This window comes from Hyaena hyaena, unplaced genomic scaffold (assembly GCF_003009895.1).
Source record: "Hyaena hyaena isolate Hyena2069 unplaced genomic scaffold, ASM300989v1 scaffold_674, whole genome shotgun sequence".
NCBI lineage: Eukaryota > Metazoa > Chordata > Mammalia > Carnivora > Hyaenidae > Hyaena > Hyaena hyaena.
Window position 1 is genome coordinate 9,693 of NW_024081309.1, and position 228,701 is coordinate 238,393.

General features: G+C 40.2%; 4 protein-coding genes across 11 annotated transcripts in view; 2 read left to right on the top strand and 2 right to left on the bottom strand.

The window, feature by feature from the left end:
- The window catches only part of AP1AR (adaptor related protein complex 1 associated regulatory protein), a gene marked incomplete at its 5' end in the record, with an annotated part of 16,147 nt that extends 8,642 nt beyond the window's left edge, over positions 1-7,505 (top strand). The window contains 4 exons of the mRNA XM_039217260.1: positions 2,216-2,274; positions 2,930-3,003; positions 4,528-4,656; positions 6,070-7,505. Of these exons, the coding sequence (XP_039073191.1) occupies positions 2,216-2,274; positions 2,930-3,003; positions 4,528-4,656; positions 6,070-6,332 (525 nt within the window). The remainder of the gene's footprint in view (positions 1-2,215; positions 2,275-2,929; positions 3,004-4,527; positions 4,657-6,069) is intronic.
- A 3,018-nt stretch (positions 7,506-10,523) lies between these two features.
- On the bottom strand, positions 10,524-19,981 carry TIFA (TRAF interacting protein with forkhead associated domain). Of its 3 annotated transcripts, none has more exons than XM_039217269.1 (2): positions 19,887-19,981; positions 10,524-11,901 (listed from the first exon to the last, which is right to left on the bottom strand). In XM_039217269.1, exon 2 carries the CDS (start codon positions 11,875-11,877, stop codon positions 11,320-11,322), a length of 558 nt encoding a protein of 185 aa, XP_039073200.1. In that variant the 5' UTR covers positions 11,878-11,901; positions 19,887-19,981; the 3' UTR covers positions 10,524-11,319. The 3 variants fall into 3 exon arrangements, with proteins under 3 accessions (XP_039073200.1, XP_039073199.1, XP_039073201.1); XM_039217268.1 differs by lacking the exon at positions 19,887-19,981 and adding an exon at positions 19,086-19,249; XM_039217270.1 differs by lacking the exon at positions 19,887-19,981 and adding an exon at positions 16,678-16,755.
- ALPK1 (alpha kinase 1) lies at positions 19,402-154,281 on the top strand. Of its 6 annotated transcripts, none has more exons than XM_039217262.1 (16): positions 19,402-19,679; positions 20,829-20,945; positions 28,580-28,710; positions 90,254-90,485; positions 95,095-95,249; positions 122,996-123,194; positions 132,355-132,414; positions 134,379-134,465; positions 136,179-136,255; positions 137,193-137,288; positions 139,548-139,652; positions 140,552-142,661; positions 145,628-145,781; positions 150,095-150,257; positions 151,477-151,663; positions 153,744-154,281. In XM_039217262.1, the coding sequence occupies exons 4-16, from the start codon at positions 90,365-90,367 to the stop codon at positions 153,938-153,940; spliced, it is 3,711 nt and encodes a 1,236-aa protein (XP_039073193.1). In that variant the 5' UTR covers positions 19,402-19,679; positions 20,829-20,945; positions 28,580-28,710; positions 90,254-90,364; the 3' UTR covers positions 153,941-154,281. The 6 variants fall into 6 exon arrangements, with proteins under 6 accessions (XP_039073193.1, XP_039073195.1, XP_039073196.1 ...); XM_039217264.1 differs by lacking the exon at positions 19,402-19,679 and adding an exon at positions 20,241-20,331; XM_039217265.1 differs by lacking the exons at positions 19,402-19,679; positions 20,829-20,945 and adding an exon at positions 23,387-23,437.
- A 46,007-nt stretch (positions 154,282-200,288) lies between these two features.
- NEUROG2 (neurogenin 2) lies at positions 200,289-201,107 on the bottom strand. Its single transcript, XM_039217259.1, has one exon. The coding sequence runs from the start codon at positions 201,105-201,107 to the stop codon at positions 200,289-200,291; it is 819 nt and encodes a 272-aa protein (XP_039073190.1).
- Positions 201,108-228,701: the final 27,594 nt, after the last annotated feature.

Here is a 228,701-nt window from a genome sequence, read left to right on the forward strand (position 1 = left end):
TGCACAAGCAGGGGAGGGGCAGAGAGAGAGAGGCAGAATCCCCAGCAGGCTCTGCACTGTCAGCACAGAAGGCCAATGTGGGGCTTCATCCCACAAACTATGAGATCATGACCTGAACTGAAATCAAGAGTCAGATGCTTAACCGACTGAGCCACCCAGGCACCCCTATTCTTAGGAATTTTAAAGGCAAATTAGTTTGTCTCTAACTAGAAATAGCATCCAATTTTATACTTGATATTGAATGCTATTTAGCTTTAATTTAGCAAAAGCTAATTCTTGTTTATCCCAAAGATGAAATATAGTTTTCCAAAATCCGGTACTCTTTTAAAAAATAAATACACTCTTAGGTGGAAACATTGCAAAGCTACTCTTTAAATATAATTTCTGCATTTTTTAAGTTTATTTTTTTGAGTATTTTTTAAACAATTTCTTGAACTGCTAGAATTTCATCTCCTTCTTTGAATCCGGTAAGCTAGACAGTTTGCCTCATTTTCAGATACTGTATATTTCTCATCTTTATTCTTGTGTCTTTGGGTGATTGGGAGTTTGAGTCTTGAGAAATCTTTGGCATATTATCAGAGAAGGCAACATAATTAATTGTATCTCACCATGCTATATGCTAATATGGCATTACCATAAATGCCAGACCACTATTAATAACAGGTATTTATGGAGCCCTGGCTAAGTGTCAGAAACATGTCAATTAATTTACATGTTTTATCTTGTTTAATCCTGACAAAAATCCTGGAGATAGGTAGCATCTTCAATCCTCATTTAATAGATGAGGAAACCAGGGGACTGAGATGTTAAGTAACCTGCTTGTCATCCTGTGGTTAATAAATGGTAGAGCCACAGTTCAAGCACAGCAGTGCTTGGTCAGTTATCCCACTTAGTATGTTCCTCTGTATTTTGCCTATGTGAACTCTGTACTGTAATATTAACTGAAGTAGTACAAAGATCATGTCACATAAGAATTATTGTAGCAGAGAAACTGAAAAATCATGTGTCATATTGCCATGAATTTATATGTGACTTGTACCCTTTCTTTCTCTGTCTCTCTCTTTCTCTTCCTACTCCCCTCTCATTTTTTATTAAACTGTTTCAGCAGATTAATTAGATTATATGGGAGAGTGGGGTTTTGTTTTTGTTTTTCAGTATGTTCTAACTCATGAAAAAGTTTAAAAATTAATTCACCTACTAGGAAATAAAGATGTTTTTCTGGCTATAATTTAGAAAACTCTTTTTATTATAATAAAATTTCCACTGCTCACCTTTTAAAAACAAAAGCATTACATTCCATATGCAGCATCTCTTTGGGTTCTCTGAGTTTTCCAGAAACACACAACAGTCTGTACAACATACACTAGCACACAAAGATACACAAATACATGCAAATCCATTTGATTTTCACAATAGCATTATGAGTGTGCTAGGGCAGTATTATAGTTGTCTATACTTTACAGAAAACGGAAAGTAAAAGACATGCCAGGGACACACAGCTAATAACTGTCAGAGCCCTAACTCTTTTTTTCCACCAAAGTTTATCTATTTTTGAGAGAGAGAGAGAGAGAGAGAGAATCCCAAGCAGGCTCCATGCTGTCAGTGCAGAGCCGAATGCAGAGCTCGATCTCATAAATCCTGACATCATGACCTGAGCCAAAATCAAGAGTTCAGACAGTTAACCTAGACTGAGCTGTCCAAGCACCACTTGTTTTGTTAAGTTTATCAAGAGCCCTAACTCTTCACAGGTTTTCTAAATCCTTTGTTTTTATTATTTCTGAGTCAGCTCAACCAGGTCTTCTAGATCTTTTGTTTTATTGCTATTTATTTCAGCCAGAATAGAACCTCATCTACTGTTTTAACTATTTTTTTCTTACTCCTCATCCTTCCAGTTATTGTAAGTTCTTAGGTATACCAACATATTGGTATATGTTGGGTACACCAATATATATCTGTTTTAAAAGTTATTTTTAATAACACTGTAAATATTCTGACCCCTCAAGGATTATACAAGGATAGAAATTCTATCCATAAATAAGAGGATATAGAAATGAACAGTGATACATTAAAAAAAAAAAAAACTTCAATGGAATAACTTTTTAAGTTTGTTTTTTTTTAGGAACTAGGAAAAAAGTACGTTTTGGTGTTACATGAATGATTTTTTAAAATATAATTTTACAACAGAGTGATTTTGTATTGCATTATGTTTCCAAAGCAAGAAAGGCAGAGAGTTGTACAGCGATACCATCCTTCAAACAACGGAGAATATCAAAGGTAAATGGGGGAATATAATACTTCCCTTTGTAGTAGGAAATGTGATTCCCAAAGAGAACACAGTTAATCTCTCGATGTGTGTATATATACCATATTTATGTGTTCCTTAAAAAATAGAGACACTACTTCGTACGAATACTGAGAACATTTGCTTTCTTTACATTGGAAAGTGCTCATTATTTATTTAAATTGATTTCATTGCATTTTTAAGAACAGTCATATCTTTCATATAGAAAACAGTGCAGTAATCAAATGCCTTTGGATAAATTGCTTATGCCATGCTTGTTTGGGTTTTCCTTAGCACCCTCTTTTTCTTATAACACAGTTTGTGTATGATCAATATTTAGAAGACACATTCCAAAGTCGTATTTTCCACTCATTCAAAGAACCTTGTTCATGCTTCATTATTGTAAATTATAAAACTGGGCTTATGACTAAGCTTTGACTTCAAGATTAACCAAAATCTCATTATTTTCAGTTTATTGCTAGCATTCAGAAAATTCAGACCAACTTTCATTAGGTTAATTTTAATTGTGTAGTAATTATAAATTTGTGTGGGATAGATCTTCAAACTAAAATGCCATCATTAACTTAAGTATACATTGTGTTATATCTACTATGAATATATTAAAAAATTCTTTTACTTTTATTACAGTTCAGGACCAGAAGATGACTTTGAATCTTGTTTAAGAAATGTAAAGTCACAGTATGAAGCCTTTCGAAGCAGTAGTAAGTCTTTTAAAATATATGCATACATTTTAATTTTACTTTATGCCACAATAAACAGATAAATGGAGATCCTTGCTATGTTTCTATAGAAGAACTACCTGCCCTTTAAAATTGTATTTCCCACAAATCAAAACTATACTGAGATACCACCTCATGCTGGTCAGAGTGGCTAAAATGAACAAATCAGTAGACTATAGATGCTGGCAAGTATGTAGAGAAACAGGCACCCTCCTACACTGTTAGTGGGAATGTAAACTGGTGCAGCCCCTCTGGAAAAAAGTGTGGAGGTTCTTCAAAAATTCAACAGTAGAACTCCCCTATGACCCAGCAATAGCACTGCTAGGAATTTACCCAAGGGATACAGGAGTGCTGATGCATAGGGGCACATGTACCCCAATGATCATAGCAGCACTTTCAACAATAGCCAAATCATGGAAAGAGCCTAAATGTCCATTAACGGACAAATGGATCAAGAAGATGTGGTTAATCTATACAATGGAATACTTACATGGCAATGAGAAAGAATGAAATCTGGCCATTTGTAGCAAAATGGATGGAACTTGAGGGTGTTAGGCTGAGTGAAATAAGTCAGGCAGAGAAAGACAGATACCATATGCTTTCACTTATAGGAGGATTAGGAGAAACTTAACAGGGGACCATGGGGGAGGAGAAGGGGAAAAATAGTTGGGGAGAGGGAGGGAGGCAAACCGTGAGAGACTCTTAAATACTGAGAACAAACTGAAGGTTGATGGGGGTGGGGGAGAGGGGAAGATGGGTGATAGGCATGGAGGAGGGCACTTGTCAGAATGAGCACTAGGTGTTACATGGAAACCAACTTGACAATAAACTATAAAAAAAAAGCCTTGAAAAATAAATAAATAAAATAAAATAAAATTGTATTTCCCAGATACATCAATTAACTAGTCCTGAACTATACAATTTTATCTTTCCTTTTCAAAAGGGAATTGGAGCAAAGAAAAATCTCAGGGTATAGCTGCAGTCTGGATGGAGAGTCAAACACTTGTTTTTCCATATCTACTCTGGTCCTACCTCTCCCTCTCCCAGAAAAAAGGGAAGGTAGTTACAAAAGTATACTTATCTTACTTATTACAAATTGACTTATAAGAATTAAAATGTTTTTCTCCAAGTTTCAAAAGTTGGAACTCCAAAAGCAGTTCCTGCTGAAAACATGGACTGCTTTTCATTTTTATTTGTTCATTTATTTTTTTTTGTTCCTCTTTGTAACTAACTAGCACGATATTACCCAGAGTCCATTGTATTGGAAAAGTTTATAATTCATTTAAATTTGCATGTTTATCATGCTACATGGTAAAAAAAATAGAAAAATAAAAAGAAAGGGAAAAAAGCATTATATTGTTCCTAATAGAAACTTACCAATGTGATGATTTCAATAATTGTTGATGATGCTAAAAGGAGTAATAATACTTGGAGAAACATAATATTACAACATAAATGGTGATAAAAGAGTACAAATGACTACCTTATATTTGGTGTATATTCTAGGACTCTCATCAGATGCCACAGTTTTGACACCAAATACAGAAAGCAGTTGTGATTTAATGACCAAAACTAAATCAACTAGTGGAAATGATGACAGCACTTCTCTAGATCTAGAGTGGGAAGATGAAGAAGGTATTTTATATTCACAATTTTACCTGAAAATTCTAATCTGTGTTAATTTATAGAAATCTGCTTGGTATTTTGCTTTAAACTGAAAGGAGTGCAAGGCCTTGAAAAATCAATATGAAAATTTCTTAGTCTCTTACTATATTAGTGATTATCATTTGTTGATAAATGGTTTAGAAAGTTGCTTAATTCTTAGTGTTTCTTGAGCTTTAGAAAATAAATGTTAATGAACTGTATTAGATTACTCAGTAAGAAGAATTACTGCCCCCTTGTGGTCTACCTAAACCCAAAATTTTATTATCTTTTGGCTCATTATAAATGTTAGGAGTTTTTTTGTGTGTGTGTAGTACAAAAGCTATAACCTGGACATGGGTTTGGATTTTAGCTGGTATGTTTTCCTAGCTCTAGTACTTTCGAGAGATTTCTTAATCTCTATAGAGCTTCAGTTTGTTCATTATAAAAAGTGAATAATAAACCTACTTTAAAGGATGACTATTCACCATTGTATACTCAAGGCCTAAACTGCCTGGCACAAAAATAAAGAATGAAATGAAATGAAATGAAATGAAATGAAATGAAATGAAATGAAATGAAATGGGGCACATAATAAACAGTCAGTAAATATTTGAACATGGGAACCTATGAATGTTGTGAGGATGAAATAAAATGTATATAAAATAGTACAGGGTATAGCACATAGTAAGTACTCAAAATTGTAGCTAAAATGTGGGAGTTTTTAAAAGGCTATTTCACTGAATAAAGCTCAAGTTTCCATTTTCATTTTCATTTTAGGAACTAGGTAATCCACAAAAAGGAAGAACCAATTTTAGAATGTAGGACTTTAAGAAAAATAGTAAGCATTAAGTATTGTATAGAATTTTGAGATGGAATGGACCTTAGTCCTCTAGTCAAGCCATTTATTTCTTTTAACAAGAAACAAAGATACAAGGGACTTGAATAACTTTACTGAAGATTGCTTTAACTTACCTAAGTCTTCTCAGCTAAACACTTTCCACAATCCTGTACTTCTGTTATTTTGTTTCTGGGTCCCAAGCAGCAGACTTTAAATTTATTTTTGTTGCAGCATCTTTTTAAGTTTGATCTAAAGCTTAAAGTCTTTCAATTCCAGATTCTGTCTTCCATGCTGTATGCTAATCAGATTTGTAGATAACATGACTTTTGAGGTTATTATTGTAGTCATTAACACACTTATTAACTAGACCAGGTAGGAAAGAGAGCCCATTAAAAACCTTTCCTTTTAACAAGGCCTCCATAGGACTGACTCTTGAGGTTAATTAACAAATCAAATCTGATTTGTTATAAAGTAAATAACAAATAAAAACTATATTACTAACTGGCCTTTTGACACAGCTTTTTAAATTTTCATTGAGATTTGTAATAACTCTATCCAAATAATAGGAATGAATCGCATGCTTCCGATGAGAGAACGTTCCAAAACAGAGGAAGACATTCTCCGAGCAGCACTTAAGTACAGCAGCAAGAAGACAGGAAGTAATCCTACATCAGCCTCTGATGATTCCAATGGGCTGGAGTGGGAGAATGATTTTGTTAGCGCCGAAGTGGATGATAATGGCAATTCTGAGTATTCCGGATTTGTAAATCCTGTGTTAGAACTGTCTGATACTGGCATAAAATCTGATGCAGATCAACAGAAACGATAAGGCAAAATTGTGTGACCCTGTTTATCAGTTGTGACCAAATTTTAAAAACCAAGTAGAATGTATAAATCGTTGTGCAGAGCCTTTTTGTAAGAGGGAGATAGGAAACCATATTGTAAATGCTTATTAAAAGGAATAGAAATGGTAGGCTATCTCTGAGTTGCTTCAGAATTAAGTGCAATTTCATCATCTGCCTTCTGCTTTTCAAAAACAATTTAATGGTTCTGTCATGTTATTAAATTTATTTTAAATCATCTTTATATCATTCCTATTTACCATTTGTAGGTTTTCACTTAAAAGAATAGTTTTATCTTTACTTTCAATGCTTTCGCAAGCCTATTTCAGTAGCTCTCTGTGAAAATATTAAGGCATTTTATGTTAATTCTCAGCAGATGTGAAGGGAGCAGGAGGAGGGACTGCCAGATCAGATTTATAATAGAGTTCCCGTTTCCAGCATTATTTACTCCTACGGCTTATTTAAATTTTATTATCTAATAGTAAGCACAATTGAGTAGATGACCCTAAAGAAAGGCTGAAGTATCCATTTCTCTCTACACTTACTGCGTATCCTACTATAATAATGTCCATTCAGTCTGAACAAAGGATAATATGTTACAATAAGCTTTCAGAGTTAGGACACTTGAAGCTGGTAATCAAAAGTAATATTGAAGAAAAAACATATAATTAGGTTTTTCTCTTCCTTTTACATGCTGCCAGTATAAATGAATATTGACTTTAAGTTAATTGATATATTAAATTTCTAAGTGTCATTTTTTTAAAAATTCTATATTTCCAATGAATGATCTTAGAAAGATTTTACACAGGACATATTCTCTGTGCATGATTTATTAAGAAAGGAAAACCTAAAAAGGCAATACGGGTATTTCAAAGTAAAATCCTTTCCAGTGTGAAAGGATCCATTGATTTTATTAAGCTTTCCTTTGCCTTGTAATACAAGGTGCTTTAAGGGGATGGAACTAATAAGCATATCAGTATATATAAATGCATTTTGTTTTATGCATTGAGCTCTTTTTTCCCTAAAGTTTATGTATCAATTTGAAAGGCCAACGATAATAAGCACTCCCTAATTGCTTGTCTTAATTTTGCTGAGGATTGAGTATGATTTTAGGAAGCATACTGTTTTCTGATTTTTCCTTGGTGTGTTTTTTTTTTTTTCCTTGCAGCAATGACAGTGCATGTTCTCAAAAATATAGGAAGGTCCAGTTATAAATAGTAACTTAAAGTTCTGGCTGTACCTAAAACAAAATCATGTGGCCCTTTCAATATTTGAACTGCTAGGCAATGACATCTATAGTTTCATCTTTTTTTAATCTCATAGAAATAAATATGACACTTTAAATATGTAAATATATTAGGTAATGCTGTTATTTATGACTGTCTTAACATAATTTAAGTTGTAGCTTTGTCACTGGAAATATTTTAAAGGTAATCTATATTCACATTGCCTGTGTTATGCTTTTTACAGTTTGTATACATCAGATGTATATTTTTGGTTTGGCATAAGCTACTATTGTAATTTTTCTTGGCATTTTGTTCATAAAAATTTTTTGAAGGAATGGTAACTTCTCAAGGATTGTGAATAAACACATTTTTACATTTAAAAATAATAAATTATTTGATTATTACTAGTTTTGCTCTATAAAAATACATAATTATGACTCCTGGGGTATAATTATTTTATTAAATCTCCTATGAAGATAAAAAGGAGTGAATTAGGAAAGCAGGATAGAACTAAACTTGAAAATGTTTGTTTTAGCTGCTAAGAAAAGGATATAAATTTTCTTGTTTTATACATTTACTAAAAAACACTAGAAACAGCATTTATTCAAAAATTTTTAATGTTTTATTTATTTCTGAGAGAGAGAGAAAGACAGCATGAACAGGGGAGGGTCAGAGAGAGAGGGAGACACAGAATCTGAAGCAGGCTCCAGGCTCTGAGCTAGCTGTCAGCACAGAGCCAAGTGCGGAGCTTGAACCCACGAACCGTGAGATCATGACCTGAGCCGAAGTTGGACACTTAACCGACTGAGCCACCCAGGTGCCCCAACATTTATTTATTCAGCAGATATTAGAGAGTCTACTGTGTCTGATAGGGCATTAGGGATATAGTGGTAAAAAGACATGCAATCTCCAAGCTCTTTTGCCTACATTCTGATGAGAGAGACAAGACAATAACAAGTAAACATATAAACAAGAAAACCACAGATCACAATTAGGAAATATACAAGATGATAGGATCCAGGATAGCTGGGGACCAGCTGACTGCTTTTGGTAGGTCAAGAGAGTCTTCTCTGAGGAGATGACATTTGAGCTGAGACCTAATTGTTGAGCAGGAACCAGCCATGTAAAAAGCCTGGTGACATAGGTTATAAGCATAAGGAACAGCAAATATAAAGTTCATGAGGTGAAGGAGAAAGTTTGGTATGTTCTGAGAATGAAAAGACTACTGGGACTGAAACATTGTGAAGTAGAGTCATAGGAGATGATATTTGAGGGGTATTTAGGGCCAGATCATGTAAGGCCTTATAGGCTATGGTTAAGAGGTAATCTTATTTGATGTATAAAGTCACTGACTTTTTGTAAGCCAGAGTAGAGTGATCAGATTTGCATTTTTGAAAAATTCCTCTAGCTGCTGTATAGAGAATGCATTATAAGAGGGTAGGAGTATATGTGTGATACTTGCATTGGGACATGGTGTGACTTGGGCTGATAATGATGATACCAATACAGAGCTGATAAACTTTACAAGTAGAATTAAGAAGGTTTTCTAATGGGTGAGATATGGGGGCAAAAAAGGAGTGGAATCCAAGATAACTGTAGGATGATGCCTCAGCATGGTGACCGGTGAGCTTGCTCACTGCATATCTACATAGCAACACTCAACCCTAGTCCAGCCTAAGTCTTGACAAAGCCCTGTGATCCTCCCTGGAAGATGGCAGGTGTAGGCAGCCTTAGAGAAGTTGTGACAAAGCCATTTATCATCTCCTTCCCTATCTTGCAGAAAGCTGCCGTGAGGCAATTTCTTATCCAACTCCCTGGTTCTAGTGAAGCATGGGATTTCCACCTCACCCCCATGCACAGATGTAGGTGAATAAAACTGCTTGGCTGGAGTTCATTAGAGTTGGCTCTTTAAACAACAGAGCGACCTCTATTTATGTGTCACAGAGCCTCTGTGGTCCAGTGTCCTACGGACATACATAGGTACCAGGGATGTGGGATACTGACTCCATGCTGATCTTCATTTTGCTGTCTGCGTAAGTAGTAAACTAAGTCTATTTGATATTTGAGCTTCTTGTCTCCTTGCAGGCTAAATCTATGGAAGTGTGACAGCCAACCCAAGAGCTGCAACTTTGCTTGTCAGTAACTTTTTGGTTTCTAACGTAATGAATGTAGTGGCAGGAACAGATTTAGGAACATGGAGGAAATTAAGAGTTCTGTTCTAGAAAGTTAAATTGGAGGTGTTTATCAAAAGTTTGAATGAAGATCTCAAGGTGATAGCTTTTATGTCTGCAGCTCGGAGAAGAGGACAAGGTACAAGTTTAGGAGTCATTAGTAGGTAAATGTGTTGTTAAGTCATTACACTAGGTAAGATCACCCTGGGGAAGCATATAGGCGGGGAAGCATATAAGCAGAGAAGCCCAACTTGATATTTAGAGGTCAGGGTTAGAGAAACAGTCATAAGAAGCAAATGCAAGAAGAACAGAGGAAACCAAAGAATGTAGTGTCACAGGAACTACTGGTGGCCATGTGCCACCATGTGAAGTGAGGAACATGGAGAATTGGAGCCAACTGGCACTGAGAGGTGGAGGGTGGTGTCTTAATCCCTGGCCACAGCCTCTGCCTGAGGCCTACGGCATTCCTTCCTTACAGCAGCAGACTAAAGAACAGTTGTTTCTTTTCCTCAGAAAGAGCTTCAAAAAAATTTCAAGCATTTTAAAAAATGTTTACAGACTGTGTGTTATATGGAAACCAACTTGACAATAAACTGTTTTTTTAAAAAGTATAAAAAAATAAAAAATTCTGTTTACAGAATTAAACTCAGACCTTTTTTTTTGAGAGAGAATGTGGGGGAGGGGCAGAGGGAAAGGGAGAGGGAGAGAGAATTTTAAACAGGCTCCACAATCAGCACGGAGCCCGATGTCATAACTTGCATTGAAATCAAGATTCAGACACTTAACCGACTGAGCCACCCAGGTGCCCCTAAACTTCAACTTTATTATGTGCATGGATGCTGTTAAAATTTTGAATTCATAGAATTTAAAAGTATGTAGTACATAAAAGTCAATTTAATATTTGGTAAAAAGAACTGAAAAAACATTCTAAACATAGCAATGGTTCATTAAAATGTCTAAAATGTTGGCTTTAGATGCTGAATATAGACAAGAACTATTTTTGGAAACAAACACTATAGCTCTACAAAAAGGAAATCATAGAAAAGGTATTATGGCTCAAATAAGGCTTCAGATATTAAAATGACAATGATGCATAGACACTGCTCCAAAACACTGCTCAAAAATCATGCTGTGCTGCAGTACTCTAGCACTGCAAGTCCCAACAGGCTACACCACCAGTAACAACCCCGCCCGTAGCCTTAACCTTGAAAACAAAAGGCTGCTTGTGAAATAATATGACCAAACCAAGAGATGGTTCCTTACAAAACACAGCACTAAAATCAAACATAAAAAAATAATACAACCTATTTTGAGGACATTATTCCTTCATCACCAAGGACACTTTTTGTACATGAACGCTCACAGAGGTACACTTAAATATACTTAATTCTTCATACATCTAGGAATGCAACAGATGACTAAATCGATGACTAATAGAATTTACAGACTTCAAAACGGTAATAAGAGATACCAAATTTGACAAGAGATGACAATAATATACTTATAAACTGTGAGATATCTATAAAACGTCTACAGATTTCTTCATCCGTCATGATTCTCCTCTTAGTCCTCTGTGTTCACAATTCATTTTCATCGATTTCTGTAGGAAAAGTGTCTTGGGTAGAACAGGATGGATAATGGCCATACTCAGGTATGGGCTTCTGTAGTGGCCAGTTGTTTTCTTCCAAGAGTGATCTTGGAGACAAAATGAATTGAGTTTCAAAAAATTCTAATGACTCTCCATCTTCCTTCTCAATCAGGAACTGATAGTCACCAAATCTGACCATGCACCTGTAAGGCAGGTCTATTTTATTTAAGTAGCACAGTTCCTTGTTGTCCACAAGCAGACTGGTCTTCTTACTCATATTTTTTATTTCAAAAGAGAGAACTGAACTATCAAACTTTTTAAACAGCTGCAGAGAAAACTGAACTCGGGAAACCTGTTTGTCCTGAAAGGTATAATGACAGATGTTGGAATTTCGGCCAAATTTCACCACTTCGCTGGAGGGAAGTTTTTCTCGGTTATAAAACCTTATAGATTGGAATACTCCACTTTGCATCTGGCCAGGATGGTAAACAGTTATCTGGAGAGAGGTTACTGTCTCTTCCGTGTCAGCATCTTCGAAATTGGACATGATGTGTCTCAGAATCTGACCTGCCTGCAACAATCAAAACAGCCACGTTAGTTCACTCCTATACTTCAGGCATTGCGATCTTTAATTCTAACATTTTGATGAAAATCTCCTGATAGGTGATTTATTTAGATTTTTTTTATGTTTTATTCATTTCTGAGAGAGAGAGACAGCGTGAGCAGGGGAGGGTCAGAGAGAGAGGGAGACACAGAATCTGAAGCAGGTTCCAGCCTCTGAGCTAGCTGTCAGCACAGAGCCTGATGCAGGGCTCAAACCCGCGAACCGTGAGATTATGACCTGAGCCAAAGTCAGACACTTAGCCGAATGAGCCACCCAGGCTCATTTTAAATTAAGGTACATTTTAAAATAAGAAGACAATACCAAGGCACCTGGGTGGCTCAGTCAGTTAAACGTCTAACTTCAGTTCAGGTCTCCATCTCAAGGAACATGAGTTCAAGCTCCCATCAGGCTCCACACTGACAGTGCAGAACCTGCTTGGGATTCTCTCCCTCTCTCTGCCCCTTCTGTGCACTATCTCTCTCTCTCAAAATAAGTAAATAAACTTTAAAAAAAGGTAGATGAAGATAATACATAGAATAATTTCAATTTTCTAACACAAATGTGAAAAATTTCACCAAGCCCCATGAGATCTGGTGTACTACTTTTTCTATCTCTATATTTCATTTCTAGTTTGACAATAAGACCATACATACAGGCTGGACAATAACAAGGAATGCTTGTTGATAATAAAGTGATTTGGCAGAAGCAAAAAGAAACTTCAGTTCCTTTCTCATTTAGACAGAATGACTTGGGCCCAGAGAAAATATGACAGCTGTACGTTAAAATCAGGAATAAATAATCCCTTTGTTTTGAATACCCTCAGAGGATATGCACGCACACACACACACACACACACACACACACACACACACACACAGAGAGAGGAATATTATGCAGCCATAAAAAGGGATGAGAGCATGCCATCTCCAACAACTAGGATGAACCCAGAAGGTATTATACTAAATTAAATAAGTCAGGCTGAGAAAGACAAATGCCATATGATTACACTGATCCATGGAATCTAAAAACAAATGAACGAACAAACATAAAGTAGAATAAGACCTCCAAATATGGAGAACAAACTGATGGTTGCCTGAGGAAAGAGAGTATGGGGAAGGGCAAAATGAATGAAGGGGAAAGGGAGATATAGGCTTCCAGTTATGAAATGAGTAAGTCACAGGCACAGCACAGAGAATACAGTCAATGATACTGTAATAGTGTATTCTAACAGATGGTAGCTACACTTGTGGTGAGCAGAAGTACAGAGAAGCTGAATCATTGTGTTGCACACCTAAAACTAATATAACTTTGTATGTCAACTATACTTAAAAAAATAGTGAATGCTTTCAAAGTTTATTTTATTTTGGGGCACCTGGGTGGCTCAGTCAGTTGGGCGTCTGACTTCGGCTTAGGTCATGATCTCACAGTTCATGGGTTCGGGCCCCATGTTGGGTTTTGTGCTGACACAGAGCCCAGAGCCTGCTTCAGATTCTGTGTCTCCTTTTCTCTCTGCCCCTCCCCTATTCAAACTCTGTCTCTCAAAACTAAGTAAACATTAAAAATTAAAATAATAAAAGTTTATTTTATTTTATAATTTTAAAATCAGACAATTACATACTTTTAAAAAATCTCCACAAGTTACTTCTAAATATCATAGTCTGTACTCATACCGGAATTATTTATGTCTGTCAGTGGCTCCTAATGACTGGACAAACTGTCAGTAACCACAATATAACTGCCATTAAGAGTTAAGGTGGCTCTCTAGAGCTCTCGGCCTCACGGTGCTCTCCACCTACATTTGCCAATACGTACCTTTAATACTCAGTGCAGTAAAGTCGTGTAACAAAATAGGAGAATTAATTACCAAAATCTTTGAGAGATTATTCTCACACAGAACTGCCATCTTAAACCTAATTTATTTTAAAAGGATTACATACACATGATTTAAAAATGGACACAGTAAAAAAGGATTTCTTAAAAAGAGTATCTTTCCTCCACCCTAATCTTTTGCTTCCCCTTCTAGAGCCAACCACTGTAAAAGGTGCTTTTATCCTTACAGAAATTTTCTTTACACAAGCTTAACTATGTGTGTGCTCAGACATAAACACCTGTTTCTACACATAAGAGAAAACATTTTCTTACACGAACATGCTGTATTTAGTTCTAGATCTTGCTTTTTTTTTAAATTTTTTAAATTTATTTCTGAGAGATAGAGACAGTGTGATCAGGGGAGGGTCAGAGAGAGAGGGAGATACAGAATCTGAAACAGGCTTCAGGCTCTGAGCTGGCTGTCAGCACAGAGCCTGATAAGGGGCTCGAACCCACGAACCCTGAGATCATGACCTGAGCCGAAGTCGGATGCTCAATCAACCGACTGAGCCACCCAGGCGCCCCTAGACCTTGCATTCTTAAATTAATAATACAAATGGGTGGTTTGTTTCTTTATCCACACATATAAATATACATTATATTTGAATGGCTACACAGAATTCCTTTAACTTAGTGTGGCGATCTCATACCAATAGAGCGGCACCTGGGTGGCTCAGTCAGTTAAGCATCCAAATTCAGCTGAGGTCATGATCTCATGGTTTGTGAGTTTGAGCCCCACATTGGGATCTGGGGCTGCTGGGGTCTGCTGATGTGACAGTTTTGCCTGTTTTGGATTATATCTCCCTCTCTCTCTGCCCCTCCACCACTCACACTGTCTCTCTCAAAATTTAAAAAAAAAAAATTATACCAGTAGAGTGATGCTGAGCACTCCCTGCATTCCTTAGAAACTGTTTAGGGCTTGGGAATCAATAATCTTAAGTGAAGTTGATCTGTAGAATGATTTCCTTTTCTTTATATGCTTGCTGCCATTTACTTTTAAAATACAATCTTTCCTCATGTTTTGCAAAGCTATGATGCTAAAAATCAAACTCTCAATTTAGTCAATGTTTCAACAAATGATATAACTAAGCAAACTTTCTTTTTTATTGATTTGGAAATATGTCTTTAATTTTAAATTTACTTTTGTAATAGATTCTTTTTGGACATTATTACATCATATTGCATTAACCAAGCAGACAACAGATGCCCAGCTATTAGCAGAAAAAGTGAGAGGAACGCTCAAAATCATGGGTCAAAGATGGTAAAAATTTCTATGAAACCAAGGTAGCAGGAAATAACCAACAATGGGCAGAATTGGTTAACCGATCCTACACTGTGATTTGAAGATACTTTAATTACAATAATTAAGTCTCATTATTCAAGAAGCAGACTGCATTAAAAAGAATAATTATAACAAATCATTAGATGATGCAATTAGTTGTTGACAAGAAAAGAATGAGCTGTTAACAACAAAAGAGCTAAAAGGAAAAGGAGGAATCTGTCCATGATCTCAGCCTTGTCTAGGATACATTGCCTTCATTCTAGTTCATTCTCAGACTTTAGACAATAACAGTTCCAAAAGGAGAAATGGATTCAAAGCCATGGATATAATCTTTTGGTGACACCCAAACTTTGGTGTGGGGGGGGGTGGTTATTTTAGAGAGCGTGCGCACACAAGTTGGGGAGAGGGACAGAGAGAGTGAAGATCTTAGGCAGGCTCCATTCTCAGTGTGGAGCCTGATGTGGGGCTTGATCCCATGACCTGGGATCATGACCTGAGCTGAAATCAAGAGGCAGATGCTCTACTGACTGAGCCACCCAGGTGCCCTTCTTTTGTGTTCTTTATATAATCTATGAACTTAGAATTTGTTCTTTTGAGCAAATCTGAAAGTTTTGCCTCATACATGCTCTTATTCTTAGTACTCAGGATAGATCTATTATCCACTGCAAGGGGGGAAATACCAGCATTCCGGTTTACCAAATCAGTGGCTACAAGTGTCTTGGTGTACATCAATTCTCAGGCATCACAACTGTGACCCTCCAACAAATGCTGAGGTAGACTATCCTAATGTCAAATATTTGCTGCTCCTCCCTATCAGGCCAATCCCTACTGGTTCTACTCCTTTAGAAAGATGATACTTCCCACTCCATTGACAGCCATGTCAATGAACCATGAATGGAAATGACATAGAAGCTTATTTCCAAGGAGAAGCTTTAAAAGGCACTATGTAGTTCCACCAGGCTTCTTTGCCTCTGTCACATCAGCAGACCCCAGAAGCAGCTCAGCCTCCATCCCAGAGGCAAAGGCCAAAGATAGAGCCAAAAAGGACATGGAATGTGAGCACAAAATCAAACCTCCTTTAAGTCATCTGGGCTGAAGTGTGTTCACCTACCTAATGAAGGTATGAAGCGACTACAAACCCTGACAGTTAATAGGGTTACTACTTAGTGTATATGCCCTTCATGTGCCAGGTACACTGCTAGCCATTTACACATATTGTCTTCTCTTCCAAATAACCCTATGAATCACTGCTTCACATAGAGGGAGCTAAGTCTCAGAGGCTTTAGTTAAGTAGGCCAGGTCTCAAAGCCACTATCAAAGGGAGGATTCAAACAGAACAGAAATACACCCTCTCTTACCCACTACAAATACTGCTCCCTGTTACCATTTACTCCACAGTAACCTATAGAGAGGGGGGACCATGGAAATGTTCAAAAACCAGCAAGACACCAATCTAGAATATAGTGTTGGGGAGGCAAATACACTCTACCGGAGCCTCATAAAAGGAAGAGGCTCTGAAGCAGCAGGTTACCATGAATACTAGTTATCCTTAAGTCTGCACGAATAGACATTAGCATGGACCCCGTACTCACCAGTGATTGTGGCAGGTTTTTTGGGGAGCTCCAATATCATGGTCTCTGATGTCAAGGAAATTAGAAAGTAATCTATTTGTTAATTTCTAGAGCTGCAAGTTCCCTCCACAAAGCTGCCTGAATCTGTCACATTTCCGACTTGTCAGTAAGACCAGAAAGACTGAAACTAACAAAAAAACTAAAATAAACTAAAATTGGTGGATCTTTAAAAAAAAACAAAACACTACTATGCAAATGGTCAAAAGCAGCTTTTGAAATGTTTGAGGTAAATTATCAAAGACAGAAGAACAATGAGCTTATATAGTAGTAACAGAAGTTACCTTTGGAGAGGAAAACAGAGGTCAGGAGTGGAAAGGAGACTTCACTGCACACTGTATATCTTTGAAATTGTACGTGGTGAGCACCTATATCTAATCAAACATTTAACAAATATTTTCTTTACAAAATTACAAACCACTTGAGTTTTTGGAGGTGGAGATTACCTAAGTATTAAAGTGGTAAATTGTGATATCTGACATCAAAAAGTTGTAAAAAAAAAAAAAAGAGTTTGCCTGGCTAGCTCAGTTGGTATTGATTCCTGATCTCAGGCTCATGAGTTCAAGCTCCAAGTTGGGTGTAGGGCTTACTTTAAAAAAAAAAAAAAAGAAAGAAAGAAAGAAAAGTTGTAAAACCCTAGGATGATGTCTGAAACAACACAGTATCCGTATTCACAAGTGAACTACAGTAGATAAATAGAAATGAAAATGAGCCCTGGCATCAAGAACTCTATCACAGAAAGCATAATGCAGAAGGCATGGGTGCTCCATTCTTGAGTATCAGAAGAGTGAACCTCTCCTTTACTAGACACCAGGAAGTACACACTTCCAGGGAGTCTGACAGCTGGCATGAGAAAGGTTAGACTCTGCGGCTGGCTTCTGACTCCTCTCAGAGGAAATGAGGGTAGATATGTTAGAGGTGCTATGTGCAAAATACATGCTCTCCACCCCTGCTTACACTCCCAACCCCTCCACCTCTCTCTCTCTCCCTCTCTCTTTTTCTCTTTCTCTCCTACACACACCCACCACCACCACCACCACCACCAACTACCACTCCAAGAACTGGGCAAAGCCAGTAAAGAGACATACCCTCAACCTTGTAAAAGGCTATTTGGACCTCAACTGTTATGAACAAAAAGACAGATATTTTTGCTTAAAGGAGGAGCCAGGTGTCCAAGCAGTTTAACAGAAAATTTGGTGTCCCTGGGTGGTCATGCATGCCAAGAGGATTCTCATGCTTTAAGAGTTTGTTTCTTAGGGTAAGATCTACCGAAATAATGGAGTTTGCTCTAGGCAATGTGTTAAGGAAGGTGTCCTTCTTAAATTTTTACTTTCATCCCTCTTCAGCTCAATGGGACTATTGATAATCTCAAGAAAAAGTGTCTTCGCCTTGTTGCAAGTAGCCTTTTATCAAAGGCTGTCTCCCTGACCAACAACCGACACTAAGCTTATTAATAAAAAGGAAGAGAAACTTAGAGCACAGCAAAAGACACAGTAATCCTCCCGCCAAACCTCCTTCCGGTCATCGCCCCAGAGGGTGGCTCTGAGGGCATCTGTGAACAATACTCTTCAGCAGAATCAATTCCTACTAAAGTGGAGTCGTGAAAAGCAAAAAGCAAGAGAAAAAAACCTTAAAAAAGTGATAAAAGGAGTCGTGAAAAGCAAAAGAGCACGAGAAAAACCTTAAAAAAAAAAAAGACTTTTCAGAAACAGGGTCTTGTTTTTGCCACTCTGCCTACTTAAATCTGTACCCAATCAAATGTGCAGACTCCACCTCCAAATCTGGAGGCTGTGGACATCCGCTACGAGGTACAGCGTCGGTTCTGGCTTCCGGACGGTTTGGGAAATTCCTCCTTTCAACCTGAAAGCTAGAGAAAGTCCCAGAAAACAGCCGATTACTCTATTTCCCTAATGAATCACTGAGGCAAGGAAGGCAGGTTCAGAAGAACGCTCGGCAGAGAACTCAGAGCTCCGGGGAGCCCGGGACCCCGCAGAAAGGGCTCCGCCAGCGAGAGGGTTGCTGGGGATCCCGAGGGAGTTCACGCATAAATTCATTTTTGTTTTCTGATCAGAGGAAAAAAAAAAACTTGCAAAGCACAGAAAAGTATTAAAAAACCAAACAAACCCATCTCCAGTATTTCCTTTCACTATTCCTCCCTCGCATTTATAAACGTCCCTGAGTGTTATAAACCCGGGACTACGCCGTATATAATTAATTGTTTCGGCGTGCCCGGACGCTGAGCCAGCAGGAGCAGCAGGTGTGGCTTTCCACAGGGCACCCCGAAACACTCCTTGACAAAGCCTCCCTCTTGGGGCGACAAGCAGACAAGGCAGAGTCCCCACATCACCCCCAGCCTACAGCCCGCCAGGTACCTTGGGGCCCGAGAGTCAGAGACCGTCCCGGAGCGGCTTCGCTTTCCCGGCTCCGCAGGAGACTAACGGAGGCCGCCCCGCGGCGGCTCGCATGGGGGGGCGGTCACCGCCCACTGCCCGCAACCACACTGGGAGAGGGCGCCAGCCCGCCGGCCGCAGCTACTCCTGGGGGAGGGGGGCGGGGCCGAGCAGGGGGGGGTGGAGGAGGGACGCAGACGCCGCCAGTCCGGGTCGTCCCGCGCGCGCCTCCTCTCCCCCCCTCGGCGCGGAGGGCCCCCCACCCGCCTCCCCTAAGCATTTCTAGAGACCCGAGGAATGAAGCGGCTTCCCAGCCTTGGCCCCGCCCGCCTCCTTTCTCTGCCGGGTGACCGCGGCTGCTGGCGCTGGATCCAGACCAGAAGCCCAGCCTCCTCACCCCTTTTCGGAGTTCCCAGGACGAGTCTGAAGCCCAGTCAGCTGGTGGGGGCCGCACCTCCCGAAACACGCGGCCCCTCGGAAGAGGATGTGGCTAGTGAGCTGGATTTTGAAAAGGGAACAACATTAAGGGCCACTCTCTCACTCAAGAGTTGGCCTCGGACGGGGTAGGAATAGGAGGTGAGTTGAACTAATTTACCAAACAAGCCAGGTGCACGGCTTGTATTATCTCATTTAATCCTCACAGTTGGGAGACTAGGGCCCCCTACAGATGAATAAACTGCGCCCCTGCCGGCAGGTAAGTGTCACGTTGAGCAAGAGCACAGACAGGATTCGAAACTGCCCCCAGACCTCTCATCAGCCTGCGGCTATCTGTGATGCCCTCACCTTACACCGGACCGGTCCAGGGGCTTCCTCTCCCTCCCCATCCACCTAAAGGGACCCCTCACTCAACGTCCAAGGTCTGCGTTTCCACGAGTAAAGGCTGGCACAGGATGCAATGAAAAACACTTACTCTCCCATGAGTCCTTTATAGCCTCGGGTGAGTAAGGTAATAGTTTCTTTTTGCCTGAGGGAGAGGGCTTGGGATGAACTAAATAAAGGTGGAGAGAACCTGAAGACAATAGGTGTCTAGACGGTGTAGGAGTGAGACTCTATATAAGGAGTAAAAGACTGAGAAGAAGGGAGGACAGGGCTTGCAGTGACAGGTCAAAGTGGCCCACTTACTTCAGAGCCTGGGAATCTATCCATCAATTCGGGTAGGCGTCCGACGGAAGACGCTCCTCTTGTTTGGATTCTGTCCTTGGCTTGCAGGAGAGTTGCTCCTTCTCAGGTCAGTTTCACTGGAATAAAATGACATTGATGGGGAGCTTCCCCATCTGATAAAGAGGTTCTGTGAGAGGGGTTAAGTGCTGACCTCTCAGAGTCAGTTAGGTATAATCAGGAACCACAAGCCCTGGGAAGGAAATGTACAACTACAGATGTGGCCAATTCCCGTAAGTCCACGGTTTTGTTCGTTAATCATCAACATTTATGATTTCTTCTCTGAAGTGGAGATAGCCAGAGTATCTTCTTTCAGGGGAAGAACATTAGAGCATGTGAAAGGTAAGATACACAATTTTACTGTACCAATAAACCTGTACAGTAAGATATTTTATCAGAATTGGAGTTTCTGATCTTCACTCTTTAAAGTTAAGAAGACTTGAAAATGCTGTGAAGGCTGAAAAAGACTAGTGTGGTAGGTGTTATTAATAACACTAGTAAAGAAAATGCAACAATTGCTAAAATTTACAGTGCTGAATATTATTTCGTTTTTCTGTTCCCTTTAAGTATTCCTAGGCTACCCACTGAGGAGGAGATTAAGAGGAACCCTTGAGAGAAACGGAAACCCCAAAAGTCAGGCTGGAATTGTTTATCAAGGCAAAACAGAAGAAAACAGTAAGGCAGGTATGTTGTCAATACAAAATAAAGAGGGATTTACTGTTTGAATTATCAGTGATGAATCATTTAACGTGAAAATAACATATAATGCCCATGGCCTATTTTTCCATGAAAACAATATTAAAAAATAGTCTTTAGATACTTTCACTACCCCTTAGTTAAGCGGATGTACCTGAAAGCCTATTGTATTTCGCTTAAAATAAAAACTAGAGGAAGCTAATTTATGGTAATACAATCACACCTTATAAGGAAAGAAAAGCGTTGCTTGTTTGTGTTGCTTGCTGGGAACTGGGTTATATGATACCCACCTTCTGTTCAGTGCACTCTAAACCCCTTGCATACACACTCATCTAATTCTCTACTCCCAAGCTCAGATGCTCAGATTTGGGGTAACTCCGTTCAGGAGTGCCCCACTTCACGGCTTCTATCAGCCTTTGAAAATACTCCGAATTACCTGAGATATCTCACTGAACTCTTTTTTCGTTAGTCTCTGAATGGAAGACAAGCAGAAGAAGCCCAAAGTGCTGGGATTGGAACAAAGGAAAGCTAGCGTGGACTTCTCTTCCTCCTCCCTTTTCCTGGAATCAAGTGACTACAACTAAAATAAGCCACTTAGATTTATGTGTGGAGATCTGTCAGATACACTGTAACAGAAAAGCCTAAGTGCTGAACAAAAATGTTGCCATTTGTAGAAAAACCTGTCTGTAAATGCATGCACTATCCACAAAGAAATGCAAGAAATAGAATTGGTAGTACTGATTAATCTGAGAAAAAGAATTTGGGAGAGAGAAGGCAGAAGGTCCATATGAGGAGACATTTTTCATTGTGCACTTTTTCATAGTGTTTGGATTTTGTCTCATTTGCATGATTGTGGTTACACACCAAAAAAAAAAAAAAGCAAAAACAAAAAAACAAAAACAACAACCCCCCCCCCCCCAGCTTTTTAAAGAAGAGCCAAGTAAGAGAAGGCTCCCAAGAGACCGATCCAATGTTCTAATGCCTCAATATTTCTCATAACGTGGAGGACTGCAGTAGAATTCAGACTCCCAAGAGAGTGGTCATATGGTGGGGTGAAAATTAGAGCCCACAAAGTCAGGGCACCTGAGGGTGGAGGAGGAGGAGGAATTGGCCTGTTTAGGACTACCTGTTCTGCCCCTCCCTGGAGCAATTTGTGGGAAAGTTCTGTGGTAAAGCAGAATTCTCAGCCCCCAAGATTCGCACTCACTGGCATACACAACTTATATAACCTCCTCCCCTGGAGCGTGGGCAGAACCTGTGAATATGATGGGCTACTCCAATGACTAGGTTTCTAATCAGTTATATTTGAGTTAATCCAAAGGAAAATTATCTAGCTGGGCTGGACATAATCACATGAATCCTTAAAAGGGATGGAGCACTTCAGAGGTCAGAGATACATGCCTAGAAGCAAATATCCATGCCAGGAACTGCCTATGGAGACCATGTGGCAAGGAACTACAGGTTGTATCTAGGAGGTAAGAGTGGTCCCCAGCCAACAGCTAGCAAGGAAATGGGACCTGAGTCCTACAAGTAGAATTCTACCAACAATCTGAACCTTGAAGGAGACCCCAAGCATCAGATTAGATCTGCAGCATTCTCAATGATAATGTGCCCAGACTTCTGACTGACGGAAACAGAAATAATAAATGGGTGCTGGGTTTTTTTTTTTTTTTTTGCTTGTTTTTGTGTATCATATGTTCTAATTATGATATCATTTATGGACATTTTTTAATGTTTATTGTTTTTTTAATGTTTATTTTTGAGAGAGAGAGACAGACTATGAGCAGGGAAGGGGCAGAGAGAGAAGGAAACACAGAATCTGAAGCATGCTCCAGGCTCTGAGCTGTCAGCACAGAGCCCGACATGGGGCTCAAACCCGCAGACTCCAAGATCATCACCTGAGCTGAAATCAGATGCTTAACCAATTGAGCCACCCTGGCACCCGTAGACATTTGTTTATTTTGTTTTGTTTTGTTTTGCTTTATTATTTTAAGAAAGAGAGAGAATACATGTGTGAGCCTGGGAGAGAGGCACAGGGAGAGAGACAGAGACAGAGAGAAAAAATCTTAAGCAGACTCCACACTCAGGAGAGAGCCCAACACAGAGCTCCATCTCATGACCCTGGGATTGTGATCTGAGCCAAATCAAGAGTCAGACATTCAACCGACTAATCTACCCAGATACCCTACCGTTTATATACATTTAAAATGCATCTTCATTTACAAATATTTTACATTTGGTCTATAGAACAGATAACTTAATGGGTGCTGTATTAAACTGCTAAATTTGTGGGTAATTTTTTATGTAACAATAGAACACTAATAAGTTTTTCTGTTAGAGGACCCCTGTGGATTATGAGAGTACACAGTAAATCCTGATCCTAAGAACCCAATATAAGAGCTACAGGCTATGTCAGCAGGAAAAGAAAGGCCAATTTGGGGAGTGTGTTATTTCTGCTGGTCACATATCTTCCAAATCAGGTAACTTCATCTTTCCCTTGTTGAATCTAAACTTTTGGCATATAGTATTCCTCACTGGTGTAATTTTTAGTAAAAAAGAAAACAAAACCCAAAAACCTTACCCTTTCTTTAATATTACATTTAAGTATTTAAATTTTATTTGTTAGTGCTTCTTCATTGATTTTTAAAATCAATTTCAAAAAATTAAAATTTTTGACCTATTTGCCAAGCCAATGGACACCTTTCTGACCTCATCCTTCATCATTTCTCTGCATCGTTTAGTACTGTTGAAATATGGAGCCCTAACATGAGTTTGTCTGTTTATAATAGATCAAAAGCAATGTCATATTCATTGTTTCTCACTGACATTCTCTTTCCTTGGTTCTTAGAGGACTGACTCTCTGTTCTGACTTAGTCCAAATAGGAAGTTTCCTTGCACTTTGTTTAAAAGAAGGAACTTCCCTGTAGTAATACAACTCCCAGAATACCTTTCACCAAAGTAATTCCTAAAGGGGTGTGTCTTATCATGCAAAACTGCTGAAAATCCCAGAGATGAATTACACAATCATATTTAGACGCAGTGACAGAGTTTGTTTTCCTTTAAATTTCTACTTCCTGAAACCGACGCTGTTTATGAGAAACAGTGTATTTCAAGGAAATTGTGCTAAAATTAACCTTTTTCAGAGAGTTGCTGGTCTTAAAAGTGTTTTATCTTCTTCAAGACAAAGGTAAGTATAAGCCTTTAAATGACAAAGCACAGTAGATGTGGGTACAAAAGATGGCATAATGTATAAGGAGGTATTGTTTTAGACTCTTTCTACTTCCTGGCCCTGTCTACATTTAAATACCTTGAGAGCTCTAAGAATATTTGCAATCCTAAAAGCACCACACAGAGGGGGTAAGGGTTGAGAAGGGGAGGGAACAGTAAATTCAGACTACAAGGGAAAGGAGAAAAGGAACCTGTTTTGTTTGTTTGTTTGTTTGTTGTTTTTAGAAGGTTTTAGTAACAAAGTCCAGACATCAGAGAGCTTGCTACTGAAGTTCTGGCTTTGTCACTGAATAGAGATGTTTGATTACGGCATTAAAGAAATGGAATTACTTACGTGAAAAACCAACCCTGGGACTTTTGCCTGGAGAACATAGGCAGTCATAACAGAAACCATCACTCGTAGGATGACCTCAGTGATTTTGCCGGGAAAATAGATAAGAGTGGAGAATTACTCTTTTCATATGGGAACAATTGACAGGAATTCCGGGAGTGGTGAAGCATCATGCAGACAGAAAACATCCAGAAAAATTAAATTCTGGGATGCCTGGGTGGCTCAGTTGGTTAAGTGGTCAACTCTTTTTTTTTTTTTTTTTTTTTTTTTTTTTTTTTTTTTTATTTTTGAGAGAGGGAGAGGGAGAGACAGCGTGAGCAGGGAAGGGTCAGAGAGAGAGGGAGATACAGAATCTGAAACAGGCTCTAGGCTCTGAGCTGTCAGTACAGAGCCCGACACGGGGCTCAAACCCACGAACTGTGAGATTGTGACCTGAGCCAAAGCTGGACGCTTAAGCAACTGAGCCACCCAGGCACCCCAAGTGGTCAACTCTTGATCTCTGCTCAGGTCATTATCTCATGGTTCATGGGTTTGAGCCCTGCTTCAGATCCTCTGTCTCCCTCTCTGACCCTCCCCCATTCTCTCTCTTTCTAAAAATAAATAAATAAATAAATAAATAAATAAATAAATAAATAAATGTTAAAATTAAATTCCTTTATGTTTTATTCAAGAATTCTTTCATTGACAAATTTTATCCTTTGAAATTAGGGCTCTAGACTACTTTGGAAAGCCACAAATTTTGACCTTTAGAATAGTTTGAATCTGGGACATCTGGGTGGCTCAGTTAGTTAAGCATCTGACTTGGGCTCAGGTTATGATCTCACATGGGTTCAGACTGCAAATTGGGCTCTGCGCTGATGGTGTGGAGCCTGTTTGGGATCCTCTCTCTCTCTTCCCTTCCCCCATTTTCACATTCATGTGCAGGTGTTCTCTCTCTCTCTTTCAAATAAATAAATAAACTTAAAGAATAGTTTGGGACTTCTAGGTGGATGAGAGTGCAGAGTCAGGGTCAGAAAGTAGGGTATTTATGTCACAACATAATGGCACCTTTAATATTTGCTATCTCCCTCTGCCTTTTCTTTTCTTTTTACTTAGTGCAGCTAGTACTCTTATGAGAAACAATATCTGCTTTTGGTTTGTTGATACCTCATTGTTAAGAACATTTTAAATTCTTTATACATAATCACTGTTGCTGTTCAAGCCTATATATGATGCTTTCAGCATAGTCTTCACATTCTTTTGTTTCTCCTCTTTCCTCCTTGACCTCAAATACAATTGAACTATATAGACCATTAGTATGATTGCACCACAGAGCCATGTGCCCCTGTCTCGATGGTGTGTCAGCAGATTACATATCTGTACAGAGAGCACGATTTTGGATAGGAGTATGTGTATGGTAACTTGCCACCTGAGAGGCACACCAGACCTAAACAAATGCCAAGTCGGTCTTTATATCCACTGACTAAAATAATTTACTTCTCTCTTTCCACCTCCTCCTTCTGAACTCTGTCAACCTGCAGTCTCAAGAGAAACAAAATACTTAAAATTGTTCTGTCAATAATTCACTCTCCACTTTAAGTATCTTTTGAATCTGAGTTGAATCAGTCCTTCAAGTTCTTTCCCAACAAGACACCAGAATTTTATAATATCCTCCACTGGCATGAGTAATGTTAGGGTGCCGGTGACAGGGATGGTAAAGACTTGCACAAAGGGTAGAGCATCAAGCAGGACAGAGTGTATTCATTCTCCAAAGGAAGAGAAGGGCCTAACATCAAGAGAGATGTTGGCCAAGTTTCTGTTAGGCTAGGCCTTTTATAGGGTTTTGAAGGTTGTGAGTGGGTTGCAGCTAAGCCCAAGACAACTGCAGGTGCGGGGGGGGGGGTTATGGGGAGGGGGACAAGTCTTGGCCAGTTAGAGCAGGAGGTGATAGGTTTCTCTGTCCAGGGCTCATCTGGGGTGTGAGTTGTGGTCAGGCTAGAGAAGAATATGTTTTGTAGTTGAGGTCTATTTTCTGAGAATTCAAGGTACCGTAATCTGGAAAAACAAAGAGTTAGCACCAAGTATAAACACCTGTGAGTTTTGTCTGTAAACTTGGCAAGGGAAAGGGCTTTGAACAGATTTCTTTCAAGTAAGGAGCCAGTAATTACTTTAAACTTTTGTATGTATATAATATATATTGTATATATATATAAATATATTATATATAAACATATATATGTTTAATTATATATCTAAGTTTAAGTAAGGACTTAATATATAAATAAACTTAAGTTTAAGTAAGGCTACTTTCAAGTAAAGAGCCAATAATTACTTTAAACATATATATATAAGTTTTAAATTTATATATATATATATACATACATATATATTAAAGCCTTATGTAAATCATGATGAATGTTATAAAATCTCACATAACATAATACTGTGTAATGAGCACACTTGACATATTAAGCTGTAACAATTCCCCTTATGTCCTATGTGATCCAAGTTTGAGTTTAGAACCTGGAATTTTCCGTAAGAATGTACATATCCATTTCAAACTATTTCTGAAACTCCATGGTTCCTCCCATTCCAAGAGAAGTTCAGTGACCCCTTTCCCTGAACACAATACACATACTACTTTTACTGTCCCTTAATCTATTTCAAATGATGATGGCTTTTTAGCATAAAATGCTCATTGACAATGCTTTCCTGAACATGTTTTAAATATTTATTTTTGAGAGAGAAAGAGAGTGCACGTGTGTGCACACATTGGAGACGTACAGACAGAGAGGGGGACAGAGGATCCAAGTAGGCTCTGTGCTCTCAGTGCAGATGCTGGACTTGATGTTGGACCCAAACTCACCAACTGCGAGATCATGACCTGAGCCGAAGTAGGCCGTTTAACAGACTGAACCACCCAGGCACCCGTGTTTTCTTGAAATGTTAAGCATCTATGGTTTGAAGAACTTTAATAGGAATGTGCATTCAACCTTTGATGTAAACTCATTCCGTATTTTTGTTATTGTTATTTGTTGGCTCTCTATATGGTAGAGTCTTTGTTTCTTGTTATTGACAGTGACATCTATTTTTGACACTGATGTTGTAATTTGCTCTGTCTATAGAGTTCTCTGAGATAGACTAATTTAAAAGAAAGAATATTATCTGGTGCTATTGTTCTCCTATGTCTAAAGAAGAGGAAAACATGATTTTAGCTTTAACATTAGTTATATAGTAATACAGTTTTTTTTCAAAGTATGGTGTACAAACTACTGATTTTAGATAGCATCTGTCTTTGAAAATTTGAGTTACATGCTTAGTTTAATGTGAATCAAAAACATAATTAGCTCATAAAATTTATGACTTCATAGATATTATTGCTCAAGAGGATGCTAAGTAAAAAGAAAGTGAACTGTTTACTACTGATTTTAAGAAAACAAGTAAATAAAAAAAAAAAAAAAAAAAAAAACAAGTAAATAAATACTCTTATAGGTAGTAGCAGATATGGTAAAAATTGTGAAGGTGGCTAAAGTTTTGGAAATATTGAACTAATGTGTTTGCTAAGTGGATATTTTCTGAACCGCTGCAGAAATGTGAACCTCACTTGTCCTTGGTTACACTGCTCAATTAGTAATACAATCTGTTAAACATTTTTAATTATAGATGTACAAAATATTCGATAAAAAATGCCTTAGCAAACTTTCACCAGACCTACAGTCCTCATGAATTGTCATAACATTGAAGGAATGTAGAAGATAGACACCGATATCATTCAAGGGTGGGGAGGAGTGCTGTGCATTGAAGTGTGAGAGAGGGGGAGGAGACATAAATATCACCTAGGTCAAAGGCCATTGATGTATCATGTAGTGTGCCAATGGCCATGAAAAATGGTCATATTGTTCATTTCTTGGGGGGAATCCATTCTAGGGAGGATGTAATTCTAAATATGGAGAAAATTTACAAAGATGTTTATCATAAAGGTATTTATGATAACAAAGAATTACAAGCATTCTAACAAAAGGGACAGGTTAAGCAAAATAGAGTACAATAGTCCCTCCATTATCCACGATTTTGCTTTCCACAGTCTGAGTTACCTGCAGTCAACCACTGCCGGAAGCAGATGATCTTCCTTCTTCGTCACATGCCTGGGTCATTCACCTCACTTCATCTCATCACGTAGACATTTTATTGTCTCACATAATCACAAGAAGAACAGTGAGTACAGGCATATCTCATTTTATTGTGCTTTGCTTTATTGTGCTTTGCAAATACTGAGTTTTTTTATAAACTGGAAATTTGTGGCAACCCTGGGTTGAGCAAGTCTGTCAGTGCTATTTTTTCAAAAGCATTTCCTCACAATTTTCTCTGTATCACATTTTGGTAATTCTCTTAAAAGTTTCAAACTTTGTCATTATTGTTATGTTTGTTATGGTGATCTGTGATCAGTGACGGTTAGCTCAGATGGCAGTTAGCATTTTCTAGCAATAAAGTATTGTTTCATTAAGGTATGTACATTTTTTAGGCATAATGCTATTGCACACTTAATAGACTAGCATATAAACATAATTTTTATATGCACTAGGAAACCAAAAAGTTCATTTGACTCCATTTATTGCAATAGTTGCTGTATTGCGGTGATCTGGAACTGAACCCGAAATATCTTCACAGTATGCCTATATAATAAGATATTTTCAGAGAGAGACCAAAACAGCCACATAAAGTAACTGTTTTACTTTATTATTGTTGTTAATCTCTTCCTGTGCCTAATTTATAAATGAAACTTTATGTATGTATGTATAGGAAAATAATATGGTAGATATAGGGTTCAATATGGTATCAGGCATTCATGGTCTTGGAATGTATCCCCCAAGGATCGAGGGGGGGACTACTGTATATCGGTAAAACAAGATGAAGAATAGTACTAGCATAGAAAATGCTGAGTGAAAACTATTGTACTTACAACTATGTAATACATACATCAAATGATATAGATATAAATTCACAAATATTCTAAAACTGGTTATTGTCTTATGGTGGTAGATTAATAGTTCCTTTTCCTTTATTTTTGTATATATAATATATTTTATATTGACTTTTTATATTACTATATAACATATTTGTATTGCTTTTTAAAAGTTTAGTTATTTTGAACAAGAGACAGAGAGAGAGCAAAAAGGGGCAGAGAGAGGGAGAAGGAGACAGAATCCCAACCAGGGTCCATGCTGTCAGCACAGAGCCCAATGCATTGTTCAAACTCAAGAACAGGGAGATCATGACCTGAGCTGAAGTCAAGAGCCAGTCACTGAACCAACTGAGCCAGGTGCCCATATATCACATTTTTTTAAAGTTTATTTATTTAATTTGAGAGAGAGACTGAGAGAGAGCAAGTTGGGGAGGGTCAGAGAGAGGGAAAGAGAGAATTCAAGCCCAATGTGGGCTTGAAGCCACAAATCATGAGATCATGACCTGAGCCAAAATCAAGAATTGGTCACTTACCTGACTGAGCCACCCATGTGCCCCAATACTTATATTACTTTTTGACAAAACTCATATATTAAATAAACTATGCTGCTGTATAGGAAATATAATTGTTCAGTCTTTGGAAAATAAATTTTACCTTTTCTTTATTTGACATAGAAATAACTTGCTATTTGAAAGAAAAGAGGATTGAGTCTCAGTGCTAGAGTGAACAGGCATAACAGAATCAGGGAACAGAGGGGGGAAATACCAATTAAAACACTTAACTACTAGTTGATTTTTCTTGCATTGGTTGCTTCAATGTCAACCATGGCTTTTACTGAAGTCAACTTATTTTTTTATTTTGAAAAAATGGAAAGGTGTCTTTTTTCTTTTTGAGGAAAAAAGTCAGGAAAGAGGAATGGGAACTTTACATGATATCTATGCTAATAGTTTCTTATTAGTTTCTCATTCTTTTGGATCCTATAACCTGGATTCACAAACTTATGTCTGTACATATGGTACTTACATCCATTTTTGCCATATCTTTGCATATACTCCTATTGTACCCCAAAGTATATTGTGTCATCAGCTTGCCCAGGAAGCTTTGCTTAGAATCTTAACCCTAGCATATATAGTTACTATGATACATTCCCCATTAGTGCATTATAAGCACTAAAAAATCTGCACAATTTTCAACAGAAGCCTTGTCCACTCATGATTGTTTTTCTTTTCTATAAGAAAAATCCTTAGATCTTCATTACATGTCCATTTGCTTGATCATTTCTTCACAATGACTTAATCTCTCATTAAAGTCTGGATGCTGCGGGTCATTATTCTCCGAGATAACTATATTCCTGCGCAGAAACTTGCTTCCCTAAATCATGCCCAAGTTACTGTGAGGGCTAATAACATGTAAGTGAATAGCATCTCTTCTGAGATATTAATCAGTCAGGTCTGATGCACGTTTCCTAACGTTGCAGGTTATTCAATAAGAAACATTTGAAGCGTTTTGAGCTCAGATTCCCTGCCACCCTGCACCTCCCCTCTTCTCCAGTGGGCAGGAGAGATAGGTAGGCGGACACCAGGAACCAGAAGGAGCTTCTAAAGGCACAGCTTGCCAGGCAGCCGAGAGGCAGACGAAACACCCTTACCCAGTTAATTCTGGGCTCTAGGTTCCAGCCTCTTAATGTAGATGAGGGAAGGCCCTTCACTTTGTAGCTCTCCATGGGACTTCTTGGGGCATACTCTGAGTATATTTCCACTTAATAAAATGACCTCTCTCATTTTCTGATCTTTCTTTCTTTGCAATGTTGACACTATTGACTTCTCCAAATTTTCTTTTTTGGTTTCCATATCACCATGCATTTCTGACACTTCTCCTAGCTCTCTGGCTGCACTTACTTCCCTTTGTTAACCCCGTTCTCTGCTCTCTGCCTCCTCTCACTCCTGCTGCACGTTCACATTGGTGAATGCCCGTTGCTGCACTTATACGGGTTTACAATCCTATGCTGAAGGCCCTGTGGCTCTTCTTCCAGAGTTCTGGAATGCCCAGAGGCATCTCACAGCTAAAATATTCAACCCTGGACTCATCATTTACCACCTCTATCAGTATTTTTTATATTGATATTTGGCAGTAAAAGCCATGTACTTGTCTAAGCTAAACATTTGGGGCTCACCTAGACCTCTTATTTACCAATAGCATCTAATCAGTTTTGAAGTGACATTGATTCCATTTCTTAAATATCTTTGGAAACCACCCGTATGTCTATTCTTTGTTCAAACCCTCAACATCTCACACCATATCCTAATCACCTCAAGTCTCTAGTCTATCTGCAGGCAATGTTTCAACAGTTATTTTGGGTCATGTAGTTCAGAGACTTCCTGTTTTCCGAGCATGTACTTAAATATGCTCTAATGATCCACCATCTGCCTTCTTCTCCAGCCTCATCTTTCAGCCCTAACCAATCAACACCCTAGATGAATCTAAGTTCCAGTGATACCTCAATACCTATGCTTTCTCAACTATGCCAGGCTCTTTATCACCACTACTGCTTCCTTTGCCTGAAAGACCATTCCTTTCTTTGGTGGCCTACTTTCTGAAAGATACACCTCAAGCACATTCCTCTGGGAAGACTTGACTGACATTGCTGCTCTCTACCAAAGCATGTGGCCACTTTGTCCTGGTGGACTCGACATTTCCTAGGACTTGGAGCATTCTTCTTTCCCAGAACTTTTTTTGCAGTAATCACTCTTGAAAACTAAGACTGTACCTTTTATTTCCAAATTCCCAGTACCTAGCCCAATGCATGAGACATTGTATGTCTCCAATATGGACTTGATAAATAAATAAAATTTCATGAGTTCCTCCTACTTTTCTGCCCTATTTCTTTTGTTTAGATGAGATTTACCACTACTTAAAGCTCCCTAGCTCACAAAGGACATAGTTTTTCCCCAGAATTAAATAAAACAATAAATCCATCAATTCAATATTTGAATAATTACATCTACTTTTTCGCACATATATAATGATATCTACTCAACTAGAGACTATAGAAGGTTGTGACATTTGAGAGGTTTTGGACCCTGCCAAATGCTTCTTCTGACTTGGTATTTTGGTTATTTTTTTTTTAAATCCTGAATGTTGCTCCATTTTAATGTACTTAAAGATTCCCAGAAGGAATACTATATATTCTGGGTTAACAGTCTCACATTTTTAAATGTTCATTTATTTACTTAGAGAGAGCAGAGAAGGGCCTGAGAGAGAGAGGGAAAGAGAGAGAACCCTAAGCAGGCTTCATGCTGTTAGCACAGAGCCTGATGCAGGTCTCCAAACCATGAACGTTGAGATCCTGACCTGTGACTAAACCAAGAGTCCGACACTTAACCAACTGACCCACTTAGGCGCCCCCCTTTTTAAAAAAATATTTATTTATTTACTTATTTTGAGACAGAGAGCGTGGAAAGGGCAGAGGAGAAGGAGGCAGAGGAGAAGCAGCTTGTCCATAGCATGGCCAATTTTTTGCTTTTGTGCTATTAGGTTATTTTTTTAAAAAAGAGTTTACTGTCTATTAAAAAAAAAAAACCCCATCTGCTGAGCCTCCCAGGCACCCCATCCTAGGAAAAGTTTTGATAAAGATTAATATTCACTGATGAGGGTTGACTACTGGGATTTGTCATTTGTGTTAGGTGGGATGTGGAGGGGCAGCAGAGTGGTAAGAAGGTCTAGTTCCAAAGCAAGGCTGAAAGAAAAACAGAAGACCATAAATATGGAAAGCATCCCTATGTTAACCATAAGTCATGAGGGAAAGGAAGTGCCACTAAATTATCTATGGTGTCACAGTGTTTTGTTAAACTACTTCTGACTACATCTAGACACCTCAGCTGAGAGGCAAAAATCAGACTGCTCAATTATAGTCAAAGAATACTTAGTTAAATTTTGAAAACTTACACTTTCAAAAACTTTATTGTAAATATATATGTATACATAACAATATGTATATATAAACATTATAATTATACAGAGAAATAATGATATGAAGAAGTTTATAGTCCTTATTTCATAGTGGGACTATTTTTCTGTTTTGCTGTATTTTCTCCAAAATTTTAAATAATGTCACCATTTTGCTCTCATTATAAAATAAAATGTTTCAAAAATCTAAGTTATTTAAAAATACATCAGAAATCACTACGGTACAACCTTCAAGATTTTCATGACTCAGGGAGCTTGAGTGGCTCAGTCAGCTAAGCATCTGACTTTGGCTCAGGTCATAATCTTATGGTTCATGGGTTTGAACCGCATGTCGGGTTCTGTGCTGACAGCTTAGAGCTTGGAGCTGCTTCGGATTCTGTGCCTTCCTTTCTCTCTCCTCTTCCCCTGCTCATGCTCTGTCAGTCTCTCTCTCTCTCTCTCTCAAAAATAAATAAATGTTATGGGGCACCTGGGTGGCTCAGTTGGTTAAGGTCCAACTTTAACTCGGGTCATGAGCTCACAGTTTGTGAGTTCAAGCCCCAGGTTGGGCTCTGTGCTATCAGCACAGAACCTGCTTCAGATTCTGTGTCTCCCCCTCTTTCTACCCCTCCCCCACTCATGATCTTTCTCTCTCTCTCTCAAAAATATATAAAAACATTAAAAAGGGGCGCCTGGGTGGCTTAGTCGGTTAAGCGTCCGACTTTCGCTTAGGTCATGATCTCGCAGTTTGTGGGTTCGAGCCCCGGGTCGGGCTCTGTGCTGACTGCCAGCTCAGAGCCTGGAGCCTGTTTCAGTCTGTGACTCCCTCTCTCTCTGACCCTCCCCTGCTCACGCTGTCTCTCTCTCTCTCTCCCCTAGAAATAAATAAAAAACATTAAAAAATTTTAAAAATAAAATAATAAAATAAAAAAATAAAAACATTAAAAATGTTTTAATAAATAAATGTTAAAAAATTAAAAACATTTTTTTTCATGACTTAAATATTTTTTGATAGAGCGCACTGGAAAACACCCAGCAGAAACACCCAGCAGGCTAGTAATACCTCTCACTTACAAGCCAGACACTACTATGTATGAAAAAGCACTACTTATTATGCAACATAGATCTCAGAAGTCACAGTATCTCAACACAGTTATTCCCCAAGTCACAGTTGTCAAGGAAAAGCTTTTTAGACCACAGCTGCATATGAACAAAGTGAAAGTTTGAATGGACACAAGGGAACCAGGGTTTTCCCCTGGGTAAGTTTTCCCTTCAAATAGCTCTATCTGCTCCCATTCAGCATCTTTTGACTGCACAGGTCATCTAAGAGCTGGCCTTTCATTTCACTTTCTTGGATAGGTCATTAGCTGAATCATTGGCTGAGGCAGATTTGGAGTTCAAAGTAGACAAGTTGAGAATGTGAAGCTTACCAGACATACAAGTCAGATACCCAGTAAACAGTTGAAAGTATCCATTGGAAAATTTCAAGACAGAAGTTTGGACTGGAGATACAAAGTTGATGATTGATATTTAAAACTCTGAGCTGAATGAGATCACCAAAAAGTGGGTTAATTGATTGATTGATTGATTGATTGATGAGAGAAAGAGAGAACATGCAAGCAGGGAAGGAACACAGAGAGAGGGAGGGAGAAAATCTTAAGCAGGCTCTACACTGCTCAACTGTGAGATCATGAACTGAGCCAAAACTGAGAGTTTGACATTTAATTGACTGAGCCACCCAGGCGCCCTAAGCCAAGGAGTGGACTTAGACGGAGAAGGGAGGAGGTCCAGAGACTGAACCTTTGCACATTTCAACATTAAGGGATCTAGAAAAAAGATGAACCAGCCAAAAAGCCTGAAAAGGAGAGATCAGTGAAGTAGGAGGAAAACCAAGAGTGTGTGGTATCCTGGATGGCAATAGAGAAGGGAAGGTGTGTGTCACATGCTACCTGCCACATGGTTTGGTAGATTAAAAAGAAGAGGAATGAGAATTGACCATTGGATGTAGCACAGTGGAGCTCACCAGTGACTTTGACAAGGGCAGTTTCAAGTGGAGTGATGGAGCAGAAGTCTAATTGAAGTGCATTTAAGAGAGAATGGGAAGAGACAGGTTGAAAGCTTGAGTAGGAGCAATTCTTACTAGGAATTTTGCTGCAAATGGCAATAGCTATTGATGAAAGTGAAGTCAAGAGACTTTTCTTCTAAGATGGGAGAAATAATGGCGTGTTTGTAAGCTGATAGGAATGAATCAATGGAGAGCAAAAACTCAGAGACAGAAGAGAAAAATGCAGCACTGAGTTTGAGTAAGGAGAAAGGTGCAATTATTGTTCGAATAGAGTAATTGCTTCCAGATAAGAGAATGGGTGATTCGTCTCTGAAAGCAAATGGTGGGGCAGAATATGGGCTGTTAGCCACTGTTTGATTGGTAGAGGTGAAGGGGAGGCTATAGAAGTCCTTTTCTGATTGCTGAAAATGAGGATAGAGGAGGGAGGAGAGAAAGTGAAGTTGGCCCCTAACAGAGTGCAAGGTGGATGGACCTGAGAATCACAGTGTGATTGTCTGGCAGCATTAATGGCATCACTGAGTTTTTTAGAGTCAGAAATTTAAAGGGAAATCGGGGGGCAGGGTTATTTTTCCCCCAGCATTGTTCAGCTGGGAGAAAATTTGGATTTAACTAGAGTTGTGATTTTGACATGAACATATTAAAAACAAGGGAGTCAAAGGTGTATGCATGTGGTGATGATGATCATGATTGACCATGAGAATTAAACTGGGTAGGGGGAGGAGAGAGGACCTCAAGGTGAGTGTGGGTCCATGGAAAGGTGATAGATCAATGGATTCTAGGTACCAGTGGGATTTTAGAATTGTTGGATTTGGGAGAATAAAAGAGGACAAGATGGATGGTATTGGGACAGAAAGTGAGATGCAATTTGAAAGTATGAAAGAGTTGCCTTGAAAGTGAATGCCTGAGGTTGGGTAAAGGACAAAATCTTGGCAAGAAGGATTTCAAGAAACCAAGAGTCCCTGATCACTACATAATTATTGAAATCTACAAGAATAGGGGTCATTTGGAGTAATGATGACGTGGGAACTAGAATGCCCTAGGTGCTGGCAGTTGATGTTAACAATGATGGGCAGTGGACTATGATGTAAGATTCAAAGACAGGGTAAGGGATATGCAGATTAAACAAGGAAGGCAAAAACAAGGTCTGAAAATGGCCAGAGGTCTCCTCATTTAGAACCAGTGGTTCAGAGGCTTAAGAGCACAAGCTGCCCCTTGAAAGATTTTTCAAGGTGGTTGAAAATGTAAAACACTATGAAGTGTAATACACTATTTCTAGCATATGAACAAGTAGTAACTATTATCATAAACTCTTTTAGCAAAATATTTACATAAATAACAGGGAGGACTTCCTCTCTCTGGCAATCCCCAAAAGTAGTAGACTTTTTTTTAAAGTAACTGAGTGGAAGTTTAGAACTTTGAGACAAGAGATCATTCAGAAAGGTTTTTTCAGCAAAGTCTCTTTATTTTCTGCATAACAAAACTGTCAGATAGTTCTAACCCTGATAATTTAGATCTCTGTTAGTAAAGTTTCTAAAAAGTCTAAAGATATTTGAAACCCCTACCCCTGTTTAAAGAGATGGGGAGAGATGTTTGTCCCCTGTTAACCACTTTGGACAGATTCTGGTCTTCCTTGATTGACATTTTTCCTTCATGTGTTTCTTTTTATTTTTAAATGTCTATTTATTTTATTTTATTTTATTATTTTTTAATATTTGTTTAATTTTGAGAGAGTGCAAGCAGGAGAGGGGACAGAGGATTGAAGCAGGCTCTGTACCGACAGCAGCAAACCTGATGCGGGGCTCAAACTCATGAACTGTGAGATCATGATCTGAGCCAAAGTTGGGTGCTCAACCAACTGAGCCACCCATGTGTCCCTATTCATTTATGTTTAATGTTTATTTAGCTTTGAGAGAGAGAGAGAGAGAGAGAGAGAGAGAGCAAGAGGGGAAACAGCAGAGAGAGAGAAGGGAACAGAAGATCCAAAACAGGCTCTGCATTGAGAGCAGACAGCCCCATGTGGGGCTTGAACTCATGAACCATGAGATCATGAACTAAGCCAAAGTCAGACGCTTAACCAGCTGAGCCACCCAGGTGCCCCTCCATGTGTTTCTAACGTGATGGACAGTGATGATCAACTGTAACTTCTCTAGTCTCATTTGGGACTCAGAACCTGAGTTTCCTCTCTTCTCCTACCTGGGTTGTTTCAAGTAGCAGTCATACAGCAATGCCTATAACATAATGAAGAAAATAAGGATTAGAGATTATTCCTTATTCTATCCATTATCTTATTATAATAAAGTCCTCTGTGTTTAATATATTTTTAATGTAGAAAGTTCTAAATTAGGAATGGATCAAAATCTATGAGCACCAATTTTGGGTAAGTTTTCACATGAAGTTTTGAATTAATTATTTTCTCCTAATTATAGAACTATGCATAGTCATTTTAGAAATCATGGAAAGAAGGGGAATATAGTCAAAAAGTATTACTGAAAGCGACAGATGCTAAATATTTTGGTGTATTTCCTTCTATTTTTGCAGACATTCTTAAAAATTGTGGTAAAATACACATAAAATGTGCCATCATAATCATTTTAAGTGTACAATATAGTGGTATTAAATTACATTCACATTCTTGTGCTACCATTTTATCCACAGAACGCTTTTCATCTTGCAAAACTGAAACTCTGTACCATTAAACAATAACTTCTCATTCCCCTCTCCCCCGAACCCCTTGGCAACCACCATTCTACTTTCTGTCTCTTATACATTTGACTACTCGAGCCACCTTATTTAAGTAGAATCATGCAATTTTGTTCTTTTTGTGACAGGCTTATTTCCTTTTGTATAATATCCCCAAAATTTACCTGTGTTAGAGCATTTGTCAAAATTTCCTTTTTAAGGAAATATATGTATATACCACATTTGTTTATCTCTTGATGGACACATAAGTTGCTTCCACCTTTTAGCTACTGTAAATAGTGCTGTTATGAACATGGTATACAAATAACTCTTTTTAAAAAATATTTATTTTAAGAGACAGAGTATGAGTGGGGAAGAGGCGGGGGGTGGGGGCGGACGGGAGATACAGAATCCAAAGCAGGCTTCAGGCTCTCAGCTGTCAGCACAGAGCCTGATGTGGGGCTCGAACCCACCAGCCATGAGATCATGACCTGAGCTGAAGTCAGATGCTTAACTGACTGAGCCACCCAGGTGTCCCCACAAATAACTCTTCAAGACCCTGCTTACCATTATTTTGGATATGTACTCAGAAGTGGAATTTCTGGATCATATGATAATTCTATTTTTATTTTTTGAGAAAATACCATAATATCTTCTTCCATAGCAGCTGTACCATTTTATATTCCCACCAACAGTGTGCTACAATTATAATTTCTTCACGTTCTGGCCAATACTCTATTCTTTTTTCCTTTTTTTTCCATAGTAACCATCCTAATGGGTGTGAAGTGGTATCTCATTGTGATTTTTGTTTGCTTTCCCTAATTATTAGTGATGTTGAGCATATTTTCATGTGGTTATTGACCCTTTGTATTTCTTCTTTTGAAAAATGTAAATTCAAGTCCTATGCTATTTTTAAGATTAGGTTGTTTGTATTTTTATTGTTGAGCTGTAGGAGTTCTTTACATGTTCTGGATATTAATTCCTTATCAGATGTGGATTTCCACATATTTTTCTCATTCCAGGGACTCCCTTTTCACTCTGTTTAATATGATCTTTGATGACCAGGAATTTTAAAATTTTATGTAGTCCAATTTATTTGTTTTTGTTTGTTTGTTTGTTATATGTGCTTTTGATATAATACCAAAGAAATCACTGCAAAGTTCAGTATCATAAAGATTTTCTCATGTTTTCGTCTAAGACATTTATAGTTTTAGGCTTTATTTTATTCCATTTTAGGCTTTATGTTTTTTAGTTTGATTTTGGTTTTGGTATAAGGTAAAGGTCCAACTTAATTCTTTTGCACGTGGACTTCCAGTTTTCCCAATGCCATTTATTGAAAAGGTTGTCCTTTCCCCATTGAATGGTCTTGGCACCCTTATCAAAAACCATTGGATGTGGGGCGCCTGGATGGCTTAGTCAGTTAAGCATCCGACTTTCGCTTAGGTCATGATCTCACGGTTCGTGGGTTCAAGCCCTGCGTCGGGCTTTGTGCTGACTGCCAGCTCAGAGCCTGGAGCCTGTTTCAGAGTCTGTATCTCCCTCTGTCTCTGACCCTCCCCTGCTCACGCTGTCTCTCTCTCTCCTAGAAATAAATAAAACATTTAAAAAATTTAAAAAAAAAAAACCTTGGATGTGAAGATTTATTTCTGGGCTCTCTATTTCATTGGTGTGTATGTCTGTCTTTATGCCAATATTACACTGTTTTGATTAGTGTAGCTCTGTAGTAAGTTTTAGAATCAGTAAGGTCAGTAAGTACAAGACCTCCAGCTTTGTTCTTCTTATTCAAGGTTGCTTCAGCTATTTGGTTTTTTTGAGATTTTAAATGAATTTTAGGGTGGGTTTTTTTCTATTTCTAGAAAAAACATCATTGATCTTCACTGACTTTTTAAAAACGTAGTAGCTATCACACTGTGTGAATAATGTTATATTCTGTTTTTCTTCCTTAACATTATGTTGTTAAAAAATAGACATTAGTGGGGCGCCTGGGTGGCTTAGTCAGTTGGGCGTCCGACTTTCGCTTAGGTCATGATCTCGCGGTTCGCGGGTTCGAGCCCCGCGTCGGGCTCTGTGCTGACTGCCAGCTCGGAGCCTGGAGCCTGTTTCAGTCTGTGACTCCCTCTCTCTCTGACCCTCCCCTGCTCACGCTGTCTCTCTCTCTCCTATAAATAAATAAAAAAATATTAAAAAAAAAATAGACATTAGTTCTTTTTATTTAAACATTTCATAAACATTTCACAATAACTACCTAAAGAAAAATGTACAAATGGACATATAACTGACAGATTAGAAAATATTTATGCCTCAAACTATGTGACTAGAATATACTTTAGATATTATAATCATGAAAATGAGACAAATCTGATTCAAGATTGTAATTCTTATATTATTTTTGACCAGCTCTAACTCTGGAATTCATTTATTTGCTCAGTAAACATTGCTGAGTGTCTGTAGTTTTGACCACCCTGGGAACCTAGATATAAATTAGATATGATCTTCACCCTCAGGGAAATGGAACAAATACTAAAATTTAGTGAAAATGTAGGATGTGTGATGAATTTTCACTTTCTTTTTTAGTGTTTGCATTCATCTTATGGGGAAATGGTGTTAGACCCATTTATAGATGAGGGTGAAAACCATTCATTTAAGAAAGGCTGAAGCTACCTGTTTGAGGTGACACAGAGAGTGAGTAGCAGGGCTGGGATACAGCTCAGGGTTGTCTGCTTCCAAAGCTCATGCCCTTTTCATTCCCCCTAGTTGCCTTTTGGCACTAATGACAGAGCACAAGAGACAGAAGTACATATCTGAACAAAAAACTGTTATAGGTAGGTATTAATTCTGCCAGAAAAGAGTCAAAAAAGGCTTTAGAGAAATAGCATTATAATTTAAAACTTGAAAACTGAGAATTTCATTAGATAAAAATGGGAGAGCAGCATTCCCTCATTCATCTCTTGATAAACCTGAGTCGAACTTCTACTGTGCGCTGGTCACACGGCTGGTATCAGCTGTGTGCGGGCGATTTGAAAGAGAATGAGTGAGGCTCTGCCCACCCTCAGGAGTCAGACTCTTGGGAGACAGTCAAGTAACTGTTACATGATAGAGCCTTGTGCCAACCTCTGCCACAGAGGACAAAACAGAGTGCTGGAGGACACTATTGCAGGGTACTAAGGACAAGTGCACAGGGACAGAAGCTGTGCTGCATTGCAGGTATGCTGAGTACCACACACTGGATTCTCCATGCCCAAGTTCAGGTGCTTGGACTTCATCCTATAGGCAACAGCAAGCCAGCAGATGTGTTGTTTTTTTGTTTTGTTTTGTTTTTTTTATTTTGTTTTGTTTTTAGAGAAAGAGAGCACAAGCTGGGGAGAGAAGCAGACAGAGAGAAAATCCCAAGCAGGCTCCACATTCAGTGCAGAGCCCAATTCAGGATTCAATCCCAGGACCCTGGGATCATGACCTGAGCCAAGAGTCAGATGCTCAACTAACTGAGCCACACAAGTGGTCCTCCACAGACGTTTTTAAGGAGGAGAGTGACAAGGTTGATTCTGCTTTTAAGAGGCTATCTGTAGTGTGTGAAGTATAGAGTATGGGGATGTGGATAGAAACAGGTGGCAGGAAAACCAGTTTGGAGGCTAATAGTCCCAACTAGAGATGGAGAGGACCTGGGACAGACAACAGCAGAAGAGATTGTGAGAGCAGAGACCATAGTTGCAAGGAGAAGATGGCAGACTTCATTGAATATAGGATGTGTAGTGCGAATAAGGTAAGAGTCAAGAGAACAGCATAAAGGCTTCAGGTCATGTGTATGTTCAGAACCACTGCATTATTTGCAAGTGAAGGACTCATTCAGTACTTCATAAATAGATAATGAATGCTCTTTGAGTTACCAGTATTTCTTTCATATATTTAGTCATTCTAAAATACATTTAATACTTTAGTAGATTTTTCCCTCCCAGTTTACACATGGCCTGCAATGCTATATACACTATCAATTCTGTTAGCAAACTCTTTCTACATAGAGAGTAAAAGGGAAACTTTTATTGCTGTTATATTTAAACATCATAGATTTTGAGACAATGGGTTAGTGAATTTTTTTCTATAATAAAATTCAAAAGGAATAATGGATTTTTTTCTGAAATGGGGACCAAAAATGGTTATTGGTAGATAAATAAATATACATCACTATTTTCATGTTTCACAAAAGTTTTCCATTTTATTAGGTCATTTCTAAGTCTTATAATTTATTTGGCTCTCTTTTGTTCTGTAGAGCCACATTTGTTTTCATCAATGAGTAAAGATACCCGTCTAGTTTAAAAAGTGGAATCTTTTATGCCTGTGCTGTTATATGTGACCAGAAGAGGGTGGCAGTGAGGCACTCAAAAGAATGAAGACCTTTAAATTGCAGAAAGGCAGTTAAGATCATCCTGTAAATGACATAAACATTTGTTGAGGCTGACAACTCATTAACTAGCTCATTTTCTGAGACAGACACTATGATATAAACATTATCACAAAGTTTTCAGAACTTCTGATGATGTCCTTATAATGCAAAAAGTAACACTAAGAAGTATTCTGAAAATTTTACATCAGTCTGAAGGGAAAAAAATAGAAGATGAATTAAGAATAAGCATGTTATTTCTTGTTAAAGAGTGTAGGCAGAGATTTTAATAGTGTATAGAGACAACAAAAGGAATCCTATTTCCTTTGAACATTATAGATATTCGTGAAATAAAAAGAAATATTTCCAATTTATCAAATATATAGTAAGCAAAGCATAGGATTAAGCAACTCAAAGAGGATGCCCAGATTTATTAGATATCTCCTTTTACAAGCAATTCATGAAAACGAGTATTTTTTGAGTACATCATATATTCTAGGAATTATCATATGTCCTAAATATTCCAGGCTGTAGAAGGGAACAGAACAGACACATGCCCTCTCCTATTGGGGAAGATAGGCATTAAAACAAAACTACAAATTAATTCATAGTTACAATTGAGAAAAAAGTGAAAAGCAGTCTACCATAGGGCCCCAAATAAACTAGTTTAGGTTCATTTCCCAAATTGGAAATTAAATAAAATTGAAAATAGGACTTAAGAACATCTCATCTGAAGTACTTAATACCTATTTACATATGTGTTTCTTTTAACAATAAATAAAATGGATAAGGGAAATTTACATAGTAATGAAAATAGCATTGCAAAAGAACATTTGGGTAATTGACATACAGCAATAAAACACTGCCAATTTGAAGTGCTGTAAAATATCCCAAGACTTCTCTGACTGCCTGAGTTGATGACACAACCATGTCAGTCATCAGGCTGGCCCCAGCTGCAACTGAGAATCTGTCCTCACTTGATCCACTCAAAATCCCAGGTCCCAAACCTGAAAAACACTTGTGTAAATATAATTCCCTACCTCCTCTCTTTTGTTCATTCATGCCAGCATCTCCAACATCCCCGATTCTGTTTGCCCAGACTATGAGCCCACTTCTGCGTTCTCCAGCCTCTCTCTGTCTGGACCCCGTGGCCCACAGGCACTTTAGACTATTGTTATGTTCTTTTGCCCTCCGTTGTATACACTTTCCAGATGTAGATTGACTTCAACTCTCCAGAGTAGACATGAGATAACCCCTCAGCTGACTGATGGGATCCATTACTGATGAACCATAGCTGAACCCCCACTGATTCTTTTATTTATCCTTACTTAATTGTCTTTCCAATTCTCTACAGCCCCTGTTCCATTCCAGGATCCCCCTTCTCAAGCTGAATTCACTCCTGCCACCCTACCTCCCAGATTTCCATCTGTTTGACTTAGGATACTGGGTTATCCGTAGTGAACTCTCAGATTTTTCTCTCAATCATTAGCCATTATTTTCTCCTTCCCTTCTGCCTCAGAGAAACAATGTTCTACCTTGGATTAAGCCTACTCCTGACTTCTTAAACCTCTTTTGTGATTTTTCTCATATTCTTCCTCTTTTATCTTTTTCTTTCCCCTTTGCTTTGCTTTCTTTGTTTTTTCTTTGCCTTCTCAGATCTCCTTAGCCTACACACATGTTCAAATCTAATGATTCTTATGAAGCATTCATTTCCCCTGAGACTGCATTCGATCTTTCTCCTTCCCTTAAAGGCAGTGCTTCTCAAAATAGTAGTCTATATTTATCCCTTTCACTTCCTTGATTAACACTCATCCATCTACTTCCGATCTGCCCTCTTCTGATCATGTAAATGTCTATTTACAAGATTAACAAGAACTTTCCAATCACCTGATCTAGTTGCCTCTTTCCAGTAGTTACTCTGGGGCTTCCTGTGGAATTCGTTGTTCAGTATCATTTTTCCACTGTTTCTGGTTCTCACAGTTCTAGCTGTTTCTCTGGAGGCCATTATTTCACTATTTGGCACCTGGATAGAGGCATTTTGTAGAAGTCCAGTCTTCATATTTTACCTTTGCCTCCTTTAATCTGGTACAGTAGCTTCTATTATTGCCCCCCATGTGGATGATCCCTAAATTCCTCTCCACTCCTAATCTCCTCCTGAGTCTGACTCACACTTCCCACCCTCTTGTAGTGAGCTTCGTTTTTCTACAAGATTCCATGGACACTTAAAACAGGACTGGCCTGAACTCATCATCTCTCAGTGGTGCTCCATGCACCCTGGACTCCCTGCTAACTTTAATCATGATCTGCCTTCACTCTTGCGGTATCCCCATCCCACCCCATCTGTCTGAAGTGTATCTCTTTGTACTACTTTTCTTGTTCCTCAGACACTGCCTCTCCATTTTCTCCACTTGTGGGAGTCCTACCCATCCTTCAGTGTGTAGTTCATATTTGTCCTTCTTAACAAGGAATAACTTAACTGAATCTCCACTTCCCCACTCTTCATCCATTCTTTGCTTGGAATTCAGCTATAAATGATCCCTTTCCAGTCTTGTGTTTGAGATACATATTTGTGTTTGTCATCTCTATTAAACCCTGGGGCCTAAGAGTGCTGGGACTGTGTCTTATTCATCTTTGGATCCCCTAGAGCCTGACACATAGCATAAAACCTTGAAAATTTGGTTAATTGGCATTGTTGGAAGAAAAGTACCATAAACCTTAATTTTTTTTTTAAGTTTACTTATTTATTTTGGGAGAGAGAGAGAGAAAGTGAGTGGGGGAGGGACAGAGAAGGGGAGAGAGAGAATCATAAGCAGGCTCCTCACTGTCAGCACAGAGCTCAATGCAGGGCTTAAACTCACAAACTGTGAGGTCATGACCTGAGCCCTAATCAAGAGTCAGATGCTTAACCTACTGAGCCACCCAGGCACCCCACAAACCTTAATTTTTAAGAACTGAGAAAAACATAGAATTTATAATATATAGGCTACAAACCTGGGAGAATATAGGATGTATAAAAACAAGTTTACATCAAATATAGTTGACATTTTTACCTATTTCAGTTGAAGCAGATTTTTAGAGTATTACATAAAATTTCACTCAATAAGGGCCTTTTCTAGGGATAATTAAATTCTTGGAAATTAAGATTTAAGTTTCAGGGTCTAAGATTTTATTTTACGCTCTCTTTTAAAAAATTTTTTGTAACATTTATTTATTGAGAAACAGAGAGAGACAGAGCATGAACAGGGAGGGACAGAGAGAGGGGAAGACACAGAATCCAAAGCAGGCTCCAGGCTCTGAGCTGTCAGCACAAAGCCCGATGTGGGCCTCGAACCCACAAGCGGTGAGATCATGACCTGAGCTGAAGTTGGATGCTCAACCACTTTTACTCTCCTTACAGTTAGTAACTTGACCTGCTGTTTCATGGATGCTGGCAAAAGACATGAGACTAGCCTCTTGAGTCAAAGACAGAGGACTGTATTATTCAAGAGCACAGCAAGCATGAGCATCATGTAGACATCAGTTTCTTATGTCCTCTAAGTCCCAAAAGAGTGATACTGAGCAGTCCAGGTGGATGCCGGTGGGTTTGTGTTGCAGTCAAGGAACACTGATCTTGAGGAAGCCACTGCTTTTATAGCACAACTGTTCTATGACCTCATTTCTCAAGGTTGCTGCAAATACAAACCTGATGAACAGGCCAAGCAAGGAGAAAATGGGTTGGCATTCTTGACACACCCAGCAAGAACTTGCAGAGATGCCCACAGCCCATGGTGGATTGCCTTTCCCAAAACCATTCTGTGAGAGTAATGACTGATGGTTATCCTGGTGCAACAGAGGGAGTCAATAAATATTTGTTGAATCCAATTAATTAATCCAATTAATGAGAAGAAGGAGAAGCACCGAGGAATTAAAAAGGCAAATAGAGTGAATTGCTGTGGGAACAGTTCCAGATTTCAGATCTGATGAGGAAAAAAGTCAAAAGGGCTATGAGAACTAAGATTTTGTAGACCGGCTGGTTTTATAACACATAAAATTTCCAAAAACTTTACGTCATGGGAAGTGAGAAGGACTCATATACAAAATAATCACTGATTAAGTCCAAACAACCTAAGACAATGCCTGTAGCTTGCTGAATTAGTATCAAAGTAACTATGGTTCTTTCTATCTGCAGCGTCTGCCACACACTAAATTTCATTGAAGGTTTGGACACTATGCTCATTTGGGAACTTTCTCCACACGTGATTTTTACTTCCTAAAAATGGTGAATTGGACTACAAATGAATGTAGGTTATGCTAATGAATTTGATCAGAATTAAATACTTGCTTCAAAAGTTGTAGTCGAACAAATGAAATCTCTTAGCCTCTCAAGATTCTCTCTGTTTTAAGATTAAAGTATAATTAACATAAAACACTGTATTAGTTTCAAGTGTACAATATAGTGATTCAACAATTCTATACATTACTCAGTGATCACCACAATAAGTATAGTTACCATCTGTCACCATACAAAGTTATTACAACATTACTGACTATATTCCCTACTGTGTACTTTTCATCTCCATGACTTATTTGTTTTCTAATTGGAAGTTTGTACTTCTTCATCCCCTTTATCTATTTTGCACCCCCACCCCCACTGCCCTTCTGGGAACCACCAGTTTTTTCTCTGTACTTAAGAGTTCAGTTTTTTGTTTGTTTTTTCGTTTTTTTAGACTCCACATATTAGTGAAATAATAGGGTAGTTTTCTTTTTTCTGACTTATTTCACTTAGCCTAATACCTTCTAGGTTCATCTGTGTTGTTGCAAATGGCAAGATAACATTCTTTTTTTTTATAGCTGAGTGATATTCCATCATATGTACCACAACTTCTTTATCCATTCATCTATTGATGGATACTTGGATTGCTTCCATATCTTGGCTATTGTAAAAATTGCTGCCAATAAACATAGGGGTGCATATATCTTATGAATTAGTAGTTTCATTTTCTTTGGGTAAATACCCAGTAGTGAATTATTGGATTAGATGGTATTTCTAGTTTTAATTTTTTGAAAAACCTCCATATGACACCAATCTACAATCCTGCCAACAGTGCATGAGGGTTCCTTTACTCAACATCCTTGTTGATACTTGTTATTTCTTGTCTTTTTAATACTGTCTGTTCTGACTGGTATAAGTTGATATCTCATTGAGGGTTTGATTTGCATTTTACTGATGATTGGTGATGTTGAGCGTCTTTTCATGTGTCCGTTGGCCATCTGGATGTCTTCATTAGAGAAATGTCTATTTAGGATATCTGTCCCTTTTTTAATCAAATTGTTCATTGTTTGTTTTGGCATTCAGTTGTATAAGTTCTTTATGTATTTTGAATATTAACCCCTTATCAGATGTATTATTTGCAAATATATTTTCCAATTCACTAGGTTGCCTTAGAAAACCATCAATAAAACAAAAAGGCAATCTAGTGGGTCAAGATTCCTTTGAAGGAAAGGAATTAACCTGAAATATCTTGTCAGAGTGTAGCAGTGAGGTACTTGGGACACGCAGGTTGGAAGTACAGATTTGTGAGGGAAGTTTATTTTTATACTGATGATTTCAACTCTTTTCTCTCAAGACCACATTAGCCCAAGTGACTAAAAAACTTAGGCTACAGCCACAAAATTTGTGGTGGCATATCTCAACTTTTAGCCTCTCTATTTTCCTTTTCTCCCTGGGTACTTTCCAGTCTTTTCAAACTACTGTTGCAGTGTTAGCTGATCTCTGTCTGTTGTTCTCAGATATGGAGATTGATTGTCTCCAGGGTCCACAGTGTTTCTAACAACCTTATAGACTTTGAACTTTTAAACAACTACTACAGGATGGTTTTGTTTTTAAGATCTAGAATTCCCCTTCCTTCTCCCAAGGAATGTCACCCAGGTTGCCCTGAGGCAGCAGGGTTAGAGGGCTCTTGAGTAACCCCTGCCTCGCTGAGACTCAAACTGATATCCCCAGATAGGCCATGTATCGAGAGCCCTTCCCTACCCCAAGCTAAGTTCTCAGCTTTCCTGAGGTTCTTTCCTTTTCTTTCCTCAAGTTTATAGAAACTTTCATCGTTCTTTTGTCTTTGAAAATCTTTACAATAGAGATGATCATCACTTCCTTCCATCGATCATATCCTCTTTACCAACATCCCATTTTCATACCATTTGCTCTATTCTTACCTGATTGCTGAGATTGTCCCATGCAACCCACCCCCCCCCTCAGCCAACTGAGTCATTGTTGCTATGCCTGAAAGGACCAAGGGTAGACAGCTGATGCCAGAAGTATCTTAGCCATATGTTGTGCTAAGATTTTGTCTTTGAACTAAGGATGCTGAGACTGAATTAGAAGATTTGAATCAGGAGGTCATGTAAAGCCATGGTAAATGGATCAAATGAGGATAGTCTACAGAGAAGAATAAGGCAGACCTTGTACTCTGGACTCTTATCACCTAGCATGGTACCTGATATATAGTAGCCTATCAGTAAGTCTTGGTGGAATGAATAAAACAGACTCTTGGAGGGGAGAGAGAGAGAAAGAGAGAGAGAGAGAGAAACGCAGACAGAGAGAGAAGTTGCTTTTGCTTCCAACAGCTTTTGGTTCCTGACTCTAATCCCTCATGAGGACTATCTGCATTTCCTGTCCTTATGTCCAGGAGAGATCCTTGTGTCCATCCAATAAATCCCCTTTTATGCTAAAGCTAGTTTGGGAGTATTATGCTCATTACAGCTACATTAAACTCAAGAATCTCTTAATATAAGTGTTCCAATCATTCTACTTTAAAGTCTTCTTGTACCCAAGGAGATACAGTTCCTCATGCAGGCCAGAAATCTTGATAACTTGTCCAAAAATCACTGAATTCCAGAAATAGGCATGCCTCCTCTTTGCCTAATGTGAACCTCACATTGTTGGGACAGAGAAAAGAGTAGAAACTCAAATTCAACAGAAAATAAAGGAATTACCTCCAAAACTAAAGTCTGATGGTCTTCTTAAAAAGTTACCTCTTGGGGCTCCTGGATATCTCAGTCGGTTGAGCATTGGCTCCGGCTCAGGTCATAATCTCAGGGTTCCTGGGTTTACAGCAGGGAGCCTGCTTGGGATTTTCTCTCTCTCTCTCTCTCTCTCTGCCCCTCCCCCACTCCCTCACACACACACACTCTCTCTCTCAAAAATAAGTAAACATTAACAAAATAAAAGGTTAAAGCAACCTCTGGGGACACACAGCTAGCTCAGTAGAGGAGCATATGGCTTTTGATCTTGGAGTTGTGGGTTTGAGTCCCACAGTGGGTGTAGAGATTACTAAAAAAAATAAATAAATAAACTTTAAAAAAAAGAAAGCAACTTCTGAGGAAAAACTCCATAAACTCCCAAGCTGAGGATCCTTTTGTAGAAAGGGCCAGGTCTTAGACATTGCTGACTGAACAGGACTTTACTTAAGGTCCACAGGGAAGATTAGGCATGGTCAAGAGACACTTGCCAACCTAAGCTCCAGGGCAAGGAGGTCACAGCTTCACCTTAACTTCTCAAATGTACTTGAACTAAACCTGGTGACACAGGAGACTTCTTTGCAGTGTCTGGTTGTATTCTTGATTATCACGCAGCATGTGGAGGAGAAAGGCTATTCTTTCCTGCTCACTAAAGTAGCAGGGAGACAGGGAACATATAAACTACCTCTAAAGATGGAGGAAGGTGGTTGAAAAAGCCAGGCTTGAAAAATAGAGAAACATACTACTTGGAGGCAATATGGCAAGTTTGGGAAGAACATACAAACTGAGACAGATCTCCAAAACCAGTTCTCCATCTTACTTTAGCTCTATGTCCTGCCTGGACTAAGCTGCTTAAACTCATAACCTCAGATTTCTCATGTACATGATAAGAATAATAATACTTTACAAACTTGTTACAAATATTAAGTTAGATAATGTTTCTAAGTGTCCTGGCCAGTGGTAACATCCTAAGTGAATGGTAGGGATGATTAGGATTGTTAGTGCTTAGTAGTTTAAACAATGATGAAGAGTGTGTTATTTTTATGTGGACCAAAAAGGAGATTAAAAACTTTTCTAACTGAAGAAATATTGTACTAAAACGTATATTTAACAGTTCTTCTTCACTGTTACTTTTATAACATAATTCTCTATGTGATAGAGAAATGTTAAAAAAAAAAAAAAAGAGAGACCAGTAAATTATCTAGCAAGATGATAGCTATACAGTATATTGCCATTAATTGTGATATCATTCAACAGAAGTATAAACTTCCTTAGAAGAAGGAGGAGGAGGAGGAATTCTCTAAATAGGAGGCAAGTGTGAATGAATTCTCACATGGAGTCTTCTGACCTTAAAAGCACTTGCAAACTGTATGACCTCTAGATGGCGAACTTGGATAGGGTGAATACTAACTAAGCAATGACTACCTAGAGAAGAAAGCAATGGTTTTTGTTTTGTTAAAGGAAGGACTAAGTTAAGTTGCTACAATAATAAAGGCTGTACCCTATACCAACCCTAGAGAATTCTTTGCTGACACACTGGATGTCTTCCTCTAAAGGGACCATCCATCTGCCTGTCAAAGTGAGTCTACCTTCAATCATATGTGCTGTTGAGGGACATTCGTTTCTGAAAGAAATGTTTTGGTTCAGCATTCACACTGGCTGCTAGTCACTGATACAAGAGAACAGAGTATCAAGTAAGGAATATAAATAGATTTCTTACAAGTCTCTTGAGGGGTACAGAAATGTTACCCTCTCAGAATATCCATATGTAACACTAATTATCTGAACCCATCACAGGTGTCCAAAGTATCTACATCTTTTGATCTATATAAATAATTATTTCCTCCCTTGCTCACTTACTGCCACTGTTGAGTATTTGTTCTGTACACTTCCCAAGGCAATCCTTTAGGGACCAATTACCGTCCTTTATTGACATCATCTCACTGGCTGATGGAGATTTCTAGAGTATCACCCTGGGCATTCAGGACTCCTAAGGGAGTTCTGTGGTACTTTATATGATCTATGTGCCCTGCTTGAGAAACATTTTCTTCCTTAAAATTCTACTTTGAGGTACTATTTTTAGCATATTTACTAGTTTTACCAGATCACAACTACATATAATATGTGAAATTGTAGTAAAATTCATGTGACTTTCCAAAACTGTGTCTGCTCATGCAGTGGCTTAGATGTTTTGTTGATTCTTTCAGTTGTGAAAAAGCCTAGTAACTCACCCAACATGATAGATTGATGACCTTTTCCTGCATTATAAAAGGGTCACTGTCCCCAAAGCGCCTCTCAGCTTGTGGGTCAGGTGAAGGGACATCTCTAGACTTCTGTGGTGCCTCTGCCCTGTCATTTATCACAAGGCTGTAATTATTGCCTATACATTGGCCTCCCCCAATAATGTACTTATGGAATCCAGAAACTATACTATATTTATCTGTTTATCCTTAAACAGATTGTGTCTGGCACATACTAGGTACTTATGAAAATGTTGAGTGGATTAAAGAATAATATATGTGCTTTGGAAGAACAAAAGAAGGCAGGAAGGAAGAAAGATCAATTTAGGACAAACAAAAAGAGGAAGATAAACTAACTACCTATAAGGGATTGTACCTATTTTAGACAAATTTCATCCAAAAATACAGAAAGAGAACAGCAGTTTGTGTCCAGCCAAATACATTTATTTTTTACTAACCAAATTATTGAGAGGGTTGACTTCTAAACTGATGTGCTAGTTCACCATTTCCTGTAGAGAACCTCTCTTCAGAGATTATACAGTTTTTGTGTCCAGTTTACAGCATTGCCCTTAACCAATTCCATTGACTTCACATCTTCATTTATATCAAAATGAAGAAAGTCCCTAACTTTCAGACTGAGGCAGTTCTGGTTTTCAGGTGGCTTCTAAAAGCTTCAAAAAGTTGCAGTTACTCTAAGATGTGGTAGGCAGAAGTTATCAGAATGTTTAGAAATTATAGACTTAGATTTAAAGATACCCACTGGTAAAAACCATACAATAGAAGGTAGGAGTGAGGAACAATCAGAAACAGACTCTGAAAGACAGTCCAAATAAGAGGAGCTACACATTACCCCAAATTTTACCCATAGAGTTGACAATGGGGCATCTGACATGAAATAATAGGGATGGCCGAAGACATGAGGACCATGCATAGTGATGAAGAGTATAGGACTGTCATGTCTACACATCGTGAGTACTCAATAGATGCTGGTTGAATGAGCAAGCCATTGTGTGCCCGAGCTGCTGTTAAGAGAAGTCATGAACTGCTTTGTAAAGGCAGGGTTTATTTATTTATTTATATATTTACTTAGGTACATGTAAAAAGGAATTGAAGTGACATGCGCTATTAAAATGTACATAAACCAAGGTAGGAAAAGTTAAAGCAGAAACTATTTAGAAGAAAGGAAGAAAGCAATGTCCTGGAAACCTGAGGTGATAAACTCATTACAATGGAACTTGTAGGAGGCCCTGAGCTTCCTGACAACCAGTTCAAAAGGGAAACATGCTAGATTGTACATTCTCATCAGCCAGTAAAGGGGAATTTGTAAATTCATCTGGAAATGGAGATTTATTCTTGGAACTTAATTCTAGAAAGAGTTTACTGCATGGACTCTTAAATAAGAGGAAGAAATTTAATAAGTTTTACATAAGCTACACATCTTATTTATTGACTAAGCTATAAAGGTAACCACCACCAACATACCCTCTGTAAAATAATAGGTGATGGAGAGGGGGGATGTGTTAATATATGAACATACATACTGCTGATCAAGCAAGAAAATACAATATTGACCACAGTCCCCATGCTTGCAACTAGTTATGAGACTACATTTATAACTTCCTTATTATACTCTCAGTAAAGAGGAAGAGGGTAATTTGGAGATTCTTTTTCCCTATAGTTTCTGAGCCCATGTAATCTGTCCTTGGGTGAAACAAAAGCGTATATTGGTTATTGATGTGGAACATATACCATTTTCTCTAGACCAGTACCCCACCTTATAAGATGTCCTCCAGCTGGCTCTGTAACTGAGTCTTCAATAGACTATTGCTTTGCTCTCAAAAGCCAGCTGCTCCTGGGTTATGGTAAGACCAGTGAGTCCTGTGGGAAATTACCTACAACATTCTGACCAGAAGCAATGTTTTGTGGATTACTTTTGGTGAATTAAGCCTTTAGTAAATCCACAGAAGATATTGTTAATAGAAACATAGGAGGGAAGTCAAATCTATATCCAGAATAAATATCCATTCTAGTGAGAAAAATTTGTACCAAATCCATAAAGAAAGGGGTTCAAAATAGTCAATAGGAGGCTGACCGTGCCATCTGCATGGCTCACATATGGAACTGAATTCAGAGGTCTCTACTGCTGGCAATTTAAGCATTCAATAGTGGTGGTAGCCAAGTCTGCCTTGTGAGGGGAAGTTCATGAGGTTGAACTCATGAATAGCCTCCTTCTCTGTCACCGTGGACACTCTGTTCCTGAACCCACTAATACTAGTGATGCTAGGGAAAAAAGACAGCTGACATCTGAAGTCCTGGTCTTCTTGCCCACCTGATTCTGGATGGTCTTCTCTGCAAAGAGAGCCCACTGGTGAGCTTTAACATGAGGCACAAGCATTCTAATACCATCAACCTATTTTAAGACCCCCATGAGTGCACCTCTACCCTAAACCTTCTTATAATCCAATATTGTTCCTTTTAACTCTTCTCAAGCCAAACTTTTAGGTTCTATGCATGAATCTTCACTATAGGTATCTTTCCCTCTAGGTTAATTGTGCAATTTGATCGACTTCTTCAAGTTCTTAGTTTGAAGACTTATCTTCCTACATGTCCTTCATGGCCAGCAGTGAGAAGAGCTCTAGGATCAATTTATTTATGGCTGGTGCCAGCATGCTACATGCATAATGATTAGTAAATCAATGTTCAAGCTTTTCTTCCCTGCCTATAGGAAAATCCCATGAGACTATATGAGTGGGTATAGGAAGCAGTGGCTTCACAGCAGGATTAAGTACCTTGAGAGTTGGAGCCATTTTCTTACGAAATTTCCTGTGCCTTTACAACTTGCTCGCGTTTGATCTCATATATGCCACTTCAAGTTGAGGATGGAGAGCTGCTCTGTACGTCCAAACTTGAGAACAGGTCAATCAAATAGCATTTAATTTGGAAGGCAGCTCAGGTCTCACAACCATTCATTTACTATGGCCAGATATTCAGTCTCTATTAGGACCTAACAGCAAAAATCAGGAGCTGTTTCTCAAGGAAAGTAGTTTTTTGTCAAAGACATAGAGCTTTGTTCTCAGTTATGGGACTCTACTGTCATTCTCTTATTAGGGTGTTTTAAAGGCTCAATGATCTCTTACAGACACTTTGTGCACATTAGATTTCCTGGGTCACAGGATCTAAGTAGCAAGAGTGGCTTATTCTTTAAACTGAACTGGCGGAAGAATATTCTTTTGCTTTGGGGCTTCCTTAAATATAGAGCCTATGGTCTATTCAATAAGTAGGGAGGAACAACATCTGTGTAACATTATTTTGCCTCTGTCATACTAAAAGCCCACCATATATGTGCCTTTTTCTCCATGGAACTGGATACAAGGTGCAGCAGTGAAGTGTCTTTCACTTTGGAGGGGATACCTCTATATATCCCAGATCTCTAGACTCCCAGAAAAATCAGTGAATTGGTAGACCTCTGAACTTTCTGGAATTCATCTCTTATCTTCAGTCAGATATGTGTCTTACCAAGGTGTCTTCTGTATTTGCTATTTTCTGACTTAATTGTGATAACCAATCCCACCTACTGGAATTAGTACAAAGAATCTAGAAACTCTGGTAATTGTAGTTATGTTAATAATTTTGACCCACAGGAGCTATGTTCCTTTTTTCCTCCTTAGTCTAGCATTTTAGAATTCATTTTCATACATATTCCCCTGGCTTCTGCTATATAAATTAGAAAAAAAGTCATACAACTCTTTTGATGTATAAGCTCTCTCCTCTAGGTATAATCTGGTCAGACTCTCCTGATATTTAGATACCTCAGCTCTACAGTTCCAAGAAGTAAGACTTGATTCTTTTTTTTAATATTTCTTTCCTTCCTTCCTTCCTTCCTTCCTTCCTTCCTTCCTTCCTTCCTTCCTTCCTTCCTTTCTTTTTTGGGTAAACAGCATATATTGGCTTTATTTGTATTATTTCTTGAACTTGATATACACTAAAATTGACCTTTCATTTGGCCTTTATTTTATGTTTTTAACACATGTAAAGATCTGTGTAATAACCAACACCACGACTAGGATATGGAACAAATTTCCCAGTCCAGACTGCCAACAGCTAAAACTTTGTCAAGACCATTGTTAAAACTGGCAAGTATTTTAAACAGTGATTCAGATAGCATAAGCTTTGGGGATGTAAAGTTTTAGAAAGTGATCGGCTTGGTTGTGGATATATAGAAATGTTAGTATATTAGTAGGAAGTATATATCTCAGAGTGGAAAGTCAGGATAAGGATGAATATTTCTTTTATTTTTAACCAGGTAACGCTGAGACTTTTCTAACTTACCCAGATCCTTGTGCTATAGGCTCCCTTTGGATCTGATTACTCTGCTGTAAGTTGAATTAAAAAAATATTCTTGGGATAGATACTTTGTTTTATAAATCTTTGTTGCTTGTATACAGTTCCTGTTAGAACCAAGGAAACAGACTGGATGATGATCTTTGCATTTCCTTTTACCAATCCTGTTACATTCTGGGAGGAGAGAGGGGAAGCTTCAGGGTAGTGATAGTAAGAATCAGGAACAAAAAAAGCCATTTGCTTTTGGTGGTTTATTATTGTCATCCTAATCACTGAGATGTAGTCTTTTCTGAAAGGAAAAGATAAGCCAGATGGTTAAGTTTCTTTTCATTCTTCAAAAGGTGTATATTAATATCTTTGTGGTGTTGGGATGGTTGGGGTCCTGGCCTCCTGGTATATTAGATGCTTTTAGCAGGAGTGGAAACTGGTGCCATCTTGAATAGAAACAAGTGAACTCATGGACTTCTATTTGAGGCAGGCCAGGGACTAATATCAGTATGAGATGAGTCAGAATTTCAGCTAAATTTTCAGCTGAATTTTCCTCAGAATTTCAGGGAGACCTGCATAGTGGATATAACATATTAAAGCCACATAATCAAGAGGCAAAAAAAATATAGCTTCTTCTATTTCTCAATGACTTAATGTAATTTCAGTCTTAATATTCCATTTCATCTGGATAAGGGAAAGCTTGAACTAATTAAGTCCAAGTAGATTCCAGTAACAAAGGTTCTTCTCTAACAGTTTTGGGTTTTCTTGGACTTTTTCTGACAGGGATAAGTGCAGGGCTTTCACAGAGGGTAAGTCCAACATCTTTGATTCATTGCATAAGTTTTGAGGATCTTTAACCCGAATGGGTGAGAAAAAATGTTTATTGTTTACAGTCCTTTGTCATGAATTTTTCATATGCTTTTGCATTTTGGAAAAGTAAATAAAAACAAAAACAAACAATCAATAAATCCAGGCCCTTGACTTGAGTCTGTCTCTGAAAACTATTAAGGCTTATTTTGTTTACTGCTATATCCCTGGTGCCTAAAATAGTGTCTGACATATAGTAGGTGTTCAATAAATATTTGATGACGATCTAAATGAAAGACTGAGTAAATAGGTGAATGAATCAAGTCTAGGCTTTCACTTGTTCCTTTTAGTCATAGTTTCCCCAGCAGAAAAATAATCAAATGAACAGCCATATACAGTGAAGACAGTATAGGAATTACCTTGGATAATGGGAAGTAGATTCACTGACAGAGTGGGTAAGATGAGATTCAGATAGATGCCTTTCAGTATTGAATCAGGGGAAACTACATTTGGAGGTATACATTCTAATGTGTAAAAAAATAAATTAACTGCAAGCAAGTTACTTAATCTCCTTGAGTGAATCTCCTTTGTTTTTTTCCTAAATTTTTAATGTTTATTTATTTTAGAGAGAGAGACAGACAGACAGAGCATGAGTGGGGGAGGGCAGAGAGGGAGGGAAACAGAATCTCAAGCAGGCTCCAGACTCTGAGCTATCCGCAAAGAGTCTGATGTGGCACTCCAATTCACGAACCATGAGATCATGACCTGAGTCAAAGTTGGACACCTAACCAACTGTGCCACCCAGGCACCCTGAGTGAGTCTCCTTTGATAATAGAGATGACCAAAAATAAATGACTGAAATTTAGCTAAATTTAAGCATCTTTACTGAGGTATAATTTATATACCAAAAAAATACTAATTTTAAGTGTATAATTAACTTTTTAAATAAATTTACCAAGTTGTGTGAATCTCAGAATCCAGTTTTAGCACATTTAATCACCCAAACACCATCCCTTATGCTCATTTACATTTAACTATTGTTCCCATTCCCAACCCCCATTCTCACCCTATTAAATCGACTTTCTATGTCTTTAAATTCTCCTTTTCTTAAAATTTCCAAGAAATGAAATCACAAAATACTTGGTCTTTTGTGTCTGGTTTCTTTCACCTAGCATGTTTTTGAGGTTCATCTATGTTGTAGCAAGTTCCTTTTTATTGCCAAATAAAAGGATATTTCATTTAATGGATATTACATTTTCTTTATCCATTCATCAGCTGAGGGACATTGGGTTGTTTCTACTTCAGGGCAATTATGAATAATGCTGCTGTGAACATTTGTGGGCAGGTCTTTGGGTGGACATATGTTTTCATGTTTTTTGGGTAAATACCTAGGAGTGGAATTACAGGGTTTTTATGATAAATCTGTGCTTAACTTTCTATGAAACTGTCAAACTGTTTTTTCTAAAGTGGCAAGTGTATTTTATATTTCCACTAACACCGTATGCAAGCTCCTGTTTCTCTACATCCTTGCCAACTTCTGTCTTTTTCTTCCTTTTTTGACAATAGTGAATATAATTTTATGAGGAAAAGGCAGCCACCTGTGTTTATTTATGCCAGCTTTATTGCTAGTGAAATAATGACAGCTAAGATATGATTGGGATCATTTTAAATATTTGGAATGGAATTTATAAAACTTGAAAAGAAGCAAAAAGTAACTCCCTGCCATCTTTTTATTTTTTTATTTTTTTATTTTTTTAAATATTTTTATTTATTTCTAGGAGAGAGAGAGAGACAGCGTGAGCAGGGGAGGGTCAGAGAGAGAGGGAGACACAGACTCCGAAATAGGCTCCAGGATCTGAGCTGGCAGTCAGCACAGAGCCCGACGCGGGGCTCGAACCCACGAACCGCAAGATCGTGACCTAAGTGAAAGTCGGACGCTTAACCGACTAAGCCACCCAGGCGCCCCCCCTGCCATCTTTTTAATCTTCAAGCTCTATTTTTTTTAGTCCCTCTTCTTTTTTTTTTTAAAGTGTTTTTTACAGTTATTTATTTTGGAGAGAGAGAGAGAGAGAGACAAAGCACAAGTGGGGGAGGGGCAGAGAGAGAGGGAGACACAGAATCCAATGCAAGCTCCAGGCTCTGAGCCATCAGCACAGAGTCCAACACAGGCTCAAACCCACGAACCATGAGATCATTACCTGAGCCGAAGTCAGGAACTTAACCGACTGGCCACCCAGGCACCCCCTAGTCCCTCTTCTGTTAGAAACTCTTCATGACCCTCTCAGTAGTCTCCTGGAGTTGTCCCATACTGGGCCTTATGAGAACCAATTATTAATTTTCAGGAATTTTGTGGGCCATTTGTTAACACAACCATCACTAAAAATTAAATATATAAATTAAAACTAATAAGTTACTTGAAGACAAAGACACGTCTTCTTACTTATTTGATGGCATGTGACTATTTGTGGTGTTGAGATTTCCTATGTCTACTGCATTTGCATCATGGACACATTACAGAGTTGTGTGGTACTGCACATCTCTTCCCAACACTATTTTCAGTGATCCCACAGTGATAGCTTGAAATCAGCCATGGTAGGAATATTTACACCACAGAAGTTGACAAATGCTACAAACCAGTACTTTTTTTTCCTCCCAGAGAAGTGTTAAATATTTACCAGGTCTAAATTTATCCTGTTGGTATTTTTAAAATTAAGTTTATTAAAGGTATAGATGATGTTGGAGAGAATTATATCATTAAAATATTATTTGGTTGTTTGTTATTCTTCTGCTACCTCAGTAAAATTTTTTATAGCTTGAATCCACTTCTTATTAATTTTATACTTGGCAATTTACATTTTGGAGATGTAGGTGGGCAAAAACTATGTCTACTATAGTTATTTTTTTCATTGTCTTGGTCAGGTATTAATATAGTGTTAAGTCGGTCTTATAAAATATGAACTGAGAATGTCTTTCATATTTTTCTACCTGTGTAATAATATAAATTTCTTAGAAATAACATATTTCTAAAAGATTTGGTCAAAATTGACTATGACATCATCTGAAAATGACACTTTTCTTAAATACTACATATATATTTTTTTACAAATTCTTAGTCTTAATTATATAATAGATTTTTTTCATTTTAAAAAAAATTTAATGTTTATTTATTTTTGAGAGAGAGAGAGAGAGAGAGAGCACATGCAAGTGGGGGAAGGGCAGAGAGAGGGAGACAGAATTCAAAGCAGGCTCCTGGATGTGAGCTGTCAGCACAGAGCCCAATGTGGGACTCAAACTCATGGACCATGAGATAATGACCTGAGCCGAAGTTGGACGCTTAACCAACAAAGCCACCCAGACACCATTTTTTCTTTACTGTTAATGGTATATCAAGATTTTCCCAGAAAATATACCAGTATAAGCAAATGTTGACATTTTTTAGATGGATTTGTACGTGGTAGTCTCTTATACTTCTAAAATCTTTTTTTTTAATTTTTTAATTTTTTTACAAATAGTTTATTGTCAAATTAGTTTCCACATAACACTCAGTGCTCATCCCCACAAGTGTCCCCCTCCATGCCCATCCCCCCCTCCCCCCCACATCCATCAGTCCTCAGTTTTTGTCCGCATTCAAGAGTCTCTCATGGTTTGCCTCTCTCCCTTTCCCCCACCATTTCTCCCCTTCTTCTCCCCCTTGTTCCTCCGTCAAGTTCCTCCTAATCCTCCTATACATGCAAACATATGATATTTGTCCTCTGCCTGACTTATTTCGCTCAGCATAACACCCTCAAGGTCCATCCATGTTGCTACACATGGCCAGATTTCATTGTTTCTCATTGCCATGTAGTATTCCATGGTATAGATAAACCACATCTTCTGGATCCATTCATCTGTTGATGGACACTTAGGCTCTTTCCATGTTTTAGCTATTGTGGAGAGTGCTGCTGTGAACATTGGGGTACATGTGCTCCTATGCATCAGCATTTCTGTATCCCTTGGGTAAATTCCTAGCAGTGCTATTGCTGGGTCATAGGGGAGTTCTATTGTTAGTTTCCTGAGGAACCTCCACACTGTTTTCCAGAGGGGCTGTACCAGTTTACATTCCCACCAACAGTGTAGGAGGGTGCCCATTTCTCCACATCCTCGCCAGCATCTAGAGTTCTCTGATTTGCTCATTTTAGCCACTCTGACTGGCGTGAGGTGGTATCTCAGTGTGGTTTTGATTTGTATTTCCCTGATGAGGAGGGATGCTGAGCATCGTTTCATGTGTCTGTTGGCCATCTGGATGTCCTCTTTGGAGAAGTGTCTGTTCGTATCTTCTGCCCATTTCTTCACTGGGTTGTTTGTTTTTCGGGCGTGTAGTTTGGTGAGTTCCTTATAGATTCTGGATATTAACCCTTTATCTGATATGTCATTTGCAACTATCTTTTCCCATTCCGTTGGTTGCCTATTAGTTTTCTGGGTTGTTTCCTTGGCTGTGCAGAAGCTTCTTACACTTCTAAAATCTTAATCATAATGGTGTTTATATCACTTTTCCCATTCTGAAATTATTCTCTCTTCTTTTTTTCCATTATATTTTCCTGAAAGACAATTAATTGGTCTTTTCAAATAGCTACCATTTTGATTTATCTGCTATTTCATAAATCACTATTCTTAAAATTTTTATGTTTATTCACTCCACCTACTTCCCTATGACTTAGTTTGTTACTCCTTTTGCATTTCCTTAATATGAAAGCACAGTTGCAACTTCTTCATTTTTATTATAAAAAGTTATCAAGCTGTGAATTTTTTCTGGTTATGGTTTTGGTTGAATCTTTAAGTCTGGAAATGTTTTGAGAAAAGACAGTAAGATCACTTGCAAGGGCTATTGTAATTTCAAATAGGCCAATTATAAATTTTATTTTTTTGTTGTTGTTAATAACTTAGAGCTTTTATGCATTGTCAAAGAATTTCTCCTTTTGGGGGTTTTTGAAGTTTCTTTTGATCCTACTATATTATTCATTTTTATAAATGTTCAACAGTAATGCACACTTAAATATATATTTATTTTGGATAAGGGCTGAAGGGCTTGCATTTTTTAAATCCTTTTGATTAATGAACTCTTTCATATTATTTTTTTATTCTTAAGTATAATCATCCCTAGGGGTCTTGGGGGGGAGGAGACAGTTGTTTTGAGTAAAATATCATAAACAACTTTAAACATACTCAACCTCATACTAATTTCCCTACCTTATTTAAAATTAGAAGTGTGGGAAGAAGGTGATAATAAACAATAAGGAGGAGGTAGAAGAAGGAATAAGAATCACACGACAGAGATGCTTTCATAACTTTTAAGGTGGCACAGACATTGAGGAGGCACACTACCTAGGAAAGACATCTGCTAATGTCTAGATGACTGAAATAAAATCTTCCAGAGTATGTTTTACCTTGGACATGATTGAGATATAAGATTAAGTGGAGAATGATACTAATTATAAATGAGATTTTGGTGCCAGGATTAAAGGGAATACGCATGACGACTCATAGCAAAGTTTGTTGTTTTTTTTTAGTGTCTGAAAGTGCCCAAGTGGCTCACAGCAAGAGAAATAATTGGTCACCTGTCTCATAACATAGTCTCCTCAGAAGAACTGGCAGATAATGCCTGCCACATAGTAGGTACGTGACAAATCCAGGCCTACTTAACTCCAAACACTGAGTTCTTTCCATTTGCCATAAAGCCTTTCTAGGATATAAAGAAAATAGCCAAATTACAGAAAGAACACTATTGTGAAATATATTTTAACTTGTACACATATTCAAAATTGTTTGAAATTACCTATAATGAGACACATTATGAGACGTGTCTAGCATTATTAAACTAAGGGTAAATAATGTGGACCCAAAAAATGAAGGATCTGGGTCGATGATTTGTGTAAGATTACTAAGTAAAGGACACCCATGAACTGATTACAAAATCTGGCTCTGAGTTTCCTGGGAGTAAAGGCAAAAAGGGACACTATGTTGGGGTTTAGATCCTAATAATCAAATAAAAGTAAATGTATTCATTTTATATGAAAATCAGAATGTCTCCTGCTTTAACCATTGGAGAATTTATTATGTGGGACTTTAAGTGAAAATAACACTAAGCAGCATAACAAACATCTTCAATGGCAATTTTTACAAAACATTATTTTCAAAATTATGATTTTTAAACTAATTACATTTTTATAAACTATCAAAAAATAAGGAAAACAAAAATGAGTTTCATCTATAGCATAGCACTTTCCTTTAAAAAAAAATCCTAGCATTAGTAAGGGAATATTATCAATAGAATAATGGACTTTACTTGTTTTCCTTTGTTTTAAATAAAAAACTACATACTTCTGCAATGTTGTACAGTATTTACTGTTTATTCTATTTTATTGAAATTGGATACTGGATTGTCTGTGTGCTCTTTTTTGGGTATCACCAGCTGAATCATCTTTGTCTGTAAGAGCTACCTATAAATCCTGGGACATCTAAATGTTTTTCTGTAAAAATAAGGTATAGGAAAAAAAAGACCTGTGACATCACTGAGTCTCTTTCCTCTTGATTATCCAGGATCAGATTCCCTAGACAGAAGATGTGGTTAGCATTTGATCCTAATCAAAGGACCCCAAATACTTGGATATAGTTCATTTTAATCTTAGCTGAAAAGATTGTGGATAGACACTTAGGAAAAAGTGAAATCAGCATAATATCTCCTCTTCAAGTGCAGTCCAGCTTTCAGAGTGGTAACTTGGATTTCAGCCTCTTGATAATTGTCCTTGATGAAAACAGAAGGATTTCACAGCACAGAAAACAGTGGTTTATGAGGCTGGGTACAAGACAGACGTACAAGAGAACTCTGTTCATCTTCTTCAAAGTGATGCAGCGATGGCACGGCCGCTGCTGTGGCCACATGTAATATAGCCTGTAGCTCTTTAAAGAGGATTAGCTTTCTCGGCTGGGAGCATTCAAAGCTGGATTTCATGTAGAGTGGAATATGCTAATGAGATGTAAATGTCTATGGCAAACATTGCGTAATATCAAAAACCCTCAAAACTGAGCTTTGTCTCTTGCACAGTGGGAAACCAAACTTTATCATGTCAGAAGAAAAAGTAGAAAAGAAACAACCTTATACTTTTCTGCCTCATGTATCTGCATCTGTAAAAAGTGAATTTAAGTATATATAGACATGTATATTTATATTTAAACTAAATTAAATTTTAATGTCAATAAGGAAACCAAAGTCAAGTCATTCAGAAATATCTTGCTAGATCAATGCCCAGAGATGGATGTGAAATAATTCATATTCATAGAACAGGATACACGCTTAATATGGATTTTTTAAACACTGTTTTTTAACACTGTTTTTCAACACCATTTTAGGTCTACAAAGGGCTTTACAGAGTGGGTTTTCCCCCATGTCACTTTAAAATTTTTATTTGTAATTTTTACCTTTTTTCTACATCATGTCCTGCTGTTCAGTATTCAAAGATACTGTGTCTCTATCTTAATTTTCCATTTCTTTTACTCCCTTGTAGGAAGCCGGGATCAGATTTGATTCATCTCTTAAAGCTACATATGCATGCAATTAATATTAAGGTTATTTTCATGTATTAGAATTTTAGAATGTAGCTAATATTGGGAAGGTGAATTCATTATATGACGTGTGTGACTTACAATCCATGTAACTGTGTGTAGCATCTTGGATCCCAAGCACATGGTTCTCCAAGATTAAAAAGCCCTTAAAGAATTTCTTCTCAGTTGCTGGGAAATATAGATCCCAGGAAGCCCATGGGAACCGGGTTCTTGTGTGATCTTTCATTAGTTACTAGCTTTTCACTACACTCAACCAAGTAGTTTAGGTTCTCTTGGTTTTGTTGGTTAGCGGTGTGTGTGTGTGTGTGTGTGTGTGTGTGTGTGTGTACATACGTGCGTGTGTATTTTATACCTCAGATTTTGAAGGGTTTGTCTCTGTAGACACTGAGGAGGAATGGTAATACATATTCATGAAAGAGGACTCTTTCCAGGCCCTGCTAACACTGACAAAGCCTTCGCTGTTTCACACAGCAAGCTGACTGGGATTGTGTGTGAGGGCTGCATGGCCAGATTAGTGCAAACAGCAAGCCCACTCCTCTGCTTGTTAGGCCTTGCCTTCCTGACAATTTCCCCAATTGTCGCTTGTGACAAGGCTGTCATTAGGTGATGGCTTCTTTTGGCCATTTTCAGATAAAGATAATTTCCTTAACTTCCATTTTATTTGACAACAAGCAGTTTGGGAGAGAAAGGAAGTGCTTCAGTAGTTTATGGATTAGGGTTTTGTCACTTCAAAGGCATCTTTGATCTAAAAATATGTGCTGTACCAAATTCATTATGTCTTTCCTTAAAGAGCCTTTAAATTTATTGATCTTCTCCTCAATTATTCTCCTTTTACGTCCAGTAATGATGTGTGAGATGGTAGTGTTGGGAAAAGCCTAGGGAGGAGTGTGGGGAAAATGCAGCCAACTGGTCACTTCTAAGGCCATTACAAGAACGAAACAACAGGTGCTTTTGTTTAGTGTTGATTCTCTTCTGAATCCCTGTGCGGACAAAGGCCCCTCTGCTGTTTATCGCTCAACGTAAAGATATCAGTACCGACAGGATAAGAGAAAATTATAGCTGGTATTATAACCTTTTAATAAAGATAAGAACTTCACAATTTGTATAAAATTTATGCCTGCAATTGTTTTCATTCTTACCATTATCTACTTGAGTCCCAAAAGCCTATGTAAGAGTAATAGAGAAACAGCGAGTGACTTCTTTGTGGACCGATGATTTGGCTTCCTCTAGAAGCAATCTTACATCGTGCTGAGGCTCAACTTGCTAAAGTTCTTAAAACTGGATCATTAGACTGTCATAGAGAGCAGAAAATAAGAGGAGACGAATCTATGTGTGAAATTTTACTTTAAAAACTGAGCAAGATGAGCCCTTAGATCTTCCATACTAGGTTCTCTTGTTTAGAAGGCCTACTTACCCTTTTCACCTTCCTGTTGTTGTTGTTGTTGTTGTACGTAGTTGTTATGTGGAGTTAATTGTGTTTTAAACAACACCTAGGACAAAGAAGTAAATAGTTTACATCTAAACTATCACAATTAACCATTGTCTTCTAACGCTTCACCTACAATAACTTCAAGTTAGGACAGAGCAAGCTACTCCCACTTCTGCACTGGGAAAAGGGAGTTAAAGCAAACAGCTTAATTTCTTTTTTTCTCTCTTTGTCTCAAAGTATTAGTTTGTTAGCCTTTTGGCAGGCTATTTTATAATTTAGAGATATCTAGATGCTTTTGATAATTAGAAAGTTCATTTTAGCAAAGCATGACTTTAAAATCTTACACATTAAAAGAAATACGTAATTTAAAAGCATGACCTTAGGTTCTTAAAGGCAATAAAAATTGTTCCTTTTGAAAAGTCAGTTTTCTGAATTTCCAAAGACTAGTAGAACATCATGTCTTTCATTCTGAAAAACTAGTTTAGAGGGTTAGGACTCTATCTTTAGGCCCTTAATACACCTCTACATAAAGTCAGAATTAAAAACAGCCCTCAGGGGCGCCTGGGTGGCTCAGTCAGTTGAGCATCAGACTTCAACTCAGGTCATGATCTCACGGTTCGTGGGTTCTAGCCCCGCATTGGGCTCTGTGCTGACTGCCAGCTCAGAGTCTGGAGCCTGTTTCGGTTTCTGTGTCTCCCTCTCTCTCTGACCCTCCCCTGTTCATGCTATCTCTGTCACTCTCAGAAATAAATAAAACATCTTAAAAAATACGATAAAAACAGCCCTCAAAGCAAAATGTGTTTTCCATGTGTTAGTTTATTTCATCCTTATTAAAAGGTACATACACTTATTAACTCGATTTTATAGAAAGAAACTGAGGTTCAGAGAAGTGAAGTAAGTTGCCCATTATCTCAAATTCAGTAAATGGTAGACCCTGACTTGAGTACTTTGGATGCAAAGCCTCTGTTCTTAATGGTAGGGCCTAGAAGATATAGGATCTGAAATGTCTCCTGGTACTGAACAAGTAAATGTTAGTTCTCCTCTCCTTCCCATCCTTCAGCTTCCACAGCCCTGGTCCGTTGTTCCACACCGCCCAAGAAGAGGGAAGAAAGAGTAGGGAAGGATAATGCGAGGGGGCTAATCCAGGTTTCCTTCAGCCTGCATGTCAAACACAGGGTGGCTGACATGCCAAAATGTGATCAATTCAGACGCTGGGGTTCACGGTTCATTGTGCTGTCTTTTCAAGGAACCCTCCACCATTCATTATAGACCTCAGATGTAATTTCTCTTGACTTCATTTTAACCAGGAAACCTTATTTTAACTTCCTCCTGAAATCGGCAAATGCCACTTTGGAGGAAAGAATTACTTTTTGAGCAAGAACGTCATGGGGAAAGATCTATTTTGTCTTAGAGTTCACCTGCTCTGTAACACGTGAATGCACCACAGAACTGGCAGGCAGCAACACCATCAGCCTGCCCCCGAAGAGACAAAAGTAAACACCCGTTTCAAAGAGATTGCACTGAAATATGATATCAGCAGCAAGAGAGGGCCATCTCCTCTGGTCAAACGAGAAAAATCATATTATCCTCACTGTGGTATACAAATAGCTTGTAAGCCGCATTCTCCATTTGAATGATAACAATAAAGTGCTAACCTCACTGCTGCAGGCCAGGGCCAGCCTGATCCCATCTCCAAACACAAACACTTCTGCCTCGGTTTTGGCTGGGGGCTGTGCAGTGGCCTCCCAACCCCCACCTTTTCTTCCCCCCCTGTTAATTGGCTGAGACCACCAGAATTTGGAGGACACAGATGTCACTGATAGTTTTCCTAGGGAGCACATTCATGCCCATCTGTTGCAGCCTAGAAGGCTGTTCATATATCCACAAGGCCTTCATTTAATTCTTGTCAGAAAGTAATGTAAATCCAGTTTACCTCAGAGGTCGCAGCCGAGATTTATGCCAATGAGCCCCCTGCAATTTACACACACTGTAGTTGTATAGGATGAAAAGAAAGCCTTTCATGTTGGTGCATATTAACAAGAAAGCCTGCCTTCCGAGAGGGGCTTTTTGATTGAGGTTTCTCCTGATTTTAATACAGCCGATGCCAGTTGGTATACCCAGCTTTAGAAAAAGGGGAAAAAAATCTAATCTTTAAACTAAAGTTTCTTCTTTTATAAGATGTAAAAGAGAAAGAAATCCTAGCAAGTGGCACTGCCATGTCTTTAATTATCTGCTATGAGACAAAACTCTCTTGCACTTGCAGAAGATGGAGTGTGACAGGGGAGCGTGTTCTGGCCTGAAGTCTGGAGAGAATTCAGTTGTTAGCAATTCTTTCCAATGTGACAATAGTAGCAGTGACCAGTTGAATTAGTCTCTGACTTTTCATTTGTCTCTTTCTAGTATGTTTAGAGGAAATTATGGCATTTGATTAACTTTCTTTGGACCAGGCTGGGTAGAAATTGATTCATCAGTAAAGCGGAAGAGTATATGTGTGATATATACATATGTATTTACAAAATTACTGGAAGTCTTAGAGTACTTAAAAGGACTTCCATCCATCCTATCTTTCTATGCATTTTGAAATATTCAGGACTATGGCAGTAAGTTGGGAGGCAAATAGCTTTAAAAACACCCATCAGGACAAAATCTTCTGGAAAGTCTGAATACGCTTTTTATGAAGTATATGACCTTGAGTGGGTTTTTTAACCTCCATGACCTCAACTTTCTCATCCCTGAAGTGGGAATAATAAAGCCTATGTTATAAGGGTTTGTGTCTTCGCTATCTTGCATAGTACCTAAAGTACAGAAAATATTCAACCTATGGTAATTTCCTTCTCCGTCCTGCCTTTTGGCAGTGCCTGTGACAGCAAACTATAGATTAAAACTATTAGTTCACTTGCTTTAAAAACTCTAAGCATTCAAACCATCAGATTACTTTTTCATATATATTTTTTAAAAGGTTAAACAGAGATGAAGTTGGAGATAGTCTTTCCAGTTTGCAATTTTTGTTTTGAGTTGTTTAACTTTTTAATTCTGTAGAAAGTAGAATAATAGAAGTGTGTTACATAGTTTTGTTAAAAGCAGGCTTGGCTTCTCTACTCATTCAGTCCTAGCCTGTGATTTCCCAAGACAGTGTTAATAGGGGGCGTGCTTCTCTTGTTTTTGCAGACAGTGCTCATTTACCCGTGCTAATGGCTTTGAAATATTGGGTATGATTATTTTTGCACACATTTAACTTTTTGTTTATATTTTTGTTAGGATAATATTCAAATTGGCTTGTGTTTTCTAAGCACGTACTTCTTAACGGGAAAGTGCAGCAGAAAAGCCCAGATTATATGATGAGGATGTAGGTGGAAGGGGCCGTAATTAAAAATATGTGTTGTTGGTAACTCATTAAGCAGACACTTCAAATATACGTAGTCATAGTCTGGACTTAATTACAGAATCAGATGAAGCAATGGCTTCACTTTACACAGTAGGGCTCACATTCACGAGGGCAAAGCAGTTTTGTTGGCTATCTAAACCTGGTACTAGGCAGATTTAAAATAATTTCAGAATAGTCTTTTACTGCTTCTCAGAGTTTATCAAAACTATTTCTTCTTGCTTACAGTCCTTTAAACAGAATCTTTAAAAATTTTTTATTATGCAAAAATTCAAACCTACGAAAGTAGAGGGGGCAGTATAAGAAATCCAACATATTTTATTCAGCCTCAACATCTAACAATTTGTAGCCAATCTTGCCTAGTTTATACCCTCACTTTCTCCCCACCTCCATGTCCCAGATTATTTTTGAACCAAATTTCAGACTTCATGCAACTTCATCTGTAAATATTTCAGAGTGTTTCCCTAAAATATATGAACTCCTTTTCTTTTCTTTTTTCCCTTTTTAAAAACCACAGTACTGTTATCTCACCTTGAACATTAATATGAATTTATTAATATTAGTTATTACAACTTAGTATTATCAGTGGGTAAATGGAGAGCCCCCCTCCATTATTTGAAGGATTATTATTTGGCAGATTATTTGACTTTCATGTTATAAATTAGTTGTTTTGCTCCCACGACACAGAGTTTCATGAATACTCATTTGTAACAACTTTTATTGTTGATTTATGCGGCTGGTGTGTTTTGTGATGAGTGCTAGTATATTCCTCGAATGAAATTGCATCATTTTATTGGAAAATAAAAATTGCATCATTATTTTACTCCTACCCACCTTCATCGATTCATTGGGTAAGTGTTTTCCAAACTTATTAGCTTCAAGTGAAATTATACATTGAAAGCCACTATATAAAACGGATGGAAATGAAATTGCTCTGGGGCCATGCTGGCGACCACTCATTTGTCCCATTCTTTCCCCATGTGGGGTTTTGGTAAGTGAAATTTTTTTTTATAAATGTATACCATTTTCCCATTTTGATTTTTGGGCAAGACAAATTGCTATGTGAAATAGTGCAAAGAATAAGAGAGTATTGCATACATAGCTGAAGTGACAAGAAAATGACAATACATTACATATTTTTTAAGCCTACTACCACTAAAAAGAATGTTTCACTTAAAATAATTAAAATGTTTATTGTAATGGGAAAAATGCACTGTTCATAAATAATGGCCCCACTTCTTAGTTGACTATACTGGGGGCCTCCTGGGAGGAGATGTATTTGCTCCCTGTCAGAATTAATCTATAAATGCAATCACCACTTAGACCTCATCAGTTCTTTCCTTCCCTTTCATTGGTCCCTCTGGAATTACACTGCAGCTTGAATAAGGTCAAAATTAGGATACTTTTTCCCCAGGAAAAACACAGCCGTTGTTATTTCAGTGCTTTAAAATTTGACAATCAACCCAGAGTTAGTTCTTTGAACAGACTGGAATATACATTTCTGTCACAGAATCATTATTGTGTTTTCCAGTGTGTTTATTGGTTTCTTCCCCACAAAAGCCAGAGACACAAAGTAGTCTCACATAAAACCACAGTGCATTGGATGTTTAAAAGCTTGTGTCTAACACCTGCAAATTATCCCAGTGAGTTGCCATTTGAACTTGGACAAACCATTGAATTTCTGACTTTATCTTCAAATGGGGGCCATATTACTAGCTATCTTCCTCATTGTAATCTTATAAAAGTAAGATAATTCTTTCCTTTGTCAAGATTTAATATGAATGCCTTTGCCTCCAACTTGTCTAAACATAAGTAATCTTATCCTGGTGGGTCAGAATTTTGCTTTGACATTTTTTATAAGCTAAAGTATATACTTATTTTACTTCCCCAGTGAGACTGTCTCTAAGGGTTGTGTATTCTGTTTCTTGGCAACCTTCAGAAGCATCAAGTACAATATATACAATATATACAAACTCCGTTCAGGAGTTTGCAAATGTAGTACATATTATTTTATATCTTATGCCTGTAAGTTAGCTATTAAAGCTAAACATTAAGGAAACAGTAGGAAACAGATCATTATTTTTTTCCAGTAAAAGATTGTGTAAAAACTAATGTGTTTCACTTGCTTACTTTGATTTACTTATTTTTAAAAATCAATCTGTTCTACACTGGCAAATCTTCCTTCATTAACTAAAAGCAAAGAATAGAATGAACACTAAGTCTCAGATTCCACCCTTCTCATTAGGGAAAAGAGAAAATGTGAGTTCTTCTGCTTGAGGAGCTACCAAAGAAAGTGAGTGGACTGGTTCAAAGACAATAAAGTTATATCCCCCAAATCAGGTGATTGTTGCTCTGAGCACATCTGCTCTGGGACTGAGCAACATTTTACCCAGTAACAGAACTCTTACTGAAAGTGACGAATCCTGAAATTGTAAAACTGTACTCATTTTCCAAGTCAGCCTGATGAAAGGAGGGCCTTGAAGCTCTCTACAGGTTACAGAGAGAGCAGAAGTAGGTCTGATTTCTAATAGAGTCTTTCTGCCTCCTAAAATGACTCCTGTTAAGGATGCATACAAGCTGTCAAGACATAAGGAAACAAAAAATTAAATGTGCTGCTTTTTCTTTATAGACACCTTTCCCCCCACCTTAAGATCACACAGGAGTGGTAAAATCCTGCTGTGAACTGCCCTACAGAACACCTCACCCTGGGGCTGTACGTGGTTGTCACTATGTTAAAGTAGTTTGGTGCGTGAATGTTCCCCTCACTGAATGATACTTTTGCCTTTGAGCCCTTCGTGTGGGGGGATATCCCAGCGGTTCTCTCTCAACAGTCTCTGGCCACTCAAGAAAATTCAAGTCTATTTGTTCCCAGGCCAGTAGGAGGCTCCCTGCCAAGACCCATTGGTTGCCAGTGACATGCACACGCTGTGTGAATCACACGGACACATGGTGGACTTTTATTATGTCGGCCTGGCAGTGTGGTCTGCCAAACCCCAATCCAGAAGCTCACCCCCTGGTGCCTCTGACATTTGAAGTAAAAAATAAATAAAGAGCTTTGTGTGTATCTCAGAGTGAAGAAGAAGATGTGGGGCTGGGGGTGTTTCTGTCTGGTCTGTAATCTGATAGACGCTCTTTCCCTTAGCCACTTCAGGGCTCACTTTCCTGCTGCCTCAGATAGAGGCTGCGTGTTGGAGGCAAATGCTGATGAAACCAAGTTGGCTGGGTTTTAAGGGCTTGTTTTTTAAGCAAATGAAACTCACATTTTTCTTCCTGAAAACATCTAACTGGTTGTAATATTTCAATTCTTTAACATACTTTTATTCATTAGTTAAATGTGGCTCTGGAGGTTTATTTAGGGAATAGTCCCAGTATTACAGGATTTTATACTGGGGAAAATATCGACATATCAAGAATCTGAAAACTTTGCATCACCAAACAATTTTCTTTCTTAAGAACATAAATGCTAATTAAGTCAATAAGGAAATCAAATCCAAATAAGGTAAAGAGAAATTTGGTGACCCTCAAAAAAATGAAATTTTATTTCTTGAAAATTTTATTGATGGGACTCCTGGTTGCTCAGTCGGTTGAGCGTCTGACTTTGGCTCAGGTCATGATCTCACAGTTTGTGGGTTGGAGCCCTGCATCAGGCTCTGTGCTGACAGCTCAGAGCCTGGAGCCTGTTTCAGATTCTGTGTCTGCCTCTCCCCGGCTTACACTCTGTTTCTCTCTGTCTCACTCTCAAAAATAAATAAAGATTAAAAAAAATAAAATTTTATTGATAATAATAACTGATAACTATGGAACACTTTTTACATGTTAGGCAATGTTCCTTGTGTTCTATATATAATATATTATATTTACATTATTATAGATATTTAATATTACAATATAATCCAGTCAATCCTTATAAAACTCTGTGAGTTTGGTTCTATTATTACCCTTTTTTACAGATGAGGAAACTGAGACATGATTTATCTAAGGCTGCTCAGCTAACAAGCAGCAAACCTGAGAATCCTGACTGCAAAGTGCATGTGCTTACCTTGACTCCCTAGTGATGGCTTAGACACTGAAAGTGCAATTCTTCATTTTACTATCTTCATTTTTCTGCTTCTGTAATTATAGGGCCCCCTCATCTGTTACCTCCAAGACAGACTATTCTTCTGTAAGCTATCTCACTCAAAATCTACATCTGCAAAATAACTCTCCTGGCGGTGAGAATCATGGATACAAATCTGAAATACTTTGTTGCAAAAATAACTTTAATCCTCACATTTACTGGCCTCATCAAAAGTATATAATGCTTCACAGCTCTGGCAATTTTATATCATAGTATATGTCATGCCATTTCCATATGCATACCGCACCATCGCCTGGCCTTTCCTTCTAGTCCACCCTTGGGACATCCAGCAGGTTTGCCATTCTGACTCTGTCACACAGAACATCTCAGTTGCCTCATCCACCAAAGCACATACTACAATAGTCAAGTCAGCTCCATTTCTTCTTTTAAAGATTTCTCTTCCAGTGAAGTTATTCTTGCTGTTTTTCTCTAGAACCCTGGCATCCATTTAATGAGAAGGTGTGTTTTGAGGACAAGTCAGGTCCCCTGAATTCCTATCCTGATCATTGCCTGGGACTTTGGGCAAGTTACTCAATCTCCTCCTGCTGCTTCTTCACCTAGAGTTTGGGTGGACAATATCTGCCTCCTAGAGTATGCTTGTCACTTTGAAGGCTCTTCAAAGTTTGTAAAATAATTTTTTTCCTACTCTATGAATGCCCCCCGCCCCCCAGTGTCATGGCAGCTCTGGATTTGGGGACATATGGAGTTAGTAAATGTGGCAGCTTTTCTCTCCTTTCGAGTGCAAAACTACAAAGAAAACTCTTCCTGGAAGTACCACTTGGAAGTACAGGATCCCTGAGCAGGACCAGATGGCAGATTTGGCTCACCTTGACCTGAGATGTTACTCTTCTAGCCATGGGGGCCGGGCTCCTAATTCATCGGATGTCACCATGGCTGATGGAGTGGGTAACTGTAGCTGCAGAGTGTGAGCAACAGCCCCCATGATGATGACCTTTTCTTCCCCTCCTTTTTCTTCCTGAGGCCAGTAGGTAACCCATTCGTGACCCGGAACACTCTCATTGCACTTTCCTGTGCAGTCAAGTTGGATAAACACATTCAGCAGTCAGGAACTGGAGAGGGTGGGGCACAAGGGCAAGGGAGACAGAGACAACTTTGAGAGAAGGGACAACTTTGGCCTCCAGTCTCCCATTCTAACAAGGTGTGGCCTTTAGACTGGAAGCCTTGATACAAAAGAGCCATAGGAAAAAATTTCTCTTTCATTTATAGAATTCCCCTAAAATCTTTTTTTTTTAATTCCTGTGTACTCCTTCATTTTCTTTGTAAATGGAAAGAAAAGGTGACTTGAATTTAATTGAATTTCTTGGCCATCTAGTGTTTGTGAAACTAATGGTTCAGACTGCCTGTCTTACCATTATCTCACTAGCCACTGCAAACTCATGGATCCTTAATGCAAAAAGAGGATCTCCTCCCTAGAGTCTCTTGTCATGTCATTCCCCAACTAAATTTCTTTTCCTCACTTCTCTCTCCAGCCATTTCAAATCCTACCCTCTTGAGAAGTCCCAGTGCAAGTGCCCCTTCCTGCTCTGAAAGGCTCTTTCCCTGTCTCTCAATGGAATCACCGGCTCCAGTCCTCAGGGCAGGAGCTGATATTTATTACCCATGCAATACTCCTAGACTTAAGTTTCTATTTTCCACTTTTTAATTTTTTCATTAGATGTCAAATAGGTATCAAAAAATTATAAAATAGGGACACCTGGGTGGCTCAGTTGGTTAAGCATCAGACTTTGGTTCGGGTTATGATCTCACGGTCAGTGGGTTTGAACCCTGCATCAGGCTCTGAGCTGACAGTGTGGAGCCTGCTTGGGATTCTGTCTCTCTCCCTCTCTCTCCACCCTCCCTCACTTATGCTATCTCTCTCTCAAAATAAACCTAAAAAATTATAAAATAGGTGGAATATACTGACAACATGATGAATGCTCATAGATCAAACTGAGTAAAAAACATACCACTTTCTTTGATGTCGCCTATGTTCATATTCTTCCCTCTCATTTTCTTCAGTCTTACCTCAATAAATCCACTGTTGTTCATTTTTAGCTTATCATTCCCTTCCTTTCTTTGTAATTTTCTATGTAATTTACCATATATGTTTGTATCCTGTAACAATATATTGTTTACATATACACATTTTTATGCATGTATTTGTCTGTGACTTGCTTTATGATATTATATTTCTAAGATTTATCCATATTGCTATATGTAACTGTAATTCATTCACTTATTTGCTTATTCTATTCCAGTGTATGAATACACTTCAGTTATTTATTTATTTATTCATTTATTTAGAAGTTTATTTATTTTGAGAGAGAGGGTGAGAGAGAGTGGGGGAGGTGCAGAGGGAGAGGGAGAGAGAGAGAATCCCAAGCAGGCCCCTTGCTTTTCAGTGCAGAGCTGAAAAGCTTGAAGGCATGAACCATGAGAACATAACCTGAGCCAAAATCAAGAGTTGGACGTTTAATGGACTGAACCACCCAGGCACCTCTACACTTCAGTGTTTTAATCCACTCTCCTCTTGATGGGTAATGGATTGCTCCTTTTGTTTGTTATTACAAACTGTGTCTCTGTGAAAATGCTCATATTCCCTAGACACAGGTCCAAGATTTTCTCCAAACTAGAATATCTAAGAGTGGACACCGGGTTATAGTGTACCCACAATATGCATTTTTTATTTTACTATAAAATGCCAAACTATAGTTTTCAACAGTGGTGAATGGAAGTATCAGTGACTGTTCTTGACAACAGTTATCCAACTTAAAATTTTTCTAACCAAGAAGTTGTGAATGGTTATGATTTGAATTTGTATTTCTTGATTACTAAGGAGGTTGGACATATTTCATGTGTTCATTGGCCATTGATGTTTTCTCTTGCATAAAGTGTCTGTTCAAGTCTTTTGCTTATTCTTTTTCTATTATGTGAATGGTCTTTTTCTCAAGGATTTATAGCAATTCTTTGTGTATTCTCAATAGAAATCTTTTGACGATTACATACAGTGCAAATATTTTCACCCTGTTTATGACTTGTCTTTTCACTTTCTTTATGGCATCATTTTACTAATCAGAAGTTCATCTCTCTAACTAATTAAATATCAATCCTTTGTGATTTGCTCTTTTTATAAGTGTTTGAGAAATTCTTCCCTAACCAAAGATCAAAAGGATATTCTGTCTTAGATATTCTCCTTTAAAAGTTCCATACTTTTGTCTTTCACATTTAAGTCTTTAATCTAACTAGCTTTGATTTAAAAAAATAACCAATGAGCTCAATGCCATATAAGGAGCTAGTGTATTAAGCCAAATTCCCATATATATGTGTGTCTCTTGCAGAACTGTATTTAGAAGGTCAATTTGCCCATCCTAGTGCCAGTAACTTTTGCATCATTTAATATAATTTTATATTAATTATTGACATCTGTTATGATACTCCCCGCTCCTCCCTTGTTATTTTTCATTAGAAGTATCTTGATTATTCTTGAACTTCATCCTTCCACATAAATTCTAGAATCATCTGGCCAGGTTGACACACAAACACATGTTCAGCTCTAGCAATTTAATTGGAATTGCATAAAGATGCAGATGAATTTGGGAAAAACTGGTATCTTAATAATATTGTATTTTCTAGGCTACTATCATAGACTATCTCCTCAGGTATTTAGATTTTCATTATGTCTTTCAATAGTGTTTTGGAGTTTCTCTCCAAAAGTCTTACATAATTATTATTAGAATTATTCTTAGGTTACTTCATATACACACACATGTTATTTTTATTATATTTTACATATTTTATGCAACTTATAAATGGTGTATTTTTATTAAGTTACATTTTTTAGCTACTTATTGCAGATTTAAGGATATTTTGCATAAGATTGGACTTACTGGCTTATTCAATGTTTGATAAAATTTTACTGGTAAAACTGTATGTTCCTGGTGTTTTCCTTATAGGAAGGTTTTTCAGCAACTGATTAGATTTCTTTAAGATTATAGGACCTTACAGGTTTTGTTTTCTTCTTAGTTTCTTTTAAGTAAGCTATGCTTTTATATGAATTGACCATTTTATTGTTTTCAAATTTATTAGCATATAATGTTCCAATATTCACTTATTAGCTTTTTAAAAATCTCTGTAGCATCTGTTAATGCCCCTCCTATGATTTTCATTTCTACTTTTATTTGTTTATTCTCTATCTCTTGATCAATTTTACCAACAGTTTGTCAATTTCATCAGTCTTTTGAGAGAACTTTATTTTATTGAGCTTCCTATTGCGTATTTGTTTTTTATTCCATTAATTTCTTATTTCTATTTCCTTTCTTCTACTTGTTTTCATTTATTTTTTTCTATTCATTTCCTTACTTTTGGTTATTTAAGTTTAACCCATTAATTTTCCCTCATTATTTCTCTTGTAAGTATTTTGTCTATAAATTTATAAATTTCCTTTTTTATTCTACTTTGATTGAATTCCACATATTTTGACATGTAGTATTTATCATTCTATTGTGATACTCTCTCATTTTCATAGTGATTCTTTCTTTGACCTGCCAGTTATTTAGAACTGTATTTCTTAACTTCCATCTATTTGAATATTTTTCTGGTCATCTTTTTGTTATTGATTACCTTAATTGTCTTTTGGTCATACAATGTCATATGCAAAACATTAATCTATTTTCTGAAATTTGTTGAGATTTGTCTCATAGCACAATAATCCTTAAATTCTTGTAAATGTTCCAGGCATGCTTGAAAGTAATAGTGTATAGACAGCCATTGATATGTTGTTTCATAAATATCTTTTCAATCAAGTTTGTTAATTGTGTTGATCAAATCAGTGATATCATTACCACTTTTTTTTTGTCTGCTTATTATAGTACTTTCTGAAAGGGGTGTGTTAACTTTTCCCACTATGATTATGTATTTGCATATTTTTCTTTATGGTTCTCATTTTCTAGGGAGATTAAGCAACCTTTGTAAAAAAATTTTTAATGTTATTTTTTTGAGAGAGAGAGAGAGAGACAGAGCATTAGCAGGGGAGGGGCTGAGAGAGAGAGGTAGGGAGACAAGAATCCGAAGCAGGCTCCAGGCTCTGAGCTGTCAGCACAGAGCCTAATGCAGGGCTTGAACTCACAAACTGTGAGATCATGACCTGAGCTGATCTCCAGTGCTTAACCAACTGAGCCACCCAGGTACCCATATGGTTCTTCCATTTTTTGTTTCATATATATTAAAAGCTATGTTTCTAGATGTGTACAGGTTTAGAATTTCTATACCTTCCTGGTGAACTGAACCATGTATCATTGTAAAGTGGCTCTTTTATCTTTATTAATGCTTTTTGCCTTAAAGTCTATTTTGCTTGATATTAATATAACTAGACTAACTGTTTTATTTATTATTATGATTTAAAAAATTTCTTAAATGTTTTAAATGTTTATTTATTTGCATTTCTATTATTTTTTATTATTTTTTAATTTTTATTTATTTATTTATTTTCTTTCATAGTTTATTGTCAAGTTGGATTCCATATAACACCCAGTGCTCATCCCAACAAGTGCCCCCCTTCATGCCCAATACCCCCCTTCCCCTCTTCCCCACCCCAATCAACCCTCAGTTTGTTCTCAGTATTTAAGAGTCTCTCATGGTTTGCCTCCCTCCCTCTTCCCAACTATTTTTCCCCTTCTCCTTCCCATGGTCCCCTGTTAAGTTTTTCCTAGTCCTCCTATAAGTGAAAGCATATGGTATGTGTCTTTCTCTGCCTGACTTATTTCACTCAGCCTAACACCCTCGAGTTCCATCCACATTGCTACAAATGGCCAGATTTCATTCTTTCTCATTGCCATGTAAGTATTCCATTGTATAGATAAACCACATCTTCTTGATCCATTCGTCCGTTGATGAACACTTAGGCTCTTTCCATGTTTTGGCTATTGTTGAGAGTGCGGCTATGAACATTGGGGTACATGTGCTCCTATGCATCAGCACTCCTGTATCCCTTGGGTAAATTCCTAGCAGTGCTATTCCTGGGTCATAGGGGAGTTCTATCATTAACTTTTTGAAGAACCTCCACACTGTTTTCCAGAGGGGCTGCACCAGTTTACATTCCCACCAACAGTGGAGGAGGGTGCCCGTTTCTCCACATCCTCGCCAGCATCTAGAGTCCTCTGATTTGCTCATTTTAGCCACTCTGACCGGCTTGAGGTGGTATCTCAGTGTGGTTTTGATTTGTATTTCCCTGATGATGAGTGACGCTGAGCGTCTTTTCATGTGTTTGCTGGCCATCCGGATGTCCTCTTTGGAGAAGTGTCTGTTCATGTCTTCTGCCCATTTCTTCACTAGATTATTTGGTTTTTGGGTGTGGAGTTTGGTGAGTTCCTTATAGATTTTTGGATACTAGCCCTTTATCTGATATGTCATTTGCAACTATCTTTTCCCATTCCATCAGTTGTTTATTAGTTTTAGGGATTGTTTCCCTTGCAATTTTTTTTAACTTTTAAATTTTATTTTTTATTGTTTTTTTAAAGTTTATTCATTTATTTTGAGAGAGAGAAAGTGTGGATAAGGGAGGGGCAGAGAGAGAGGGAGAGAGAGAGAGAACCCCAAGCAGGTTCTGCATTGTCAGTGTGAGCCCAATGTGGTGCTTGAATTCATAAACCACGAGATCATGACCTGAGCCGAAGTCAGATGCTTAACTGACTGAGCCTCTTAGGTGCCCCATTTTTTTAATTTTAGAGAGCATGCTAGTTGGGGAGAGGGGCAGAGGAAGGAAGAGAGAGAGAGAGAGAGAGAGAGAGAGAGAGAGAAGATTAAGCAGGCTCCATGCTCAGTACAGAACCTAATGCTGGGCTCGAGCTCATGACCATGGGATTATGACCTGAGCCAAAACCACAAGTCAAATAGATGCTCAACGAACTGAGCCATCCAGGTGCCCTGATATACTACCTTTCTTTTAGTTAGTATTTTTCTAATATATCTTTTTCTTATTACCTTTAAACTTTCCTTATTCTTATGCTTTTAGTAAATCCATGTGACTGTTTTTTAAATCAAGTCTACCTTTATCTTTTACCTGTAGCATTTAGTTCATTTGTATTTATTGGAAATACTGATATTTTAAATTTATTTCTATCATCATATTTTGTATTTTAAATTTATCCTGACTTTTCTTGTTTCCTCCCCCACCCTTTCTTTTCTTGCCTTCTTTTGGATTGTTTTGTTTCTTTTCATTTTTTACCTTCTACCAGTTTGAAAGTTACATGTTTTATTTTTAAAAGATTATTTTAAAAGTTTTTATCACAGTCTAAAGTGAAAATCTCTCTACCTCCTGTCAATCCCAAGATCTTAAAACACTTTAACATCAATCACTCTCCTCCTCATATATATGTTGTTTGTGTTTGTATGAGTTTTTTCTATTTTTTTAATCTCATAAGACATTGTTTTTTTGTAGCTTTATACATTTAATATTTATATTTAGCCAACAATTCACCACTATTTTTGTTTATTATTTTTCCTTCAATCTCAGGCCCTTCATCTGTGATCACTTTCCTTCTATATCAAGTACATACTTTAGAGATTTGTTTGGTACAAATCTGTTGATGTTTGTTTTAAAATGTTTTTATTTTTCAAGGTTTCCCCCCAGTATATTGGAGATACCCTTTCACTGTGTTCTAGTTTCCATTGTTGCTTTTAGGTTGGTAGCTATAAATTCACTGTTGTCTCTTTAAAGATGCTCTGTCTTTCCTCTCCAGCTACTTTAAAGATCTTCTCTGTGCCTTTGGTATTCCCTAGTTTTGCTATTATATTTCTAAATATGGATTTTTATTTATTTATTTAACCTGATTGAATATTATGGGTATTTTAATTACTGTACTTCTATTGTTCTAAAAGTTCTTAGACATTATCTGCTCAAACATTTCTTTTGCTTCTCCCTCTTCTTCCCATCTAGGACTCTCACGAGACATGTAGTAGAGCTTTTCCATCAATCCTCCCTATTTCTTAATCCCTTTTTGTATTTTCTACCTCTCTGTCTTTTTTTTTGTGGCAGTTTAGATATGATCTGATTTATCAGCCAGTTTAAAAATTTTGTCTTCAGCCAGAACTAATATTTTATCAAATCTATTTAATTTATGGAATTTAAAATTTTTAATTACTATTTTTTCATTTATAGAACTTCTATTTGATTCTTTTTCAATCTGTCTATACCTTTGTATAGCTTCCTGTTCTTATGTCATATACTCAATATATTCTTTCAGATCTTAAGCATGTATATTTTGTATCTGTATCTGTATCTGATAATTCCGTTATCTAAATTCTTTGTAGATCTAATTTTACTATCTGCTGTTTCATCTTTCATCTGTTGTTTCCTTTTACCTCATGCTATTTGTGAGTTGGCCAGGAACTCATATTTCTTGGTATTTTATAGGTAGAAATTCTTTGAAGCTTAATTTGAAGTCAGATTCCTTTAGAGAAGATTGTGTTTCATTTCACCAATTGCCTGAGAAAACTACCAACCTAGGACCTTGTTTTCCCCATGAAATTCATATGTGTAAAATTACCTTTCATTTGCTATAGCTATTTCTTTTTGAGAGAGAGAGGGCACAAGTGAGCAAGGAGCAGAGAAAAAGAGGGAATCCCATGAGGGGCGGAGAGAGGGAGAGAGGGCAAGAGAGAGAGAAAGAGAGAGAGAAGCAGGACCCATGTTCACCTGAAGCAGAGCTTATATGATGCAGGGGTCACTCACCCAAAGTGGGACTTGAGCTTACCCATTGTCAGACTCAAAGTCACGAACCATGATATCATGACCTGACTCAGATGCTCAACCAACTGAGCCACCCAGGCACTATGCAGTAGCTATTTTAAATAACAAACACAGTGTTAGAATATTATTTATCTCTTGTGATCCTGAAAAACATCATATGAGAAGCTAAAGAATGAATGAAAGAAATGATTAGGCTCTTGACATGTTTTCAATAGACACATGTGATCTTGAAAAACATCATATGAAAAGCTAAAAGATGAATGAAGAAAAATGATTTGGTATTTGACATGTTTCCAATAAACAGTTAATTTAAAAATTTACATGAGCTCTGCATTTTGCCTGGGTCGGGATGTCAGTATGTTATAAGTGGAGTTTACAAGGTATGTTCTTCTAAAGCTTTAGGATCATTTTTAAATAACTTGTTTTAAAGTAATTTTCAGTTAGAGGTTTTGTGGATCTGTGGAAATTCTCAAGGGAAAAGATTTTGGTCTCCTTTAAGAGGCAGCATGTTTCGGCACAGGCAAATTTCCTGAGAGGTAGTAGGAGAGGATGAGGATTCATGTTTAGCTTGCCTTTAGCCTAAAGGATCAGCCTTTTAGGACATCTGCAAGGGAGCAGTTTCTTCTTATACATTCCCCCTTGGGCAGCCTTTGGTTTTATTTCCTATCTTCCCACACTCCAAGATCGTGAAAACTAAAGTTGCAGCTTACAGTGTTTGCAAAAACGCTCAAGGCAAAGGCTACCTTCTGTACTAGTTAACCTTCTGGGTTCCAGTTTTTACTTGGTTTGTTTTCTGAGTAGTCCTTCCTTTCTTACCATTTTATTGATACATTGTAGAGGTGATAAAGTGCTTTTCCAGCATTTTTACTTGTTTTCAGTGGGAATGTTGTTCAGAATGTATAGTCTTCCATACTGCTAGAAATAGAAGTGTACCCTTTTGGTTTTTGGGGACTTAAAAGTTGCCTTCTCCTTCTCTCTTTTCCTTCAGTTTTAAAATGCTAACAATGGCTGTTACCCAAAAATACCTATCCAAGCCCCACAGTTGTCTTTGTCTCCAATCAGTTCTCTTTCTCCTTGTTTCCCCACTTGCACCGACCAGTACCAGAGGGACTATGGTCAGAATTTGTGTGTGGGGTTGCTCAGGGGAGGTGGGAAAACCTGCATTGTCATTGCTGGTGACTGATTGGAGAAGTGTATTCTTGTTCTACGTTAGGGACCAGAATACATTTTCTCATAAAAATAATATGATAAATGATTTTGAATGTAGATGAAAAAGTAATTTTAGGGGCGCCTGGGTGGCTTAGTCGGTTAAGCGTCCGACTTTCGCTTAGGTCATGATCTCGCGGTTTGTGGGTTCGGGCCCCGCGTCAGGCTCTGTGCTGACTGCCAGCTCAGAGCCTGGAGCCTGTTTCAGTCTGTGACTCCCTCTCCTTCTGACCCTCCCCTGCTCACGCTGTCTCTCTCTCTCCTAGAAATAAATAAAACATTTAAAAAAAAAAAAAAAAGTAATTTTAGTATAATTATTCATTTACATATGAATTAAATGAGCTCGGTATGTTCGCTTATGAATCTAACCAGTCATTAATTGGATTCCAGCAAAGATATTAAAACCATTTTTTTAACATTTATTTATAAATGTTTGAGAGACAGAGAGAGACAGAGCACGAGTGGGGGAGGGTCAGAGAGAGAGGGAGATATGGAATCCGAAGCAAGCTCCAGTCTCTTAGGTGTCAGCACAGAGCCCGACATGGGGCTTGAACTCACAGACTGCGAGATCATGACCTGAGTGGAAGCTGGACACAACTGACTGAGCCACCCAGGCGCCCCCCAACAAAGATATTTAAACTGAGCTTTTGGACTATAATCCTGTTTAATAATCTTTGTATAGTTCATTTTAAATGTACTTATGTCTTATTCTTATAATTATATTGTAACTCCTTGACAGTGTAGGCTTCTTTATGCTTCCCCACATCTTTTAGCTTAAGGATTATGACTAGCTGGCTGGTGGATTATTATAGAAGTGGCAGTTAGTAGATCATGGAATACCTTTGAAATTCTTTTATTTTCCTTGATTTACCCCCAATAGGAGTACTAATTGTCCAAGAAAAGGACTCACTAATGCCAAAGAAAATGGGGTTATGAATAATACACTGATTTGTTTACTCTTTAATGATGGCTGATGTCTCAGTTATCTTACAAATCAGCCACTCAGCTGAATTTTAGATCACCAATAGAAATAAAGTACACCAATATCAAATAAAGCATGGAATATATGAACACATGACCATTGGGCTATGTGTGTGCATGTGTGCCGTAGATTCTAACTGGGTACCTAATATTATTCTAGAAGTATCTGTCTGTATATTCTATTGCTCTTGCTGGCCTCTTCCTACTTAATTTTTAGAAAAAAAATATATAAGAGGATGTCAAAGTAGAGAAAATAATCCATAGATCACAAAAAGTATTGGGAAACTAACATTATTCAATTTAGTAATAAGTACAGCTCACAGAAAGCCACAGTTCAGGGAGTAAAAATTGATATGTGTTGAAATTGAAAATGATTCTTTTATAAAGGAAGCTGACCAAAATTTCCAGCGGGACCATTGCCTGAAGGAAAATTTTCTAGGCTCCAGCCTCTGTTATGCTTAACAATGAACCATACAAGTCTGGACAGATGGTTGGATTCCAAAGTGTTTCTCATGTTACAGTATTTTCTTCCTATTGTCTCTCCTGAATTCTGCAGGGAAACGAGAAAATGTTCTAACTTTCAAAAAGTATGAAGAATATTTTTAGTACATTTTGGGAAGTCACAAGTGCCAAACATTAATTATTCTGGAAATCTTTTTTTTTTTTTCAGAAATGCTTTCTTGGTTAAAATCCAATTGCTTATTAGGGACAGTATGACTTATCTTTCTTGCTATCTTTATTGCTGAAATATAAGATGTATTTATGTCCTTTCCTAGATCTCTTCTATGTCCCCTGTCTCAAAGTACAGTCACTGTTCATTCAAGTTCGAGCTATGGTCAGCTACAAACTTGGGACACATTTTTAAGACCATTCATATCCGTCCAACGGCAACATTGCATTTATTCCCTAAACAGCCTTCAAATTTGTCCAACTTTCTATATCTCCAAGACTCTGGCCCAAAGTTCTGATATTTTTCACCTAGATTATTACAATAAATGCCTAACTAATCTACCTGCAATCACCCTTTACCTCTCTGCCCCCAAGACACACTATAGCCAAAACAGAATGAACTTTCCCAAATGCAAATCTGGTCATGTTCTTCCTGCTACCAATAGTTTCTTATGACTCTTGGGTTAAACACAGGATTCCTTACCTGGCACACAGGGCCCTGAACAGCCCCTACCTACCTCTTCAAACTTGCCGTATATCAACTTTCTCCTTCTAGTTCAACTAATATCATTCATTTCCTCTATATTTCTTTCTTCATTAAGGTATTCCATACTATTTTAACTTCATTAAGCTCTGTTCTCACTGAGTTTAATTCAGGCATCACATCCCCAAAGAATTCTCCATTAACCTGCTCTAGTTCTACCCAAATTATTAGGACAAGTCCTGTTGTTTGCCCTCACAGAACCACACTTCTTATCTCTCTTTCACAGCACTTAGACAAAAGGAAGAGATTTATGATCCTGTAGACATTAGGGCTTCAAGTGAGGGAACAAAACCAGAGTTATATTTATTTAGTAATCAACTTCTAAGATTCAAGCCAACATTTCTAAACCATAGAGAAAAGTATACATAAAAATATTATACTTCAGTGTTCTCAAAAGAGCCAAGATTTATGCAATAAATATCAGATGTTCTCCAGAAAAATAGACAATCTGCTGAGTATGTAATTTAAGACCTGGAAAGATATTAGCAGTTGTTCCCACTTAACCCCTTTAAGATACAGATAAGAAAAATGAGTCTCCAAAGTGATTCTCAGAGGTCTCACAAATAGCTAATGATAGAGAATTAAGTGGAATTGGTCACAAATATCTGTTGAACACTATTATGTGTAACAGCTTTCCTATATCCAAGTCCTCTTTTCATTTCATGTTATTTCTGTTTAACCATTTACAGAAACAGAGCAATTAAAGTTTATTTTAGTTTGTCGTATAACAAAAGACTGCATCCTACCTTAAGAGGATGATATGGCACTAACAAAACATTATTATAAGCCTTTAGACAAAGGGGTGTTCTATTAACATTACATCACAGTACAGGCTTAATTCTTTGTGCATGAGTTCTTCATATTTTCTTATTATACCCCTTTTTCTACATGAAGTCCTAAAAAGGATCCTTAAAAAAGAAGCCCCTTCTTCCTTTCATTTAAAGAGAAGTGAGTGTATCCTACTAACTTTCAGCTAAATTCAAGCAAGGTTTGTTAAGGTTCTCAGTTACCAACTGCATTTCTCCATCTCCATACTAACCCTGGATTAGAGCCATAACTCCCTTTTTCAGGAATGCTGGGCTATTCTGTTGCTACATGGCCTCTTGCTTACGCTAGTCCACTAATTAGCTCTCTGGCCAGCCCTTACTTCTTGGTTCCTTTCGTAGAAAGGCAAGCTGATGGCCATCTCTTACCACACAACATTCACTTAAAAACACTTGAGCTACAAGGGACATTGGAAACCATTTAATACAACATCCCAATCCATGCAGGAATACTTTCTGAAACATCTTAAACAGAAGAGAGATTTAATTTATACTTATGCTTAAATGCATCCAGTAACTAATTTGTCACAATCTCACTTCTGTGAATTCTCTTTCAAGTAACAGGAATTTTGTGTCCAAGTACTCTACTTGTGTTCTTCACCAACACGACACCATTATTTTATTTTATTTTTTTCTTTTTCTTTAAAATATATTATACAATATTTTGTTTTTGGGGGGTTTTTTTGTTTTTTTTTTTTTTACAAATAGTTTATTGTCAAATTAGTTTCCACATAACACCCAGTGCTCATCCCCACAAGTGCCCTCCTCCATGCCCATCCCCCCTCCCCCCTCCATCCATCAGTTCTCAGTTTTTGTCAGCATTCAAGAGTCTCTCATGGTTTGCCTCTCTCCCTTTCCCCCACCATTTCCCCCCTTCTTCTCCCCCTTGTTCCTCAGTTAAGTTCCTCCTAATCCTCCTATACGTGCAAACATAGGATATTTGTCCTTCTCTGCCTGACTTACTTCGCTCAGCATAACACCCTCAAGGTCCATCCATGTGGCTACACATGGCCAGATTTCATTCTTTCTCATTGCCATGTAGTATTCCATGGTATAGATAAACCACAACTTCTTGATCCATTCGTCCGTTGATGGACACTTAGGCTCTTTCCATGTTTTGGCTATTGTTGAGAGTGCTGCTATGAACATTGGGGTACATGTGCTCCTATGCATCAGCACTCCTATATCCCTTGGGTAAATTCCTAGCAGTGCTATTGCTGGGTCATAGGGGAGTTCTATTGTTCATTTTTTGAGGAACCTCCACACTGTTTTCCAGAGGGGCTGTACCAGTTTACATTCCCACCAACAGTGTAGGAGGGTGCCCATTTCTCCACATCCTCGCCAGCATCTCGTGTTCTCTGATTTGCTCATTTTAGCCATTCTGACTGGTGTGAGGTGGTATCAGTGTCGTTTTGATTTGTATTTCCCTGATGAGGAGGGATGCTGAGCATTGTTTAATGTGTTTGTTGGCCATCTGGATGTCCTCTTTGGAGAAGTGTCTGTTCATATCTTCTGCCCATTTCTTCACTGGGTTGTTTGTTTTTCGGGTGTGGAGTTTGGTGAGTTCCTTATAGATTCTGGATATCAACCCTGTATCTGATATGTCATTTGCAACTATCTTTTCCCATTCCGTTGGTTGCCTATTAGTTTTGTGGGTTGTTTCCTTGGCTGTGCAGAAGCTTTTAATCTTGATGAGGTCCCAATCATTTATTTTTGCTCTTGATTCCTTTGCTTTGGGGGATGTGTCAAGTAAGAGGTTGCTGTGGTGGAGGTCAAGGAGACTGTTTCCTGCTTTCTCCTCTAGGGTTTTGATAGTTTCCTGTCTCACGTTCAGGTCCTTTATCCATTTTGAGTTTATTTTTGTGTATGGTGTGAGAAATTGATCTAGTTTCATTCTTCTCCATGTTGCTGTCCAGTTCTCCCAACACCATCTGTTAAAGAGGCTGTCTTTTTTCCATTGGATATTCTTTCCTGCTTTGTCAAATATCAGTTGGCTGTATACTTTTGGGTCCACTTCTGAGTTCTCTATTCTGTTCCATTGGTCTATGTGTCTGTTTTTGTGCCAATACCATACTGTCTTGATGATGACAGCTTTGTAGTGGAGGTTAAAGTCTGGGATGGTGATACCTCCCGTTTTGGTTTTATTTTTCAGTTATTACTTTGGCTATTTGGGGTCTTTTGTGGTTCCATACAAATTTTAGGATAGTTTTCTCTAACTTTGAGAAGTATGCTGGTGCAATTTTGATTGGAATTGCATTGAATGTGTAGATAGCTTTGGGTAGTAATGACATCTTAACTATATTTATTCTTCCTATCCATGAGCATGGGATGTTTTTCCATTTATTTGTGTCTTCTTCAATTTCTTTCATAAGTTTTCTGTAGTTTTCATCATACAGATCTTTTATATCCTTGGTTAGGTTTATTCCTAGGTATTTTATGGTTTTTTTGTGCAATCGTGAATGGGATCAGCTTCTTGATTTCTCTTTCTGTTGCTTCATTGTTGGTGTATAAAAATGCAACCTATTTCTGTACACGACACCATTATTTTAATGAAACAAACGTGTAACATCCTGAAACTTTGCTTTGGCAGTTTTCTGTGTAAAGAACGTGTGTGTGTTTTAAAACCCAAAGCATAGAAAGTATACCAGCCAGGTTAGAATGAAAAAATGCAAAGTTTAGATTACACAGTTAGTTCATCATCCATTTTCTGTTCCTGTTAAGTCTTAAGGGGAAAAAAAAGATAAATGTTTTCTTGCTATTTAAAATTCAAAACTAGCTTCTTAAAATGTGACTTTTTATCCTAACACCGACGCAATAATTTATGGCTTTAATATTTTTAATGATGACTTCACTGTACGTGTAAGCCGGGAGATGAAGGAACTGGGGCTGTCCATACATCTGTTACTTTCTTCCCTTCTAGATTCTCTTGCTTTGGTAATAAAATTCTAGGTGCCCTGTAGGAGTGTCTAAACCAGACAGTAGCTCCACTCTCTATACTGGCAAACTCAGGAAGAGTTTCTTTGTTTCATTTGTTCATTGTAAACAAAGGAAGTTTGTTTTGTTTACAGTATACATTCCTTAATAAAGGGAGGACCGTACAAAAAGATTTGTTAATCTAATAATTTTCTGGTATTTACTTTAGGCACTTTTGTGACGTCAGTAATTTATTTTGTTCTTGAAAGTACCTTGACTGCAATAGATCATTATAGTACATTCATATTTACATATGGAACCCCTCATCCAAAAATTCATCCATACGCTCGATCTAGGAAATTGGGCTTTCTGGGATATCATTTCTCTATTTTATTCGGCAATATGCCTGGCTACGAAGAGCTTTAAATGTGGCATCTGTCATTGCCTATCTCGGTCCAAATTATATGATGCTAAATACCACGAAGAATACTTCACAGGGGAAATCAGTAGTGGGTTATGAGAAGGGTAAACTTCATATCACCATGTGCTTGTATGTGAATATTAGAACTGTTAGCCAGATGCTTCCTGTAGACTTCCAGAGAGACAGAAAGTGTGGTGCCACTGGGATCCAGAGGCACTGATGGGAAGTATGCAGAAGATACATAAATCACAGAGCATATTCATTTCATTTGGCTTCATGGGATTCCACTGACATCACTGCGGGGAACCAAGGTCTGCGCCAGGACCCTCTCCCTTCTGCTCTCTGACGCCTTCGAGGTGCTGCCCGTGTAGACCAGGCCCTGCAGTAATTTCACACACTCCCCTAATAACGTCCACTGGGGCTGTCATGTATTTTCATGTGTTTGCCCTATTATCCCTCCCTGCTTGAGTCTTACAGATAATTGATGATGCTTCAGTTAATCATCTTTCTCCCGCTTTTGTTCACCAGGTACCTTCGCCTTGAAGGGGCTCTTTTATTGAGAATCGATGTCTTCTTCTGGGTAATTGATCACCGTAGACCCAGGGACACTTGACTCATCGTTGAGGAAGAGTAATCATCATGAATAATCAAAAAGCTGTAGCCACACTACTGGAAGAGTGCAAGCAAGTGCTGGACCGGCTCTTGTTGGAGGCGTCAGATGTGTCGGAGGAGGACAAGAGCGAGGACCAGCAGTGCAGAGGTGAGGTCCTGATGAGAGGCACTGGGGGGAGGGAGAAGGCAGCAGGTTTGCTCTCAACTGCCCTGCCTGAACGACATGTTTTCATCTCTGCCCTATTTTTCTTCTCTTGGCAGATGACCACCGAGAGATGAGTGGATTTCTAGGGCATGAATGGGACATGGGCTGCAGGCGGACGGGCAGGGGAGGAAGCCCACTTTGTTGCAGTGAATTGCTGTCAGTTCTAATTTTAGGCTTCAGTAAACATGAGGCTACGAGAAAACAGTTTAGTTCAAGAAGAACAAAGGGTGCAAGTAGGCTGGTGCACGTAAATTTCAATTATTAAAAAATTGAAGCAACTTCTGAATGGTGGCATATACTTTTTTTCAAACTAGGCTTTTGTGCCTCATCAGTTTCCATAGGCTTCTACGGTTTCCATAAATATGTCAACCCATTGGTCCAATCTCCCTCTCTCTCTCTCTCACTCTCTTTTTTGATTATTGATACAGTTCTCATGCTGCATTCACATGCCATTTGTAAAATAAATCCTTTTATACCAATGAATACTGATTGCATCATTATCAGGGTTTAAGAATTTGGCCTTTTGCTCATTTCATAGTTTATGCCATCCATAGTTTTAGATGAGTCATTGTTTGAGAAGTTTTGATCACAGAGTCTAGAAAGTTAGAGCATTTATTTCTTCCATAGCCAGTTTTGGAGAGGGAGTTTTCCTTCCCTTCAGCATTTGAATAAACTTTCCTGCATTTCTAGAAGTGTGTTTCCTTTATGTGCTTTTAATATTTTTTTTTTGTATTTTTGGTGATTGGCTATTCCTTGCAGAAATAAGGTTACATAAAACACACACTCCCATCTCTCTTGTTGTGGATAATTATGTAATGGGGAAGGTTCTGGAGGAGTCTCCCCCACATTCTTGTATATTGCACACACACTCAGACGCACTCTGAGGTACCTATAGGCGTCTTAAATTTTTGTAACCTGTTATTTGTGCCCCTTTCAAGGTAAAATGCCCCAGGCCCCATTGTTTCACAACACCTTAGTTTATGTGTTTTCCTTCTTTCCAATAGCCAGATACACCACTGCATGATTTTGCTTGCTAGTTATATGTGCCCATCAGCCTGAGCACACCATGATAGGTGTCAGCCCCTTTCAGGGAACGGCAAGGTACTTGGCGCCTCTAGAACACGCCGAACGGCTGGGTTTCATTTCCCCAGGGCCAGCGTATTGTGTTCTATCTACCTAAATTTTGCTCTTGTCCTTTGCTATGTGGCATCCTTTGTCTCTTTAGCCCAAATTCCTTTAAGCTTTGTGTTCTCCCTAGTGAAAACTCAGAGCTCCCAATTGGGTAGCCCCCAACTGGGTAGCATTTTCTTTTTTTTTTTTTTTTATTTCCAAGTGCCACAGAATAGGAGGAATAATCAGTTTAGTTTCGGATAAGGCAAATCAGGGCTACAAAATCATTCAATTAGCAATGGCCCTTCAGGTAAGCTGCTTGGGGAAGTAAGTGATCAGAGAGGCAGAAGACGGTACTGCTCCGTCAGGGGCTGACTGCTTGGCTTGGCTGACTCTGAGAAGCCAGTGGGGGAGGAGGTCTGTGCTGAGCCATTGACAATCTCAGCATTAACTGCACCCCACAGAGGCAGGCTTCGCGGTCCACTCTGAGCACCAGCAGTACAACTGGCGGTAGTCCGAGCACAGAGTTCCTCCCTGACAGGTGGCAGCTTCTGAGCCATACTAGTGACTGAAGTGGTCACTTGCATGTGCTCCAAGAGGAAGGCATTAGTACAGGGCCACTTATGGTGACAGGGCAAGCCAGAGGACTCAGACATGATGACTATGGTGTTTGCTCTTTCCTCCTCCTCCTTCTCCTCCTCCTCTCAGCCCTGTCCCCTTCCTTCAGAAATTGTCCTTGTCAGCATGGGTGACTACCTCTAGCAACTTCCTCAGAAATACAGAAGGAACTGAAATTTAAATGTGTGTGTGTGTGTGTGTATATATAATATGATTTACTGTCAAATATATATATATATGATTTACTGTCAAATTGGCTAACATATAGTGTGTGAAGTGTACCTTGGTTTTTGGGGTAGATTCCTGTGGTTCATTGCTTATACACAAGTGCCCTCCTCAATGCCCATCACCCATTTTTCCCTCTTCTCCACCATCCCATCCACCCAAGGTTTGTTCTCTGTATTTAAGAGTCTCTTATTGTTTGCCTCCCTCCCTCTCTCAAACAGAGATATATTTTTAAAATGTATTTCAGAGGAATCATTTATTTCAGAGTGCCGCACTGGACTCTCCATGTTCTGGCATGATCTGTAAGGAAGGGGTAGCATGGAAGAGGCAAATGAGTTGTACAGAACCAGATTTTCTCCATCATTTTGAAAAAAATTGAAAATATTGAAACCATGCAGTGCCAATATATGGTGAAATTCTTTGAATCCAGAAATCAGATTCCTGTTGTCATTTGACTATTCATTTGACTCTGGAGGTTGATACTCATGGATAGAATGTCCAAATTTATCAGTCAAACCGAGACATTGAGAGCAAGAAGGAGCACTATTAATAAGTACACCAGGACCACAGAGAATTTTCCTAAGTGAACAGGACTGAATGAATGAATAGTCATCCTATTCCCAACTATTTAGAAATATCATTTAAGAAACTTTCTTTACATACATACTGGAGCATTTCTGGCAGAGGGCCAAGCTTTCCAGCAGATTATGACCACGTAGGTCCCTAATGCCATAGCTCTGCTTTCTTTGGAGGAGTGCTATTGCATAGTCTGTGCTCCATAGTTCAGGGTTGCTGAATCAGGGAGCTGTGATTTCAGTGTGAAATTTATAAATAATCCTCAGTAGTCAGTACAGATTACTCACTGGAGGGGCCCATCTGAAATGCTCTCAATGCCAAGCAGTGTCTCCCCACCAGGAGTCATCCTTATGTTTGCCCGGTTGGCAAGGACACAGAAGGGCATCATGGACCAAGGCAGAGTTAGGTTTTCTTCCTTCTCTTCTTTTTGGCATGTCTCATATAGGTATAAGACTAATCCTTCTTTTAACTCTCAGGGTGTGAATTACAGCAGTGATAAGACATGATGCCTGTTTTCAGGGAGCTCACAGTCCAGTGAGAGGACAGTATGGTTTCAGAGCAGTGGCATGAACACTGAAAGGGCATGCATCGGAGGGCTTGGGAGCACTCATGAGGGACATCTCAATTCCATGGGATGGTCATAGCAGGGTGATGAGAAGTAGCCAAGTTTGCACTGAGTGCTGAAGCCAGGGGGCCTGAACTTGATCATGCAAGGATTGGGAGAGGGCAATGCAAAAGTGAGGACATGATATACAAAATCATTAAAGAATTGTATGCAGGGCAGTGGCCTGCCCGATCTTGTTCTTTTTTTTAGCAAAATGAGGATCAGCAGTGTGGAAATTGGAGTAGACAGGGCAAGATAGGGAGCAGGGTTTCAGGCAAGAATTACTGATAATGACAAGGAAGAAACAGATTTTTTTTAGAATCTACAGAATTCGATAACCAGTTAGATTCAAGAAGGAAGAGAGAGCAAAGGATCTAGACTGACTTTTAGGTTTCAGACTTGGTGACTCAGTGTATGGTGGTAGCATTCATCAAAATAAATCAACAGATTTACAAAAAAGACAGTGAGCTCAGTTATAGATATTTTTGAGTATGAAATGTCTGTAAGATAAGCACCTGGAGATTTACAGCTGGCAGTCATATGACCAGGTCCATAATCCCTTATAGAGACCACTGGGGGTTCACATGTGCTTCAGAATTCAGAATTTTTCAAAAGTTAGGAAGGTAGTGGGGGCCCATGCCATCTACTCCATTCACACTCCAGTGGAAGCTGGACAGCACCTATAGTCAAACATGAGTTTTACCACAAAACTTTTGGCTTCTCACTAAGTAAGATGAACAAGACTGTAAATACCCTCTAGTCAGCTCAAGTCTGGGTTGGGTGCAAAACGTAACTAGTTTCCAGAATTTTTGGGGGTTTTCCAGTTTGGATAAGATATTGTGGACATTTGTAACAAGGTCTGATACCCATGAAGAGATGGAATGTATCTACTAATGTAAAACAAGACCATCTCACAATAAATTGATACCATTTCAAACGTCATTTTTTTGTGGTCATTGTCAATATTCAAATGTAGTCCACAGTGAAAGTAGGAGGTGAGGCGAGGTCTTGGAGAAGGAAAGAGACTGTACAAATTGACTCTCTGCATTCCCCAGCTGCCACAGCCCCAGATGTCATTCCACCTCAGTCCCTTTCTCATTTTACAGGGAAAATAATATTTCCTTCATTCCTTTCTCTGATTCTTCATGCAGAGATAGTCACTGAAGTGCTTTACTTCCTGCTAAAAACCTTTCTTAATGCCTGACTACCCCAATTTACCTGAAGGGCAAAGCAGACCAAGGCCACCCCTGACAGATAGCTTTGCACTATTATTCTTTGAGTCAGAGCTACCAGCTCAGACCAGCCAGCAAGAGGTAGGAAAATTTTTTTTTTGCCACTGAGGTGCTTCATCATAACACTGGTAACTCAACAGCCTTTTCTTTGACTGCAATTTCCTTACCTGAACTCTGACCTTTTCAGCTTCACTCCCCAGCGAATTAAGGACCCTGATCCAGGAGGCAAAGGAAATGAAGTGGCCCTTCGTGCCTGAAAAGTGGCAGTACAAACAAGCCGTGGGCCCAGAGGACAAAACAAACCTGCAGGATGTGATTGGCGCCGGGTTGCAGCAGTTACTGGTAGGAAGAGCCACACCACCTGTTCCTCTAACACCCTGAAGTGAGGCATTTAGCCTCTAAGTGGTCTAATAGATTAAATTTCTTTGAAGCATAAGACAACCCCTACCCTTATGGTCAGCTCTGCCAGCTTGACTAATGTGGGGGAAATAGCTTTTAGAAAGCATTGCCTGTCTATAAGACCTTCTGTTGGAAGCCAAAGCAAGTAAAAGTGAAGAAGGGTGGTCGGTGGGTCTATCGAGAAAACGGTCATCCTGAAATATTTATTATATCCCTGGTAGTCCAGAAGCACTAGTTTTGATTCTGCCATGTCTCTTAGCATTTTTCTTTTGAAACGCTCCTTTTTAAAAATTGGGTAGCTTGAAAAAAATTCATTCACTGCTATTTCATCAGTATGACTTGCTGTCCACCATGTCCCTTCCCAAACCTGGGATCCTCCTCACTCCCTTGTCTCCTCACGATGCGGGCTGTTCAGGAAGTACCAAATCAAAGTCATTGACCTGCTTATTCCTCAACTCACTTCTTGGAAATTGGTCAAACTGCTATCTCTTCCTTGGATAGAAGAGGGCTTCAGGAATAGCACCTGAACTCAGATCTGAGCTCAGATTTCACCCTTAGGTTCTGGGGTTACTACACAGACTGCCATTGTTCTTTTTAGTAGCATTGTTTTTTACCTACAGTCTCTCAGATGATTGTCAAGGAAGAGAGCCTATTAGCTTATATGTATTTTTCTCATGTAAAAATATGCATTTGTCTGGAGACCAGGCATTATAAACAATGATAATATCCTAAAAATTTTTATTGCATCAGTTTGCATGAGAATGTTTTGGGGTAACCCCAAAGCAAATGTACAGGTATTGTGTTTGTCTACCAAGACAGAAATTTGGCAAAGATTCCCTGATCTATGTACACATAATGGCATTTTTGGAGACTTAATAGAAATAGCAAAACCCCCACTTTTCCCATGACCCCCCCCCAAAATATAAGCAAACAGACTGGGGTTAAGCAAACTGGAGACTGCAGGAAAAGGAAAGGGAATATTTGGAAAGAATGCAGTGGTGAACCAGGGATTTTAAATGACCAGGCTTGGTATATGTGGAAAAGTGGAATGGAATAATAACTGTGATCTGTCTATCACTGCAGATTTTACAAAGTGCTTACACATACATCACCTCATTTACTTCTCAAATAGCCCTCCTGTGATTATTACCATTATCATCCCCATTTTACAGATGAGGAAATTAAGGTGCAGGAAGATTAATGTGCCCAGGGGGGCAGACCCATGAGTGGTAGATCTACCCCTTCCTCCATCTCGCCACCAGTTCTCCTTCAGAAAGCCCAATGTGAAGAAATTGAAAGCACAGGTAGAATCCCTGAGACCTGTTGACTCTATAGCAAGATGTAGGCTGTCCAGTAGAACTTCCTGCAGCGAAGGAAACATTCCATATCTCTGCTGCCCAGTGCATTAGGCCCTGACCACTTATGGCTCTCCAGCACTTAGAATATGGCAAGTATGAGAACTGAATTTTTTCGTATTATTTAATTTTTAAAAATCAATTTCTATATAAATAGCCACATATGGCTAGGCCTACTGTTTTATTGAACAGGGCATCTCTTCAGAAGTGATGCTTAAAATGAGACCTCACAGCAATAGCACGAGATCACCTAGAAACTTGTAGGATATTCAGATTTTGGCCCTACCCTAGACTTAGCAAATCAAAAACTCTGGGTCTAGCAATAAGCATTAGACGAGCCCTCCAGAAGATTCTCATGCATATGCTAGAGTTTGAGAACCACCGTTCTAAAGACAAGTGGAGGAAAGTCAGAGAGTCTGACCAGGGATGTGAGGGGAGAAGGAACAAGGTAAGGGGTGAAGGAGACTCCAATGCGAAGTTTGCAGGAGACCACCCATAAAAGTAACCTCCTTCCCATTAGTTCCAAGAACTTGTTTAGACTCGGGCCAGTTCCTGAAAACCTCCTTCACCTGCTTGGAAAGCCGTTGTGTGATTTGGCCACTGGTGGCATAGAACGTTCAAGGCTTTTAAGGAAGGTGAGAACAGGACCTCTCCTTTGATCTTTGGGGCTTAGAAAGTTCCTCTGAATTTCAAACACAGGCTGAGAGAGGGAGACTTACCACACCAGGTAAGTCTGGTGATGATAACCAGGGTTTTACTCCTCTCTGTCCATCCCACACTCACCAGATCCCCTTTGCTGCATGCCACGCTGGTCGTGCCTCTAGATGAAAAACTCAAAATGATATTTTTAAAACTTGGTCTGACTGCATTTGGGGTTTAATATGAGTTGGGAGAGAGGCTGCTCCTAGTTGTTAGACGGTATTTATTCCTTCTACTTTCCCTCTACATACTGCATGGATGTCACAGTTGGGAAAATAGAGAGAATTTAAGATGTTTGTGTCCAGCTCACAAGATCACTAATGGCAGCTCTAAGAATCAGTCCATTAGGCTTCTTTAGCCCCTGATGTATTTAACCTGGGAGCTTTTTGAACTCTTAGCACCATTTTCTTTAGCTTCCCCAGCAAGCTATAAATTAAGCAACCACACCTCCCAAAGACTCTTAGGATGCTTTCCTATTGTGTCAGACCCCAAGTGCACAATTACTAAACCACTCTGTTTTGTAAATACAGAGAACTATAGCACTCTGTGAACTCACACTACTTTTGGTGTCTTAGCTTGCCAAAAGTATCCCGAGTGAATTCCATGATTTGTTTCTGTCCCATTATCCGTTGGTTTCAATATCATCCTTTACTGAAGCTGGCTGGCCATGTTTTAATAATCAATCAATTATGAGATTCTATACTTTACATAAAAAATTGGTTAAAGGCTTCCGAGTTTGTCTCTTCAGCCAAGTTATCTCTTCTTACAGTTTTTTCCACAAATCTAAACCTGCCATGATGTTCTTTGCCTCAAAATGAATCCTTCCATAAAAAGTTTCCCCTCCATTTTTAAAATTAGCATTACACTTAGAATGTAAACACTGTCGAGTTTAATTACATTTAAGTTAATTCCACAAATAACATACAAAGTTAAGCACAAAATTATACTGAGTGCCTGAGTTAGTGAAATTAAGGGTCATTTATAAGGTTATTCTCTTAGGCTAAACTGAATCAGGAAAAATTATATGTGTTTTATGCTTTGCTTTCTGTTCTCCGTGGCCTCCCCCATTTCTTCCCTCCCCACAGTCCCCTCTCCCCTTCCCCACCCCCAACCTTTTCTCCTTTGGTGTGTGGCCACAGACAGAAATTTATGGCAGGGGCCAACCCCCTTTACACTCCACACAAAGCTCGCTGACTTGAGAGAGTTTGTTCGCTCTCTCCCAGAAAAAACACCTGCAGCACGCTCCCCAAGAAACCTGGAGAGATGGGAGATTAATGTGGCTGTAATAGCTGGGCAGTGTTTTTGGTATTATGCCCTCTCCCCAGGTAGATGGGTCTTTTCCGAGATGATACCAATTATTTATTGCTGAAACATCTGTTGATAACTGCAGCTGCCCTTGTGAAACAAAGCCTATGGTGGGGTCACAGGCTATAGGGACCTAAAATCCTACCTCATGCTAGTTTTAGACTATTCAATAACACCCTCAAGTCCATGGGTTACCATCATCTTTAATGTCTCATCATGCCATAGAAAATACTTTGTAAACACTGCACTGCCCTACAGGCTTTGAAGTATTATTTCATCTCCATTGGTAATTTATATTCCAGTGCCATTGTGCTGTGGGAAAAAAGAGGGGGAACCTTTTTTGTTTTCCATTTAATTGTATATCGCCTGACACTTTGACCTGTATTATTAGTATTAGTCAGAAAAAGGATTTTCTCCCTCTCTTATTTAAAAATAAAATTTCAAGGGAAAGTAAGCGCTCCTTCAGCTCTTTTCACTCAAAACAATGTTTACACTCTAAGAGGAAAAGATGAAAAGCACAAGCAATTTTTTTCAAGTGTCGGAGAAGGGCATTTCAGTTTTTGAAAGAGAACAGTAAGGCCCTTATAAATATCATTCAGCAAAACCTTTGATGGATTTTTTTCATGAAAAGTATTGAAGGCATTTACCGTTAGCTTCTGTTTAGCTTGGTTTGAGACAGGCACAGTAGAGTTCTTACTAGTAAAATTCTCCTTGCTTCTGAGATGCCAGGGAATGAAGGCATCAGTCTCCGTATAGATGCCACCTTTTGTAACTTTTCCAGTGACTTTTACACTTCTAAAAAGGATGCTTCCTGCACAATTAAAGAGAATATGAAGATAAACTTTTAAAAAGAGAATAAAGGACATGTTTGGATTCGCATGTCTGTCGCAGTTGAGAGCAGGCTGGGTTGCCAGGCTAAGAAAAATTGTTGAACGGGCCCTGGTTTTAAACATTCCTGCAGATTTGGGCATCTTGATCTTGGAGAGGAACCGGCCTCTCCTCAGCCCTGTTTATGTGGAGGGAAGGAATCTAAGTTTTGTGTGGTATCTCTGCAAAGAGACGCAGGGTAATTTTTAGAGGCTGGCTAACATAAGGTGCAAGGAGATGAGTCAGTCTCAACATGAGAATTTTTTTTTCCATTTTCTCTTCAACTGTATAACCATGAAAATGGAAAGTATGATAACCTTTATTCCACAAATGTTTTTGGAAATCTCTGTGCTACCTTGCAGTAATTTGAAGAGAGACTAAATAAATAAGTAGTTGTTTTCTTACGTGATCTTGGGTGAAAAAGCTTTGTGAATGAACAAAGTTTGATAAATTTAGCTTCCAGAATATTTTTCTAATATATCTCTTCAGATAATCTTGTTGCCTTTAACTCGTTGATATTTTTGTTTTTAAACTACTTAAAGTAACAAGAGGTCAAAAATTAAAACATAAATAGAAGCGTCTCGGTGGTTCAGTCGGTTGAGCATCTGACTTCAGTTCAGGTCATGATCTCACAGTTCATGAGTTCTAGCCCCGCATCAGGTAAGCTGCTGTCAGCACAGAGCCCACTTTGGATCTTGTCACCCTCTCTCTCTGCAACTCCCCTGCTGGCACTCTTTATTTAAAAAATAAATAAACATTTAAAAATATATTGAAAATTAAAACATAAATGAATATGAATAAAAATAAGAGTTATTCATTACAATATTATGGGGGAACATTTTTTAAATGTCTAGTGTGATTAACCTAAGAGCAGGGAGGCTGGAGAAGACTATTAAGCCTACAAGATGAGTATAAATGTATTAGGAAGTGAAAAGTCAAGTTGAAGAAAGATACATGGTGTGAGGACTAGGTAAGGTGAGATGCTATCCCTGGAAGTAATAAAATTCTTCTCCATGTATACGCTCTGGGTTAAAGAAGTTCTTCATATTAATAATAGAGAATTCTTGGCTCAGATCCTGGTTCAGGTCATAATCTCATGGTTCATGGGTTTGAGCCGTGCATCAGGCTCTGGGCTATCAGCCCAGTGCCTGAAGCCTGCTTTGGATTCTGTGTCCTACCACCCCCCCTCTGCCCCTCCTCTGCTCATGCCCTGTCTCGCTCGCTCTCTCTGAAAAATGAATAAATGTTTTTAAAAATATTTAAGGGGCACCTGGGTGTGTCAGTCGTTTAAGTGGCTGACATTGGCTCATACCATGATCTCCCAGTTTGTGAGTTCAAGCCCCGCATCGGGCTCTGTGTTGATAGCTTGGAGCCTGAAGCCTGCTTCGGATTCTGTGTCTCCCTCCCTCTATGCCCCTCCTCTGCTTACACTCTATCTCTCAAAAATAAACATTAACAATTTTTTTTAAAAATGTTTAAAAAATAATAGAGAATTCAAAAGCAGTAATAGGTAATTTTGGGATTATGACTCAGCAAGTGATTTTTTTAAAATGAAGTTTTCATCTTCATTTTAAAAAACTCTGTGTTTTGGGGTTTTAATAGTGGAGATCTTTTTCATCAAGAAGCAAAAATTAATGCAAGCTGCATATTCATTCATTTATTCAGCAAAGCTTTATTGAGTATTAACATGTGCCACACATTTGAAATATAGAACACTGAGAGAAATGCAAAGGAAATGGAAGACTTGCTTCATGTCCTGGGAAAACCACCAAACTGAAGAGATGGGTCATCCAACCTTTGTCAAAAGCCCTGCTTGTTGGAACGGTTCCTCCCATTTATCAACCACTTGGAAGGTAGTGGCAGGTGCTCAATACATATTCTTCTAATTTTTACAGGCTCGGCAATATGTCCTGTCTTAGCCAATGAAGTATGATCAGCAATAACATAAGCCAGTTCCAAACAGAAGCCTTATAAGCCATTATGTAGTTCTACTACTGGAAGTTTTCTTTTGCCTCATGGGCAAGATCATGCCAAGAACATTCTGGCAATACCAAAAGCTGAGAGAGAGGCGTGCAACCTTAGAGATAGCATGTCCTACTGACGAACTTGATTTTGGACTTCCAGCCTCCAGAACTTTGAAATAATACATCGTCATTGCTTTCAGCCACCCAGTTTTTGGTTCTTTGTTTACGGCAGCCACTGGAAACTAAGACACTAAGGGAAAGCTGGCTGATGTACATGTGGAAGATAATGCAGCAAGAAAGCTCTCAAATGACCTCAACGTTCTTGTATGTGGTCCTATGCCTCTATAGGGAAGAAGGCAAAATACACCACAGTCAAGAACAGAATTTCTTCAAAAGGACATTTCAACAAAAACAGTTTCTAAAGGAAAAAAAAAAGTAGGGTATGGCATTTACTCTATTATTTCATCCTTAAATATGGCTGGAGAAAAGCCCATCCTCTTTCTCTTTCATTCAGTTTTGGGGCTGTGGTGCAGTCAGAAGCCCATTGACCCTCTCTATTTGGATGTCCCAGATCCCTCAAGTCCACGAGGGACCAAACTGGCTCATCATCTCCCCACTTCTCGCTCCATCAAGTTCATTTTGTCCTCCTCCAGTGATCACAATATCAGTAAATGGTACCATGAACCTCCCAGTTACCCAGATCAAGACCTAGGAATCACCTTTAATTCTGTCCTCCCATCAACCCTCATATCTTAATGATTATCAAGTCCCACTATTTCCTCTTAAGTATCTTTCAAATACATCTTCCTCTCTCCAACCCTGCTGTAACTATACTGGTTCAGACCATAACACCTCCTTCCCAGATTATATCCAACCCTTCCCCCTACCTCTAGTCATGTCCCCTAGATAAATAAGGATAGTAAGTTTAGGCTGCAGAAAAAGCAATGCCAAAACTTAAAGCAATAAGGATTTGCTTTTTCGTGTTGCTATGTATCTATCTGAGGGGTGCGAGGGAAGAGTATCTATCTGAGGGGTGCGAGGGAAGAGAGCTCTGCTTCATGTCACTTTCCTCAGGGACCCAGCTTAATGGAATTGCTGCCATTTAGAATATTGCTAGTTGCCATGGCAGGAGGAAAGCAAAATTATGAATTGCACAGTGGCTCTAAAATACGTGCATGCAGAAGCAACCATAGGCCACATTAAGCCGTGTAGTCACAACTCACTTCAAGAAGGCTGGAAAACACAATTCTACCTTGTGCTCAGAAGGGGAAGACATGGAAACAGACTGGCAGATAGTACCCATTATCTTCATGTGCTCGAGACCCGCTCCAGACGGTCCAGGGGTCCCTGAAGAATGGCCAGTGTCATAGAGAGAAAGTGAGAGAGCCCCGAGAATCTTTCTGATCAACAGGCAGGCATCTCTGCCCTGTCAGTTTTGGTGTCTTTATTTATAGATGAAACATTAACATGGCATCAGAAAATGGAATCTTTACAATGGATAGTTGTCTGTGATAAGATGTTTTAGAATGTGTATGGAAATAGGTTTTACAGAAATATTCTTGCAGAACTGCCCCAATTATAGTGAGGTTAAGTAACTAAGAAAATAACAGGGTGTTCTTAGTGAAAAACAGGATAACATACACATTTTAATAATGATAAGATTAAGTCATAGGTTAAGTTGCAGATACTCTTATCCATCCTCATCACAACTGCCAGTGTAAGGGAAGGTGTTTGTGAAATGTAGGCCTTAGGGAAGGGACTGCTATACATCATCAGTTAGCAAAGGTATATGTAGTAACTTATGTTCTGCCCTTATCTGTTCCTTCTCTCTAAGTTAGGCTCTTGTCTCCGGGCAAGACTTCATTGTCCAGTTATATTCTTTATGGCACCAGAGAGCCAACCATACCTTTAAAAGAGTTTAGCTCATTTCTAATACATAAAATAGCCTCTTCGAGTGCATTTACCTTTGTGTCTAGTTTTATGATTTCTTGAATAGCTAGAGCATGAGAAACATTTTTGGTTAGTTGATTTACATGTTGAGCTGTATGACCCTCTTGGACTAATGCAATGGTAGACACAGAATTGTACATATAGAGGTCAGTCTTTTATGAGTAAGAGTCATTAGCCTGTTTGTACCTCAAAGGAAGTATCAAGGAAAACAGGACCTGCCGGAGACACGATGTCTGTTCCCATAATCAAAAGAAGTTCCCACAGTAAGTTCCTTTACAAGGTGCAATCATCATACCAGGGCCAGAATAAAGGGACAAGTCACTCCTGACACCAATCAACAAGATACCTTGGGGGTTGATGTTCAAGCAGAAATAATTGAGTGGGGTGGATATTGGCCGTCATCTGACGACAAGAGACCATGCAAACTTGCCTTAACCTCACAAGGAGTTTTCTCAATTGAATGAGTTCAGAAGATGGCTCCCAACACCCATGGCTCACCAGCCTTACTCTACACAGCAACCAAAACTATCTTTCTACGATGGCAATTTGACACTTCTTGCTTAAATCCCTGGGAGAAGTCTCAGTTAATTTGAAAACACAAACTTTTAAATGGTACATCTTACAAAAGTACCTAATATCAATCCTGAACAACAAAATCTACATAAATTTGGATTTATTTGGAAATGTTTTTCCATTAAAGTGGTGAGATTACTAGTTACTTTTATTCTTTATACATTTTTTATTCTTTACCATAAACCTCTCTTACCATTATGAAAAAGGAAGGGAAGAGAGAGAAGAATATCCACTCATCAGTCACCTTTAAATCCAGATCAGTTCAAATGTTCAGAAAAACCTAAGTAAGGGTAATAAGGCTATAGTGCACCACTTCTCTCATGCCAAGTACAAATCCTGAATTGCTTCTGTCTTAACAATGAACAAGCTAAGGTCATTAATTAAATGACTCAGACAGGTGTCTTTTGCTGATAAAGGGAGGATTTGCAATTGCAATATTCTTATTTCTGAATCTTCTCTTCCCATCTAATGGCCTGCTATCAGCTAAATATTATTCTGCTCCTGTTATGTTTTGGGAGATCATTTTAGCACACAGCTGGGTATCCACACATATGGAAAATATATGTGTATATATCTACATAATTGATATTCACAAATACAATTTCTTTTTTTTTTTTTTTCGACAGAAAGTGCACGTGTGAGTGCAAGAGGGGCAGGGGGAGAGGAAGAGAGAGAATCTTAAGCAGGCATGGGGCCCAAAGCAGGGCTTGATCTCAGCAACCAACCATGAGATCATGACCTGGGCTGCAGTCAAGAGAACCGTTCAACTGACTGAGCCACCCAGGCACCCCAATACAAGTTCTTTCTTTATCAAATGATAGAGCTCATTTTAGATCATTTTAGATCATTTAGATCATTTTAGAGATCATTTATTTCAAGCCCATCATTTGATCAGTGGGGAACTAAAACCCAGAGAGAGAAAGAAGTGGCTCACCGTAAGTCACAGTCAGCGAGAACCAAAGTACATGACAACCCAGGTCCCTGAATCTCCCTGAATCTTCACAGTCCCATCCTTCACACAGTCCTGTGGTAGGACTGGGCCAGCCTTTCCCAGCTGCCTCCCTATCCTTTCTGCTGCCCTAGAATCTAACCTCTGCTAACATCATGGGGCTTTTTTACTCAGAGCAGAATCAATTAAGACAGACATTTTATAATTTCCTATTATAAACATTTAAAACCTTAGTTTCTTCTGCTGAACCTCATAGTTCTTTGGAAAAGCAGCCAGATAAAATGTTCAGATTCATCAAAAATAAATTTCATTTAGTAAGTGAAAATTAGGCACCCAGAGAATAGAGCTCCTGGAAGACAAATATTAGCTCCAGGGCCTATGAAGTTTCAGACTTTAAGATAGAGTATGATTAAAATCACCAAGGATTTAAACCCTGCTCTAAAACTGTGCCAAAAACTGCCCCTTTTAATACGGTACTTTCAAGTTTCAATGGAAGATAAATTAAAACGATGACTTGTTTTTAAAATTCTACCAACGAAACTTTGGTTGCCCCAGAATCAGGCATGCGAGTTATCCCTTTGATGAGGCTAACCGTATGGCATGAGCTTCATGTCTCCCCATAATGAGACCCAAAGGCTAAGCCAAGTCTTGGAAGAGTTGATCCGACTGAGATGAGCAGACAGAGCAGCCCAGTTCAAAATGCAGGAAATGAACATGTTGCAGTCCCGGGCAGACAGAAGAAAGCAGTGACCTTCAGAAAAGGATAAATCTGGGAGGGTGTTTATTCAGTCCTGTCCACAAGAATAACATCACCTCCTAAATCTTATAGGTGAAAAAACTCAGGCGCTCACAAATATTATCTCTAAAAATACATCTCCCTATATCTGACATGGATTCCATTAGTTTAAATATGAAAATATTGTCTTTGCATGTCAACAAATGTCAGTGGCAATTTCATAGAATTCAACATGATATGTTTACAACATACAATCTTGACAGAAAACCCTCGAAAGTAGATTTGATTATGCCCATTTTGCAGATTTGGTGATTGGTTCAAGGAGGCTCAAGACTCTCTTAAGCTAACCTACCAAGTGTGGCCCGGCTGACATAGAACCCAGACCTCCCCATGCACCACCTCTCTCTACCTGCCATCATCCTGTCCTGATGTGGCATCACCTACCTGGCTTATTAAACCAATTTGCCTCACTCTCAAGAGCAGACATCAAAAAATTTTAAGCTCAACAAAAATCACAGATATTTGGGATTAGGGCTTTCTTTTTTTAGGATATATTTGTACAGCACAAAAGAAAGAATTGCATTAGCCCACTGATGAATTTATTCAGAATTAGTTGCCTTTGATATTTTGTTGTTGTTGCCTACCCCATCAGTAAAAACATTTTAGCAGGCACCCTGATGTACATTTAATTTTTCATTTAATAAGTTATATGCATGTGCTATGCATTACTACATTTTATATATATATATATATACACATATATATACACATATATATATACATATATATATACACATATATATACATATATATATACACATATATATACACATATATATATGTGTGTGTGTGTGTTTCTATAGAATGGAAATTTAAGAACAACACAAAGATTAAATGACCATTTTAGAATAATTTTTTAAATTGCATTATTGGCACACGAACCTTTTTGTTCAATTTAAAATTATAATTGAATGTGTTTAATTAGTTTTTAACGTCTTGGCACTGTGCCTTGAAGATATGGGTAGGATATGTTTTTTCTTTAACACTTAGCTTTTTAATGGCTGTCATAGTTAAAAGACGGGTTAAAAGACTCCCATTTGTCTGAGTTATTTTTATGTGATGCTTTATTTGGTTTGAAGATCACAATGATGAAAACATTTCCAGCCCTCATGATCTGAAAAACATTTTCAAAATACCTCTTGGGTAGCATACTGTTGTCAACCACTTCTCACAGGAAAGGCAGGAAATTTTAGAGAAGTTGCCTGCTCATAAGAAGTCTAAACTCTTTAAAGTTGACAATTCTTTAAAGAACTTTGCCTGAGATGTTTGTAGTCTTTCTCTCTTTTATTATGAGTTATTCCAAAGTATCTGTGATTTATAATAATATCATCTATCAATCTACTTAACCAGGTATGTATAAACTGCAATACAAGCAACTCAAAATTGAGTTCAGGGTTCTCATTGTTGAGGGTTTCCTCAGGTAATATCCATGCTAAGTGGCCATCTGACATACAGACCAAGTAAGGAGCTGGTGTCCATCTACCATTTTTAAATGTCAAGAAAGCTTTCTTACTGGTAAACTTCAGAGGAATCTTTTTGAATTGTCTTTCTGTTTTGAGAACTGAGAGACTGATTCCACAGATATACTCCCAATCCACTCTCGAAATAATGAGTTACTATTTACTGAGCATCTACTATTGAGCATTTTACATATGTTCTCTTTAATTTTCTCAGTAATCTATGTAATATTATTATCTTTATATACAAGAAGGTTGAAATTAAAAAGTTAAATAAATTACCCTAAAGGGGTAGTGCCTCAGTACAATCAAGGCCCCTTTTTTTGCACCATCCTGCAGTATCTCCCGTAACAACTGATATGACTAGCTTCCTCGTGAGAATAGCCTCAATAAGTTGGCTTCTTTTTCTATATATATATGTACAATCTGACACATTTTGAAAGCATTACCAACTCAGTTCTGGAACTTGTTATATTTATTCACCATTAAGCCTAGAAGCAAAATATATTTCTTTCATGATTATTAAACACCTCATCCTAGGCATGAATTATTCCCACTGGCACTGTATGTGAATTGGAAATCTCTGGGCTTTCTGGAGTCATTGTCAGGTGGAACTTTAAAAGGGCTTGCTTAGAGGTCACACTCCTAGCCTTTCTCAGTAGCTCTCTCATTTTATTACTTTGAGCATAAGACTGTGACAGCTTCCCTTCACTCTTTGTATAAGGCCGTATCTTTGCCTAATATGCTTAAAATGCACATTACTTATACCCGTTTAAGACTTTAATGGCTTATGTCAGACGTTCCAAACACTGCTTAATGAGCTGACTGAATCAAGATTTTCTGAGTGAGTTGGGGTAGGGGGATGAGGAAAAGGGCAACTTCTTTAAAATATACCTGGAGATTCTGATTTAGATCTCTACTGAGACTCAAGAACTTATATTAATAAAACATTACTATTGATTCTAATGTACAACCTGGTTGAAGTGACACTATTTTACTCCCCTTTTTAAGTATCTTATTGGTCATCAATAACATATTTTTGTAATTGAATCATATTTTAAATAAATTATAGAAGCTCATTATTTAAGAATATTATAGTGAATCATGAAGACTACTTTGTGTAATGCATAATCATTCCTTAGGTTGACGTTCTCTAGTATAGTAATCTGAGATTTTTTTTTTCTTAATGAGGTTTTATTAAAGCAAGGCTAACCCATACTGACTGGAAATTTATTTCTGCTGTGCATATGTGAATGTGATTGCCTTGGACTATAGGATTCTAAAGTGACAGGTCAGTCCATTTGTTTCTCTAAGTATGCATAGCTGTTAAAATTACAACAGGCACAAGTAAGCTCTTAATCCTTTCACTGATAATTAATAGTTTAAGAACCAGTAAAAGCCCTAGGAAAAATGAGGTCCAAATAGTTCTCTTTGTTCTATACACTGCTACTATGCTAGTATATGTTTTTGGTAACAAGGACAATGACAATCTTGATAAGATTAAGACAATATAGGTAGGGGCTAAGGAAGCTGAGTTGGTAGCTAACTAGACTGGTTGGGTTGGAATCCAAGAACTACCCCTTATTAGCTTCGTCATCATGGGCAACATATGTCAACTGCATATATAATGATAGTAATAACAGTAGACTCATAGATTGTTTGGAGGATTAAGTGAGTGGATAACATGAAATGTTTAGAATGGTGCCTGGCATTCAATAAATGGTAGCTATTATTATAGTATAAGCTAATTGACAAAAGGACATGGCTTAGGGCCAGATATGGGATCTTTATAGTTATGAGGCAAGACAAAAGCTTAAGGGAAACAAAAGCAATCGTAAACAATTGAGACTACAAAATGAAAAGATTTTGCACAGCAAAGAAAACCATCAACAAAACATAAAGGCAAACTACTGAATGAGAAAAGATATTTGCAAATAACATATTTGATAAGGGGTTAATATGTAAAATATACAAAGAACTTCTACAACCCAACACCAGAAAAACAAGTAATCTGATTAACATGAAATATAATTTTTAAAAAAGACAGAAGCCAAGATCAAATAGAGTAATCACGCCTCTAGTTGAATTTTGCTATCAAGACATCAAAAATGACTGAAATATTTTCAGATTTATCTATAAAGGTATTTAGGCAACCTTTCAAACAGTGCAAAGAACTTTACATTCCAAACAATATGTTAGTGAATCTGACAGTTGAACTTCTTCATGAGTCCCTCCCCCAGTACCAGCAGTTACATACCACCACTATTTAAAAAAAGAGAGAGACAAAATAATGTAGCTATGGGAGAACCCCAGACTGCAAAACTGATTGTCACGCTGGCCTCTTCCTCTGCAGCCGTTGATGACAGCCACTGAGATAAAAGAGGCATAAGCGGTGATGAACCAGTATTCTGGATGCCTCCCTGGAGTGCCTTAAAGGCAAAGACTGAGGCTCCTTTGCTATTACCACTCACAGAAACCATTGGCTGTTATGGGAGTAATATCCACATAAGGTAGATATGGTTCCCAGGAAACAAAAGAACCCCGTGTAACCTCAGTTCCAAAGTCTTCCAGTTCCATATTAGATAAAAAGAGCTTTAACCCTTGACCTGACTCAGTACTCTTTGAGAAGGGAGACATCTCCCCAGGAGCCAAGGTGGTTAGGACAAGGGAGAAGGATGCATCTTCTTCATCAAATAACTCTTCCTCTGCGGACCAATTTTTGGACTTGCACTCAATGTGTTGACTCGGATCTTAATGCTAAGTGTGTGGTCTAAATATTAAATTTTTGTTTTTAACTCTGACATTCATCTGTTCTATATTTTCTAAAAGCCACTCAAGCATTTTGCTGGGGATTTTCATCTTCAAAATATTTAAAGATCAGATAACACCATGTCTGTCTTTGTTAGTATTGTATATCCAATGCCTATAAGATGCATCTCAATACAATATTTTCTTAGGAGAATGCATAAATTCTCAGTAAATCATATGCCAAGAATCATTTGCTACATTATAACGCCTCGTGTGCAAAGATTCCCCTTATAAATGGGATGTATTGCAATGATGAGTTCCCCTTTATATTTGAGATTAAGCTCATGGGTCCCTCAGTTCAGTTTTGTCCACAGTCAAGTGTCACATCAACTAATATCGACTTTCAATTTTGCTTTTCATTTTGTTTATTTCCAGTTTAAACACTCTCTAAGAAAATAGTTTTGTTATGAGTTTATAGATATTTTCATAGTTTAAAAAGAAGGAATAGTAATTCTAACTTCCCAGGATTCTCTGACATTTCATTGTCACTGCATATAACCATGACATTGGTACCAATAATAAATATTGTAGAGATTTGTGCATAAAGGCAGAGCCAATAGGGTTTGCTGATATATTGGAAAAGAGAAGAAGAGTCACAAACTTGGAGTCAAAGCTCTAAAATATTCTCCTAAACAAATGAATGGATGACTTGTTTTACTGAGATGGAGGACACTAAGGGAGAAGCAAGCAAGTATAGAAAAAAAAAGACCTCTGTTTTAAATATGTTAAGTTTGAGGGGCACCTGGAAGGCTCAGTTGGTAGAACATGCAACTCTTGATCTGAGGGTCATGAGTTTGAGCCCCGCATTGGATGTGGGGCCTACTTAAAAAATAAAATAGGGGCACATGGGTTGCCCAGTTGGTTAAGTGTCTGGCTCTTGGTTTTGTCAGGATCTCACAGTTGTGGAATAGTGCCCCACATTGGGCTCTGTGCTGAGTATGGAAACTGCTTGGGATTCTCTCTCTCCCTCTCTCTCTCCTCCTCCCTTGATTGCACTCTCTTTCTCTCAAAATAAATAAATTAGTATTAAAATTTTTTAAAAAGAAAAGAAATATGTTAAGTTTGAGATACCTAATTGACAAGTTGGCTGTTATCTTGGCAATTTCATATACAAGGTGCATTTCAGGAAAGAGACCAAGGATGGTATTCAAATTTGGGATCCACCGACAGAAAGGATACATGAGGCTATGGGACAGTGTAAGTGAGTGTAGCTAGAGAAGAGAGGCAGCTTTAAGCCTTTTCGGGCATTCAACATTCAGAGACTGGAGAAGATACTCCAGCAAAGTAGAGTGAAGAAAAGAAGCCAGTGAAGTAGAAAGAAAACCAGGAGAACGAAATGCCAGAAGTCACTTGAGAAAAAAGGAGGGATTAATGGGCTCAACCAAATACTTCTAGGAGTTTGAATGAGGGTTAATAAATGATCTTTGGATTTGGAGGTTGTTGGCAACCTTGAAAAAGGTGGGTTCAGTGGAGTGTTGGGGATGAAAGATATAGATTTAAGAAAGAATGGGAAATGAGGAAGTAAAGACAGTGAGTTTAGACAACTCTTGAGATTGACTGTAAACGGGGACAGAGATACTGGCAGAGGAGCTGGGGAGAGACTGCCGTGGACTATTTATCTCCCCTCACCTACCCCAAATTCACATGTTGAAATCCTAACCCTCAAGGTGAAGTTATTATGAGGTGAGGCCTATGAGAGGTGTCTAAGCCATGAAGGCAGAGTCCTTATGAATGGGATTCATGCCCTTATGAAAGAGGCCCCAGGGAGACACAGGGATAAAGATGGCATCCGTGAACTAGAAAGTGAGGTTGTATCAGACACTGAATCTGCTGGTGCCTTGCTCTTTGACTTCCCCAGAACTGTGAGAAATAAAGTTCTGTTGCTTATAACAGAGTTTATACCACCCAGTTTATGGCATTTAGGTTATAGCAGCCTGAACTAAGACAAAGATGTATGATTAAGGGAAAATGTTTTAGATGGAAGATACTATGTTTGTATCCTGATGAGAATGATCTGGTAGAGAGGAGGAAGTTAATTATGCAGAAGAGAAAAAAGGTGTTTACAGGAATCATGTCCTAGAGCAAAGAGGGAGGGATAGAACGGAGTATGTAAGTGGGAGGTTGGCCTTAACCCTGCTAAAGAGGGAGTAGGCAGAAACATGGATTCCGATGCAAGAGGGTTGATAAATCTGGGTAAGACAATAAGACAGGTCTCTTCTTGTTGACTGTTTTCTCAGTGAAAAAAAAGAAGCCAGGTTGTCCACGGAAAGTGTGGCACCTTAAGAAGAGAGCAGAAGGTGTGAGTGTAGCGGGACTGTCGGGCTGTGCTGAGGCCCAACTTAAAGTTAAGGTCATAAATTTAAAGTATGAGATTTGTTTTTCTCCAGCTACATTCAATTGGTTGGGTAGAAGCTCAGGTTAGGCAGAAAAGTAGAGATAATTTGGGGATTGTAAGTGGCAACAAATAACACTCATTGTCACCTCCTGTGTTCAGAGCCAACTGAAAGATAGATGCAAGAGTAACCTTCATTATTCTAAAATGGCTAGGAGAACATAGCTTTAGGTATTCAGACAAGTGAGTTGGTAAATTCCCTACCCGAGACTCATTTTGTTGCTGACAGGTTCCTTCCCTTATTGTAGAACAGGGAGGAAGTTTTTCTTCTTAATCTTTTTTTTTTCTTTTGAGAGAGAGAGAGAGAGAGGGGGAGAGAGAGAGAGAGAGAACACAAGTAGAGGAGGAACAGAGAGAGAGGGAGACACTGAATCCAAAGCAGGCTCTAGACACAAACGCTTGAACTCACAAACCACAAGTTCATGACCTGAGCCAAAGTCGGATGCTCAACCGACAGAGCCGCCCAGGCGCCCCAAACAGGGAGGAAGTTTTGGAGGGAGGGGAGAGGAAAGGTCTGAGCCAAGTATGCCCCTCCCATTAGATAACTCATTCCACCTTTAGTGGAGTAGGAAATGAGGGATGGGGAAAGAGGCTAACAGTTAGGGTAGTCCAGGGATTCACAGCTCTGCCTGCACTTTGAATCACTCAGGGACATTAAAAAAAAACAAACACAAAAAAAAACAAAAAAAAATAAACAATGCCTGTGTACAATTCCCAGGGGGTCCAATTTAACTGGTCTGGGGCGCCATCTGGACATCTGAACTTTTTAACGTTCCCCTAAGTAATTTTGTTTTTGAGAGAGAGGGGGGACTCTGCACAGACAGCACTAAGCCTGATCAGGACCATACTCATGAACCCAGAGATAATGACTGAGCCCCAACTGACTAAGTCACCCAGGAGCCCCCCCCCCCAAGTGATTTTAATGTGAAACCAACACCTTTCCTTAACAGTAAATATGGTTGGAATTGCCAGATTTATATGACAGAAGCAGAAAGTGACAAAGGAATCAAGAATATTTTTAAGTCATTACATTGATGCACCATGAGACTTTAAATTTTTTTAATGTTCATTATTTATTTTTGAGAGAGAGAGACAGACAGAAAGAGTGCAAGCAGGAGAGGGGCAGAGAGAGGGGGCGACACAGAATCTGAAGCAGGCTCCAGGCTCTGAGCTGGCAGCACAGAGCCCAATGCAGAGCTGGAACTCACAAACTATGAGATCATGACCTGAGCAGAAGTCCATCGCTTAACTGACTGAGCCACCCAGGTGCCCCAAAGCACCATGGGAATTTAAAGAGTCAAGTGAGAACATGAGGGAATTGGTCACATAGCAATAGTAGGGTCAATGGCTTGTGTGGATGTCCCTGAAGGGTTGCAGAATTGTTGGAGTTGAGCTACTGAGAAAGTCAGTTAGAATAAGGAAATAAAGATCAGAGAATCAAATGGTTAAGTTGAGATTCCGATTGTGCTGCTGCCAAAATTTCAAATTCTAGGCTATGACTGACAATGGGAGTCATGGGTATCATAATCATAGGGACTAAGGCTGGGTGTAGAACAAGATCACTGGAGATAAGGAGGCTGTGGCAAGAGAGAACAGTGTGCTGAGTGAATTATCGATGTGGGTTTTTAAATGACCAATGGTGACTAGAGTCATGGTGGCCATAGCAATCTGCAAGAGACTAAAGCATTCAGGTCCCTGGCTCTCAAGGACCATGAGATTCACTAGGATTCTGGGCAGGTGGTTGTCTGTTCTGAAACTACTTTTATCTTCTACAAGACAGCCAACCCCATCTATGGTAGATATGATAGAGAGAGGATGAAAAGCAGGGAGAGATGGTTGAAAACACTATCATTAGATATACAGAGAAAAAGATATTTTCCAAAAGGGCTTGCATGTTCCACTGGTAAAATCTAAGAAGATCAGTGAAATGTTAACCAGCCTTGGGCATAAACCTTGGGAAAGTTCAGGTTTTCTTCTCTTCCTCCTTCTCACATTTCAGTGGGTGGACAAATATGGAGCGTGACACGCTTGGTCTTCTGTTGACCTTGAGTAGTCCAACTGGACAGGTTCTACTCTCACTCTGCTTTCATTGTTGATGTATAACTATGCAGGCATCATCATTTTTCATTTGTTTATTCTGCTAATTCCTCACCTCAGGACATCTTCCCCCACTTTCCGCTGCCTTTTTCCAATCTCCCAATTTGCTATGCAGCAATAATTTCCCTTTCCACTATTCCTGCCAATTGCAATGCCAGATGGCTTCAGTTCTGAGTCCCCTCACCCAGCCCCCCTAGAGAACAGCTGCCATTGTCATTGCCGCAAACGCATCATGGCTTTGAACCCATAGCTGGGACCCAAACTTGATGCTCAGCATCGGGAGGGGCTCACACTAATGCAAGGAACCATGAAAACGGCACACACTTTTCCTTGCTGCTGTTCAGCAAAAGCCCTTAGAAAAAGCTCTTTAGCATTTTTTCAATCATCTGTGTATTGAAATCTCATTGTGGAGTTTAATTCCTTTACCACCTGACTCAGCTTTCTAGCCGTGAAGTTCCCTTTGTGCCATAAACTCAATTAGAACCCCATATTTTCCATTCTGAAAACAGATGTGAAAAAACAACTGTGGGGGCTGTCGCGCACATGCACACGCGAGCGCACGCACACACATTTGTAAGCCTGTCTCTAGAAATCCAGCACTCTCTTATCTACCTCCACATATTTTTATTTAAACATGATCGCTCAACAAGAAAAACACAATTTGGTGGCCCTTTGAACAATCTGACAGCCCCTAAGTCAGGCTCTGAGGAAAGATAAAGGAATAGAATTCCTGTTCATTTTGGGGGTGTTTTCTTCCCCTTTGAGTTACCCTGTGCGGATTCCAACACTAAAATTCTGTTACTGTGAGATTGTCTTTAAAAGATCTTATGTTTGAGTCCTCTGTGATAGCAGGTCAGTCGTAGGCCTACAAACCCAAACAAAAGAACCCTGAATCAAATTCCATGTAGACCAATATGCATTTCAAAGGCACTGCCCGTGTAGGCAGTGGGTTCGGGTTTTTGTGTTGTTTTCTTTTTCTTTCTTTTTTGGGGAGTGGGGGTGGGGGAGGGCCTCTCTTTCATGTTAATCTAATTGTGCATAACCCAGGCACATTTACCATGTAGGGAAACCTTCTCTTTTAGTGTCCTTCCTTGCCACACACTCTGGCCTCCTCTCATTACCCTCCTCTTGAAGTCGGAGTGCTCCCGGGGCGTACATTTGGGGGAGATTCCCAGGACGGTGATGTATTCGGCGTTGCCGCCGAGGAATTTACTATCCCTTCACTTGGCAGCAAATGAAAGTGGGTATTAATTTCTCAGAGTGCTGGTAGAAATGCGAGACAGGGCGACAAGAAGGATACCCACCTAAATCTGTATGTGGCGCACAGCATGCCGAGGTTTCAAAAGAGCGAGAGAAAAGACAATGGCAAGAAAGAAAAGATTCTCCTGAGTTGACTTCTCTGCATTTTGCACCGTTCGGTTTTGGAGAGAGATACGAGAGGCTCAGGCCCAAACGGAGCTAAATTATGCAGCTGTGGGGATGCCAGGTCCTCCAGAATAGGATGCTTCGTTTAGATTTTCCACAATGCTATTGAAGTGCTTATTTTCCTCCTGAAGAGACACAAACAGATGCAAACTTCTGTAAACACTTTAGAAATGAATTCAGTGAGTTTGGCCTCTCAGCAGTGCTCAATAACTGACAGAAAAATGTCTAATTAGTGCAAGTGGAAATAATAGGGCCACTTGGATTCCTTCCATCCTCCTCCAAGTCTACTTTTCCAAGGAACTCAAAGGGCCTTTGTGTGGCAGGTCACCCTCTCTCAGGCTTTTGTGCTCCAATCTATTAAGAGTAGAAGGGCGAAAAATAGATTAGGCAATGTTCTCTGCTCAAATATATGGCGTGTTCATGCGGGATGCAGAATGGGGTGTTTGCAGCATCAGTTTACAGGTGCTTGGGGAGGGATTCCTCCATTGGCGACAGCCAAAGGCAGCTCGCACGTGCTGAGAAGGCTCGCTTTCAGGAACCCGCTTCCCTTCACCAACTGCCATCAAGCCTGCTCATTCTCCTTTTTCTTTCTCAGTTTCTAGCAACATCCCTCCTCAGAGCTGGCAAAGACAAGAAAGAGCATAAAAGAAGTCAGAGGCTTCGCCATATTCTGACATGGGCCTTATGGATGTTATGAACATGATCAGTTATTTCCTTTTCACTCTATTGAAAATTCTACCGAGACAGTTATTTTCAGAGCCTGTCTTGTTATTTTGCCATAGGGAGAGTCGGAGTACATGAACTGACTTTTTTCCTATTTTCCCCTACAGTATCCCCTGTCATTTATTAAGCACCTACCCTGCTCCAGGCCCTGTCCTGAGCATTTGACTCACATTTCCTCTAATCCTGACACAGCACTGCAAATATAATCCACATTTCACAGATGAAGTCATTGAGACTCAGAGAGGTTAGGTAATTTGCTGTTGACAAATAAATGCCAGCTAAGAGACAAACTCAGATATCTGTGATTCCATTTCAGACATTGCATTTTTTTTTTCATCTCTGGAAGTTTTATTTGGATCAACTTTCACATCTCCCTCCTGTGTTTTTCACTCTACCTAATTTTTACTCTACCTTCTGAAACTTATGAAATACAGTTATAACAACTGTCATTTTGAAGTCAGTTTCTATTGATTTATTTTTCTTTGCAATTTGGGCTTTTTTTCATGCCTGGCAATTTTTGGCTGGATGCCAGACATTGTAAATTTCACCACATAGGATGGAGGGTATTTTGTGAGTCTACAAATATTCTTTTTTTTAACTTTTTTTAAAGTTTTATTTATTTGTTTGGGGGGAGGGGGAGAGAGCATGCACAAGCAGGGGAGGGACAGAGAGAGAAGAGAGAGAAAATTCTAAGCAGGCTCCACACGGTCAGTGCAGAGCCTGATGTGGGGCTCCAACTCAGGATCCCTGAGATCATGACCTGAGCCAAAATCAAGTGTCGGCCACTTAACCCACTGAGCCACCCACGCATCCCACCTGTAAATATTCTCAAGCTTAGTTTTGGAACTTGTTCAAGGTAGGAAATTGTTTGATCTTTTTCAAGCTTGCTTCTAAACTTTCGAAGTAGGCCAAGAACCACTTTAATTTTGTCTCACTATTGAAGTGATGGTCTTCTGAATACCCCATGCCCTGTAGACAAGATTTTCCTTTCTGACTGGTGGAAATATAAGACCTACATGAAGCCATGTATATGTTTCCTGGGGACTGTTTCCTCTAATCCTTTTAGGTAGTTCTTTCTCCAGCTTTGTGTGGTGACTTTCAATGCATGAGGTCTCCCGAAACTTGAGGGACCCTTTTCAGATCTCTGGACTTCTTGCTTTGTGCTCCTCACTCTATGAACTCTAGCCAACTTGGCCTACCCAGACTCCTAGAAGCTCCATCTTTCCAACTCAGGAAGACCACCTCACAGAAGTTACGACTGGAATTGCAAAGTGTCTTTGCAGCTCAGTGTGGAGAATGTCCAGCTGGAATAATTTCTAGCTAATCACCAAGTCATCATTTGCCCTCATGGCACCAGGTTTTACTAGAGAATTTCAAAACACTAACATTGAAGGCCATCTCCTATATTTCTTTTACTTTTAAATACATAACAAAAGCCCTCTTTTCAATTATGGTGGGAGTTTTTTGGCGGGGAAGGAGTCCTTTATTCCTCCTTAGAATTTTCTCATCATAATAAAAGACATGGTTTCTTAGAGCTACTGTTTGGATTCAGTGAGTTATGAGTTTAGCCCTAGCTCCAAAGGCCCAGCATCCTATGCCAAGATTAGGCACTGAGCAAAATCATCTTGATCAGACTGCAGGGAGAAAGCAGAAGAAAAACTGACCCTTTAGGCACTTGAGTTCCTCAAGTGCTGGCCAAGGATATGGAGAAATTGGAACTCTGTTCACTGTTGGTGGGATTGTAAAATAGTGGAATCTCTAAGGAAAACAGTCTGGAGCTTTCTCAAAATATTAAAAACAGAGTTACCACATGATCCATTAATTCCACTCCTGGATATATAGCCACAATAACTGAAAGCATAGTTTTGAAGAGATATTTGCATGCCCATGTTACTGGCAGCACTATTCACAATAGCCAACAGTTTGAAGCAACCCAAAAGTCCATCAACAGATGAATGGATAAGCAAGGTCTGGTGCATATATACAATGGAAAACTTCTGCCTTAAAAGGAAGGAAATCTTGTCACTTACTATAACATGAATGAACCTTGAGGATATTATGCTAAATGAAGTAAGCCAGTCATAAAAATACTATATGATTCTACTTATTTGAAGTACCTAGAATAATCAAATTCATAGATATAGAAAGTAAGGGGCACCTTGGTGGCTCAGTTGGTTGAACATCCGACTTTGGTTCAGGTCATGATCTTGTGGTTTTTGAGTCTGAGCCTGGCATCTGGCTCCCTGCTCTCAGAATGGACCTTCATTCAGATCCTCTGTCCCCCTCTGTCTGCCCCTCCCCCACCTGTGCTCTCTCTCTCTCTCTCTCTCTCTCTCTCTCTCTGTCTCTCTGTCTCTCTGTCCCTCTCTGTCTCTCTCTCTCAAAAGTGAATGAACTTAAAAAAAAAAAAAAGTAAAATGGTGGTTACAGGGCCTGGGTTGTGGCAGGGAAAGGGGAATTGTTGTTTAATCAGTATAGACTTTCATATTCGCAAGATTGAAAAGTTCTGGAGATCTATTCCACAACAATGTGGATTAACATTACTGAACTGTTCACTTAAAAATGATGAAGATGGTAAATTTCATGTTACGTGTTGTTTATCACAATAAGAAGAAGCATTTTTAAAGATACAGATCTGGGTTCTTGCCTGACCCTGACCCTTTGACTTTATAAATTTGGAAAGTCACTTAACCTCTCAACTTCGGTTTCCTTACCTTACTTAAATTTTACAGTTACTCTAAATCTAACTGGACTAATGCACATGAATGGTTTTCATAAATTAGATGGAAACCGTTTTTATCAGAGAGGTAAGGATTGAGAATCACCCCTGGAAAATAGCCTGTCACTAAACATTGCATCCCATGTAGGTAGACAGTTACCCTAAAACTCAATGGGGCACCTCTAAGAAGGGAGAATAGAACTAAACATCAAGCATACACCAAAGCGCAGCCTCGAGAGGGAATCCCCTGGGGCTTGCTGAGTACCCTGCACGGTATGTAGTCATGAGCAGGGTTGCAGGAAGAGCAGACATTTAAGAAGACCTGCAAGTGGAAGAGGCTGCCAGTGGTGCAGATAACCGCTGAGGTTGCAAACTCATGGACTGTATCACGTATACCTCACAAAGTGAGGACTCTTGACCAGAGACTGCCCTTCTTGAACAGAGCTGGGCATACATAATACCATAGATTTTCCTTTCCATTTCATTTCCATTTGATTTACAGTTTCTGCATGTCAAGTGACTGACTTTTTCTTGCTTCAAGATTTGTGTTGTTCAGATTGGCGATTTGCTTGACAATTCTCAACAGAAGTTTTGAGCATTGTGGTTTTAGTTTGGGGTGCCCCCCCCCCCGTTGGAAGGAACCAAGGTTCACTTAAGCACATTCACTAAATGGGGTGTACATTATTATGAAAACATAATGGAACAAATAAAGGAGGCCTGTAACTATAAGAATGGCCCTCATGAAAAGGTAAATTTGGATACAGGGCCATCGTTCTTCAATCCTCACCCTGCTGTTGCCCATAAATATGACTTAGCTACATTCTATTTTCTGCTTCTTTCTACCCTTCTGTATTTGTGAGTTCAGATTTGAAAGTTCATGTTTTCAAGCCAGGCCACAGAGTCATGGGGCCAGGTACTTTTGGGTTAGCTTTGAGCTGGTGGTTGGGTGGGGAAATGGAGTCAAGGTCAAGCAGCAAAATGTATAGTTGTTTCAAAGGTAGGGGCTGCCGGCAAAGCAGTTGTCCTCAGAAAGGATTATGGTATATCAGGCAATGATTAATGTTGGGATCTTTGAGAGGATCCAGGATTCCTTCCCTCCTGGATTCTGAGCAAACTGAGAAATTAAAAAAAAATTAAAAAAGGTAGGCAGACATCAGGTTAAGCTTTACCTTTAATTCTGATAAAGACTAAATTGAAAGACAGCTTCAGGGGTGCCTGGGTGGCTCAGTAGGTTAAGCCTCTCTGACTCTTGGTTTCGGCTCAGATCACAATCTCATGGTTTCTTGAGTTTGAGCCCCATGTGGGGCTCTGTGCTAGCAGCTCTGTGCCAGCACAGAGCCTGCTTGGGATTCTCTCTTCCTCTCCCTCTCTCTCTCTCTGCCCCTCCTCCACTCACTCCGTCTCTCTCAAAATAAATAAATAAGCTTTAAAAAGGAGAAAGATATAGCTTCATATTAGAGTACAGGGGGTCTGCTAGCTAAACCCCGGAATTATATAGACATTCCCATTCAGTCACAGAAATTACCGAGGCAAGCAGAACACCACATATAGGGTGGTTTTCTAGATAAGACTCATGATATAAAAGAGCAGAGTATTCTGTTTCCCTTAGACAGCTGTTCCCAAGGGGGTAAAGAGAGGGGGGAGGGGAGCTAAACCAGACACGCCCAGTTTCTTCATCCCAAATTTACCAATCAGATTAGTCATTCCACTCCCCTGGGGCAGAGTGGGTAAAGAGAGAGCCAGGAGTGCTACGGTATGTAAGCTCGCTCCCTTCACATGGAAGGAAACATCAAGAAGGGAGAAGGGATAGTGCCCCCTAGTATATGGCATCAACGAAAACAGTGATCAATTTGAACAAGAGAGTAAATATAAACACAAATTATCACTTTCCAGACTTCATAAACACAGCAATAGCTTAAAAGCTTTAATGAGTTAAGAAATCGTCAGTATGAAAATAGAGGGCTTACTGTACTGGTTCTTGGTAGGCTTTACCTGATGGATGAATACCTATAAATACAAATGTTATTTTCTGTATGCAGTGCTGTAGATAAGCACACCAAAACATATATGCCAAAAGCCAAATCATGTGAAAAAGCACCATAGATAGAATTCCTGACTGGGCCGGATACAAAAGCTTAGGCCGGTTTTACTCAGAGATACACAAGAATCAAATTAAAACTCTGAAAGGACGGTTTCAAGCAGATTTTGAAAAGCAGAGATTATTCTCTCCCAATTTGAATGTATCCTCTCTTACTTTCAATTTGTTAAAGTAAATCACGCTCAGACCAGCAACTGTAACAACATTGATTACACATTTGATATATACGACATCACTGCAATTATCAGATAACTGATGTCCAACTCCTGTTTCCTAAAATAAAGTCACTACCACATGGGACTTGAGTATGTGGGATTTGGACCTGGACTTCCTGTGTTCAAATCCCCCCTCTTAGTCACAGGTCATGTGACATTGGGCATGTTAATTAACCCCTATGAGTCTTAGGTTTCCCCTCTGTAAAACGGGCTTATTAAATAGAATCTGCCTGTTAGGATTGTTGTAAAGAGTGAGTGAATTAGTACATGGAATGCACTTCACATTGTGCCCAGCACCTAGATTTTATCCAATAAATGTTAGTACTTAGGATTATGTAGCAGCGCTTTGTGTAGTAACATTGCACTAGGAAAATGAGCAATGCCTTCTGGGCTTTATATGTGACTCACAGACTCTGAAAACACAGCTTTAGTTTAGCAAATGGAGAAAGTACTACTGGGTGGGATACTCAATTATGCTAGTAGCTACAAGACTTTGAATGTCTTTAATATAACGCCTCATGAGACCGAAAGTGACGTTTTCCCATAAAATTCTGCCTCATTTGTCTCATTCTTTATGTTACACTTTCATTTCCTGCCTGTTTTCTTCTTTTTCGTGTTGTATTCATTAACCGAATATAAATCAAATTTAAAATGTTACCTAAAATTCTGTATTCCTCTTAATTAAAACGTAGGCAATAAATGAAGCAGAGTGTTGTGAACTGATGTGGAACCCTCCTCTAGATGTTACCATGACTGAAAGAGCCAACTAGCATAACAATATGCCTAGTGTAATCTCATTTATGAGAGAAAAGGAGGGAGAGGAGAAGGGGGGAGAAATCAAGGCAAGACAAGGAATCAATTAATGTCTAAACACACACAAAAGGGTAGAAGTTTCTAGAAGGATACCTCTGACACCATTACAAGGAGGAATGAGAATGAGATTGAAGAGAGGAGGGGAAAAATAATGTAAAGAGTCGACTAACTAAGGAGCACTTTTCATTTTTACCTTGTGTTGTTTGGATTTTCTAATAACAGGAAATATGCGTTTAGCACTTGTATAATTTTAGAAATGTAGTGAGGGAAAAGAAATATTTTATCTCCCAGCTGAATTGGATTTTTCCTTCTTTTTCCTTTAGTGCGGCCGCCCAGTGAAGTATGCGTCTCCCCTTAGTTCTAGGTTTTGTGGCTCTCGTTTCAATCAAAACACCTAGCAGAGTGAGCTTGGTCTCCAGGCTCCTTCCCCTTGTGCCTGCGCGGCTTCTGTCCGGTTCACTGTGTCTCGTGGTTGCCCCTCCAGGCGTCCCTGAAAGCCTCCATCCGCTCCCGCGACTACGCCACCGCAGCTGCCATCGTGTTCTTAAGCGACCGGTTCCTGTACGGGCTCGACGTGTCGGGCCAGCTCCTGCAGGTCGCCAGAGGCCTCCACAAGCTGCAGCCGGCGACGCCAATCGCCCCGCAGGTGGTCATTCGCCAAGCCCGACTCTCGGTCAACGCAGGTAGGCCCCTCCCCGTCCCGGCGGCGTCCGGCCTGGGGCTCGCCTTCCCTCCGGGGCTCCTTGACTTCCGCGGGGAGCGCGGCGGGCACCCGGGCCCGCGGGCCATCTTTTCAAGCTGCGGGCTCTCCCCGCCCCCGGCCCGCGGTGCCCTTCCACCCGCCTCTTGCCAGCACAAAGGCCCTGGCATAAAGGGTTTCAGAGCCAAAAGCGGTAGAGAAAATTGTGAAAGGGTGTGGAAAATACTAATTGGAGCTTTTGTCTTCTAACAAATCTGTCCTGCTGCTTTCAAACAGGGGTATCTGAATTGCTATACTTCTGACCAAGAGCCTTAAAAAAGCAGATTAAAATTCTACTATTTTCTCTTAGTTCTCCTGTCTCCTTTCTGTAGGGCCACTTGACTATGCTAACAATAGAGCTGACAAACCCACTGAAGTAATTTGAGGGTTTTTTCCATCCCTGGGACCGGTACAGTACCTGATTAGGCCTTAAAGTATCTTTTTTTTTTTTCCTTCTGTCACTTTGAATGAAATGAAAAATGAGGCTGACATTCTAACTTAGGATGTAATGTAGAGGGGGGTTGGAGGGGAAAGGGGCCTGCTATGCATTACAGTGAAGTTTACCTCCATAGAATTTTTGAATTATTTAAATTACTGATAACCACGAGGTTTAGAACATGTGTAGCCTGCTATTCTCATTTCTAAGAGTGAAAGAATAAAAGACAGAAGTAGAAGGCAAGTTGCCCTTCCCGGAAACAGGACTGGCTCCTTTTTTAAATTGATTTTAGCTATTGTTACTGTTTTTAATAAGCCTGGTCTTCAAGGGGTTAAAACATCTTTACTTCACTTCCTTTGAAAAGGAACTGTACTGACTATACTAAATGGGACAATTGTTGGATGCAGAGAGGCACAGAGATAAAAGGACGTGAGAGAAATGGGCTTGTGAAGGTTAACTTTTCAAAAGCCCAAGTTCATTCACTTTCAAGTTCTTGCAGCTGTGCGTAAATTGTGTCCCTGTTGATTACTTTTCTAGAGCAACTGAAGGGACAGGGTGGAACTTAGGAAAACTTTCCTCCTTCCGAAATACTGACCTGGGACATTTTACAGCGTTTGGAGTTTATAATATTTGGGGTATGAGGGAAACTTAACAACTAATGCTCCTTCTGATGGCATCAGACGGCGATGATGTGTGTGCATAGACTTCTGTGGGGAGAACAGAGTGATGAAGGATGGGTGTGCACAGCAGACTTCCAGATTGGTCGTCCTCAGTTAGAACTTGGAGCAGAGTTAATGTGACCTCGTTGATGATGTACAGAATTGCTAAAGTGGGACATGGAAATTGAGGTCAAGTGGTCAACAGTCCTGTTGATAGCTTTGCTTTACGCAGCCAAACTGAAATTTTCACTGGTTCATTTTGTTGTTTATCTCATGCTTCCAACCCTAATGACAAGTAAGTCTAGATATCGTCACAAATAATATCCTCTTCTGCTCACATGTCGTACGTCTAAGATAAAATTCTAGATCTTAGTCCCCAACAGTTGGGTTGTCTTTTCCTCAAAGAAGCTACCAGAAGAGCCACAAGAACACAAACACAGCCTCAGAGTTAAGTGAATAGAGTAAAACCTTGGTTTGCAAGCATACTGTGTTCCAGAAACATGCTTGTAATCCGAAGCACTTGTATAGCAAAGCGAATTTCCCCATAAGAAATAATGGAAACTCAGATGATTTGTTCCCCAACCCAAACATACTCATATAAAGTGATTACAATACTGGAATATAAAACAAAATAATAAAGAAAATATAAAATGTAAAGAAAAATAAATTAACCTGTACTTACTTAGAAATCCTTCAAGGCTGGTATGAGGGAGACAAGAAAGAGTAGGGTTACTTTGTAGAACAGCTTTCACTATCACAAAGAGAATCACTGCATCTATTGGCTCACTGAAATCTTTTTATTTTTGTTAAACTTGGACAAGGAACCTACCCAATGACACTTGCTTTTACCCCTTTTTGGGGATTTCACGGAAATGTGACATGGCATGCTCGTTAAACAGATTCATCGTTCACACTGCTACAGCCTTATTTGGGTGGTGCTTTTCTACAAAATTCTGCGCTGCCAACATTTTACACATCTCCCTAATCTCTTTTGAAGTGAGGGGTTCCTCCATCTTTTTCTCCTTCTCCTCTGCAGACGAGACACAGACGTAGACTTCTTATAAAATCTTGCAGTTTTGGCCACCAGCATACGTCATTCAACCTTCTCAGTGATTTCCTTCTTAACTTCCACCATAATCATCTCCTTGTTACCGCCTTTCTTTTCAACATTTTTCTGCATGGGGGCCATGGTATACGCCCGCATGTATGTACTTATTTTGAAAACTTTCGTGACTTCATTAATACAGTACGGTATTAATAAACTCTTTTCATATACTGTATTTTACTGGCAATAAGGCAGTAGAGGAAAGGGTCTGTATCTGCAGGCAGGCCGACCTAGAATAAAGCAAAGCATTCCTAAGCTTACTCTTGTATGGAAAAGCAAAGGACTCTCCATAGGTGCTTTGAAGTGCCAGTTATGGACACCTTCCAACGTTCTGAAGAATCACTGATTTCTGCCAAACACCGCAGCCTGACACTGAACATCTGATCATGGGAGATGGTCACCCACGATTCCTCAGAGAGAGAGAAGAACCATTGGCTCATTTGTGATCATGTAACATTTACTTGTATTGCAAGACATGGCCCATTTAGCAAGCTAAAATGTATTAGAAATATTTGCTTGTCTTGGAGAACACTTGCAGAGCAAATTATTTGCAATTCCAGGTTTTACCGTATTTGTGAATTTCTGCCCTCAAACAACTCTTGAACTTCCCCCTACACTAGATGTCTCAAAGAGAGAGAGACTTAGAGCAGGAGTGGTGTCCTGGTAAAGAAGGTGCCATGATAAGGGATCTCCACCCTCAGCACCTGGGACTCCTGTGTCAGAAGAGTGAGGTGACTATATGATATTATAAGTAGTAAGGAAGAGGAGTAAAAGTAACATGAGGGGACAGCATACCCCTCCTGTCACCCTACCTGGTATCCACCCAAAACACATGACAAAGCTCGGGGCATTTCAACATGTGGGGTTTCGGAGACAATGGAGGGCATCCTGGGCCTGTCCTGCTCACTCTTGCCTAAAATTAGGAGGCAAAACCTTTTAAGCTATAATTACAGATAAAGGTTCAAACTCCAGTTTCATCAACATGGAGCATTAAGCAAGTGTATAATCTTCTCTTATTACATAAATGTTGTGAATACATTTTTTAAGTGCTAGAAAGTGTTCAAAGTTAGAACAGTAGACTACTGCTCATGACACTGTAGCCAGAGGGGTTTACACTTGGTATGACTAGGGGAAGGGACTGTCATTTTAATTCTCATGCAGGGACAAGAGACAGGACCTTGGGCCTGTGTGAGGAGTGAAATATTTACATAAAGCTGGAATGTTTAATTTTTTTAAACATTTATTTATTATTGAGAAACAGAGACAGAGCATGAACAGGGGGAGGGGCAGAGAGAGAGAGACAGAATCCAAAGCAGGCTCCAGACACTGAGCTGTCAGTACAGAGCCCAATGTAGGGCTCGAACCCACAAACTGCAAGATCATGACCTGAGCTGAAGTCTGACGCTTAACTGACTGAGCCACCCAGATGCCCCAAAGCTGGAATTCTTAAAGCTGTGCCCATCTATGAGGGTTCCACCAGCTCACCCACAGAAGTGGCAAGGAAGCTTGCTCTCTGCCCAAGCTCTGGGGCAGTAGGCCAAAATAATAAATAAATAAAAGTCACAAGACTGTGCCAAATGTGAGTGTGGAGTCTAAATTTACTCTACCCACAAAGGAGGGACTCCCCCCAAATAATTAACTGAAAAAAACAGTTCAATACTGCCATTTTGGAGGCTCGGCAGAATATCATGTACAAAACTATATTCTAGAGAAATATCCATGGTCCAGGGGCATAGGAATTCCACAGGAGAACATTCCTTGCTGATGGTGCTCTTAGATTAAACTGTATAGGCAACACAGGAAATGAAACGTGAGAGAAGAACACCATGTGCAATAAACAGGAAACATGGCACTCCAAAACAAAATATAAAAATAGAACAACCTGAAAGGCTCATTTTTTTTTTTAATATTTATTTACTTTGGAGAGAGAGCACAAGCAGAGGAGCAGCAGAGAGAGAGGGAATTTGAATTTGAAGCAGGCCTCAGGCTCCGAGCTATGAGTACAGAGTCTGACACCCCTAATATGGCTTTTTTTAAGTTTATTTATTTATTTTAAGATAGAGTGTGTGAGTGGGTGAGGGGCAGAGAGGGAGAGAGAAAGAATCCCAAGAGGGCTCTGTGCTGATAGCATGGCCTGAGGTGAGTCACGCTTGAATGCACAAACCACGAGCTCATGGTCTGAGCCAAAATCGAGTCAGATGCTTAAGCAACTGAGCCACCCATGTGCCCCAAGACTCAAATGGCTTAAAAAAGTAGTATGTTTAAAGAATAGAACACAGGGGTGCCTGGGTGGTTCCGTCGGTTAAGCGTCCAACTTCAACTCAGATCATGATCTCATGGTTCATGAGTTCGAGTCCTGAATCGGGCTCTGCTGAGAGCTCAGAGCCTGGAGCCTGCTTCGGATTCTGTGTGTCTCTCTCTCTCTGCCTCTCTCCCACTCATGCTCTGTTTTTCTCTCTCTCAAAAATTAAAAGTAAACATTAAAAAAAGAATAATAAAAAAATAGAACACAACAGGAAAAGAAAATGAATTCACTATTTTTAAAAAGAACTAAAGAGAACTTTCAGAAAAACATACAGCAATTGACATTAAAAATCAGTGTGGTTGTCCACTGGGTGTTATGTGGAAACCAATTTGACAATAAACTATTTGTAAAAATAAATAAATAAATAAATAAATAAATAAATAAATAAAAATCAGTGTGGTTGTCAAGAAAGCATAGTAATTGTAGGGAATTGCCTACAAAGCAGGCACAGCATAAGTTCCTTTTTTTTTGTCGATCCGGGCTACAAGAGGGTAACCACACGGGGATGGATAGAAAGAGCCAAAACCCAGCAGCTCTCCCAGTTGGCAGTGATGCTTCCTGAATTTCAAGTGCTGATAAGGACACCACCTGCCCAACAAGCTGCTTAAACCGAGGTGAATGCAGTAAAATAGATTATTAGAAAAATGAAAAAAAAAAAACAAAAGATACATAAAACTATGAGTCTAAAGTACTTATTATTAGATCGAAGAGTCATAACATTACTTTGGCAAAAGGTTTAAAAAAATTTTCTGAACGTTTGTTCTCCATTTTTCACTTAATCTCATCTCAGGCCGGTGATAAAGAGTCGCAGGCAGCAGTGCTTCTCAAACATTGCTGAAGCACCCGGACAGCTTACTGAAAATGCAGATCCTTGACTAAGCAGGTCTGTGGCAGGGCCTCAGAGTCTGCATGTCTAACTAGCTCCCAGACAACACTGATGCTGTTCCCTGAACCTCACTAGGCCAGCAAAGGACGATCCAAAGACTCTGACCATGTGCCTGCCTTTCCAGGGGAGCAGTAACATTCTCCCAGGAAAGACAGACTTCCTAGGCCAGTTTCTCAGGTGTTCCATCCCCCTAACTGACCTACCTGAGTGTGTTCACGCAACAGTTCAAACAGCAAGACAGAAAATGATGGACCTGGATATTATATTTAAGGAAAACCCTGAGAAGGAAGCATATAGAGTCAGGTGGATGAAAAAATGAAAGAGGAATTTTAAAAACTTGAAGAATAGAATGAAAAAAGCACGTAAGCCGAATAGGACTTCTGGGAGATTTGACTGGAATCAGAGGAAAACACATGTCTTTGCACAGAAAAGGTGGATCCAAACTTGAGCAAAAAAAATTTTTAATAAAAAATCACCTAGACACAGTGTGGTGGAATTACAGAAAATCAAACAATGAGAAAATCTTAAAGGAAACAGAGAAAAGACAGATTATTTATGTGGGAATTGTATTTAGACTGACAAAAAGCGTCTTATCGGGAATAACAGAGTCCAGAAAGCAGTGGAATCTACCAAAAAAAATTTTTTTGAGAGGAAATAGCTTTTCAGCCTAGAATTCTATACTCAGCAAAAATCATCATCATTCAAAAGTGAGGACAAAATAGACGTTTTCAGACAAAGACTAAACATAATTATTATTCTCAAGACATCTCTCTCATGAATGCACACATTAAAGAAGGAAGTTGAATTTATACAGATGGAGTAGGAGATTCAAAAAGCAATGGTAGAAAAATAATTGGTAAATGCATAGATCAAACTAATTAAAATGAAAATAAAAGGAAGTTATATGGCAGTATTGTTTACATAATTTATCAGGTGCAAAAATCTTAAAATATTATAAAAATTGACCAGCATTACATTAAATTAATAATAATACATTACAGTAAAGGAAGGCTGTCATCTGTTTATTCCAGATACATAAAGATGGTTAAATATTTAAAAGTTGATTCATTCAGGGGCTTCTGGGTGGCTCAGCTGGTTAAGCATCAGACTTTGGCTCATTATGATCTCACTGTCTGGGAGTTCAAACCCAAAGTTGGGCTCTGTGCTGACAGCTCAGAGCCTGTATCCTGCTTCACATTCTGTGTCTCCCTCTTTCTCTGCCTCTCCCCCATGCGTTGTCTCTCTCTCTCTCAAAAATAAATAAACAAAAAAATATATAAATAAATAAAAGTTGATTCATTCAGGATTGCCTGGCCGGCTCAGGTGGTACAGCCTGTGACTCTTGATCTTGAGGTCCTTAGATCAAGCCCCACATTGGGTGTAAGGTTCACCAAAAGGGATAGTAATAATAATAATAATTAACTCATTCAATTCACCTCACGGACAGAGTAGACAAGAAAGCTACATGTTCACCTAAATTGATGTGAGCAGTGCTTTATAAAATTTCCAACCCGTTTAGGTTAAAAATACAAACTAGGGTTAGAGATGTTATTAGTCATCTTCCAGTCAGGAGACAGAAACAACACACTAATTTGAAAAAAGAACGTTCAGTATAAAAGAGTTATTCATATGTCAGGGGATAAATGAAGGATTGGCTAGTAAGTAGGAAAGAAGACTCTGAGGAATACACAGTAAGCAGTTGTAAAGAACAACCACCATCCCTTGTACTGAGATAGAGCATGTAAGAAAATGTCGCAGACACACCGCCAGGCACACCGGGACTGTGATCAACACCTTGTTGGAGAAGGCACAGCCGTGGCTCACTGGATGGCAGAGAAGTCAAGGAGTTTCTATGCCAGCAGAACTCACCAGAAATCCAGCATCTGGGGTGCTGAGGGAAGCCATCCTCAGAGAGGTGCCACCACAAAGCTGCCCTTACGGAACACCACCGGGAGGAAGCAGTCACCGAGACGTGCCTCACTGGCAGGCAGCGCTTACTCCACTGTGAAGTCACCTGAGAGGATGCTGCAGGACCCTGCTGGCTGCTGGGTGCTGCTGACCTCTGAGGAGCCAGGTGCTGGAGAAGCCACCTGTGCTGTAGAAGGAAGGCACAGGAGAAGCCAGAACGCTGCAGCAGGCAGGAGTTGGAGCAGCTCTAAGCACTGCAGGAGGCTGGCAAGAGTGGCACACTACATGAGGAAGAGAAGCGTCTTCCCCTTGCAGTCTCTCCACACCAGCTTTTTTTTTTTTAATGTTTATTTATTTTTGAGAGGAGAGAAAGACAGAATGAGCAGAAGAAGGGCAGACAGAGAGGGAGACACAGAATCTGAAGCAGGCTCCAGGCTCTGAGCTGTCAGCACAGACCCCGACGCGGGGCTCGAACTTAGGAACTATGAGATCATGACCTGAGCCCAAGTCGGACGTTTAACAGACTGAGCCACCCAGGTGCCCCATCTCTCTACACCATCTAATGACAAAGCTGTCAAAGGAGAAATATTTACAAGGTCCATTCCCATTACTGCAAAGCAGGCAATGAAGGATGGATTTGGAGCTGAAAGGCAATAAGCTGATAGCTGCACAAGAGGGAACATCTTAACGTGATAAAAAGGAAGCAACTGGAAACCTTTGGCAAAACTACTGGTGAAAAGTTAGGAATATTCCTTTTAAAATCAAGTCAAGAAAAAAAATGCATCTTATTATTACTTCTATTTGATCATAAACTGGAAGTCCTCCCAATGCAATGAAAACAGAAAAAGAAATAAGAGGTATAAAGATTAGAAATGAATAAACACAATTAGCAGGGTTTGTGCACAGTATGATTGCCCACATGGAAAACTTCAGGAAATACACAGATTATTAGAATTAAGACATTCAGGAAATTTGGCAAATACAAATCAGTATTTTTTAAAACTACCCTTCCTTATATATCAGCAAAACCTAATTAGAAAATATAACTTTTAAGAGTAAAGATCCTTGGGGCGCCTGGGTGGCTCAGTTGGTTAAGCGTCTGACTTCAGCTCAGGTCATGATCTCACAATTCGTGGGTTCAAACCCCCTATCGGGCTCTGTGCTGAGCTCAGAGCCTGGAGCCTGTTTCAGATTCTGTGTCTCCCTCTCTCTCTGTCCCTCCCCTGTTCATGCTGTCTCTCTCTCTCAGAAATAAATAAAAAACATTTAAAATTTTAAAAAAAGAATAAAGATACCTTTGCTAAAATTTATTTACATAGGTATTTCAAGTTATTGCTCTCTTTCTAAACACATTGGAATGAATACATTTTAATCAGGCCGTAACTCATGATTTCAGAAAGTGGTTTTCCCCTTCCTTCCTTTCTTCCTTCCTCCCTCCTTCCCTCCTTTCTTTACTTCCTTTCAGTAGTCTTGTTCACAGAAAGAAGACACATGTTTTATAAAGATTTATCTTTATTTTTCAAGCCTTATTCTATATGAATGAGTGTTTGTGTGTGTGTGTGTGTGTGTGTGTGTGTAAATCTAATTGCCATTTCAGATACTGTGCAACTTCCCACCTTCCCAATTCCTGGAAATGTCATCTTTCTGTTTACTTTGATATATGATGTAATTATTGATTTTTAATTTAAAAATAGAATGTTTCCAAGAGAGGTAACAGTGTGTTACTCTGAGAGCTTAAACTACTAGTAGTATTGAAGGCACATGTTCAGGAACTAATTGTGTGGCATTTGGTTGCTTCTTTTCAGGGAAACTTTTAAAAGCAGAATATATCCTGAGCAGTTTAATAAGCAACAATGGAGCAACAGGTAAGGTGCTTTCCTATCTTCACAGTGACCTTCACCTGCAATTGAACTGAAGTTCTAGTTTAAAAGCAACAACCTAATAGCTGCTGTAGACTAGATGTCTCCAGAGCTAGCTGGGACTGACTTTGCCATTAATGAATGAAGTGGCTTTGGTCAAGGAGCTTATTTCTCTGTGTCTCCATTTTCTCTAATTAAAAATGAAAACAGGGGCGCCTGGGTGGCTTAGTCGGTTAAGCGTCCGACTTTCGCTTAGGTCGTGATCTCGCGGTTCGTGGGTTCGAGCCCCGCGTCAGGCTCTGTGCTGACTGCCAGCTCAGAGCCTGGAGCCAATTTCAGAGTCTGTATCTCCCTCTCTCTCTGACCCTCCCCTGATCACGCTGTCTCTCTCTCTCCTAGAAATAAATAAAAAATATTTTTTAAAAAAATGAAAACAAAACAGAACAACCAAAGCTTCTAATTTTCCAGGCTTTATTGTAAAATGTATTATCTAATGAACAATATGAGGTTAAAGCAGGAAACTCTATGGACCCCAAAAGGGACTCAGTAGCAGCCTTTAGGAGACTTGTAAGTGGAGATAAAGCCTGTAAGTTGAGAAAAATATATTTATGGCTTTATATGTTTAAATGATTTGGAAAATAAATTTGATTTTGCCATGTACGTATTTTAATAACTTATTTTGAAATGGATTTCTTTCAGTATTTAATCATAAATGAAAGGAAGCAAATCTAATAGTTGGATAACAAATTATTTAAACCTTCAGCTACCTTGCCTGAAATTCTGGGCGTTAAAGTCAACAAGTTTCCCGGTAAGGTCAACACAACTTCCAGTAGAATTTAAAGTTCAGTGTGCTTGGTTGGTTATAAGGTCCCAAGCACCTTGAAACTTGTAGACATTCCAGTGGAGAAGCAGTTTGGAATACAGATATTGACCCCACACCCATCATTTGTGGCCACCATCACTAACCTATGATATACACACTTCCCATCTTCTACACCTCACATGCGCACATACACACACACACACACACACACGCACACATACATGGATCAAAAGCGAGGGAGAAAATAGAGAGGGTGATGTGACAGAGAATCAAGGAGGGTATAGTAATGAGTTTGACTCTATTTTTGGTGTTTGACCACTGGCAGTTTGCAGGCCCCAGCCTTCCGCCACCCACTTTATCCCACAACTGGACAGGCTGGTGGGAAGGAGGGTTGTTTTTTGGTTTGTTTTAAACCTACTCATCAGTAAACCAGGCATAGCTTGTGGGAGACTTTACCCCAGCACACACCCTAATGACAGTAGAAACCAAAGCCACTCCCCACTCTCTTCACACAAGTCAAATGCACCAGCTTGGGTACCTGTCTCCTCTTCTCAGAAAGGCTCACTATGTCAGTACTAAATCTTTTCATATCTTGTTGAAGTGTGTGTGTGTGTGTGTGTGTGTGTGTGTGTGTGTGTGTGTGCAATCATCGGTCTCCACCTCCAAACCAACTTTGGTTGGATGGGAAGGATCCCACCCTCTACTAGGCAACCACAGACCATGGGGTAATACTATAGCAAGTTAACTCGGGGGGCTTGGAGGCAATAACATTGAGGCTGAGACCTGAAGCAGGAGAAGCTGGTCTCCTCAGGAACCAGAGTAAAGCAGATCCCGGGCAGAGGTAGCAGAAAGTTCAGAGGCCGTGAAACAAGAGGCATCTCCCACATAAGGAACACAAGTGAAGCTGCCATGACAGAGCACGGTCAGTGTGGAGACTTGGAGACCAGGCAGGAGTTTGTTTCTGTGAAGGCTTGTACATGATAGCGAGGAGTTTGGACCTTTCTTTAAATGTAGAGAAGAGATCATCTCTCAAATCTGTATCACATGTGCTCATGAAGGCTTCTGTGAAAACAGTTTCATTTTACCGGGCTATTTACTTGATAATTAGGAGCTAAAACTACTTTTCTTTTTTCCCTTTTATGTGTAGGTACCTGGCTGTACAGAAACGAAAGTGACAAGGTCCTGGTGCAGTCGGTGTGCATACAGATCCGAGGGCAGATTCTGCAAAAGCTAGGTACGGTCATCAAACATTCGCTTCTCTCAGGGCTCATTTACAAAGTCTGGCTACAAAGTTTTACCATGGAATTTTCTCACTGTATCTAGTTAAAATTGCTAATCCGCACTCTTCTTAGTTTCCTCATTGAAAAGAAAATGACATTTGGGATCCCGGGAGTGTTATGAACATTAACAAAACAAAATCTTTTCTGTTGAGTTTTGTTAAAGAAATATACAGGTGTATATCATGATACTAACTGTAGGGTTCTCAGCATTATTTCTGGCATCTGACTTTCAGTTCTATGGGACTCCATGTGATAGAGTTTTACCTTATTTTATTTTTTTAAGGCATTTTATTTTTATTTTTATTTATTTATTTTTTACCAATAGTTTATTGTCAAGTTGGTTTCCATATAACACCCAGTGCTCATCCCCACAAGTGCCCTCCTCCATGCCCATTTCCCCTTCCCCCCCACACCCATCAGTCCTCAGTTTGTTCTCAGCATTCAAAAGTCTCTCATGGTTTGCCTCTCTCCCTCTCCCCCACCATTTCCCCCCTTCATCTCCCCCATGGTCCTCCATTAGCTTCCTCCTAATCCACCTATATATGTAAACATATGGTAGCTGTCCTTCTCTGCCTGACTTATTTTGCTCAGCATAACACCCTCAAGGTCCATCCATGTTGCTACACATGGCCAGATTTCATTATTTCTCATTGACATGTAGTATTCCATAATAAAGATAAACCACATCTTCTTGATCCATTAAACAGTTGATGGACACTTAGGCTCTTTCCATGTTTTAGCTATTGTAGAGAGTGCTGCTATGAACATTGGGGTACATGTACACCTATGCATCAGCATTTCTATATCCCTTGGGTAACTTCCTCCCCTATTGCTGGGTCATAGCGGGGTTCTATTGTTAATTTCCTGAGGAACCTCCACACCGTTTTCCTTATTTTAAACCACCCTGACACCTCACCCATTCATTCCTCAGAAGGCATTCCTGAGTTTGTAAGGCAAAATGTATAGAATGCTAGTTGTACTTTAAAGTGCATGGCCCTCTTTATAGTCCAGATGTTTATAGTCCAGCAAGTCTCAGTGGCTTGCCAACAGTCCACGAGACGGTCTCTGGCACTGTCCCCACAGACAAGCAATCTGGACATCGGGAGTAGGGGTCCCAGCGAGAGGTCCTGTGGAGGGACACAGGGCAGAGGCTGTGCCATCAGCTGGAGAGAAGAGAGAACTCTTGGGGAGCCCCTGGGACCCCTGTGGGCTTCTTAGCCTGTCCCCAAGCCCTCTCCTCACCTGAGCACAGAAGACTTTAAAAAGCAACAGAAAGGACTAATAAAAAGGAGCTGCAGGTGCTCAAATTAATTAACTAAATAAAATGCAAACTAAGGTGTTTGAAAAATGTTAACATAGAATGGTAATTATTCTTGTAAATCCTGGATTTAATTATCTTCATGTTAATGTCGCATTATATATGATATATAATATTTTTTTTACTGTTTTCCTGTGAAAGGGAAATTATCTGTATTGAACCAGCTAGAAAAATCAGTTGCTGTTTTCCCAGCAGATTGGTATCTGCCAATTGCTGTCGATGTAATTCAGCCCTGAATTTTCCTAACAGGAGCCAATGAATCTTCTTTCTGTATTAGTTTTCAAAAGTGTTTTCTAACACCATGCACAGATACTAGCGGTCTGTTCCATCTTTCCCCTTCGTTTTTCAGGGATGTGGTATGAAGCGGCAGAGCTAATATGGGCCTCGATCATAGGATATTTGACCCTGCCTCAGCCAGATAGAAAGGTGGTTTAACCAGTGCTTTCTTCCCTCCTTTCCTACATTCGTCTTTGGATAGTTATCTCTTTATGGCATAATGCAGTGTATCGGTTATCAATTTTATTGGTCCTATCTTTATTGATTCTACATGTGCATAGGACCAGGAACATTTGGTAACTTCCTCTTATGCTTTGCTCTGTCCCCATTCACAGCCAGACTCCTGGCGTGTATTTGGTGTTTCTGCTTTTAACTACCTATTTGTATTTTTATTTCTATGAGTCAGTCACCTATTCCTTTTATTATATACATAGACTTTCCCTGATTCCACAGCAAAAATGAGATGACCAACCACTTCTATGTAAAATCATTTTCCCTCTGCTGAGTGGGCAGACTCCAGTGAATCGTTTATGTGGCATCTTTATCCAAGGAATGTGAGGGGCAATGTCTGATTTCCCACTTAATGTTTTCATTCTCTGTACCTCTGTAGAAGTATTCTCCCCGTTAAGTGGAGCACTGGGTTATCACCTGCATGAGCAATGCCATTGCCTACAATCCTTTTACCGCACAGACAGAATGGGGTGCGAGGACTCTTGTTTGGGCCAGTTGTTTGGGTCCCTGGCGGTATGGAGAAGTTAGTGTTGACAGCCCAGTAAAGTCCAACTAAGAAATAGCTGTGTTTGCCCTCAGGATGTGATGATCTTTCAAACCCTGTGGCATCCAGTTTAGAACTATTTCCACTGTCAGAATAACAAGAAGAAGGGAGGGGGAGGAGGAAAGGGAGGGGGAGAAAGAAGAGAAAGGGGGGAGGAGGGGGGGAGGAAGAAGAGAGGGAGAAGGAGCAAAAGCAGCAGCAGCAGCAGCAGTAGTTCATATGGAGGACTGATCACTGCCTTCAGGCCTTGTGATGAAAACAGTAATAGACCTTAAATTCCTAATCTGTGTTTTGTTTGTATTTTTCTTACAGGGTATTTCCACATCGCTAGGTATACTGGCAGACATCTTTGTTTCCATGAGCAAAAAAGATTATGAAAAGTTTAAAAACAATCCACAGATTAACTTGGTAATTACCAATTGGTGCAGAGTGGCATCACCTACAAAACTGCCAAAGTTTTTGGTGCTTGGTTTATCAATCTCATTCTCTTTCCAGGCGTCAGGGAGCACAGTGTCTCCCCTTTTCAAGTAACATGAACAATCCTGGGGACAATTCTTATGGGTGTCCTATTTGGCTTGACTATCTTAACACCTAGCACAGTACCACACATACCGAGGGTACTAAAAAAAAAAAAATGATGAGTGAATGAATGCGTAAATGTCATCAAAATGATAAATGCTTTGAATCCCACTGATTTCCTTTCAAATTATCACAGAATTCAGTTTCCACACTTGGGCCCTCTTGGTGATAAAGTAAAGGGGTAACAATTCTAAGACTTTGATTACCCTCTATTCAAATCAGAGCATCTGTCACTTGCCTATGTTCTTACTTTTTAATAATAAGGGTTACTAGGGTGCCTGGGTGGCTCAGTGGGTTAAGCATCCTACTTCGGCTCAGGTCATGATCTCACAGTTCGTGGGTTCAAGCCCTGCATCGGGCTCTGTGCTGATAGCGCAGAACCTGGAGCTGATTCAGATTCAGTGTCTCCCTCTCGGTCTACCCCTCCCCCATTCACTCTCTGTTTCTCTCTCTCTTTCAGAAAGTAAATAAACATTGAAAAAACTTAAATAATAAGGATTACTAATATATCCTTATGTAGCAGGATATATAGTATATAGTATAGCTCATATATATATGAGCTACACAAAACCCTATGAATTAGGTAGAGCAAAATGTATCATTCCCATTTTAGAGAAAAATAAACTGAGGTCCTCTATAGTTTGCATACCGGATAGGAAGAAAACCAAGGAGCAGAACTCAGGTCTCCGACCAGTCTGGAGCATTAACATAAACATTGAACTGCTCTCCTGCACCGCACTGATAATGAGATTATTTTTTATTTTTATATATTTATTTTTCATAAATATTTTATTGTCAAGTTGGTTTCCATGTAACACCCAGTGCTCATCCCCACAAGTGCCCTCCTCCATGCCCATCTTCCCCCTCCCCCCCAACACCCATCAGTCCTCAGTTTGTTCTCAGCATTCAAGAGCCATGAGATTATTTTTTAAATTTATTTATTTTGAGAGAGATACAGCATGAATGGGGGAGGGGCAGAGAGAGGGAGAGAGAGAATCCCAAACAGGCTCCGTGATGGCAGCACAGAGCCCTATGCAGGGCTCAAACTCACAAACGGTAAGATCATGACCAGAGCCAAAATCAAGAGTCAGATGTTTAAGAGACTGAGCCATCCAGGTGCCCCTGATATTGAGATTTTTGATAGTTTCACAAAGATTGGCATTTTTGTTAAATACTAAAGTGACAATAGTAACCATATTTAATAGTAATGAGTATAGCATAAGAACGCTTGCAGCTTGCTGCTAGCAATCTGGGTTTTAGCAAAAAACCAACACACAAGAAAAGGATTATAGCCCTTGTTCAGTGAAGTTGTCTCTGATGACTGTTTAACAGTGTAAACTGCTAGGCACCTGGGCTGGCTCAGTCGGTAGAGGATGTGACTCTGGAGCTCAGGGTCGTGAGTTCAAGCTCCACGTTGGATACAGAGCTTACATTAAAAAGAAGGAAAGAAAGAAGATTAAATTTTTAAAAATTGCAAACTGCCTCCTCACCTCTTCCTGCTGTATTTTTCTCTCATCTGCTTGCCACCATGCCAGATACTATGCATTTTACTCATTTTGTGTATTGACTGATTCCCTCCCCTCAATAGGAAGCAAGCTTATTTATTGCAGGCTCACTGTCTGCCGTCTCCTTCGTGCTTAGAACAGTGCCTGGGACATGGAGGTACTCAATGCGTATATCTAGGATGAATGAATGAATCTTAATTGCTGTGAAATCATACATTAAAAGGCTCTTTGCCAAGAACCCTGCAGAAATCATCAGCTAATTTGGCTGCAAAATGTGGGAGGTTCCTGTGAACAAAGAGTTGCATGATCCTGCAGAGAAACTTGTGTGAATTATTTTGCGCACGTTAGGCCCGATCTGGGGAGGGAGGGGGATGGACTGTGTCTGGGTATTGGAGGAAAGGACACTCAGTTCCCTAGGGTCCTTTGAGACACTTAACTCATTCTTGGCACTGTTCAGTTGTGGTTGTGCTGAGGGGCAGGGTGTCCCTCAGAATCCTGAAAGGAAAGTAAAGGAATTTCATCACCTGACTTTTGCTAATGGATAAATAATTGTCAACACAACACTTGGCCTGTTTCGTCGCAGGGTTTGCTGAAGGAGTTTGACCACCAATTGCTCTCAGCTGCAGAAGCCTGCAAACTGGCAGCTGCCTTCAGTCCCTACACACCCCTCTTCGTGCTCACAGCTGTGGTAAGCAGAGCACAGCTCTACACTGTCCCTCTGCCCAGTGATGGGAACTTACTAGTGAGAGGAAAAAGTCTAACCTAAAGTAGGCTTTGTGCACATCGGTAGATAATTGTGATCAGACCTCATGTATGGGAAGGTTTTATCAGTCAGGGTAGTGACATTCTCGTGGAAGCTAAATTAATTCAACCCATGGATCTGATGCTGTCTGCCTTAAACCAATGGTTCCCAAGCACAGCAGAATCCACCCTAGACCCACTAAATGCAAACGTCTGGGATTGATGCTCGGAAATCCTTTATTTTGAAATACTGCCCAGGTGCACAGAGGGGTTTGCAAGCCACTACTCTCTTGTTTTGACTATTGTTAAGTAAATGATATGTTTATATATAGCAGCCTTATTTGCACAGGGAGAATTACTATGTACATGTCCCATGTACAGACCATTAGCTAAAACTAACAACAGCAGTAACAACAAATTTATCATCTTTGATCAAAAATTATCAGGCATGGGGCACCTGGCTGCCTCAGTCAGAAGAGTATTTGACTCTTGGTCTCAGGGTCATGAGTTCAAGCCCCACTTTGGGTATATGGATTACTAAAAAAAATAAATAAATAAACTTTTCTTAAAAAGTATCAGGCCTATATTAAGATTGTAGTTAAAGCTAATTTCTTACCCCTTCATGCCAACCAGTCGCATACATCCCAGGCCCTTTCCTTTATTCACCAAAGAGACTTTAGTTCCTTGACTCAATTTCTGATTGTGTATTTTTCTTAGACTATTTATGCCATGTGCTTATCTTCCTAGAATATTTCTAATGACCACCCTCCAGGAATGAAGTTTTTCCTGATTCACTTCCAGTTTGTATTTCATTTTGTCTGATTTTGTACTTGGTATTTTCCTCAGAATATCCGTGGCACGTGCTTGTTGTCATATAGTAGCTCTAACGACTGTCCTCTGGAAATGAAAAATCTGTATCTGTGTGAAGCCAAAGAGGCCTTTGAAATTGGCCTCCTCACCAAGAGAGATGATGAATCAGTTAGTGGAAAACAAGAGCTTCATAGTCTTCTCAAAGCTGCTTTTGGCCTCACCACTGTGCACCAAAGACTGTATGGGGAGACAGAGGTGGTCCATACCGCAGGTCAGCTCTGTAATGAAGCTATGGGAAAGCTGTACCGTTTCAGTACTTCCTCTGGAAGTCAGGAGAGAGAAGCTCTCTCTAAGGAGATCATGTCAGTTATCACACAGGTAAAGGATCACTTACAAATTCAAAGCTTCTCAAATTTCGAAGACAAGTCTTATGTTCCAGAGAGTTTCAAGCATGGATTGGATAAACCCATCTTGCATGGGCAAGTAGATTTCCAAAATATCCTTGAGACTTACTCACAGCACCACACTTCAGTGTGTGAAGTATTTGAAAGCTCTTGTGGAAACTACAGAGATAAAGAGAAAGATACCAAAACGGGAGTCTGTATCACTACTCTAAAAACAGAGACAAAAAACATAGATACTGTGTGCGCTACTGAAGACAAACCACATTTTCAAAAAGGAATGGCAGTATCTTCCTCCCAAATGGCTAAGATTGACCAGGAGAAACCCAGGAGGATAGCAAGGAAAAACTGGACCCGTTCTGATGCCTTTCGGGTCTCCTTGGATCAAGATATGGAAACTGAGGTTGAATCATCAGATCACAGTTATGGTGAAGGAGCTGTTTTGAACCAGTCTCTGAGTGACAGCCAGTGCTCCAGTTCTTGGAGCAAGTTATCGGCGGTTAGTTCCTCTGCCAGCTGGGAGGAAGTGAATTATGTGGACGATAAGTCAGCCAGAAAAGAGCCTCGCAAAGAAGTGCGTCCTGTGGATACTGCATGTTCTGCGGCCCTGTCTGAAGAGCTCGAGATCAATGAGGAAACCAGGCCTGTGCACCCACTGTCTTCAGAACTTCACGGTCTCTCTCTCCAAGTGTCCGAGGATGACAATTTAGAGTCGTTGCAAAGTCAGCCGCACAGACGCGTGCCCTTGACAACCTCCCATCCTCGTAACACAACAGGCACGTTCTCAGCCCCCGGGGCGGGTCTGTTAGGAGGAGCTCCAGAAGATGTGCAGAAAGTCAAAAATAGGGGACCCAGAAATACTTCTGCTCATTCCAGACCCTCGTTTGGTTCTGCTTCTTTGTCCTCTTCTGATGCTGGTTGGCCCAAGAACACAGCCACGTATCCTTTGGTTCGAGAAGAAGAATCCTTTGAACTAATTGACAAATTTCCAGAAATCGATTGTGATGCTGAAGACAGATATGGAGAGGAAATCAAAAGAGGCACAGGCCTTACATTTAAAGAAAGCTCTGCCTGGGTTGACCCAGAAGGAGAAACAGCAGAAAAAGAAGAGGATATGCCCTTAGACTCTGACATAGTCATGGAGGATCCCCTGGGCAAACGTTCCGGGATGGCGTGTAGCTTTTCCACTCTTCATTGGCCTGTTCAAAATCCTGACTCAGGAAAGAGCAGTGGCCCAGTCAAAGAGCAGGGCATCGACCCTGATGCCTCCACAGTGGATGAGGAGGCCCACCTGCTCGACAGCACAGATGTTCAGCCCACAAGCGGGCGTGGCCTATGTGCTCTGAGGCAGCCGCGTGGTCAGGGACCCGAAACCCCCAATTCCTCTGTAGGCAGTAGCCTTCCCTCCCCTGGTCTTAGCAAGGACTGCACTACCACGGAGGAAGGAAACAAACTAGGAAACATGCTAAACTGCAGCCAGAACTCCACCTCCTCAGTGTGGTGGTTGAATTCACCAGCATTTTCCAGCGGTTCTTCCGAGTGGGAAAGCCCACCGTCCTTTCTGAATTCCAGCGGAAGTTCTTTTGTTTCGTTGCCAGGAATGACAAGGCAAGAGATCCTAGAGGCTCGAACCCTGCACACGGATGACTTTGAAAAACTCTTGGCAGGAGTGAGGCATGATTGGCTCTTACAGAGACTGGAGAATACGGGAGTTTTTAAGCCCAATCAACTGCACCAAGCACACAGTAAGTACAACCTTTTTCAGTAGGTCCGGCCTCAGGAGGCATCTATGTACATTTGGGGTCCTCTGAAGAGCTTAAAAGGTAGATTGCTTAAAGCTCATGAAAGACACAGACCCCTGTCATGCTCTCTGACTCTACAGAAAAATGTGACCTTCAAGGGCCCCGGCCCTCACTCTTGGTGTGGCAGACTCTAATGGTTGCATAGAATAGAGGCTTTCTCAGGTCGCCTCATGTATTGGGGACTTGCTGTGAAGATACATAGGCAGTAAGGCAGACAGGAGTCTCACAGGAGTAAGGAACAGTCATCAGTCAGGGTTTAAAACAGCTCTGCGTGCCATATCCACTCAGCATCTGTCTTTTCTGTGGATTCTCATTACCAACCGTTTTCTATTTTTTTCCATTCAAATTCTAGAGGGGCAGGGCAGAGTTTGACCTAGTTAAACATCACTTCTCTAGTGGGCAGAGATTGTCCACAAGGTTTCTTTCCAGCCAGTGGATTGATCAAGTGGCCCCTACTATTACAGTCAGTAACTACATCTTGCTTACAGGATCACCCAAGGTCACTTACCATAGCAGGGAGCCTGGGTGGGGCACCTCGTAATCTAATGTAGCTTAGAAGTAGTGAAGACGCTGGGAAGAAGACAAAAGAAGGCTCTTCTCTTAGCCCAGGGGATTGTAATACCCTCCAAGATACTGAAAACTTATTTGAATGAGAAAAAAAAACTTGCAAAGCACATTTCAGAAGACACACGCTATATGGGTTGCTAAGCATTGGATACTAAAGTAGTAGTTCTCAATCTTGGCACCACTCGAGAATCCCCTGGGGAACTTTGTAAAACTTCGAGTGCCTCACCCCTGAGATTCTGATCTAATGGGTCTGGGGTTTGGATCCAGGCATCGGTATTTTTTAAGAGCTCTCCAGTGACTTTGTATAAAGCCAATGTCAATAACTTCCGCTTCAGAGTATTCCAGTGTTTTGCCTGCTGCCTTGAAGTCAGACTAAAATATAGTTCAGGTTGTTATAAAAAAAAATGTTCTACTATAATAGGGTTTCCCTATTTCCTATTCCTACTTAGGGACTCTGAAGGTTCAGAATCCCATTCCTTAGAATTAAGCAACTGCTTGATTGTTATGCCTATGTGCCAGTTTGTGGATGAAAAGCCACATGTACATGATCTCAAACCCATTAGGGGAACATTATTATCCCCAGTGTACAGGTAAGAAAAAGAGAGGAAGCCCAAAGCTGGAAAACAAAGCAAGTTGTACATTTCCTCCTTTCTTCTCCCCTCAATTCACTACCCTTCCTGTGAATGTGTGCAAGCGGCCCACCTTCTACTTCCAACCCCAGCTTCTCTGATTGAGTTGCCCAGCCCTGGTCACTATCTTCCCCAGCCTCCAATCATCTCCCTCCCCAACCCCAGACCCGTGAGTTTATCTTATTTTAAGTACTGTTCTCCTGAGTCTTCCATTCATTCATCCATTATCATAACCTAGATGCAGGAGGTCCTTGTTCACTTCATTTTAACTTGGATCCCAAAATGTTGCATTTCTTCCTCAGGGCTCATGTCTTTCCCCCTCAAAGAAATGCTTTCTTGCTAGCACTGCTCCCCCTTTCCTTCAGGTGGAGACAGTTTTTACTTTTCCTTCCTATCTTTTCCCTTTTCAATTGAGTAGCATCTTTGTAGAGCAGCTGTGTTTTCTCAAGTAATTCCTGGACTTTCCCAACTTAAAACAACTCAGAGAAAATTAAGGTACATGATGTCTGGAGTTTCCAGGAATCTCTAAGGTAAATTATTTCATTTATTTCTATCTATATGGCCTGGCACAGGTAATAGCCTCCATTATCAGATAATTAGAAGAAGATGCAAGCATGTATCACTGTTTGAAAATAGTCTCTGGCATTTTACTGTTTAAAAAGCCCTTTATTTTTCACTGCTTGTTTTCTTTCTTTCTTTCTTTCTTTCTTTCTTTCTTTCTTTCTTTCTTTCTTTCTTTTTTTTTCTTTCTTTCTTCTTTCCTTCCTTCCTTCCTTCCTTCCTTCCTTCCTTCCTTCCTTCCTTCCTTCCTTCCTTCCTTTCTTTCTAGAGAGAAAGAAGGGAGGGGCAGAGAGAGAGGGAGAGAGAAAGAATCCCAAGAAGGCACCATACTGCCAGCGCAGAGCCTGAGACAGGGCTCAGTCCCATGAACCATGAGATCATGACCTGAGCTGAAATCAAGAGTCAGACGCTCATTTGAATGAGCCACCCAGATGCCCCTCCACTGCTTTCATACAGAAATTCTGGCCTTAATCCCTCTCAATCACAAGAGAAAGATTTTGTGATTCTTCATTATATGTGCAAAGCTTTATTTTTTTATTGCACTTCACTAACCTTTTAGTAGTATTCATAGAAAAGGCTAAAATTTGAGAAAATATCTAAAGAAGCTAAAGATTTCAGACAAGCTGGATTAGGATCTGTGTTGCTTCAAATTTATTCATGAATTGTAACATCCCTTTGAAAATAACATCTAGGGGTACCTGGATGGCTCAATTGGTTAAGTGTCTGGCTTCAGCTCAGGTTATGATCTGGTTCATGAGTTCAAGCCCCACGTCAGGCTTTGTGCTGACAGGTTGGAGCCAGGAAGCTGCTTGAATTCTCTGTCTCCCTCTCTGTCTGCCCCTCCCCCGCACATGTGCTTTCTGTCTCTCAAAAATAAAATAAACGTTAGGGGCACCTGGGTGGCTCAGTTAGTTAAGTGTCTGACTTCAGCTCAGATCATAATCTCACAGTTCATGGATTTGAGCCCCACATCAGGCTCTGCACTGACAACTCAGAGCCTAGAGCCTGCTTCAGATTCTGTGTCTCCCTCTTTCTCTATGCCCCTTCCCCACTCGTGCTCTGTCTCTGTCTCTCTCTCAAAAATAAACATAAAAAATTTTAAAATTAAACATTAAACAAATAACATCCGTTTTTTTCTTACCTTTTTTTCAGATGCTCTTTTATTAAAATATTCTAAAAAATCAGAATTATGGACAGCCCAGGAAACTGTTGTATATTTGGGTGACTACCTGAATGTGAAGAAGAAAGGTAGACAAAGAAATGCTTTTTGGGTTCATCATCTTCATCAAGAAGAAACTCTGGGGAGGTATTTCTTTAAAACACCTATACCACTAATGTAAAATGGGTTAATTATACCTTTCTCTTAATTAATCATTTATGAGATTTTGAAAGAGCTGAAAAATTTGGCCAAAATGCATATTTTCAGATATCTACTCCTTCCTTCTCCTCATTAATTAGTTAATAGCAGTTACCACACATTGACCAACACTATGTCAGCCATTTTACATAGATATACATGATGTCAAGCCTATCAGGGAAACATTATTATCCCCACTGTACAGATAAGAAAATGGAGTTTCTGACCATCTGGCAGGACAGAGAGCCTTAAACACTCCCACTAAAAAATGCTGGCAAAAAATCTAGTTAAACTATGAAAGCTTCACTTATAAGCAATAAAGGACCTGCCAAAAAGGTAGGAAAATCCATTGAGCATAGGGATATGAAGCATTCCAGGCAGATAAGTGTATACCGAGCCCCTAGGACATTCTATACAAGTTTTGAGTGGGGTGGGATGAGGCGGCAGCTAGTGATAAAAATGACACATGGAAGGGAATGAGTTTGGAGACCACCATCCATATAAAGCAAGGATTCAGAATGGCTACGTCCTCCAGGAAAAGGTTGTCTTAAAAAAAAAAAAAAATACCCACCCCACTGAGGTAAACACCTGGAAAATTTTTAGTTTGGCCGTAGTTCTTGATGACAACTTTAAGTAAAAACTCACTTGAAAAATTAGTAACCACAGGTGTTCCCATTGGGTGTGAGGGCTACTTTCACATCATCTGTGTATCTAAAAAGACCTATAAGCCACGAATTTTAAGGTGGACCCTGTTCTCTATCCAAATCCAAATAATTTAAGGAATAAGTAGGAAGAGAAGAAATAAGAGAGAGAGAAATTGGGTGGTTCTTAAACAGTGGAAGTACATTTGCTAAAAAGGTTGTTGATGATAATTATAATAATAGAAACAATACATATACTTACCAGGTATGTATGTGCCAAGCCTCATTTTAAGTCATTTATGTACTGACTTAATCAATCATCACAAAACCCTGTGAGGTCAATATTATTATCCCCATTTTACAGATGAGGGAACTGAGGTACAGAGATGTTAAGAAACTTGCCCCAAGTCATGTATCCAAATGATGGAGCCCTATGTTATGGGTTGAATGATTTCTTAATAGCTCTGTGCCCCCAGCCTCAGATTCTTATGTTGAAGCCCTAACCCCTCATACTCAGACTAGGATCTTACTGAAATAGAGTAATTGCAGATGTAATTAGTCAAGATGAGATCATACTGGAGAATAGTGTGCCCCTTGTCCACTATGATTGGTATCCTTATAAAAAGGAAATTTTTTTTTTAATGTTTATTTATTTTTGAGAAAGAGGAAGAGACTGTGCATGCACCCGCACATATGAGGGGCAGAGAGAGGCGGGGACAGAGGGGACACAGGCTATGAAATTTATGAAAAGGAGATTTAAAGAGAGACATGCATTTGGGGTAGCCTGGATGACTCAGTCAGTTAAGTGTCCATCTTCGGCTCAGGTCATGATTTTGCTGTTTGTGAGTTCGAGCCCCACGTCAGGCTCCAGGCTGACAGCTCAGAGCCTGGTTCCTGCTTCCGATTCTGTGTGTGTGTGTGTGTGTGTGTGTGTGTGTGTCTCTGCCCCTCCCCCACTCGCACTCTGTCTCTCTCTCAAAAATACATAAACCTTTAAAGAAAGAGGGAGACACGTACCAAGGGAGAATGCATGTGAAATTGTAGTTATGTTGCCACAAGGCAGGAACCACCAGAGGCCAGGAGAGAGGACTGGAAACCATCCTTCCCTAGTGCCTTCAGAGGGAACATGGCCCTGCTGACAGCTTGATCTTGGACTTCTAGGCTCCAGAACTGTGAGAGAATCTATTTTTGTTGTGTAAGTCACCCAATCTATGGTACTTGGTTGCAGCAGTCCTAAGAAGCTTAATACACCAGGATGCATCACAGGAGGATCTGAGATGGGAAATAAAAGAGAGTAAGAAACATGGAAGATGGAGTGAGAGGGTCCAATGTATGTCTGATCAGAAAAAGATAACAAAGCAAACAGAAAAGAATCACTATGTAAATAGATAATAGCTGATGATTTCCCAGAATCGCCAAAACACATTAATCTCCAAATATAGGAATTGCAGTGAATCCTAAGCAGGATAGAAAAGGAAGGAGGGAAGAAACTAGAAGGGAGGAGGGGAGGAAGGGAAGGAGGAAGGAAGGAAGGAAGGAAACCATAAATCCACTTCTAGCCACATAGTAGTCAAACTTTAGAACAGCAAGGACAAAGAAACAATCTTAAAAGCAGCCGAAGAAGAAAGAGTTTACTGCTAACATATCTTTACTGGAGATAAATGGTCCCAGCAAAATGGCATAAGATGCCAGAAAGAATGGGCCTCTGTTCCCAGACTGATGATCCCATACCTGGCACTGGAGGCCCTCTGACAGAATGTTTGGGAAATGATCCAGTACCGAGGTTTGCTCCAAGTTCTGAACTGGTTCAAAGCTCCTGTGGCCCAGAGGTCAGTGCATAGCAGAAATGCTCCAGGCACTGACGGAATACCTCGATCAGGACAGCTGCTCCCCTGCGGGCTGCTTTCTGATGCTCCATGGGTTCCGTCTCTGCAGCCTCGCTGGTCAGCTTTCTTTTCTCATCCCCAGAAGGTCATGGTTGCAGCCAACTTGGATTGCATTATCCTATTGGACTCAGGTATTTCTGGAGGGAGTTTTCTCTAGTTGAAGCCTATAACTCCAACAGTTCCCTTTGATTTTTGGACGTCACTCTGGACACATGAGAATTACTCATGAATTCACACCAACATATAGCAAATATAAACCGCAGTAAAGCATGGTAGTTAACTTGGCAATCAAAAAGAATGAAATCTTGCCATTTGCCACTACATGGATGGAAGTAGAGGGTATCATGCTAAGCAAAATTAGTCAGAGAAAGACAGAAATCGTATGACTTCAGTCATATGAGGACTTTATGATACAAAACAGATGAACATAAAGGAAGGGAAGCAAAAACAATTTAAAAACAGGGACAGGGACAAAACATAAGAGACTCAAACAGAGGAGAACAAACAGAGGGCTGGTGGAGGCGTTGTGAGAGGGGGATGGGCTAAATGGGTAAGGGGCATTAAGGAATCTACTCCTGAAATCATTGTTGCACTATATGCTAACTTGGATATAAATTTTAAAAAATTAATTTAAAAAAAGAGGTGAGATGATTTTTAAAAAAGTGTGATAGTTACTGTTTGCTCCTTTCAACACTTAATCATTTACTGCCTCATATATTTTGTCTCCAACTATGCGTAAGTCCTTGAAATATACATAATTCATACTTTCTTCAAAATGCTCAGGGCTAGCTAGCACGATGCTGTACACATAATAGGCGATGATGGAAACAAATCTTTGTAGAGATGAAGAGATCACAAAAGGAAGGGACAGAGGAAGGCTTCAGATTGATTAATTCGCCTGTGTAAGCCCACGCTGCAGGTAGTAAAAGATCTGGTTGCAGAGTCTGCACTTTTCAGTGCCCATCCTGGCTCCCTTAGCTAACCAAGGAAGTTGGGCAGACTGCTTCGTTAACTGGGGATTTTCTCTATATCAGTATCATCCTGGATCAGTGTGTCAGACAGAGTTCTTCAGAAACACAGAACCAAGAAGATGCAAATATATATAGACAAGTTCCTGTCAGAAATTGGCTTCCATGATTATAGAGGCGGGAAAATCTCAAAATGTGTAGTTGGCAAGCTGAAGACCCGGGACCACTAATGGTGTAGTTGACAAGGTCAACAGGCTCAAGACCCAGGAAGAGCCGATGTTTCCGTTCAAGTCCAAAGGCAAGAAAAGACCCATGTCTCGCCCAAAGGCAGTTTGGCAAGAGGCTTGGGGAGAAAGTCAGTCTTTCTGTTTGGTCCTTCAACTGATTGGATTAGGCCCATCCACATTAGGGGGAGCAATCTGCTTTATTCAGTCCATTGATTCAAATGTGAAATTCATCCCAAAACAACCTGACAAAAACACCCATAATAACTGTTGCTTAAATACCGGGGCACCTTATGTCCAAATCGAGGTGGCACATAGAATTAACCATCACAGCCAGCTAGCATGAATTATGTTCTCTTGTTCAGGAGGCTCTTACAAAATTGTTGGAGTCATGAGAGAATTCAAGGTAGTTAATATTGACTAAGGTAGAAAAAGAGTAACACATTTCAAGCAGTTTTGCATATCTTCTTTGGTCTCTGCTCTCTTACTCTATGGTAAGATCACTTCTGCATTTCTTTTTGTATTTTTTTTCTCTGCTCATAGATATGTTGGGAAAGAATATAAGGAGCAGAAGGGGCTCTGGCACCACTTCGCTGACGTGGAACGGCAAATGACTGCACAGCACTACGTGACAGAATTTAACAAGAGACTTTATGAACAAAAGATTCCAACACAGATATTCTATATCCCATCCACAGTATTACTGGTAAGATTAAGGAGAGTAAGGATTTGGTTAACCAGGCCTGTAAATATACGTCGGGTTAGATTTCTGGTAAATTCCAGTAAATCAGTTACCAGATTCCTTTATCTACTTCATCTGTTTCATCTACTTAGATATGTAAGAACTATGACTCTCTTTACCCTGAATATACAGTTTGGATCTTGGATCTTCAAAGTCGCTGTGTTAATTCTGGTATCTGATCCCACAGGGTCAAGTTAGCATTTGTAGTATCCTTTCTTTGAGTACTGTCTGTACTTTCAAAGAAAAAAGAAGGACCCTGAAGATGATACAGAGTACAAGTTATTCCCTCAACATGATGCATGAATTCTCTGTTTCACATCTATTAGTCCCCGCCCCTTGCAACCAAGTGGTGACTAAGTCATAACTTAAACACCATTACTAAGGAAAAATAATTATTCCCTTTTCACTTTCAAATAATTCTAATTGTTAGGAAGCTCTTAGATTTAACCCAAACCTCTCTTCCTCTGATTTCTACCTGTGATTACAGCTCTACCTTCTGGGGCCATTGATACCAGTGTGTTTTCACTAAGATATCTCTTTAAATATATAAAGTCAACCATCCATCTCCACTGACTTTTCTCTTATTTGGATTAAGAATATTCTGCCTCCCCAACTATGTCGAATCCCTGGCTCATTCACACCTAAAGGATTTTTTTTTTTTTTTTTACTTTGGCCAGAGACATTCTTAGGCCCATATTTTATTACTACTAATAATAGCCAGCATCCATTTCTCACTTTGTTTATGTCAAGCACTATGCCAGACATTTAACACATTAACCTCTGAAACAACTCTGCAAAATAGATGATACACACAAATGCTTAGCTAACATTCTAACCCTGCATTCCAGCGTGTGATCTATCTACATATGCTGACAAGCTAGCTCCCTGGGTTGGGTCCCATCATGGCCTTGTTTTTATGTGAGCATTTTAAAGAATAATAATAATTTTAGGTTCTATCATACACCACATAAAATTTAGCCACCCTACATGCATTTTTCTCATATAATTCTTTTAACAATACTATAAAGTGGCTATTATTATAATACCTGCTTTGCAAATGAGCAAACCAAAATCTATAGGAGTAACAAAGCTCCTAAGTGGTGAAGCCTGGGTTCAAAGTGAGGTCAAAGCCTGCAGCCTTCCTAACCATTATGGTATATTGTCTCCCATTTCTATTTTTCAGATTTTGGAAGGCAAGACAATAAAGGGATGTATAAGTGTGGAACCTTATATCCTGGGAGAATTTGTAAAATTATCAAATAATGCAAAAGTAGTTAAAACAGAATACAAAGCCACAGAATATGGCTTGGCGTATGGCCATTTCTCCTATGAGTTTTCTAATCATAAAGATGTTGTGGTCGATTTACAAGGTATGTGAAATTGGGAATTAGTTACTTTTAGTGTTATTCAGATGTAAATGTGAGGTCTTGTAACTAGCTCTTCTAGTCATTATTTAATAGATTGCTCAGTGCCTAGACTACTACGTGTAACTAACTTAATTAATCTTACGGGGTGCCTGGGTGGCTCAGATTGTTAAGCATATGACTCTTGATTTCGGCTCAGGTCATGATCTTGCAGTTCATGAGTTCAAGCCCCACATTGGGCTCTGTGCTGATCGTGCAGAGCCTGCTTGGGATTCTCTCTCCCATCCTCTCTCTGTTCCTTCCCTGCTTGTGCTCTCTCTGTCTTTTAAAGTAAATAAACTTAATTAAATTTAATAAATTGATTTTACTGTATGTAGAAAATGGTGTCTGAAAAAAAATGACTAAAGCTTCTACAAGTCTAGAGAATAACACATAATCAGTAAAAAGATCTCACTCAGATTCTGTTGGGCTCAATTCTACAGCACATCCACAACAGCTTTTTAAAATTACACTTAAGTGTATTTGAGTGATGTAGGATTTTTAATATTGCATGTTTTAATATGTGTAAATCCTTCTACTCTTTCTTTTCTTCAGCCCTTTACCTTTATTACAAATGTGATATTGGATTTCATAATGGGGATGGTTATGGAACAGAAAATTGTGTGCACTCAGGGGCATCTGGGTGGCTCAGTCTGTTAAGCGTCCAACTTTGGCTCAGGTAATGATCTCCTGGTTTGTGGGTTCGAGCCCTGTGTCGGGCTCTGTGCTGACAGCTAGCTCAGAGCCTGGAGCCTGTTTCGGATTCTGTGTCTCCCTCTGTCTCTGACCCTCCCCTGCTCATGCTGTCTCTCTCTCTCTCAGAAATAAATAAAACATTAAAAAAAAGCTTTAAGAAAAAGAAAATTGTGTGCACTCAAGTCTGACTTTTTAAGTTTTCTGCATTTATATTTTAATTTTGTTTCAGTTCATCTATTATTTCATTTATCAGAACTATTATACTAGTATAAGAGCCAATACTCTTTGCTTCATTTAAATAATAAATGAGGTTTATTATAATTATTTTTAGTAATGATACAATGACCATTCCCCAAGATTTTCTGTATTCCCCTTCTGTAGCATTTATCATCACTCTCTGTCATATTGTATATTTTACTTACTCATATTGTTTCTTAATTTGTCCCACTTAACCAAAATGACAGCTAAATGAATGTAGGGATTTTTTTTTGAGAGAGAGACAGAGAGAAAAAAAGAGTGCATATGTGTGAGCAGGGAAAGAGCAGAGGTAGAGAGAGAGAATCTTAAATTTTTTTAAATGTTTATTTTTGAGAGAGAGAGAGACAGAGCATGAGTAGGGAAGGGGCAGAGAGAGAGGGAGACACAGAATCTGAAGTAGGCTCCAGGCTCTGAGCTAGCTGTCAGCACAGAGCCCAACACAGGACTCGAATTCATGAGCAGTGAGATCATGACCTCAGCCAAAGTCGGACGCTTAACCGACTGAGCCACCCAGGTGCCGTGAGAGAGAGACCATCTTAAGAAGGCTCCACATTAAGTGCAGATCCTGACTAGGGACTTGATCCCACGACTCTGGGATCATGATCTGAGCTGAAATCAGGAATCAACCACTCAACAAACTGAGCTACCCAGGCATCCCGAGTGTAGGAATTTTTGACTCACTTGTTCATTGCTAAATCCCCACTACTCAAAACAGTGTCTTGTACAGTGTGTATACTCCATCAATATTTGGTAAATGAACAGATGAATATATGAGTTAATGAGTTAGGCACTAAAAAAACTTATGCATCATGAAAGAAATATTCAATATATTGTGATCAAGTTACTGCTAACTCCTTGAAAATTGGTAGTCAAGGTATGTCATATGTGACAAACTTAATTACTCCATATTTAGTTTCCTTTTTAAACCAATAATTGGAGTATGCAATACCAAATCCCTTAGCAGAAACTTATTAAAACCATTGTGACCAGGTTTTCAAAATATCTCTTTAAGCATACATATTTTATTTTTCTGAACCACTTTGCTGACATTTGTAGACGATTTCCTCCTCAGACGTCTTTATTTCTCTTTTAGGTTGGGTGACTGGTAATGGAAAAGGGCTCATCTATCTGACAGACCCCCAGATCCACTCTGTTGACCGGCATGATGTCACTACCAATTTTGGAAAGAAGGGAATCTTTTACTTCTTTAATCACCAGCATTTGGAATGTAATGAAATATGCCATCGTCTTTCTTTGACGAGACCTTCAGCTGAGAAACCAAGGAAGTGATAGACTGTCTGGCGTGACGCTGCTCACCAGAGCTGGGTCCTTCTCTCCCCCCAGACCCACGCAGGATTGTAGCCTGGTCCCCTCGGGCTCAGGCAGAGCAGTGAGACTACTTCTGGCTAATGACCTGTGAGAGGAATTAGTGACTCTCCATTTCAGGCCCCTATTTAATTACCAGTGCGACTTGCTGTGGAGTTAGTTGAGTTACTTTCCCTCTGCCACAACTACCAGAACTCCGTCAGGAGATAGCTGCTTATCGGCATCAGTGCTACACGGAAACGGCCCCTAACTGGCCCCTCGTGGACACAAAACAGATGAGAAATAAACATTTGTGTTTAAGCCATTGAGATTTTGGAGTTTTTTTTGTCACTATCTATCAATGCCGATGCTATGGGTGTGTCTCTTATTGCAAATATTTAGGAGTTCTCTGTAGGTATTAAAGAATTCAGGACATTGGGATAGAAGCTCTAGTTTTTTCCTCTTTGTCATCTGACATTTGACTTCATGTGAAATTTTTTTCCATGCATAATTTGTTTTATGTGGTTGAATTCATCAATCTTTTTTTTTTTATTGCTCCTAGGTTGTATATCATATGTAGACCCTCCCGACCATGGGTTTCTTTATTTTTAATCTCAGCATATATATGTATTTTTTTGTGTGTGAAAGAGAGAGTGCATGAGAGCAGGGGAGAGGAGCAGAGAGAGACAGAGAAAAAATCCCAAGCAGGCTCTGCTGAGCCCGAAGCAGGGCTCAATCTCATGATTGAGATCATGACCTGGGATCATGACCTGAGTCAAAATCAAGAGTCAGATGCTCAGCCGACTGAGCCACCCAGCGCCCTCCCCACCATAGTCTCTTCTAGCACATTTACATTGTGAAAGGTGTGAATGAAGAATAGTGCATTTTCACAGCCACAACAGTCCACTCCTTGCAGCGTACACATCTGCTTCTTCACACAGGCTTGGGGAGCAGCTCGTCCAGCTCGGGGAGCATCTTGTCCTAACTAAAAGAAACTTAGGAAAGGGGTATTGGTGAGGTATTCCCTTCCTGAAGTTAGTCTTTGGGACTGCGACTCTTTTTCCCCCTTTCCCTCCTACTATTCATTCTAAACTTCCGTCATTCCTAAGCACTACCTTGGCAAGTCACAGTGGCCAGCCGGGTGGTATGACTCAGACTGACACGTGTGGAGTTTCTGCAAACTCGAGAGAGCTTTCTCAGGGGTTACTGCACACGTCTGTTCACAGCTGCAGTCAGGGCAAGTGAGAACCATTCAGACCTGCCGCTGTGGGGAGCGCGGTGGCCAGAGAGTCCAGCTTTCACTCCAGTGGGTCCACTGCTGAGTTCATGGCGAAGTCACGCTCCCCAGTGTGCTCTCAGCCAGTGACTCCGCAAGGCCAGGACACTTCAAACAGGTGACTGCACACGAAGTCTTCCCACGGGCCTGACCAAAAACTTGTAAACACTGCTGTCCTCTGAGACTCTGCCTGCCGATTCCTCCTTTGTCTGCCCTCTCCTTTCTCAGATGTCAGACCTGCGTTCTCTTGTTCCCACCGCTGAGCCTTTACAGTCATTTCTCCCCATAAATATCGTATATGTCTATTCCCCTTGTTGGCATCTGCCTCCTGAACAACCCAAACCAACATAAGTTTACTAAAGAAATGGAAAAACTTCATCCTATTCACAAATAAAGAGGGAGGGGCGCCTGGGTGGCTCAGTTGGTTAAGTGTCTGACTTCAGCTCAGGTCATGATCTCGTGCTACATGAGTTCAAGCCCCTTTGGGCTCTGTGCTCACAGCTCAGATCCTGGAGCCTGCCTCAGATTCTGTGTCTCTCTCCCTGCCCCTCCCGCACTCACACTCTCTTTCTCTCAAAAAGAAATAAACATTAAAAAATTTTTTTAAATAGAGGGAAAATCATATCATCTCAAAAGATGCAAAAAAAAGGTTATTAATAAAATGAAAATCAATTCATGATAAAAATCTCTTTGCAAACTAAGTACAAAGGAAAGATTTCTGGCTCTGATAAAGAGTTTTTTTAACTTTTATTTTTTAAGTTTAATTATTTACTTTGAAAGAAAGAATGCTCACTAGCAGGGAAGGGGCAGAGAGAGAGGGAGAGAGAAAATCCCAGGCAGACAGATCCTGACTCAGGGCTCAATCCCATGCACCATGAGATCATGACCTGAGCCAAAACTAAGAGCCACCCAAGCTTCCCTAACTTTGTTTTAAAAAACTGCAGTATCATACAATATCATAATTAACAGTCAGGCACTTAACGTTTCCCATTTGAGAAAAGGAACCAGACAAATTTGCTCACTATTCCAACCCTATTCAACATGTGTTTTAAAAAAATATGTGCAATACATACATTGGTGTCTGATGCTAGTTCCTGGCACAGAGCTCCTCCAAGCTTTGTAATTCCCTAAGTCATAAGAGCACTAGGAGCATCTTTTGTTCTACGATTTGGTCTCTAACTCCAGGTCCTGATACAGAGCTCCTAAACCCCTTGGAATTTCTTGAATGCTATGAGTCTCTTTTGTTCTGATGAGGCAACTCTTGATGAGCTCCAGGATAGCTTCAGGATAAGAACTGGTCACCAGAAAGACCAAGCCATGATGAAAAGCTTGGAACTTTCAGCGTCGGCTCTCATCCTTATAGATGGAAGAGGGATTAGAGATGGAGCTCATGGTTAATCACGCCTACATGATGAAGCCTCCATAAAAATGCCCCCAAGTATCAGGTTCAGAGAGCTTCCAAGATGCTTAACAACCTGGAGGTACTGGGGGGCGGTGCCCCTGGAGAGGGCCCAGAAGCTCCGTGTCGCTGCCCCTCCCCCAGACCTTGCCTTCCGCCCCTCTTCCACCTGAGGTTCACCTATTCCTTTCATTGCATCCTTGTATGATAACCAGTAAGAAACTTAGTGTTTCTCTGAGTCCTGTTAGCCATTCCAGCATAGTGTCAAACCTAAGGAGGAGATCATGGGAACCCCAATTTGTAGCCATTCAGTAAGATGTACAGATGACACCCAGGCCTCTCAATTAGTGTCTGAAGGGGGAGTCTTGTGAGACTGAGCCCTTAGCCTGTGGGATACGATGCTAATTCCAGGTAGATAAGTCTTAGACATAAGTTGGATTATAGGACATCTAGCTGGTGTCAGAAAATTAGTTGATGTGGGAAAAAGCCCACACATCTAGTGTCCAAAGTGGTGTCAATGTGGTGCTAGCATATGTGAGAAAAGAATACAAAAGGGTTTCTCCGTGCTCCCTAAAACACTAATAAACATAGAAGGAAAGATAGAATTAGGAAATCACCAAATGGGACACCTGGAAGGCTCAGTTGGTTGAGCGTCTGACTCTTGATTTCAGCTCAGGCCATGATACCAAAGTCATGGAATCAAACCCCACATCAGACCCTGCACTGAGCATGGAACTTGTCTCTCTCTCGGAAAAAAAAAAAAAAAAAAAAAAGGCAATCACCATATACCCCTTAATTAAATAATAGACCTGGGTAAAAAGCATTGATAGAATAATTTTGTAATGGAAGAATCAGGCTAATGTTACTTACACCTCAATCAATCGTATCACTAAATGTAGGACAATAAATCAATGCTAAAATGACACTTTGGGGACAATTAGAGATTTTTAATGTTTACTGAGTGTTAGATAAAATTAGTGAAGTGGTGTCCTCCTCCCCCCCCACCCCCCGAAAATAGTGAAGGCGGAAGTGAAAATAGCTTGGTTCTTTCTTGATAATGTTGAAGCAGGGATACGAGTACATGTGTATTCGTTATATTAGTCTTTCTCTTTTTCATATATTTTTTAAATGGCAATTTTTTTAATTGGAAGGTCATAAAAAGGAAGATATACCAAGGACAAGCCAAAGAATGGGTAGGTAGAAATGATGAAAACTATGATTTGTATCAAACAAGCTAATCAGGATAGAATATAAGAAGGAGTGTTCAACAATGTAAAGTCCTGCAGAAAAATCAAGAAGAAATAGAATGTGTATTGAGTGAGGGCCTGAAGATAATGAAGAGATTGGTGACAGCTAAAACAAGCCATTGCTTGACAGACTGACCTTTTGGATATTGTAGAACATAGATCAGCAAACTATGGCCCTTGGGTCACATCCTGCCACCATTCCAAGTTTTATTGGAACACAGCCACACTTAGTCAATTACATATTATTTGTGGCTGAATTTGCGTTATAATGACAGAGCTGAGGAGTTGTGTCAGAGACTGTGTGTCCTTCAAAGTCAAAAATGCTTATTATCTGGGCCTTTACAAGAAAGGTTTGTTAGCCCTTGCTGTGGAAGAAGAGATCAGGAATAAAGGTCAGGCTATTTACATTTACAAAGAAATATGGCTATCTCTACCAACACAAAAGAAAAAGAAATAACACAAATGGATGAAGAAATTGGAAATTTGAAGTGATAAAAAAAGGAAGTTGATGAAAAGCACATATCAGAGCACCCTTCCTTTCCTTCGTGAAGTCAAAAGTCTAGGGTATCTGTTGAATGAGATGAGGCTAGCAACATCGGGGATTTGAGCAGAGGAAAGGTCATGAAATGATGCATACTTATGTATCAAAAAGAGCAGAAATAGAGGTGCCTGGGGGGTTCAGTCAGTTAAGTGTCAGACTCTTGATTTTGGCTCTGCTCATCATATTGAGGTTCATGGGATCAAGCCCCATGTCAGGCTCTGTGCTGACAGTGCAGAGCCTGCTTGGGATTCTCTCTCCCTCTGACCCTCTCCTGCACTTGTGCTCTCCTTTCTCTCAAAATAAATAAGCTTTTTTTTAAAAAAGCAGAAGTAGTACTACTGAGGGGAATTTGCAGAAAATTACATTTTAAGGATCTCTTTCAATTGTTATATATTTACACCAACACTGATATATCCAATGTCTATCTGGCTTAAGAAACTAAATGTAATACTAATGTTGAAACCTCCAGTAGACATTTCCCTAATCTACACCTCCTCTCCTGCCCAAGGGGCAATCACTACCTAGAAAGTGTTGGTTATCATTCCCATTAATGTTGTTACACGTTTACTTTTATTTAATGTTGTTATACATTTATGTTCATATAAAAGCAATAATAAAGGGACTTTTAAAAATATTTTTAAGGTTGGGGCACCTGGGTGGTTCAGTCAGTTGACAAGCATCTGACTTTGGCTCAGGTCATGATCTTGCAGTTTATGAGTTTGAGCCCCATATCAGGCTCTGTGCTGACAACTGGGAGTCTTGAGCCTGTTTCAGATTCTGTGTCTCCCTCTCTCTCGGTCCTTCCCCTGCTCTCTCCCTCTCAAAAATACATTAGGATTTAAAATCTTTTTTTTTAATATGTTTAAGGTTTATATAAGTACAGAAGGGGTTAAAAAGAGCCAGACTGACTTTAGAGAAAATGAAAAATACAGTCATTGATATTTATAATTTATTAGGTTAAACAGCAAACTAGGCAAAATTCAAGAATTGAAATGCAAGATAAATGTGAAGAAACTAACCAAAATGCAGCAGAAAGATACAGGGATGGAAAATGCAACAGAAAGAATATAAGATTTGGAGGAAACACGGAGCAGGTCTACCATTTAGTGCTCAACTATATCTGCTCATCTCCAGGTTACAGGCCAATAAATCCTTCATAGTACTCTTGTCTATAGGCAGCATTTGACACAATTGATCATGCCCTTCTTATTTTTTTAGAAGTTTATTTGAGAGTGAGAGAGCATGTGTGAGCGAGTGGGGGAGGGGCAGAGAGAGACAGAGAGAGGGGGAGAGAGAGAGAGAGAGACTACCCCAAGCAGGCTCCATGCTGTCAATGAGAAACCCAACAGGGGGCTCAGTCTCACAAACCATGAGATCATGACCTGAGTTGAAATCAGGAGTCAGTTGCTTAACTAACTGGGCCACCCAGGCGCCCCTATATTGCATTCTTCAGTCTAGCTCTTCTTGAATACAGTTCTTTCTCTGTCTCTATGGCCACGATCTTAACTGAGGCCTGCATGATCTCTGACTCTGATGTTGCCCCACATCATCCTCCGAGTTACTGGTGATCTCTCTTAAATACAAATCTTCTCATGGCATGAACTTGTTTTAACTGCTACTATGAAATGCACATAAGAGGGAAAAGGTAGAGAAAGGATGTGAACAGAGGATTCACAAAAAGGAAATACTATTTTCACTTATCAAAGTACAAATATGTTAAAAGTTCATACTCAATTCTGGAAAGGTTGGAAGAAACTCTGATAATGGGAATGTGGATTACAGCAGCCTTTATGGAAAGGAATCTGACAATATATGCTGTCCATTCTTGGACCCACTAATACTTCCATGAATCCCTAATGAGGAAATAACAGAAATGTGAACAAATACAAATGTGTCTATCATATCTTTACTCATGAGAGTAAAAAATGAAATAATTTAAAATTTCAAGAGTAGGGGAATAATATTATATATTATAATGCATCCACATGGCTAAATGTGATCCATCCATTGAAATTGTATGTTTTCAAAAATGTTTAATTATACATAAACTTAAATTAAAAATAAAGCAATCTATAAAACAGCATTTATAGTATTGCCCCCAATATCAGTATGTATATATATGTAAATAGAAAAACATATGCAAATATATGGAAATGTTATCATATTTTTCCTGGCTAGTGAATTTATGGCAGTGGGCTTTTATTTTCTTCTCTGTCATCTATATCTTCCATAATTTTTGGAAGAAGTAGGTACTACTTAAACAAACAAACAAAAAGCATATTTAATATGAAATTCAAATGGTTCTCATTTTTGGTAGAAAGTCCACATTATCAGATGAGGACATAGGGCTTTCTCCTTTAGCCCAACACTCCTCTGAGTCTTGTAATGTACTCTAGACACACTGATCTGCTAATGGCTTCAGTCCGAAGTCACCCTGTCTCTGCCCATCGCACTACAGGCCGCTTTGTCACTCCGTGACTGTTTCCATGCTTATGCCTACAAGGACAGTCACCCCTATGTCTTTACATCCTTGAAGATTCACCTCAACCAACACTTCTTTCAAAAAGTTCTCCTTGAGGGGCGCCTGGGTAGCTCCGTCAGTTATGCATCCAACTCTTGATTTTGGCTCAGGTCATGATCTCAGGGTTTATGGGATGGAGCCCCACACTGACAGGGCAGAGCCTGCTTGAGAGTCTCTCTCTCTGCCCCTCCCCCACTCATGCTGGCACATGCACTCTCTTTCTCTCTCTCTAAATAAATAAACTTTAAAAAATCCTGCTTGATATCCTTTATTTCCATTCCTTTTTTTGTCTACAACCTAAGTACCCTTCCTTTAATCTACCAAAATAATTGTGCAACTATCACTGCACAGTTATCATGGAAGCTAATATGGAAGCTATGTCATATTATCTATATGATAATTATGTAATCATCTCTATGATTGTATTATATAATCAACTTTAGTTGGATTATAATTATCTACTATATTATTTCTCTATTGCTGCATGGCAAATAACCCAGCACTTAGAGGCTTTGAATAATAAAGGATTATTATATATAGAAGATTATAAAGGCTATTCTCTTGAAGTTTCCACAGATCAGAAATTGGGGAGTGGCTTTGCTGGATGGTACCAACTCAGCGTCTCCCCAAGGTCGTCATCACAATGTCAGCTGGGGCTTCAGTCATCTGAAGGCTTGACTGGGACCAAAGGATTTACTTCCAAGCTCTCTCATGTGACTGTTAGCAAGAGGCCTCTTCCTTGCTGGCTGTTGGTCAGAGGCCTTGGTTCCTCACCACGTGGGCCAGTCCATATCACAACATGGCAGCTGGCTTCAATCAGAGTGAAAAATACAAGGGAGAGAGAGACAGAAGTCACAAGTCTTTTATAATGTAGCCTCAGAAGTGACATACCATCACTTCTATATTCTATTAGTCACACAGATCAACTGTGATACAATGTGGGAGAGACCAAAACACACGAATATCAGGAGGCAGGGATCATTAGAGGCTGGTATGGGGGTCGTACTATCTGACCAGCCTAAACGGAACCCCGTGCCTCCTTGTTCCCCCAGCACTTGCCTGTATTAGTGTCTGCTTAACAGTTGGTGCTTCGTTCATTTTCATTTAAATAATTGAATGAGTAAGTAAATTGAATGAATAAGTAAATGCTAATTCTATGCATTTTATATGCCCAGTAACTGCTCATTAGCTAACTACTTCTTGCTACATAAGGCAAGAGGCAACAAGGATTTATGTCTTAATAACAGAAGAATGTCTAAACTCTCCAGACTTCAGGAAACCATTCTACAACAAGGTAGGATGGGGATAGATATGTGGATGGACAGAGGATGGAAAGTTGGAAGGAAAGAAAGACAAATAGAATCTCCTCATTTGTACTTCAAATATATAAAGAAAATTATTTTGCTTCCTTATGTATAAACTTTCCTAATTTCTTCCCCCACTCCTATTCTTTACTGTTTATTTCTCACAGCAAAATGGATATTAGGAGAGTTTCAAGTCAATTCTAGAAAAATTCCACTATCATGTTGCTGAATTGAATAAATAGTTAACTTTTAGTTTAATCATTTGTGTGCAGCATCAAATGACAATATATAGAGAGCTAAGTTTCGGGAGTTGTGTTCAACTTCAAGAGACGTAATTTTTGTCCCTTCAGACATCAGAAATATCGGGCTTTTGTTACTGTTGTTCAGCCCTGCTATTGTTTTGGAGATGATGTTTGTTCTGTATAGTTTGCTTATACAGATGTCCTCTGCCTGAACAGTTCAGTGGAAACTAGGTGTAAAGTGTAAGAAGCATGAGTGAGAGAAAAAAAAATAAATCTCTTTATTATGGTGCATAAACCTTCAGTGTGAGGGAGCTTCGCAGCTGCACAAGGAGAAAAATGCATTCAAAACCATAATGCCAGTGTGAATAATCCTTTCTCGAATGCTGCTTGCAGACTGCTCCAGCTTTGTCAGGTGAACTTGAACCGGCCCATCAGATTTGCCCCCATTCCCATTGCACACTCTGTCTATCACCCCGGGGCATTCACCATCTTGACTGTTGTTAAAAGAGAACAAGCAATCCATCATTGAACCAGGGAGTCACTTTCTCATAGAAAAGTAAAATCAGCATGTGACACTCTTCAGCCCTAGTGTTTTGCAGATTAAAATGATACATGGCGACTCACGTGTTACTAGGAAGATTAAGTCGGTTATCTTGTTCCGCTGCTCAGACAAAAGAATTCCCCTCAAGCAGTAAGTGGGAGCTTTACAGAGGCTGAAAAAGTTGGACCCAACCAGACGATGGTAAAACAGAATTTAACAAGAAGGCAGAAAAAGAATGTTATTTACATCTCCACACCTTCCCTGCCCCTGATGGTACAAAGAAGATTCCGTCCCGAAAGGGGGAGCTGTTAAATCTTTGTAGAAGCCTTTGCAGTTTGAGATGCCAATTTTATGACCAGAGACGTGCGCACAATTTATTGTCTGACTGCCTCCGCAATTGATTTAAATATAGTGAAATAAATGAGCAGCCGCTGGCCCTGGGGCAGTTTGCTTCATAAGAGAAGGTTGCAAATCCTGCAGCTACAGTATCAAGTTATTAACACTGTTATTCCATTGTGTGACCTACACAGTAATAAAATTTTAAATGAACCTCATACAGAAATGAGCTCACAATGGACAGCCTTCATTTACCAAGCCCAGGCAAATATTTATCATATAACAGAAAGAGTATTTTTGGAATAACTGAATCTGTAACTGTTAGATTTGTTTTTAAAAAGTGATTTTCAAAAGGGAGAAGACAAAGATAAGTATCAAAGGGTTTAATTTTAGATCACAAGAGTGCATTAATTAAAATTTATGCACAAAAAGTCCATTTCTTTCTAATTAAATATTTTTAAAACCTAAAATAATTTTAAAGTTTAATATGTGCTTTGCCGTTTAGACCTTCCACTGTAAATGACACAAGTTAAAGAGAAAGAACCTCTGTTTTCTTTCGGGTTCTGATGGATTTTAGGAAACACTGTTGTCGCCAAATGCTCTCTTAAAATACAGAGCATTTTTCTAGTCAAAGCAATTTAGAATCAGGGAATGCCCTATTTTGTTACTTTTAAGTAAATTTTCAAACGTTGGGCATCTGTAACTGCCTATATGTTATGTAAGTGTTCTGTAAGAATACGCGACAGCACTGGAATATGGAAGTTTTCTCTGCCAAGGACAGACACCAGATTTAACCTTCTTTTCCTACACAAATCACCAGAAAGGAGAAGGACTGTTTCAACACTTTTGTTAGACATTTGACATGGTCTTTTCCAAATAACAGAAGGACCCACAGCGACTGGCTCTGAGGGGCCGTGTTCCCAATGTGTTTTCAATAGGGAACATTCTCTCTGGGCTGAGCACCTGGGTCATGTGCAGCGTTCCCTTGGGCTGGACAGCAGTCACTGAGCCACCTGCATCAGAGAGGATGGTAGATGAGGGGCAGGAGCCTCTGGCCGGCTGTATCCTTCCCCAGCCTGCAGGGCATATTTGTGCAGGAGCCAGGCCAGGCTGGATCAGTACACGGGCATCCATCTGGGTGGCTGTCCTCTTTGCCCCACTGTAGACAAGTTAGCAAGAACCTTCAATGGGTATAAATAAAGGTTAAGAGCAATGGAACCCAGAAGCCTTTAAAACATGCCTCGTGCAAAGATTCAAAGCCCTCAATTGTTCTGACAAAAATAGTTTAAAATATCAAAGTCCTAGGGGCACCTGGGTGGCTCAGTTGGGTAAGTGTCTGACTTCAGCTCAGGTCGTGATCTTGCGAGTTGGTAAGTTTGAGCCCCATGTCGGGCTCTGTGCTGACCACTCAGAGCCTGGAGCCTGCTTCAGGTTCTGTGCCTCCCTCTCTCTGCCCCTTCCCCACTCGTGCCATCTCTTTCTCTCTCAAAAAAAAAATAAACATTAAAAAATAATTTTAATATCAAAGTCCTAAGACTTCCAGACAGGCACCAAGGAAGATGACCAGAAATTGAGCTGGATACTAGAGCAAGCTTTACAACTCAGCATGGCCTCAACGACCTGCTGCAAAACAGACTTAAGCTCATCCCCTTCCCTCTCTGTGCACCCCCCTCCCCACCATCTCTTTTTGTCCCTTCATCCCAGCAGCACAGCCTCTGCACTTTCTGAGCTGAGCAAGGACATATACTCAACAAACAAAAATTATTCCTAAGTATCTGGAGACAGTGTGATCACATATAAAGGTGAATTAAACTTGACATCTCTGAAACTCTGCATTGCCAAGCACCAGCTTTTTTAAAATACTCAACTCTTGGTTACCAGAAAGGAGGGGGAAATGCAAACAATCAAAAAGAGAAATAGTGTTAAATTCATTCTACACAGGGCACCTGGGTAGCTCAGTTGGTTGCGTGTCCAACTTCAGCTCAGGTCATGACCCCACGGTTCGTGGGTTCAAGCCCCACATTGGTCTCTCTGCTGTCAGCATGGAGCCTGCTTTGGATCCTCTGTCCCTCTCTCTCTGCCTCTCCCCCCACTAACGTGCATTCTCTCTCTCTCTCTCTCTCTCTCTCTCAAAAACAAATAAATATTTTTCTTAAAAAGAAGGATTCATCCTCCATAAGCTGATGACAATTTTGTTGCTATTCAGTGGCTACACAGTAAGTGCTTGCTGACTGGGAGACAGACAATTCCAAATAGCTCCAAATGTCAGGAGAATGCCAGGCTTTGTCATCAGTGACTTAAAAATGAAATTAAAATACAGATTGAGATGAATTAAGTGCTTGGTCATTTGGTATAAGTCAATTATTCTACTGCCTTGACACTGTTTGAAAAACGTGCCCAAACTGCCATGCTCAGAACATCTATCAACCAGAGTGTATCTCAAGTGGTTTTTTTTTAAAGTGAACTGAAAAAGGTACTTAGAAACATTAATGTTTTATACATTTTGAAGTTCAAGTTATCAAGAAAATACTGTTTTCAGGAAGCATTTTATAGTTGGGTATAGCTGATTCATGGAATTTCTAAAAGAGAGAAGGACCCTACTCAGGAGTTTGCATGTTTATTGTAGTGTTTTCCATTGGAAGGATTAATTACATATTCACTCGGTTGAAAACGGCTTCACTTCTGTCCCTGCAAAATAACCTTACAGTGATTTCCTCTTTCAAATTCTCACAAACCCATTATGTTTCTTATGAAAAGAGCTAAGCTTCAGAGAGACACCTAAGTCTTAATTCAAACGTGAACTTTTAAAAAAATACACACTCACTTTTTTTTTTTTTTTTGAGAAAACTGTTTAAAAATCCAGACTATGAAAGGCTGCTTCTCAGTTGGAAAGGTCACTTTGAGTGCACTGTCCACAACATTAACTAGAAATGACCCTTGTCATCACTCTCAGCATGTGGGACAGAATAAACAAATGAAAAGACACACCCAAAAGATGGTTTCTCGAATAGGCCACTTGGATAATAGATGAGATGCTGTACTCATGGGTCGCAAGGCCCCCGGAGGCATTGTTCCCACTGCGCATTGTAGTGTGTGCTGGGTGGCTTCGAGATGACAAGGCCACAGGGAACCGCAGAGTCTCCACTGGACAGCCACCCCAAAGTGATGGAAATGCCGCCTGACTTTCCAGTTCCCCCGCTGAGAACACTCCTTTCGTAACATGTTTCAAGTTCTGGTCTTGCATTTCTCTGACAACCTATTCCTTTCTATGCACGTTTATTAAGGCCATAAGCCGAGGGAAATGTTTTCATCAAATGATGTCCACACGGTTTTCTCCCCCTGCTATGTAACCGTTGTCAGGAAGGACTTCACGAAGCAGAATGTGCTTTGTTCTTGCCACGGTAAACAAAGAGTTAAGTTATGGAGCCAGCTGGTGGCTTGCCAGGGAGGTTGGAGAGGAAAGAGCAGCCTGCCTTCCCTTTTCCTCCCAAATCACCAAAATACATCTATTACACCGCCATTCCCTTGCTGCCTCCCCTCTGCCCCTTTCTACCTCCCAAAGGCCAAAATAATTTAAATTTAAAAACAAGGACTTCTGACACTGAAATTATTCATGAGGCCACCCCCGTCTTCTGGCCTTCCCTCTTCTGGGCAATACTTAAGCATCAACTAGTGTTCTGTCCCTTCTGATTTTACCTGCAGTCATTCTCCTCAGGCCTCCCGGAAGGTGAGGTGCAGTGAAGTCACAGGAAGGTGCCCTCGTTCTGCTGAGTGCTAGAAAGGTGGCACCAAATGTCTCAGAGCCTTCGAGTTCCAGTACGTCAAATAGGCCTGAAAAGACACACCTTAGGGGTGCTGTTGTGAGGATTAGAGGTAACTCATGTGAACGACTTAGCACAGTAGCCGCGCACTTTGGTGTTCGGTAAAGGATAGGGTTTTATTACCGTTATTATCCATGCTCTTTCCCCGGTACAGTCCTGCAGAATTCATTTTCCGAGTCCCACCCCCACTGACTTGGGCAGCCAAGACCACTTACTTACATGTAGCCTCAGAATCTCCCTCAGACACGGGGAACAGCCCTGGCCCCAGCGAGGAGCCCTTTCTGATCAGGGTGGGGAGTGAGAAATGCAAATAACAGCGCCAACAACAATTGAATCAGAGTCTGCCCATGTAGTTACTGATGGATGCTCATTCATCATTATCGTGTCATCCTGAAATATTTAAACCCTATCAAATTGCTGTTTTAAGTCTAAATAATCTATATTGGCAAGTTCATACGATTCAACCTAAATAACCCCCAAACACGATCCTCTCATTTGATCTTTCTCCAACCTCATTTCCGGCTTGTCTTACATCCTCCAGTCTCACAGGGCACCTGTGACCTTCCCTCCCGCTGACTGTTTCCCAGGGCTCTTCCCTGTGCCTGCGAGATCTTCCCATCCCTCCCCTTGGAGATTCTTGTCTGTCAAGACCCTGGTCTTGTCACTTCTTCAGAGAGCCTTTCTCTGGCCCTTCTTCTACTTCCCTCCAGTAACACACACACACATACACACACATGCACACACACACTTACACGCGCTCCTGCACGGACACACAGAGGCTTCGCGACACCATCACAAACTACTATGGTAGAATCTCAACTGCACAGTAATTTCTTGTTTATGTATCAGCCTCCCCATCAGATTATGAGCACGTGAAGGCAGGGACTGAGTTCATCAGCCTCAAGGCCTAGCCTAGCACCTCGTTGTGAATAAGGCGTTGTTGAATGAAAGAAGCAAATTATTAAAAATCACAAGATTAATTAAGAGTGTAGTTTTATGACTGGCCCATTGTGGCATAACTCTTGGCGTAATACAGTATTTAACATTGTGCCGTGCACATAGCACGTGTTCCATAGATGTTTGTGAACTGAATGAATGAATGATGGCAGGTGAAAAATCTCTTAATTAGATCCAGAGGGTCCTCTTTATTTGTACAATCCAAATAAGAAAGGCGTTCTCAGACACTGCAAAAGCTATGCCGACATCTTTGTCTTACAAAAGACTCATCTGAATGATAATGAGCGTGGAAAATGGATTAGCCCCTGGGTGGACAGGGTTTTTCTTGTTTGTTTATTTGTTACTTGTTTTGGGGTTTTTTGTCTGCATGCAAAAGTAAAAATGCTTGAATGGTCCATCATTTAGGGAGATTCAGTCCCTTCTTATTATTATTATTTGATTTCAGTTACTTATCGAATTAAGAAAATCAAACTATTTGTGGTACATAAATTAAAATTGGTAAGAGACAATGGTTCCTTGTATTAATGTTGATTTTTTAAAAAAAATTTTTACATTTATTTATTTTTGAGAGACAGAGCACAAGTGAGGGAAGGGCAGAGAGAGAAGATACAGAATTCAAAGCAGGCTCCAGGGTCTGAGCTGTCAGCATAAAGCCCAATGCAGGACTTGAACTCATAAACTGTGAGATCATGACCTGAACTGAAGTTAGACGCTTAACAGACTGAGCCACTCAGGCACCACCTAATGTTGATTTTTATTATTATTTTGTATATCTGCAAGTTTGATAACTCTGGAGAATTTATTATGATTTGTTCTTGGACTCTAATGATAAGGTGTAATTATCTCTAAGTGTATTCTATAACTGTGCAGGCAAAATGTGTTAGTGATCTAATTTTTTAAGATGATCAATAAGGGAGGGGCACCTGGGTGGCTCAGTCAGTTGGGCATCCGACTTTGGCTCAGGTCATGATCTCTCAGTCTGTGGGTTGGAGCCCCACATCAGGCTCTGTTCTGATAGTTCAGAGCCTGGAGCCTGCTTTGGATTCTGCGTCTCTCTCTTTGTCTGCTCCTCCCCTGCTCATGTTCTGTCTCTCTGTCTCTCTCTCTCTCAAAAATAAACACTAAAAAAAGATGATTAATAGGGGAAACTGACTGGCTCAGTCAGTAGAACATGTGACTCTTGATCTTAGGGTCATGAGTTCAAGCCCTACATTGGGAGCCCTATGTTCTTAAAAAAGAAACAGTGATCAATAAATGTTGCTAACTCACAGAATATGTATTATATGATATGCTTTAGATAAAGCATGAATTGCTTCAGAAATAAAGAAGGCCTAATTTATGGGTCTTGGCTCAGACACCAAGTGTTTTTAAGTGCATTAAGAAGGGTATTTTGGGGTGCCTCTGGGTGGCTCAGTCGGTTGAGGGTCCAACTTTGGCTCACGTCATGATCCCCTAGTTTGTGGGTTCAACCTCCAGGTCGAGCTCCATGCTGGTGGTGTGGAGCCTGCTTGGGATTCTTTGTCCCTCGTTGCCCTCCCCAACTCATGCTTTCTATCTCAAAATAAATGAATAAAAACTTAAAAAAGAAAAAAGAAGTATATTTGCCAAGTTTTATGAATTAAAGAGTTCACTTTCTTCTTGAGCCAAAGCAGATAAGCGTTACTGAAGTTAAGGGCACATTATAAAACTACAAGAGGCACTTAAATTTTCTGTCCAAAGATGCTGCCATTGTTTCCTGGATTTTTCCTGATTAATCTTAGGATCATTCTTCATTACCCACACCCAAGGGTTAAAAGAAGGTTAATGGCGTCAAGCTGAAAGATTTTAAGAATTAGAAAAAACACACGTAAAGTAATCACAACAGTGTTTGTTGCAGGGTATATATTCGGTAAGTGGTTGTTGTTGCTCTTGTTTTATCATCATCATTATTACTTATTCACCATATTTTCATTCTCTAAACCGAAGCAGAGACACCATTATGTATCTTAGCGTTGCTTTCCTCCAGAGCTAAGGCTAGTTCCTATATGAATGCCAGTTGCTCTAATTCTTGTTTACTGATAGAATCTGCCGTCTGTATGATTACCTACCCAGTCATCCAAATGTTGTTCCATGGTATTTCCTGCATGTTTTTTATGATTCAGTCTCTGCCCTAAGCCCATTCTGCATCATGAACCTTCCATCCTGATTATGAAAACCTGTCTTTCCAAAAGCCTCTTATTGTGGTAACAGAGGGTCACACAATAGTTTAGGATCAGGGCTGTACGACTGCACAACTTTCGAGGATTCCATTCACCGGTAGTTTTCTTTTGCTATGTAACAAAGTACCACAAATTTAGCATCTTAACACAAGACAGTTTGTTATCTCACAGTTCTGTAGGTCAGAAATGCAGAATGGTGTAACTGGACTCTCCACTCAGGATCTCACAAGGTTCGCATTGATGTGTCAGCTCATTATGTTCTCATCTGGGGCTTCAGTCCCTCTTCCAACCTCATGCCTGTTATTGGCAGAATTCAGTTCCTTGAGGCTGCAGAAATGAGGTCCCCATTTCCTTGTTGCCTGTTAGCTCAGGATTGCATTCAGCTACTCATGGCCACTCTCCAGGCCTTGCGCAGGGCCCCTTCCACCTTCAAAGTCAACAACAGTACACTGAAATCCGTCTCGGGCTTCAAAGCTCTTCAACTTACCCTGCTACCAGCTGCAGAAAAATTTCTACTTAAAGAAGAGTCACCTGATTGAGTCAAGCTCACCTTGAAAATCTTCAGATCTTAAGGTCAGCTGCCTTGGGATTTTACATCTGTGAAATCTCTTTAGAGCAGTACCTAGATAAGGGTTTGAAAAAGCAAGGTATGGGAGTCTTGGGAGGCCATCTCTAAAATCCTGCATACCACACAATGTGAGTGGGGTTTCCTGATTTTGAGATGCTGGGTTTCATGACATTGTTTAAAATTTTTAATGGCAAAGAACAGACTCTCTCTCAACATAATTAATCTGGGTCCACATGAGATGATGAAGTAGTTTCATGTGAAGTCACTGATTGACTTCTTTCTTCTTTAATTTAGATTTCTAGGGTTCGCTTCTATTTAGTCGGTAGAAAATTAGAAGAGAGGGGTGCCTGGGTGGCTTAGTCGGTTAAGCGTCGGACTTTCGCTTGGGTCATGATCTCGCGGTTCGTGGGTTCGAGCCCCGCGTCGGGCTCTGTGCTGACCGCCAGCTCAGAGCCTGGAGCCTGTTTCAGAGTCTGTGACTCCCTCTCTCTCTGACCCTCCCCTGCTCACGCTGTCTCTCTCTCTCTCCTAGAAATAAATAAAACATTAAAAATTAAAAAAAAAAAGAAAATTAGAAGAGAAACACAGTTCCCACTGTAGCAACCAAAAAAAAGCTAGAAAATCTACAAACTTTTCTTGAGCCTCTATGAGAACTGAGGCTACCAGGCAATCAAGTAAATTAAATCCCAAATAATTGTGAGCCCTTCCAAGGAGAGATAGGAAACACAAACTCCTTTACCTTTGGCAAAACATAAAAGAGATACGTGACCACTATATAAGTCAGTAAGGAAAAAAATTAAAAGTTTAATAAAGTCTTCAAGGACAAGTGTGGACTAGAGTATCAGTTTGGAATAACTGGGAGTTGAAGACAAGGGGACTTTGTGTTAGTTCACAGGTTCTTTTCCACTGGAGTCTCATGAGAAAAGCTAGAGTCAGAGCAGGCATGAAAGAGGCGGTGCGTGGTGTAGGCATGCAGGAGATTTTTGGCTGTCACTGTGGCAAAAGTATAAAAATGCACCCAGCAACCTGGATCATTCTCTCATAAAAGGCAAAAAGGCTGAACCTACTGATGGAAGGGGCAAACCTATTGCTTCTAGGGAATGAATAGAAGAAAGACCCTACCCCCCCCCATGCAAAAGCAGGAAAACTCTTGGACTCAGGAGCCTGTCCTGGTGTGAGGATGGGTGTACTACTTCCAGGGATAGACAAGAAACTCTTTTCTATCCATGACCTACAAGTCAGAATTCAGCAGGCATTGGGAAGAGGGGTAGGAAATACTGATAAAGTCCTGTTCCTGAGAATCAGGCATAGGGACTGAATAGGTATCAGACTAAAATACCAGAAAAACAAAGATCTCCCATTTCCCACCATGAACCTAGTATGATAGGAAAAGATAAGATCCAGTAGATAGACGGAAAGGGAGAGGCTAGGGCTTGCAGTTCCCTGGGTGGGGAAAAACACATTATTTTAAAATATTTCCTCTGGAAACATCTAACCTCAAGCAAACTCCCTCCGGTGTAAAATTCCTCTTAGGAATACAGACACTACCTACTGCCCCTCAGGTTTCCCTCAGGAATTTGACAAAAGACCTGACTAAAAATAAGTAGACTAAAAGACATATGACCCACAAGGAACAATATGGCCGTCGACCACTCTTCATACAATGGATATGAGCCAATCAAAAGCAATGACTAGGCACTTAGAGTCACGTGGCCAATAGAGGTAAAATCGGAAGAGGAACAAGGAGGAAGGGAAGGAGCTGGCCAAAATCCTAGAAAACAAAGTCCCTTGCGTATAGTCACGGTATTCACTTTCAAATTCCCCCTCCCTGCAAAGAGAGCTTTCAAACTATTCTTCCCTTCTGATCTTATACCCTAACACACTTCTGCCTGCTGTTCATTTTATTCTATGTCCACCTCTTCATTCTTTGAAGTGGCGAGACAACGAACCCCGGGTATGGAGGTAAATCCTGCAACACTAGCACCTAGTAATAAGAAATGGTAGCAGGAGAATGAAGCATGTGGAAAGAGAAACAGCCATGCAGGGAGCACAGGAAGCTGAGATGGAGCAGGAGCAATAAGAAAAAGAAATAAAAACCCACAATCCTACACGAGCCCAGGACCACCCAGCTCTAGGCACAAAGAACAAGAGCCACCCCTGGAGGAATGTGAGGCTTACACTGCAATGAAGACAATGAGAGAAACAACAAAACCCAAACCAGCTGAGCTTCTGACCAGACTAACTCAGCTTCTGACATGCCAGCCTGATAAAAGACGCATGTCCATTTTCAGAGATAATTTTTATTTACCTCAGCTCCTGTTACTCTTCTACAAATGATAGCAAAACTTTATTGAAATGATCTGCAATTTTAAAAAGCATAAGAAACAATCCATTGCTAACATCTAAAGCAATCAATAGAACTAGTCATCAGAGATGACCCAGATGTAGAAAGTATCAGAGATTTTTTAATCACTATAATTAATATTTAAAAGATTTAATAACAGAGATTGATAGCATGTATGGGAACTGATAGGGAATTTCAGCAGAGACATGGAAACTATTTTTTTTATTTTTTAGTGTTTATTTACTTTTGAGAGAGAAAGAGTGCAAGTGGGAGAGGGGCAGAGGGAGAAGGAGACACAGAATCTGAAACAGGTTTCCGGCTCTGAGCTGTCAGCACAGAGCCCGACACGGGGCTCGAACCTACGAACCATGAAATCATGACCTGACCTGAAATCAGACACTTACTGACTAAGCCACCCAGGTGCTCCAGAAACTATTTCTTTAAAGTCAAATAGAAGTTTTACATAAGGAAAAAGAGAAACACATTATCAGAGATGAAGAATTCCCTCTATGGACTTATCAGCAGACTACGCACAACCAAAAAATAAAAGAAAAAGAATCAGTAAATTTGAAGATAGATCAGTATATATTATATAAACTGAAATGCAAAGAGTTAAAAGATTTAAAAAGAGTGAGAGGGAGAGAGAGAAGAGCTACCAAGAGCCGTGTAGCAATATCAAAAGAATTAACATACGTGTAATTAGATTTCCAGAAAAAGAAGTAGTAGCGAATGTGGCAGAAGAAATACTGAAGAGACATTTTCTGAGAAACTTTCAAAATTAATAAAAGACAGAACTTTATAGATCCAAAACCCCAGAGAACCCCCCAAAATATAAATACCAAAAGAAACCACACCTAGATACCTTACAGTAGAACTACTAAAACCAAAGATAAAGATAAAATCTTGAGGGGAACCAAGGTGGCTCATTCAGTTGAGCATCTGACTCTTGGTTTCAACTCAGGTCATGATCTTATGGTTTGTGGGTTTGAACCCTGCATTGCGTTCTGTGCTGACAGTGCAGAGCCTGGTTGGGATTCTCTCTCCCTCTCTCTCTATCCTCCCCCCACGTCCTCTCTCTCTCTCTCTCTCTCCCTCCCTCCCTCCCTCTCTTTCTCACTCTCAAAATAAATAAATAAACTTTTAAAAAAGACAGAATCTTGAAAGCATGTAGTAGTGTGAGTAGGGTGGGATGAAGAGGGTGTAACATAAAGAAAAACAAAATTAAGAATTACAATAGATTTCTGGTCAGAAACTAAACAAGTCAGAAGACAATGGAAAAATATATTTGAAGTACTGGGGGGAAAAATTTTAACAGAATTCTATACCCAGTTAAAATCTCTTTTAAAAATGAAGACAGATACTTCCACATAAAAATAGCTGAAGGATTTCATCATAAACAAAACTGCTATAAGAAATGTTAAAGGAGGGACGCCTGAGTGGCTCAGTCGGTTAGGCATCTGACTTTGGCTCAGGTCATGATCTCACGTTTCGTGGGTTCAAGCCCAGCATCAGGCTCTGTGCTGAATGTTTGCTCAGAGCCTAGAGCCTGCTTTGGATTCTGTGTCTCCTTCTCTCTCTGCCTCTCCTCCCCTTCTCTCTCAGCCTCTCCTCCACTCATACTCTGTCTCTCAAAAATAAATAAATGTAAAAATAATATTTTAAAAGAGAAATGTTAAGGAATTTCCTATGCAGAAGGAGTATGATAGAGACAGGAAGCTGAATTTACAAAAACTAAAGAGTGGAAGAAATGTTTATAATCAATTAATTAATTAAGAGGAAGTATATAAATATAAATGTATATGTAAAAGATGATTTTCTTATGTTTAATCACTTAAAAAGATAATTGTGTAGAACAAAAATTATAACAATGTGTTAAAATAGCACAAAGGGAGGGAAATGGTAAATATAATAAAAATATATTGTAAGTTTCTTATACATGAAGTGAAATGATTTTATTTGAAGCTAGACTGTGATAAGTTCATCACAGATATGGTAAGCTCTAGAGCAAACATTATGAAAAACTCCAAATAGAAAGACAGTTACTGGTCTAATGCCAAGATAAAATGGAATAATAAAAAATACTCAGTCAGAGGTGCTTGGGGGGCTCAGAGGGTTGAGTGTCTGACTTCAGCTCAGCTCATGATCTCCTTGTTCGAGTTTGAGCCCCGCATGGGGCTTGCTACTGTCAGCGCAGAGCCTGCTTCAGATCCTCTCCACCACTCCCACTGCCCCTCCTCTGCTCATGCTCTGTCTCTCAAAAAGCAGTAAAACATTTATACATATATGTTTTTTACAGTTTATTTATCTATTTTTGAGAGAGAGCATGCATGAGAGAAAGTGGGAGACGGGCAGAGAGAGAGAGAGAGAGGGAGATGCAGAATCTGAAGCAGTCTTCAGGCTCTGAGCCATCAGTGCAGAGCCCCACAGGGAGCCGGACCCCCAAACTGTGAGATCATGACCTGAGCCAAAGTCGGACATTCAACCGACTGAGCCACCCAGGTGTCCTCGATATGAGTAAACATTTAAAAACAAACAATCAAAAGCAAGACAGAAAAAGAGATAAAGGAGAACAAACAGAAAACAACTAGAAAGATGGTAGATTTAAATCCAACCACATCAATAACAGTGAAAACATGGGGGGGTTGGAATTGCCACCAAACACTAATCAAAAGAAATCTGTGATAGCTATATTAATATCAAACAAAATGGACTTAAGAAAAAAATTATTATTAGAGATAATAATAATTGGGATAGTATTGAGTCTATAGAACAAATTGGGAATCTAATTAAGTGTCTGAGTCCATTTTTGATGTTTTATTGTTGACGTCTTTGAAGCTCCACCTCTCCTTCTTACCTTTCTGCCCCCCATCTGGAGACGGTAACCAAAAAGCCCAGGTGCTTTCTCCTTTGGCAGCAGCAAGAAGTTAAAAGTATGCAAATTTCAACTTATATAATGGATTTTTATTTTTTATTTTTTATGCTTATTTATTTATTCTGAGAGAGAGACAGCATGAGAGGGGGATGGGCAGAGAGAGAAGGAAAGAGAGAATCCCAAGCAGGCTCCGCACTGCCAAAGTAGAGCCCCACGTGGGGCTTGAACATACGAACAGTGAGATCATGACCTCAGCTGAAACCAAGAGTCGGATACTTAATCGGCTGAGCCACCCAGGCACCCCTTAAAAGGGTTTTTAACTAGCCCCTCCCTCTAAACACCACAAAACTTTAAACCCAAACTTTCAAGCCATTTTAGACATGTTGGAAGCCTGCCTTGTTCCCTCTAGAAAGTTTTATTACATGAATGATGCTCTCCTCACACCCTTTTGGTGCATGCTGGCATCATCAGTCTCAACATCCAAATTTTTTGGCTGATCACTAATAGAGGAAAATTGACATCGTAGTAATATCAAATCTTCTCATGCGTGAGTACCATACATCTCTCCATTTATTTAAGTCTTCTTTAACCTTTCCCATAAAACATTTAGTTTTTTAGTTTTCAGCATGCACATTTTGCCCATGTTTTGTCATATTTATTCTTTAGTAGTTTATATTTTTTATGTTATTGCACATAGAATTATTTTCCTATTTTGACTTCTAATTGTTTTTTAATAGTTCATGGAAGTATAGTTCAAATGCTATCAGCAAGATGGCAGAGTAAATTTTTCTACCTTCATCCCTCCATAGTACCTCAACTTTGGCAGTCACCCAGAGACAAGAGTCCATTCATGGGAGTCTGGGGGTCCAGCAGAGAAGTTGCACACAGCTATAGCAGAGTAATCCAAGAATCGATGCGTGGAAGAGGATAAGAGGAACAGTTTCACTTTGCTCTCAACACTCTTTCCCCGAGGCGGGATGGCTCAGTGCCGGGAGACACCTCTACAGATGTGGTTTCTCCATTAGGGAAACTGAGAACATGTGACCGAGTGGCTGGCTTCCTAGCCATGCAGGATGCTGCCCGGGAGACCTGCTTCTTTCTTACCTCACCCAGATGACTGAGGTGATCTGCAAGCCTTAGGGGTTGGAAGCAGTTAAGAGTATAGCGGACAGGACTCTGAATTCATCAAAAAAATTCTGCTAACTGTGACTGTCTACTAACCAAATCACAAACTCCACTAGGAAGCCTACTCACAAAAAACCGTGGATGCCTCAAACGTGTGGTTCCCCAACTGCCCCCACAGCCACCCCTAATGTTCCCCGTGCATAATGCACACTTCTCTCTCCCCTGCATGGCCAGCTTCCCTGGAAAGTGAGGGGGAGACGATGCAGATGACTAGCAAGCAAGCACAGAAAGCCACACTAACTTTGTGAGATTAGGAGAAGGCTCACAGGGCACTGTCCCCGGGAAAAACGGGAGATTCTCAGAACCCAGCTTGGTTTTGCACCACTAAGAGAAAGCATACAATTTTAGTAATTTCCCCCAAGGGGGAGCAAAAAGTGTAGAGTGGGCAGTCCCAAAGAAGAGATCTGAAACAGTCTCAGAATCCCCAGCTGGACTAATGTGTGAAGGTATCTCTCTCCAAAACCCAGTCAGTAAAGCCTGGAGGAGGCAATCCCCTTTTCAAAAGTGAAAACAGCAATGTGAGGCTTCAAGGAACATGAAAAATTAAGGAAGCATAACACCACCAAAGGAACGCAACAATTTTCCAGCAACTGATCCCAAAGAAATGCAGATCTATGAATGGCCTGGCAAAGAATTCAAGATGATTATTTTAGGAAGCTCAGTGAGCACAACTCAGATAGATACAACACAGAGAGATAATGCAGTAAACTCAGTAAGACAACACATCAATAAAACAAGAATTTCAGCAGAGATATAAGCTATCTGAAAGAGAAATTAAGAAAATAATCTCATTTATAAATGCATCAAAAATAAAATATTTAGGAATAAATCTAACTAAGGAGATAAAAAAAAATGTATACATGAAAACCATGAGACATTGATGAAGAAATCGGAGGCTCAAATAAGTGGAGAGATATCCTGTGTCCTTGGATTGAAAGAATTAATATTGTTAAAATGTCCATATTAGCCAAAGTAATCTATAGATTCAATGTAATCCCTATTAAAATTCCAATGGCATTTTTCATAGAAATAGAAAAAAGTCCTAAAAATTTTATGGAACCCCAAAAGACCCTAAATACCCACAGCAATATGGAAAAGAAGAACAAAGTTGGAGGTATCACATTTCCTGACTTCAAACTATATTACATAAACTCTAGTAATCTAGAGTATGTTACTATTTTATGATTTTATGTCAGTACCATAAAAACAAGCACACAGACCACTAGAACAGAATAGAGAGCCCAGAAATAAAATACAATCAACTAAGCTTTAACAGTGGTACCAAGAACACACAATGGAGATAGGATAGTCTATTCAATAAATATTTTTGGAAAAACTAGATATCCACATGCAAAAAAATGAAAAACTGGACCCTATCTTATTTCACTTGACAAAATTAACCTGAAATGGTTTTTAAAAGCCTGAAATGTAAGACCTGAAACTGCAAAACCCGTAGAAGCAAACATATGGGAAAAGTTCCCTGAAATTGATCTTGGCAATTATTTTTTTGGATAGGAAATGAAAACACACGTAACAAAAGCAAAAATAAACAAGTGGGCTATATCAAACTGAAAAGGAAAGGGAAAAAGCAACAAAATTAAAAGGTACACTATGGAATGGGAGAAAATTTTTGCATACCATATATCTAATAAAAGGTTAACATCCAAAATGTATAAGGGATTCATACAACTCAGTAGCAAAAAAAACAAGTAAATAAAGGATAATACTATTTTTAAATGGGCAGAAAAACTGACTAGACATTTTTCCAAAGAAGATATACAAATGGCCAACAGGTATATGAAAAGATGCTCAACATTACTAATCATCAGAGAAATGCAAATCAAACCACAATAAGATATCATTTCACACAGCTTAGGATGCCTAGGATCAAAAAACAAGAGATATCAAGTGTTAGTGAGGATGTAAAGAAAAAGGAACCCTTGTACACTGTTGGTAGGAATGTAAATTGGTACAGCCTCTACAGAAAAAGTATAGAAGTTTGTCAAAAAATTTAAACTGGAATTGCTATATGATCAAGCAATTCCCCTTCTGGGTATATATGCAGAGGAAATGAAACCAGTATCTTGAAGAGATATCTACACCCCCTTGTTGATCGAAGTATTATTCACAAAAGCTAAGATATGGACACAACCCAAATGCCCATCTACTGATGAATGGATAAAGAAGATGTGAAACAGAAAATGCAATATTGCTCAGCCATAAAAACTGAGAATCCTGCCATTTGGGACAACATGGATGAAACTGGAGGGCATGAAGGAAAATAAACCTGGCAAAGATAAATGCTGAATGGTTGTCACTTACGCGTGGAATCAAAAAATAAATAGGGGCGCCTGGGTGGCTCAGTTGGTTGAGAGTCCGACTTCAGCTCAGGTCATGATCTCATGGTTCATGGGATCATGCCCCATGTCGGGTTCTGTGCTTACAGCCAGCTCAGAGCCTGGAGCCTGCTTCAGATTCTGTGTCTCCCTCCCTCTCTGACCCTCCCCTGCTCACTCTGTATCTCCATCAGAAATAAACGAAACATTAAAAAATTTTGTTTTCAATAAATAAATAAATAAATAAATAAATAAATGGCTAATCTCATAAAAACAGAGTGTACAATAGTGGTTTCCAGGAACTGAGGGGTAGGAGAAGTGTGGAGATGTTGGTAATGCTGGCAAAAGGGCAGAAGTTATAAGATTAGTAAATTCTAAGGATCTAAGGTACAGCATAACAACTATAGTTAATCATACAATATGTATATTTGAAATTTGCTAATAGTAAAGCTCAAGTGTTCTCACCACGAGAATAGAGAAAGAGGGGTGCATTCTAGCTCAGTCAGTGGAGCATGCAACTCTCGATCTTTGGGCTGTGAGTTCAAATCCCACACTGGGTGTACAGATTACTATCTAAATGAAATAAGTAAAATAAAGATAAAAAAGAAACATAAAATTAAAAAAGAAATAAAACTGATTTCTGTAGAATGTGCTTGTATCCTCTGATCTTACTTAATTCTCTTAGTTCTAGTAGCTTTTGTGTAGATAGGTAACATGTCACCAGTGTATAGTGGTATTTTACTTCTTCCCTTCTAATCATTATGCCTTGAATTTCTATTTCTTGCCATTAGCACTGACTAGGAACTCCAGTTTGATAGTGAATAGAAGTGGTGAGAGTAAATATCCCTGCTTTGTGCCCAATCTTAAAAGGAAAACATTGAGCCTTTTATCACTAACTATAATTACTGTAGGCTTTTGTTGAGGTCCTTTATTGGGTTGCCAACATAATTTCTTTCTATTCCTAGTTTTCTGGAAACATTTCTGATTAATGGATGTTGAATTTTGTCAAATGTTTTTTCTCCATCTATTAATGGTCGTCAGGGTTTTCTTTTTTAGTTTCTTCATATAGTGGATTACGTTGGCGAACTCTCAAATGCCAAACCAACATTCTTGGGATAAACCTTATTCGGTCTTGAGATATAGATAGATAGATAGATACATAGATACATAGATACATAGATATTATTAGATTCCACTTACTAAAAGTTTGTAAAGCTGTATTGTGTCAATATCCATCAGGGATGTAATTTATTTTATTTACTTAATTATATATTTAATAAACTAAATATCTAATAAAATAAGTTTTAAAAGCTATCTAATAAAATAAGTTCATTTTATTATAATGTCTTTGTCTGGTTTTATTATCAGGGCAATCCTGGTCTCATAGAATGAGTGGAGAAGCGTTTGGATCGCTTTTGTTTTCTGGGTATGTTTGTGTCGATCTGGGATTATTTCTTCCATAAATGTTTGGAAGAACTCATAAGTGAAAACTATGCCTGGAATTTTCTTTTCTTTTGTTTTTTGTTTGTTTTTGTGAGAAAGCTGTAAGATGCACATTCATTTTCTTTAACGGAAACAGATCCGATACACAGAGGAAAATAGCCATGTTCTGGTGTGGTTCATCTGGTACAAAGTACTTGCTCCATCGCCCTTTGAGGAAACAAAGGTTCTAACTTTCTGGTTATGTCTTAAAGATTTAAAAGAGTGAGACTTTAACTGTTGTTTCGTGGGTACTGAGTTTCTGTTTGGGGTGATGGGCAAGTCCCGGAAGTGGAGAGCGGTGAAGGTTGCCCCATACTGTGAATGTTTTAATGTTGCTGGCTGGACTCAAAAGTGGTCAAAATGGTCGGTTTTATGTTAAAAAGTAATATGCGTTCAATAGTGACAAATAGAAAATGTCAAATAAACAAAAATTGTAGTTTTTTCAATGTTCATAATGCAAACAGATTACTATAAATATTTAAAGTCAGAATGTCTTCATTTATAAAGCAGGAATGGTAATAGTTCCTACTGTGAGATTTTTATGCAACAATCTACAGAAAAGACTTAGCAATGGCCTTCACATGCGGTAAGCACATGATGAAATTGAGGCGTTATTATACCCATTATATGATAATTTTACACACATTATTGTAATCTGCTCCTTTTAACCTTATGATATATTGAAAAGAGACTTCGAGGTGAATAAAAAGACACGTGGTGTCTTATTCTTGTGCACTCTGCACTGTAAGAAAATTACTGTGAGTGCATAGTTTAGCTACAGTGCTATTATTTATTACAGCATTGTGTCAAGTAGAGAAAAACTGGAAATAGTCTCAATACCTTGTGATAGGAAATATAGATTTCAGGTGTAGAACCAAGAGTTCAAAAAGGCTAAAGAACTTATTCAGAATTATACAAAGAACTCAAACCTAAACCTGGCCTTCTCATTACAAATGCTGTGCTTTTTCTCTCAACATACTCCTTTTGATTATCAAACCTTTAACCATCAGTAGAGTATAGGCAAAAGGGTCTTTTGTTAGACACTGAATTTTTTGAGAGATAGAACTTCAGAACTTTTTTCAGCTTGCAGGAATCCTCATTCTCCTCTGCCTGTTGTCCCAGCAGAAGCCCATCATGAGAACCTTCTTCCAACACATGCACCTGCTTTATTATCAAATCATCATCTGATCAGGAGCCTTATGCACAACAGATGTTTTGAATAGGTGGTCACCTTATCCTGGGAGAACTTTTGTCAAATTACCCTTCATAGACCTAAAGTCCCCTTAATATTCAAAATATATATTCATCTCTTCATAAAAGAATGAAATAACACATTGTAAACTATTTTCAGGTCCCACATGATCACTGTGCATCTTCCTCAGAAAGAAAAAAATTCACAGCACGGCAACAAATGGAACGTATTATTTGTCGAGTTCCTTTGGGTAAATCTCCAAAAACGATACCAGCTTACAATTTAATGTGGCTGCCAAAGAAGAGAGAGTTACCTGTCTGTTCACCTTGACTCAAATGAGGGAATGAAGTTAGACTGGATATTTTCATTGCCAATCCTGTTTGCCTGAGCAGAACCATTTAGATGACTTTAAGGTAAATTCGAAGCAGATGCCAAGTTAAGAGCAAACCCTACTGGAGAGTCTAGATTTGCCTAGATAGATGAGAAAAGAAAGAAATTTCCCAGGGAAGAGGCTAAATCTGGTTGGATTAATTTGAATAGTTAAAAGCAGGAAATAGGGGCGCCTGGGTGGCTCAGTCAGTTAAGCGTCTGACTTCGGCTCAGATCATGATCTCACGGTTTGGTTTTAAATTCGAGCCCCACATCAGACTCTGTGCTGACAGCTCAGAGCCTGGAGCCTGTTTCAGATTCTGTGTCTCCCTCTCTCTCTGACCCTCCCCTGCTCCTGCTGTCTCTCTCTGTCAGAAATAAATAAAACATTAAAACAATTTTTTTATAAAAAAATAAATAAAAGCAGGAAATAAAGAGGCAGCAAGATTATCCCTTGCTGATCTCCAGGTCTCCTGGTGTCCTGAAATTGCTGTCCCTTTATTACTTGTTAAAGCAAAGTAACAGTTGCTACTTTGTATGAAGACAGTCATACCCTAGGTGGCTCAGTCAGTTAAGTGTCTAACTCTTGATTTGGACCCAGGTCATGACCTCACAGTTTATGAGTTCAAGCAACATATCCGGCTCCTGCTGACCGTGCAAAGCCTGCTTGAGATTCTCTCTCTCTCCTCCTTTCCTGCTCACACACACACACTCTCTCTCTCTCAAAATAAGTAAAAACAAATTTTAAAAAAGGGGGATGCCTGGGTGGCTTAATCAGTTAAGCGTCTGACTTTGGTCATGATCTCGCAGTTGGTGGATTCCAGCCCTGTACTGGACTTTGTGCTGACAGCTCAGAGCCTGGAGCCTGCTTCAGATTCTGTGTCTTCCTCTCTCTCTGCCCCTCCCCTGCTTGTGTCTCTGTCTCTCAAAAATAAACATTAAAAAATGTTTTAAAAAGAAATGCCAAATATATCCTGACGGAACCTTAGGAGACTTGTCTTGACCATATTTCATGTGTTTATTGGTTCTTTTTAATTACCTGGGTGAAATAACCTTACAAAATGTTATACCCTATTGTATATAGTACAAAGGAGAAAGGCTTCCCTTACCCCACCAACGCAGTCCCATTCCCCACTTCCTATCTGGTGTATATTCTTTCATGTGCTTTCCTACGTTCATGTGAACAACTGGGTATAGATAAAAAATATGCTGATATTTTTATTAAGACTGGATGATTCCATGCCTGCAGTAAACAAGATATTACAATGACAAAATCCACAAAGCTAATTCAGCCGCAGCCTGAGAAAGAACTCAACACTACCAGTTACGGGTTCTGCTGCCCCCAGCACACTGGACTGTCTCAGCACTGCCCTCCCACCCCCGCAGGGACAGAGAGGCAAAGAATTTGAATTCTCACAGTTGCTCTTCAAGCCAGAGTTCCTGGGGTGCAGCACCAAGGGCAGAAAAAGCAGACGCTGGCTCCGCTGACATCCAAGGCCTGGCGAAGGGCTGCTGTCTAAGATGGCCTGAGAAGTGGATCCAAAGTGCAGGACATGAATGTGTGTGTGTGTCGCTGACAGTTTTGGGATTGGGAAAGGGTATGGTAGCCTGGAGTTGATACAGAAGGGGTTCAGAACGTAATTAGAAACATTTTCTTGTGCTGGAAACAAACTGCTATTGAAAGTACCTTGGAATTTTTTTTTAATATTTTTATTTATTTCTAGGAGAGAGAGAGAGAGACAGCGTGAGCAGGGGAGGCTCAGAGAGAGAGGGAGACACAGACTCTGAAATAGGCTCCAGGCTCTGAGCTGGCAGTCAGCACAGAGCCCGACGCGGGGCTCGAACCCACGAACCGCGAGATCATGACCTAAGCAAAAGTCGGACGCTTAACCAACTAAGCCACCCAGGTGCCCCCCTGGAATTTATTTTTAAGTTTAGTTCCCCCTCATTGCTTTCTAGACACTTATTCCACTTATGTGTCTTCCCTTTGTTAAGGTGTATGCTTGACATAGGGTCAAGGTCTTTGTGACCACAACAAGTGAATCCACATAGAAAGGATATTATCATGAGAGTGTGGTTTTCATCCAAAAAGTTTTCTTTCTTTCTTTCTTTCTTTCTTTCTTTCTTTCTTTCTTTCTTTCTTTCTTTCTTTCTTTCTTTCTTTNTCCCTCCCTCCCTCCCTTCCTTCCTTCCTTCCTTCCTTCCTTTTCTTTTTGATTCTTTTTTTTGAGAGAGAGCAAGCACAAGTGAGGGAGGGAGAGGAGACACAGAATACAAAGCAGGCTCCAGGCCCTGAGCTATGAGCACAGGGTCCAACACAGTGCTTGAACCCACAAACCATGAGATCGTGACCTGAGCTGAAATCCAACACTTAACCAACTGAGCCACCCAGGCGCCCCTGAAAAGTTTTTTATTCTCTGCTTCTCTGTGTTAGCCCCTTTTCCTGAAAACAAACCTCTGTTTGTTTGGAACCAGTCAATTTCCAGTTGCTTCTGACATTCATGGACAGTGTATCATCTAGTTCTCTGTGAATTCTCAGGTGTGTGGTTACAGTGACAACGTGGTCTCCTGACACGTGAAGACAGGTAGAAAATAGCAAGTCCATGTTGACAGTGGGTGTGTTCTTCATCAGCCTGGTGACTTGTCCACACTCCAGCCTCACAGCACTTACGTTTCAAAAACATGTCTTAAACCCTTGGAGTCATTCACAGATGATGAAGCTATAAGTGCTAAATCCCCAAATGCCAAGGGTCTAGTGTGTTCTAGTGGTTTCCCTTAATTGGGGATCAGATAGAGATTAGGAAGCTGTTCTGATTTTCTGTATGGCAGAGGGATCCTGGGCTAAGTTCATTTTGCTGTTTGATCAGCCTCTATTTTGTGCTCTTAGCTAAAATGCTATGGAACACATGTGAATAAAAGTTCTGTAAAAAAAAAAAAAAATTGGATGATTCCATACAAAATATTCTACAATTTGATACTTTCATCTACTAAAATATTATGGGCAATTTACCTCTTCCCAGTTTATCCCAAGGTAGACTTTCCCAGGAATAATGTAAATGGGAAGCATTACCATAGCTAATACAACTTTTTTGCAAAAGAGCCTTCCCAAATTATATACACGTAGGCTAACTAAGGCCATCTGGAAATAACCCTTCATATTTGTCTTTATCGTCTTGCTTCACAGTTCCTGAATGCCCATCCCAGACTGTCACCAAACTGGTTGTCTCAGAATCATTTCAGTTTTTAAAAAACACAGATTCCAAGCTCTTGCTTCAAAAAGTATCATCCCATAAGTCTGAGGAAAGGGAATCTATAAAATATAACACAGATGAGTCTGGTGATCAGCCAGATTTTTAGACAACGAAATCATCACGTAACCAGTGTTAGTAGTGGGAGAGGAGCTCATGATCATCTGAGCAAGTCAGTTCACTGAGCCATACTCCATTCTCTTGGGATGGTATACACTCTCCCAGCATGTGAATGTGCTAGCCTTGTTTAACTTATTCCCTACTGATGAACATTTAAATTGATTCCAAGCTTTTTATTTCATAAGCAACACTATCATAAATGTGTGTGTGAGTGAGTGTGTGTGTGTGTGTGAGAGAGAGAGAGAGAGAGAGAGAAGAACAGAGACAACGGGAGAGTTCTCAATGGGAGAGTTGTAGGATAACTTCCTAAAAATGGATTTTCTGGTTCTAAGAGTATATGCTTTTTGATTTTGAAACAACTCCTCCAGAACCACATTATATAGACACCTGTCTTGTCCCATAATGTATTATCAAAGAATGAAGTATTTTATTTCTCCTCTCCAACGGATTATATTAATTATAGTTATTAACTATAAATAGCCTCAATCTAAAATCAATGGTAGTTACAATTATTCTAAATTTTCATTAATATAGTAAAACCTTGGTTTGTGAACATAATTCATTCCAGAAACATGCTGGTAATCCAGAGCACTTGTATATCAAAATGAATTTCCCCATAAGAAATAATGGAAACTCAGATGATTCATTCCACAGCCAAACAATATTCATATAAAAATGATTATAATACTAGAATATAATACAAAATAATAAAGAAAATACAAAACATCAAGAAAAATAAACAAATTAACTTGCACTTACTTTCGTGGCTGGTGTGAGGGAGACAAGAGAGAGGAGGGTTATTATATTGGATGACTTTCACTATCACTAATGGAATCACTGCTATCTATTGGCTCAATGGAATCTTTTTCTTTTCCTGCAGCTTTAACAAGGAACCTGTCCAAGGACACTTGCTTTTGCCTCCATTTGAGGGTTTCGCTGAAAAGTGACATTACATGGTCGTTAAACAGATTCATCACTCGCCCTGCTACAGCTTATTCGAGTGGTGCTTTTTTTCTACAAAATTTGTACTGCTGCCCACATTTTACACACCTCCCTAATCTCATTTAAAGAGAGGGGTTCTTCTATCTTTTTCTCCTTCCCCTCTGCAGACGAGATGCAGATGTAGACTCCTTATAAAACCTTGCAATTTCAGCCACTTGTATATACCTTGTTCACATTCTTGATGACTTCCTTCTTAATTTCCAATTTGACTTCCATCACCTTCTCACCACCTTTCTTTTCAATCTTTTCTTGCATGGGAGCCATTGTATATACACTCACAAAGATACTGACTACAGTACAGGACTAATAACTTCTTGTCATATGTTGTATTTAACTGGCAGTAAGGCAGCTGAGGAAAGGGTCTATATCTGCAGGCAGCCTGACCTAGAATGAAGCATCCCTGAGCTTACTATTGTATGGAAAAGCAAAGGACTGTCCATAGGTGCTTTGAAGTGACAAAAAATACACTAGTGCTAGGTGTGGGCACTTTCTAATGCTCTGAAAAATCACCGCTTTCTGCCAAACACCACGGCCTGAGTCTGAGCATCTGAACATGGGAGATGTTCACCCACAACCCAGCAGTGAGAGAGAAAACAACCACTGGCTCGGTTGCGATCATGTGATGTTCAGCATCACGTACTACTACTGCAAGACATCCCTCGCTTACCAAGTTAAATTTTATTAGAAATGTTTGCTTGTCTTGAGGAACACTCGCAGAACAAGTTACTTGCAATCCAAGATTTTAATGTATTCATTTTTCCTTGATATTTTAATAGACCTTATGTTATTTTTGAAATAACTAAAATTCTAAAGCCTGTCTAATTTTATACTTAAAATAGCATGTACATTTGGTGCTCATCTATTTCAAGAAAATAGTGGAATAACAATCATTTATTAGGACCTACTATGTGCCAAACACATGAAATGCATTTGTTCATTTAACTCTATTAGAAATAGGGAGGGGTGCCTGGGTGCCTCAGTTGGTTGGGCATCAGACTTCAGCATAAGTCATGATTTCGCGGTTTGTGGGTTCAAGCCCCGCATGGGGCTCTGTGCCGGCAGCTCAGAGCCTGGGACCAGTTTTGGATTCTCTTTCTCTCTCTCTGCCCCTCTCCTGCTCATGCTCTCTGTGTGTGTCTTTCTCTCAAAAATAAATAAATGTTGAAAAAACTTTTAGAAATAGGGAACTAAGGTCAAAATTAAGGTGCTTAAGACCACAAAGACAATATATATTCCAAGTGAGATTTGAACTCAGACTGATTGATTCCCAAACCAAGCATGTAATACTTGGGGTATTAAAATTTATTTTATTTTATTTCATTTTATTTTATTTCATTTTATTTTATTTTATTTTACTTCACTTTAGTTTAGAGAAAGAAAGCAAGAGCGCAAGGGGGGAGGGGCAAAGAAAGATGGAGAGAGACAATCCCAAACTTGCTCCACACCCAGCTTGGAGCCCAACATGGGGGAGGGAGAATATGAGTTCTCATGAGCTAAAATCAGGAGTCAGATGCTTAACCAACTGAGCCATCCAAGCACCCCTCAAATTTAACTTTATTTTCTTGTGATAGCATGGTGAATGGAACCTCAAGTATATTACAATGCAGGTAGAAAGGCAGTACTATTGACTCTTAATGTATTCAAGCAATTGCGTTTATATGGAATATATTCTGAACCCCAAACTCCCACCTCACCCACTACTTCACAGTATTATTGCAAGTATGCTTTTCTTAGCTCTGGAAGATTCCAGGTGCAGCTTGAAAAGATAAACTATTGCATAAAGAAGAAAAACTATTATTTGGGCAGACCCATTTATGACCACATCTACGATAGAGCTTTGGGGAAATGTTAACATTTGAACGAACTTTCTTCTTATCAAGGAAAAAAAAGGGACACTGAGATATGTCTTAATTGAGTATACATACAAATAGGAATTTAGAACTGACTGTTCCTTGTCTATAGAAAATTCCTTTACCGTGCGCCTCCGTGGCTCAGTCAATTAAGCATCTCCCTTCAGTTTAGGTCATTATCTCACAGTTCTTGAGTTTGAGTCCCGCATTGGGATCTCTACTGTCAGTGCAGAGCCCACTCCAGATCCTCTGTCCCCCTCTCTCTCTGCTCCTCACCCGTGCCCACAAATGCACTTTCTCTCTCTCAAAAATAAATAAACATTTTTAAAAATTACTTCATCAACACTTACACAACAAATATTTACTGAGGTCCTACTGTGTGGGAGGCACAACTGCAGGTGATGGAGATAGCATCGAATAAAGCACGCGCATGCACATGGGCGCACAAACACGTGTCCTTCTGGGGTTTGGGTTCTAATGAGGGAAGACAGACAGTGTAAACAAGTTACTTGTTGGTGATAAATGTAAGAAAAACAACCATGGGGAGGCATTTCCAAAAGTAAGGGTGTAATGTAACTGGAACAAGAGTTAAAAAACCAGATGTATTTAATACACTGTCTCTAACTGAATCAGTGCCTAAAAATAAGCTACCAATTTATAAAGGTCATTTATTGACTTGGATCTCTCCAAGTCTCTGCATCATGAGGGGAAAATCAAACCTCCTTACTAAAAGATCAATTCTGTTGTTACTTTTCATGAAGTTCAGTGACAGAGTAGAAGACTTCATCTAGCCTTTGGGAAAAAAGTATTATTCTAAGCTGATGATGGTGAACACTAGTTCATGGGGGTGAAGTAAAAATCCTAACTGACCTTCTTGGGGCTGGTTACTTCAGATTTCACTACCTCTCCTCTGTTCTACAACTCTCGGCTCTGAGGCCTACCCTCTCCGCTCTTCAGCAAACCAGACTGTCATGTTAATAAGAGTTGATTTGTAAATAGCGTCTCCCTCACCCCATCTCTACCCCCCTTTGGCCAGGCTCCTACTTTTCTGCTCAATGGCGCAGATGCGGCTTTGAGCTGACTGGGACCAGGCAGCTATTAGCAGCAAATCCAGTGAGGGAAATTAATGAAGGGGACAGCTAATAAAAGACAGCTCAGGACAGCCAGACTAACTTGCTTGGAGCAGTAATTAACTTTTTTTTCCTTTTTTTCTTTTCTTTTCTTTTTTTTTTTTTTTTTAACTCATGAAGGTAAATATGCCATCAGCACTGGTCCAACCCTTCTTTATTAAAATGGAGAGAGCAGAGCTATTCATGGGGACTTGAGACTTAATCTGTTTTCCCCCCAAGAAGAACAATTTTAAATTACTTGTGTGATGTGTTTATAGATGCATGATATTCAAATCAAGACACGCCTTTAAAGATGAGAAATAAAGTAGGCAGATAAAGGAATATGAGTCTCTGAATAAAAGAAATAGTCATCCTCTGCCTGGAAGCAGCTTAAAAGACAGAAATCTTTTTAAAGATTTGCCTTTCTACCCCACCTAAAATGATTGGCTTCTGTTCAGTGCCAAGTGTTGAATGAAAAAAAAGATCAGATTCAAGGTGCATGGCAAGTCTTACATGTCAGTGTTAAATAACAGCCTAGCTTGAGGGACTTTTCAATTGTCTTCCTCAAACCTCCAGTTTCCATTTTTGAAGACCTATGTATTAAAGACAACTTAAAATTTGGTTTCTCCATCTATTTCTGGAAATCAATATGGTTCATTTAAAAGTAAATCTTTCTGGAAAATATATGGAGGTAAAAGGCACCTGAATAGCTCATTTAAGCATCTGACTTTGGCTCAGGTCATGATCTCATGGTTCGTGAGTTCAAGCCCTGCGCCAGGCTCCGTGCTGACAGCTCAGAGCCTGGAGCCTGCTTTGGATTCTGTGTCTCCCTCGCTCTTTGGCCCTCCTCCACTTGAGCTCTGTTTTTCTGTCTATCAAAAATAAACATTAAAAAATTCTTTTTATATACCCATGTGTCTCCTTATTAGGCCTGGGTACAACAGGATCAAATGACACTATGGTAGTGAGTTTTATCCATCCTGTCCCAGGAATCAATCTACTCTTCAAATGAACCTCGGAGCCTATTAAACCACCTCAATCACATTCTGATAGAATGAGGCAAAAATGTAATTACCTTCAGGGCTCTCTCAAGAATAGGTGGCTTCATTCAAGAGGGGCAGGTACCCAGATAATGGGAGCCCTCCTGTAAAATTGTCCTCAATCACCCAACCCTATACAAAGGAGAGCACAGCTCCATATCAGTAATTATTTCCCACAATGTAGCAGAAAGGGCAGGTGTGGTAAATGATAAAACTTTATACAATGTTTGTTTCTACATCAGCAGTGTGGAGAAATACAATTAAAGTTTATTAAAGTGAGATAGAGAAAAGTAGGAGTGGAGCAAATGCATACTTTAAAAATGAAAACAGCTTTTATTACATAAGGTATGTAACATACTCATATTCATAGAAACAGAAAGAATAGTGGCTGTCAGGGTAGGGAAAATAGGAGTTGTTATTTAATTGGTACAGAGCTTCAGTTTTGCAAAATGCACCAGTACTGGAGATTACTTGTACAACAATGTGTAAATATACTTAAAACTACTCGGCTTACAAAATGGTTAAGATGATTTTAAAAATCACTTTTAGGATGGCTATAGATTTCCAAGCATTAAAGCTTTTCTGCATGGCTGAAAATATAAAGTAAAATGGCTTTTGTAACAGAGATGAGTTACCAAGTTTCCATCAGTTATAAAACATTGTTTTGTTGCAGTAAGTTAGACAGTCCCTAAATAAAAATACACGCCAATTAATCAGAGTAGGCTATTACAATGCAATCATATAATGCAATCAAGTCCCAGTGGCTTTTGACCCACAAGAATTTTCTCCCTCACTCAACATCCACTGTGAGTTTAGGTGGCTCAGGAGGGTCACTGCTGTTATCTGGTCACTCAAAAGCCCAACCAGCTCTATTGACTATTTGTCCTCACCATCTCAAGAGAAGAGGAAGATAGAGACCAGAGGTGGGGCCCCACCCAAAGGTAAGAGCCCCGAGCATGCCCAGTTGGGTTAGAACATCAGATATTGGTGGAGACTAGGCATGTCCTCCAGCAGCAGGGGGTTGTCAGATGGAATGAAATGAAATAACAGGCTGTGAATCAGAGTTGCAGAATACTGTAAAGAGAGTACCAACGAAATTCTGTTTCCAGGGACATGAAGGAATACTGACTAGCATGTACGGGAGGCACTGTCACTGTCAGCACAAGAAATAGTTCTACTCAGATAGTGATACAATGCGGAAGGACGATGGCTGTGAATGTGACAGATCCTGTGAGACGCAGCAAGGATACTGTGCCGTGTAATTCATAGCTGCCTTGTTTAATGTTATCTTGAGACTCCTACTCCCTTCAAACATACTATCTACAGTTCTAAAATAAAAACATACTAAAACTCAAAAAATGTGTCATGAATACCAAAATGTTGAGAAGACTACTGTTTATGAATACTCTCCAGCTAGTCCCTTACCAAAGATCTTTTAACATCACTTGTTGGCTGGGGTAGAAAAAGGGAGCCATTGAAGAAAACTGGACTTTGGCCTCTTTTAGGTGGAAAGATACAGAAGTAGCACTTAATTGAAGAGCAATAACCAGTAGTTACCACGTAGGAGATTTGCTTGAGCCTGCTTTGTAATGTTTTGTCATCATCATCATCTTGTATGTGTTGTTACGGAAGACATGAGTGTCCAAGGGATTCAGAGTAATGTGAAGGTGTAGTGGCTGCCCAGTGCCTTCATCAGGTCAGCTTCACCTGCTACAGTTCAGAACCCTTTTGCTTTGAAAAAACTCTATGAAGTCTAGAAAACTCTCCTCAGTCTAAGATTCTAGAGCAGTTCTACTTGAGGAGAACTCAACCCTTTTTAAGTCAATAAAAATAATGATCACAAAAAATAAAACTCATTTTTCGCTGCATTCTTTCTGAACTTCCCAGACTGAAGGTGCTGTCAGGTGGGCTCTGTAAGTATCCTGAAAAGGACAGGAGCTTCTTTTCCCGATGCCCACAAAAGCTTGGGAAAGGCTTGCCTGTGCACACATTCCCTGCCACGCGGGTATGGTGAGATCATTTTCTTCCAATTCAAGAGAAGCACTGGATTTGAATTCAGAACTTTCAAGCTGTTTTTTACTGCTCCACCAGGAAAGTGATGTTTCTTTCCCTGTCTATTTCCAAGTTTCTGCCATGGCAATCTTTGAGAGTTAGGGAAAATACAACTAGTTTAGATGGGTTTGATTTAAAAAATAAAGTTTGAGTATGTTCTAGGCACTGTGATATGAAAGAAGTATTAATGCATTAATACCATACTTATCCAAGGTTATCACCACACTTTCCTCCACGTAGTTATGTTCAAGGTTTTAACCCCATGTGATTTCTTTTTTCCAAATTTATCTGGAAAAAAATTAATTATATCCTCACATTGAATCAGTCTTGGATTTGTTTGCATGTCATGTTTCAGTAGATGTAAAAGGTTGAAGAAACACACTGTAAAAGGTTGAAAAAACACAAATGCAAATTAAAGTTATACTCAGAATCCCTCATTTTAAATTATTTCAAAGCATACCAAGATTTATGTCTTACAGAAAGAAAGCCAGGGCAAGCCTGTGGGCTTACTCTTTTGTCACACTGGCACTAGTTTGACTTCTTTCTGCTATTCTTATAACCAAGGAGGCAATAAACCCCCTTGAGAGCCATAGAGCTGCCCGTGGAGCCCTGACGGTGCAGAGAAGCTTTTATGCCAAAATACAATGCACAAAGGGATCATAAACACATTTGAAAAGGAAGATGACCTCTTTGTCACAAGGAATTAGGCTTTATTGCAAGCCGCTGCCATGGAAACCAGCCCTGAGTTCTCTTTGCTTATTTTGAAGGTTCCTGTTTCCATTTTGCATGGACTTCAGCACTTTTACTTAATTGTTTCTAGATCAGATAAAACAGGTGAAAGATTTTGGTTCTTCAAGCTGTTGTTTACCATTTCCAGGTGTCCGGGCACTGGAGGGAAGAGAGAGAAAGAGGTGGTGATGGAATCATAAGAAAGAAAGGAGGAATGTGGAAAGACCTTGGTGACACAGTCTGGTCTGCAATCCAACACGATCAGAGAAGATACACCCTCCTTCCTGAACCTTTGAAACGCCAGTTACAGTCCAAACAGCCTCTCCTGGAGACGTGTCCTTTGAAAGAAATTTAACTTTTTGCATCTCGGTTTCTTACATCCCTGGAATTCATTGTACACCCCCTAACTACAGTGCCTACCAGGTGACTTGAATCTAAAAACACTACTCCCAAAGTCCAACCAAAATTAAAAGTATGCTTCCATTGGGAAGAATCTTGGCCCCCAAATCCTTTTATTTCTTAAGACATGTGGCTTTTGTATGGTGAGAAACTTGACATGAAAACCCAATGCTTACACAGTTACAGCCCTGACAAGTACAATGGAAAAGTAAGTTGAAAGAGAATGGATAATGAGCTAATCACCACTGAAGCTCCGAGACCGAAAAGCTGGGAGAGCACCTAATGAGTAATGGCCCCAGTCAGATCGGTGAGAGGCGGGGGCTAGAGAGAGAGAGAGGAAAGCCCTGCGGATCATCCTTCGCGCCTGCACCTCCCCACCCCCAACCCTGCGGGATTCCAGAGCTCAGATCCCCGGAGGCTGAGCACCTCTCTCGAAGGCGAGAGACCGTGTGGGTAGAGCACAGAGCTGGCCCCTCCGGGAGCCCCAGCCTTTCACTGGATGTTCCCGGTCAATAGTCCGAGCTGACTTTGCCCCTTTGCGCTGTGAGTGGCTGGAGAAGCCGGGTGCGAGCGAAAGCAGACAGGAGCACGCCTGTCGCCCTCCCTCCGCCTCCAACCCTGGCACCAAGAGGGGGAAAAAAGCCATTTGTTGTAGTGCACACACCATCAGGATCTTTTCCCACTGCATCCTCCCGACTCACGCCACCTTGCAGGAAAATAATAGCTTCGGCCACACTGGCTTTCCAGTTCTGCTTTCCGGATGACTGCGTTTCTTTGCTCCTCTCTCCTGTCTGGGACCATCTAAAACTGCCTCTAAGTTGCGTTCCCAGGGGAACCCCCGGATTCGACGGGGACTAAAGAGCAACTCTCTTCATCTTGCTCCGTAAGAGGAGCTCATCCAGGCTGGAAAAACCAAACTGGAAAAAGAACCCGGGAAAGGGGGTGGGGGGGGAATGCAAGGAGAACCTTTCCGGCAGTTCTCGCTCCTCCCCGCCCGGGCGGACCTTGCGGGTGCCCACTGCGTGCCACGTGGTGCGGCCCCAAGGCAGCCGCCCCGCCCCCTCCACACACACACACACACACACACACACACACCCACACCCACCCACCCCCACCCACCCAAAGGCTTTGGAAAAGAAACTGCCCAGAGCAATGAACCCTGAAGGATAGGGAGAAGCGGCGGAGGGGGGTGAGAACCCTCGTTTTTCACACACACACACCCCTTTTTTGACATTCCTTAAGTTTAGTCATTAAAATGGATTCTTTAAAAAAGGAGGCAACAGCTTAAAGCTGCCGTTTCTGATGATCTGCCCCACACACTGTTAGCGAAGTAAAAGATCTGGATCCAGCTTTGTTGCTTCGCTACCAATAGCAGACTTGGGGAGACCAAGCCTCCGATTTCTGGCCACATCAAAGCGCTGATTATGCAAATACCCCCCCTTTTTAAAAAAAAAAAAAAAGAATAAAATGGAAGGGGAATTATTTATCACACAATGAACCCCCTGCCAAGGAGGGAAACAATAGATCAGACCAGATAGCCCTTCTAGCCCCAGGCTGGGGGAGCGGGAAGGGGGGTGCTGAAGCCCTCACGTTTTATTGGTCTAACCTAATTTCACTAATTCTCTTTTCACACATTTTCTTTTGCGGATTCGGAGGCCGGGACTTTCACGCTCCCGGGAGCGCCCTGCATCGGTGCGATTCAAGGGCTGCCTGCTTTATTTAATTAATACATTCAAAGCTCGCCTGGGAGCCCAAGAGCCGAGGGGGCGCTGGGCCGGAGGGGCGGGGGTGGGGGGTGTTGGGGAGGGGGTTGCGGAGCCCGGGCACGCGGAGAAGGCGCTTTTAACGGGTTCCAGGTGTCGGTGCCCAGAAGTCACAACCTGCCCAAGGCTGTGCCACGCAGGGGACGCACCCGACGAACGGCGGCAGGCGGAGGGCGCAGCGGGGGGCGGGGGGGGGGCTCGCCGCTCCCAGCCTCTGCCACAGCCCGGCCTGCGCAGCCAGAAGCCCTTGCCAGGCGGACCCGCGGCGAGTACGCGGCTAGAGCGGCGCCTTGCGCGCAGATGTCCTTCGTGCGTGGTCGGGCTAAACTCGAGGAAGGGCCGGCTGGACCCCTGGCCCTCTCCGGACCAAGGCCGCCCTGGGCCTCCCGCTGCCCTAGCCTCAGCCTGCAAGGCTGGACTCCTGCTCAAAAGCGGGGGGACCCCGGGCTCCTCTAGCCTCGGCTGGGCCTGGGCCGGGTACCCGCGGCGGGCCCAGCAGTCGGCAGCCCGCCTCTCTGCTTTTTTTCCCTCTCCTTGTTGGCCCTCAGCTGGATGTATTTAAAATCTGGGGAAGTAAAGATAAGTCTGTGAACAAGTCCCGGGCAGGTCAGAACAAACAAATACAACCAGTGCCGGGACCCTGACGGCGTCGAAGCGAAAGCGACGTTTCCAAAGAGGGCAGAACCAACCTGCAAACCTATCAGCCCTTAGTAAACTCGCGCAGCGCCTGGGATGGCGCTGGAAAGATCTAGCAACTCTGATGGTGTGGGACTGACATCGAAGAACGTCTCCTTGGCCTAGTTTGAAACGTGTACCATCAGAGAGCTGCCAGAAAAGAACAGCTGCTCAGCTGCCCACGAGCCCTCTTGGTGCAGGCGGACGCGGCCCCTTAGAAAGTGGTCAAAGTTGGGCAGGAAATGGAGAAACTAGAAGAGTGACTCTACAAGCTACTGCAGAAGCAGCGGCTTCAGCTCTGTAATTCTCATTCCTCCAGGGGAGGGGAAAGGACGGCGGGGCCTCAGCCCACGCGCGGTGGAAGTTGCTGGAGTTTGGGGAGTAGAACTTCCAGCATGAGGGGCGCCTGAGTGGCTCAGTAGGTTAAGCGTCCGACTTTGGCTGAGGTCATGATCTCACTGCTCATGAATTCGAGTCCTGCGTTGGGCTCTGTGCTGACAGCTAGCTCAGAGCCTGGAGCCTGCTTCGGATTCTGTGTCTCCCTTTCTCTCTCTGACCCTCCCCTGCTCATGCTGTCTCTCTCTCTCTCTCTTTCTCAGAAACAACTGAAAACATTAAAAAATTTTATTAAAAAAAAAAGAACTTCCAACGCAAAGTGAGGCAGAAAGAACATCATTCTTAAGCAGTAAAAGAAGTTGGACGCCATAAAAACAATAATTGCACCAATTTAGTGTAAAATAAGGTCTGCTCTGGATGGGGAAGGGAAAGCCTAAGTGTGGATCACAAATGGTAGAGGGACTTCCGGCCATGTGTGGCCACTGACTTCGATGGGGACCTACAAACTCCAGCCACACATGTCTCCGGTGCTGTGTAGAGGAGGCTGCTAGGTTCAGCAAAGTAGCGGGGTCAGTTGTCCTCTGTATTACCCTTACAGCTGTGGTTATCGGCCCCTCCTACCGTGCCTCCCCAAGTTAACAATTAATGTCACCTGTTTATGGGATCCCCTCACCAATTGAAGATATTTCCCCTAGTCTTGGGAGAGCAAGTGCACCTGAGGGTTTGCCTCCACAGACCTGTGCCACTAGCTGTGTCTTTGGCAAATTTCTGAAAGAAGCACCGTATGTCAGCATGAGCATCATCAGCGCTAGAACAATTATTTGGCACTAAAACTGATGTTTTAAACACCCGGTCTACAATTGTTTTTGCTTTCTGCCTTAGCTTCTTAAATACTAGAAACACAAATGTGAACATGAGGTATAGCACTTTTTCCTCATATCAGATAATCAAGAGTGGCCAGGAATAACAGTCTTGAAAATAGAAGGGTATCCCAACAGGTCTCTTTTATGTCCAGCTATGACAACAAAACAAAGCAAAACCTTGGCTCGGTTCTTCCTTTGATTAAAAAAATGCAGTTATTAAGATATTAAACACTTAATATTTTCCATATGGATAGACAGGAGGGGTCATTTCAGATAGATGCCTTGAGAGAAATTATGGTTGCTCAATGCAGAGGAGTGGAGGGTTTAACCCAAACCAGAAGCAGATCTGAAGTTCATGGGTGGGGCGCTGGGCATGAACAGCCATTTCTTTGGTAAGGTGATTTTTTTTTAAGCTTGTGTTGTCCAGTGGACACCTTCCCCCCAAGGAAGGGGCTTAAATCTAGAATGTGGTCAACCTTCACTTGGTCATCTTGGACCCATGGTGCTATTCATTTCTGCTTTGGAGATTGAAGTGCAAGTTATAGAGTTCTGTGTTTTGGAGATTGGGAAACCATTTTTGCTTTCTATTTGAAGAAGTTTTGACTATGTAATTATTTTAACAAAAAATGAAAGCTGAGCTATTTCCCTTGGATACAATTTTATCCCAGCTCACTCTGAATATTTTCTTTTCCCCAGCAGTTTGCTTTTCGAACCAACAAGCTTGTTAAAGCAGCTAACACAAAGTCAGCTTCCGGTAATGGATTGTAAATACAATACGAATGGTAGAGCTGGAAGGGGGCCTTAGAAGTCGCTGGTCAACCCCTACAGTTTACAGTCTCATATATTCTCTATATATGAGAATATAGACTCAAAGTGTAAGAACCACATTTCTACATATTCTAACAAGAAATTTCAACTTCACTATCTCTTTTTAAATCAAGGTTTCTGAACTTTGGAACTTACTGTGATTTAATTATCTTTTAATCCCCTCCCCCATCCCCCCCATTTTTTTTTTACTGATCTCAGGCTCAGAAATTGATTTCTTAAAACTCAAATGTTGTCTGTATGCAGAGCTACACTCTGATGTCAGTGTTAGTGTTTCAAATATGATTCAGCTTCTTGTGATTTCTCAGACCTTGTATGTCAGTTTCTACACACAAACACTGATGTAAAATACAAGTACTCTGCTCAATTTGCTATAGGGAAAAATTTCAGAAAAACAACACGTGTTTCCAAAAACCACATAAGCAGGCAAAAGTTATAACACAACACACAAAAATTATGAAAATTATATATTTTATTTATAGTTTAATCACAAGAACAATTTTTTGTTCGAGATGTAAATACATACTAGAATAAACTCTGTAGAATATACAAAAAATACATACTTTTCCCATGAAAAATTTCTTTATAATAAATAGAAGGGAACACGTGTGTGGCTGATCCTGATAATGCTCCGTGTCTGCTTAGGTTTTCAGTCTGTTGATTTATTTTTAATCTCTTGAAAGAATGGGGGAGTTCCTTCTCCCCTAAAAGGTCGAGATAAATAATGCATGAAGCAATCCTCCCTCCTGATTTTTCCCTTTTCCTCCACATTTTTCCTTTTGATAGAGAGTTCAGCCTAAATTTCCACGCTTGCATTCAGTCATTACAAAGCCTACAAATTATACAATGACTTCTAACCTGGCCCTCTAACAAAACAACTTTTTTTCCCCTTATAAATCATAAGAGACAGATGGCAAAATGGAGAAGAAAAAGGAAAGAGAAGGACGGGACAATGGGCATTGTGACGAATCTGGGAAACAGAACAAAGTGCACATCAGAGAGGGAAAGTTTGGTTTGACAGGTGAAATTCCCACAGCCCGCAGACAGCAATGGGAATAAAGCAGGTGCCAGCCATTGCAAATCTGTGGATAATATTATTACCGGTAAAATCATTCAGATGCTAAGATACATTTCTTTCTACTCGACATTAACATCTCTATGTAGAAGCAAAGGTGAAGAGATCAGAGGAACCAGTTGCATTCCCCCTGGGAGATTCACACGAACTGCTCCGGGTCCTTCTGGTGATGCAGAAAGGGGGAGGAGCCTCAGTCCACCCTGCAAACTCTTTAGACTGGCCGCCGTCTCCGCTTCCCAGCATCTTTTTAGCCTTAAGAAACGCCCCCCTCCCAAACTCTACCATCCTCTTTGACAATAAGCTCCATCACACCTTCAATAAATTAGAGACCGTCTGAAGAAAGGAAAGCCTTGGCCAAGGAACGCAGCAAACAGCCCAGGATTCAGGGCGGCTACATCTGCCCTGTGAAACGAGATGGTTTCCAGGGCATACAAGTGGGGGCAGGAGAGGGGTGGGAGGGCTTGGTCGGGGACAGGAAAGGGAACCCGCTAAGGTCTGGCGCGGGAGATGGCAGTTCTAGATGCAGTCCCTGACTATGGGGAGGTGAGGTACGTAGCGGTGCTTGTCGGGAGGTGGGGGCTGCCAATAGTCCATGTCAGAACCCGCCGGGCTGGCCGGGGATAAAGTGCAGCTGTAGGGGGAGGTGGAGTTGGAGGACGCCGAGGAGGACGGCGCTGGGCTGTTGGTGCAACTCCAGGTGGAGGCCGGCGACGGACTGTCTCCGCTACTGTTCAGGGAGGCGCTAGCGCCTCCGGGACTCAGCAACACGGTCTCGGAAAAGAGCGCCCCCGGCAGGCCTCCGCCGCCACCCCCGCAGTGGTCGGCCAGGCGCAGGGTCTCGGTGAGCGCCCAGATGTAATTGTGGGCGAAGCGCAGAGTCTCGATCTTGGTAAGCTTGGCGTCCTCGGGGAACGTGGGGAGCACCTCGCGCAGCGCGTCCAGCGCCGCATTGAGGTTGTGCATGCGGTTGCGCTCACGGTTGTTGGCCTTCAGTCTACGGGTCTTCTTGATGCGCTGCACGGTCTCGGCGGTCTTGGCGCCGCGGGAAACGGCCCGCGCCCTGGAGGGGCGCCGCTTGCATTCATGCACCAGACCCAGCAAACGCGCCGGCCGGCAGCCCTCGGCTCCGGCAGGCGAGCCGCCCAGCGCGCCCGGCCCGGCCTCGGCCGCGAGCTGCCGGCGCGCCCCTCCCGACGCACCCAGCTCCTCCTCTTCCTCTTCGTCCGCGCTGGACGACAGCGGGGTGAGCGCAGCCGAGGCGGGGGAGGCCGAGCCGAGCAGCACCAACACGTCCTCTTCCTCCTTCAACTCCAAGGTCTCGGATTTGACAAACATCCTGCCGAAGAGAGCGGGGCGGGAGAAAGAAGCAAACGAAATGTCAATACGGAGGCCTCAGCCGGCGGGATACGCTCCTGTGCGCACCCGCGAGGCCAGGTTCGGAAGGGCGGCGCCAAGGAGGAACGTAGTTAGGGAAGAGATCCCGCCTGCGCCCTCCGAGCTCCGGAGAGCCCCCCGTTGTGTCCCCGCTGCCAGCCAACCGGTCCCGCCCTCGGCTCGTCCGCCTCGCGGCTGTGTGCGCGCCGGGAAAGAGACCGCAGCCCCCGGGACAAAGGTTCTGCACCGGCAAAGGGTGCTCGGACGCGGTGGAACGGAGTCCCGGAAACACCCTTCCAAATTGGAAGACAGGGAGCGGATACGTACGTAGTTGGCTCCCTAACCGCGTCTCGGCGTCGCTGTTACTTTGGCTCGTGCTGCGATTCTCCGCGCTGCCGGGAGCGCAGCGCTGCGTCCTGCTCGTCGCGGGAAAGCAGCGGCTCCGGCGCGGCTCCGCGGGGCACCTCTCCCGACGGGCGAGTTTGCCAAGGGCCCCGGAGGCCGCGGCGATCCGCCCGGGGCTCGTGTGTTGTGGCGGTGGTGCGTGTCTGTCTGTCAGTCAGTCCTCGGCCGTGCAGCTCCTGGCACGCGACTCCCGGGCACTCCAGTGAAAGCGAAGCTGCTTGTGGTTCAGTGGCTGCGTGTCTGGCACACGACCCTCCTTAAAACCCCTTATATACCACCAAGAAAACAATCAGATCTGCCCCCGGGGCCCCCACCTCCCCCCCCAACCCCTGCCGCCGCCGCCTCCTCCCCCCTGTGCCGGCCCCCCTTCTCCCCCGCTTTTCCCTCCCCCGGCTTATTCTTTTCATTGCATTATCATCATTCATTTCTTTCTCTTTCTTCACCCACTTCCCCCCCCCCTCCTCGGCCCTGCCATCCATCCTCCTCCTCCCATCGCCCCCGCCTCCCTTTTCCCCCTTTATCTAATCAGCATAAAATGGTTCTAAAGCTGCTGTTGGAGCTCGCGGCTGCGGTCGGAGCGGCTGAAGCCGCGGCGGCAGCTTCGGCTCAAGCCGCGGCTGTTGTCGCCGCCGCTGCCCATTGTGATTGGTGGCTCGCGCTCGGCTGGAGCGTGCCGCTAATTTATTAATGAATGGAGGTCGCGAGGCGCAGCTGGCCAATCAGGGCGCCCCGGACTCCGGGAGGCCTGCGAGCCACGCGCACCGGAGCCCGCTCCCTTTCAGCAGCTCATTAGGGGCTGGGGCGCCGGGGGCCTTTGGGGAGACGCAGGCTACCTCCCCCCGCGCCCGTCCCTGCGGCCGCACCCCACCCCCAGCCCCGGCGCGCGCGCGCACCGCACCGGGCGCTGCCCGGCCTCTTGGCTCCGGGGCGTTGGGATCCGAGGAATTAGTTAATGGGGGTCAGAATCTCGCGGAAGGCAGCTACCGTCTGGGGCTACCGGGCGTCTCTTGGCAAAGACTCTTGGGAGCTGTATCAAATAGCACATGATTTTAAAACGCATTCATTCGGTCAAGGGAGGAGTGGGGTGTGGGTGGCGAGTTGTGGCCGCACGGTGGGCAAGCGCGTTTGGGTTCCAGAGAGAATGGCGTGGAAGGGGTGAAGGAAGAGGACGTAGGAAGGTCATCGAGGCGCCTCCTTCTCGAAGGGGAGATCCAGTGAGGGGGGCGGTAGATGGGCGTGTAGAGGATGTGACCACAAAAGCGCTCACAGGTTAAAGTTAAACCCTCCCCATTTTACCTGTGACAAACGGAGTCTCCGCGAACTGACACGCGTTCTGTCCGTTCGTTTGCTTTGTTTTGTTTGTTTTGCTTGGTTTGCGGGTTAACCCCGGTTTACCGCAGAGCCAGACCACACGGTGGCTTCCCTGCGAGGGTGGCGGCCCGCGGAGTGGGAGGAGCGGCCGACCCGCAGCCCCTGCGCGCGCCGGGACGGGGCTGACATTTCCGTGACCTCTGCTCCGCGCTGGGGGGCGTTGTAGGGACAAGGGGCCCGTGCTCCCGGTACTCGCGCTTTTCAACGGGAAAACAGAGCTGAGGGCCGCTGGACTTCGGAGGAAACTTGCTCTGAATTGCTCGTCAGCCCCCCCTGTCTCCTCCTCCGCACGCTCACGCCCACCCTCTTGTCGCCTTGGCCGACTTCTCTGAGTCAGAGCCAGAGGCCCTAGAGGTGTGCGCTGGGTCGAGCGTTAGCCCTTGCTGAGTAGCTGAGATGAATCTGCACTCGGTGGATAGGAGAGAGGTCCCTTGAGATCCCCTTTGCCAATTACGTCTAAGCAAGGCGCCTTTGGACCGGCGGAAGTTGAAAAGCGGCAAGAGGCAAAGATTTTTGTCTGCAGGTCTCTGTGTCTTTCAGTTTGTAGGAACTGGGAACAAGTTTATTTCAGAGAAGAGCGTGATGAAAGCGGTTGTTAGCGTTTGGGCACGGTTTTCATTTGTTTAATGTTTTCTGCATGGAGTAACAGCAGGATTGGAAGGCGCAAAGTAAAGAAAATGAAAATTAGAATCCCATGAAAGAGACTTTTGCCCACTGCAGCTCTCCAGCCTCCAGACTTCCTTCTGCCTTGAAATGATTTGAAAACCACGACGATTTTCCCTTTGCTCGTTGATATTTGTGTTTTGCCTCTCCTCCACTTAAAAAAGCAAGTTCCCTAGGTTTAAAAGCATTGTTTCTCCAGATGCCCCCTCGATCTTTTTAGAACAGCTTGATTTCATGTGTTAGAAGTGCAAACATTTATAAAGAAGAGAGAGAGGCACTTTCAGCCTCCAAACAACAGCATCTGCCTTTCTCACACTTCTCTGGGTCTCTGGTTCTGGATTATGAGCCTGCAGAATCAGAACTTTATAAAAGAGTTTGATCAAGCAGAAGATAGGTCAGTAGTAACAGTTACCAGAAGTGCTTTGCTCTGGGTGAGTGTATACCTTAACATTATTTTGCAGGTAATGATCACCGAGACCCAACAATACTCTTCACAGTCCTTCTAAAAGAACCCTTTAAAGTCTTGGCTAGCAGGTAAAGACTGAAGGAACACTGCAGTGGATGCAGGATTTTTGTCTTGATTTAAATGAAACAGGATGTGGGGCGCCTGGGTGGCTTAGTCGGTTAAGCGTCCGACTTTCGCTTAGGTCATGATCTCGCGGTTCGTGGGTTCGAGCCCCGCGTCGGGCTATGTGCTGACTGCCAGCTCAGAGCCTGGAGCCTGTTTCAGTCTGTGACTCCCTCTTTCTCTGACCCTCCCCTGCTCACGCGGTCTCTCTCTCTCTCCTAGAAATAAATAAAACATTTAAAAATTTTAAAAAAATGAAACAGGATGAGAAAGGTGGGCTCTGAGGAAATGACCAAAGACTGCTAAACTGAAATACTGAGATGATGGGATGATGGGAAGAATCATACAGTGAGTGTCAGTCTCTAGACATCTACATCTCAGGTAGGAGTGGCCTGCAAAGAATGATAAGCCAATAGGATAATTTAATAGAAAGCAAAGGAAGGTTTACTTCAGTATCAGTAGGAACATACCCCTTTGGACAGGTTGTTTTAAAATTTTGGTTTGGCTGGAAAGTGCTGGGTTGATATGACAAAATATATTTGGGTGAACAACAGAATCAGATTCCAGTTAAGAAGAGGCTTAAAGGAAAACCTGGTAAGTCTTGTCTAACACTAAACAGTCACGGAAATCAAACTGGGTCTAATGCTGAGTGCTAGTGAAACACACAATGGGTTTCCTTAGTTGATTGTTAACAGCATTTGGGTGTCTGACTCCCCAGATTTTATGTTCTCACAGGATTTTGTTTTTATGATGCACCGGGAGGGTACATGCTTTCTCTTGTCAAAATCTAAACTTTCTACACTGTAAGAAGTTAATAATGCATATTTAAGTGTGTTCTGTGCAGATATTTAGTAAAGGTAAATGTTATTAGGGTAAATTGCACGTTTCTAATTCCAGAAATTTCCTTCAAAAGGAAAAACTATGTGGAGAAACTGAAAGTTTCAAACAGACATAAATCAGCCTTAATCTATATAAATATAAGGATATGGTGGAGCTCATAGAATTTTATCGTTGAGTTCAAAGAATCACCAAAGGGATTCTTTGGGTGTATGCAGCGATGTATGTTAGATTACTGTGCAAAGTATAGAGTTTTTAAAAAATCACCCTTTATATCATCTTGGAATTCTAAGAATTTTGGTTGTATGTTTGTATTGTAGCTTTCAAGAGAAGCATCACTCAGTAATAGAGCACTTCTGGAAATATTTCCCACTATGAAGAATATTATTTTTAAAAAGAAAAGAAAAGAAACAACCCCAAGAACCATCTAACAACGCTAGTAAAGTCCAGAAGCCAACCTTTCACACTCAGTTGTAGAATTCTATTTGTTCACCATTTTGCTCAGTTTTGCTGAAAGAAAGAAATTTCCATTTGTACTCAGATTTGGGAAGACGTGACCGACGCCAAATATCCTTAGCTGGCCTGTTCTAGCACTCTTTTAACTTAAATAAATTCAAGAGGCACTTGTGTGGTCTAAAAGATTGTCCAGATGAAACGAGGCTGAAATGTTATGCGAAGGGGGAGGGGAGCGCGTGAATAGCATCAGTGAGGACGGTGACCGAGGGCCGCTCCTGTCCACTGCGTGAACTGTCCTGAAGGGTCAAACTGTTCATCTTCAGCCCCTCTTTCAGTGTGCAATCCTACTTTAAGAGAACAAAAGCTCAAAGCAGGCAGTTATCAAGAAATGGGAGCACAATGATTTAAACTCATCCCTAAGCCTTCGAAAGAAAGGGGGTCGAATCGTGTAGCGAGAGAAAAGTGTAGTAAGGGGAGGGGTGAAAGAGTGGAGATCTTTAGAAAGTCTTTGTTGCCTCTCAGAAGCTTGAACTTTGAGGCGACCCAAAAGCCCTAAAGTTTAGGGTAGGTGTTGCTGTGGGGCCATAGGCTACATCCATCCACACTTCGACCTCACAAGTGGCCAAAGAGGACAAATGGTCTCCTCCCCAAACTCATGCTGCTGCAGGTGAATGGGGGCGGGGGGTTGGGGGGCTTAGAGGGGCGGGGGGGGGGCGGCGAGGGAGGGCGCTTTTCCCAGAGTGCAGGAGGAAAAATTTGCCTGCCCAGCGAGCCTGTCCCCCAATTCCCAGTAAATCACCCTGCCTGCAAGGAGAGGGAGCGTCTACACCCTGCTAAAAGGGCAGGGTGACGCGCCTGCCAAGGGGATTTTATAGCCTAATGTCCTAATCCCCCGAGGGAGCTCTCAGAAAGGCGGAAAGATGGCGAGAAACAGTTAGCCAATCCCGAACCTCGTTAGCTCTCCACTGGGGGCTACAAACACCGTTTCCAGAGCCCGGGAGACCGGGCTGAGAAAGATTAGCTTTCGTCGCCGAGGACCCCTCGCGTCGCTAGAGTTTGTCATTTGTGCCGACAAGCGCTGGGAGTTAGTGTGAGCTCGGATATTTTGGCGGTCCCCTTCCGGGAAGCCAAGGAAACCCACAGAAGTAACTATAAAATCATGCCCCGTGTTCGTCCTGGACCCTCCCAGGGAATTCTGTCTTCCCCGGCTTTCCCCTCGGATCCCGTCCCGGGAGGATTGGGCCCAGCGTAGTCCTGGAGAACTGCAAGCTAGGCGCTTCGCCGAGCCAGCGCCCCCTCAACCCGCACCCCAACTCCCACCCCCACCCCGCTTCCGCAAGCTAGTAGAAGCGGAGAAATCGACAAGAGATCCAGGGCAGGGAAGATTATCTCCCCCCCCCCCCCCCCCCGTGTGCCCCCCCCCCCCCCCCCCGCCCCACCACCACCCCACCACCACCACCCTGGGACCTGGGGCTCCATTCCCCAGATCCTCGCGCCCAGCCCGCACAAAGTGCCTTAGTCCCTGGAGCCAAATATTCAGGGAACCGATCTTGACGCACGAGGTCATCTTGAAGATGGCGAAATCTGCCCTGCAAGCGCGGGGAGGCTCCCTTTCTTCCGCCCGGCCCCTCACCCTCTCCCCATCAGCTCCGGAAAGGCAGCGCCCTGCAGGCTTCTGTTCACTCCTTAAGCGACCCAAGTGCCCCCTCGTCCTTCCCAGGAAGGAGAGAAATCCCTGTTAGAAGATGTTGCCAATCCACGCCAGCTTTCTGATTGTTTTCTTCAGGTAAGAGGAAAAGAACAGCCGGCGCGTGAATGGGGGCCTGGGGACCCACTAGTGAAAGAAGGCTCCCCCACCCTAACCCTCCGTGCCTGCAAAAAGGGACACTGGCTATCCAGGGGAAAGTGCAAGAAAGAGAGCACTAATCGCTGAACCAGGAGACAAACACGATTACCAGCTCCGAGCCTTGAGTCAGAAAGTCTCATAGACTTTAAGATGTTAATCCCCAGCCTAATCCTTCCTTTGGCGTGTAGGAATAGTGCAGCCACAAGAGTTGTTTTGTTATTTATATTGGCGTTTAATAAAACTCAGCCAGTGGTGAATGGGCTGCCCACTCTCCAATGGTAATTAATTCCCTATTTCAGTGACCCAATTGTCCTGGGACAGAGCGTTGGGCCCGTCCCGGTGCCCCGGTCCCCCTTTGTGCGGATACACGGCCCTCGTGCTTCAACAGCTATGGAAACTCATTCTTTTGATGTCATTCAAGGAGTTTTCCTTGGGCATCTTCTAAACTTCAAGGACCCTTTTCTTTCTCCGTTTCATGAAAAGCAGTGCGAGCTTGACCACCTCTGTAGAATTTAATGATTTGGTGAAAGGGCCCTTTGGGTTTGTATAAGGAGTTAGACTGAGAGAAAGGAAATCTGGCAGCCTGCTCCCTCGCCCGGACAGTACCGAACCTGGAAAACACAAAACTTATTCAGAGCGATGGATAAAGATCTGAAAGCTGATTTTCCCCTCTCCTTTCCCCACTAAAGAAAAAAAACACCCCCCCCCAAACTGAATTCTTTACTGGAAATACATGTACTTTTTAAAATTGTTGCTGATATAGATTTTTTTTTTTTTAAAGGGTGAGATTGCAGTAAATAAATTAGAATCGTTTTAGGAGAGAAGTCTCTTTAATCGTATCTTTGGAGCATCTTTGGGGAATAGGGTATCAGTTGACCATTTCAACTCATCCTTTCAACCATCCCTCCTTCCTACGTTCAAAATATACTGAATGAGCACCCAGTGTGTGCCAAGCACTGCACCAACCGCTGGGAACAATGCGACGCACAAGACAGACCCGATTCCTACCCCCGTAAAATTCGAATTCAAATAAGTAGCCAAGAAAAGAGAGAGTTACAGAAGTCAGGAAAACGTGCGTTGCGTGGATAGTAACACAGTGTTCCTAGTGTCGGGAGAGAGCGAGACGACGTCCTCTCTTCAGAGACCCACAGTGTATTTTAGAACCCCAGTTATTCGGGGTTGACCCTTGTAGCGGATGTATTCCTGCTTTCCTTAACCCCACCACTCCTCGAGCGCCTACTGTGTGCCAGGCGCCGTGCGAGGCGCGCAGTCCGCACCGCGAGCGACCGGACAGCTGCGGCCGGCTCGGCGGTGGGTCGCGTCGGTGCGGTAAGGCCGCGGCCGGGGCTCCAGGCCGGGAGGGGGCGGCCGCGGCGCGCCCGGGCAGCGCTCCCTGCGCGAGGAGCTCTTCTATGTCTTTATACGCACTTCCAAAAAAACTTCGCAAGTCACAGAAACAATACAGAATTCAACTAAGAAAATACAGAGTGAACCATATGGCCTGGGTGGCTCGAGTCGGCTGCATTTTCCTCCAGACAAAGAAGGGATTGAGAGTTGAAGGAAAGGAGAAAAAAACCAACTTTCCGGCTGATGAAGCTGTTGTCTGGAGGCAATGATCCCAAATCTGAAGGCTTTATTCCGGCTCCGACGGAGACGTGATATGTCATATGATTAGCATCTTTCATATTTACAAGAGTGGTATGGGCTGCCAGTCTTGAGAGAAAGGCCGGAGAAAGAAGGGGGCATATGCTGAAATGGATTTTGCATTTGAAAGAGAGAAAGGAGATCGGATAAATACACTTAAACGAGGATTTCGTTTTACTCCTGTTGAGTTCTAATGGATTGTTGATTGAGATTTTAGGGGCCTGGAACCGAGGTGTCAGCAGTAATTTAAAGAAAGCATTCAGTCCCCCAGCGCCTCTTTTCTCCATTTCCCCCTCCCACCCCTCCCACCGTCTCTCATTTACGCCTTCGAGCAGTACCGGGACGGAGAAGGCTTTTAAAACAAAACACAAAACAGGATCTCACGCGAGGGCGATATCCGAGGGAACGCGAGGCTGATGGGTTTGAAGGAGGCTCCCACTACTGCCGGCCGCACCCCCGGGGTCATGCCGCCTTCCTGTCACACCTAGAGTTAAGCGCAGCGGGTCCAGGAGAGCTGGGAGCGCGGGGAGGTCCTGGCGCCCCCTGGCGGGACTACGGGGAGACTTCGGCGGGGCCCTGGGTCCGCCGGCTGCAAACAGGACTTTGGGCTGTCGGTCACTTCGCAGTTGCTCCGGTGATACCCTCTGGTGCCTTCACCTGGACTTGTGTTACAGACTCATGGCACCCGGCCGCTTCTACCCATCAGACTCGACAGCGTCAGTAGTGTGCGCCTAGGAGCCGAAATAAACATACAATACACCTCCCCCAGGGGTTCTGATGGCAGCCAAGTTTGAGATGAAGGGGGCCTAGGCCCCAAGCCTTTTGTTTTGAGGATTTCTCTATTCAACAGCTAGACGTGACGCCAAGATGCAGTAGACTAAGGAAAAGGCTTGGACTCCAGACTGTTAAAAGGACTTCATATGCACTTACTGAGCATACACGATATCTGTATAGTATATAATGTGTGTAGATGAATGTTTCTCCTCACACGCAGACAGCCACTTTCCAGACTCTTTCTCAGATTGCTTGTCGTTCCCCTGGTATATGCTTTTCTCTTCTAAATTGATATTTGATACACATTTTAGCTAGATATCATGCCTCCGAGAGGGGGGTGTGAGGCACGCAGTGCCAGTTGCCTTAAGTGTCATCCCGTGGATCCAGAGGCTCAAATTCCTATTTCTGCTGCCCATTTTCATCTCTTCCCCACTAGAATGTACTTGTCCTTAACTTTGGTCAGGCAAATTGCATTTTCCCGATTCTCAAAGATCATTTAAGGATTTCTACTTTTAGCCTTTCACCTGTGACTCTGTATTTACCCACAGTAGAGTCTAACAATAAATTATAGTACTGCCACAATAACAAAATGTCATGCAGACTTTAAAATACTTTTGGCAGATATTTCATCTTTAAAATCATGATGTAATTCTTAGTGTGCCCCAGTTTGTAGACAATATGTATACCTGAAAGACTGCAGGGAAATATGAACACATACATCCTGGAGAGTAAAATATTCATAGCGGTTTTTTGCTTTTTGTTGTTTTTGTTTGTTTGGGTTTTGGTTTGGATTTGTTTGGGTTTTTTGCCATTGGGTAGTGGTCATTGAAATTTTCTTCTTTGTGTTTTGCCAGGTAAATTTGGGGACATTTATAATCAGAAATTATCATTTAAAAGCCAGTGACCTTCCGGAGCTCACCCGTGTCTTTTGTAGTCTTTGCCAAAGATTGGAAGTAAATTTCAGATGGGAGACGTCTCAAGTGGGGTGAGTTAGATCATAGAACTCCTTCACGGTTAAAATGAAGAAGTACCCAGACAGATTACTTTGGTTGCTGTGGGCTTCTGTAACTTGAAAACCAACATTTAAAACTTCCTCTTGAACTGCAATGTAAACATTGTTGTGTAGCAAACATTCAGTGCTAATTTCAGTATTTTTGTAAATCACAATTCTTGGGGCTGGACAGAGAAAGGAAATCTCCTTGATGCTATTGTTTTCTATATTCTGGGTAAATCACATATAATTTTCCCAAAGAGATGAGATCTCATCAAAGATAGTGTTTTGATGGATAGCTAAAGAAAGATTTTTTTTCCTATGTCTCAAAGTAATATATCCCCCTTTTAAATAGCACTTGTTAACAAAAAATTCTTTGTTTCTAACCTTTCTTAAATGTACTTCTTCTTGACCTATTCTTAATAGTGCTTAAAAACTTTCCTCCTCTTATAGTCTGTGCTTGAAATTACAGCATTTAGAACTTCTGTTTTAAAAAATAAGCAGGATCCAGGAATTGTTTAATTCTGAATTTTGCTTTCCAATGCTTTTAGGGTTTTGGCTTTCTCTGTTGACAGAAGCCATGTTTACCCTGAAGGAGACTACTGTGGGCTTCTATTTAACTTTGCATTTTTATAGCACCAATCACCACACTGAAACTATGTTGTGTTATTGTCTGTGCATGAGGCAGCAGGACTGAGAATAAGAGAAAGGGAAGGATTTGCCAGAGGATAATAGCATTCTTCTCAGCAAATTCTTTTTCTCCAAGGTTTTTTTTCTTTTTGAGGATTTGAGAGTTCATTTTCTCTTGAAGGAAGGAAAAGAATGATCTCATAATATTAAGCAGAAAAATCAAGAGATACTTTCTCAATTTTTTTATGGTAAATGTCCAGGAAGAAATTTCTGAAAAAGAAAACTTTTTTAAATTTCCCAGCTGCCTGGAATCTAATATGCCCCTAAAAGTGGGAGGAAAATACAGTTTATTGTTTGCATGAATTTGATGACCTCTTATCCTTATACTTCAAATTATTTGAGCTACACTGGATTTGAGATCAACACTTTCTCAGGAAACAAGTCATTGGAAGGCTTAAAGGAAGTTGTTTTGGGGCTAAGTGCATTGCTCCTTAGAATAAATTGCTGGCTGCTCCCAAAGAATCACATGGTATTTGGTTTTTTCTCTGAATATTCCTTTGGCCCCATGTCTCACAAAATAGGTATAATCAGTGCTTACCTCCTCCCATGGTGATGCTTGGAAACAATTCTTTTGTTCAAAATAAGCTAACTAAGGAGGAGTGTCTATTAAAATACAGTAAAACCTTGGTTTGTCAGCATAAGTTGTTCCAGAAACATGCTGGTAATCCAAAACACTTGTATATCAAAGCAAATTTCCCCATAAGAAATAATGGAAACTCAGATGATTCATTCCACAACCCCAAAATATTCATATAAAAGGGACTACAATTCTGTAATACAATACAAAATAATAAACAATGCAAAATATAAAGAAAAATCAATTAACCTGCGCTGATCTTTGAAAACCTTCATGGTTTGTGTGAGGGAGACAAGAGAGGGAAGGGTTATTGTGTAGGATGACTTTCACTATACCTAATGGAATCTATTGTCTCAGTGGAATCTTTTTCTTTTCCTGCAACTTTAACAAGGAACCTGTCCAAGGACACTTGCTTTTGCCTCCTTTTGAGGATTTCACTGAAAAGTGACATTGCATTGTCGTTAAACAGATTCATTGCCTGCTACAGTCTTATTCGGGTGGTGCTTTTTTTCTACAAAATTTGGCAGTTTCCCACATTTTACACATCTCCGTAATCTCATCTGAAGTGAGGGGTTCCTCTGCCTTTTTCTCCTTCTCCTCTGCAGACGAGATGCAGATGTAGACTCCATATAAAATCTTGCAATTTCGGCCATTCACATACCTTGTTCATACTTTTTGATGATTTCCTTAACTTCCACAGTGATCATCTCCTTCTTCTTATCGCCTTTCTTTTGAACCTTTTTCTGCATGAGGGCCATTATATACACTTGCAAGGGTATTGCCTCCAGTACGGTATTAATAAACTCTTGTCATATACTATATTTAATGTGACTGGCAATAAGGCAGCAGAGGAAAGGGTCTATATCTGCAGGCAGGCTGACCTAGAATGAAGCAAAGCATTCCTAAGCTTACTCTTGTATGGAAAAGCAAATAACTGTCGATAGGTGCTTGGAAATGACAAAAAATACACTAGTGCCAGTTGTGGGCACCTTCCAACATTCTGAAAAATCACTGATTTCTGTTAAACACCTCAGTCTGAGAGGGAGCATCCAAGCGTGGGAGATGATCACCCACAATCCAGCAGCAAGAGACAGAGAGAGAAAGAGACAGAGAAGAAGAAGAACCATTGATGTGACATTCGGCATCACTTACCACTTGTATGCAAGACATCACTTGTTTATCAAGTTAAAACTGATTAGAAATGTCTGCTCATCTTGGGGAACACTTGCAGACCAAGTTACTTGCAATCTAAGGTTTTACTGTAACAGCCTTTTCCTTCCCTCTTACCTGAAAAGCTCAAAGTGCTTTTTCTTCTTCTCATAAAATAGAAATAAAAGCAAACAAGACAGAATTTTAAATCATAAATAAATTAAATATATGCATACAGTCTAATAAGAAGCCAGTAATACATTTCTTGCGTCCAAGCATTTGGCCAAGAAAGAATACCTAGTGAGTTCAATCATAATTTGGCAACTGGAAATTCTAACTTAACATTTAAGGAGAAATAAATCTGTAGAGAACACAGAGTAAATTTAATCATTATAAAAGTCAAGTCAAAATTTGGTTAAGATAGCATTCACAGACATGAGGGTCATTACTAACCATTCACAGACATGAGGGTCATTACTTTTTCCTCCTCTTTCTTTTCATTAATCAATATTGATTACATAATATATGGTTGATAGCTGTGTCAAGGTTGTGTCAGATCAACATCAGTGACCTTGAAAAAACTGTCTTTTTTTTTTTTTAAGTTTATCCATTTACTTTGAGAGAGACTGAATGCCAGCCAGCATGATTGGGGGAGGAGCACAGAGAGGGGGAGAGAGAGAATCCAAGCAGGCTCTGTGCTGCTAGTGGAGAGCCCCACATGGGGCTTGATCTCAAGTAGGAACCAAGAGTCAGATGCTTAAGACATGAGACACCCAGATGCCCCAAAACTGTGTTCTAAAGGGATGATTTCTTGTGCAGTTTTTTTTCCACTTAATCTTTCACCGTATTTTTGGTTGTAATGAATAGCCAGAGGAGACAGTGTTTTCCAGCTGATACCTGATGAAAACCGAGAAAATAGAAACTACTTCTTTTTTTTTTTTAAGTTTATTTATTTAGTTTTTCAAGTTTGTTTTTTATTTATTTTGAAAAAGAGAGAGCAAGTGGGGGAGGAGCAGAAAGAGAGGGAGACAGAATCCCAAGCAGGCTCTGCACTATCAGTGGTACTGATACCAGGACTCGAACTCATGAACCATGAAATCAGGACCTGAGCTGAAATCGAGTTGGACCTTAACCAACTAAGTCCCTCAGGGGCCCCTATTTATTTATTCTGAGGGAGAGAGTACAAGCGAGTGGGAGAAGGGCAGAGAGAATCCCAAGCAGAGTCTGTGCTGCCAGCACAGAGCTTGATGTAGGGTTTGAGCCCACAAACCATGAAATCATGACTTGAGCTAAAATCAAGAGTACGACACTTAAGCAACTGAGCCACCCAGGTGCCCCAGTTTTTAAGTTTATTTATTTTGAGAGAGAAAGAGAATGAGACCAAGGTCACATATTAATTAAAGCCCAGGATCTTGGTCACAGACTAGATCTTCACACTGTATACCCAGACTTGAGGACTCTAAGCCTATGAGAAATGCAAAGAAATATTTGAAACAATAATGACTGAAATTTCCCCCCAAAATAATACCAAACACCAAATCACAGATCCAAGAGCCTCAGAGAACACCTAGCAGGATAAATGCCTCATCCTCCCCAACCCCTCCAAAAATCATCTAGGCTCTATCATTTTCAAATTACAGAAAATCAAAGATAAAGAAAATATACTAAAAGAAGCTGGGTCAGGGCAGGGAGGAACACCTTACTTGTAGAGGGACAAAGATAACAATTACAGGTGACTTCTCCTCAGAAACCATGTAAGCAAGAAGACGGTGGAGTGAAATATTTAAAGTGTTGAGACAAAAACACACCACCCACCTTAAATTCTGTACCCTGAGAAATTATCCTTCAAAAGTGAAGGTGAAAAAAAGACTTTCTCAGGAATTCAAAAATTAAGGGCATTTTTTTTGCCAGTAGATTTGCCTTGTCAGAAATGTTAAAATAAGTTCTTTTGAAAGAAGGAAAATGATATAGTTCAGAAATTCAGATCTACCTAAAGAAGAAGAACATCAAGTAAAGAATAAATGAGAGTAAAATGAACCCTTTATTGTTCTTATTTTTAATTGATCTAACAGAAAACAATTTGTTCAAACTAGTAATAGCAACAGTGTATTCAGTTATGTATACTTATGTGTATATGTATGCTTATGTCTGCTTATTATATAAGTGAAATGAATAAAAGCAAAGATACAAGGAATGGAAGAAAGGAATTAGGTTTATTTTGTTATTATAAGGTACTCATGCTACCTGTGAAGTGGTATAATGTTTTTTGAAAATGGATCTGGATTAGTCATAAATATATATTGCAAACTCTAGGCAATCACTAAAAGCAGTAAAAACAAAAACAAAAACAGAAGTATAACTAACATACTAAGGAGGAAAAGAAAATGTAATCATATAAAATGTTCAATTGAAACCATAAAAGGTAGAAAAAGACAAGAAGACAAAAACAGGAATAAAGATCAAGGACAACAACAATAATGATAATGGGAGTTATTAATCCAACTATATCAATAATCATGCTTTGAATGTCAACACTCTAAATGCCCCAATTAAAAAACAGAGTTTGTCAGAGTGGTTCACAAAACAACACAACTATATGTTGTTTCCTGGAAAACCACTTTGACTATAGACAAATATAGATTAAATATAAGTGCAAGGAGAGAAATACACCATCCTAACAACTAATCAAAAGAAGTGGCATAGCTATATTAATTTCAGACAAAACAGAGTTCAAAGTAATGAGAGTTGCCAGGAATAAAGAAGGGTATTACATAATGATAAAGGAATCATTTCTCCAAAAGACATAACAATCCTTAACATATATGCACCTAAGAACAGAGCATCAACTTAAGGGAAGCAAAAACTGATAGAATTGTAAGGAGAAATAGATAAATCCACTAATATAATCAGAGACTTCAACACCCCTCTCAGGAATGAACAGTCCAACAAGTAGAAAATCAGTAAGGACATAGTTGAGTTCAACAACACCATCAATGAACTGGATATAATTGACATCTCTAGACTACCTCATTCAACAATAGCAGAATACACATTTGTCTCATACATGGAACATTTACCACATGTACCAAGCTGGAACATATTATGGACCATAAAACACCATAACACATTTAAAAGTATAGAAATCATACAATATTTGCTTTCAGACCACAATGGAATTACACTAGAAATCAATAACAGAAAGATAAGTACAGAATTCCAAAGTATATGGACACTAAACAACACATTTCTATTTTAAAAAGTATATTTATTTATTTATTTTGAGAGAGAGAGAGAGAGTGAGGGAGGGTCAGAGAGAACTTTAAGCAGGCTTCCTTCTCATTGTGGAGCCCAAAGCGGGGTGTGAGCCTATGGAAATGGACTAATTCCTTGAAAGATACAATCAGCCAAACTCATAGAAGAAAAACAATCTGCAAAGGCCTATATTTTTTAGAGAAATTTTAGCAATAACTAATAACCTTCCAAAACAGAAAGTATCAGACCCCCAATGGGTTAACTGGCGGATTCTACCAAACATTTAAAGAAGAAATTATACCAAATTATGCCAATTCCCTGCAATCTCTTTCCAGAGGATAGAAGCAGAGGGGATACTTCCTAACTCACTGTTTTGTTTTGTTTTGAGGCCAGCATTACCCCTAATATCCAAACCAGTCAGACATAACAAGAGAACTATAGAGAACTATAGAACAGTTATCTCTCATGAACATAGATGCAAAGATCCTCAACAAATTATGAGCAAATGAAATCCAAAAAAGCACAAAAAGAATTATATACCACAACCAAGTGGGATTTATATATAATTCACCACATCAAAAATTGGGAAAGAAAAATCACATGACCATCCTTATAGACATGGAAAAGGCATTTGGCAAAATCCAATACCTATTAATGATAAAAAGTCTCAGTAAACTAGGAATAGAGGGGAACTTTCTCAACTTGATAAAGCTTAGCTTCAAAAAACCTACAGTGAATACCATACGTAATGGTGAGGAACTCAAAGGTTTCCCACAAAGAACAGGCATAAGGCAGGATGTCCCCTCTCACCCCTGTTTTTTGACATCCTACTAGAAGTCCTTGGTAATGCAATAGGCAAGAATAGGAAATAAAAGACAAAGAGATTAGGAAAGACAATACAAAAATGTCTTTCTTCGTAGATGATTTAATTGATCTCTGTAGAAAAGAGTCCACAAAAAAAATCTCCTGAAACTAATGAGCAATTATCGCATGGGTGCCAGTTACAAGGTTAATAAACAGATGCTAATTGTTTTCCTATATGTTGACAATTAACAAGTGGAATTTGGAATTGAAAACACAATACTATTTATATTAGCACCTGATTGAATGAAATACTTAGGTACAAATCTATTAAAATATAAGATCTATTTGAGGAAAACTACAAAGCCCTGAAGAACAAAATTGAAGAAGAACTAAATAAATAGGTTTCCATCCTCATGCACAGGAAGACTCAATATTGTCAAGATATCAGTTCTTCCCATTTCCATCTGTCAATCCAATGTAATCCCAATCAAAATCCCAGCAGGGGCGCCTGGGTGGCTTAGTCGGTTGAGCGTCCGACTTTCACTTAGGTCATGATCTCGCAGTTCATGGGTTCGAGCCCAGCGTCGGGTTCTGTGCTGACTGCCAGCTCAGAGCCTGGAGCCTATTTCAGAGTCTCTATCTCCCTCTCTCTCTGAGCCTCCCCTGCTCACACTGTCTCTCTCTCTCTCCTAGAAATAAATAAAACATTAAAAAAAAAATCCCAGCAGACTATTTTATGGATATTGACAAACTGATTCCAAAGTTTATGTGGCAAGGCAAGAGACCCAGAACAGCCAACACAATATTGAAGGACAAGAACAAGATTGAAAGATTGATGCTATCAACTTCAAGACTTACTATAAAGTTTTAGTAATCAAGACAGCGTGGTATTGGTAAAAGAATAGACAATAGAATATAATAGAGTCTAGAAATAGACCCCTATAAATATATTCTACTGATATTTGACAAAGGAGGAAAAGCAATAAAATGGATCAAAGGATAGTCTCTTCAACAAATGATACTGAAACATACACATGACATACACTTGCAAAAAAATGAATCTAGACACAGACTTTACACTCTTCACAAAATCCACCCAATGTATCATAGACCTAAATGTGAAATGCAAAACTATAAAACTCCTAGAAAATAACTAGGAGAAAAGCGAGAATACTTTAGGTATGGCGATGCCTTTTTTGATACAACACCAAGGGCATGATCCATAAAAGAAATAAATGATAAGCTGTGCTTCATTAAAACTTTGGCACCCACAAAAAGAAAATATCAAGAGAATCAGAAGACAAGCCACAGACTGGGAGAAAATATTTGCAAAAGACACATCTAATGAAGGATTATTATCCAAAATGTATGAAGATCTTAACACCTCACCAAAGATACAGATGACGAATAAGCATATGAAAAGATGCTCCGCACCATATGTCATCAGGGGAATGTGAGTTAAAACAATGAGAATACTACACATCTATAAAATGGCCTGATTTAGAACACCAAAAACACCAAATGCTGGTGAGGATATGGAGTGATAGGAACTCTCTCATTCATTGCTGATGGGAACACAAACTAGTACAGCCACTTTGGAAGATAGTTTGGCAGTTTCTTATGTATAAACCAAATATACTCTTATCATATGATCCAGCAATAACACTGCTGGGTATTTACCGAAAGGAGTTGAAAGCTTATATCCAAACAAAAAACTGAATATGGATGTTTATAGAAGCTTTATTCATAATGCCAAAACTTGGAGGTAACCAAGATGTCATTCAGTAGGTAAATAGATAAATGAATTGTGGTACATCCGGACAATGGAATATTATTAATGCTAAAAAGAAATGAGTTATCAAGCCATGAAAAGACATGGAGAAACCTTAAATGCATATTACTAAGTGAAAGAAGCCAATATGAAAAGTATGTAATTGGGGGCAGCTGGGTGGCTCAGTCAGTTGAATGCCTGACTTCAACTCAGGTCATGATCTCGTGATTCATGAGTTCGAGCCTCACATCGGGCTAACTGCTGTCAGCTTGTCAGAGTAGAGCCTGCTGCAGATCCTCTGTCCCCCTCTCTGTCCCTCTCCTGCTTGCGCTCCCTCCCAAATATTTTTTTAAAAAAGAAAAGTACATAATTTTATAGGTCTAACTATATGACATTTTGGAAAAGGCAAAACTATAAAAAGATCAGTGGTTTCCAGGAGTGGGCAGAACACAGAGGCAACAAGAATATACTGTGTGATATTATAATGATGGATATGTGTCATTATACATTTGTCTAAATCTGTAGAATTAGAATGTACAACACCAAAAAGAAACCCTACGGTAAACTATAAACTTTGGGTGATTATATGTCAGTGTAAGGTCATTCTTGGTAAAAAAAAAAAAAAAAAAGAAAGAAAGAAAGAAAGAAAGAAAAGAAAAANAGAAAGAAAGAAAGAAAGAAAGAAAAGAAAAAAAAAGTACATTCTGGTGAGTGAGGTTGACAATGGGGGAGGCCTCACGTGTGGGGGCAGGCAGTCCCATGTGGGGGGAATCTCTGTGCCCCCTTCTTGATTTTATTGTAAACCTAACTGCTCCACCAAAAAAGTCCTTCAGAACAACAAAAGATAAATTCTAAGGAATCTCCTCCCTAAGTGGAGAAAAAAAAGTCAAAAATATAGACAACACTAAGGATAAAGTATTTAGAAGATCAGTCCAGGAGTCCGTCATCTAACCAGCCGGGGTTACAGAGAAATTGCAGGAGATGAAATTATCTCAGAAGTGAAGGACTGGTGAACAGGTTTAAAACAACTACAGTTTGTTCATACAATAAAATATTCCTCAGAATTAAAAGGGATGAAATGCTGATACACAGAGTAATGTGGATATACCTCAAAAACATGTTGAGTAAAAAGACTTGAAAAAGTAGATACTGTATGGGTCAATTTATATGAAGTTTTAAGGCAGGCAAATATAATCTACAATGACAGACTGGATTAGTGGTAACCTTGGGTGGAGGAGGGATTTACTTCATGGGGATTTTTGTGTGTTAGAAAATTCATTCTGGTGGAAGAGTAACTGGAGACAATGAGTTGAAGGGCTTATTAGGGGCATGAACTTCTGGGCATATGAGATCTTTGAGATCAGCCATCATAAATATTTTGTAGCACCCATCTGCACATTAGTGTAACTTTCTCAAGAGCACTCAGCAGCTCAGGTGTGAGAAATGGAAAAGGATGTTTGGACTAATCCATGGTTAGAGTTTTATCACCTGGAAAAACCTGCAGTGAAGAGTCAATGTACCAAGGCAGTTGAGCGTGATTAACACAATGGTGTCTGGGCAGACAGGAAAAGATCAAAGGAGGTGATAGATTGGCAGAAGAGCAAGGAGTCAGGAGATGAGAGATCATGATGAAGCCAGGGAGTACATGTTGGGGAAGCAAGGGAGAGGCTGTGGTCAGTGGCATGTTGGAGTAATTTAGGCTGATGATGAATATCAGGTGATTTTTTTAAAAAAATGAACTTGAAGATAATACAGTTCAGTAAGAAACAAAAGCAATGTGTAAGAAAGTGTGTATACAGACTACCATCAGAGGGCAATGTCACTGATATTTATTGTATGTTAGTAAAATATTTCTGGAAAGAAATTTAAGAACCTTATAATGGTTGACTTTTGGGAAGAAACCTGGGTAGCTGGGGGACACAAGAAGGAGGTAGACTTTTCACTCTATTCCCTCTTGTTCCTCTTGACTATTGAATCATGTGTGTTATTACCTACACAAAAATATATAAATAAGCACAGACAAAAAGAAGGGAAAAGAAACATGATATAATGAATAAAAATAGAATATAAAGTGAGGTATTCGTGCTTGAACTATATAAATTAGGAATATAGATGGACAAATACTAGAAGGTAAGATAAATTCAATTTGATTTGTTTAAAACATAAAATAAAATGTTTAAAAAGAAGAAAGGAAAACACATGACCTGGACATTTTAGATTTTATGTTATTCAATAGTTAAACACTGAGAACCTATTGTGGTACTGATCCCAAATTAGAAATGCAGAATACAGTTTTGAAGAGCTATTGGCACTAACGTTATGAATATAGCATCCTTTCCAATATGTTCTTTGTTCTTAGTCCCTTGTATTCAGTCAGCTTGCTTACATAGTTGCCTGATACATGAAAGCAAATCTCACACAACAATGTCTAGACTCAGCAATTCCCCCTGAAATGCTGTTCATTACACTTTGTCTGATGCCCTGATTCTGCACTCATGTGATGTCTCCATGTGGAAGGTCGTCATTATCCATTCAAAACACTGGACACGGTCTGTGATACATGAGAAGAGTCAGACTACTTGGTTACAGACTATCTGGTTACACACACACACACACACACACACACACACACACACATTTGTGAGACTTGGTACCTTTTCATACCTCAAGAATTTGTCAACCATGCATATTCTCCACCAGTTACCTCCCTCCATGCACATCCAGCTCTCCTCTACTTCTCGTTGCCTTACCTGGTCTTCAAAGATCTGGCCTCTGCCTCACACCCTAAAACCCGACAGTACCTCTAGGGGTAAGGAACCTGAGAATGTAGGTAACAATGTATCTGAGCTCCCAACATCATCATGCCATGGTGGTTCTTGGCTTATTTAGAAGTAGACACTTGAAAAGAATGGTCAAAGAAGCCTGATATTCTTACCCCAAGAATTCTGCCAAGTTTCTCTATCAGGAAGAGCTTTAGCTTGCCCCACATAGGCACAGGGTGGTATGTAACTAATTCACCTGTACTCAGTGCCTGGGTTGACAAATAAGACAGGCTGCACACACGTGTTCCAGAATGCTGAACCAGCCTGCTCTCCATTGAATATGGGGCCAGGTACAGAGTAGATGCTCAATGAATGCACTGACTTCAACTGAACCAAAGAATAGTTTCTATTCCCCAAACCCATGAATCCATTATAATTCAGCCAATAAAATACATGTACTCAAAGTTTTTGTTTTAAAAGAGGTACTCTAGGGGTGCCTGGGTGGTTTGGTTGGTTAAGTGTCCAACTCTTGCTTTCAGCTCAGGTCATGATCTTGGAGTTCATGAGACGGAGCCCTGCATCAGGCTCTGCACTGACAGCATGGAGCCTACTTGGGATTCTTTCTCTCTGTGTCTCCTCCGCTCTCTCTCTCTCTCTCAAAATAAATAAATAAACTTTAAAAAAAGAATAGGGAAGAAAATCAATAATAAAGAGACCAAATAAAACAGAACAGTTAAAAATATCAACCTAACTAGTATTTCAGGATGAAAAGAACTCGGGCTTGCAGAGATATTTGTATTGTATTTTTCCTTTATTTTATCATCAAATCCTGCTAATATAAACCAAAAACATAACTTGAGCTAAACACATTTCACTCATGACTAATTATGAAGCAGGCATTTCAAGTCAGCATTAAGCTAATGTTTTCAGAACAATTATTTAATTTTCAAGATCCAATATCTGTCGAGTAAATCACCAATTTCCATTTCACTCTTATTTAATATAAAAAAAATCTAATTAGTAGAAAGCTATTTCACAGCTGTCTTTAAATTAAACCATAGTCAAGAGCATGCTGTGTTTCAGGTTTGCATTTGCATTGCCAAATCAAACATTCTTTTTCTTCCAATATTAAAGAACAATACCAAAAGTTACATTTTATTGTGAAGATTTAAGCTGGGCTTCATAATCTCAGATTTTATCTTGTGATTTTTCACAAGTGACTCAAATATTGAAATGTATATTTCTTTTTTTTAAATGTTTTATTTATTTTTGAGACAGAGAGAGACAGAGCATGAATGAGGGAGGGGCAGAGAGAAGGGGGGACACAGAATCTGAAGCAGGCTCCAGGCCCTGAACTGTCAGCAAAGAGCCCAACGTGGGGCTTGAACTCACAAACTGTGAGATCATGACCTGAGCCGAAGTTGGATGCTTAACCAACTGAGCCACCCAGGAACCCCTGAAATGTATATTTCTAAGGACAGGGTTTGTCAACAGAGTATGAAACATATATTCTTTTCATGACAACTTTTGAAAAAAGAATTTTAAGAATCACCTGCTCAGCTATTAAACTTCTTTGTTGGTAATCAGTTTTTCTTGCATTAAATAGCAAAGTGGATCCTAATAGCAAATGTACACCTTCAAAGAGAAATCAACAATCTCACTTCTCCACAGTTTGCATGAATGCTTAAATGTGCAATTGCTGTTATAATCAGTAACAGCATTTTATATTTGGGACAAGGCTTGGAGGTTTATAAAGCAAGCTTTGTTTGTTCAGAGGCTTTATTTGTTCTCAAACAGAAAAGAATAGGTTTATAGAGGTAGACTGGTCATTTTTTATTGTAAAATAATTCAAGTAAGCTGTTTTCTTCATCTTTAAAATGAGTATTTACTGACCCTGGTCAGTTTTAACTGATAAAGACAAACACTTCATTGCTATTAATTATAATAATAAAAATAGCCCTTGCTATTTTTCCATATAGAATAAGTAAATGTTCCTTTGTTAATATTTAAATCATACCACAAATGGGTTAACTTATTTACATATATACATGTTAGCCACGATTATCTCTGGGTAGTGGATTCCTAGGTGCTTTTTGTTTTCTATTGTATACTCTGCTGTATTTTACAAATTTTCTACAAAGATAATATATTCTTTTCATAATAATAAAATTTGGGGGGGTGCCTGGGTGGCTCAGTCGGTTGAGAGTCAGACTTTTGAGTCTGGCTTAGGTCATGATCTCATGGTCTTGGGATCGAAACCCACATTGGGCTCCATGTTATCTGCTTGGGATTTTCTCTCTCTCCCTCTCCCTCTGCCCCTCCTCCGCTCATGCGTGCATGAGCACACACACTCTCTCAAAATAAATAAATAAGCGTTTTTTAAAAATTTAGTTAGAAAAAGAAAATTTAGTTAGGAGTGACATCAGCAAGATGACATAGGTTGTCCCTGACTTTGCCCCCCGCCCCCTACAAGAACGACAACCATTCAAGACTAAGACACTACAGAATCTTAGAACACAAATATGAGGCTGAAACCTCCCACATCAGAGACAGACTACATTAAAAGGGTAAGAAGTGACTACATGTTGACCACATTGCCCTTCCCCCGAGATAGCATAGCACCAGTTGGCGAGGTCTCCCCTGAGCCTCTGGATCTTCCAGTGAGAAAAGAGGCCCAAGAGGAATAGTCAGTCATCCCCAGCACTGGGTCATTTAAGGAAGCCCCTACTCTGATCTCAGTCCCTGGGGACTGTCGGGGGATCTGCAGGGAAGCTGAGTGGGACAAAGGAGGCAGGGGCTTACAACAACCAGGACAGTGAGACTGAGTTCACACCTCAGTGCCCAAGAAGTAATCCCAACCAGGGGTTTTGCTTACCTGCAAAACTCTGACCATGGAACTCAGCAGGTTACAGATCTGCCTGATTTAGTTCCTCAAATGAATTCTGCCGGTCCTAAAGCCTGGCTTGCCCCAGACACAGCCAAGGACCTGAATCAGAGCTCCACCTGCCGTGGAGTGTCTTATGGCACCTTCTGACCAGAAGGTCTGGCATCCGCATCCAGCACTCCTGGAATCCGTATCCAGCATCAGCAGTAGAGCAGAGAAGCGGGTAGGCAGAGCTGACTGTCCCCAGAACAAAGCCAGTCCTGGGAGTGGAGTGTTCCCATGGTACACACAACCAGAGGGGTTAATTCAGATCCCAGGCTGAAGGTAACTTCTGGCTCCTCCCAGTGAAATTTCAGAGTAGCCTGAAGTAGCCTCTCCCCTTCCCACCCAGACAAAGAGGCTTCAACATAGCCCCGTCCCTGTGAACAGTGGCTTTCGGCCCCATCTACCAGAAGCACTGGTGACAACTTCTGGAAACCGTGTGGCCCAGCAGCACTCAAACCGAGAGGTAGACATCAGAGCCAAGAGTTTAACAAGCCAAGTCAATGGTCCCGTTCAGCCAGGGAACTTGGTATGTGGGCTCGTTTGAGTTAAGACAACAAAGAGCTTTAGCAGTGTTAAAGATGGTTCTCCCACTGCATTTGAGAATCGAATTCATAGCCCCACTCATTGAATAGAGCCTTTAGCACGTCTGACCACAGAACCTAATACACAGGAAGCTACACAGTCCATTCAACAGCACAGCTTACTGTGGCACTGGAACAGAGAGCACAGCCCAGGCTCCCCCCCCCCCCCCCCCCCCCCCCCCCCCCCCCACCCCCAGAGAACCAGGGGCCTCACCTGACCAGNATGGTTCTCCCACTGCATTTGAGAATCGAATTCATAGCCCCACTCATTGAATAGAGCCTTTAGCACGTCTGACCACAGAACCTAATACACAGGAAAATACACAGGAAGCTACACAGTCCATTCAACAGCACAGCTTACTGTGGCACTGGAACAGAGAGCACAGCCCAGGCACCCCCCCCCCCGCCCCCCACCACCCCCAGAGAACCAGGGGCCTCACCTGACCAGGGAATTCAGTGTGCGGTCTGGCCTGATTTGGGTCGCTAAACAATGAGCCGTACGTATGGGCCCTGGATCCTACCCTGCTGCCCTGCAGGCAACCCAGAGACCATCCTGTAGCCTCGCTTGGGTAGGGGGCCAAGCCAGCAGTTCTATCCACTGTCCTCTACCAGTGGCACAACCCCCCACCCAATCCTCAGAGGTCGGAAACTTACCTCACCCTAAAACAGACAATAGCATGCCCCACCTGCCCAAGGACAGTACCAAGAAATCCAAACTGAGCAGATTGGTAAAGAACTGTCTCTGCGAAAGCAAATCTGTAAAGACTGGAAGGAGAGTCTGATTACTCAAATGTACAGATACCAACATAAAGAATCAAGGATCATGAAAAATCAGGTAAATATGATATCACCAAAGAAAACTAATACAGGTTCAATAATTGACACTAAAGAAATGGGAATCTACAAATTATCAAAGAATTTAGAATAAGCCTCTTAAAGAAGTTTAGTGAACTACAAGAAAGCACAAATAAATGGAATTAGGAAAACAATACATGAAAAAAACACACACAAGAAGTTTGACAAGGAAATAGCAATCATCGAACAAATTGATAAAGACATAACCACCTTTTTAAAACTAGGATTGTAAGTGAATTATGTACCGCTATTACCATGTTGCAGAATCTAACTATGACTATATATTTACCATTATTGGTGAGATTTATGCCATCTGTGTTTATGATGTTAATTAGCATTCTTTTACTTTTGCTCAAAGAACTCCGTTTGGAGGGAGGTCTGGTGGTAATGAACCCCCTTGGTTCTTGTTTGTTCAGGAAACTCTTTATCCCTTTGTTTCTGAAGGATTCTACTGGTGATAGAATTCTTGGTTGACAGTTATTTTCTTTTGGATTTTAAATATGTCATCTCATTCTCTCCTGGCCTGAAGAGTTTCTACTGAGAAACTGGTCAATAGTCTTATGGAGGTTCCCTGGTGTATAACTTACTTCTCTCTTTTCTCTTGCTGCTTTTAAAATTGTCGTTGACTTTTGACAACTTAATTACAGTGTGTCGCAGTGTAGCCCTTTTTGTGTGAGACCTACTTGGGATCCTTTCTTTTAGGTCTCATGGATCTGAATGTCCATTTCTCTCCTCATGTTCTCTGCTTTAAATATAGTTTCTGTCCTTTTCTCTTTCTCTTCTTCTGGAACCCATAATGTGAATATTGTTTCTTTTCATTGTGTCTCATAATTCCCATAGGCTTTCTTCACTTTTTTTTTTTTAGTTTTTGCTCCTCTAGATAATTTTCAATATCCCTTTCAATGTCCTTCAGGTCACAAATTCTTTCTTCTGCATGGCAAAGTCTACTTTTGAAGATCTCTATTGAATTCTTCAGTTGTATTTCTTTGTTTTTTTGTTTTAGATGGTGCCTATTTCCTTGCTGAACTTCTTGTTTTGTTCATGCATTGTTTTCCTAACTTAAATGCACACTAAAAGGATCATTCACCATGATCAAGTGGGATTTATTCCTGGAATGCAAGGATAGTTCAATGTATACAAATCAATGTGATACACTGCAACAAAACAACAACAAAAATCATCAAAATCTCAATAGATACAGAAAAGTCACTTGACAGTATTTGATATCCATTCACAATAAACTCTCAACAAATTAGGCAGAGAGGAACAAATCTCAACATTATAAAGGCTATATATGACAGGCCCACAGCTAATATCATATTCAATAATAAAAATGTGAAAGTTTTTCCTCTAAGATCAGGTAAAAAAAATGGGCAAAAGACCTAAGTAGACATTTCTCCAAAGAAGATATATGAAAGGCCAGCAGGTATGTGAAAAGATGTTCAACACCACTAGTCATTAGGGAAATGCAAAATAAAGCCACAATGAGGTATCTATTACCTCATGCCTGTTAGACTAGCCATCATCAAAAAGATGAGACAACTGCCAGTGTAAATGTGGAGAAAAGAGAACCCTTGTGCATGCTGGTAAGATTGTAACTTGGTATAGCCACTTGGAAATAGTATGGAGTTTCCTCAAAAAAAAAAAAAATTAAAATAGAACTACCATATGATCCAGCAATTATAATTCTGTAGATATATCCAAAGGAAATGAAAACTCTAACTCAAAAAGGTATCTACACCCCCATGTTCATAGCAGTATTATTTACAATAGCTTAGACATAGAAACAACCTAAGTGTCCATCGATGGATGAATGGATAAAGAAGTTATCCTGGCTGGCTCAGTCAGTGGTGCATAGGACTCTTGATCTGAGGGTCATGAATTCAAGCCCCACAAAGGGTGCAAAGCTTACTTAAAAAAAACCCCAGAAGATGTGATATATATCATATGTAAATATGAATATATATCATATATGAATATAACACCCATATATGAATATTATTTAGCCACAAAAAATAAGAAAATCCTACCATTTATGAAAACATGGATGGACCTTGAAGGCATAATGTTAAAGTAAGTCCAAGAAAGACAAATACGTATGATCTTACTTATATGTGGCATATTAAAAACAAAAAAACCCAAACTTCTAGAAAAAGAGATCAGACTTGTGGTTACTAGAAGTGGAGGGTAGACAAAGGGGTTGTTGGAGAAAGGTGATCAAAAGTTTGCCACTTACATGATAAATAAGTACTTGGGATGTAATGGACAACAGGATGACTATCGCTAACTCTGCTGTACGATATACAGGAAAGTTGTTAAGACAAAAAAACCTAAGAATTTTCATCACAAGGAAATTTTTTCCTTCCTTTTTATTGTAACTATATGAGAAGATGGGTGTTAGCTGAACCTACCGTGGTAATCATTTCATGATACATGGAAAGAGAACCATCATGCTGTGTGCCTTAAACTTATGCGGTGATGTATGTCAATTATTTCTCAATAAAACTGATGGAAAAGAGTAATATACATAAGTGAATTACAGTTATTTTTACAATGGAATATCAAACAGGAATATTAAAAACTACCAATATTCAAAACAATGTGAATGAATCTCATGAGAATATTTAACC

Coding starts and splice junctions, on each gene's coding strand:
- TIFA (XM_039217269.1), bottom strand. CDS start 11,877: ATGTCCAATTTCGAAGATGCTGACACGGAAGAGACAGTAACCTCTCTC.
- ALPK1 (XM_039217262.1), top strand. CDS start 90,365: ATGAATAATCAAAAAGCTGTAGCCACACTACTGGAAGAGTGCAAGCAA. Junction 95,250..122,995: donor CCGGGTTGCAGCAGTTACTG/GTAGGAAGAGCC, acceptor TTGCCCCTCCAG/GCGTCCCTGAAAGCCTCCAT. Junction 132,415..134,378: donor AAGCAACAATGGAGCAACAG/GTAAGGTGCTTT, acceptor TTTTATGTGTAG/GTACCTGGCTGTACAGAAAC.
- NEUROG2 (XM_039217259.1), bottom strand. CDS start 201,107: ATGTTTGTCAAATCCGAGACCTTGGAGTTGAAGGAGGAAGAGGACGTG.